General features: G+C 43.3%; 3 protein-coding genes across 3 annotated transcripts; all 3 read right to left on the bottom strand.

Annotated features, from left to right (window-relative positions):
* Positions 1–16,436: 16,436 nt before the first annotated feature.
* LOC140184960 (F-box/LRR-repeat protein 6-like) lies at positions 16,437–82,849 on the bottom strand. Its single transcript, XM_072238202.1, has 12 exons — positions 82,762–82,849; positions 77,205–77,294; positions 73,817–73,904; positions 65,879–66,151; positions 63,430–63,588; positions 61,930–61,993; positions 46,899–47,030; positions 29,745–29,852; positions 26,082–26,195; positions 23,292–23,520; positions 20,264–20,498; positions 16,437–16,765 (listed from the first exon to the last, which is right to left on the bottom strand). Exons 1-12 carry the CDS (start codon positions 82,847–82,849, stop codon positions 16,573–16,575), a joined length of 1,773 nt encoding a protein of 590 aa, XP_072094303.1. The 3' UTR covers positions 16,437–16,572.
* Positions 82,850–102,880: 20,031 nt separating this feature from the next.
* Positions 102,881–160,513, bottom strand: LOC140184959 (F-box/LRR-repeat protein 6-like; the record flags this gene model as incomplete). The annotated part of the gene is made up of 11 exons (XM_072238201.1): positions 102,881–103,170; positions 105,626–105,860; positions 106,671–106,899; positions 109,531–109,644; positions 113,211–113,318; positions 130,365–130,496; positions 145,056–145,119; positions 146,557–146,715; positions 149,006–149,278; positions 157,041–157,128; positions 160,426–160,513. Coding segments are annotated over 11 exons (1,683 nt in total), but the record flags the coding sequence as incomplete, so codon positions are not given.
* Positions 160,514–186,134: 25,621 nt separating this feature from the next.
* LOC140184958 (F-box/LRR-repeat protein 6-like) lies at positions 186,135–253,900 on the bottom strand (the record flags this gene model as incomplete). The annotated part of the gene is made up of 11 exons (XM_072238199.1): positions 186,135–186,401; positions 188,852–189,086; positions 191,880–192,108; positions 194,738–194,851; positions 198,437–198,544; positions 224,212–224,343; positions 238,446–238,509; positions 239,944–240,102; positions 242,393–242,665; positions 250,428–250,515; positions 253,813–253,900. Coding segments are annotated over 11 exons (1,683 nt in total), but the record flags the coding sequence as incomplete, so codon positions are not given.
* Positions 253,901–254,835: the final 935 nt, after the last annotated feature.

Genomic DNA, 254,835 nt, shown 5'->3' with positions numbered 1-254,835 from the left:
AGACGGTGCTATAACTCTTTCAAGAAATACTTATTATAATGTGGATTTTATATTACTCAATTTTTTAAATTACATAGTGTTCTATGTTCTATTCACTAGAATAGTGCAGTACAGTACAGGCCCTTTGGCCCACAATGTTGTACCGACCCTAAAACCCTACCTCCCATATAACCCCCCCACCTTAAATTCCTCCATATACCTGTCTAGTAGTCTCTTAGATTTCACCAGTGTATCTGCCTCCACCACTGACTCAGGCACTGCATTCCACGCACCAACCACTCTCTAAATAAAAAACCTTCCTCTAATATCCCCCTTCAACTTCCCACCCCTTACCTTAAAGCCATGTCCTCTTGTACTGAGCAGTGGTGCCCTGGAGAAGAGGCGCTGGCTGTCCACTCTATCTGTTCCTCTTAATATCTTGTATACCTCTATCATGTCTCCTCTCATCTTCCTTCTCTCCAAAGAGTAAAGCCCTAGCTCCCTTAATCTCTGATCATAATGCATACTCGCTAAACCAGGCAGCATTCTGGTAAATCTCCTCCGTACCCTTTCCAATGCTTCCACATCCTCCCTGCAGTGAGGCGACCAGAACTGGACACAATACTCCGAGTATGGCCTAACCAGGGTTTTATAGAGCTGCATCATTACATCGCGACTCTTAAACTCCATCCCTCGACTCATGAAAGCTAGCACCCCATAAGCTTTCTTAACTACCCTGTCCACCTGTGAGGCAACTTTCAGGGATCTGTGGACATGTACCCCGAGATCCCTCTGCTGCTCCACACTACCAAGTATCCTGCCATTTACTTTGTACTCTGCCTTGGAGTTTGTCCTTCCAAAGTATACCACCTCACACTTCTCCGGGTTGAGCTCCATCTGCCACTTCTCAGCCCACTTCTGCATCCTATCAATGTCTCACTGCAGTCTTCAACAGTCTTCTACACTATCCACAACACCACCAACCTTTGTGTCGATTGCAAACTTGCCAACCCACCCTTCTACCCCTACATCCAGGTCGTTAATAAAAATCACGAAAGACAGAGGTCCCAGAACAGATCCTTGTGGGACACCACTAGTCACAACCCTCCAATCCGAGTGTACTCCCTCCACCACGACCCTCTGCCTTCTGCAGGCAAGCCAATTCTGAATCCACCTGGCCAAACTTCCCTGGATCCCATGCCTCCTGACTTTCTCAATAAGCCTACCATGTGGAACGTTGTCAAATGCCTTACTAAAATCCATGTAGATCACACCCACTGCACTACCCTCATCTATATGCCTGGTCACCTCCTCAAAGAACTCTTATCAGGCTTGTTAGACACGATCTGCCCTTCACAAAGCCATGCTGACTGTCCCTGATCAGACTATGATTCTCTAAATGCCCAGAGATCCTACCTCTAAGAATCTTTTCCAACAGCTTTCCCAGCACAGACGTAAGGCTCACTGGTCTATAATTACCCAGGCTATCCCTACTACCTTTTTTGAACAAGGGGACAACATTCGCCTCCCTCCAATCCTCCGGTACCATTCCCGTGGACAACGAGGACATAAAGATCCTAGCCAGAGACTCAGCAATCTCTTCCCTCGCCTCGTGGAGCAGCCTGGGGAATATTCCGTCAGGCCCCGGGGGCTTATCCGTCCTAATGTATTTTAACAATTCCAACACCTCCACTCCCTTAATATCAACATGCTCCAGAACATCAACCTCACTCATATTGTCCTCACCTTCATCAAGTTCCCTCTCATTGGTGAATAGCGAAGAGAAGTATTCATTGAGGACCTCGCTCACTTCCACAGCCTCCAAGCACATCTTCCCACCTTTATCTCTAATCGGTCCTACCTTCACTCCTGTCATCATTTTGTTCTTCACATAACTGAAGAGTGCCTTGGGGTTTTCCTTTACCCTACTCGCCAAGGCCTTCTGATGCCCCCTTCTTGCTCTCCTCAGCCTCTTTTAAAGCTCCTTTTTTGCTACCCTATATTCCTCAATCGACCCATCTGATCCTTGCTTCCAAAACCTCACATATGCTGCCTTCTTCCACCTGACTAGATTTTCTACCTCACTTGTCACCCATGGTTCCTTCACCCTACCAGTCTTTATCTTCCTCATCGGGACAAATTTATCCCTAACATCCCGCAAGAGATCTCTAAACATCAACCACATGTCCATAGTACATTTCCCTGCAGAAACATCATCCCAATTCACACCCACAAGTTCTAGCCTTATAGCCTCATAATTTGCCCTTCTCCAATTAAAAATTTTCTTGTCCTCTCTGGTTCTATCCTTCTCCATGATAATGTTAAAGGCCAGGGAGTGATGGTCGCTGTCCTCCAGATACTCACCCACTGAGGGATCTGTGACCTGAGCCAGTTTGTTACCTAATACTAAATCTAGTATGGCATTCTCCCTGGTCAGCCTGTCAACATATTGTGACAAGAATCCATCCTGGACATACTTAACAAACTCTGCCCCATCTAAACCATTGGAACTAATCAGGTGCCATTCTGTATTAGGGAAGTTAAAGTCATCCATGATAACAACCCTGTTATTTTTGCACCTTTCCAAAATCTGCCTCCCAATCTGTTCCTCGGTATCTCTGCTGCTACCAGGGGGCCTACAGAATACTCCCAATAGAGTAACTGCTCCCTTCCTGTTCCTGACTTCTACCCATACTGACTCAAAAGAGGATCCTGCTACATTACCCACCCTTTCTGTAGCTGTAAGAGTATCCCCGACCACTAATGCCACCCCTCCTCCCCTTCCCCTCCCCTCTCTATCCCTTTTAAAGCACTGAAATTCAGGAACATTGAGAATCCATTCCTGCCCTGGTGCCAGCCAAGTCTCTGTAATGGCCACTACATCATAATTCCATGTATGTATCCAAGCTCTCAGTTCATCACCTTTGTTCCTGATGCTTCTTGCATTGAAGTACACACACTTTATCCCTTATACCTTACTACCTTTACACCCTTTATTCTGCTTCTCTTTCCTCAAAGCCTCTTTATATGTTAGATCTGGCTTTACTCCATGTACTATACTTCCAGTTCCCACATGACCTTTATCTTCCTCCACCTCATTATCTGCTCTAACACTCTGGTTCCCCTCCCACTGAAAATCTAGTTTAAACCCCCCGGAACAGCACTAGCAAACCTTCCCGCAAGGATGCTAGTCCCCCTCCAGTTCAGGTGCAACCCGTCCTGTAGGAACAGGTCCCACCTTCCTTGGAACAAGGCCCAATTGTCCAGAAACATGAAGCCCTCCCTCCTGCACCAACTCCTTAGCCACGTATTTAGCTGCATTATCTTCCTATTTCTAGCTTCACTAGCATGTGGCACGGGTAGCAATCCTGAGATTGCAACCCTGGAGGTCCCGTCCTTCAAGTTTGCACCTAACACCCTAAACTCTCTTTGCAGGACCTCCTCCTTCTTCCTATCCATGTCATTGGTCCCTACACGAACCACGACATCTGGCTGCTCACCCTCCTTCCTGAGAATACCGAGAACTCGATCCGAGATATCGCGGATCCTGGCACCAGGGAGGCAACAGACCATCCGGGATTCTTGATCTCTGCCACAGAACCTCCTATCTGTCCCCCTAAATATTGAATCCCCTATCACTACTGCTCGCCTCTTTTCCCTCCTTCCCTTCTGAGCTGAGGGTCCAGTCTCAGCGCCAGAGACGCAACCACTGCAACTTGTCCCTGGTAGGTCCTCCCCACCAACAGTATCCAAAACGGTATACTTATTATTGATGGGAACGGCCACAGGGGTGCTCTGCTCATTCTGTCTATTCCCCTTTCCTCTCCTGACAGTCATCCAGCTACCTGCCTCCTGACTTTTAGAGGTGACTATCTCCCTGAAACTCCTGTCTATTTCTACCTCTGCCTCATGCATCAGCAAGGGAGATGAGGCTGAGTACAGGGCTACTGTAGGAAACTTTGTCACATGGTGTAAGCACATTTATCTGCAGCTTAATGTGAAAAAGACTAAGGAGTTGGTGGTAGACCTGAGGAGAACTAAGGTACCGGTGACCCCTGTTTCCATCCGGGGGGTCAGTGTGGACATGGTGGAGGATTACAACCTGGGGATACGAATTGACAATAAACTGGACTGGTCAAAGAACACTGAGGCTGTCTACAAGAAGGGTCAGAGCCGTCTCTATTTCCTGAGGAGACTGAGGTCCTTTAATATCTGCCGGACGTTGCTGAGGATGTTCTACGAGTCTGTGGTGGCCAGTGATGTTATGGGGATGGAACTGGACTCTCTCACAGTGGTGTTTGAAAAGAGGATGCTGTCTAAGTTGCATGCCATCTTGGACAATGTCTCCCATCCACTACATAATGTACTGGGTGGGCACAGGAGTACATTCAGCCAGAGACTCATTCCACTGAGATGCAACACAGAGCATCATAGGAAGTCATTCCTGCCTGTGGCCATCAAACTTTACAACTCCTCCCTTGGAGGGTCAGACACCCTGAGCCAATAGGCTGGTCCTGGACTTGTTTACTGGCATAATTTACATTTTACTATTTAACTATTTATGGTTTTTATTACTATTTATTATTTATGGTGCAACTGTAACGAAAACCAATTTCCCCCGGGATCAATAAAGTATGAGTATGACTATGAACGACCCGAAGTTCATCCAGCCCCAACTCGGTTTGTCAGGAGCTGCAGCTGGATGCACCTTTTACAGGTGTAGTCATCAGGGACAATTGTGCTCGCCCTGACTTCCCGCATACTGCAAACGGAGCACTCGACTGCCCTAACTGCTGCCTCCATTACCTACTCCTAAGTTAATTAGAGTAATTAAAGGAACTTACCTGGCCTTACCTCACTGGGAGCAAGCTCGTCCTCAGCCTCTGCGTGCCGAAGCCTCTCAAGCCAAAGCTTTTCTACTCTGTCTCCCACTACTCCGTCGCCTGCTACGCCATCGCCTGCTCCATTAATCTGCTCGCTTTTTAAACTCTCCCACTGTCTCACAGGCCAACCTTCACGCGCTTGTGCAGTCGTGCCCCGTTCAAACTGCCAAAGAAATAACCCAACTTTCATTCATTCACTCCTTTTTCCCCACCTAAATGAGAATATATATATATGGGAGCAACACACAGGGAAATCTTTTCTGTGTAATGGGCATAGACTTGTTCACTTACTTTTATGGGTATTGTAATGGGAGCCCCAACTCACAGGGAGGAGGGGCTATCCCCCACGGCTAGATGTTTCCTCCAGTTCAAGCCAGGGTCATCTACTAGAGACCTCAGCCTTGCAATCACACCTTCGTTGCCTTTTTTATTATTCGCATTTCTTGGTTCTTATTTGTAGATTGATTAAGTTTTATTCTGTTAATTTCAATGATATATTGACAGATAAGTACACACGACTAAGGACAAAGTAAAATTCATTTCTTTTAATGTCAATGGGCTGTTAAATCCGATCAAACGCAGTAAAATTCTATCCAAAATGAAAAAAGAACAAGCCCATCTAGTATATTTGCAGGAAACTCACTTAAGTGATAATGAGCATGGAAAATTAAAGAGAACGGGGTTCACTAATTTGTTTTTCTCATATAAATCAGGACATAGGAGAGGAGTTGCTATTCTCATCTCAAGCAAGCTAAATTTTGAAAAAAGTATTCGAAATGGGAGATAAGGAGGGCAGGTATATTCTGGTAAGGGTTAATATAGGTGGAAATCCAGTTACTTTATTGAATCTATATGCACCCCCAGGAAGTGGTATTAGTTTCTTCCAGAAAATTCCTAATATTATGGTAACGGAAACAGAAGGTCTCTTGGTATGTTGGGGAGACTGAAATTTACAATCACAACCAACGTTAGACTCTTCCAATAGAAAAAAACCTATGAAACAAAATCCTTACATAAGAGAGTTAACACTCTTTTCGAGGATGTTGGTTTAATTGATATATGGAGGGACCTTTTCCCCGACAGAAGGGATTACACTCATTATTCTGCCCGCCCCCCCCCATTCTGTATATACAAGAATAGACTATTTCATGACATTTGGAAAAGACAAAGACAAAATAAACACCTGTGGAACTGGGACAATAGATGTAAGTGACCAGACACCTATACATTTATCTGTTGATTCTGACCTACAACCAAAGAATACTATTTGGAAACTAAATTCAAGTCTACTCAATGATCCCTACTTTAAGGAACAAATTAAAAAAGAAATGGGTCTTTACTTCAAATTCAATGATAATGGAGAGGTTTCACCTCCCATTCTATGGGATACTCTGAAGGCTGTCTTAAGAGGGAAAATTATAGCAATATCTTCATTTAAGAAAAAAAATGAGGAATAAAACATTAGAGGAATTACAAAATAGGCTGAAGGAACTAGAAAAAAACACAAATTGAATTTGGCACAGGATACATTAGAGGAAATTTTAAAAGTTAGGAATGAAATTAATAGTTTGGCTACTCAAGAAATCAGAAAAAATTTAATGTTTCTGAAACAGAGACATTATGAAAGTGGATCTAAGTCTATGAAAGTACTGACGTGGAAACTGACGAAAAAGATAGTAAAAAACACAATTCATAGAATTAGGGATCCACGGACAAAAATGATAAAAAAAAAGCTAAGTAAAATTCAATAAACTTTTGAAGTGTTTTACGAAACACTATATTCCAAAGTTTCAGGGGGAAGCATAACCCAAATTGACACTTTCCTGAATTCTCTAGAGTTACCGACCTTAACCGAAGAACAAAATAGAACGATGACTGCTGACATAACTGAAGCTGAACTAAAAACTACAATTGGTAGGCTTAAATTAAGCAAGTCACCAGGATCAGATGGATATACGGCAGAGTGTTATAAAGAGTTTAGAAATGAGTTAATCCCTGTTTTACTTCCCACACTGAACTGGGCTCTCAAAAAGGCACAAATGCCACCCAGCTGGAAGGAAGCGATAATCTCAGCTATACCGAAAGAAGGCAAGGATAAAATGGAATGTGGGTCATTTAGACCAATATCCGTTCTTAATGTAGATTATAGATTATTTACCTCCATCATGGCCAAATGATTAGAAGAGTTTCTACCCATACTGATACATAAGGATCAGACAGGTTTTATACAACAACACCAAACACAAGACAATATACAAAGGACACTTCGCATTTCATATACAAAAAAAATCACAGCAATAGTGATAAGCGTGGGCGCTGAAAAGGTATTTGATTTGGTTAAATGGAATTTTCTTTGGTTTCCATGACACAATCATTAAAACTATACAGGCACTATATGACAACCCTACTGCTAGGATTAAAATCAATGGATATTTATCAAATAGTTTTACCCTAGAAAGGGACACGAGATGGGGTTGTGAATGGTCACCGCTACTCTTCGCATTATAGCTGGAACCATTAGCTCAATACATCAGACAAAATGAAAATATCAGGGGAATAACTATTAAAGGGACAGAGCATAAATTGGCCTGTTACGCGGATGACATTTTGATCTATCTAGGACAACCAACATACTCTTTACCTAAATTGATGCAATCCTTTGAACAATATGGTCAATTATCAGGATACAAGATCAACATAGATAAAACCCAATTACTTTCATATAACTATAGCCCACCAAGAGAAATTAAAAGTAGATATCCCTGGGCATGGCAAACAGATTCTTTCAAATATTTGGGTATCATTATGCCAAAAGATTTGGCAAAATTATCAGAATATAATTATCAGCCTATGTATAAAAACAATTAAGGAAGATATAACAAGATGGAACCTAATTCCTTTCTTTAGTCTCAGCTCAAGGATTGAATCTATTAAAATGAATATATTGCCCAGACTATGACAGGTATGCCCCGCTTTTCGAACGTTCGCTTTATGAAACCTCACTGTTACGAAAGACCTACATTAGTTCCCTGTTTTCGCTAACAGAAGGTGTCTTCACTGTTACGAAAAAATCATTGCGCACCCCGAGCAGCCGCTCTCCCCCAGATTCGGAACTGCAATCTCGCCAGCATTGCTTAAACACGTGCCTGTGAGCAGCCGTTTGCAAGATGAGTTCTATGGTATCGGAAAAGCCTAAAAGAGCTTGTAAGGGTGTTACACTTACCGTAAAACTAGACATAATTAAGCGTTTTGATCGCGGAGAACAAAGTAAGGACTAAGTGAGTTTGGTTTGTGGAAGCTGACGAAGATGATGTTGAAGAGGTTTTGGGATCCCATGACCAAGAACTGACAGGTGAAGAACTGATGCAGTTGGAAGAGGAAAGGATAACAATCGAAACCGAATGAGTAATGATAAAGTACGACTTTAATTTTGAAAGGGTACGTCGGTTTAGGGGATATTTGCAGGATGGGTTGAGTGCTTACAAAGAACTGTATGATAGAAAAATGCGCGAGGCTCAGCAGTCAAGCAAGCCTTCCACATCAGCCACAGCAGACGACGAACCTGGAGCTTCGATATCGAGGCGGGCAGTCATTGGAGAAGATGAGCTGCCTGCTCTAATGGAAACAGACAACGAGATGACACCCCAGTGTCCCACCACCCCAACCCTCGGGCTGCGGACAGATACCGATTTGCGGAGAATGCAGCAGCAGCCGGGAGACACACAGCACATCTTTAAGAAAAAAGCCGAAATAAACATGCTAATTAATTAGGTCCCGCCCAACACGTAATTGTCGGCCCAGATCAGAGGTGACGCAATCGGCACCGAGCAGCTCGTAAGTCACCATGGTGACTGAGAGCGGCGTTATTTGACGGACAATCCATGTTATGATTTTTCGGCAGTGTGTTTACTGGAGAAATTGTGGAAATCAAAATGCAAACCATTATATTTTCTGGGATTGCCCCGTTATCAAATACTATTGGAGTGAGATACACAATGCCCTACAAGACATTTTTCAATGTGAAATACTCTTAGAAAGTAAGACCATATATTTTGGGTATGTACTTCAGAAATGGTCGAAAAGAGATAAATATTTAATGAATATACTGCTGGTAGCTGGTCAAAAGACTCTTACCAGCAAATGGTTATCACAGCAGAGCCCAACTTTAAACGCATGGATGGAAATTACAATGGATATTTACAAAATGGAGAAGGTAACAGCATCTGTTAATCATAAGTTGGAACAATTTGATTCATACCGGGAAAAATAGTTCAACTACATAACACCTCATAGGCCTAATTTTATTTTCACCAATCAATAAATGTTGTAAAAAAAATCACTCCCTACCTGTACATAGTTTTCTCCTTTTGCTTGTTGTTTCTTTCCTCTCTTTTCTATAGGTGTATACCTCAGATAAATATTATGTGGAGATTTGTGGCAAATATGATTATATGATATATATGTACAATATCTGAAATACATCTTATGGAAATGTCTGTTTGATGGTGAACTTCAATAAAAAATAAATTACAAAAAAAAGGAAGGCATACAGCGTATTGGCCTTCATCGACTGTGGGATTGAGTTTAAGAGCCGAGAGGTAACATTACAGCTATATAGGACCCTGGTCAGACCTCACTTGGAGTACTGTGCTCAATTCTGCTCACCTCACTACAGGAAGGATGTGGAAACCATAGATAGAGTGCAGAGGATGTTGCCTGGATTGGGGCACATGCCTTATGAGAATAGGTTGAGTGAACTTGGCCTTTTCTCCTTGGAGTGATGGAGGATGAGAGGTGACCTGATAGAGGTGTATAAGATGATGAGGAGCATTGATCGTGTGGATAGTTAGAGGCTTTTTCCCAGGGCTGAAATGGCTAACATGAGAGGGCACAGTTTTAAGGTGCTTGGAAGTAGGTACAGAGGGGATATCAGGGGTAGGTTTTTTTACACAGAGAGTGGTGAGTGCATGGAATGGGCTGCTGGCGACGGTGGTGGAGGCGGATACAATAGGGCCTTTTAAGAGACTCCTGGATAGGTACATGGTGCATGGAAAAATAGAAGGCTATGGGTAACCCTAGGTAATTTCCAAAGTAAGTACATGTTCGGCACAGCATTGTGGGCCGAAGCCCTGCATTCTGCTGTAGGTTTTCTATGTTTCTGTTTTTGAAATATGATATGCCCTCTCTTTTGCTTCAATGCTGTCTTTGACTTCCCTTATTAATCACAAGTCAAACACAGGCAAGGAGGATGTTGTGATAAAGGCCTTTTTCCGTGCTGTATTGCTGTGACTCTGTGACAGCTACAGAGCAAGTGCAGTGTTGGTAGTCTATAAGGTACAAGATCATAACGAGGTAGATTGTGAGGTCAAGGGTCCATCTTAATATATTGGGGACCATTGTCTTAATTATCCTAAGTAATGAAATCTGTTCCTTTATTATGGAGGCACTGATTCTGACTTATTGATGGTGATTGGTAATTGAGTTAATTTATTTGTTGTGACAGGAAATGGAGGAATTTACTTTTATTACCCAGCTGGCTGGCTTGATGGACCACCTTCCTATTGGAATGAGACTCTTCATTTCCATGACAGCAGAGGATGGCAACAGGAATTGCGATGAACTTTGAATCTCCTAAACTACCCCACCACCCAGTAAGTGCCAAAAGCTTCAAGAGGTATACAAAACTATCTTTTAAATGGTATTTTTAAATATGTAAATTATAAACACAAATCATGATACTTTGATTCTGACCACACCGGAGATGTATGTTTACATGATATTGAGATATTGATTCTGGAGTATGAGCACTTTGAACATTTGGAACAGAGACCTGAAAATTGGGTCCATCATTAACTCCCCGCCTCTCTCCCAAATCGAGACCTTAACTAAAAATCCAGTACAGTATTGTCTTTTGCTTTTCCAACAGTTCCATGCAGTGGTTACAAATCCTTGCCAAACAAGTCAGTTCCGTGCTGCCGTCTGTCCAGTTCCTTCAGTGTAAGATTTCAGAGTCAGATCCATTTTACAGTTGCAAGCAAAAGAACTCTACATCCGGACCCACATTTGAACTGCCTCCAAGGAATCTTGCTGATTTGGGGATACATTTCAGGTTCCATTATATTGGACTTATCGGTCATCACAGCCCTCATCAATGTTTTCATAATGAAAGTTGAAAATTCTAGAAATGTATTCCAATTGGTCTGACAGACTCACTCCCAGCACTGAGACAGATTATAATTTTTTTTACATATACATTCCCTTCCTCTGGTGCACCTCCTTTTCCTTTTCTCCAGTGGTCCACTCTTCTCTCCCATTCAATTCCTTCCTTCAGCCCTTCACCTCTTCCAGCTGTCACCTCCCTCCTTACTTCATCCCCCTCCCCACGCACTCACCCGAACTTGCCTATCGCCTGCCAGCTTGTACTCCTTCCTCACTTTCTGGCTTCTACCCCTTCCTTTCCAGTCTCGATGGATGGTGTTGGCTGTTGTACTCCCCTCCACAGATGCTCTCTGACCTGCTGAGTTCCTCCAGCACCGTGTTTTGTGTTGCTCTGGATAAAAATGTAGATGGGTGGGTGAGTTATTTTACAGACAACACAAAGATTGGAGCGGTGGATAGTGTAGCATGTTGTCGAAAGGATACAGCAGGAGATAGACCTGTTATGAGTGGAGAAATGGCAGGTGGAACTTAATCTGGACAAATGTGAGGTGTTGCTTTTTGGAAAATCAAATATAAGGGGAAGGTGTGTAGTTAACACCAGGACCCTTAACAGCATTGATATACAGAGGGACCTTTGGTCCAAATGCAAAACTTCCTGAAAGTGATCATGCAAGTAGATAGGATGGTAAAGGTGTATTGAATGCTTGCCTTCACTAGTTGGAAAACTGAGTATAAGAGGAAATCATGGCGCAGACGTATGAGGTCATCACTTTAAAATAGATGAGGAGGAATTCCTTTTGCCACTGCCACAGAAGTGAAGATTGGTACGTTCTTGATTAGTTAGGGCATCATCTCACGCAGATGGTAAACCCCCAGCGCCGCCAACTTGGCGAGGCAGCATCCCGGAAGCTTCCGACCACAGTCTGACTCCGAGTCCGTCCGAAAAACTCCGAGCCTCCGACCACCTATTTGACACCGAGCACTGAGCACCACCTCTGCCGAGCGTTTCGACCCCGGCCCCGGCAACAGGAGATACGCAAAGCCGAGGATTTGGGGCCTTCGTCTCCGGAGATTCTCGATCGCACAGTAGCAGCGGCAGCGAAGCAGGCATTTCAGAAGTTACTCCAGATGTTCCTCTGCACTTCACGGCTGTCCCCATCAAATCCGGATTGATGCACGGCACCCCTAGTTACACATATCGATATTCATACGGAATGGCCGCGCGCTGCGTCGCGCCGCCATCTTCTCCTCCCTCCCACCTTTACATTTATTACATTTTTTGTAATAAACCATGATTTAAGCACCATAGCAAAGGCCAGTGCTTTCCCTTTCACAACACAGAAAGGCAGCCATCCGTTTCTCAATACGTACTCATCAAAAAGGAAGGAGCTGCTGATTAAAGCGGGTCTCTGGCCCAGACCAGGTGACCAGTTGCACCTGCGGAGGACGGTACTTACGGCAGTACCTATACAATGCAAAGGGGGTAGAGGCTGAAGACTCTTGAATGAGCAGAACAAATGCAAGTGACCTGCTCACCACCCTGTGGACTGAACAAAATGCACTGCCTCTGTAGTGGGACCTTGGGTAGGCTGCCCTTCGACCGATTACTGTGGCTGCACTTTACAACCACTCCATGCAATAACAGGGTTAAAAAACAAGAGCATTTTACAAGGTTATTAGTAATAGCCCTGAGTCAAAAACCAAACAGCTCGCACCAGTGTGCAGAAATAGCACATTTCACAATGCATATTCCTACTTCAGATATACCAGCAAGATCATTGAATGTGCTTTCAGCTTCTTTTAAGAGTGATTCAGCATGGGACCAGGCCCTTCAATCCAACACATCTATGCCCACAACAAGCTAGTTCCATTTGCCGATGTTTAGCCCACATCCTTCTGAACCAGGAGTTCCCAACTGTTATTACCCTACCCATTAACCAAGGGGTCCATGGACCCTAGGATGGGTGCACTTGCTCTAAACAATTCCAATCCACACACTTATCCAAATGTTAACATACCTACTTCCTCTGGCACCTCATTCCAACCCCAGTGAAGAAGTCACCTCTCAGGTCACTTTTAAATCCTTCCCCTCACCTTAAACCTTTCCTTCTAGATTTTGGCAAGGGAAAGGTGGTTACATGGAAACTGCCTATGTTCCAAATGAGCGGAGGCAATGGGCTGACATCGACTCAGTTACAGTGACAATTACAATAGTTTTAAAGTAGGCTTTGGAATCCTGGCCTGAGCAACACCAAGTGTGTTTCTGGACTCTCAGTGTTAGCTAATGAAAAGTTCCTGCTGTGTATGCAAAGAGCCCCAGAATATGTAGGGTTCCTGCTGGTGCCATTTTCCAGGGTTTTCTGCTGGGCTTGGACCATTAGTCATGGATGTAATACAAACACAGATACATCCAACACTGGCATCAAGGATTTCCAGTAATGTAATTTTGGAGATGGGAGTTCAATCCAGAAAAGTGTGAAGTGATTCACTTTGGAAGGTCGAACTTGGAGGCTGAGTACAGGATTAATGGTAAGATTCTTAGTGGTGTTAAGGATTCCCTCAACAGGGATCTCATGGTCCATGTCTGTAGATCCCTCAAAGTTGCTGCACAAGTCGATAGGGTTGAATTAGAAGGCGTATAGTGTGTTGGCCTTTATTAGTTGGAGGATTGATTTCAAGAGTTGCGATGTAACGTTGCAGCTCTATAAAATCCTGCTTATTGTGTATTGTGCTCAGTTCTGGTTGCCTGAAAAGGATGTGGAGTTTTTAGATAGAAAACAGAAGAGATGCTGCCTGGATCAGAGAGCTTGCCAAATGAGGACAGGTTGAGTGAGGTAGGGCTTTTCTCTCTGGTGTGAGGGAGGATGAGAAGTGACCTGCTGCAGGTGTACAGCAATGCTAAAGGCATTGAGAGAAAGGACAGGCAGAAATGGCTAATATAAGGGGACTTAATTTTAAGGTGACTGGAGGAAAGTATAGGGGGATGTCAGAGATTGTTTGTTTGTGTGTGTTTTTTTAAACACACTGGTAGGTCCGTGGAATGCCCCATCAGGGTTGGTGGAAGAGGTAGATACATTTGGGATATTTAAGAGACCCTTAGATAAGCACAGGGATGATAGAAAATAGAACATAGAACATAGAATAGTACAGCACAGTACAGGCCCTTCGGCCCACAATATTGTGCCGACCCTCAAACCCTGCCTCCCATATAAGCCCCCACCTTAGATTCCTCCATATACCTGTCTAGTAGTCTCTTAAACTTCACTAGTGTATCTGCCTCCACCACTGACTCAGGCAGTGCATTCCACGTACCAACCACTCTCTGAGTAAAAAACCTTCCTCTAATATCCCCCTTCAACTTCCCACCCCTTACCTTAAAGCCATGTCTTCTTGTATTGAGCAGTGGTGTTCTGGGGAAGAGGCGCTGGCTATCCACTCTATCTATTCCTCTTATTATCTTGTACACCTCTATCATGTCTCCTCTCATCCTCCTTCTCTCCAAAGAGTAAAGCCCCAGCTCCCTTTATCTCTGATCATAAGGCATACTTTCTAAACCAGGTAGCATCCTGGTAAATCTCCTCTGTACCCTTTCCAATGCTTCCACATCCTTCCTATAGTGAGGTGACCAGAACTGGACACAATACTCCAAGTGTGGCCTAACCAGAGTTTTATAGAGCTGCAGCATTACATCGCAACTCTTAAACTCTATCCCTCGACTTATGAAAGCTAACACCCCGTAAGCTTTCTTAACTACCCTATCCACCTGTGAGGCAACTTTCAGGGATCTGTGGACATGTACCCCGAGATCCCTCTGCTCCTCCACACTACCAAGTATCCTGCCATTTGCTTTGTACTCTGCCTTGGAGTTTGTCCTTCCAAAGTGTACCACCTCACACTTCTCTGGGTTGAACTCCATCTGCCACTTCTCAGCCCACTTCTGCATCCTATCAATGTCACTCTGCAATCTTTGACAATCCTCTACACTATCTACAACACCACCAACCTTTGTGTCGTCTGCAAACTTGCCAACCCACCCTTCTACCCCTACATCCAGGTCGTTAATAAAAATCACGAAAAGTAGAGGTCCCGGAACAGATCCTTGTGGGACACCACTAGTCACAATCCTCCAATCTGAATGTACTCCCTCCACCACCACCCTCTGCCTTCTGCAGGCAAGCCAATTCTGAATCCACCTGGCCAAACTTCCCTGGATCCCATGCCTTCTAACTTTCTGAATAAGCCTACCGTGTGGAACCTTGTCAAATGCCTTACTAAAATCCATATAGATCACATCCACTGCACTACCCTCATCTATATGCCTGGTCACCTCCTCAAAGAACTCTATCAGGCTTGTTAGACACGATCTGCCCTTCACAAAGCCATGCTGACTGTCCCTGATCAGACTATGATTCTCTAAATGCCCAGAGATCCTACCTCTAAGAACCTTTTCCAATAAAGGGCTATGTAGCAGAGAAAGGAGTAGGTTGATAGGTTGTGGGCTGAAGGGCCTGTACTGCGCTGTGCTCTTCTATGTTATTTCCACGCAGCAGTTCACTGAACGTTAATAGTGAATCCCAATACTCAACGATTAGGACATTTGGAACCAGTTCCTTTGACTGGTCCTTAATCAGTATATCAATGAGAAGATAGTGAGGCAAGTTCTACACGACGCCAGGAAGTAAGAAACTGCACCATGTGGCACCACACAGACTATCTTAAAAAAACAAACACCAAAACGTGCTCCAAGAAAAAGAGCAACCAAGAAGTTCCTTACGAGGAAGTAAAATTAAAAGACCCGTCCAGTTGAGGCACAACCTAGAAAACCATCAGAGCACCTTGGAGAGTGGACTGTATGATGCTGGGGTCTGGGGAATGTAAAGGAAATGGAAAAACCTTAAGGCAATAGATGTTTTATCTCCTGTAGTGCCTAGACCAAACTGTTTAACCATATACAGGTAGCTACTCTCCACAGTCAAGGTGTAGTTTACATTTAGTGACTGATGAAGCGTGAACCAGTTCGCTGGTCTGAGAGCGGGAGATCACCTCTCACTGTCACGCTGCAGTTCATGATCACGTATTGCCTCAGGAAACCCTCAACTGGCCAAACCTGTCCCCCTTAACATCCGACTTGCCCAAGCTTCCTTTATGAATTGCATCTGCCTTGCAACGTCTGCCCAGCTCCCTCACAAGGCAGGCAAACTGCAGGCTCAGAGCACAACATATGGTCTGCTCAAGATGTAGATCAGGAATCAGGAACTCTTTTCAGTATTTTGCAGCAAATTGACTTCAGCCCAGGTTTGCTTTGGAACAATAAATGCTGCAGACCGCAGCCCAGAGTAGTTCCAAGCTGTACCTAGAATACATCTCGGCAGTCCCAGGCCCCGGCACAATGCAGTCGATATATTTTTTTGCTTTCTTTATTGATAGTGCTTTGAACTTTAAGGAAGGAGCAAAATCCTACATAAAAACTTTATGAAGGCACGCCTATGACAGCACCCTTTGTTTCTACCATTGGGCTGCAGCTGTTCCTGGTGTCTAATGAGCAGAGCCTTTAGCTGTCAGCCTCTCCCCGCGGCCTGTGGTCCCCAGTGGGTTGCTGCTCACCCACGCTGCGGCTCAGCAAGCGGTTGATCAACTGGCTGACCTTATGCTGGCCTCGGTAGATGCGCCTTAGGTCCTGGGGCAGACAGTAACAGGATGTAAGGTTCAGGTAGCTGAGTTGTGAGCAGCTGCTCACCACCACCCTGGAGAACAGAGAAAGAGAAAAATCAAACCTCTCTCCACAGACCTAAAGCAACAAACAGAAACATTTCCTGAGAGAACTGTGGTAATGAAAGGCAGGCTCTGCTTGCAGAGATTCTGCATGGAAAGGAAGATTTAATTAGACCGAATGCTTTTGTGACGAGAAAGCGTTTCAGGATGTATACTGTATACATTTCTGACATTAAACTTGACCTTTGAACTGAATTAAGAAAAGATTAACTTTATTTGCTACATGTATAGCGAAATAGCCATAGACCGTAAAGAAAGCAAAAGCAATGTTAACATTCATTTGGAGAGGATTAGAATACAAAAAGCAAGGATGTAATGCTGAGGTCTATAAGGCATTGGTCAGACTGCACTTGGAGTACTGTGAGCAGCTTTAGGCCCCTTATCTAAGAAAGGGTGTGCTGGCATTGGAAAGGGTGCAGAGGAGGTTCATGAGAATGATCCTGGAAATGAAAAGGTTAATCCATCGGGAGTGTTTGATGGCTGTACTAGCTGGAGTTTAGAAGAATGAGGGGAGATCTCATTAAAAGTAGTACGTAAATGCCATTACATAGAAAGCACGGCAGTACCTCCACTTAGAAGTTTGAAAACATTTGGCATCGGTGTGCAGTGGAGAGTATATCGACCGGCTGCATCACAGGCTGGTATGGAATGCCCTTGCGTGGAAAATCCTACAAAAAGTAGTGGATATGGCCCAGTCCATCACGGGTATGGCCCTCCCAACCACTGAGTGCATCTACACAGAGCACTGTTGCAGGAAAGCAGTACCCATCAAGGACTGCTGTCACCCAGGCCATGCTCTGTTCTCACTGGTGCCATCAGGAAGGTAGTACAGGAGCCTCAGGACACACACCACCAGGTTCAGAAACGGTTACTGTCCCTCAACCATCAGGCTCTTGAACCAGAGGAGATAACTTCACTCACCACAACACTGACCTGTTTCCATAACTTATGGAGTCACTTTCAAAGACTTTTCATCTCATGTTCTCGATATTTATTATTTATATATTTATTTCCTTTTATTCTTTTGTATTTGCCTTTTAAACACTGTCTGTCTATCCTGTTGGTGTGGTCTTTCATTGATTCTATTATGGTTATTGAAGTTACTGAGTATGCCAAAAGGATAATGAATCTCAGGGTTGTATACCGTGATATATATGTACTTTGATCATAAATTTACTTTGAACTTTGATTAGACCACACTTGGGAGTATTGTGTTCAATTCTGGGTGCCTCAGTAGAGGAAGGATGCGGAAGCTTTAAAGAGGGTGCAGAGGAGATTCACCAGGACACTGTCTAGATTAGAGAGCATGTCACATGAGGCAAGGTCTAGTGAGCGAGGGCTTTTCACTTTGGAGTAAATGAGGATGAGAAGTGACCTGATAAAAGTGTACAAGATGATATCAGGCATAGATCGAGTGGACAGCCAGAGACACTTTCCCAGGAGGAAAGGGCTAATTTGAGGAGGCAAGATTTTCAGGTGATTGGAGAACAGTATTGAGGAATGTCAGGGGTAAGTTTCTTTTAAAAAACAGAGTGGTGGGTGCATGGAATACACTGCCAGGGTGGTGGGGTGGTGGTAGAGGCAGATACATTTGGGAATTTAAGAGCCTCTATGATAGCCACATGAATAAAAGAAAAAAAATTTCGGTGGCTCAGGCACATTGAGTGTGAGTGTCAGTGTTGGAGCGCTGCAGACGTCGGGAGAGAGAGAGAAAAAAAAGAGTATAAAAGGAGCAGATTCGGGTAAGGCTGGGCTTTACTGGCAGCACAACGTGATAAGTGTTGGTATCAGAGGCCAAAACAAAACTCAGCTGCAAATAAAATCAAGGGTCAAGCAGAGATGCCAGTACGCCAGTGATAGGAAGGCTTTGGCTTTACGGTTTTCAGTGTACGCACGCAGGCGGAGGCACAGATGAGAAGAAATAGCCTTTTCTTTAGTAGAGAGGAGTCAGGATGGAATGCTCCTCCTGTCAGATGTGGATATTCAGGATACCTGACAGTTTCCCTGACGACTACACCTACAGGAAGTGCACCCAACTTCAGTGTCCAACTGACTGGGCCAAAGAGCTGGAACTGGAGTTGGATGTTCTTGGGATCATTTGGGAGGCTGAAGATATTAAAGCTGACTCTTTTGAAGAGGTAGTCAGACCCAGAGTACAGGCTTCGGACAGTAGATGGGTAACCACCGTGAGGAGTAAGAGGATTAGGAAGTATGTGCAGAGCGTCCTGTGGCCATTGTCCTCAGCAACAAGTATACCTATTTGGATACTGCAAGGGGTTGGGGTGGGGGTGGAGAGACATCCACTGGGGCACAGCAGCAGCAGCCAGGCTGGTGGGTGTGTGGCCGGCTCTGAGGCTCAACAGGGAAGTGTAAAGTCAGGCAGTGCAGTAGTTATAGGGACCCAATAGTTGGGGGGACAGAAAGGAGATTCTGTGGCTTCAAAAGAAACACCAAAATCGTGTGTTGCCTCCCGGTTGCTAGGGTCCAGGACATATCAGAGCATCTGCAGGATATTCTCAATGGGGAGGGTGAACAGCCAGAGGTCCTGTTGCATATTGGCACCAACTACATAGGCAGAAAGGGGGAAGAGGTCATACACAGTGAGAATATAGAATTAAGCTACACAGGCCGATTAAGGTGGTTAAGGCGGCTTATGGAACGCTTGCTTTTATTAGTCAAGGCACTGAGTCCAAAAGTCAAGAGGTTATGTTGTAACTTCATAAAACTCTGGTTAGGCCACATGGAGTATTACATACAATTCTGTTTGCCCCACTAGGAAAGATGTTGAGGGTGTAGAAGATGTTTACCAGGACTCTGCCTGGTTTAGAGGGCATGTGCTATCACGACAAGCTAGATAAGTGTATTGTTTTCTCTGGAGCAGCAGAGGCTGTGGGGAGATCTGATAGAAGTTAATAAAATTATAAGGGACTTCGATAGAGTAGACAGAGAGCATCTGTTTCTCAGGATTGAAATGTTTAATACCAGAGGACGTGCCTTGAAGGTGAGGGGGTAGGTTCAAACTGGATGTGAGGGGTAAGATTTTTTACTCAGAGTCGTAGATGCTTGGAATGTGCTGCCTGGTATGGTGGTAGAGGCAAATACATCAGAGTCTCTTAAGAGATGCTTGGACAGGCACACGGATGTGAGGAAGGTGGAGGCATAGGACATGCTATATAGGTAGGAGGAATTAGTGTTTGGGTGTTTTTAATCTGCTTTTTAGCTGGTTCGGCAAAACATTGTGGGCTGAAGTGCCTGATCCCGTGTTGTACTCTTCTATGTTTAAAAATGGAGGGCTGTATGGAAGAGAAGGGTTAGATTGATCTTCAAGAGCACATTAAAAAGTCACACCACATCATGGGCTGAAGGGTCTGTACTGTGCTGTGGTGTTCTGTAGTCTCTGTGATATTAATTGGTCTTTTCACACTTCAGATCTACAATATAGCAAAGGTGAGCACCACACTGATGACTACCTGACAGCATCCAGGGTGACTTTTGTCGCCGCCAGGTTGAGGGAGCGTAGGATGACATTGCCCTCTGTCCCTGCCAGGATCCCCATGGCTAGCTCAAGGTCCTTCCCTCTGTAGAACTGGCCACTGATATCCAACGCCTCCAAAGAGTGTCTCCACTTCAGAGCTATTTGCTGTGAGCCCGGCTTAGCCAGCTGTAGCGTGCTATACTCTAGTCCCAGGAACAACCACGAGAGGTCTGGTGATGGAACAAGCAGAGAGTTTCGTAAGAACCCAAGAGATTCAATAGATGCTGGAAGTTATGCTCAGCAGGTTAAGCAGCATCCAAGGAGAGGAATAGTCAACATTTCATGAAGGGTCTTGGCCCAAAATGTTGACTGTTGACTCCTTTCCATACGTGCTGCCTGACCTGCTGAGCTTCAAAAGAAATCACTTTGGCTCGTTAGCCTCAGATACTATAAGATTGTCAGGGGCAGGCCATTCGGCCCCTCAAGTCTGTTCCACCATTCAGTAAGATCCAACTTTCCTTATGTAAAAAGGAAAAGACTGGTAAAGACAAATGTAGGTCCCCTACAGACAGAAACAGGTGAATTGATTATGGGGAGCAAGGACATGGCAGACCAATTGAATAATTACTTTGGTTCTGTCTTCACTAAGGAGGACATAAATAATCTTCCAGAAATAGTAGGGGACAGAGGGTCCAGTGAGATGGAGGAACTGAGCGAAATACATGTTAGTAGGGAAGTGGTGTTAGGTAAATTGAAGGGGTTGAAGGCAGATAAATCCCCAGGGCCAGATGGTCTGCATCCTAGAGTGCTTAAGGAAGTAGCCCAAGAAATAGTGGATGCATTAGTGATAATTTTTCAAAACTCGTTAGATTCTGGACTAGTTCCTGAGGATTGGAGGGTGGCTAATGTAACCCCGCTTTTTAAAAAAGGAGGGAGAGAGAAACCGGGGAATTATAGACCGGTTAGCCTAACGTCGGTGGTGGGGAAACTGCTGGAGTCAGTTATCAAAGATGTGATAACAGCACATTTGGAAAGCGGTGAAATGATCGGACAAAGTCAGCATGGATTTGTGAAAGGAAAATCATGTCTGACGAATCTCATAGAATTTTTTGAGGATGTAACTAGTAGAGTGGATAGGGGAGAACCAATGGATGTGGTATATTTGGATTTTCAGAAGGCTTTTGACAAGGTCCCACACAGGAGATTAGTGTGCAAACTTAAAGCACACGGTATTGGGGGTAAGGTATTGGTGTGGGTGGAGAGTTGGTTAGCAGACAGGAAGCAAAGAGTGGGAATAAACAAGACCTTTTCAGAATGGCAGGCGGTGACTAGTGGGGTACCGCAAGGCTCAGTGCTGGGACCCCAGTTGTTTACAATATATATTAATGACTTGGATGAGGGAATTAAATGCAGCATCTCCAAGTTTGCGGATGACACGAAGCTGGGTGGCAGTGTTAGCTGTGAGGAGGATGCAAAGAGGATGCAGAGTGACTTGGATAGGTTGGGTGAGTGGGCAAATTCATGGCAGATGCAATTTAATGTGGATAAATGTGAAGTTATCCACTTTGGTGGCAAAAATAGGAAAACAGATTATTATCTGAATGGTGGCCGATTAGGAAAAGGGGAGGTGCAACGAGACCTGGGTGTCATTATACACCAGTCATTGAAAGTGGGCATGCAGGTACAGCAGGCGGTGAAAATGGCGAATGGTATGCTGGCATTTATAGTGAGAGGATTTGAGTACAGGAGCAGGGAGGCACAACTGCAGTTGTACAAGGCCTTGGTGAGATCACACCTGGAGTATTGTGTGCAGTTTTGGTCCCCTAATCTGAGGAAAGACATCCTTGCCATAGAGGGAGTACAAAGAAGGTTCACCAGATTGATTCCTGGGATGGCAGGACTTTCATATGAAGAAAGACTGGATGAACTGGGCTTGTACTCGTTGGAATTTAGAAGATTGAGAGGGGATCTGATTGAAACGTATAAAATCCTAACGGGATTGGACAGGCCAGATGCAGGAAGATCGTTCCCTTTGTTGGGGAAGTCCAGAACAAGGGGTCACAGTTTGAGGATAAAGGGGAAGCCTTTTAGGACCGAGATTAGGAAGAACTTCTTCACACAGAGAGTGGTGAATCTGTGGAATTCTCTGCCACAGGAAACAGTTGAGACCAGTTCATTGGCTATATTTAAGAGGGAGTTAGATATGGCCCTTGTGGCTACGGGGATCAGGGGGTATGGAGGGAAGGTTGGGGCAGGGTTCTGAGTTGGATGATCAGCCATAATCATAGTGAATGGCGGTGCAGGCTCGAAGGGCCGAATGGCCTACTCCTGCACCTATTTTCTATGTTTCTATGTTTGCTCTCCCCACATGTACTGGTTTTGGTTTATTATCGTCACATGTACTGAGGTACAGTGAAAGCTCGTCTTCTGTTCATGCAGATCATTTAATTACACGGTGCATTGAGGTAGAACAATGGAAAATAATAACAGAATGCAGAATAAAGTGTTGCATTCAGAGGAAGTGCAGTGCAGCTAGACAATAAGGTGCAAGACCATAACACAGTAGATTGTGAGGTCAAGTGTTCATCTGATCGTACTATGCAACCGTTTAATAGTCTTATTACTGCAGGGTAGAAGCTGTCTTGAGCCCACGGCTGCAAGAAACTGCAGAGAGTTGTGGATACAGCTCAGCACATCACAGAAACCGTGGACTCTGTCCGCACTTCTTGCTGACTCAGTAAAGCAGAAGGACACCACCCACTCCAGGCATTCTCTCTCCTCCCCTCTCCCAACAGGCTCAAGGACAACTTCTATCCCACTGTTATCAGAGTCTTGAATGGACTCCCTTGTACAATAATATAGACAATTGACCTCACAATCTACCTCGTTGTGATCTGTTTACCTGCTTTTCTCTGCAGCTTTTCCATTACACACATGAAAAAACTCTAAAATAAAGAACACAATAATAAAAAAACCACAATAAAGATAAATGCATAGATGAGGAGAGAGACAGTTCTCCCTACCTTGGCAGGGCAGAAGCTGTAGCGACGCTGGTGTGAGCTGATAACAACCTCGGAGGTCCAAGCTCCGCAGCTTGGTCGACAGGTGCAGCAGCTTTACCAGAACCTCATCTGTGACCAGCGAGCATGAGGTGGCCAAGCACAGCTCCTCCAACTCAGGGAAGCCGACCTCAGGGGAAACGATCGTTGTGGAAACCCTTGGGAACCAGGCCAGATTCAGCAGTCTTAGGACCTGCACCAAATGACACAATTGGTTAAAGACTGGCAGTAGCTGGTTTACTGCAGAGAGGCAAGTTAGCACAGACAGTAACTTCTACATATCAAAGGATTTGAGCACCTGAATCACCCTAGCATAGAAGACCACAAGCCAAGTGCTGCAAAATGGCAGTAACACAATGGGAGCCCTCCTGATCAGTACGGGAGCAAAAAGGCTTGCTTCGATGCAAAGTGATGTGATGCATTTCTACAATATAGGACAACGCAGCACAGACACAAACTCGTTAGCTATCATGGCTATGACAACCACAATACCAAATTAAACTAAACATAATGAGCAATTGAGACTGCTAAACACGAGAAGAGCCCATGGTGTTACAGGAAAGATACTATATAACCATATAACAATTACAGCAGGGAAACAGGCCATCTCGGCCCTTCTAGTCCGTGCTGAACTCTTAGTCTCACCTAGTCCCACCGACCTGCACTCAGCCCATAACCCTATACTAGCATGGACAGAGCAGTGGCTGACTGGCAGGAAGCAAAGAGTGGGAATAAAGGGGGCCTTTTCTGGTTGGCTGTCATTGACTTGTGGTGTTCCACAGAGGTCTGCTTCTTTTCGTATTATATGTTAAGCTGTATGACGCAATTGATCACTTTGTAGCCAAGTTTGTGGACCATACCAAGATAGGCAGAGGGGCAAGTAGTGTTGGGGAATCAGGGAGTCTGCAGAAAGACCTAGACAGATTAGGAGAGTGGGTAAAGAAGTGGAAGATGGAATATAGGGCAGGGAAGTGTATGGTCATGCACTTTGACAGAAGGAACAAAGGTGTAGACTATTTTCTAACTGGAGAGAAAATTGAAACAGCAAAGGTGTGAAGAGACTTGTGCAGATTTCCCTAAAGGTTTACTTTGCAGGTTGAGTCGGTGGTAAGGAAGGCAAATACAATGTTAGCATTCATTTCAAGGGGACGAGAATATAAAAACAAGGATGTAATCCTGAGTCTTTATAATGCATTGGTCAGTTTTGGGCTCCTTATCTGAGAAGGGATGTGCTGGCACTGGAGGGGCTCCAGAGCAGGTTTACGAGAATTATCTCAGAAATGAAAGGGTTAACGTACAAGAAGTGTTTGATGACTTTGGACCTGTACTTGCTGGAATTTGAAATAATTAGGGGAGGGATCTCACTGAAACCTATCAAGTATTGAAAGGCCTTGATGGAGTGAAAGTGCAGAGGATGCTTCCAGTAGTGGAACAGTCCAGGCAGGCTCAGAGAAGAGGGAAGGCACTTCCAAACAGAGAAGAGGTGGAATTTCTTTTGCCAGAGGGTGGTCAATCTGTGGAATTCACTACCATAGAAGGCTATGAAGGTTAAGTCATTGGGTACATTTAAAGTGGAGGTTGATAGTTACTTAATTATTCAGGGTGTCAAGGGTTATGGGGAGAATGCAAGAAACTGGGTTTGAGAGGGAAAATAAATCAGCCGTGAATGAATGGCAGAACAGACTTGATGGGCCAAATTTCCTCATTCTGATCAAGAGCCTGATGGTTGAGGGCTAATAACTGTTCCTGAACTGGTGGTATTTGACATTCTATGCTGGTGGGGGGCGGGGGCGGGGGGGTTGTTGGCGCGTGGCCAAGTGGTTAAGGCGTTTGTCTGGTGATCTGAAGGTCGCCAGTTTGAGCCTTGGCTGAGGCAGCGTGTTGTGTCCTTGAGCGAGGCACTTAACCACACACTGCTCTGCAACGACACCGGTGCCAAGCTGTATCGGCCCTAGTGCCCTTCCCTTGGACAACATCGGTGGCGTGGAGAGGGGAGACTTGCAGCATAGGCAACTGCCGGTCTTCCATACAACCTTGCCCAGGGCTGCGTCCTGGAAACCTTCCAAGGCACAAATCCATGGTCTCACAAGACTAACGGATGCCTGTTAAAAAATACTGAGGGGGGAGGGGGAAGATGTCTACCCTATATATACTGTATACCCCTTGTAATTTTTGTAACTTCCAACACATGCCAAATGCTGGAGGAACTGAAAGGATAAGGTAGCATCAACAGAGCAGAATAAATGATCTACGTTTCATCTGATGAGGGGTCCCAGCCCAAATGTTATAATTGTATTCCCCTCCATAGATGCTGCCTGACCTGCTGAGTTTCTCCAGCATATTCTTTGTATTGCTCAAGATTTCTAGCACTTGCAGAATCTTTTGTTGCTATAAACTTCAACAGGTCTCCCCTCAGCCTTTGTAGGTGGAACGTACATCGACAGGCAAGGGTGTTCTTTATGAATGAGGGGTCATTGAAAGAGAGTTCAATAGACAGGCAGTAATTTTATTTTCATTAGAAATAAAGCACCTTAACACAAGCCCACACCACCCAATTAGACTCCTGTGACTAATTAACCCACTAACCCATATGTCTTCAGAATATGGGAGGAACCAGAGCACCCAGAGGAAACCCACAATGCTACGGAAACTCCATACAGACAGTGGTGGGAGTTGAACCCGAGTCACTAGCATTGTAATTACATTATACTAACCGCTACGTTACAGTGCCATCACCCTCAACACCCCAAGTACCTGTAGTTTGGGGCAGCCAGTCTGTAGCATCTCAATGCACAACAGGAAGAAGGGATTAGTCTGCCTGATCTCGGAGTTGATCTCCAGTACTCTGAGTTCAGTGCAGCAGCCAGACTAGGAGACAGGAGCACACAGATTAGGTGAATGAAACTGTTAGCAAACTGGACCAAATACCAACCAGCTGCATAAAGACATCAAATAAAACATGGTGATTGTCAGCTAATTGGAAGATTGGATTCACCTATATCAAAACACCTCTCCAGTAACTTTACAGAGATAGTCCATCGTGGGTAAAGTCCTGGCCACCATTGAGCACATCTACACAGAGCACTATTGTAGGAAAGCACCATCTATCATCAAGGACCCCCACCCTCCAGGGCATGCTCTCTTCTTGCTGCTGCCATCAGGAAGGAGTTACAAGAATCTCAGGATCTTCAGCACAAGTTCAGGAACAGTTATTACCCCTCAACCATCAATAAAGCTCTTGAACCAAAGGGGATAACTTCACTCACGCCAATAGTGAACTGTCCCTTCAACCTATGGACTCACTTTCAAGGCCTTTTCATCTCATGTTTTCGATATGTATTATTGTTTTCTTTGTATTTACTGTGAATGCCTGCAAGAAAATTAATCTCAGGGTTGTATATGACGTGTTGGCGTGTGGCCAAGTGGTTAAGGCGTTCGTCTAGTGATTTGAAGGTTGCTAGTTCAAGCCTTGGCTGAGGCAGCCTATGTGTCCTTGAGCAAGGCACTTAACCACACATTGCTCTGCGACGACACCGGTGCCAAGCTGTGTGGGTCCTAATGCCCTTCCCTTGGACAACATCGGTGGCGTGGAGAGGGGAGACTTGCAGCATAGGCAACTGCTGGTCTTCCATACAACCTTGCCCAGGCCTGCGTCCTGGAAACCTTCCAAGGCACAAATCCATGGTCTCATGAGACTAACGGATGCCATAAATAAATATGATGATATATGTACTTTGATAATAAGTTTACTTTGAACTTTAAATCACCTGTAATCTGATCATATAGATGAAATTCTCCTCTGAAAACATTTGAATAAGATTGTATGTTTCAGAATCAGGTTTATTATCACTGACACGTTTCCTATACTGGGGGAGTCTAGGACTGAAGGGCACAACCTCAATTTAGAGGGACACCTACTTTGTACAGAGATGAGGAGGAATTTCTTTCGTCAGAGGGTAATGAGTCTGTGGGATTCATTGCCACAGATGGCCGTAGAGGCCTAATAATTGGGTACATTTAAAGCGGAAGTGAACTCCACCACGAGTGTCCCAAGCCGACCGCAAAAGGAGGCGGGTTGGGCATGGGGCTAGCAACCCCATCCTGTAAAGAAAAAAAAAGCAGTGCTACTGAAACACCAACGGAAGCTCTAAAGATACCATCCCTGGGACAGGAAGGATAAACCAAGAGGCAGGACAGAGGACTCTGGCGAGCTACTGTCAGTGGCCTTTGCCCCAGTAGGGGTGTTGGGGCTTAAGTAAAGCAGAGGTTGGTAGGCTCTTGATGCCTTGACTCAGAAGTTATGGGGAGAAAGCAGGAGAACAGGGTCGAGAGGGATAATAAATCAGCCATGATGGAATGCCGCAGCATCTGCGATGGACCAAGTGGTCTAGTTCTGCTCCTAAGTCTTATCTGATGTGAAATTTGTTGGTTTGCAACAGCAATACAGTGTAAGAACATTTAAAAATATATAAATAGCAAAAATAAATAAATAGTACCAACAATAAAAGGAATAATAGGTGGTGTTCATGGCTTTATGTGTGTGTATATATATATATATACAAGCTCTCACATATTTGGCGATACTCAAACTTGTACATATGTTTTTATGATTGCTTTTACATTTTACATTGTGTTTTATGCTTCTTATTTTTTTGAAATATGCTGCATCGGATCTGGATCTGGAGTAACAATCATCTTGTTCTCCTTTGCACTCATGTAATGAAAAATTACAATAAACAACCTTGAAATTGTGCTGGGGTGGGGGCTGGTCCCTCCTGTCAGTGCTGTCCTCCAGGGTTGGCTCAGTGGAAGGCAAGCTGAACTGCATTCATCTGCAGCTGCACTTGCGCGACATGTGGAACTGCTGTGGGCTGTTCTTCCAGAAACGTGGCTCCGGGACAACATCCCATGTACCATCATTCTACAGGCCACAACATCCAGGGGCTTGGCTACATATGTTTTTGTGTAACTGTATGTTTCACTGACAATGTAATTCTATGTGCAATATGTGCTGTGTAACTGTTGGTACTACACTTTGCATCGAGCTCCCAGAGAAATGCTGTTTTGTTTGGGGATATACACGTGTATGGTTGAATTACAATGAAAACTTGAATCTTGAATCTTGAAGGGATGTGGGCTTCACAGGTTGAGCCAGCATTTAATTACCTGTCCCTAGTTGCCTTCAAGGAGGTGCGTGGTCTTCTTGAATCGTTGCAGTCCCTGGGATGTGAACACACCCACAGTGCAGTGGAGGAGGGAGTTCCAGGACCTTGACCCAGTGACACTGAAGGAATGGTAATGTATCTCCAAGTCAGGATGGAGTGTGGCTAGGAGGTCGCTACTGAACATTCACAAATTTCCTAACAGCAGGTGACCAGAGTTGGATACAGTATTCTGGAGGCAGTGTTCATGGATTATTCAGAAATCTGATAGTGGAAGAGAACAAGGTGACCCTAAAACATTGAGTGTGTTTCTTAAGGCTCCTGTACCTCCTTCCTCATGGTAGTAATGAGAAGAGAGCATATCCTGGGTGATGGGGTCTTTAATGATGGATGCCACCTTTTTGAGGCATCGCCTTTTGAAGATGTCCCAAATGCTGGGAAGGATAGTGTTGAGGATGTTTCCAAATGGAGGTTCCCTCCATATCAGATGGTGATGCAACTAGTCAGAATGTTCAATCAAAATTTGCTGGAGTTGGAGATAACTCAGAAAATGTGTAGCTCGGGTGGTTGATGGTAGGGTTGCTAGAGTCTTTGGTGACATACCAGATCTCTTCAAATGTCTAATGAAATATGACTGCAGGTGTGACTTCTTCATAACTGCACAAATAAGTTGGGCCCAAGACACATCTTCAGTGATGTTGAGACCCAGGAACCTGAAGCTGCTCACCTTTTCAACTGCTGATCCCTTGTACAACCAAACGAAATAACGTTTCTCAAGACCATGGTGCACCCACAAAACATATCACTCACACACACACAGGATACAAAGCAAAATATATCATAAATAAGTGAAAATATGATATAAAAAAGACTGTAGTATGCAGCACAAAGAAACAGTAAACTGCTCTCTGTCCGAGTGACAAAAGCTCAGTGGTGACAGGGTATTCATTAGTCTCACAGCCTCAGGAAAGAAGCGGTTACCTAGTTTGGCATCCCTAGTCCTGATGCTCCTGTACCTCCTTCCTGTTGGTAGTGGGTCAAAGCGATTGTGGAATGGGTGGTGGAGAACCTCAACAATACTTTGGGCCCTTCATCTGCAACACTGCTGGTAAATTTCACAAATGGGGGGGGAGAAGAGGCAGGAAACCCCGGTGTCCTCTCAGTTCATCCCTTCCTTCCCATGGCACAACCCAATTATTGTGGGATCCTGCAACTCCATCCCATTGCCCACCCCCTGAGCACAAGGTAACCTTACCATAATGGCATTCAAGATGTTGTGCTGGTGAATGTTGTACGTCACAAAGAGCTGTCTGAGTTTCAAACCTGCTGTCTCCAGAAAGTTGACTACTGCTGCTGTGTCAACCTGCAAAGAAAGGTCAGAGATAGTCAATCAATCGTGACCCCTCAAACCCTCTTTACCTTCGTAAGATCTAGGATCAGAAGATCAATTAGATCATGCCTAATTGTATTTCAATTTTAGTTCATGACTTGGCTTCCACATTCCTGTCTAATCTTCTTTCCTTATTTACAGATAGAGTGCAGAACATGCCCTTCTGGTCCTTTGAGCCACAGTGCCCAGCAACCCCCATTTAACTCTAGCCTCATCACAGCACAACTTACATAACACCATAAGAAATAGGAACAGAATTTGGCCATTTGGCCCATAAAGTCTGCTCCACCATTTCATCATGGCTGATCCATTTTTCCTTTCAACATCAATCTCCTGCTTCCCCGCATCCCTTCATGTGTTGACCAATCAAAAATCTATCAGACTCTGCCTCAAATATACATAAAGACTTGGCCTCCAGAGCTACCTGTGGTGAAGAATTCTACAGAATCACCACTCTGACTGAAGAAATTCCTCATCTCCGTTCTAAACAGACACCCCTCTATTCTGAGGCTGCATCCTCTGGTCTTAGACTCTCCCAACATCAGAAACATTCTCTCCACATCCACTCGATCAAGGCCTTTCACCATTCGATAGATTTCAATTAGGCCACCCCTCATTCTTCTGAATTCTAATGAATATAGGTCCAGAGCCATCAAACGCTTTTCATATGGTAAGCCATTCAATCCTGGAACCATTATTATGAACATCCTTTGAACCCTCTGCAGTTGCAGCATATCCTTTCTAAGATAAGGGGCTCAAAACTGCTCACAATACTCCCAGTGAGGCCTCATCAGTGCTTTATAAAGTCTCAACATTACATCCTAGCTTTTATATTCTAGTCCTCTTGAAATGAATGCTAATGTTGCATTTGCCTTCCTCAGCACAGATTCAACTTGCAAATTAACCTTTATGGAATCCTGCACATGACTCCCAAGTCCCTTTGCACCTCAGATTTTTGTATTTTCTCTCCATTTAGAAAATAGTCAGCCCTTTCATTTCTTCTACCAATGTGCATGACCACATAGTTTCCAACATTGTATTCCATCTGCCTTTTCTTTGCCCATTCTCCTAGTCTGTCTAAGTACCCCCTCTTCTTCCTCAAAACTACCTGCACATCCACCTATCTTCAAATCGTCTGCAAACTTTGCAACAAAGCCATCAATTCCATTATCCAAATCATTAACATATAACACAAAAAGAATCGGTCCCAACACTTTGGAACACCACTATTCACCAGCAGCCAACCAGAAAAGGCTCTTTGCCTCCTGCCTATCAGCCACTGCGTTATCTATGCTAGAATCTCTCCTGTAGTACCATGGGTTTGTAGCTAATGAAGCAGCCTCATGGGTTAAAGGCCTTCTGAAAATCCAAGTACACAACATCAAGCGATTCCCCTTTGTCTATCCTGCTTATTAGTTCTTCAAAGCATTCCAACAGATTTGTCAGGCAAGATCTTCCCTTGAAGAAACCACCCTGACTACAGCTTATTATCATATGCTTCCAGTACCCCAAAACCACACCTTTGACAATCGACTCCAACATTTTCCCAACCACTGAGGTCAGGCTGACTGACCTATAATTTCCTTTCTTCTGCCTCTGTCCCTTCTTGAAGAGTTGCAATTTTCCAGTCATCCGGAACCATTCCAGAATCCAGTGATTCTTGAAAGAACATTACTAATTTCACCACAATCACTTCAGCCAACTCTTTTAGAACCCTTCGTGTATACCATCTGGTCCAGGTGACTTCATTTACCTTCAGACCTTTCGGTTTCCCAAGAACCTTCTCTCTAGTTATGGTAACTTCACGTACTTTATGAACCCTGACTCCTGGAATTTCTACCATACACAGTGAAGATGGATGGAAAATAATTAGTCAGTTTGTCTGCCATTTCTTTGTCCCCCATTACCACCTCTCCACCACCATTCTTCCGGCGCTCTGATATCCACTCCCCCCTCCCTTTTACACTTTATGCATCTGAAGAAACTTTTGGTATCCTCTTTGGCTAGCGTACTTTCTGATTCCATCTTTACCTTTTTAATGTCTTTTTCGGTGCCTTTTGTTGGTTTTTAAAAGTTTCCCAACCCTTTAACTTCCCACTAATTTTTGTTCTATTATATACACTCTCTTTGGCACTTATGTTGGCTTTGACTTCTCTTGTTAACCACGGTTGTGTCATCTTTCCTTTAGAATACTTCTTTCTCTTTGGGATCTACATATCCTGTGCCTGCTGAATTGCTTCCAGAAATTCCAGCCATTGTTGCTCTGCTGTCATCCCTGCCAGTGTTCTTTTCCAATCAGTTCTGGCCAACTCTTCTTTCATGCCTCTGTAATTCCCTTTACTCCACTGTTATACTGATACATCTGACTTTAGCTTCTCCCTCTCAAATTTCACAGTGAATTCAATTATATTATGATCGGTGGCATTGACCTCCCACATCATGAAGACCCTGGAGACACCTATTCTGGAGCTGCTCCGGCCTATGGTCAAGCCACACTTAGATCCCCTCCAGTTCGCCTACCAGTCCCAACTAGGAGTTGAGGATGCCATCGTCTACCTGCTGAACCATGCCTACGCTCACCTGGACAAGCCAGCTAGCACTGTGAGGGTCATGTTTTTTGACTTCTCCAGTGCGTTCAACACCATCCGCTCTGCTCTGCTGGGGGAGAAGCTGACAGCGATGCAGGTGGATGCTTCCCTGGTGTCATGGATTCTTGACTGGCAGAACCACAGTACGTTTGTTTGCAACACTGTGTGTCCGACAGAGTGATCAGCAGCACTGGGACTCCACAGGGGACTGCCTTGTCTCCCTTTCTCTTCACCATTTACACCTCAGACTTCAACTACTGCACAGAGTCTTGTCATCTTCAGAAGTTTTCAGATGACTCTGCCATAGCTGGATGCATCAGCAAGGGAGGTGAGGCTGAGTACAGGGCTACGGTAGGAAACTTTGTCACATGGTGTGAGCAGAATTATCTACGGCTTAATGTGAAAAAGACTAAGGAGCTGGTGGTAGACCTGAGGAGAGCTAAGGTACCGGTGACCCCTGTTTCCATCCGGGGGTCAGTGTGGACATGGTGGAGGATTAGAAATACCTGGGGATACATATTGACAATAAACTGAACTGGTCAAAGAACACTGAGGCTGTCTACAAGAAGGGTCAGAGCCGTCTCTATTTCCTGAGGAGACTGAGGTCCTTTAACATCTGCCGGGCGATGCTGAGGATGTTCTACGAGTCTGTGGTGGCCAGTGTTATCATGTTTGCTGTTGTGTGCTGGGGCAGCAGGCTGAGGGTGGCAGACACCAACAGAATCAACAAACTTATTTGTAAGGCCAGTGATGTTGTGGGGATGGAACTGGACTCTCTCACGGTGGTGTCTGAAAAGAGGATGCTGTCTAAGCTGCATGCCATCTTGGTCAATGTCACCCATCCACTATATAATGTACTGGGTGGGCACAGGAGTACATTCAGCCAGAGACTCATTCCACTGAGATGCAGCACAGAGCGTCATAGGAAGTCATTCCTGCCTGTGGCCATCAAACTTTACAACTCCTCCCTTGGAGGGTCAGACACCCTGAGCCAATAGGCTGGTCCTGGACTTATTTCATAATTTATTAGCATAATTTACATTTTACTATTTAACTATTTATGGTTCTATTACTATTTATTATTTATGGTGCAACTGCAATGAAAACCAATTTCCCCCGGGATCAATAAAGTATGACTATGACTATCACTTTCCTCTAAGGGTTCTTTTCCCTTAAGCCCTATTGGTTAATTGCACAACACCCAGTCCAGACTCGCAACCACAAGTTGCTCTAAAAAGCCAATTCATAGGCATTCTAGAAATTCCCCCTCTTGGGATCTAGCACCAGCCTGATTTTCCCAATCTACTTGCATACTGAAATCCCCCATTCCTATTGTAACGTTGCTCTTGGCCTTCATTTTCTATCAGTTTGAGGTCTGCATATAACTCCCATCACAGTCTTTTTACCCTTGCAGTTCCTTCATTCTATTCACCAAGATTTTACACCTTCTGACCCTATGTCATCTCTTTCAAATGATTTGATTTCATATTTTACCCACAGAGCAATGCCACCCCTTCTGCCTTCTTGCCCATCCTTTTGGAACAATGTGTATCCTTGGACATTAAGCTCCGAGCTATAATCTTCTTTTAGCCATGATTCAGTGAGGCCTAAAACATCATACGTGTCAACCTGTAACTGTGCTACAAGTTCATCCACCTTATTCCCGTATACTGTGCACATTCATAGACAACACCTTCAGTCCTGTATTCACCCTTTTCGATTTTGTTTGCCTTTTACATTGCAACTCATCCTGTTGACGGCAATTTTGCCCTATCACCAGCCTGTCCTTGCTAGAAATCTCACTACTCACTGGCTTTGTTTGTAAACCAAGCACCTCATCCTCAGCACTATACTCCAGTTCCCATTCTGCTGCCAAATTAGTTTAAACTCTCCTGAACAACTCTAGCAAAGGTGCCACAAGAGTCTCAGACTCCTCGGGTTCACGGGTAACCGATTCCTTTTGTACAGATTGCATCTTCCCCAGAAGAGATCCCAATGATCCACCAGTCAGAACCCCGCCCCCTGTATCAGTTCCTCAGCCACGCATTCACTTGCCAAATCATCCTATTCTTACCCTGATTGGCATGTAGCATGAACAGCAATCTAGAGATTACTATCCTGGAGGTCCTGTTTTTCAGCTTTCTACCTAGCTCCTTAAAATCTCTCTTCAGGACCTCTCAACTTACCTACCTATGTCATTGATGCCAATATGTACCAAGACTTCTGGGTGCTCACCCTCACTCTTGCAAATGTCATGGAGCCAGTCCAAGACATCCCTGAACCTGGCTCCAGGAAGGCAACATCCCCCCTAGGTGTCTCTATAACACCCACAGAATCTCGTGTCTGTTCCTCTGACTATGTATGGAATCTCCTATCAACACTTCCCCTATCTCCTCTTCACCCGGTCACTGTGGCTTCCCCCGGTAGGTCATCCCCCTCAATAACATCCAAAGTTAGATATCTCTTATTGAGGGGAATGGCTACAGGTGTACTTTGCACTGGCTGTGTATTTCCCCTCCTTCTCCTGACTCTCACCTGTCTCCTACAATCTAGAGGTGACTACCTCCCTCCAGGCTCCTGTCTATCACCTCCTTATTCTCCCGCACGAGTCCAAGGTCATTGAGATGCAGCTCCAGTTCCTTAACATGTTCTCTCAGGAGCTGCAACTCAGTGCACCTGGTGCAGATACGTTCAGACTTCCCACGTCCCACACAGAGTACAAAACACTGTCACTGAACTACTATGCCCAATACATGAGGAAGGAACAAATAAGAACAGTAAGAGCGAAACCAACCAGAGCCTTTACCTCGCCCTGCCTGATGAGCCAAAGTCGCTCTGCTTGCACGCAGACATTGAACGGTAGCCCTTTTTACGTACTACCTCTTGCTGATTAGCCGCTCAATGCAGAGAAAATGCCAGAAAGCAGTTACAAAGGCCAATTAACCTACTAACGGGTAATCTTTTCACTGTGGGAGGAAATGCACACATTCCACACTGGGAGAACGTACATACTCCTCACAGAGAACATCGTATTGAACTCCGAAGTCCAACACCCTGAGCTGGTATAGTGTCATGCTAACGGCTACATTACCCTGGCACCCAATTACATCAGTTCAATTAGATTAGATAAATTCAATTAGGTTGTGACTAATGATACTTTAATTATCTCATTACTTTGCTTGCATGTCCCTTTCTTATCTTCTCAATAACATGTTGTTCAAAAAGAAAAGAAAACTGTAAATCATAAGAGATTCTGCAGATGCTGGAAATTCAGAGCCACACACGCAAAATGTTGGAGGACCACTGCGGGTCACACAGTATCCATGGAGAGGAATAAACATTCAACGTTTTGAGATGAGATCCTTAATCAGGATAAGAAAGGAAGCGGGCAGAAGCCAGGATGGAAAGGTGTACAAGCTGGCAGATGATAAGTGAGACCTGGTGAGATGAAGATGGGTGGGTGGGGAAGGGGGCTGAAGTAAGAAGCTAGGATATGATAGGTGGAAAAGATAAAGAGCTAAAGAAGATGGGGCTCATCAGCTGTGGTTGGCAATTCTTCCGGGAGAGGAAAAACTCTGACCTCATCCTCCTCTGCCTGCAACTACACCCACTCATGGGGAAGGCTTCAGGAGTAAACCCTGAAAAAAATCCTTAGCTGGAGTCCCTAAGGCAGTCCTACGTTGAGTTCAACACTGACTGGCGGACCTTCGCCTGCGGCTCGATGGAGTAATACATAAATTTTGCGGCTGCCTTTAATTTCTCCTTTTCCCCAGTTTAAACCTTGAATTTTTAACTTTTATTTCTCGGATCTTAGAGGGAAATAGTTGTCATGATGTCATATCCTTTAAGAAGTGGAAAGCAGCCTCTTGAATCCAGCAATGGAAAGGGAAAAACTTTGAAAGAAAAATCGGAAGATATGCCTGTCTGGGCTGAGCGTTTGGAACGTGCGTTGATGGCTCTCGACAACAAAACAGACAATAACACTTTTGAGTTGAAGTCGTTCCGACAGAGTTGTCAGACTATTGAGGAAAATATTATTTCCTTGAATACTGACTGTAAAGAGTCGAAACATCAAACTGTGGATATTTCAACCCGCTTGGAACAGGCACAAAGTAAAATTGTCGATTTGGAGGCGAAGTCTCGTCGGAATAATATACGAATTATCGGACTAAAGGAAAATCCTCAGAGTGGGAATTTATTGGACAATTTTGCCAATTTGTTTTAATCTTTGTTTCCAGATATTCTCCCTCAACCTCCCGATGTTGAAAGAGCTCATAGAATTTTCATTTCGAATTCTCAGATTTCAGGTAAACCTTGGCTTATTTTGGTCAACTTTCTTTGCTTTAAAGTTAAAGATCAAATCATAAAATGTGCAAGGAAACAGAGAGTTCTTAAATTTAACGGTTCCAAGATCCATTTTTATGAAGACTATCCACGGGAAGTTATGGAACAGCGGATCAAATTTGTCCAGCGATGAAAATTGCTCATGCAAAGGGATTTTTTCCATTGCTTCGCTACCCCGCTAGACTAAAATTATTTCCTAACGATTCTGCACCTCGTGAGTTTTTGGATCCCTAAGCGGCATTGGACTTTAAATCGTGGAGTCGGCTGTCGCATAAAGGATATTTGGGTTGCTGAATAATTTTCTGAAAGAAAACAGGCTTTGAAGATTTTTGATATGCTGAAGATTTCCTTTGATCAATGAACTATTTCAAGAAGAGGTGAACTTCTTGGTTTGACTAATGAATGACTTTTTTGAAGTCTGTTTGGTATATGGAGTGAACTAACACAGTGGACAGGTTATTAACTGGTTTGATTATCTGCTTCTTTCTTCCTTTTCTTCTATTAATTAAGTGATAGCTTTCATAGTTTATACAGACTCTTTCTTATATAGTGAAGAGTGTTTAGAATAGATAATTAGCTTTACTTTCCTTTGTTAAAGTTGGGTAGTAAGCTAAAGGAATAATGGTGTCTTTTTCTTGTTAGAGATTGTATTGTTTAGGTTTAATAGCGTTGTCTTGACGCTTCTGGAGACTGTTTTTGCACTCCTAGTTTATTTTCAATGATTAACTATAACCATCTTTTTTCTGCTTCTCTGGTATCTTAGGGTCATCTGATTTCTTTGTAAAGAGGAGGGGGGGAATTGGGAGAAAAACTTTTAAATCACTATTTATATTGAGCCGCACGCGGAGTTCTGCTTTTCCTCTTCTCTTTGGGGAGGCATTCCGGCTTTTTCCTTCCTTTTTGCCGGATTTCTACCTTTTGGGATGGTGGGAGGATTCGGGGTTTTTTTGCATTTTGGGGTTTATTACAGGTTTTTTCCCGTTATGGAGCTCTGGAGCATGCGTGTTTTCTATATGGTTATACTCATCACCGCCATCTTTGATTAGCCCATGATGGTATGTGTGTATTTTTGTGTTTAAAACAATATTCTACGGTTACTAAACAGATAAACACTATTAGTTGGAAAGTACGTGGCTGGAATCACCCTATTAAGCAAGAGAAGACCTTTAAAATTATTAACCGATTCCAGCCCGATATAATTTTTGTTCAAGAAACGCATATCAGAATGGGCGACCAAAATAGGTTTTTTAAAACGTGGAAGGGCCTTCAGTATCATGCTACTTGTCAAAATAAAACAAAGGGAGTATCTATTTTTATTAAATCTAATATTTTATTTATCCAAGAAGATATCGTCTCAGATATCAATGGTAGATTTTTAATTATTAAAGGAACAATTTGGAATAGAAAAATTGTCTTGATTAATCTATATGCACTTAATGTAGATGATCCTTCTTTTTTTAAATATGTATTCGGTTTATTACCAGACTTAAATGAATATATGCTGCTGATGGGAGGTGACTTCAACTGTTGTTTAAACCCTGTGATTGTCAAGAGTTCAACCACTCAGCAGCTTCTGAGTTGTTCAGCATCACTTATTAATTCCTTTTTAATTGATTATGGTTTGATAGAAATCTGGAGAAATCTACATCCTAATGATAGAGATTATTCTTTTTATTCACACATGTCCATAAAAAATACTCGCGAATTGATTATTTTATAGCTGATTTCAGATTTTCGTCCAAAGTCCTGAAATGTGAATATTGTTCTATTGCTGTCTCGGATCATGCACCTTTAAGCTTAATTTTTGAATTGAATGATGTTAGTAATGTAAACTTGCCTTGGCGTTTTCCAGAAAACTTATTACAAAGTTCAGACTTTGTCAAATTTATAGAGATTCAAATAAAAGATTTTTTTCTTTTTAATAATGCGGGAGATGTGTCGAATTTGATTATATGGGATACATTTAAAACGTATTTGCGAGGTCAGATAATCTCCTACTTGGCTAAGCTTAAGAAACAGACAAAAATAGAGTTGGATAGGATTTCAAAACAAATTAAAGACTTGGATAAGACTTGTGCAGTTTCTCCTAATATTGATTTATTTAAACAAAGGGTTGAACTTCAATCACTATATAATTTATTATTAACTTAGCCTATTGAAAAAGAATTGCTTAAATTAAAAAGTAAATTTTATGTGTTTGGAGATAAAAGTAATAACTACTAGCATCCCAACTAAAAGCAGTTAGAGCTTAAGAGACAAATTTTAAAAATTCGTAAGGGAGATGGCAGTTTAGCTTGTAACTATGAAGATATTAATAAAATTTTTCAAGACTATTACAGTGAACTCTATAAATCTCAATTTCCAGCCGATCCTTCTAAATGAATGCCTTTTTACAAAAGATTGATTTTCCTAGAATATCTGTTCAAGATCAACAAATTCTTGATACTCCTTTTACTGAAAGAGAAATTCAGAAAGCTTGTTTTTCAATGTAATCTGGTAAAGCTCCTGGACTAGATGGTTCTTCTGTAGGATTTTATAAAAAAAGTTCAAAATTTGCTTACTCCTTATATGTTGGAAATGCTTAAAGATTCTTTTTTGTTAGGACAGTTACCTTCTACATTTTATGAAGCTTCTACTTCTTTAATTCTCAAGAAAGATAAAGACCCTACGGATTGTGCTTCATATAGACCTATCTCATTATTAAATGTAGATGCCAAAATTCTTTCAAAAATAATGGCTAATCAGTTGGAGAATATACTAGCTAAAATTATTTTTCAGGACCAAACAGGTTTTATAAGTCATAGTCATAGTCATACTCTATTGATCCTGGGGAAATTGGTTTTCGTTATAATAAGTAGTAATAGAACCTTAAATAGTTAAATAGTAATATATAAATTATGCAAGTAAATTATGAAATAAGTCCAGGACCAGCTTATCGGCTCAGGGTGTCTGACCCTCCAAGGGAGGAGTTGTAAAGTTTGATGGCCACAGGCAGGAATGACTTCCTAAGATGCTCTGTGCTGCATCTCGGAGGAATGAGTCTCTGGCTGAATGTACTCCTGTGCCCAACAAGTTCCTGATGTAGTGGATGGGAGACATTGTCCAAAATGACATGCAACTTAGACAGCATCCTCTTTTCAGACACCACCGTGAGAGTGTCCAGTTCCATCTCCACAATATCACTGGCCTTACAAATGAGTTTGTTGATTCTGTTAGTGTCTGCTACCCTCAGCCTGCTGCCCCAGCACACAACAGCAAACATGATCGCACTGGCCACCACAGACTCGTAGAACATCCTCAGCATCGTCCGGCAGAAGTTAAAGGACCCCAGTCTCCTCAGGAAGTAGAGACGGCTCTGACCCTTCTTGTAGACAGCCTCAGTGTTCTTAGACCAGTCCAGTTTATTGTCAATTCGTATCCCCAGGTACTTGTAATCCTCCACCATGTCCACACTGACCCCCGGATGGAAACGAGTCACCGGTACCTTAGCTCTCCTCAGGTCTACCACCAGCTCCTTAGTCTTTTTCACATTAAGCTGCAGATAATTCTGTTCACACCATGTGACAAAGTTTCCTACCGTAGCCCTGTACTCAGCCTCACCTCCCTTGCTGATGCATCCAACTATGGCAGAGTCATCAGAAAACTTCTGAAGATGACAAGACTCTGTGCAGTATTTGAAGTTCAAGGTGTAAATGGTGAAGAGAAAGGGAGACAAGACAGTCCCCTGAGGAGCCCCAGTGCTGCTGATCACTCTGTCGGACACACAGTGTTGCAAGCACACGTACTGTGGTCTGCCAGTCAGGTAATCAAGAATCCATGATACCAGGGAAGCATCCACCTGCATCGCTGTCAGCTTCTCCCCCAGCAGAGCAGGGCGGATGGTGTTGAACACACTGGAGAAGTCAAAAAACATGACGCTCACAGTGCTCGCTGACTTGTCCAGGTGGGCATAGACACAGGTAGGCGACGGCATCCTCAACTCCTAGTTGGGGCTGGTAGGCGAACTGGCGGGGATCTGAGTGTGGCCTAACCATAGGCCGGAACAGCTCCAGAACAAGTCTCTCCAGGGTCTTCATGATATGGGAGGTCAATGCCACCGGTCTGTAGTCATTGAGGCCGCTGAGGCGCGGCGTCTTTGGCACAGGAACGAGGCAGGACATCTTCCACAGCACAGGAACCCTCCGGAGCCTCAGGCTCATGTTGAATACATGGTGAAGTACTCCACATAGCTGAGGGGTACAGGCTTTGAGCACCCTGGTACTGACACCATCCAGTCCTGCAGCCTTGCTTGGGTTGAGACGTTTCAGCTGTCTTCTCACCTGTTCAGCTGTGAAGCCCACCGTGGTGGTTTCGCGTGGGGGAGGGGTATAATCATGAGAGCAGGGTGGGGGACTGTGAGAAGGGGTAGGAGGGGAGAGTGGAATATATGTTGGTTGGGGGCCGACAACAGATGGCTCATGTGGGGGATGGGCAGGGGTCACAATGTCAAATCTGTTAAAGAACAGGTTAAGTTCGTTGGCCCTGTCCACACTGCCTTCAGCTCCTCTGTTGCTAGTTTGCCGAAACCCAGTGATGGTCCTCATCCCCCTCCAGACCTCTGTCATGTTGTTCTGCTGGAGTTCCCACTCAATCTTCCTCCTGTACCTGTCTTTAGCCTCCCTGATCCTGGCTTTCAGGTCCCTCTGTATTGCCCTCAGCTCCTCTATGTCCATCTCTAAACGCCCTCTTTTTAGCGTTCAGGATAAGAGGCCGATATTCTTTTTCTAACACTTGGAGACTGTTAAATGCTATATAACTCATCCCCCTCGAAAACTCCCCAATGTGTTGTTTCTCTTGATGCTGAAAAGGCATTTGATAGAGTTGAATGGAAATATTTATTTAACGTTTTAGAGAAATTTAGCTTTGGTACTACTTTTAATAAGTGGATTAGAATGATATATAAAAGCCCTATTGCCACTGTGATTATTAATAATTGTAGATCCCCCTTTTTTCGACTTTCACGGGGTACGAGACAAGGATGTCCGTTAAGTCCTTTGTTATTTAATTTGGTGCTGGAACCTAAAGGGCTATTGCACTTCGTGAAGGTAAGGATACTCAAGAAATTTCCATAAATGGGTTTATTTAAAAGATCTCCCTTTATGCTGATGATCTCTTAGATCATCAGCATCGAAATCAGGATTTCGAATCCTGAAGAATCTATTCCTAGTTTATTGAAATTATTAAGTGAATTTGGAATGTTTTCAGGATATAAATTAAACCTGCATAAAAGTGAATTATTTCCTTTAAATGATTCTGCTTTTATATATGATATTCCTTTTAAAGTTACGGATTCTTTTAAATATTTAGGTATTATCATCACTAAAAATTATGGAGACCTTTATAGAGCTAATTTAGTTCCATTAGTGGATTTTACGAAGCAATTATTTTCTAGATGGAATCCTCTTACACTTTCGTTAGTTGGTGGAATTCATGCAGTTAAAATGATGATCTTACCAAAATTTTTTATATGTATTTCAAAATATTCCTATTTTTTTAACTAAGAAGTTTTTTGATCAGGTTGATTCCATTATTTCATCTTTTGTTTGGAATAATAAAAGACCAAGGAAAATGTCATTTAAAAAAATTAAAGAAGGATGGAGGTCTTGCTTTGCCTAATTTAAGAATGTATCATTGGGCGGTTAATATACGCTATGCGTGGTCTTGGTTATATTGGACTGATAAAAATGAACGACCACCATGGGTTGACTTGGAATTGAAAGCTGTGAAACAATTTTACTTAAGTTCGTTATTAGGAGCTTCTTTACCTGTACAACTAGCCAAAATTTCTATTTTAAATATAAATCCTATGATTAAGCAGTCATTACGAATTTGGTACCGGTTTCGTAAGTTTTTTAATCTTAGAAAATTTAACCTTCTTAGTTTAATTTATCGAAACTATTTATTTAAACCTTCACTTAGTGATCCTACCTTATCCCTTTGGAGCAAAAGGAATTTATTCCTTTATGGATTTGTTTCAAGAGAGCCGATTGATGTCCTTTGAGAAATTAGTAACTAAATACTCTCTTTCATACTCACACTTTTTGCATTATCTTCAGGTCAGACATTTTTTACAAGAATATTTAAGTAATTTTCCATATATCAAGATTCTGACCTGTTAGACGCTATTTTAAAAATGAACCCTTTAGTGAAAGGTTTTAACGGGAAAATTTATAATTCACTATTACAACAGGATAATTATCCCCTATTTAAGATTAAGCAAGATTGGGAAAGAGAACTTAACATGACCTTGATAACAGAGGATTGGTTGCGAATTTTGAAGTTGGTTAATTCTTCTTCGATTTGCGCCAGTCATTCTTTAATTCAATTTAAAATTGTACATCATTATTACTTGACAAAGGAGAGACTGTCCAAAATATTTCCGAATGTTAATAGTCAGTGTGATAGCTACACTGGCACATATGTTTTGGTCATAGAAACCATAGAAAAACTACAGCACAGAAACAGGCCTTTTGGCCCTTCTTGGCTGTGCCAAACCATTTTCTGCCTAGTCCCACTGACCTACACACAGACCATATCCCTCCATACACCTCCCATCCATGTATCTGTCCAATTTATTCTTAAATGTTAAAGAAGAACCCGCATTTATCACCTTGTCTGGCAGCTCATTCCGCACTCCCACCACTCTCTGTGTGAAGAAGCGCCCCCCCCCCAGTGTTCCCTTTAAACTTTTCCCCCTTCACCATTAACCCATGTCCTCTGGTTTTTTTTCTCCCCTTGCCTCAGTGGAAAAAGCCTGCTTGCATTCACTCTATCTATACCCATCATAATTTTATATACCTCTATCAACTCTCTCCTCATTCTTCTGCACTCCAGGGAATAAAGTCCTAACCTATTCAACCTTTCTCTGTAACTGAGTTTCTCAAATCCCGGCAACATCCTTGTAAACCTTCTCTGCACTCTTTCAACCTTATTAATATCCTTCCTGTAATTTGGTGACCAAAACTGAACACAATACTCCAGTTTCGGCCTCACCAATGCCTTATACAACCCCATCATAACATTACAGCTCTTATACTTAATACTTTGATTAATAAAGGCCAATGTACCAAAAGCTCTCTTTATGACCCTATCTACCTGTGACACCACTTTTAGGGAATTTTGTATCTGTATTCCCAGATCCCTCTGTTCTACTGCACTCCTCAGTGCCTTACCATTTACCCTGTATGTTCTACCTTGGTTTGTCCTTCCAAAGTGCAATACCTCACACTTGTCTGTATTAAACTCCATCTGCCATTTCTCAGCCCATTTTTCCAGCTGGTCCAAATCCCTCTGCAAGCCTTGAAAACCTTCCTCACTGTCCACTACACCTCCAATCTTTGTATCATCAGCAAATTTTCTGATCCAATTTACCACATTATCATCCAGATCATTGATATAGATGACAAATCACAATGGATCCAGCACTGATCCCTGTGGCACACCACTAGTCACAGGCCTGCACTCTGAGAAGCAATCCTCTACTACCACTCTTTGGCTTCTTCCGTTGAGCCAATGTCTAATCCAATTTATCATCTCTCCATGTATACCTAGCGACTGAATTTTCCTAACTAACCTCCTATGCGGGACCTTGTCAAAGGCCTTTCTGTATTGAAACAGTTTTGGAAATCTATTTTTTCTACAATTTCTAAAGCTTTAAAAATTAATTTACAACCTAATAAATTGACAGTTTTGTTTGGTATAATTCCTCAATATATTCATGGTATTTCTATATCAGACCAACATTTAGTTGCATTTGTTACATTATTGGCTAGAAGGGCTATGTTATTAAAATGGAAAGATGCTTCTGCTCCCACTTTGACACAATGGTTCTCTCAGGTCTTAATTTGGAAAAAATCAGAAGTCGAACTTTTAATCCTCGATTGGACTTTCAGAAAAGGTGGGGCTCTTTTGCCTGCTACTATCATTTGATTTGAGTTAATTAAGATGGTCCCCTTCTGATCCTTGGGTAAATAGATTTGATTGGCGGATTGATGTCTTTTTTTTAATAGAAGCTTTTATGGCGTATACCTTCGGGTTTGTGCTCCAAATGGGGTTTTTTTCCTCGATTTTTTTGTTAGCTGGGGTTTATTTTTGTTTTAGTTAGTAGGGATTCTTTTTTCCTTCTTTCTTTTTTCAAAAAAAATAGTTTTAACATTTTTAAAATTATTATTATTGATATACTGTTTAGCTTGGTTAATAGTTTGACTCTTATACATATTGATATATTGACTTGATTATGTTAATGTATTTTTTGTTGTGAATTTTCAATAATAATTGATAAAAAGACTTAAAATAAAAAATAAAAACACTGACTGGCAATATTTGCAGTGCTGCTGGTGCCAATCTGAGTTCATCAGATGCATGAAAAGGGGGAGCTTGCTACATGGGCAACAGCTTCTTCTCCATACTGAGCTGCCCTGGCAACATCCATGGTCGACCCTGACCAACAGAGGTCTCACTGCTAAAGAAGGAGTCTGACTGGCGAGTAAATTGAACAAAGAAAACACAAAAGTGCTGCAAATACTCAGCAGGTTAGGCAGCGTCTATGGACAGAAAACCAAGAGTTGATGTCTCACCAAGGTGAAACTGAAAATTAATTCTTCACTCTTCAAGGTGTACGATGACACACTGGACAGTGCTGCTGCCTCTCAGCTCCAATCAGCCATGACAAGATAGGCCAAAGCCAGCATGGTTTCCTGAAAGGAAAATTCTGCCTGACAAACCCACTGCAATTCTTTGAGGAAATTACAAACAGGGTAGACAAAGCAGATGCAGTAGATGTGGTGTACTTGGATTTACAGAAGGCCTTTGACAAGGTGCCGCACATTAGGCAACATAAGAGCCCATGGAATTACAGGGAAGTTACGAGCATGGGTGGAGCACTGGCTGATCGGCAGAAAACAGAGAGTAGAAATAAAGGGATCCTATTCTGGCTGGCTGCTGGTGACCAGTGGAGTTCCACAGGGGTTGGTGTTGGGACCACTGTTTTTTAACGATGTATGTCAATGATTTGGATTATGGGATTAATGGATTTGTGGCTAAATTTGCCCATGATACAAAGATAGGTGGAGGAAACAGAGAGACTTAGATATTTGAGGGGAATGGGCAAAGAAGTGGCAAATGAAATACAGCATTGGAAAGTGTATGGTCGTGCATATTGATGGAAAAATAAACAGGCAAACTATTATTTAGATGGGGAGAGAATTCAAAATGCAGAGATGCAAAGGGACTTGGGAGTCCTTGTGCAGGATACCCTAAGGGTTAATCTCCAGGTTGAGTCGGTGGTGAAGAAGGCGAATGCAATGTTGGCATTCATTTCCAGAGGTATAGAATATAAGAGCAGGTATATGATGTTGAGGCTCTATAAGGCACTCGTGAGACCACACTTGGAGTATTGTGTGCAGTTTTGGGCTCCTTGTTTTAGAAAGGATATACTGACATTAGAGAGGGTTCAGTGAAGATTCACGAGAATGATTCCAAGAATGAAAGGTTTACCGTATGAGGAACGTCTGGCAGATCTTGGCCTCTATTCCTAGGAGTTCAGGAGAATGGGGAGGGAGATCTCAAAGAAACATTCCAAATGTTAAAAGGCCTGAACAAATTAAATATGGCAAAGTTATTTCCCATGGCAGGGGAGTCTAGGACAAGAGGGCTTGACTTCAGGATTGAAGGACATCCATTTAGAACTGAGATGCAGAGAAATTACTTTAGTCAGAGGGTTTGTGGAATCTGTGGAATTTGTTGCCAAAAGAGGCCGTGGAGACCAAGTCACCGGGTGTATTTAAGGCAGAGATAGATAGGTTCTTGATTAGCCAGGGCATCAAAGGGTATGGGGAGAAGGCAGGGAAGTGGGGATAACTGGAAGAATTGGATCAGCTCAAGACTGAATGGCAGAGCAGACTCGATGGGCTGAATGGCCTACCTCTGCTCCTATATCTTATGGTGGCATGGCTCATTGGGTGGAAGGACCTGTTTCGCACTGTATCTCTCAATAAATAACCGGGGAATTCATTCACAACTCAGCTGCAAAAACTTACGAACATCTTACCACTGAGTGCTGGAGATTCAGACTTTCCAGCTTCTGGGAATGGGCGGCCAGCGCTTCAAAGACATCAGATGAGATATCGTTACAGTTGATCAGTCGCAAGGAGGTTAAGTGAGGGCAGGACTCAGCGACAACCTGGAGAGAGATGGTGATATTGTAAGAACAGTGGAATAACTTAGTCTCTACATCTTAAGTTGGACTCTACAACTCACGTTACCAGCACTGCTTATTTACTTACTTATTCATTTATTATTAGTATTTGCACTTTCTGTCTTCTGTTGTGCATTAGTTGTTTGTCTGCCTTTGTGTGTAATTTTTCATTGATTCGATTGTATTTTCAAATTGAAAATGTTTAATGTCATTTCTAGTACACAATGTAAAGAAGAATGAAGTAATTGTTACTCTGGATCTGATGCAGAACAAAAATAACTCAACAGGATAAAAAAACAACAAATATAATTACATAACACGTCTGATATAAATAGATTGATTGTACTCTTTACTGTGAATGCCTGCAAGAAAATGAATCTCAGTGTAGCACAAGTACATTGAAATTAAATTTACATTCAACTCAACACTCTGCTCCTAAGTCAAACAGAATTAGAGTGCATAAAACAGATTTACTGTACTGGAGTTCTCCATGGATGAGGGATTTCAGTGACAACATTAGACTGGAGAAGCTGGGCCTGTCTCCTTGGAACAAAAAGAATGGAAGGAAATTTAAATTGGTAACTTGGTGTATTATTGTCCCATGTTCCACGGTGAAGAAAGAAGAAAGGTAAGCAGACATCCCACCCTGCAAAAACTCATTTCAGGCAGGGAGCACCACCATTTCAGGGAGGTAGCACCCCGCACCCCACAACCCCATATCCCCCCCGCCCAGTTGACCTCCAAGGGCGTATGTAATACTTTGTTTAGTCATTTTGTCTAATCTGTAAACCAAGTTGGGTATATGCAGAAAATGTGACATTAAAATATGTACTTACATGAAATGATCATGTTTATTCTATTACAACTTTAAGCAAGTCTACAGGGGGTTTGGCCTCATCACGTAGGACATCAATAGCGTAGCTCCTCAGCAGCTAGCCAGCTAGTTTAAATAACGTTAGCTATGCTAATGAATGAATGACACCTGTTAAACTCACCTCAGCATGTCTTTTACATTTTAACCCACCATGGGCAATAGAAAAGTCACCGTTGCAAACAGTGCAGCGAGCAACACTGTCATTATTTTTGAGGTCGACTGTAAAGCCCGTCCACAGAGAAAACAGGTAGGTCTACTTAGCAGGGGTCCCCAACATTTTCTGCACCGCAGACCGGTTTAATATTGACAATATTCTTGCGGACCGGCCAACGGTCGGGGGGTGGGGGGGGGCGGAGGTGTTAATCACGACCGGAATATAGGTAATAAGGCAACTACAAGTCACTTATATGTGGCTAATACACTCAATTTCATTTCTAAAAGGGTTTATCTAACCAATTTAATATTAAACACACAGCGCATATTTTCCTCGCATGAATACAGTGAGAAGTCAATTATAAGTCAATAGCATCATAACATCTTAAGTAACGTTTGGATATTAAACAGCGCATATATTCCTCGTATGAACATATAAAATCATTGTAACACACCAATATCGCTGAATCAGTGGGAGCCCTGGGCTTGTTTCCCTGCAACAAGATGGTGCCATGGAGGGGTGATGGGAGACAGTGATACTCAAAGGGGGTTCCTTATGTCCAGCCTATTCCACAATTTAGTTTTCGTTGCATTCATTGCAGAAAACTCCACTTCACAGAGATATGTTGGAAATGGAAACAACGTTTTCAGTGCTCAGGATATTCAGCCTTGACTCTGATCCAGAATGCCGGCAAAGATGTTATGTCAAACATACGTTTCAGCCCACCGTCACTTGCAAGCTCGAGGAGTTGATCTTCTTCCCGCGCTGACATGGACGTTCACTCTCCCTCTCCCTCTCTTTCTCAAAAAAATCGATTTCCGGGATATTGTATATAATTTCCAGGCATCAGGGAGCAACTATCAATATGCGGGAGACTCCCAGAACTTCCGGGAGAGGTGGGATGTCTGGGTAAGGTACAGTAAGAAGTGTGTCCTGCACACTGTTCATAGAGATCAATTCATTTAACAGTGTATTGAGGTACAAGAAGGGAAAACCCCAAATGTACAAAAAGCGTAAATCAAGTGGGCACCCAGAGACTTTTTCCTGGGGCAGAAATGGCTAATATCAGGGGCCATAATTTTAAGGTATAGGATGGATGTCAGAGGTAGGTTTCTTACACAGACAGTAACACACACAGAATGCCGGAGGAACTCAGCAGGCCAGGCAGCATCGAAGGAAAAGAGTGAACAGTCAACCTTTTGGCTGAGACCCTTCATATTCTCGGCCTGAAATGGCGACTGTTCACCCTTTTCCGTAGAAGCTACCTGGCCCTGCTGAGTTCCTCCAGCATTAGGGTGTATTACTTTGGATTTCCAGCATCTGCAAATTCTCTGTTGTTTGCGGTTACACAGAGTGGTAGGGGCGTGGAACACACTGCTGGGGTGCTGGCAGAGGCAGGTACATTTAAGTGTACAAACATAAGACACAGATGAAGAATTAGGCCAATCAGCCCATCGAATCTGCTCTGGCAGTCCATAATGGCTGATCTATTATCCCTCTCAATCTCATTCTGCTGCCTTTTGCCCATAACCTTTGACACCCTGACGAATCAAGAACCAATCAGCCTCTGCTTTAAATAATCCCAATGAACTGGCCTGCACACCTGTCAGTGGCAACAAATTCCACAGATTCATCACCCTTCATCTCCATTCAAGAAGGATGTCCCTCTATTCTGAGGCTGTGTCCTCTGGTCCTAGACTTGCCCACTACAGGAAACATCCTCTCCACATCCGCTCCCTCTAGGCCTTTCAGCGTACGATAGGTTTCAATGGGACCACCCGCCCCCCCCACCCCCACCATTCCAGCAAGTACAACCCTAGAGCCATCAAATGTTCCTCATATGTTAACTCCTTCATTCTCGCGCGCTTCTCCAATGCCAACTCATCTCTTATGAGGTAAAATGGAGTACTGTGTGGGAGGGAAGGATTAAATTGATCTCAGAGTAGGTTAAAAGGTTGGTCCAACATTGTGGGCTGAAGGACCCGTACTGTGCTGCAATGTTCAATGTTATAAGACAACAGAAGAATGCAAAATGATGTCCTAATAAAAGGACATCATATTAAATTGATGGGCAAAAGATGTTGGATGACATTAGATCTTTTGTTTTCAGTAACCAGTCTAACCACAACTGCTCAAGTGCACCCTCATGAATTTTCCACAACCAATATCAGGATCCTTCTATCTTGAATGACAACTACCACATATGTACAGCAGTACAACACAGTACGGGCCCTTCGGCCCGCAATGTTGGACCAAACTTTTAACCTACTCTGAGATTAATCTAACCCTTCCCTTCCTCAAACCTCTCCATTTTGCTATCATCCACGTGTCTATCTAAGAGTGTCTTAAATGTCAATAATGTATCTGCCTCAACCACCACCTCCAGTTCCAGAACCTAGCTCTGATATCCCTGCTATACTTCCCTCAAATCACTCTTCCTCACCCTAGGAAAAAGTCTCTGGCTATCCACTCGATCTATGCCTCTAATCATCTTGTACACCTGTATAAAGTCACCTGTCATTCTTTTTCTATCAAAAGAGAAAAGTCCTTTCTCAGTCAATCTGTTTTCCTCTCTAATCCAGGCAGTATTCCGGTAAATCTCTTCTGCACCCTCTCTAAAGCTTCCACATCCTTCCTACGATGAAGCAACTAGAAATGAATACAAGCTGTTACGTATACGTGGCTTTTGACTAAAGAAGAGATGGTTGGAGTCGCTTCGCACTTTTGTGCCTGGGTGTTTACTTGGTGCGTCAAAAAAAAATCAAAAAAAGGTTTCTACTAATATTTACAAAAGATATCTACCAGAATAGGTCCCCACTACTTCCAGTGTGAACTCCTGGCAGCTTGATCTCTTCCAGCTACTGACAGCAATCAGCTCTGTTATGTTTTTTAGACACGAGGACATGCCATCTTTGATTCAGCAGAAAATCCTACAAAAGGTAGTGGATTCAGCCCGGTACATCATGGGTCAAACCCACGAAGAACATCGACATGAAACGCTGCCATAGAAAAGCAGCATCAATCATCAAAGATCCTCACCACCCACGCCATGCTCTTTTCTCACTACTGTCATCAGGTAGAAGGTAGAAGTACCTCAGGACTCACAAGGGAATAACTACACTCAGTTACCTTTCTATAGCTTTGCTAAGTATGCCCGCAGAAAAAGAATCTCAGGATTGTATGTTCTCTGAAATAAATTTTACTTTGAACTTTGAATTAAAATATGATGCACCCACAATGTAGTTACAATCACACTACAAAATAAACAGAAGTAGCTACTTTAAATACAGTATACAAACAACATAAACATATTTTCACATCCCCGTTACCAAAGAGATGGAATATTCCGCAGTGCATGGTGGGAAGGGCACCATAAAGCCAACCCTTTACAAGAATATACTTGGGGTGAAAGACACTGAGGTGCGCACTCTCAGCACCTTAACAACAGAATGACAAAGTAATGTCTGTATGTTTATAAATGGTATGTTTTTTATTGCACCTCTACATGCATGTACATTTGACAATGAACAAAGTTAATTCTCATCTATATTTCAAGAATAACTTCATTTGGCTATCACATGTACATTGAAACGTACACTTAAAATACATCAGATGCAAGCATTGCATTTCACTGTGTTTCAATGTACATGTAACAAATAAAGCTCATCTATTATCTGAAATGTGTCTTATGCATCAATGGTCAAAGTACTCCGAGCATGTGCTGGGGGCATCTCGCAAGTGTCACCACATCTCCAGCACCATCAGAGCATGCCCATAACTTACTAACACTACCAATTTCAGATTCCCTCATTGCAACTTCACCATCCAGTACAGATGTACTGTGGAGGGCATTCTGACTCCCTGCAACACCATCTGATATTGGGGGCTACTGCACAAAATCAAAGTAAACTACAGAGAGTTGTAAAATTAGTCAGCTCCATCATGGGTCCTAGCCTGCATAGTATCCAAGACATTTTTAAGGAACACTGCCTCAGAAAGGCAGTATCCATCATTAAGGATTCCAGCCACCTAGGACATGCTCTCTTCTCATTGTTACCATCAGGAAGGAGGTACAGATGCCTGAACACACAATCAATGATTCAGGAACAAAATTCAAAGTTCAAAGTAAAATTTACTATCACAGTTAATGCATGCCATCATATACTATAAGGCACAGAAACAGAAATAGGCCATTTGGCCCATCGAGTCTGTTCCGCCATTCAGTCGTGGCTGATCCTTTTTCTCCCCCTCCTCAGCCCCACTTCCTGGACTTCTCTTCATAATCATCAATACAGTGTCCAATCAAGAACCGACCAAGCTCTGCATTAAACACACCCAACAACCTGGCCTCCACAGCTGCCTGCGGTAACAAATTCCATAAATTCACCGCCCTCTGGCTCAAGAAATTTCTCTGCAGCACTGTTTTAAATGGACCCCTCTCTATCCTGAGGCTGTGCCCTCTTGTCCTGGAGTCCCCCACCACGGGAAACATCCTTTCCACATCTACTGTCCAGGCCAGGGGTCGGCAACCTTTTTGCCTCTGTGGGCCAGGTCGCGTATTAATGAGCGGACAGTGAGCCAGATAAATGCCATAAGAAACTTGAAATATGGGAATTATCCATTTAAATACATTTAGTTATGTTTTGCCTCAAATTAGTGAATAACGCATGCTAGAAAATCATTTGTGCTTAACCAAGGATGCCAATTAGTAATCAAGGAACTCAGTTTAGTTGCAATTTATTTCAATCAAGGCATCTTTTGAATCTATTAAAAGGACACAAAGAATCCTTAAACATAAAAGGTATGAACATGATGCAGTCAATGGTGGTAAATTAAGTGTAATAAAAAAGAACATTTTAATGCAAAATCGATAAATCAATGTGAAACTTGATGCTGTTTGTTGCTTGAAAGCTTCTCAATATTGGGTGTCAGACTTGTTGATGCCAAGAGCGAAACATCATCCAGATGGGCATTAGTCAATCTTGTTCTCAAATGGTTCTTGGTATGTTTCATTTTTGAAAATAATTGCTCACACAGATAAGTGCTGCCAAACAATGATGCCATCTTTTTTGCATGGTCCACTAAGTTAGGAAAGATGAATATATTTTCTATAGAAGACAAGCACTGACACATCTTCAATCTCAATATGTCATCACACTGCATCTCAATCAATTCCATTTGAAGAATTTCTGATGCAGTGTCCACTTCCACATCAAATGGAGTAGCAAACAGCTTGAACTCATTTGCATGCAAGCGAAAATCAGCAAAACGAGATGAAAACTCTTTTCTCAATTCTTGGACCATATTCACAAAACTGCCTAGATCTTGTGCTTTACTTTTTTGACATTTCTTCAAATCGCCGTGTGATCGTTCTTGCTGACAGGCTGATAGATGCAAATAAAGATTTCTTTTCAGGACAAACAATATCCACCACTGCCAGTAAACATTCTTTGACAAACTCTCCATCTGTAAAAGGCTTTATCTTTTCTGCAATACGTTTTGAGACTTCGTAGCTGGCACAGGTATTTCCTTCATTTTCACTGCTTTTCTTGGGAAAAAAAGGACGTTTGTTTTCCAAAACTAGCCTTCATTTGCTCAACTTCATCTTTCCTTGCTTGCCCAGTAAACTTGTTAAAATTTCCACTATGGCGGGTCTCGTAATGTCGCCTGATATTTGCCACCTTCTTCACAGCAACATTTTCCAGGCAACTGAGACAAACTGGTTTCCCAGCTTGCTCAATGAAGAAGTAACCGAGTGTCCAAGTGTCTTGGAAATTCCTGCGTTTTGCATTCATTGCCATTGGAATTTTTTTCTTCGATTTTATTTCGTAACGTGAGTTATTCAACAAGTATCATAGCACATGTAGATATCTGGATATTTAGCGTGAATTTCTTGTTGAAACACAGTGATGCTGTTTCTGTTTACAAATTTGAACGATCCCATCTGAAAACCTGCGCGTGCATGGAGAGTATCTAATACATATTAATAAGGTAGTCTGCCTTCCCGTCATTCGTATATGACCAATGTTTGGTTTGGAAGAAAACAGAACCTGGGGCCAGTGTAACAAGACGCCATGCATGTCCATCAGTGTGGTCGTGCGAAACACTCAGAATAAGGAAAAATCGCTCACGGGCTGGATAAGCATAGTTTCCTAATATTTGCTCGTGGGCCAGTCAAAATACCTTCACGGGCCGGAATAGGCTGCCTACCCCTGGTCTAGGCCTTTCAACATTCCAAAGGTTTCAGTGAGATTCCCCTCCCTCATCCTTCTAAGTTCCAGCGAGTACAGACCCAGAGCCATCAAACTTCCCTTGTAAAATAACCCTTTCATTCCCAGAATCATCCTTCTGAACCCTCTCCAATGCCAGCACATTATTTCATAGATGAGGGGCCCAAAACTGTTCACAATACTCAAGGTGAGACCTCAGCACCACATCCTGCTCTTGTATTCCAGAACTCTTCAAATGTATACTAACGCTGCATTTGCCTTCCTCAGCACCAACTCAAACCTGCAAGTTAACCTTTAGGGTGTTCTCCGCAAAGACTCCCAAGTTCCTTTGCATCTCAAATTTTTTGAATTTTCTAGCTTGCTTTCATATTTCAACTTTTCCTTCCTAATGATTCTTTTACTTTCTCTCTGTAGGTTTTTAAAAAGCTTTCCAATCCTCTGTCTACTCACTAATTTTTGCTTTGCTGTATGTTCTCTCTTTTGCTTTTACATTAGCTTTGACCTCCCTTGTAAGCCACGGTTATACTATATTGGCATTTGAGTATCTCTTTCTTTTTGAAATACATCTATCCTGCGCCTTCCTCATTTTTCCCAAAAACTCACACCAATGCTGCTCTGCTGACATCCCTGCCAGCAGCTCCTTCCAATTTACTTTGACCAACTCCTCTTTCATACCACTGTAATTTTCTTAATCTACTGCTACGTCAGACTTCACTTTCTCCCTATCAAGTTTCAAGTTGAACTCAATCATATTGTGATCACTGTCGCTTCAGGGTTCTTTTACCTTCAGCTCCTTAATCACCTCCGCTTAATTTCATAACACCCAAACCAGTATAGCTGATCCCCTAGTAGGCTCAATGACAAACTGCTCTAAAAAGCCATCTCGTAGACATTCAACAAACTCACTCTCGAGATCCATTACCAACCTGATTCTCCCAATCGACCTGCATGTTGACATTTTCCCATGACTATCATAACATTGCCCTTTTGACACGCCATTGTACTTACCATTGTAATCTGTGGTCCACATCTCAGCTACTGTTGGGAAGCCTGTATATAACTGCCATGAGGGTCATTTTAACGTCACAGTTTCTTAACTGAACCCACAAGGATTCAATGTCTTCTGATCCTAAGTCATATCTTTCTACTGGTTTGATGCTATTCTTCACCAGCAGAGCTACACCATCCCCTCTGTCTACCTTCCTATCCCTCCGATACAAGGTGTAATTTTGGCTATTCTGCTCCCAGCTACAACCATCCTTTAACCATAATTCAGTGATGGCCACAACATCATACCGGACAATTTGTAATAGTGCAATTAGATAATCCACCTAAATTCTTATACTCCGTGCATTGAGATACAACACTTTAAGAGTACTGTATTTGCTACCCTTCTTGATTCTGCATCCCTAATGCACTGGTACTCACTCTGATAGCTACAATTTTGTCCCATCATCTGCCTGCCCTATCTTAAGTCTGACAGCATGCAACCTTTGCTTTTTTTTTTTAACCATCCTTCCTATCCTGAGTCCCTTCACTCCAGTTCCACCCTGTCCGATTAGATAAAAACCTCCCCAACAGCTCTAACAAATCTGCCCGCGAGAATATTGGTCCCCCTTGGGTTCAAGTGCAACCCATCACTTTTGAACAAGTCATACCTTCCCCCAGGAGATCCCAATGATCCAAGAACCTGAAGCCCTGCCCCACTGCACCAGCATCTCAGCCACACATTAATCTGCCAAATCATCCTTTTTCTACCCTTATTGCTGCATGACGCTGGCTAGCTTTCTGCCTGGCTCTCTAAATTCTCTTTTCAGGACCTCTTTGCCTTTCCTTCCCATGTCACTGGTACTAATATGTACCAAGACATCTGGCTGCTCTCCCACCCTCTCCAAAATGTTATGGACGCGATCTGAGACGTCCCTGACCCTGGCACCTGGGAGGCAACATACCATTCGGGTGTCCCATTCACGTCCACAGAACCTCCTGTCTGTTCCACTGACTATTGACTTCCCTATCACTACCACAACCCTCTTCTCCCTCTTTCCCTTCTGCGTCACAGACCCATGCTCTGTACCAGTACTCTGCCGTGGTATTCCTCAAGGAGGCCATACCCCACAACAGTATCCAAAACAGTATACTTACTTTTGAGGGGAATAGCCACAGGGGTGCTCTGCACTAACTGCCTATTCACATTTACATTCCTCCTGACAATCACCCAGCTACTCACCTCCTGCGACTTAGGGGTGACTACTTCCCTGTAACTCTGATCAATTATCTCCCCACTCTCCTGTACAAGCTGAAGGACATTCAGCTGCTGCTCCAGATCCTTAACATAGTCTCAAGGTGCTGTAGCTACACGTATTTCACGCAGATTTAGTTCCCTGGGAGATCCTGGGTCTCCCAGGACTCTGATATCCGGTATGGAGAACACACAACAGCCAGGTACAGCAAGAGAGAAAAAAGGGAACCTTAACAGAAGATGACCCAGAGCCAATGCCTCTTTGAGCCAAAGCCTGACACCTCTACTCTCATCACTGGCCAACTCTGCCCCAACAATGGCCATCCCTTTTGTACTTCTAAACTGCGAGAAACCTTGTTGCTATGGCCTGCTCCTGCCGCTGATTGTGCCACCAGAATGACCCTGAATGCCACGAAGCTCTCCTTTTAAACAAACGTTGCTGATCTGTGACAAACCACGTCGCTGTGGCCTGCTCCTGCCGCTGATGGGCCACCGCAATACAACCTGAGAATCTTTTTCTGTGAGCATATAGAACAGTGACTGTAAACAGGGTCAGTGCACAACACACTGTGCAAATGCAGATATGAATAAATAGCAATAAATAATAAGCATGAAATAACAACATAAAAGAGTCCTTAAATGAGTGTAGTTATCTCCTTTTGTTCAAAAGCCTGATGGTTGAGAGGTAGTAGCTGTTCCTGAACCTGGTGGTATAACAGCTTCTTCCCCTCTGTCATCCGGTTTCTGAATGGACATTGAACCCATGAACACTACCGCACTACTTTGCAAAATTTCTGTTTTTGTATTACTTATTTAATTTAACTATTTAATATACATACAGTGCCTATAAAAACTATTCACCCTCCTTGGAAGTTTTCATGTTTCAGTTTTACAACATTGAATCACGGTGGATTTAAGTTGGCTTTCTTGACACTGATCAACAGAGCAAGACAAAGTGAAAGCAGATTTCTACAAAGTGATCGAAATCAATTACAAATATAAAACACAAAATAATTGATTGCACAAGTATTCACCCCCTTCAAGTCAGTATTTAGTAGAGTAGATGCACCTTTGGTGGCAATAATAGCCTTGAGTCTGTGTGAATAGGTCTCTATCAGCTGAGCACATCTGGACACTGCAATTTTTCCCCATTCTTCTTTAAAAAACGCACAAGCTCTGTTAGATTGAATGGGGATCATGAGTGAACATCCCTTTTCAAGTTCAGTCACAAATTTTCAATTGGATTGAGGTCTGGACTCTGACTTGGCCACTCTAGGACATTAACTGTGTTGCTTTTAAGCCATTCCTGTGTAGCTTTGGCTTTATGCTTGGGGTTGTTGTCTTGCTAGAAAACAAATCTTCTCCCAAGTCGCAGTTCTCTTGCAGACTGCATCAGGTTTTCCACCAGGATTTCCCTGTATTTTGCTGCATTCATTTTACCAGCACCTTCACAAACCTTCCAGACCCTGCAGCAGTGAAGCATCCCCACAAAATGATGCAGCCACCACCACCTTTTACGTTAGGGCTGGTGTGTGTTTGGCTTACACCATATATAGAAACAGAAAATCAACAGCACATTACAGCCCTCAGGCCCACAGTGTTGTGCCGACCGTGTAACCTACTCTAGAAACTGCCTAGAACTTCCCTACCGCACAGCCCTCTATTTTTCTAAGCTCCATGTCCCTATCTAACAGTCTCCTCAAAGGCTTTTATATTCTATTCCCTTTGAACTGTGTGTTATTTCCCTTAAGTGTGTTGGACACTTTACACCCTGGTTCGAAGAAACGTTGTCTCATTTCTACATACATTATATATGTTATATACATTTATGCAGTTAAACGACAATAAAGTTCACTTGATTGGAGTTGAAAAGAACACTGGCAGGGATGGCAACAGAGCAGCAATGGCTGGAATTTCTGAAAGAAATTCGGAAAGAACAGGATATATACATCCCAAAGAAGAAGAAGTATTCTAAAGGAAATATGAAGCAACTGTGTCTAACAAGAAAAGTCATAGCCAGCATAAAAGCCGGAGAGGGCAGCTAATAAAGGAAAAATCAGTGGGAAGTTAGAGGATTGGGAAGCTTTTAAAAAGCAACACAAAGCAACTAAAAAAGCCAATCAGAAGGTAAAGATGGAATACAAAAGTAAGCCAGCCAATAATATTGAGGAGGATACTAAATATTTCTTCAGATACATAAAGTGTAAAGGAGAGGTGAGAGTGGATATCGGGCTGCTGGAAAACAATGCTGAAGTAGTAGTAATAGGGGATGAACTGAATAAATGTTTTGCATGTTTTCACTGTTCATGTTGTGTAGTTGGATGTTCAGAAGGCCTTTGACAAGGTGCCACACATAAGGCTGCTTAACAAGCTACGAGCATGTATATGACAGGAACGACCCTAGCATGACCAAGAACATAGAAATCTATCTCACATTACAGGACCTTTGGCCCACAATGTTGTGCTGACCATATAACCTAGTCTTGAAACTGCCTACTATTTCCCTACTGCATAGCCCTCTATTTTTTGAAACTCCATTTATCCCTCAAAAGACCCTATTGTATCCACCTCCACAACCATCGCTGGCAGTGCATTCCACGCACCCACCACTCTCTGTGTAGAACAACTTAGTTCTGTCATCTGCCTTGTACCTGCTTCCAAGCACCTTAAAACTATGCCCCCTCGTGTTAGCCATTTCAGCCCTGGGAAAAAGCCTCTGGCTATCCACACGATCAAAGCCTCTCATCATCTTATATTCCTCCCTCACCAGTCCCCTTCTTGCACGGTCACTCAGTGTTTGAGGATGGCCTGCTCTAGGCAGATTTACAGCTGTGCCATATTCTTTCCATTTCTTGATGATAGACTTAACTGTACTCCAAGGGATATTCAGCCACTTGGAAATTTTCCTGTATCAATTTCCTGACTTCTGCTTTTCTATAAACTTTTTGCGGAGTTGCTTCAAGTGTCCTTTTGTCTTCGTGGTATAGTTCCTGTTAAGATACTGACTCACCAGCAGTTGGACCTGTCTGTCTGTATCTTGTTTTACGGCAGTTGGCATCCAGCTTAATGGTGCATTACCGCCACCCTCTGCTCCAGAATGTGCACTAGACATACATTCTAAATCCCTTCACCCAATCTCACTCACACACACACACACACACACACACACACACACACACACAAACCTACACTTCACCCTCCCATCTTTGACCATCCTAGTGTCCTATTCCTGTTTATTCGTCATATTCTATTAAAAACCCCTATACCCCTTAAAAACACTAAAAATACCCGGACTTGTGCTCTCTCACCCATGCCCAGCAACCCTTTTAATGTGAATTCCTGCATCCCCAACTCCCTTAATTTATTTCTCATCATCTCTCTCTGTATCCCATACTTCCTGCAACTCAGAACTACATGTTCTACTGACTCCTCTTCCTGACATTCCTCACACAATCCTGTCTGGTGTTTCCCTATCATTTTCAATGTTTTGTTTAATGCACAATGCCCCAGCCTTAACCTAGTCCACACAATTTCCTCTCTTCTGTTTCCATTACCTACCCTAGTAACTGCAACACTCTTTTGTATTTGATATAAATGCCTCCCTTTCCCCTCCCTGTCCCATCTTTCTTGCCACATTCAGTTGACTTTTTCCCAGATTACACACTTAACCTCTACTTTACTGATACTAATGTGCATTTCCACATTTTCTTTCTTTAACCCCCTCTTTGCCAACTCATCCACCCTCTCATTCCCCTTCACCCCTACATGTGCTGGAACCCATAGAAATTTTACCTGACCGCCCTGATTTGCAATTCTTGTAACTAACTGAAGGACTTCATAAAGTACATCTTGCTGTCTGTTTGTGGGAAAAGACCTTAAACTTGCTAGAACTGAGGATGAATCTGAACATATCAATGCTTTGACTTGTCTGGCTTTCTGCACCCATTGCAACGCAACCAACACTGCCAGCATCTCCACTGTAAACACCCCTAACTTATTAGATGTTCTTCTGCTGATTCCAATTTCTTTTGCTGGTATTACCACCCCAAACCCTGTCACTCCTGTTTCAGGTTCCTTCGCACCATCCGTATAAATGTGAGTATAATCACTATACTTCAGCAGTTGGACATTCCAGATACAGGTGTATTTTTACTACAATCAATTGAAACACCTTGATTGCACACCATAATCTCCATTTAACTAATTATGTGACTTCTAAAACCAATTGGCTGCACCAGTGATGATTTGATGTGGCATATTAAAAAGGATGAATAATCATGCAATCAATTATCTTGTGTTTTATGTTTGTAATTGATTTAAATCACTTTGTAGAGATATGTTTTCCCTCTGAAACAAAAGTGCCTTTTTCTGTTGATCAGTGTCAAAAAAGCCAAACTAAATCCACTGTGATTCAATATTCTAAAACAATAAAACATGAAGACTTCCAAGGGGAGAATAGTTTTTATAGGCCCTGTATATATACTTATTGTAACCTTGATTGCACACCATGATCTCCATTTAACTAATTATGTGACTTCTAAAACCAATTGGCTGCACCAGTGATGATTTGATGTGGCATATTAAAAAGGACGAATAATCATGCAATCAATTATCTTGTGTTTTATATTTGTAATTGATTTAAATCACTTTGTAGAGATCTGTTTTCCCTCTGAAACAAAAGTGTCTTTTTCTGTTGATCAGTGTCAAAAAAGCCAAACTAAAATAACTGTGATTCAATATTCTAAAACAATAAAACATGAAGACTTCCAAGGGGAGAATAGTTTTTATAGGCCCTGTATATATACTTACTGTAATTCAGTTTTTTCTTTGCAATATTTATCACATATTGCACTGTACTGCTGCCACAAAGTTAACAAATTTCATGACATATGCCTGTGATATTAAAACTGATACTGATTCTGATTCTGAGGTCATGATCTGTTCTTGCTGCTACCATCAGGCAGGGGGTACAGGAGCCGTAGAACACACACCACCAGGTTCAGGAACAGTTATTACCCCTCAGCCACCAGGCTCTTGAACCAGAGGGGATGACTTCAACTCAATTTCACTTACCCCAACATTGAACTTTTCCTGCAACCCATGAACTCACTTTTAAGGACTATACAACTCATATTCTTAATATTTATTACTCATTTATTTTTTATTTTTTCTTTTATTTCATATTTGCACAGCTTATTGTGGTTTGCACACTGGCTGTTTGTCCATTTCTGTCGTGTGCAGGTCTTCAATGAAGGGACTGTTCCATGTTGTATCCCAATAAAAAATTACGATGACATATAGGTACTTTAATAATAAATTCTGAGGAGCCGAACTGAAACAAAGTGATGCTGCTGATGTGTCAGGAGAGGAAGTTACTGGCTTACCTTCAGGGTGTAACCCACTAGGCTGTTCCAGTGGCAGAGAGAGAACACGCGAAGTTGTGAAAACCTGTGTGTAAAAAAGCACATCAATGCAGATCAATCAGTTGGCAACTCCTCTCTCTGTTCCCTACCTCTATAGTAGGAAAGGAACCTGAATTCGGAGAACCAATAACTGTCTACACATTAAACTCATTTCACCGCACGTTTCTTATCAACTTGGGTAGCACGGCCAGACATAGGAGCAGAATTAGGCCATTCTGCCATTTATCTTCCCTTTCAATCTTGCTTTCTCTCTGTGACCTTTGATGCCTTTATTAGTTAAGTACCCATGAACCTCTGCTTTAAATATACCCAATAAATTGACTTCCACAGCTTATAACAGTGGGATAGAAGCTGTCCTTGAGCTTGGTGGTACGTGTTTCCAGGTCTTTGCATCTTCTGCCCAATGGGAAAGGGAAGAAGAGAGAATGTCCGGGGTGGGGGGGGAGGTTTGGTCATTGATTATGCTGGCCGCTGTATCAAATCAGCGAGTCCATTGAGGGAGGCTGGTTTCCATGATGTGCTGGGCTGCATCTCGAAGACATGGAGGTTGGTGGGGTGATTGGCCAATGTATGTAGGCAAGTGGTGGAATCTTGGGCAGGGAGAATCAAAAAATGGATCTGCAAGGACTCAGTGGGCCAAATGACCTTTGCTATTGCCTCTCTTACAGAGGTAGAATCCAGGTAAGAGGGTTGACAGGATTAAGGGGAGAATAAAACAGGATTAGTGAAAATAGGTGCAGACTCAGTGGGCCATAGGACTATGTTTAAAATACCGTATGAATGTTTGATGGCTCTGGGTCGGAACTCACTGGAGTTTAGAAGAATGGGGGGGATCTAACTGAAACTTAACAAATATGAAAGCCCTACATAGAGTGGATGTGAGAGGATGTTTCCTATAGTGGGGGAGTCTAGGCCTCAGAATAGAAGGATGTCCATTTAAAACATTGTTTTGCGGCAGCAGCACAATGCCAATACATAATAAATTACAATATGAAATACATACTGTACATAAAACAAATTAAATTAAATAAGTAATGGAAAAAGGGAGCAAAGAAAAAAGTAAAAAATAGTGAGTTTGTGTTCAGGGTCCATTCAGAATTTGGATAGCAGAGAAGAAGCTGTTCCTGAAACATTGAATATGTGTCTTCAGGCTCCTGTACCTCCTCCCTGATGGTAGGAATGAGAAGAAGGCATGTCCTGGGTGATGGGGGTCCTAAGTGACTGATGCCGCATTGCCTTTTAAAGAAGTCCTCGATGCCCTCCTGGGGCATGACTTGATTCCTCTGCAGACTTGCAGTTCTTGTCCTCAAGTTTAAGTCCATTCAGAGACAGAGCATTTCATCTCTCTTCACGGTACATCAGAGCCCTCATTTATGTCCCCCAGCTGAAAATACATCAGCTCTGACAACCCCAACCAATCATGTCAAAACCACTAATGACAACACTTTTGCCTTAACAAACCTGTTCTCTGTCAGCCAGCTTAAGGTGTTCTGGATTTTTTGCTGAACCGGTGGCTGCAATTTATTTCCAGGCCTGGCCCAGCAACGAGAGATGGTAACATTGCGCCACAGTGTGGGGGTTTCAGCGGCTGCGTTCCATAGCTGACACACTCGAGCCATTCTGTTTCAAAATGCAGGATCAAAGATCAGATCAAAAGAACACCTCAGCCAAAAGATAGAGATTAGCTTTAACTGTCACACGTAAATCCAAATGCATTGAAACAACCAACACAGTCCAAAGAAAATGTGTGGCCTACAAATGTCGCTCACTTCCAGTGCCAACAGAGCATGCCCATAACTTACTAACTCTAACCCGTACACCTTTGGGATGTGGAAGGGAAGTGGAACACCCAGAGGAAACACACAGTCACACGGAGAATGTACAAGCTCCTTGCAGGCAGTGGTGGGAATCGAATCCCCATTGCTGGCACTGTAAAGCACTGTGCTAACCACGCTACCATGCCGTGTATATCCAGTCTGTAACTCTCAGGATGCAGCAGAGGCATTCTTGTTCTATCCAACTGTATGAAACAGAAATTTAAAGTCACCATCCCACCTCCAACTTCGAGCTCTCTCATGATCCTCCCACCTCCCAAATCCAGAGTACTCCCAAGTTCATTGACAGTACAGAACACCCAAAGGGTTAATTAACTAGTATAAACCTGGAGCACCACACACCAAGTGCTGGAGGAACTCAGCAGGTCAGGAAACATCTATGGAAATGAACACATTTGACGCTTTGGGCAAAGACCCTTCATCAGGACTGAAAAGGAAGGGGGAAGACGCCAGAATAAAAAGGTGGCAGGGAGAGAAAGGAGGACAAGCTAGAAGGTAATAGATGAAGCCAGGTGGGTGGGAAAGCTGAAGGACTGGAGAAGCAGGAATCTGATAGGAGAGGACAGTGGACCTTAGGAGAAAGGGAAGGAGGAGGTGATAGGTAGGTGAGAAGAGGTAAGGGGCCAGAATGGGATCTCAAAGAGGGAAGGGAGTGGGGAAAAGAAAAAAATGTGAAAAAAAAAGTTACCCGAAGGAGTAATTGATGTTCATGCCATCAGGTTGGAGGCTCCTAGACCTCCTCCACCCTGAGAGTGGCCTCATTGTGGCACACGTCAGAACAGGAATAGGGATAGGAATTAAAATGGTTGGTCACCAGGAATTTCTGCTTTGGCGAATGAAGTGAGGTCCCCAATGTATACTGTAGCTGAGTGGTGGAATCAAAGGGGAGCTAATGGGAGTGCAGGGAGAATGAAATAGGATTGGTTGTGGGATTGGCATCAATGGGTGTTTAATAATTAGCACAGACATTGGGACAAAATTCCTGTCCTTGTCTAAATTCTGTACTCATCACCATCCACCTCCCATGGGAACCAGTTACCACCCTACCCTCCCCTCCATCTCCAAATCCCACTTTCATCAGCCCTACACTCACATGCCACTAGTCACCACACATGTGCATCAATACCTCAACGCAGAACATAGAACAGTATATCACAGTACAGATCCTTTGGCCCACAATGGTGTGCTAAACTTTTAACCCACTAAGATCAATCTAACCCTTCCCTCCCACATAGTGCTCCATTTCACAGTCATCCATGTACCTAAGAGTTGAGAGTCGAGTCATATAACACTACAGCACAGAAATAGGCCATTCAGCCCATCTAGTCCATGCCAAACTAATCTGCCTAGTCCATTGACCTGCACCCGGACCATAACCATCCATGTGCCTATCCAAATTTCTCTTAGGTGTTGAATTTGAACCCACATCTACCACTTGCACTGGCAGTTTGTTCCACACTTTCACCACCTTCTATGTGAAGTTCCCCCTCATGTTCCCCTTAAACATTTCACCTTTCACTCTTAACCTCTAGTTCTAGCCTCACCCAACCTCAGTGCAAAGAGCCTGCTTACAAATTACCCCATCTATACCACTCATAATTTTATATACCTCTATCAAATCTCCCCTCATTCTCCTACACTTTAGAGAATAAGGTCCTGACCTGTTCAACCTTTACCCATAACTCAGGTCCTCAAGTCCTGACAACATCCTTGCAAATTTTCTCTACACTCTAAATATTTCTTATGTATCTGCCTCTACCACCACCCACACATCCATGCATCTACCACTCTCCAAGTAAAAAGCCTACCTCTGAAATACCCCTATACTTCCTTCCAATCACTTTAAAACTACGCCATTTCATATTCACCATTTGGCCCTGAGAAAAGGTCTCTGGCTGTCCACTCAATTTACACCTCTTATCATCTTATACACCTCTATCAAGTCACCTCTCATCCTCCTTCACTCCAAGAGAAAAGCCCTAGTTCACTCAGTCTATCCTTATAAAACATGCTCTCTAATCTTGGCAGCAACCTAGTAGATCTCCTCTGCACCCTCTCCCACCTTGGCCCCTCACCTGCAGAGAACTGGTACAGCTCCACTGGATGACACCACGTAACGGAAGATATAAACCAAGACTTCAATCGGAAGCCGTTGACCCCACCAGTCGACTTCCTCTTCTTTCTGGTCCTCTGGTTCTGGATCTGTTGCTTTGTCCTGACCTTCAGCACGTTCGGAGCTGGTGCCCCTCATCTTTGTTTTGGGCAGAGAGAGATTCACCGCACGGGCATTAGGCGTCTTGTTGAGCCAGTAGTTGTTTCTCTTGCCACTTGACTGTCTGGGCCTGGGCCTACAGTGTAAGAGAATGAAAGGAGATTTGATAGAAATATACAAAATTACTTCTCAAGTCACCTTCTCAGAGTCAGCAGCTGCTTCATACACCTTTGCCTCTGCTAAGGCAGTCTCAACTTCACACTCCTCCTTGAACACACTCAATGTAGCTCCTACATGAGCTTTACCTATCAGCATTTCAACTTCACACTTAGCATGAGCTGCTCTCATTCTTGCTGCTTCAGCCTCGCTGGATTGGCTTGTGCAGCGGCTATGCTAGTTGTGATTTTGTCTGAGCGTTGCGAAGACATGACAGATGCGCCGCATTCTGACCTGATCCAGTGCTCGGTGATTGACGTTGCTGGGGTTAGAAGCTGACACTGTAGCATACGGCTTTCAGACACGTCTCCAGTCTGTGGCAATGGCTTTGAAGATGTGTTATATTTTCACTCTACTGCCCTCGCAGTGCCATGTGTGCAAAGCTGGGCAAAGCTGACTTAGACAGTGATGAGTCCACATATAACCAGAATCAGTCATGCTTTGTCATCACAACAGCCAATGCAGCTTCTGAAAGAATATGTCCAAATGCACTTTGGCTATGAAAAAGTCAGTGCTCCAGCTCTACAGGTAGAAGCTGTTCACACCATTCAGCCAACCTTTCACTTAGTCCAGGGATTGACAGTCATGGTCAAAACCCACAACATCCCCTTCTACAGTTTCAACACAGCACAGAGTTGCTACTGCTGCTAATCCCATCTGCACAGGCATGGACAGGCTGAGCTTCAATCCATCCGAGGACACATGTTGAGCAAACCAGTCTCCACAATATCCTCATTCAGGAGCTGCAGGTGCATTAGATTTGGCTTGGTATCTGGCTTGTTAAGACCTAATCATTGCAGGACTAAAAGTGAAAAAGGATCTAGCCGAGAGAAATCATCAGCAGCAGAACATTACATTCACAATGACCATAGGATTGATTTCGACAGCACAGAACTGCTGTGCCATGCCAATGGCTTTGAGGCCACCTGGTGAAGGAAGCCTCTGAGGTAGAATGACAGAAAAAGAATTTTAACAAAGATGAAGGTCAAAAATCACTAAGCAATTACCATCAACAGATTACTTGCAATACCAGAGGAAACAACACACTGGACCATCGCTACACCACCATCAAGAATGCCTACCGTGCTATTCCATGCCCTCACTTCGGGAAGCCTGATCATCTGGATGTACTTTTAGTCCCTGAGATTCGGCAGAGACTGAAAACTGCAGCACCAGCAGGAAGGACGAAGAAGGTATGGACAAGGGAAGCACAGGGGCACCTACAGGACCTCTTTGAACCGGGTGGACTGGACTGTATTCAGGCATTCATCTTCCAACCAGGATGAGCATGCTGCAGTTGTTTCCGACTTCATTAACCTGTGTGGATGAGTGTGTGCCGACAAAGACTTACTGTATATTCTCAAACCAAAAGCTGTGGATGAACCAGGGGGTACATCGTCTGCTGAAGTCTAGATCTGTGGCAATCAAATCTGGCAACCCAACCCTGTACCAGAAAACCCAGTATGATTTGTAGAGGGCTATTTCAAGGGCGAAGAGACAATTTCGAACGAGGTTGGAGGTGATATCAGCTGCACAACAACTCTGGCAAGGTCTGCAAGACATTACTTCCTGCAAAGTGAAACCCAATAGCACTAATGGCAGCGATGCTTCACTACCAGATGAACTCAATGCCTTCTATGCACACTTTGAAAGGGAGAACACAACTACAGCTGTGAAGATCCCTGCTGCACCTGATGACCCTGTGATCTCTATCTCAGAGGCTGATGTTAGACTGTCTTTAAAGAGAGTGGACCCTCGCAAGGCCAAAGGTCCCGATGGAGTACCTGGTAAGGCTCTGAAAACCTGTGCCAACCAACTAGTGGGAGTATTCAGGACATTTCCAACCTCTCATTGCTTCAGGCAGAAGTCCCACTTGCTTGAAAAAGGCAACAATTATCCCAGTGCCTAAGGAGACTAATATGGACTGCCTTAATGAGTGGTAGCACTCACATTGACAGTAATGAAATGCTTTGAGAGGTTGGTCATGGCTAGACTGAACTCCTGTCTCAGCAAGGACCTGGACCCACTGCAATTTGACTTATTGTGGTGATAGACAACGGCAGACGCAATCTCAATGACTCTCCACACGGCTTTAGACCACCTGGACAACACCTACATCAGGATGCTGTTCATCGACTACAGCTCAGCATTTAATACCATCGTTCCCACAATCTTGATTGAGAAGTTGCAGAACCTGGGCCTCTGTACCTCCCTCTGCAATTGGATTCTCCACTTCCTAACTGGGAGACCACAATCTCTGCAGATTGCTGATAATATATCCTCCTCGTTGACAATCAACACTGGCACACCTCAGGGGTGTGTGCTTAGTCCACTGCTCTACTCTCTGTATACACATGACTGTGGGGCTAGGCACAGCTCAAATACCATCTATAAATTTGCTGATTGTGGACTTCAGGAAGGGTAAGATGAAGGAACACATACCAATCCTCAGAGGGATCAGAAGTGGAGAGAGTGAGCAGCTTCAAGTTCCTGAGTGTCATGATCTCTAAGGATCCAACCTGGTTCCAACATATCAATGCAGTTATAAAGAAGGCAAGACAGCAGCTATATTTATTAGAAGTTTGAAGAGATTTGGCATGTCAACAAATACACTCAAAAACTTCTATGGTTGCACCGTGGAGAACATTCTGACAGGCTGCATCACTGTCTGGTACGGAGGGGCTAATGCACAGGACCAAAAGCAGCTGCAGAAGGTTGCAAATCGAGTCGGCTCCATCTTGGGTACTAGCCTACAAAGTACCCAGGACATCTTCAGGGAGTGGTGTCTCAGAAAGGCAGCGTCCATTATTAAGGACCTCCAGCACCCAGGGCATGCCCTTTTCTCACTGTTACCATCAGGTAGGAGGTACAGAAGTCTGAAGACACACACTCAGCAATTCAGGAATACCTCCTTCCCCTCCACCATCTGATTCCTAAATGGACATTGAATCTTTGGACACTACCTCATTTGTTTTAATACACGGTATTTCTGTTTTTGCATGTTTTTTGGTAATCTATTCAATATATGCAATTGGTTTACTTGTTTATTTATTATTTTTTTTCTCTGCTAGATTATGTTTTGCATTGAATTGCTACTGCTAAATTAACAAATTTCGCATCACATGCCGGTGATAATAAACCTGATTTTGATTCTGAGTAACACTTGCAATTTTCCAATGATCCAGTACATTGCCAAAATCTATCGATTCTTGAAAGATCATTGTTAATACCTCCGCAATCTCCCCAGCTACTTCCTTCAGAACCCGAGGGTGAATTCCATCAGGTCCAGGAGATTTATCCAGCCACAGACCATTAACTTCCTGAGCACCTTCTCAGTCGTAATTTTCACTGCAATACTTCACTTCCCTAACACTCTTGAATGTCCGGTATACTGCAAATGTCTTCCTCTGTGAAGACTGATGCAAAATACGCATTCAGTTCCTCTTACAATATCTCCAGCATCATTTTCTATGGGTTCTATATCTACTCTTAACTCTCTTTTACCCTTTATATACTTAAAAAGGCCTTAGTATCTTCTTTGATTTAGTCACCAGCTTCTTTCATAATTCATCTTTTCCTTCCAAATGACCTTCGTTTCTTTCTGAAAGTTATTAAAAAGCTTCCCAATCCTCTATTTTCCCACTAGCTTTGGCTTCCTTGTATGCCATCTCTTTTGTTTTCACTTTGGCTCTAACTTCACTGTCAGCCACGGTAATGTCCTTCTTCCTCTTGAAAATTTCTTATTTGAAATATATCTCTTACCCTTCCCCCATTTTTCGCAGAAACTCCAGCCACTGCCGCTCTACTGTCCTTCTTGCTAGTGTCCCTTTCCAGTCAGCCCTGGCCAGTTCCCTTCTCCTGCCATTGTAATTTCCTGTATTCCACTGAAATACCGACACATTGATATTTAGTTTCTCTTTCTCAAATTTCAAAGTGAACTCGATCATATTGTGATCACTGTTCCCTACGGGTCCGTTAACCTTAAGCTCTCTTGTCACCTTCGGATCATTGTACAACAGACAATCCCCTGGCGGGCTCAACGACAAGCTGTTCGGAAAAGCCATCCCTTAGACAGTCTACAAATTCTCTCACTTGACGTACAGTACTGACCTGGTTTTCCCAATCCACTTTCTTGTTAAAACCCCCAACAATTATCGTGACATTGCCCTTCTGTCACACCTTTTCTATCTCCTGCTGTAATTTGTAATCCACATCCCAGCTGCTGTTTGGAGGCCATTAGGGTCCTTTTACCCTTGCCATTGCTTAACTCAACCCCTAGATACTCTACACTCGTGGTCACCAACCTTTTTAAGCCCAAGATCCCCTACCTCGACCTTAGTGAAAGGCAAGATCTACCAACTAAATCGTTCAGAGAAAAAACAGCTCAGATTGTACTTCTAATTTGAGGCCATAGTTGCCTTTCTTTAAGAATATTACAATACTTCACATCTTTAATTCTAAGTTTCATTATTTAATTTTATTTCAACAGGAAAAATAAATGAATAAAAATTGATTCTTGCACTCAGTGTGATAAATGGGGCTGAATACTTTCTGCTAGTTCCTGAAATTTGGCTCATAACTACAGACAGCCAGTCTGAGACAGTCTGTGAGGTGTGAGTCAGTAAGACAGCTCCTGTACTTAGATTTAATAATTTTCATCTGTGAAAGTGGAATTTCACATGGTGAATTTGACCCGAAGGAGGCATTGACTTTGAGTACTATAAAACCAACGTGCACACCGCTCATTGCTGGGGCCCCATCAGTAGTAATTGCCACCAGTTTATGAATGGGGATGTCATTTTCACAGACATATTTTTTAAACTCATTGTAAATATCCTCACCTCTCGTTCTCTCCTTTAATTGCAAAAGAGTGAGGAAGTCCTCCTTTGCTGTAAAATCCTGGAAAGCCATTCTGACAAATACAACAAGCTGAGCTGTTTGCATTACATCCAGGGATTCATCGAACTGTAGTGAAAAATATCCACGTCCTCTGACAGTGATTCTACCCCCCTTGTCACTGTTGCAGGGCCAAGCGGTATATTATGTATTGCGGTTGTGATGTCGTTTTTGTTTTTAAAGTCATTAAAAACAGTCTCTGCGGTAATTGCCATTGCTTCCTTGAATAAAAATCGCCATCTGTAAAAGGCTTCTTGTGTTCCAGTGGTCCCCAACCTCTGGGCTGCTGACCGATACATTGCCACGAAGAATGCAGGGGTGCAGCGATAGTCGGAACACACCCAGCACTTCTTTAAGAAAAGCCAAAATAAAGATCATCTGGGCCGACATTAGGACATTAATTAGGGTGGCACTTAATTAATTAGCTTGTTTATTTTGGTTTTTTCTGGTGGTTGGTGTTGTGGTGCCGCTCCAGATTCCCTCTTTTAGTCAGTGCTTGTGTTTGGTGGCACAACATACATACACACTTGTCTTTCACCAAGGTAAACAGAAATTCCTCTTCCTATTCTGGATGGAATTTGTACGTTTTCGCCTTCTTTCGCGTAGCCTCCGCCATGCTATCAGGATATCACCAGCGTGTGTTGTACCAATGTGTACCAAGACATCAGGCTGCACCCTCTCCCTTCAGATACGCTGCACCCGATCCGAGACATCCCATACCATTGCACCTGGGAGGTAACACACTATGTTACCAGCCAGCTATCTATCCTGGAAGGCAAGCTTTCACAATGCTGTGGAAGGACTAAGTCTTAAACTTAGTGAAGAGCTGGACCTTCTCTGTAATTGGCTTGGCTTCCAACATGCCACAAGGGTTAAGGCAGTGTACACTGCTAATGCAGCTCTGGGTCTAAAAATGCTGGGGCAGAGGCTGGTCAATCGAAGAATGTCTTTTCAGCAGTCTCGACAACTTTCCAAAGCTCTCACACAGAACGGTGGGAGCTACTGGAACGTGCGGATCTGTCGTTGGAACTACAACCAACAAAAAATGAGGGTTACCTACCAGGACTGAATTTCTCAGATGCTGTAAGAGGAATGAACCCCACAGTGGAGAAGTGAAACAAGATGAAATTCATCTGCCGATACACAAACGTTGAAATTACCCTAGTTCTATCCGTTTAACTTCTGGCAACACCTCATTCAAAGAGAGGTCATCAGCAGAAAGACGGAAAACCAAAACCCCTATCACGATCAATAAAAAGAAATAGAAAGCTCTGCCACAGACAATTACCCGTCCATAAGAAACTTCACTCCCTAAAGGAAATGCAGCGGTTTCAGAGAAAAACCACTGGCAGCCTGGCAGCACTTTCTAAAAGAGCACTCAGTATGTTTCACATCTTGTGCTTCAATGGGACACCAAAGGACGGTAAGGCTATCATACACTGCACTGAGAGCAACAGTGACCAGGACATATCAGTGCTACATTTAGGGCCAGTACCTTGGCTTCTACCGGTTCCAGCATACCCACAGCAGAGTACGGTGAGGAGCCAGATGATCGTCCGTCAGATGTAGCTACTTCTCAGGCACAGAGGTATGTGGGAAAGGGTTCCAAGGCAACCGGAGAAGATAACTTCACTTGCCCCATCACTGAACTATTCCCACATCCTATGGACTCACCTTCAAGGATTCTTCATCTGTTCTTGATATTTATTGCTAATTTATTATTGTGATTGTTTCTTGTCTGTTTCTTTGTTTGTACTTGCAGTCTGTTGTTTTTTTTTTGCTCATAGGCCATTGTCCGTCCTGTAGGGTGTGGTCTTTTATTGAATCGATTGTGTTTCTTGCATTTACTGGGCTTGCCCACAAGAAATGAATCTCAGGGTTGTATATGGTGATAAATATGTACTTTGTTAATAAATTTACTTTGAACTTTTTCCCCCCTCGGCCCTTTAACAGCAGTGTGACGAACTCACTAAGTGTGTTATCCACAACATTCCCAGCATCGCAGAAGCTCTAAAGCAGAGGTTCCCAACCTGGGTGTACAGACCCCTCAGTTAACGGTGGGGGTCCGTGGCATAAAAAAAGTTGGAAACCCCTGATCTAAAGTGAATCCATGCACAGATCCAGGGCCGTCACGTGGACTGTCAGGGGCTGCACACACACAGTCATCCGGGACTCCAATACCCTCCCTGAGTTTCCACATTGCACAGGAGAAGCACGATACAGAACTGAGCTCATCTGCAATAACTAAAAAGCTTTTGAGGGTGGAAGGAAAGACAAAAAGAATGAACCTACGCTCACCTCAATGTTACTCACCTCCTCACCAAAGTCCACACTATGACAGCCATCAGGACTCAGATTAGAAATCAACCCTCTCCAACGGGCCACTGTGCGTGACCCTACTTCTTTTTATTGGCTGCTAGTACTTAGCCAATCATCTATTAATTGACAGGTGACATGGTAGCGTACCAGTTAGTACAAAGTTATGACAGCTCAGGGCATTGGAGTTCGGAGTTCAATTCACCCCGTGAACTGCGGGCGGTTCAAAGACCTACCGGATAGTAGGTTAATTGGTCATTGAAAGTCGTCCTGTGATTAAGGTGGGTTGCTGGGTGGTGCAGCATATTGGGCCGGAAGGGCCTGTTACGCACTGTATCTTTAAATAAATAAAATTAACAATCAGCTGACCCACCTCTTTTCCTGCGAGTGAAATTCTCGCACAGGCAACAAGAATCGCTTCTTTTCAATTTTCCTGTTCTTGCTCTGTCCCGGGCCGGGTCCTGCGAATGAAACTTAATAATAAAACAGAAAGATGTTCCTCTTAGCCTTGGCCTCAGAGCCAAAGCCTCAGCTCCCTCCTCTAACCCTGTCCACTCAGACTGCAGCTGCTCCCAGAATAGCTGTGCCACTTAATCCCAACTTTTTATTGGCCCTAGGGAAACACACAACCAAGGAGGCTTGTTCTTTTCAATGTTTTCCACTGCTATTCACAATCCTTCAAGTCCTCAGGCAACATCTATGGGATGAGAAACAGAGTTAAAGTTTCACAGGTGCAAGCACCTCGACCTCAACGAGAAAAGAGCAATAATAAAGAAAGTTAAGATGCAGAGAAGGCAGCAGGATGAATGAGAAGGACAAAGGTGAAGGTCTGAGAAAAAGGTGAAGCCAAGCTAACCCTGCCGCAAAGAGTCATAGAGATCTGACACCTGACCAGGTTCATTTCCTAATACCAGATCAAGTACAGCCTCTCCTCTTGTAGGCTTATCTACATATAGTGTCAGGAAACCTTCCTGAACGCACTTAACAAACTCCACCCCATCTAAACCCCTTGCTCTGGGGAGACACCAATCGATACTGGGAAAAATAAAATCTCCCATCACGACGACCCTGTTATTACTGCACCATTCCAGAATTGTCTCCCTATCTGCTCCTCGATGTCCTTCTTGAAGCTGTTCACCCTCTCAACTCCAGATCCGTTGATGTCAATAGGCCTGTCTCTATTTCTCCTGTAGTCCACAACCACCTCCTTTGTTTTTGCAACATTGAGGGAGAGGTTGTTTTCTTGACACCACTGTCAGGCTGATGGCTTCTCCTCTGGAGGCTGCCTCGTTATTATTTGAGATAGGGCCAATCAATGTAGTATCATCTACAAATTTAATTAGCCAGTTGGAGCTGTGGACGGCAACACAGTCATGCGTGTACGGACAGTAAAGGAGGGGGCTTAGGACACAGCCCTGGGTGGCTCCTGTGTTGAGGGTCAGAGGGGCAGAGGTGAGGGAGCCCACTCCTACTACTTGCCAGCAATCTGACAGGGAAGTCCAGGATCCAGCTGCACCAGGCAGGTGAAGGCCGAGGTCTCTGAGCTTCTTGTCAAGCCTGGAAGGTATTACGGTGTTGAATACTGAACTGTAGTCCAAGAACAGCGTTCTCACATAAGCATCCCTATTCTGCAGGAGTGTAAGGATGGTGTGTACAGCTGTGGCTATTGCGTCACCTGTCCATCGGTAGGCGAATTGTAGGGGGTCCAGTGTGGTTGGTAGCATGCTGCAGATGTAGCCCTTGATTAGCCTCTTAAAGAGATAAGAGACCAGAGTGGGGAATAGAAGAGGGAAGTGTAAAGGAAAAAATAAAAATAGCAGCAGGAGAAATCGATGTTCATGCCATCAGATTGGAGGATACCTAGACAGAAGCTGAGGTGTTGCCTCTCCACCCGGAGGGGGTCTCATTGTGGCAGAAGAGGAGGCCGTGGGCCGACGTGTCAGAATAGGATCGGGGATGGGAATTCCAAAGGAAAGGTGGGAAATACTGACTGAGATTAAACAATCTAAGAGAGAAAATACTGATGGTGTTTGAAGGCAGATAAATCACTGGGCCTGCATGAAATCTAACCCAGACAGCGGAGGGGCTCGTTCCATTAGAGCAGAAGGACCTTTCCGGACCTGCCTCTCGGTCTTTTTTTGCACTACCTTACTTCCCATTTTTCTATTTTCTATCTATGATTTATAATTTAAATGTTTAATATTTACTAATTTTAATATCTTTAATATTTAATATGTGTGAAGCACAGAACCAAATATCGCTGTGATGATTGTACGTTCTAGTACCAAATGCTTGGCGACAATAAAGTACCATGGGGTAAAGAAGAAGAAGAAGAAGAAGAAGATTTTTATTGTCATTGTTGTGGAGCAATGAAACACAGTTTAGCAGCTCAACGTTTTGCAGCATGACAAGAATATATACATAAAATAAACTCTAAAACCTCAGGAGTGCAGTCCAAAATTAAGAATATATGGATGGGGGAGGGGGGGTAGGACTATTGCACACCTGCCATTCCTGGAAGTGTGATGCATTTAGCTGCCGCCGTCTTGGTGGGGGGACAGGAGAAGGGAAGGGGGTGTTATACATTTCACTGCTTGTGGGTAGAAGCTGCTAAGGAGTCTCTTTGTTTTCATCCTTAATGCTCTGTATCTCTTCCCAGAAGGTAGAGGGGAAAACAGGTGATGTCCAGGATGAGTGGGATCCTTTGAAATACAAGTAGCCTTCTTTTGAAGTCTGCCAGTATAAATGTCTCTGAGGGAGGGTAATGTTGTGCCAATAACCCGCTCTGCTACCCTCACCACCCACTACAAGTCCTTCCTGTTCTGTTCTGTGCAGCTGGCAAACCACACTGCACAGCAATACGTCAGGAGGCTCTCTATAGTTGTCCGATAGAAGTTGATCAGTAGGTGATGAGGGAGGAGAGCGTGCTTTAGTTTCCTTAGGAAGTAGAGCCTCTGTTGGGCCTTCCCCACCTGATAAGAGATATGGGCAGTCCAGGTGAGGTCAGCCGAGATGTGGACGCCGAGGAACTTGAAACTCTCTACTCTCTCCACCTCTTTCCCGTATATGTGCAGAGCAGAGTGTTCGACGCGCTTTGATTTCCTGAAGTCTACTATCAGCTCCTTGGTTGAAGAAGGTGCAGATGGTCACAAGTTCAAGTTTATTGTCTTTCAACTGTCAGTATGTGTACCACCAAACAATGTGATGTCTGTGCAACATAGTACATATAACTCACACACCTAACACTTCAAATAACATTACCACAAATAAATTAACAAATAATAAGGTGCATATATGATACAAGTTAAAAAGTAAACAGTATAGTGCTGCTGGCACTTCATATTGTGAGGAAACCTGGGTGGTGACAGGGAGATCTGTATTCCTACGGGTTGGGGGGAGGGAGATTTTCCCATCCTAATTCCAATGCTGTGGTACCTCCTGCCTGATGGTAGGTCGAAGAGATTGTTGGACAGATAGGAGAGACCAATGGCAATGCTAAGGGCCCTGCGTACACAGCGCTTCTGATAAATATCTCTGATGGGTGTCAGAAAGGCCCGGATGGTCTTTGATGACAGGGTGAAGTAGGGGAAAGGATGCCACAGGGCAAGGAGTGGGTTATTGAAGGACGGACTGGAGGTCCATAGAGGGGAGGGTAGCACAGTAACCATGGCAACAAAGACTTGACTTTACAGGCACCGCCCACTCCTCTAAGGCGACATCCTCATCTTCATCCTTATCCTCTACTGCCGTCCAAAGCTCACCCTCCGACCGCCGTCCCTCTGATCCCGCACTCACTCCACTCACTCCCTCAGGCGTCGCCACACTGAAACTTCCCGCCGTACGCCGCCTCTCTTACTAACCCGATAAATGGTTCTAGGTTCCGCCCACACCTCAAGACAATTGGCTCTGTCACCACAGCTCCACGAATAGGAAACCAGGGTCCTGCAGATCTATTGGTCCAACTCTCCCGTCAATCACCAGACGCCGGCGGCCGCTCGCGATCAAGTGGGGTTGACACCTTTAAAAGGACGCGCGACTTTCTTTTCAAACTGGCAGTGAGACGCTTTAAAACATATATGTTGTTTTGAATTTGCGTAACGCGTGTGACACAAAGCAAAACGCTGACGTTTATGTTTTATTGTGCTGCTTATTTGCATGAACAGCCACTGCTAGAGGCATTTTGAATCATCTCGGCTGTAAATTATTAAACGTACCATTTAATTTATTGTTTCATTTTACTTAATAGCTCTTTAGAGGTTTGGTAAACGGATTCTTGGCTGTTCTAAATTTGTAATAGCGACATCCAGTTCTCATTTGGGGGGCGGGGGCATTAACTGAGAGGCTGTCACAAACACACATATCCAAGGTACAAATACCATGACAAATGTTTTTTTTACAGCAGCAGCACGCTAAATTACAAACATAAATGTTGCATGAAATTATGGAATCCCTCCAAAAGTCTCTTTGAACCCCAACCATCAGGCAGGAGGTATTGGACAAGGACTGTTGGGATGGGAAACAGGTTCTTTCTCCAAGCCATGAGACTACCGAACTCTCTGCCACATCACATATAAATAAAGCGCACGTACTTTTAAATTGCCTATACTCATGCCTTATTGTTTGTTAATTTATTTGTGGTTGTGGAACTTCATGTGTGAATGATATGTATGGTGTTTTACAGTTTGGTCTGGAGGAATATGGTTTCATTTGTCAGTATACATGTGTACAGTTGAATAACAATAAACTGAAATTGAACTTAAATTTGAATTATGAAATTATGGATCTGGTGCTCCCAACATAGTGGTACAATTATGAAGAAGAGTTGCAGGTGAATGGGAACCAGAGTGCCAGAACAGATAGTGGAGAGGTTGGGGAGACAGATGTTGATAATACATAAGACTAAGTCAGGAATCAAAAGGTTGAGCAGAGTGCGACTACAGTCCTAAACTGCACATATTTCAATGCAAGAAGTATCGTAGGAAAGGCAGATGAGCTCAGTGCATGGATCAACACATGGAATTATGACATTGTGGCCATTAGTGAGACTTGGTTACTAGTAGGGCAGGACTGGTGGCTCAATATTCCGGGGTTCACTTGTTTCAGATGCGACCGACAGGAGTGATTAAATGGGGAGCGGTAGCAGTACTAGCCAGGGGAGATGTCACGGCAGTGCTCAGTCAGGACAGGCTGGAGAACTTGTCCAGTGAGGTGTCAGGGGTGGAAATGAGAAATCAGACAAGCATGACCATGTTAATAGGCTATATTACAGACCACCTAACAGTCCGAGGGATTTAGAAGAACGAATTTGTAAAGAGGTTGCAGACTTGCAAGAATAATAAGGTTGTTATATTAGGTGATTTTAAGTTTCCACATATTGACTGGGACTTCCATACTGTAAAGGACTGGATGGGATAGAGTTTGTTGTATGTGTTCAGGAACGTTTCCTTCCTCAGTACGCAGAAGTCCCAATGAAAGTGTGCGATACTTGACCTGCTATTAGGGAATGACAGGGAGTTTGTGTAGGGGAACAGTTTGCATCTAATGATCACAATGCCATTCGTTTCAAAACAAATATGGAAAAACATAGGTATGGTCCACAGGTGAGATTCTAAATTGGACAAAGGACAATTTTGATGATATCAGGAAGGATCTGGCAAATGTGGATTGGGGCAGGCTGTTTTCTGGCAAAGGTATACTTGGTAAGAGGGAGGCCTTCAAAAGTGAAAATTTAAGACCACAAAACTTGTATACTGTCAGAATAAAATAGGGAACCTTGGTTTTCAAAAGATATTGAGGCCCTGGTTAAGAGACAAAAAGGGAGGTGCATTGCAGGTATAGGCAAGTAGGAACAAATGAGGTGCTTCTGGAGTACAAGAAATACAAGAGAACACTTCAGGAAGAAATCGGGAAACTAATTCCTGATGAGGTTTCTGCCAGGAGCCAAAGTGAAGCAGAATCCTAAGGGATTCTACAGTTATGTTAAGAGCAAAAGAATTGCAAAGGACAGAATTGGTCCTCTGGAAGACCAGAATGGTAATCCATGTGTGGAGCCCAAAGGGATGGGGAGATCTTAAATGAATTTTTTTTGCATCTGTATTTACTCAGGAGTTGGAAACCCCCAAGTGAGGCAAAGTGACACCAGCTGCATGGGGTCTACAGAGGAGGAAATGTTCACAGGCAGATTAGGGTGGATAAATCCCCAGTGCCTGACAAAGTGTTCCCTCAGATCCTGCGGGAGGGAAATGCAGAAATTACTAGGACCCTAGCAGAGATATTTAAATTATTCTTAGTGACAGCTGTGGATCTGTCAGAGGATTGGAGGATAGCCAATGTTGTTCCATAGTTTAACAAAAGCTCTACAAATGAACCAGGAAATTATAGGCCAGTGAGTCTGACATCAGTTGTGAGAAAGTTATTGGAAGGCATTCCAGGGGACAAGATATACAGGTATTTGGATAGACGTGACTGATACCATTGTTCAGCATTTCCCCTTCTGGTTACATTTCTTTGAATGATTCTGGAATCTACTCTGGTACCGAATTACAGTTTTTGAACTTGGATTATCGGATTGATTAACTCTTATTTACAAATTTGTATGGAGTATTTATCACCTCTGGGTGTAAGTAGGGCTGAACATGTTGGCCTGCCATCCTTTTTTCTTTTTCTATTTTGATCTTAGCTACCGTACTTTAACTCTCGACATTCCTGGTTCCCTTTGTTCTATCAGCACTTAATAAAGTAATTGTGAAGAAACAAGTTCAAAGTTCAAAGTAAATTTTTAATCAAAGTACATATATGTCAGCATAAACCAATCTCCATATCCATTTTCTTGCAGGCAATCGCAATTTTATGCCTTTATCCTGAGAGAACGAGACATAAAACTTCGAAGAACCTTGAATGAGAATCGTCAGAATCCAGCAACACGTATATCTAAAAATGAATAAATAAAAATAGAATAAAAATTGTTAAGACTACAGCTGGAGGTCATGGGTTAAGAGTGATAGGTAAAATGTTTAAGGGGAACATGAGGGGAAACATCTTCACTCAGAAGGTCGTGAGAGTGTGGAATGGGCTGCCAGCACAAGTGGTGGTTTTGACTTCATTTAAGGGGTTTAGATAGGTACGTGGTTGGGAGGGGTATGGAGGCCAATGGGTTGAGGAAGTTTAAGTGGTTCAGCATGGACTACATGGGCAGAAGGGCCTGTTTGTGTGCAGGTTTTCTATGACAATAAATGAATATAGAAGTGGCAGGATATGTTGCGATTGTACTTGGTGAGGTCTCACTTGGAATATAGTGTTCAGTTTTAGTCACCCTTTAATAGCAGACATCCCACTTCTCCTGGAAGTTCCGGGACTCTCCCGCACAGTGGCAGCGCCAGAGATTTCTTCTTGCTGGTGCTACGGAGGGGCTGAATTATTCAGTGATGGTGCTGAGGGATGCACTGTATGGTAATATGTATTCACAAGGCCAGATGCGAGGCGTTAAAAAGCCAGTTTCAAGCATTATGTGACTACTATAAATGCCTCTTTTGATTCACAAGCAACAGCAATTGGTAAATATAATATAGAAGTGAACTGTGACAGTGTCAACAGCATCAAACACAACCCGGGCTACACAGAGCATAAACAAAAAAAAACAAACAGAGCATCCGAGCAACAGCGCACAACATCAATCACGCACCAATTCCGCAATCAGAACCGTCTTTTCATTTCAGTCAGAAGTCTGCCTATAACCGGATGGAAACAGTGATTGCGAAGGTCATCAGAGTATGTGACAGGTGTGCGTTCAGTTTGGGCCTCAACAACAAAATCATGTCGGCGGTGGGATGGCTGGGCCTGTCTCCTTTCATGTGGTCTGCTCTGTATACCGGCCTTGACGCACAGGTCCCTAGCTCTTGTCTGAATTTCACTCTATGATTCCTCTCTCCGTTTTGCTGAGATTGCATGGATAACAGACTGAGCCAAGTCCACAGCAGATGAAAGCTCCAAACTGGGAGATTGTAGCTGGTCTGACATGAACTTGGTGACTCGGAATAAGTACTCAATCAGAGTGAGAAGTAAAGCAAACTGCTCATCAATCAGTCCATTTACAGCTCTGGCCTCTGTTTTCCTCCGTGCATTTGGTTGACCTATAATATCCTGCAGTGTAGCTAGAATGGCAGGGAGTGATTTCCTAATGGCCCACAAAGCTGTATACTGCCATGCCCAGCGTGTATCTAACAATTTCTTCAACTCCACGGGCTGTGCAGTTGATTCCAGTTCTCTCTGTTTCTTCATTAAAAGATCGTGGGCAACAGAGTTTGGAATGAAGTTGTAAAGCAGCTGCACAGATTCAAAAAACTCACCCATTTGTGGTACATTGCTCACAACATCCACTAAAACAAGGTTAAGTCTGTGAGCATGGCAGTGTATATATAATGCTTGTGGGACCTCTTTCCTGAACCTCTCTTGTACCCCGTTATTGCACCCAGACATCACTGCCACCCCGTCATAACACTGACCTATACACGCATTCTTATCAATAACACACTGGGCGAGTGTGTTCAATGCTTTTAAGAAGCGACTCTGTGTCCAACCCTTCTGCTGGAGTGAAGTGCAAGAATTCTTCAAGCACTGTTTCGTTATTCAAATACTGCACCACCACTGATATTTGCTCTTTTTACTCAAGTCTTTACTTTCATCCACCATGATGGCAAAATGTCCAGCCTCCTTGATTTCTGCACTTATTTGAAGTCTGACCATATCTGCCATAATAACCATAATATCATTTTGGATATCGTGGTGGGTTTTATTTGCATTTCCAGGATTGGCCTCTTTTTTTTTTTAGCTATAGTCTTATCAAACTTCCCAATTACACTGAGCAACTCAACAAAGTTTCCCCTATTGCCAGATCCATCATTCTCCCGGTGTCCCCGCTGGGCAATGCCTTGGCACGCAGTATAGTGTAGAGACTCAACTACTGCTCTCATATGCTCACGATTTTCTTGGACAATCTTTGCATGTCCTTTATCAAGCATATTTCCCAATCTTGAACTGTCTTGTTTTCTCAATCTGAATTCGGCTCGTGCCTCCATCGCAAACTTATGAGCTGCACCTACGCGGTGGGTTTTGAAAGCTGTTGTAGCTTTCCGCCAGTTACGGTAACCGGTGACAGTGAAGGTAGACTCAGAATGGAACCCATGTCCTCCACACAGGAAATGCCTGCATGCGAAGCAGAGTGTAGCATCTTTTGTGACTGAATATTCCAGCCAGGAGTACAGGTCAAACCAGCCACGAATAAAACTCCTTTGCTGATTGCCAAACTGTTGGGAAGGGTACTTTTACAATGCTGGCCGATGGGGTCCTTCCTCAGGCTGCTGGCTAACGTTGCTAACAGTATTCCTACTCGCACTAACAGCAGCTTCATCCACGTTCTCTTCCGAATCTCGCTCCATTTCTTGTTCCTCTACTTCACCCTCACACTCCTTCGATGAACTGCTGTCGTCCTCATCCCCACTTACTTCTTCCTGCATGTCACTTTCAATTAAGACATGCTCAGGCTGATTCCTCTGGATGAGGTCGTTTTCTGACTAAAAATCGATCTATTTTTCACGCCGGCCAAAATAATGCACGTGCCAGGCCGACGCTAGCTTGTAAAAGCACAATGTGCGCGTGTGGCATCCGTTAGTCTCGCGAGACCACGGATCTGCGCCTGGATGTATACTATCAATCTCTCGCGTGAGAGTGAGTGACATCACCACCTTGAGTGATCTTAGATCAGCTTAACTGATCTGAGGTCAGCAACGGCAAGACATTGATAATGAACGAATAAGCAGAAGTGTAGAGTGGATCTGAGAGAGTTTTTAACTTTATTGCTGCGTGGGTGCTATGGTAATTGGGGGCGCTGTTTCACTAGATCAGCTGGAAAAACAAGCTGTGTTCAAAACTATACAGAGAAAGCAAAGCAGCTGCAGTTAATTTCTTGGTGGTGCTATGGTGGGGCTACTGCAATTTTTGCTGGACCTTAGTGGGGCCCCTACTCCCGCATATTGATAGTGGCTCCTTGACGCCTGCAAATTATATACAATATTCCCGAAATGATTTTTTTGAGAGCCAGTGAGTAAGAGGGGGAGGGGGTGGGGTAGAGGTAGAGGGAGAGGGAGAGGGGGAGGGAAAGGGAGAGGGAGAGAGAGGGAGGGAGGGAGAGAGAGGGGGAGAGAGAGAGAGAGAGAGAGAGAGAGAGAGATGGGGAGGGAGGGGGAGAGAGAGGGGAGAGGGGAAGAGGGGGAAGAGAGGGGGAGAGGGGTGGAGACGGAGATGGGGGGAGAGAGAGAGAGAGAGAGAGACTGAGAGCGAATCATAGGGGTCAAAAATAATGACAGTGTTGCTCGCTGCACTGTTTGCAACAATGACTTTTCTGTTGCCCATGGTGGGTTAAATGACTGTAAAAGACATGGTGTGGTGAGTTTAACAGGTGTCATTTGTTCATTAGCATAGCTAACGTTATTTAAACTAGCTGGCTCGCTGCTAAGGAGCTACTCTATTGATGTCCTACGTGATGAGGCCAAATTCCCTGTAGTTAGAGGAAGGAGGAATTCACTTCCCAGCTTCTCACTTCATCCACCCACCTACCTTACCCCTCACCTGGCTTCATCTGGTCAGCCAGCCTGTCCTCCTTCTCCTCCACCCACCTTATTATTCTGGCTTCTTTTTCCTTCCATTTCAATGCTGATGAAGGGTCTTGGCCTGAAACACTGACTGTTTATTCCTCTCTGTAGATATTGCTGACCTGCTGAGTTCATGCAGCATCGTGTGTGTTATTATATCTACTACCTGTTGTATAACAAAAAAGTTTCCCCTCAGGTTCTTATTAAGCTTTTTACTCACCCCTGCACTATTTTTCCATTCCCCATTCTGGTTCCCCTCTCACCCATTCTACTCTCCTCACCTCCCTCTGGGTCCCCTCCTCCTTCCCTTTCTTCCATGGTCCACTCTCCTCTCCTATCAGATTCCTTCTTCTTCAGCCCTTTACCTTTTCCACCCATCTGCTCATTTATTCCAGTTTCTTTCCCCTTCCTTTCCAGTCCTGATGAAAGGTCTCCACCTGAAACATCGGCTGTTTACTCCTCTCCATTGATACTGCCTGACCTGTGAGGTCCTGCGGCATTTTGTGTGTGTGAATATGATTTTGCAGAATCTCTTGTAGAGCCAGTTACCAGAGTCAGTGGATGAGGCAAACACATTAGATACATCTAAGAACGATGTGGACAGGTATATGGATGTCAGGAATTTAGAGGTATGTCGACTAGGTGTCGTGTTAGGGTAGCTATTAGCACAATGCCATTACCCCCTGGGGCACCGGAATTCAATCTCAGCGTCCTCTGTAGTCCTCCCCATGGAATTAATAAAAATTATTTATTTTATAAATATACTTTTAAAACATGGTGAGAAATGGGATTAGATTGAATATATTCAAGGAAGGTTAGTTAGGAAGGTTCAATCATTAGGTATTAATATGGAAGTAGTAAAATGGATTCAGCAGTGGCTGGATGGGAGACGCCAGAGAGATGTGGTGGATAACCGTGTGTCAGATTGGAGATCGGTGTGTAGCGGTATGCCTCAGGGATCTGTACTGGGTCCAATGTTGTTTGTCATATATGTTAATGATCTGGATGATGGGGTGGTAAATTGGATGAGTAAGTATGCAGATGATGCTAAGATAGGTGGAGTTGTGGATACTGAATTAGGTTTTCAAAGCTTGCAGAGAGATTTAGGCCAGTTAGAAGAGTGGGCTGAAAGATTGCAGATGAAGTTTAATGCTGATAAGTGTGAGGTGCTACATTTTGGTAGGACTAATCACAATAGGACATACATGGTAAATGGTAGGGCATTGAGGAATGCAGTAGAACAGAGTGATCTGGGAATAATAGTGCATGGTTCCCTGAAGGTGGAATCTCATGTGGAGAGAATGGTGAAGAAAGCTTTTGGTCTGCTGGCCTTTATAAATCAGGGCATTGAGTATAGGAGTTGGGATGTAATGTTGAAATTGTACAAGGCATTGGTGAGGCCAAAATTGGAGTATTGTGTACAGTTCTGGTCACCGAATTATAGGAAGGATGTCAACAAAATTGAGAGTGTGCAGAGGAGATTTACTGGGATGTTGCCTGGGTTTCATCTCCTAAGTTACAGAGAAAGGTTGAACAAGTTAGGTCTTAGTTCTTTGGAGCATAGAAGGTTGAGGGGGGACTTGATAGAGGTATTTAAAATTATGAGGGGGATTGATAGAGTTGACGTGGATAAGCTTTTTCCATTGAGAATGGGGGAGATTCAAACAAGAGGACATGAGTTGAGAGCTAAAGGGCAAAAGTTTAGGGGTAACATGAGGGGGAACTTCTTTACTCAGAGAGTGGTAGCTGTGTGGAATGGGCTTCCAGCAGAAGTGGTTGAGGCAGGTTCGATGTTGTCGTTTAAAGTTAAATTGGATAGATATATGGACAGGAAAGGAATGGAGGGTGATGGACCGAGTGCAGGTCAGTGGGACTAGGTGAGAGTAAGAGTTCGGCATGGACTAGAAGGGTCGAGATGGCCTGTTTCCATGCTGTAATTGTTATATGGTTATATGGATATATATCTTGGCTGGTATGAACAACTCAAGATGACAGATTTTTTTTTTCTTAAAGATCTTTCATTCCAGCCCGTAATTTGTCATTCCTCCTTTCTGCAGATCACTGGCCAGAGCAGGTTCAGTCCTTTCCCACCTACATCCATAGCACTCCACATGCCCTCAATCTTCTTGACAACTTTCAATTCCCTGACCCTGATTGCCTTGTTTTCACCATGGATGTCCAGTTCCAATACACTCCTATTCCCCATCAAAAAGGCCTTAAAGTTCTCTGCTTCTTTCTCGACAACAGACCTGACCAGTTCTCCTCCATCTGGCAGAAATGGTCCTCACCCTCAACAATTTCTCCTTTGGTTCTTCCCACTTACTGTAAACTCAAGGAATAGCCATGGGCCCCAACTGTACCTGCCTTTTTGTTGCCTACATAGAACAGTCCATCTTCCAGCCTTCCATGGTAATTTTCCCAACTCTTTCTGTGCTACACTGACAACTGCATTGTGCTGCTTTATTCGCCAATGCTGAGCTTGTCAATTTCAACTGAGCTTGCAACTTTGCCTGCAACTTCCACCCTGACCTGAAATTCACTTGATCCATTCTGACACCTCTCTCCCCTTTTTCTCAATCTTTCTGTCTCCATCTCTGGAGACAAACTGTTTACCAACTACCAACATATAAACTGGACCTTCAACGTGATGGGACCAGAGTGCCAGAACAGATAGTGGAGTAGTTGTGGAGAAAGATTTCGTTAAGCCTGCATACAAGGTCTGGCATCAAAGTTTGAGTGGACTGAGACTAACGTTCTGAGCTGCATATATTTCAATGTAAGGAATTTTATAGGAAAGGCAGATGAGCTCCAGACATGGATCGACACCTGGAATTATGACATTGTAGCCATTAGAGATACTCAGTTGCAGGAGGGGCAGCTCTATGTTCTGGGTTTCCATTGCTTTAGATGTGATAGAGCAAGAGGGATTAAAGAGGGAGGGGAGGCACTAATAGGGAAACATGCCAGGACAGACTGATCCTCTGGTGAGGCTTTATGCGTAGAACTGAGGAATAAGAAAGCTACAACCATGTTAATGGGATTATATTATGAACCACTCAACAGGCTGAGGTACTAAGAGGAGCAAATTTGTACAGATCGCAGACTATGCAGGAAACTTAAGGTTGTGATAGTTCTAAATTTTAAGTTTCCACATATTGACTGAGACTTCCATACTGTAAAGGACTGGATGGGATAGAGTTTGTTGTATGTGTTCAGGAACGTTTCCTTCCTCAGTGCGTAGGATAAATAACGTTCACGAAGGAGCGGAGGGTTTGTCTATGATGGAGTTTGAAGGAAAGAATACCTCCACTATGGAACTTGAAATTGAGAGGGCCCATCGTGCGCTCGTCCAGAGGCCTACTGAAGACAGAGAAGATAAGCCACGCTCAATAGTAATTGGATTCCTTCGATACAATACCAAGGCGGAGATCCTACGAAGGGCCTAGGGTAAGAAGAGGGTGTTTTTGAATGGGAAATTAATATATTTCGATCAAGATCACCCTCCGGCGGTCCTGCAGAAACATAAAGAATACTCTGCAGTAAAGCGAATATTAAAGCAAGGAAAGATTAGATTCCAAACTCCGTACCCTGCTGAACTGCGGCTCTTTTATGAAGATGGTATGCAACTGTATCAGACAGTGGAAGAGGCGACTACAGACATGAGGAACAGAGGGCTGCCTGTCAGTGTAGTCAAACCGAGGGAAAGCCTGGCTGAGCAGTTATCCCGATCTGCTTGGGAAACAGTAAGAGAACCAAGAAAGCAGGGGACGGGAGGAGGGCGAGAGAAGAATAGCAGGAAGAGACTGTGAGTTTTCTGAAGACAGCCCTCACCCCCTCCAGAACAGCCATAAGGTTTGACTAACTTTAAAAGTGTTGATAAGATACAGAAGCAAAAATAGACGGTGCTATAACTCTTTCAAGAAATACTTATTATAATGTGGATTTTATATCACTCAATTTTTTAAATTACATAGTGTTCTATGTTCTATTCACTAGAATAGTGCAGTACAGTACAGGCCCTTCGGCCCACAATGTTGTGCTGACCCTTAAACCCTACCTCCCATATAACCCCCCCACCTTAAATTCCTCTATATACCTGTCTAGTAGTCTCTTAAATTTCACCAGTGTATCTGCCTCCACCACTGACTCAGGCACTGCATTCCACGCACCAACCACTCTCTGAATAAAAAACCTTCCTCTAATATCCCCCTTCAACTTCCCACCCCTTACATTAAAGCCATGTCCTCTTGTACTGAGCAGTGGTGCCCTGGAGAAGAGGCGCTGGCTGTCCACTCTATCTATTCCTCTTAATATCTTGTATACCTCTATCATGTCTCCTCTCATCCTCCTTCTCTCCAAAGAGTAAAGCCCTAGCTCCCTTAATCTCTGATCATAATGCATACTCGCTAAACCAGGCAGCCTTCTGGTAAATCTCCTCCGTACCCTTTCCAATGCTTCCACATCCTCCCTACAGTGAGGCGACCAGAACTGGACACAATACTCCGGGTATGGCCTAACCAGAGTTTTATAGAGCTGCATCATTACATCGCGACTCTTAAACTCCATCCCTCGACTTATGAAAGCTAGCACCCCATAAGCTTTCTTAACTACCCTGTCCACCTGTGAGGCATGTACCCCGAGATCCCTCTGCTGCTCCACACTACCAAGTATCCTGCCATTTACTTTGTACTCTGCCTTGGAGTTTGTCCTTCCAAAGTATACCACCTCACACTTCTCCGGGTTGAGCTCCATCTGCCACTTCTCAGCCCACTTCTGCATCCTATCAATGTCTCACTGCAGTCTTCAACAGTCTTCTACACTATCCACAACACCACCAACCTTTGTGTCGATTGCAAACTTGCCAACCCACCCTTCTACCCCTACATCCAGGTCGTTAATAAAAATCACGAAAGACAGAGGTCCCAGAACAGATCCTTGTGGGACACCACTAGTCACAACCCTCCAATCCGAGTGTACTCCCTCCACCACGACCCTCTGCCTTCTGCAGGCAAGCCAATTCTGAATCCACCTGGCCAAACTTCCCTGGATCCCATGCCTCCTGACTTTCTCAATAAGCCTACCATGTGGAACGTTGTCAAATGCCTTACTAAAATCCATGTAGATCACACCCACTGCACTACCCTCATCTATATGCCTGGTCACCTCCTCAAAGAACTCTTATCAGGCTTGTTAGACACGATCTGCCCTTCACAAAGCCATGCTGACTGTCCCTGATCAGACTATGATTCTCTAAATGCCCAGAGATCCTACCTCTAAGAATCTTTTCCAACAGCTTTCCCAGCACAGACGTAAGGCTCACTGGTCTATAATTACCCAGGCTATCCCTACTACCTTTTTTGAACAAGGGGACAACATTCGCCTCCCTCCAATCCTCCGGTACCATTCCCGTGGACAACGAGGACATAAAGATCCTCGCCAGAGACTCAGCAATCTCTTCCCTCGCCTCGTGGAGCAGCCTGGGGAATATTCCGTCAGGCCCCGGGGGCTTATCCGTCCTAATGTATTTTAACAATTCCAACACCTCCACTCCCTTAATATCAACATGCTCCAGAACATCAACCTCACTCATATTGTCCTCACCTTCATCAAGTTCCCTCTCATTGGTGAATAGCGAAGAGAAGTATTCATTGAGGACCTCGCTCACTTCCACAGCCTCCAAGCACATCTTCCCACCTTTATCTCTAATCGGTCCTACCTTCACTCCTGTCATCATTTTGTTCTTCACATAACTGAAGAGTGCCTTGGGGTTTTCCTTTACCCTACTCGCCAAGGCCTTCTGATGCCCCCTTATTGCTCTCCTCAGCCCCTTTTAAAGCTCCTTTTTTGCTACCCTATATTCCTCAATCGACCCATCTGATCCTTGCTTCCTAAACCTCACTAATGCTGCCTTCTTCCACCTGACTAGATTTTCTACCTCACTTGTCACCCATGGTTCCTTCACCCTACCAGTCTTTATCTTCCTCATCGGGACAAATTTATCCCTAACATCCCGCAAGAGATCTCTAAACATCAACCACATGTCCATAGTACATTTCCCTGCAGAAACATCATCCCAATTCACACCCGCAAGTTCTAGCCTTATAGCCTCATAATTTGCCCTTCTTCAATTAAAAATTTTCTTGTCCTCTCTGGTTCTATCCTTCTCCATGATAATGTTAAAGGCCAGGGAGTGATGGTCACTGTCCTCCAGATACTCACCCACTGAGGGATCTGTGACCTGAGCCGGTTTGTTACCTAATACTAAATCTAGTATGGCATTCCCCCTGGTCGGCCTGTCAACATATTGTGACAAGAATCCATCCTGGACATACTTAACAAACTCTGCCCCATCTAAACCATTGGAACTAATCAGGTGCCATTCTGTATTAGGGAAGTTAAAGTCATCCATGATAACAACCCTGTTATTTTTGCACCTTTCCAAAATCTGCCTCCCAATCTGTTCCTCCGTATCTCTGCTGCTACCAGGGGGCCTATAGAATACTCCCAATAGAGTAACTGCTCCCTTCCTGTTCCTGACTTCTACCCATACTGACTCAAAAGAGGATCCTGCTACATTACCCACCCTTTCTGTAGCTGTAAGAGTATCCCCAACCACTAATGCCACCCCTCCTCCCCTTCCCCTCCCCTCTCTATCCCTTTTAAAGCACTGAAATTCAGGAACATTGAGAATCCATTCCTGCTCTGGTGCCAGCCAAGTCTCTGTAATGGCCACTACATCATAATTCCATGTATGTATCCAAGCTCTCAGTTCATCACCTTTGTTCCTGATGCTTCTTGCATTGAAGTACACACATTTTAGCCCTTATACCTTACTACCTTTACACCCTTTATTCTGCTTCTCTTTCCTCAAAGCCTCTTTATATGTTAGATCTGGCTTTACTCCATGTACTATACTTCCAGTTCCCGCATGACCTTTATCTTCCTCCACCTCATTATCTGCTCTAACACTCTGGTTCCCCTCCCACTGAAAATCTAGTTTAAACCCCCCGGAACAGCACTAGCAAACCTTCCCGCAAGGATGCTAGTCCCCCTCCAGTTCAGGTGCAACCCGTCCTGTAGGAACAGGTCCCACCTTCCTTGGAACAAGGCCCAATTGTCCAGAAACATGAAGCCCTCCCTCCTGCACCAACTCCTTAGCCACGTATTTAGCTGCATTATCTTCCTATTTCTAGCTTCACTAGCATGTGGCACGGGTAGCAATCCTGAGATTGCAACCCTGGAGGTCCCGTCCTTCAAGTTTGCACCTAACACCCTAAACTCTCTTTGCAGGACCTCCTCCTTCTTCCTATCCATGTCATTGGTCCCTACACGAACCACGACATCTGGCTGCTCACCCTCCTTCCTGAGAATACCGAGAACTCGATCCGAGATATCGCGGATCCTGGCACCAGGGAGGCAACAGACCATCCGGAATTCTTGATCTCTGCCACAGAACCTCCTATCTGTCCCCCTAACTATTGAATCCCCTATCACTACTGCTCTCCTCTTTTCCCTCCTTCCCTTCTGAGCTGAGGGTCCAGTCTCAGTGCCAGAGACGCAACCACTGCAACTTGTCCCTGGTAGGTCCTCCCCACCAACAGTATCCAAAACGGTATACTTATTATTGATGGGAACGGCCACAGGGGTGCTCTGCTCATTCTGTCTATTCCCCTTTCCTCTCCTGACAGTCACCCAGCTACCTGCCTCCTGACTTTTAGGGGTGACTATCTCCCTGAAACTCCTGTCTATTTCTACCTCCGCCTCATGCATCAGCAAGGGAGATGAGGCTGAGTACAGGGCTACGGTAGGAAACTTTGTCACATGGTGTAAGCAGAATTACCTGCAGCTTAATGTGAAAAAGACTAAGGAGTTGGTGGTAGACCTGAGGAGAGCTAAGGTACCGGTGACCCCTGTTTCCATCCGGGGGGTCAGTGTGGACATGGTGGAGGATTACAACCTGGGGATACGAATTGACAATAAACTGGACTGGTCAAAGAGCACTGAGGCTGTCTACAAGAAGGGTCAGAGCCGTCTCTATTTCCTGAGGAGACTGAGGACCTTTAATATCTGCCTGACGTTGCTGAGAATGTTCTACGAGTCTGTGGTGGCCAGTGCTATCATGTTTGCTGTTGTGTGCTGGGGCAGCAGATTGAGGGTAGCAGACTCCAACAGAATCAACAAACTCATTCGTAAGGCCAGTGATGTTGTGGGGATGGAACTGGACTCTCTGACGGCGGTGTCTTAAAAGAGGATGCTGTCTAAGTTGCATGCCATCTTGGACAATGTCTCCCATCCACTACATAATGTACTGGGTGGGCACAGGAGTACATTCAGCCAGAGACTCATTCCACCGAGATGCAACACAGAGCATCATAGGAAGTCATTCCAGCCTGTGGCCATCAAACTTTACAACTCCTCCCTTGGAGGGTCAGACACCCTGAGCCAATAGGCTGGTCCTGGACTTATTTACTGGCATAATTTACATTTTACTATTTAACTATTTATGGTTTTTATTACTATTTATTATTTATGGTGCAACTGTAACGAAAACCAATTTCCCCCGGGATCAATAAAGTATGAGTATGACTATGAACGACCCGAAGTTCATCCAGCCCCAACTCGGTTTGTCAGGAGCTGCAGCTGGATGCACCTTTTACAGGTGTAGTCATCAGGGACAATTGTGCTCGCCCTGTCTTCCCGCATACTGCAAACGGAGCACTCGACTGCCTTAATTGCTGCCTCCATTACCTACTCCTAAGTTAATTAGAATAATTAAAGGAACTTACCTGGCCTTACCTCACTGGGAGCAAGCTCGTCCTCAGCCTCTGCATGCCGAAGCCTCTCAAGCCAAAGCTTTTCTACTCTGTCTCCCACTACTCCGTCGCCTGCTACGCCATCGCCTGCTCCATTAATCTGCTCGCTTTTTAAACTCTCCCGCTGTCTCACAGGCCAACCTTCACGCGCTCGTGCAGTCGTGCCCCGTTCAAACTGCCAAAGAAATAACCCAACTTTCATTCATTCACTCCTTTTTCCCCACCTAAATGAGAATATATATATATGGGAGCAACACACAGGGAAATCTTTTCTGTGTAATGGGCATAGACTTGTTCACTTACTTTTATGGGTATTGTAATGGGAGCCCCAACTCACAGGGAGGAGGGGCTATCCCCCACGGCTAGATGTTTCCTCCAGTTCAAGCCAGGGTCATCTACTAGAGACCTCAGCCTTGCAATCACACCTTCGTTGCCTTTTTTATTATTCGCATTTCTTGGTTCTTATTTGTAGATTGATTAAGTTTTATTCTGCTAATTTCAATGATATATTGACAGATAAGTACACACGACTAAGGACAAAGTAAAATTCATTTCTTTTAATGTCAATGGGCTGTTAAATCCGATCAAACGCAGTAAAATTCTATCCAAAATGAAAAAAGAACAAGCCCATCTAGTATATTTGCAGGAAATTCACTTAAGTGATAATGAGCATGGAAAATTAAAGAGAATGGGTTTCACTAATTTGTTTTTCTCCTCATATAAATCAGGACATAGGAGAGGCGTTGCTATTCTCATCTCAAGCAAGCTAAATTTTGAAAAAAGTATTCGAAATGGGAGATAAGGAGGGCAGGTATATTCTGGTAAGGGGTAATATGGGTGGAAATCCAGTTACTTTATTGAATCTATATGCACCCCCAGGAAGTGGTATTAGTTTCTTCCAGAAAATTCCTAACATTATGGTAACGGAAACAGGTGGTCTCTTGGTATGTTGGGGAGACTGAAATTTACAATCACAACCAATGTTAGACTCTTCCAATGGAAAAACCTATGAAACAAAATCCTTACATAAGAGAGTTAACACTCTTTTTGAGGATGTTGGTTTAATTGATATATGGAGGGACCTTTTCCCCGACAGAAGGGATTACACTCATTATTCTGCCCGCCCCCCCCCCATTCTGTATATACAAGAATAGACTATTTCATGACATTTGGAAAAGACAAAGACAAAATAAACACCTGTGGAACTGGGACAATAGATGTAAGTGACCAGACACCTATACATTTATCTGTTGATTTTGACCTACAACCAAAGAATACTATTTGGAAACTAAATTCAAGTCTACTCAATGATCCCTACTTTAAGGAACAAATTAAAAAAGAAATGGGTCTTTACTTCAAATTCAATGATAATGGAGAGGTTTCACCTCCCATTCTACGGGATACTCTGAAGGCAGTCTTAAGAGGGAAAATTATAGCAATATCTTCATTTAAGAAAAAAAATGAGGAATAAAACATTAGAGGAATTACAAAATAGGCTGAAGGAACTAGAAAAAAAACACAAATTGAATTTGGCACAGGATACATTAGAGGAAATTTTAAAAATTAGGAATGAAATTAATAGTTTGGCTACTCAAGAAATCAGAAAAAATTTAATGTTTCTGAAACAGAGACATTATGAAAGTGGATCTAACTCTATGAAAGTACTGACGTGGAAACTGACGAAAAAGATAGTAAAAAATACAATTCATAGAATTAGGGATCCACGGACAAAAATGATAAAAAAAAAGCTAAGTAAAATTCAAGAAACTTTTGAAGTGTTTTACGAAACTCTATATTCCAAAGTTTCAGGGGGAAGCATAACCCAAATTGACACTTTCCTGAATTCTCTAGAGTTACCGACTTTAACCGAAGAACAAAATAGAACGATGACTGCTGACATAACTGAAGCTGAACTAAAAACTACAATTGGTAGGCTTAAATTAAGCAAGTCACCAGGATCAGATGGATATACGGCAGAGTGTTATAAAGAGTTTAAAAATGAGTTAATCCCTGTTTTACTTCCCACACTGAACTGGGCTCTCAAAAAGGCACAAATGCCACCCAGCTGGAAGGAAGCGATAATCTCAGCTATACCGAAAGAAGGCAAGGATAAAATGGAATGTGGGTCATTTAGACCAATATCCGTTCTTAATGTAGATTATAGATTATTTACCTCCATCATGGCCAAATGATTAGAAGAGTTTCTACCCATACTGATACATAAGGATCAGACAGGTTTTATACAACAACACCAAACACAAGACAATATACAAAGGACACTTCGCATTTCATATACAAAAAAAATCTCAGCAATAGTGATAGGCGTGGACGCTGAAAAGGTATTTGATTTGGTTAAATGGAATTTTCTTTGGTTTCCATGACACAATTATTAAAACTATACAGGCAGTATATGACAACCCTACTGCTAGGATTAAAATCAATGGATATTTATCAAATAGTTTTACCCTAGAAAGGGACACGAGATGGGGTTGTGCATGGTCACCGCTACTCTTCGCATTATAGCTGGAACCATTAGCTCAATACATCAGACAAAATGAAGATATCAGGGGAATTACTATTAAAGGGACAGAGCATAAATTGGCCTGTTACACAGATGACATTTTGATCTATCTAGGACAACCAACATACTCTTTACCTAAATTGATGCAATCCTTTGAACAATATGGTCAATTATCAGGATACAAGATCAACATAGATAAAACCCAATTACTTTCATATAACTATAGCCCACCAAGAGAAATTAAAAGTAGATATCCCTGGGCATGGCAAACAGATTCTTTCAAATATTTGGGTATCATTATGCCAAAAGATTTGGCAAAATTATCAGAATATAATTATCAGCCTATATATAAAAAAAATTAAGGAAGATATAACAAGATGGAACCTAATTCCTTTCTTTAGTCTCAGCTCAAGGATTGAATCTATTAAAATGAATATATTGCCCAGACTATGACAGGTATGCCCCGCTTTTCGAACGTTCGCTTTATGAAACCTCACTGTTACGAAAGACCTACATTAGTTCCCTGTTTTCGCTAACAGAAGGTGTCTTCACTGTTACGAAAAAATCATTGCGCACCCCGAGCAGCCACTCTCCCCCAGATTCGGAACTGCAATCTCGCCAGCATTGCTTAAACACGTGCCTGTGAGCAGCCGTTCGCAAGATGAGTTCTATGGTATCGGAAAAGCCTAAAAGAGCTTGTAAGGGTGTTACACTTACCGTAAAACTAGACATAATTAAGCGTTTTGATCGCGGAGAACAAAGTAAGGACTAAGTGAGTTTGGTTTGTGGAAGCTGACGAAGATGATGTTGAAGAGGTTTTGGGATCCCATGACCAAGAACTGATAGATGAAGAACTGATGCAGTTGGAAGAGGAAAGGATAACAATCGAAACCGAATGAGTAATGATAAAGTACGACTTTAATTTTGAAAGGGTACGTCGGTTTAGGGGATATTTGCAGGATGGGTTGAGTGCTTACAAAGAACTGTATGATAGAAAAATGCGCGAGGCTCAGCAGTCAAGCAAGCCTTCCACATCAGCCACAGCAGATGACTAACCTGGACCTTCGATATCGAGGCGGGCAGTCATTGGAGAAGATGAGCTGCCTGCTCTAATGGAAACAGACAACGAGATGACACCCCAGTGTCCCACCACCCCAACCCTCGGGCTGCGGACAGATACCGATTTGCGGAGAATGCAGCAGCAGCCGGGAGACACACAGCACATCTTTAAGAAAAAAGCCGAAATAAACATGCTAATTAATTAGGTCCCGCCCAACACGTAATTGTCGGCCCAGATCAGAGGTGATTGGTAATTGAGTTAATTTATTTGTTGTGACAGGAAATGGAGGAATTTACTTTTATTACCCAGCTGGCTGGCTTGATGGACCACCTTCCTATTGGAATGAGACTCTTCATTTCCATGACAGCAGAGGATGGCAACAGGAATTGCGATGAACTTTGAATCTCCTAAACTACCCCACCACCCAGTAAGTGCCAAAAGCTTCAAGAGGTATACAAAACTATCTTTTAAATGGTATTTTTAAATATGTAAATTATAAACACAAATCATGATACTTTGATTCTGACCACACCGGAGATGTATGTTTACATGATATTGAGATATTGATTCTGGAGTATGAGCACTTTGAACATTTGGAACAGAGACCTGAAAATTGGGTCCATCATTAACTCCCCGCCTCTCTCCCAAATCGAGACCTTAACTAAAAATCCAGTACAGTATTGTCTTTTGCTTTTCCAACAGTTCCATGCAGTGGTTACAAATCCTTGCCAAACAAGTCAGTTCCGTGCTGCCGTCTGTCCAGTTCCTTCAGTGTAAGATTTCAGAGTCAGATCCATTTTACAGTTGCAAGCAAAAGAACTCTACATCCGGACCCACATTTGAACTGCCTCCAAGGAATCTTGCTGATTTGGGGATACATTTCAGGTTCCATTATATTGGACTTATCGGTCATCACAGCCCTCATCAATGTTTTCATAATGAAAGTTGAAAATTCTAGAAATGTATTCCAATTGGTCTGACAGACTCACTCCCAGCACTGAGACAGATTATAATTTTTTTTACATATACATTCCCTTCCTCTGGTGCACCTCCTTTTCCTTTTCTCCAGTGGTCCACTCTTCTCTCCCATTCAATTCCTTCCTTCAGCCCTTCACCTCTTCCAGCTGTCACCTCCCTCCTTACTTCATCCTCCTCCCCACGCACTCACCCGAACTTGCCTATCGCCTGCCAGCTTGTACTCCTTCCCCACTTTCTGGCTTCTACCCCTTCCTTTCCAGTCTCGATGGATGGTGTTGGCTGTTGTACTCCCCTCCACAGATGCTCTCTGACCTGCTGAGTTCCTCCAGCACCGTGTTTTGTGTTGCTCTGGATAAAAATGTAGATGGGTGGGTGAGTTATTTTACAGACAACACAAAGATTGGAGCGGTGGATAGTGTAGCATGTTGTCGAAAGGATACAGCAGGAGATAGACCTGTTATGAGTGGAGAAATGGCAGGTGGAACTTAATCTGGACAAATGTGAGGTGTTGCTTTTTGGAAAATCAAATATAAGGGGAAGGTGTGTAGTTAACACCAGGACCCTTAACAGCATTGATATACAGAGGGACCTTTGGTCCAAATGCAAAACTTCCTGAAAGTGATCATGCAAGTAGATAGGATGGTAAAGGTGTATTGAATGCTTGCCTTCACTAGTTGGAAAACTGAGTATAAGAGGAAATCATGGCGCAGACGTATGAGGTCATCACTTTAAAATAGATGAGGAGGAATTCCTTTTGCCACTGCCACAGAAGTGAAGATTGGTACGTTCTTGATTAGTTAGGGCATCATCTCACGCAGATGGTAAACCCCCAGCGCCGCCAACTTGGCGAGGCAGCATCCCGGAAGCTTCCGACCACAGTCTGACTCCGAGTCCGTCCGAAAAACTCCGAGCCTCCGACCACCTATTTGACACCGAGCACTGAGCACCACCTCTGCCGAGCGTTTCGACCCCGGCCCCGGCAACAGGAGATACGCAAAGCCGAGGATTTGGGGCCTTCGTCTCCGGAGATTCTCGATCGCACAGTAGCAGCGGCAGCGAAGCAGGCATTTCAGAAGTTACTCCAGATGTTCCTCTGCACTTCACGGCTGTCCCCATCAAATCCGGATTGATGCACGGCACCCCTAGTTACACATATCGATATTCATACGGAATGGCCGCGCGCTGCGTCGCGCCGCCATCTTCTCCTCCCTCCCACCTTTACATTTATTACATTTTTTGTAATAAACCATGATTTAAGCACCATAGCAAAGGCCAGTGCTTTCCCTTTCACAACACAGAAAGGCAGCCATCCGTTTCTCAATACGTACTCATCAAAAAGGAAGGAGCTGCTGATTAAAGCGGGTCTCTGGCCCAGACCAGGTGACCAGTTGCACCTGCGGAGGACGGTACTTACGGCAGTACCTATACAATGCAAAGGGGGTAGAGGCTGAAGACTCTTGAATGAGCAGAACAAATGCAAGTGACCTGCTCACCACCCTGTGGACTGAACAAAATGCACTGCCTCTGTAGTGGGACCTTGGGTAGGCTGCCCTTCGACCGATTACTGTGGCTGCACTTTACAACCACTCCATGCAATAACAGGGTTAAAAAACAAGAGCATTTTACAAGGTTATTAGTAATAGCCCTGAGTCAAAAACCAAACAGCTCGCACCAGTGTGCAGAAATAGCACATTTCACAATGCATATTCCTACTTCAGACATACCAGCAAGATCATTGAATGTGCTTTCAGCTTCTTTTAAGAGTGATTCAGCATGGGACCAGGCCCTTCAATCCAACACATCTATGCCCACAACAAGCTAGTTCCATTTGCCGATGTTTAGCCCACATCCTTCTGAACCAGGAGTTCCCAACTGTTATTACCCTACCCATTAACCAAGGGGTCCATGGACCCTAGGATGGGTGCACTTGCTCTAAACAATTCCAATCCACACACTTATCCAAATGTTAACATACCTACTTCCTCTGGCACCTCATTCCAACCCCAGTGAAGAAGTCACCTCTCAGGTCACTTTTAAATCCTTCCCCTCACCTTAAACCTTTCCTTCTAGATTTTGGCAAGGGAAAGGTGGTTACATGGAAACTGCCTATGTTCCAAATGAGCGGAGGCAATGGGCTGACATCGACTCAGTTACAGTGACAATTACAATAGTTTTAAAGTAGGCTTTGGAATCCTGGCCTGAGCAACACCAAGTGTGTTTCTGGACTCTCAGTGTTAGCTAATGAAAAGTTCCTGCTGTGTATGCAAAGAGCCCCAGAATATGTAGGGTTCCTGCTGGTGCCATTTTCCAGGGTTTTCTGCTGGGCTTGGACCATTAGTCATGGATGTAATACAAACACAGATACATCCAACACTGGCATCAAGGATTTCCAGTAATGTAATTTTGGAGATGGGAGTTCAATCCAGAAAAGTGTGAAGTGATTCACTTTGGAAGGTCGAACTTGGAGGCTGAGTACAGGATTAATGGTAAGATTCTTAGTGGTGTTAAGGATTCCCTCAACAGGGATCTCATGGTCCATGTCTGTAGATCCCTCAAAGTTGCTGCACAAGTCGATAGGGTTGAATTAGAAGGCGTATAGTGTGTTGGCCTTTATTAGTTGGAGGATTGATTTCAAGAGTTGCGATGTAACGTTGCAGCTCTATAAAATCCTGCTTATTGTGTATTGTGCTCAGTTCTGGTTGCCTGAAAAGGATGTGGAGTTTTTAGATAGAAAACAGAAGAGATGCTGCCTGGATCAGAGAGCTTGCCAAATGAGGACAGGTTGAGTGAGGTAGGGCTTTTCTCTCTGGTGTGAGGGAGGATGAGAAGTGACCTGCTGCAGGTGTACAGCAATGCTAAAGGCATTGAGAGAAAGGACAGGCAGAAATGGCTAATATAAGGGGACTTAATTTTAAGGTGACTGGAGGAAAGTATAGGGGGATGTCAGAGATTGTTTGTTTGTGTGTGTTTTTTTAAACACACTGGTAGGTCCGTGGAATGCCCCATCAGGGTTGGTGGAAGAGGTAGATACATTTGGGATATTTAAGAGACCCTTAGATAAGCACAGGGATGATAGAAAATAGAACATAGAACATAGAATAGTACAGCACAGTACAGGCCCTTCGGCCCACAATATTGTGCCGACCCTCAAACCCTGCCTCCCATATAAGCCCCCACCTTAGATTCCTCCATATACCTGTCTAGTAGTCTCTTAAACTTCACTAGTGTATCTGCCTCCACCACTGACTCAGGCAGTGCATTCCACGTACCAACCACTCTCTGAGTAAAAAACCTTCCTCTAATATCCCCCTTCAACTTCCCACCCCTTACCTTAAAGCCATGTCCTCTTGTATTGAGCAGTGGTGTCCTGGGGAAGAGGTGCTGGCTATCCACTCTATCTATTCCTCTTATTATCTTGTACACCTCTATCATGTCTCCTCTCATCCTCCTTCTCTCCAAAGAGTAAAGCCCTAGCTCCCTTTATCTCTGATCATAAGGCATACTTTCTAAACCAGGTAGCATCCTGGTAAATCTCCTCTGTACCCTTTCCAATGCTTCCACATCCTTCCTATAGTGAGGTGACCAAAACTGGACACAATACTCCAAGTGTGGCCTAACCAGAGTTTTATAGAGCTGCAGCATTACATCGCAACTCTTAAACTCTATCCCTCGACTTATGAAAGCTAACACCCCGTAAGCTTTCTTAACTACCCTATCCACCTGTGAGGCAACTTTCAGGGATCTGTGGACATGTACCCCGAGATCCCTCTGCTCCTCCACACTACCAAGTATCCTGCCATTTACTTTGTACTCTGCCTTGGAGTTTGTCCTTCCAAAGTGTACCACCTCACACTTCTCTGGGTTGAACTCCATCTGCCACTTCTCAGCCCACTTCTGCATCCTATCAATGTCACTCTGCAATCTTTGACAATCCTCTACACTATCTACAACACCACCAACCTTTGTGTCGTCTGCAAACTTGCCAACCCACCCTTCTACCCCTACATCCAGGTCGTTAATAAAAATCACGAAAAGTAGAGGTCCCAGAACAGATCCTTGTGGGACACCACTAGTCACAATCCTCCAATCTGAATGTACTCCCTCCACCACCACCCTCTGCCTTCTGCAGGCAAGCCAATTCTGAATCCACCTGGCCAAACTTCCCTGGATCCCATGCCTTCTAACTTTCTGAATAAGCCTACCGTGTGGAACCTTGTCAAATGCCTTACTAAAATCCACATAGATCACATCCACTGCACTACCCTCATCTATATGCCTGGTCACCTCCTCAAAGAACTCTATCAGGCTTGTTAGACACGATCTGCCCTTCACAAAGCCATGCTGACTGTCCCTGATCAGACTATGATTCTCTAAATGCCCAGAGATCCTACCTCTAAGAACCTTTTCCAATAAAGGGCTATGTAGCAGAGAAAGGAGTAGGTTGATAGGTTGTGGGCTGAAGGGCCTGTACTGCGCTGTGCTCTTCTATGTTATTTCCACGCAGCAGTTCACTGAACGTTAATAGTGAATCCCAATACTCAACGATTAGGACATTTGGAACCAGTTCCTTTGACTAGGTCCTTAATCAGTATATCAATGAGAAGATAGTGAGGCAAGTTCTACACGACGCCAGGAAGTAAGAAACTGCACCATGTGGCACCACACAGACTATCTTAAAAAAACAAACACCAAAAAGCGCTCCAAGAAAAAGAGCAACCAAGAAGTTCCTTACGAGGAAGTAAAATTAAAAGACCCGTCCAGTTGAGGCACAACCTGGAAAACCATCAGAGCACCTTGGAGAGTGGACTGTATGATGCTGGGGTCCAGGGAATGTAAAGGAAATGGAAAAACCTTAAGGCAATAGATGTTTTATCTCCTGTAGTGCCTAGACCAAACTGTTTAACCATATACAGGTAGCTACTCTCCACAGTCAAGGTGTAGTTTACATTTAGTGACTGATGAAGCGTGAACCAGTTCGCTGGTCTGAGAGCGGGAGATCACCTCTCACTGTCACGCTGCAGTTCATGATCACGTATTGCCTCAGGAAACCCTCAACTGGTCAAACCTGCCCCCCTTAACATCCGACTTGCCCAAGCTTCCTTTATGAATTGCATCTGCCTTGCAACGTCTGCCCAGCTCCCTCACAAGGCAGGCAAACTGCAGGCTCAGAGCACAACATATGGTCTGCTCAAGATGTAGATCAGGAATCAGGAACTCTTTTCAGTATTTTGCAGCAAATTGACTTCAGCCCAGGTTTGGCTTGGAACAATAAATGCTGCAGACCGCAGCCCAGAGTAGTTCCAAGCTGTACCTAGAATACATCTCGGCAGTCCCAGGCCCCGGCACAATGCAGTCGATATATTTTTTTGCTTTCTTTATTGATAGTGCTTTGAACTTTAAGGAAAGAGCATAATCCTACATAAAAACTTTATGAAGGCACGCCTACATAAAGAAACAGCACCCTTTGTTTCTACCATTGGGCTGCAACTGTTCCTGGTGTCTAATGAGCAGAGCCTTTAGCTGTCAGCCTCTCCCCGCGGCCTGTGGTCCCCAGTGGGTTGCTGCTCACCCACGCTGCGGCTCAGCAAGCGGTTGATCAACTGGCTGACCTTATGCTGGCCTCGGTAGATGCACCTCAGGTCCCGGGGCAGACAGTAACAGGATGTAAGGTTCAGGTAGCTGAGTTGTGAGCAGCAGCTCACCACCACCCTGGAGAACAGAGAAAGAGAAAAATCAAACCTCTCTCCACAGACCTAAAGCAACAAACAGAAACATTTCCTGAGAGAAGTTACTGAGTATGCCAAAAGGATAATGAATCTCAGGGTTGTATACAGTGATATATATGTACTTTGATCATAAATTTACTTTGAACTTTGATTAGACCACACTTGGGGAGTATTGTGTTCAATTCTGGGTGCCTCAGTAGAGGAAGGATGCGGAAGCTTTAAAGAGGGTGCAGAGGAGATTCACCAGGACACTGTCTAGATTAGAGAGCATGTCACATGAGGCAAGGTCTAGTGAGCGAGGGCTTTTCACTTTGGAGCAAATGAGGATGAGAAGTGACCTGATAAAAGTGTACAAGATGATATCAGGCATAGATCAAGTGGACAGCCAGAGACACTTTCCCAGGAGGAAAGGGCTAATTTGAGGAGGCAAGATTTTCAGGTGATTGGAGAACAGTATTGAGGAATGTCAGGGGTAAGTTTCTTTTAAAAAACAGAGTGGTGGGTGCATGGAATACACTGCCAGGGTGGTGGGGTGGTGGTAGAGGCAGATACATTTGGGAATTTAAGAGCCTCTATGATAGCCACATGAATAAAAGAAAAAAAATTTCGGTGGCTCAGGCACATTGAGTGTGAGTGTCAGTGTTGGAGCGCTACAGACGTCGGGAGAGAGAGAGAAAAAAAAGAGTATAAAAGGAGCAGATTCGGGTAAGGCTGGGCTTTACTGGCAGCACAACGTGATAAGTGTTGGTATCAGAGGCCAAAACAAAACTCAGCTGCAAATAAAATCAAGGGTCAAGCAGAGATGCCAGTACGCCAGTGATAGGAAGGCTTTGGCTTTACGGTTTTCAGTGTACGCATGCAGGCGGAGGCACAGATGAGAAGAAATAGCCTTTTCTTTAGTAGAGAGGAGTCAGGATGGAATGCTCCTCCTGTCAGATGTGGATATTCAGGATACCTGACAGTTTCCCTGACGACTACACCTACAGGAAGTGCACCCAACTTCAGTGTCCAACTGACTGGGCCAAAGAGCTGGAACTGGAGTTGGATGTTCTTGGGATCATTTGGGAGGCTGAAGATATTAAAGCTGACTCTTTTGAAGAGGTAGTCAGACCCAGAGTACAGGCTTCGGACAGTAGATGGGTAACCACCGTGAGGAGTAAGAGGATTAGGAAGTATGTGCAGAGCGTCCTGTGGCCATTGTCCTCAGCAACAAGTATACCTATTTGGATACTGCAAGGGGTTGGGGTGGGGGTGGAGAGACATCCACTGGGGCACAGCAGCAGCAGCCAGGCTGGTGGGTGTGTGGCCGGCTCTGAGGCTCAACAGGGAAGTGTAAAGTCAGGCAGTGCAGTAGTTATAGGGACCCAATAGTTGGGGGGACAGAAAGGAGATTCTGTGGCTTCAAAAGAAACACCAAGATCGTGTGTTGCCTCCCGGTTGCTAGGGTCCAGGACATATCAGAGCATCTGCAAGATATTCTCAATGGGGAGGGTGAACAGCCAGAGGTCCTGTTGCATATTGGCACCAACTACATAGGCAAGGCAGAAAGGGGGAAGAGGTCATACACAGTGAGAATATAGAATTAAGCTACACAGGCCGATTAAGGTGGTTAAAGCGGCTTATGGAACGCTTGCTTTTATTAGTCAAGGCACTGAGTCCAAAAGTCAAGAGGTTATGTTGTAACTTCATAAAACTCTGGTTAGGCCACATGGAGTATTACATACAATTCTGTTTGCCCCACTAGGAAAGATGTTGAGGGTGTAGAAGATGTTTACCAGGACTCTGCCTGGTTTAGAGGGCATGTGCTATCACGACAAGCTAGATAAGTGTATTGTTTTCTCTGGAGCAGCAGAGGCTGTGGGGAGATCTGATAGAAGTTAATAAGATTATAAGGGACTTTGATAGAGTAGACAGAGAGCATCTGTTTCTCAGAATTGAAATGTTTAATACCAGAGGACATGCCTTGAAGGTGAGGGGGTAGGTTCAAACTGGATGTGAGGGGTAAGATTTTTTACTCAGAGTCGTAGATGCTTGGAATGTGCTACCTGGTATGGTGGTAGAGGCAAATACATTAGAGTCTCTTAAGAGATGCTTGGACAGGTACACGGATGTGAGGAAGGTAGAGGCACAGGGCATGCTATATAGGTAGGAGGGATTAGTGTTTGGGTGTTTTTAATCTGCTTTTTAGCTGGTTCGGCAAAACATTGTGGGCTGAAGGGCCTGATCCTGTGTTGTACTCTTCTATGTTTAAAAATGGAGGGCTATATGGAAGAGAAGGGTTAGATTGATCTTCAAGAGCACATTAAAAAGTCACACCACGTCATGGGCTGAAGGGCCTGTACTGTGCTGTGGTGTTCTGTAGTCTCTGTGATATTAACTGGTCTTTTCACACTTCAGATCTAAAATATAGCAAAGGTGAGCACCACACTGATGACTACCTGACAGCATCCAGGGTGACTTTTGTCGCCGCCAGGTTGAGGGAGCGTAGGATGACATTGCCCTCAGTCCCTGCCAGGATTCCCATGGCTAGCTCAAGGTCCTTCCCTCTGTAGAACTGGCCACTGATATCCAACGCCTCCAAAGAGTGTCTCCACTTCAGAGCTATTTGCTGTGAGCCCTGCTTAGCCAGCTGTAGCGTGCTATACTCTAGTCCCAGGAACAACCACGAGAGGTCTGGTGATGGAACAAGCAGAGAGTTTCGTAAGAACCCAAGAGATTCTATAGATGCTGGAAATTATGCTCAGCAGGTCAAGCAGCATCCAAGGAGAGGAATAGTCAACATTTCATGAAGGGTCTTGGCCCAAAATGTTGACTGTTGACTCCTTTCCATACGTGCTGCCTGACCTGCTGAGCTTCAAAAGAAATCACTTTGGCTCGTTAGCCTCAGATGCTATAAGATTGTCAGGGGCAGGCCATTCGGCCCCTCAAGTCTGTTCCACCATTCAGTAAGATCCAACTTTCCTTATGTAAAAAGGAAAAGACTGGTAAAGACAAATGTAGGTCCCCTACAGACAGAAACAGGTGAATTGATTATGGGGAGCAAGGACATGGCAGACCAATTGAATAATTACTTTGGTTCTGTCTTCACGAAGGAGGACATAAATAATCTTCCAGAAATAGTAGGGGACAGAGGGTCCAGTGAGATGGAGGAACTGAGCGAAATACATGTTAGTAGGGAAGTGGTGTTAGGTAAATTGAAGGGATTGAAGGCAGATAAATCCCCAGGGCCAGATGGTCTGCATCCAAGAGTGCTTAAGGAAGTAGCCCAAGAAATAGTGGATGCATTAGTGATAATTTTTCAAAACTCGTTAGATTCTGGACTAGTTCCTGAGGATTGGAGGGTGGCTAATGTAAACCCACTTTTTAAAAAAGGAGGGAGAGAGAAACTGGGGAATTATAGACCGGTTAAGATAACGAACACAATAATAAAAAAACCACAATAAAGATAAATACATAGATGAGGAGAGAGACCGTTCTCCCTACCTTGGCAGGGCAGAAGCTGTAGCGACGCTGGTGTGAGCCGATAACAACCTCGGAGGTCCAAGCTCTGCAGCTTGGTCGACAGGTGCAGCAGCTTTACCAGAACCTCATCTGTGACCAGCGAGCATGAGGTGGCCAAGCACAGCTCCTCCAACTCAGAGAAGCCGACCTCAGGGGAAACGATCGTTGTGGAAACCCTTGGGAACCAGGCCAGATTCAGCAGTCTTAGGACCTGCAGCAAATGACACAATTGGTTAAAGACTGGCGGTAGCTGGTTTACTGCAAAGAGGCAAGTTAACACAGACAGTAACTTCCACATATCAAAGGATTTGAGCACCTGAATCACCCGAGCATAGAAAATCACAAGCCAAGTGCTGCTAAATGGCAGTAACACAATGGGAGCCCTCCTGATCAGTACGGGAGCAAAAAGGCTTGCTTCAATGCAAAGTGATGTGATGCATTTCTACAATATAGGACAACGCAGCACAGGCACAAACTCTTTAGCTTCGATGCAAAGTGATGTGATGCATTTCTACAATATAGGACAACGCAGCACAGACACAAACTCTTTAGCTATCATGGCTATGACAACCACAATACCAAATTAAACTAAACATAATGAGCAATTGAGACTGCTAAACACGAGAAGAGCCCATGGTGTTACAGGAAAGATACTATATAACCATATAACAATTACAGCAGGGAAACAGGCCATCTCGGCCCTTCTAGTCCGTGCCGAACTCTTAGTCTCACCTAGTCCCACCGACCTGCACTCAGCCCATAACCCTATACTAGCATGGACAGAGCAGTGGCTGACTGGCAGGAAGCAAAGAGTGGGAATAAAGGGGGCCTTTTCTGGTTGGCTGTCATTGACTTGTGGTGTTCCACAGAGGTCTGCTTCTTTTCGTATTATATGTTAAGCTGTATGACGCAATTGATCACTTTGTAGCCAAGTTTGTGGACCATACCAAGATAGGCAGAGGGGCAAGTAGTGTTGGGGAATCAGGGAGTCTGCAGAAAGACCTAGACAGATTAGGAGAGTGGGTAAAGAAGTGGAAGATGGAATATAGGGCAGGGAAGTGTATGGTCATGCACTTTGACAGAAGGAACAAAGGTGTAGACTATTTTCTAACTGGAGAGAAAATTGAAACAGCAAAGGTGTGAAGAGACTTGTGCAGATTTCCCTAAAGGTTTACTTTGCAGGTTGAGTCGGTGGTAAGGAAGGCAAATACAATGTTAGCATTCATTTCAAGGGGACTAGAATATAAAAACAAGGATGTAATCCTGAGTCTTTATAATGCATTGGTCAGTTTTGGGCTCCTTATCTGAGAAGGGATGTGCTGGCACTGGAGGGGCTCCAGAGCAGGTTTACGAGAATTATCTCAGAAATGAAAGGGTTAACGTACAAGAAGTGTTTGATGACTTTGGACCTGTACTTGCTGGAATTTGAAATAATTAGGGGAGGGATCTCACTGAAACCTATCAAGTATTGAAAGGCCTTGATGGAGTGAAAGTGCAGAGGATGCTTCCAGTAGTGGAACAGTCCAGGCAGGCTCAGAGAAGAGGGAAGGCACTTCCAAACAGAGAAGAGGTGGAATTTCTTTTGCCAGAGGGTGGTCAATCTGTGGAATTCACTACCATAGAAGGCTATGAAGGTTAAGTCATTGGGTACATTTAAAGTGGAGGTTGATAGTTACTTAATTATTCAGGGTGTCAAGGGTTATGGGGAGAATGCAAGAGACTGGGTTTGAGAGGGAAAATAAATCAGCCGTGAATGAATGGCAGAACAGACTTGATGGGCCAAATTTCCTCATTCTGATCAAGAGCCTGATGGTTGAGGGCTAATAACTGTTCCTGAACTGGTGGTATTTGACATTCTATGCTGGTGGGGGGCGGGGGGGGGGGGGGTTGTTGGCGCGTGGCCAAGTGGTTAAGGTGTTTGTCTGGTGATCTGAAGGTCGCCAGTTTGAGCCTTGGCTGAGGCAGCGTGTTGTGTCCTTGAGCGAGGCACTTAACCACACACTGCTCTGCAACAACACCGGTGCCAAGCTGTATCGGCCCTAGTGCCCTTCCCTTGGACAGCATCGGTGGCGTGGAGAGGGGAGACTTGCAGCATGGGCAAATGCCGGTCTTCCATACAACCTTGCCCAGGGCTATGCCCTGGAAACCTTCCAAGGCACAAATCCATGGTCTCACAAGACTAACGGATGCCTGTTAAAAAATACTGAGGGGGGAGGGGGAAGATGTCTACCCTATATATACTGTATACCCCTTGTAATTTTTGTAACTTCCAACACATGCCAAATGCTGGAGGAACTGAAAGGATAAGGTAGCATCAACAGAGCAGAATAAATGATCAACGTTTCATCTGATGAGGGGTCTCAGCCCAAATGTTATAATTCTATTCCCTTCCATAGATGCTGCCTGACCTGCTGAGTCTCTCCAGCATATTCTTTGTATTGCTCAAGATTTCTAGCACTTGCAGAATCTTTTGTTGCTATAAACTTCAACAGGTCTCCCCTCAGCCTTTGTAGGTGGAACGTACATCGACAGGCAAGGGTGTTCTTTATGAATGAGGGGTCATTGAAAGAGAGTTCAATAGACAGGCAGTAATTTTATTTTCATTAGAAATAAAGCACCTTAACACAAGCCCACACCACCCAATTAGACTCCTGTGACTAATTAACCCACTAACCCATACGTCTTCAGAATATGGGAGGAACCAGAGCACCCAGAGGAAACCCACAATGCTACAGAAACTCCATACAGACAGTGGTGGGAGTTGAACCCGAGTCACTAGCATTGTAATTACATTACACTAACTGCGACGTTACAGTGCCATCACCCTCAACACCCCAAGCACCTGTAGTTTGGGGCAGCCAGTCTGTAGCATCTCAATGCACAACAGGAAGAAGGGATTAGTCTGCTTGATCTCGGAGTTGATCTCCAGTACTCTGAGTTCAGTGCAGCAGCCAGACTAGGAGACAGGAGCACACAGATTAGGTGAATGAAATTGTTAGCAAACTGGACCAAATACCAACCAGCTGCATAAAGACATCAAATAAAACATGGTGATTGTCAGCTAATTGGAAGATTGGATCTCACCTATATCAAAACACCTCTCCAGTAACTTTACAGAGATAGTCCATCGTGGGTAAAGTCCTGGCCACCATTGAGCACATCTGCACAGAGCACTATCGTAGGAAAGCACCATCTATCATCAAGGACCCCCACCATCCAGGGCATGCTCTCTTCTTGCTGCTGCCATCAGGAAGGAGTTACAAGAACCTCAGGACCTTCACCACAAGTTCAGGAACAGTTATTACCCCTCAACCATCAATAAAGCTCTTGAACCAAAGGGGATAACTTCAATCACGCCAATAGTGAACTGTCCCTTCAACCTATGGACTCACTTTCAAGGCCTTTTCATCTCATGTTTTTGATATGTATTATTGTTTTCTTTGTATTTACTGTGAATGCCTGCAAGAAAATTAATCTCAGGGTTGTATATGACGTGTTGGCGTGTGGCCAAGTGGTTAAGGCATTCGTCTAGTGATTTGAAGGTTGCTAGTTCGAGCCTTGGCTGAGGCAGCCTATGTGTCCTTGAGCAAGGCACTTAACCACACATTGCTCTGCGACGACACCGGTGCCAAGCTGTATGGGTCCTAATGCCCTTCCCTTGGACAACATCGGTGGCGTGGAGAGGGGAGACTTGCAGCATAGGCAACTGCTGGTCTTCCATACAACCTTGCCCAGGCCTGCGTCCTGGAAACCTTCCAAGGCACAAATCCATGGTCTCATGAGACTAACGGATGCCATAAATAAATATGATGATATATGTACTTTGATAATAAGTTTACTTTGAACTTTAAATCACCTGTAATCTGATCATATAGATGAAATTCTCCTCTGAAAACATTTGAATAAGATTGTATGTTTCAGAATCAGGTTTATTGTCACTGACACGTTTCCTATACTGGGGGAGTCTAGGACTGAAGGGCACAACCTCAATTTAGAGGGACACCTACTTAGTACAGAGATGAGGAGGAATTTCTTTCGTCAGAGGGTAATGAGTCTGTGGAATTCATTGCCACAGATGGCCATAGAGGCCTAATAATTGGGTACATTTAAAGCGGAAGTGAACTCCACCACGAGTGTCCCAAGCCGACCGCAAAAGGAGGCGGGTTAGGCATGGGGCTAGCAAGCCCATCCTGTGGAGAAAAAAAAAGCAGTGCTACTGAAACACCAACGGAAGCTCTAGAGATTCCATCCCTGGGACAGGAAGGATAAACCAAGAGGCAGGACAGAGAACTCTGGCGAGCTACTGTCAGTGGCCTTTGCCCCAGTAGGGGTGTTGGGGCTTAAGTAAAGCAGAGGTTGGTAGGCTCTTGATGCCTTGACTCAGAAGTTATGGGGAGAAAGCAGGAGAACAGGGTCGAGAGGGATAATAAATCAGCCATGATGGAATGCCGCAGCACCTGCGATGGACCAAGTGGCCTAGTTCTGCTCCGAAGTCTTATCTGATGTGAAATTTGTTGGTTTGCAACAGCAATACAGTGTAAGAACATTTAAAAATATATAAATAACAAAAATAAATAAATAGTACCAACAATAAAAGGAATAATAGGTGGTGTTCATGGCTTTATGTGTGTGTGTATATATATATATTCATTTAATATAAGTATACAAGCTCTCACATATTTGGCGATACTCAAACTTGTACATATGTTTTTATGATTGCTTTTACATTTTACATTGTGTTTTATGCTTCTTATTTTTTTGAAATATGCTGCATCGGATCTGGATCTGGAGTAACAATCATCTTGTTCTCCTTTGCACTCATGTAATGAAAAATTACAATAAACAACCTTGAAATTGTGCTGGGGTGGGGGCTGGTCCCTCCTGTCAGTGCTGTCCTCCAGGGTTGGCTCAGTGGAAGGCAAGCTGAACTGCATTCATCTGCAGCTGCACTTGCGCGACATGTGGAACTGCTGTGGGCTGTTCTTCCAGAAACGTGGCTCCGGGACAACATCCCATGTACCATCATTCTACAGGCCACGACATCCAGGGGCTTGGCTACATATGTTTTTGTGTAACTGTATGTTTCACTGACAATGTAATTCTATGTGCAATATGTGCCTTGTGCTGTGTGACTGTTGGTACTACACTTTGCATCGAGGTCCCAGAGAAATGCTGTTTTGTTTGGGGATATACATGTGTATGGGTGAATTACAATGAAAACTTGAATCTTGAAGGGATGTGGGCTTCACAGGTTGAGCCAGCTTTTAATTACCTGTCCCTAGTTGCCTTCAAGGAGGTGCGTGGTCTTCTTGAATCGTTGCAGTCCCTGGGATGTGAACACACCCACAGTGCAGTGGAGGAGGGAGTTCCAGGACCTTGACCCAGTGACACTGAAGGAATGGTAATGTATCTCCAAGTCAGGATGGAGTGTGGCTAGGAGGTCGCTACTGAACATTCACAAATTTCCTAACAGCAGGTGACCAGAGTTGGATACAGTATTCTGGAGGCAGTGTTCATGGATTATTCAGAAATCTGATAGTGGAAGAGAACAAGGTGACCCTAAAACATTGAGTGTGTTTCTTAAGGCTCCTGTACCTCCTTCCTCATGGTAGTAATGAGAAGAGAGCATATCCTGGGTGATGGGGTCTTTAATGATGGATGCCACCTTTTTGAGGCATTGCCTTTTGAAGATGTCCCAAATGCTGGGAAGGACAGTGTTGAGGATGTTTCCAATGGAGGTTCCCTCCATATCAGATGGTGATGCAACTAGTCAGAATGCTGTATCAAAATTTGCTGGAGTTGGAGATAACTCAGAAAATGTGTAGCTCGGGTGGTTGATGGTAGGGTTGCTAGAGTCTTTGGTGACATACCAGATCTCTTCAAATGTCTAATGAAATATGACTGCAGGTGTGACTTCTTCATAACTGCACAAATAAGTTGGGCCCAAGACACATCTTCAGTGATGTTGAGACCCAGGAACCTGAAGCTGCTCACCTTTTCAACTGCTGATCCCTTGTACAACCAAACGAAATAACGTTTCTCAAGACCATGGTGCACCCACAAAACATATCACTCACACACACACAGGATACAAAGCAAAATATATCATAAATAAGTGAAAATATGATATAAAAAAGACTGTAGTATGCAGCACAAAGAAACAGTAAACTGCTCTCTGTCCGAGTGACAAAAGCTCAGTGGTGACAGGGTATTCATTAGTCTCACAGCCTCAGGAAAGAAGCGGTTACCTAGTTTGGCATCCCTAGTCCTGATGCTCCTGTACCTCCTTCCTGTTGGTAGTGGGTCAAAGCGATTGTGGAATGGGTGGTGGAGAACCTCAACAATACTTTGGGCCCTTCATCTGCAACACTGCTGGTAAATTTCACAAATGGGGGGGGAGAAGAGGCAGGAAACCCCGGTGTCCTCTCAGTTCATCCCTTCCTTCCCATGGCACAACCCAATTATTGTGGGATCCTGCAGCTCCATCCCATTGCCCACCCCCTGAGCACAAGGTAACCTTACCATAATGGCATTCAAGATGTTGTGCTGGTGAATGTTGTACGTCACAAAGAGCTGTCTGAGTTTCAAACCTGCTGTCTCCAGAAAGTTGACTACTGCTGCTGTGTCAACCTGCAAAGAAAGGTCAGAGATAGTCAATCAATCGTGACCCCTCAAACCCTCTTTACCTTCGTAAGATCTAGGATCAGAAGATCAATTAGATCATGCCTAATTGTATTTCAATTTTAGTTCATGACTTGGCTTCCACATTCCTGTCTAATCTTCTTTCCTTATTTACAGATAGAGTGCAGAACATGCCCTTCTGGTCCTTTGAGCCACAGTGCCCAGCAACCCCCATTTAACTCTAGCCTCATCACAGCACAACTTACATAACACCATAAGAAATAGGAACAGAATTTGGCCATTTGGCCCATAAAGTCTGCTCCATCATTTCATCATGGCTGATCCATTTTTCCTTTCAACATCAATCTCCTGCTTCCCCGCATCCCTTCATGTGTTGACCAATCAAAAATCTATCAGACTCTGCCTCAAATATACATAAAGACTTGGCCTCCGGAGCTACCTGTGGTGAAGAATTCTACAGAATCACCACTCTGACTGAAGAAATTCCTCATCTCCGTTCTAAACAGACACCCCTCTATTCTGAGGCTGCATCCTCTGGTCTTAGACTCTCCCAACATCAGAAACATTCTCTCCACATCCACTCGATCAAGGCCTTTCACCATTCGATAGATTTCAATTAGGCCACCCCTCATTCTTCTGAATTCTAATGAATATAGGTCCAGAGCCATCAAACGCTTTTCATATGGTAAGCCATTCAATCCTGGAACCATTATCATGAACATCCTTTGAACCCTCTGCAGTTGCAGCATATCCTTTCTAAGATAAGGGGCTCAAAACTGCTCACAATACTCCCAGTGAGGCCTCATCAGTGCTTTATAAAGTCTCAACATTACATCCTAGCTTTTATATTCTAGTCCTCTTGAAATGAATGCTAATGTTGCATTTGCCTTCCTCAGCACAGATTCAACTTGCAAATTAACCTTTATGGAATCCTGCACATGACTCCCAAGTCCCTTTGCACCTCAGATTTTTGTATTTTCTCTCCATTTAGAAAATAGTCAGCCCTTTCATTTCTTCTACCAATGTGCATGACCACATAGTTTCCAACATTGTATTCCATCTGCCTTTTCTTTGCCCATTCTCCTTGTCTGTCTAAGTACCCCCTCTTCTTCCTCAAAACTACCTGCACATCCACCTATCTTCAAATCGTCTGCAAACTTTGCAACAAAGCCATCAATTCCATTATCCAAATCATTAACATATAACACAAAAAGAATCGGTCCCAACACTTTGGAACACCACTATTCACCAGCAGCCAACCAGAAAAGGCTCTTTGCCTCCTGCCTATCAGCCACTGCGTTATCTATGCTAGAATCTCTCCTGTAGTACCATGGGTTTGTAGCTAATGAAGCAGCCTCATGGGTTAAAGGCCTTCTGAAAATCCAAGTACACAACATCAAGCGATTCCCCTTTGTCTATCCTGCTTATTAGTTCTTCAAAGCATTCCAACAGATTTGTCAGGCAAGATCTTCCCTTGAAGAAACCACCCTGACTACAGCTTATTATCATATGCTTCCAGTACCCCAAAACCACACCCTTGACAATCGACTCCAACATTTTCCCAACCACTGAGGTCAGGCTGACTGACCTATAATTTCCTTTCTTCTGCCTCTGTCCCTTCTTGAAGAGTTGCAATTTTCCAGTCATCCGGAACCATTCCAGAATCCAGTGATTCTTGAAAGAACATTACTAATTTCACCACAATCACTTCAGCCAACTCTTTTAGAACCCTTCGTGTATACCATCTGGTCCAGGTGACTTCATTTACCTTCAGACCTTTCGGTTTCCCAAGAACCTTCTCTCTAGTTATGGTAACTTCACGTACTTTATGAACCCTGACTCCTGGAATTTCTACCATACACAGTGAAGATGGATGGAAAATAATTAGTCAGTTTGTCTGCCATTTCTTTGTCCCCCATTACCACCTCTCCACCACCATTCTTCCGGCGCTCTGATATCCACTCCCCCCTCCCTTTTACACTTTATGCATCTGAAGAAACTTTTGGTATCCTCTTTGGCTAGCGTACTTTCTGATTCCATCTTTACCTTTTTAATGTCTTTTTCGGTGCCTTTTGTTGGTTTTTAAAAGTTTCCCAACCCTTTAACTTCCCACTAATTTTTGTTCTATTATATACACTCTCTTTGGCACTTATGTTGGCTTTGACTTCTCTTGTTAACCACGGTTGTGTCATCTTTCCTTTAGAATACTTCTTTCTCTTTGGGATCTACATATCCTGTGCCTGCTGAATTGCTTCCAGAAATTCCAGCCATTGTTGCTCTGCTGTCATCCCTGCCAGTGTTCTTTTCCAATCAGTTCTGGCCAACTCTTCTTTCATGCCTCTGTAATTCCCTTTACTCCACTGTTATACTGATACATCTGACTTTAGCTTCTCCCTCTCAAATTTCACAGTGAATTCAATTATATTATGATCGGTGGCATTGACCTCCCACATCATGAAGACCCTGGAGACACCTATTCTGGAGCTGCTCCGGCCTATGGTCAAGCCACACTTAGATCCCCTCCAGTTCGCCTACCAGTCCCAACTAGGAGTTGAGGATGCCATCGTCTACCTGCTGAACCATGCCTACGCCCACCTGGACAAGCCAGCTAGCACTGTGAGGGTCATGTTTTTTGACTTCTCCAGTGCGTTCAACACCATCCGCTCTGCTCTGCTGGGGGAGAAGCTGACAGCGATGCAGGTGGATGCTTCCCTGGTGTCATGGATTCTTGACTGGCAGAACCACAGTACGTTTGTTTGCAACACTGTGTGTCCGACAGAGTGATCAGCAGCACTGGGACTCCACAGGGGACTGCCTTGTCTCCCTTTCTCTTCACCATTTACACCTCAGACTTCAACTACTGCACAGAGTCTTGTCATCTTCAGAAGTTTTCAGATGACTCTGCCATAGCTGGATGCATCAGCAAGGGAGGTGAGGCTGAGTACAGGGCTACGGTAGGAAACTTTGTCACATGGTGTGAGCAGAATTATCTACGGCTTAATGTGAAAAAGACTAAGGAGCTGGTGGTAGACCTGAGGAGAGCTAAGGTACCGGTGACCCCTGTTTCCATCCGGGGGTCAGTGTGGACATGGTGGAGGATTAGAAATACCTGGGGATACATATTGACAATAAACTGAACTGGTCAAAGAACACTGAGGCTGTCTACAAGAAGGGTCAGAGCCGTCTCTATTTCCTGAGGAGACTGAGGTCCTTTAACATCTGCCGGGCGATGCTGAGGATGTTCTACGAGTCTGTGGTGGCCAGTGTTATCATGTTTGCTGTTGTGTGCTGGGGCAGCAGGCTGAGGGTGGCAGACACCAACAGAATCAACAAACTTATTTGTAAGGCCAGTGATGTTGTGGGGATGGAACTGGACTCTCTCACGGTGGTGTCTGAAAAGAGGATGCTGTCTAAGCTGCATGCCATCTTGGTCAATGTCACCCATCCACTATATAATGTACTGGGTGGGCACAGGAGTACATTCAGCCAGAGACTCATTCCACTGAGATGCAGCACAGAGCGTCATAGGAAGTCATTCCTGCCTGTGGCCATCAAACTTTACAACTCCTCCCTTGGAGGGTCAGACACCCTGAGCCAATAGGCTGGTCCTGGACTTATTTCATAATTTATTAGCATAATTTACATTTTACTATTTAACTATTTATGGTTCTATTACTATTTATTATTTATGGTGCAACTGCAATGAAAACCAATTTCCCCCGGGATCAATAAAGTATGACTATGACTATCACTTTCCTCTAAGGGTTCTTTTCCCTTAAGCCCTATTGGTTAATTGCACAACACCCAGTCCAGACTCGCAACCACAAGTTGCTCTAAAAAGCCAATTCATAGGCATTCTAGAAATTCCCCCTCTTGGGATCTAGCACCAGCCTGATTTTCCCAATCTACTTGCATACTGAAATCCCCCATTCCTATTGTAACGTTGCTCTTGGCCTTCATTTTCTATCAGTTTGAGGTCTGCATATAACTCCCATCACAGTCTTTTTACCCTTGCAGTTCCTTCATTCTATTCACCAAGATTTTACACCTTCTGACCCTATGTCATCTCTTTCAAATGATTTGATTTCATATTTTACCCACAGAGCAATGCCACCCCTTCTGCCTTCTTGCCCATCCTTTTGGAACAATGTGTATCCTTGGACATTAAGCTCCGAGCTATAATCTTCTTTTAGCCATGATTCAGTGAGGCCTAAAACATCATACGTGTCAACCTGTAACTGTGCTACAAGTTCATCCACCTTATTCCCGTATACTGTGCACATTCATAGACAACACCTTCAGTCCTGTATTCACCCTTTTCGATTTTGTTTGCCTTTTACATTGCAACTCATCCTGTTGACGGCAATTTTGCCCTATCACCAGCCTGTCCTTGCTAGAAATCTCACTACTCACTGGCTTTGTTTGTAAACCAAGCACCTCATCCTCAGCACTATACTCCAGTTCCCATTCTGCTGCCAAATTAGTTTAAACTCTCCTGAACAACTCTAGCAAAGGTGCCACAAGAGTCTCAGACTCCTCGGGTTCACGGGTAACCGATTCCTTTTGTACAGATTGCATCTTCCCCAGAAGAGATCCCAATGATCCACCAGTCAGAACCCCGCCCCCTGTATCAGTTCCTCAGCCACGCATTCACTTGCCAAATCATCCTATTCTTACCCTGATTGGCATGTAGCATGAACAGCAATCTAGAGATTACTATCCTGGAGGTCCTGTTTTTCAGCTTTCTACCTAGCTCCTTAAAATCTCTCTTCAGGACCTCTCAACTTACCTACCTATGTCATTGATGCCAATATGTACCAAGACTTCTGGGTGCTCACCCTCACTCTTGCAAATGTCATGGAGCCAGTCCAAGACATCCCTGAACCTGGCTCCAGGAAGGCAACATCCCCCCTAGGTGTCTCTATAACACCCACAGAATCTCGTGTCTGTTCCTCTGACTATGTATGGAATCTCCTATCAACACTTCCCCTATCTCCTCTTCACCCGGTCACTGTGGCTTCCCCCGGTAGGTCATCCCCCTCAATAACATCCAAAGTTAGATATCTCTTATTGAGGGGAATGGCTACAGGTGTACTTTGCACTGGCTGTGTATTTCCCCTCCTTCTCCTGACTCTCACCTGTCTCCTACAATCTAGAGGTGACTACCTCCCTCCAGGCTCCTGTCTATCACCTCCTTATTCTCCCGCACGAGTCCAAGGTCATTGAGATGCAGCTCCAGTTCCTTAACATGTTCTCTCAGGAGCTGCAACTCAGTGCACCTGGTGCAGATACGTTCAGACTTCCCACGTCCCACACAGAGTACAAAACACTGTCACTGAACTACTATGCCCAATACATGAGGAAGGAACAAATAAGAACAGTAAGAGCGAAACCAACCAGAGCCTTTACCTCGCCCTGCCTGATGAGCCAAAGTCGCTCTGCTTGCACGCAGACATTGAACGGTAGCCCTTTTTACGTACTACCTCTTGCTGATTAGCCGCTCAATGCAGAGAAAATGCCAGAAAGCAGTTACAAAGGCCAATTAACCTACTAACGGGTAATCTTTTCACTGTGGGAGGAAATGCACACATTCCACACTGGGAGAACGTACATACTCCTCACAGAGAACATCGTATTGAACTCCGAAGTCCAACACCCTGAGCTGGTATAGTGTCATGCTAACGGCTACATTACCCTGGCACCCAATTACATCAGTTCAATTAGATTAGATAAATTCAATTAGGTTGTGACTAATGATACTTTAATTATCTCATTACTTTGCTTGCATGTCCCTTTCTTATCTTCTCAATAACATGTTGTTCAAAAAGAAAAGAAAACTGTAAATCATAAGAGATTCTGCAGATGCTGGAAATTCAGAGCCACACACGCAAAATGTTGGAGGACCACTGCGGGTCACACAGTATCCATGGAGAGGAATAAACATTCAACGTTTTGAGATGAGATCCTTAATCAGGATAAGAAAGGAAGCGGGCAGAAGCCAGGATGGAAAGGTGTACAAGCTGGCAGATGATAAGTGAGACCTGGTGAGATGAAGATGGGTGGGTGGGGAAGGGGGCTGAAGTAAGAAGCTAGGATATGATAGGTGGAAAAGATAAAGAGCTAAAGAAGATGGGGCTCATCAGCTGTGGTTGGCAATTCTTCCGGGAGAGGAAAAACTCTGACCTCATCCTCCTCTGCCTGCAACTACACCCACTCATGGGGAAGGCTTCAGGAGTAAACCCTGAAAAAAATCCTTAGCTGGAGTCCCTAAGGCAGTCCTACGTTGAGTTCAACACTGACTGGCGGACCTTCGCCTGCGGCTCGATGGAGTAATACATAAATTTTGCGGCTGCCTTTAATTTCTCCTTTTCCCCAGTTTAAACCTTGAATTTTTAACTTTTATTTCTCGGATCTTAGAGGGAAATAGTTGTCATGATGTCATATCCTTTAAGAAGTGGAAAGCAGCCTCTTGAATCCAGCAATGGAAAGGGAAAAACTTTGAAAGAAAAATCGGAAGATATGCCTGTCTGGGCTGAGCGTTTGGAACGTGCGTTGATGGCTCTCGACAACAAAACAGACAATAACACTTTTGAGTTGAAGTCGTTCCGACAGAGTTGTCAGACTATTGAGGAAAATATTATTTCCTTGAATACTGACTGTAAAGAGTCGAAACATCAAACTGTGGATATTTCAACCCGCTTGGAACAGGCACAAAGTAAAATTGTCGATTTGGAGGCGAAGTCTCGTCGGAATAATATACGAATTATCGGACTAAAGGAAAATCCTCAGAGTGGGAATTTATTGGACAATTTTGCCAATTTGTTTTAATCTTTGTTTCCAGATATTCTCCCTCAACCTCCCGATGTTGAAAGAGCTCATAGAATTTTCATTTCGAATTCTCAGATTTCAGGTAAACCTTGGCTTATTTTGGTCAACTTTCTTTGCTTTAAAGTTAAAGATCAAATCATAAAATGTGCAAGGAAACAGAGAGTTCTTAAATTTAACGGTTCCAAGATCCATTTTTATGAAGACTATCCACGGGAAGTTATGGAACAGCGGATCAAATTTGTCCAGCGATGAAAATTGCTCATGCAAAGGGATTTTTTCCATTGCTTCGCTACCCCGCTAGACTAAAATTATTTCCTAACGATTCTGCACCTCGTGAGTTTTTGGATCCCTAAGCGGCATTGGACTTTAAATCGTGGAGTCGGCTGTCGCATAAAGGATATTTGGGTTGCTGAATAATTTTCTGAAAGAAAACAGGCTTTGAAGATTTTTGATATGCTGAAGATTTCCTTTGATCAATGAACTATTTCAAGAAGAGGTGAACTTCTTGGTTTGACTAATGAATGACTTTTTTGAAGTCTGTTTGGTATATGGAGTGAACTAACACAGTGGACAGGTTATTAACTGGTTTGATTATCTGCTTCTTTCTTCCTTTTCTTCTATTAATTAAGTGATAGCTTTCATAGTTTATACAGACTCTTTCTTATATAGTGAAGAGTGTTTAGAATAGATAATTAGCTTTACTTTCCTTTGTTAAAGTTGGGTAGTAAGCTAAAGGAATAATGGTGTCTTTTTCTTGTTAGAGATTGTATTGTTTAGGTTTAATAGCGTTGTCTTGACGCTTCTGGAGACTGTTTTTGCACTCCTAGTTTATTTTCAATGATTAACTATAACCATCTTTTTTCTGCTTCTCTGGTATCTTAGGGTCATCTGATTTCTTTGTAAAGAGGAGGGGGGGAATTGGGAGAAAAACTTTTAAATCACTATTTATATTGAGCCGCACGCGGAGTTCTGCTTTTCCTCTTCTCTTTGGGGAGGCATTCCGGCTTTTTCCTTCCTTTTTGCCGGATTTCTACCTTTTGGGATGGTGGGAGGATTCGGGGTTTTTTTGCATTTTGGGGTTTATTACAGGTTTTTTCCCGTTATGGAGCTCTGGAGCATGCGTGTTTTCTATATGGTTATACTCATCACCGCCATCTTTGATTAGCCCATGATGGTATGTGTGTATTTTTGTGTTTAAAACAATATTCTACGGTTACTAAACAGATAAACACTATTAGTTGGAAAGTACGTGGCTGGAATCACCCTATTAAGCAAGAGAAGACCTTTAAAATTATTAACCGATTCCAGCCCGATATAATTTTTGTTCAAGAAACGCATATCAGAATGGGCGACCAAAATAGGTTTTTTAAAACGTGGAAGGGCCTTCAGTATCATGCTACTTGTCAAAATAAAACAAAGGGAGTATCTATTTTTATTAAATCTAATATTTTATTTATCCAAGAAGATATCGTCTCAGATATCAATGGTAGATTTTTAATTATTAAAGGAACAATTTGGAATAGAAAAATTGTCTTGATTAATCTATATGCACTTAATGTAGATGATCCTTCTTTTTTTAAATATGTATTCGGTTTATTACCAGACTTAAATGAATATATGCTGCTGATGGGAGGTGACTTCAACTGTTGTTTAAACCCTGTGATTGTCAAGAGTTCAACCACTCAGCAGCTTCTGAGTTGTTCAGCATCACTTATTAATTCCTTTTTAATTGATTATGGTTTGATAGAAATCTGGAGAAATCTACATCCTAATGATAGAGATTATTCTTTTTATTCACACATGTCCATAAAAAATACTCGCGAATTGATTATTTTATAGCTGATTTCAGATTTTCGTCCAAAGTCCTGAAATGTGAATATTGTTCTATTGCTGTCTCGGATCATGCACCTTTAAGCTTAATTTTTGAATTGAATGATGTTAGTAATGTAAACTTGCCTTGGCGTTTTCCAGAAAACTTATTACAAAGTTCAGACTTTGTCAAATTTATAGAGATTCAAATAAAAGATTTTTTTCTTTTTAATAATGCGGGAGATGTGTCGAATTTGATTATATGGGATACATTTAAAACGTATTTGCGAGGTCAGATAATCTCCTACTTGGCTAAGCTTAAGAAACAGACAAAAATAGAGTTGGATAGGATTTCAAAACAAATTAAAGACTTGGATAAGACTTGTGCAGTTTCTCCTAATATTGATTTATTTAAACAAAGGGTTGAACTTCAATCACTATATAATTTATTATTAACTTAGCCTATTGAAAAAGAATTGCTTAAATTAAAAAGTAAATTTTATGTGTTTGGAGATAAAAGTAATAACTACTAGCATCCCAACTAAAAGCAGTTAGAGCTTAAGAGACAAATTTTAAAAATTCGTAAGGGAGATGGCAGTTTAGCTTGTAACTATGAAGATATTAATAAAATTTTTCAAGACTATTACAGTGAACTCTATAAATCTCAATTTCCAGCCGATCCTTCTAAATGAATGCCTTTTTACAAAAGATTGATTTTCCTAGAATATCTGTTCAAGATCAACAAATTCTTGATACTCCTTTTACTGAAAGAGAAATTCAGAAAGCTTGTTTTTCAATGTAATCTGGTAAAGCTCCTGGACTAGATGGTTCTTCTGTAGGATTTTATAAAAAAAGTTCAAAATTTGCTTACTCCTTATATGTTGGAAATGCTTAAAGATTCTTTTTTGTTAGGACAGTTACCTTCTACATTTTATGAAGCTTCTACTTCTTTAATTCTCAAGAAAGATAAAGACCCTACGGATTGTGCTTCATATAGACCTATCTCATTATTAAATGTAGATGCCAAAATTCTTTCAAAAATAATGGCTAATCAGTTGGAGAATATACTAGCTAAAATTATTTTTCAGGACCAAACAGGTTTTATAAGTCATAGTCATAGTCATACTCTATTGATCCTGGGGAAATTGGTTTTCGTTATAATAAGTAGTAATAGAACCTTAAATAGTTAAATAGTAATATATAAATTATGCAAGTAAATTATGAAATAAGTCCAGGACCAGCTTATCGGCTCAGGGTGTCTGACCCTCCAAGGGAGGAGTTGTAAAGTTTGATGGCCACAGGCAGGAATGACTTCCTAAGATGCTCTGTGCTGCATCTCGGAGGAATGAGTCTCTGGCTGAATGTACTCCTGTGCCCAACAAGTTCCTGATGTAGTGGATGGGAGACATTGTCCAAAATGACATGCAACTTAGACAGCATCCTCTTTTCAGACACCACCGTGAGAGTGTCCAGTTCCATCTCCACAATATCACTGGCCTTACAAATGAGTTTGTTGATTCTGTTAGTGTCTGCTACCCTCAGCCTGCTGCCCCAGCACACAACAGCAAACATGATCGCACTGGCCACCACAGACTCGTAGAACATCCTCAGCATCGTCCGGCAGAAGTTAAAGGACCCCAGTCTCCTCAGGAAGTAGAGACGGCTCTGACCCTTCTTGTAGACAGCCTCAGTGTTCTTAGACCAGTCCAGTTTATTGTCAATTCGTATCCCCAGGTACTTGTAATCCTCCACCATGTCCACACTGACCCCCGGATGGAAACGAGTCACCGGTACCTTAGCTCTCCTCAGGTCTACCACCAGCTCCTTAGTCTTTTTCACATTAAGCTGCAGATAATTCTGTTCACACCATGTGACAAAGTTTCCTACCGTAGCCCTGTACTCAGCCTCACCTCCCTTGCTGATGCATCCAACTATGGCAGAGTCATCAGAAAACTTCTGAAGATGACAAGACTCTGTGCAGTATTTGAAGTTCAAGGTGTAAATGGTGAAGAGAAAGGGAGACAAGACAGTCCCCTGAGGAGCCCCAGTGCTGCTGATCACTCTGTCGGACACACAGTGTTGCAAGCACACGTACTGTGGTCTGCCAGTCAGGTAATCAAGAATCCATGATACCAGGGAAGCATCCACCTGCATCGCTGTCAGCTTCTCCCCCAGCAGAGCAGGGCGGATGGTGTTGAACACACTGGAGAAGTCAAAAAACATGACGCTCACAGTGCTCGCTGACTTGTCCAGGTGGGCATAGACACAGGTAGGCGACGGCATCCTCAACTCCTAGTTGGGGCTGGTAGGCGAACTGGCGGGGATCTGAGTGTGGCCTAACCATAGGCCGGAACAGCTCCAGAACAAGTCTCTCCAGGGTCTTCATGATATGGGAGGTCAATGCCACCGGTCTGTAGTCATTGAGGCCGCTGGGGCGCGGCGTCTTTGGCACAGGAACGAGGCAGGACATCTTCCACAGCACAGGAACCCTCCGGAGCCTCAGGCTCATGTTGAATACATGGTGAAGTACTCCACATAGCTGAGGGGTACAGGCTTTGAGCACCCTGGTACTGACACCATCCAGTCCTGCAGCCTTGCTTGGGTTGAGACGTTTCAGCTGTCTTCTCACCTGTTCAGCTGTGAAGCCCACCGTGGTGGTTTCGCGTGGGGGAGGGGTATAATCATGAGAGCAGGGTGGGGGACTGTGAGAAGGGGTAGGAGGGGAGAGTGGAATATATGTTGGTTGGGGGCCGACAACAGATGGCTCATGTGGGGGATGGGCAGGGGTCACAATGTCAAATCTGTTAAAGAACAGGTTAAGTTCGTTGGCCCTGTCCACACTGCCTTCAGCTCCTCTGTTGCTAGTTTGCCGAAACCCAGTGATGGTCCTCATCCCCCTCCAGACCTCTGTCATGTTGTTCTGCTGGAGTTCCCACTCAATCTTCCTCCTGTACCTGTCTTTAGCCTCCCTGATCCTGGCTTTCAGGTCCCTCTGTATTGCCCTCAGCTCCTCTATGTCCATCTCTAAACGCCCTCTTTTTAGCGTTCAGGATAAGAGGCCGATATTCTTTTTCTAACACTTGGAGACTGTTAAATGCTATATAACTCATCCCCCTCGAAAACTCCCCAATGTGTTGTTTCTCTTGATGCTGAAAAGGCATTTGATAGAGTTGAATGGAAATATTTATTTAACGTTTTAGAGAAATTTAGCTTTGGTACTACTTTTAATAAGTGGATTAGAATGATATATAAAAGCCCTATTGCCACTGTGATTATTAATAATTGTAGATCCCCCTTTTTTCGACTTTCACGGGGTACGAGACAAGGATGTCCGTTAAGTCCTTTGTTATTTAATTTGGTGCTGGAACCTAAAGGGCTATTGCACTTCGTGAAGGTAAGGATACTCAAGAAATTTCCATAAATGGGTTTATTTAAAAGATCTCCCTTTATGCTGATGATCTCTTAGATCATCAGCATCGAAATCAGGATTTCGAATCCTGAAGAATCTATTCCTAGTTTATTGAAATTATTAAGTGAATTTGGAATGTTTTCAGGATATAAATTAAACCTGCATAAAAGTGAATTATTTCCTTTAAATGATTCTGCTTTTATATATGATATTCCTTTTAAAGTTACGGATTCTTTTAAATATTTAGGTATTATCATCACTAAAAATTATGGAGACCTTTATAGAGCTAATTTAGTTCCATTAGTGGATTTTACGAAGCAATTATTTTCTAGATGGAATCCTCTTACACTTTCGTTAGTTGGTGGAATTCATGCAGTTAAAATGATGATCTTACCAAAATTTTTTATATGTATTTCAAAATATTCCTATTTTTTTAACTAAGAAGTTTTTTGATCAGGTTGATTCCATTATTTCATCTTTTGTTTGGAATAATAAAAGACCAAGGAAAATGTCATTTAAAAAAATTAAAGAAGGATGGAGGTCTTGCTTTGCCTAATTTAAGAATGTATCATTGGGCGGTTAATATACGCTATGCGTGGTCTTGGTTATATTGGACTGATAAAAATGAACGACCACCATGGGTTGACTTGGAATTGAAAGCTGTGAAACAATTTTACTTAAGTTCGTTATTAGGAGCTTCTTTACCTGTACAACTAGCCAAAATTTCTATTTTAAATATAAATCCTATGATTAAGCAGTCATTACGAATTTGGTACCGGTTTCGTAAGTTTTTTAATCTTAGAAAATTTAACCTTCTTAGTTTAATTTATCGAAACTATTTATTTAAACCTTCACTTAGTGATCCTACCTTATCCCTTTGGAGCAAAAGGAATTTATTCCTTTATGGATTTGTTTCAAGAGAGCCGATTGATGTCCTTTGAGAAATTAGTAACTAAATACTCTCTTTCATACTCACACTTTTTGCATTATCTTCAGGTCAGACATTTTTTACAAGAATATTTAAGTAATTTTCCATATATCAAGATTCTGACCTGTTAGACGCTATTTTAAAAATGAACCCTTTAGTGAAAGGTTTTAACGGGAAAATTTATAATTCACTATTACAACAGGATAATTATCCCCTATTTAAGATTAAGCAAGATTGGGAAAGAGAACTTAACATGACCTTGATAACAGAGGATTGGTTGCGAATTTTGAAGTTGGTTAATTCTTCTTCGATTTGCGCCAGTCATTCTTTAATTCAATTTAAAATTGTACATCATTATTACTTGACAAAGGAGAGACTGTCCAAAATATTTCCGAATGTTAATAGTCAGTGTGATAGCTACACTGGCACATATGTTTTGGTCATAGAAACCATAGAAAAACTACAGCACAGAAACAGGCCTTTTGGCCCTTCTTGGCTGTGCCAAACCATTTTCTGCCTAGTCCCACTGACCTACACACAGACCATATCCCTCCATACACCTCCCATCCATGTATCTGTCCAATTTATTCTTAAATGTTAAAGAAGAACCCGCATTTATCACCTTGTCTGGCAGCTCATTCCGCACTCCCACCACTCTCTGTGTGAAGAAGCGCCCCCCCCCCAGTGTTCCCTTTAAACTTTTCCCCCTTCACCATTAACCCATGTCCTCTGGTTTTTTTTCTCCCCTTGCCTCAGTGGAAAAAGCCTGCTTGCATTCACTCTATCTATACCCATCATAATTTTATATACCTCTATCAACTCTCTCCTCATTCTTCTGCACTCCAGGGAATAAAGTCCTAACCTATTCAACCTTTCTCTGTAACTGAGTTTCTCAAATCCCGGCAACATCCTTGTAAACCTTCTCTGCACTCTTTCAACCTTATTAATATCCTTCCTGTAATTTGGTGACCAAAACTGAACACAATACTCCAGTTTCGGCCTCACCAATGCCTTATACAACCCCATCATAACATTACAGCTCTTATACTTAATACTTTGATTAATAAAGGCCAATGTACCAAAAGCTCTCTTTATGACCCTATCTACCTGTGACACCACTTTTAGGGAATTTTGTATCTGTATTCCCAGATCCCTCTGTTCTACTGCACTCCTCAGTGCCTTACCATTTACCCTGTATGTTCTACCTTGGTTTGTCCTTCCAAAGTGCAATACCTCACACTTGTCTGTATTAAACTCCATCTGCCATTTCTCAGCCCATTTTTCCAGCTGGTCCAAATCCCTCTGCAAGCCTTGAAAACCTTCCTCACTGTCCACTACACCTCCAATCTTTGTATCATCAGCAAATTTTCTGATCCAATTTACCACATTATCATCCAGATCATTGATATAGATGACAAATCACAATGGATCCAGCACTGATCCCTGTGGCACACCACTAGTCACAGGCCTGCACTCTGAGAAGCAATCCTCTACTACCACTCTTTGGCTTCTTCCGTTGAGCCAATGTCTAATCCAATTTATCATCTCTCCATGTATACCTAGCGACTGAATTTTCCTAACTAACCTCCTATGCGGGACCTTGTCAAAGGCCTTTCTGTATTGAAACAGTTTTGGAAATCTATTTTTTCTACAATTTCTAAAGCTTTAAAAATTAATTTACAACCTAATAAATTGACAGTTTTGTTTGGTATAATTCCTCAATATATTCATGGTATTTCTATATCAGACCAACATTTAGTTGCATTTGTTACATTATTGGCTAGAAGGGCTATGTTATTAAAATGGAAAGATGCTTCTGCTCCCACTTTGACACAATGGTTCTCTCAGGTCTTAATTTGGAAAAAATCAGAAGTCGAACTTTTAATCCTCGATTGGACTTTCAGAAAAGGTGGGGCTCTTTTGCCTGCTACTATCATTTGATTTGAGTTAATTAAGATGGTCCCCTTCTGATCCTTGGGTAAATAGATTTGATTGGCGGATTGATGTCTTTTTTTTAATAGAAGCTTTTATGGCGTATACCTTCGGGTTTGTGCTCCAAATGGGGTTTTTTTCCTCGATTTTTTTGTTAGCTGGGGTTTATTTTTGTTTTAGTTAGTAGGGATTCTTTTTTCCTTCTTTCTTTTTTCAAAAAAAATAGTTTTAACATTTTTAAAATTATTATTATTGATATACTGTTTAGCTTGGTTAATAGTTTGACTCTTATACATATTGATATATTGACTTGATTATGTTAATGTATTTTTTGTTGTGAATTTTCAATAATAATTGATAAAAAGACTTAAAATAAAAAATAAAAACACTGACTGGCAATATTTGCAGTGCTGCTGGTGCCAATCTGAGTTCATCAGATGCATGAAAAGGGGGAGCTTGCTACATGGGCAACAGCTTCTTCTCCATACTGAGCTGCCCTGGCAACATCCATGGTCGACCCTGACCAACAGAGGTCTCACTGCTAAAGAAGGAGTCTGACTGGCGAGTAAATTGAACAAAGAAAACACAAAAGTGCTGCAAATACTCAGCAGGTTAGGCAGCGTCTATGGACAGAAAACCAAGAGTTGATGTCTCACCAAGGTGAAACTGAAAATTAATTCTTCACTCTTCAAGGTGTACGATGACACACTGGACAGTGCTGCTGCCTCTCAGCTCCAATCAGCCATGACAAGATAGGCCAAAGCCAGCATGGTTTCCTGAAAGGAAAATTCTGCCTGACAAACCCACTGCAATTCTTTGAGGAAATTACAAACAGGGTAGACAAAGCAGATGCAGTAGATGTGGTGTACTTGGATTTACAGAAGGCCTTTGACAAGGTGCCGCACATTAGGCAACATAAGAGCCCATGGAATTACAGGGAAGTTACGAGCATGGGTGGAGCACTGGCTGATCGGCAGAAAACAGAGAGTAGAAATAAAGGGATCCTATTCTGGCTGGCTGCTGGTGACCAGTGGAGTTCCACAGGGGTTGGTGTTGGGACCACTGTTTTTTAACGATGTATGTCAATGATTTGGATTATGGGATTAATGGATTTGTGGCTAAATTTGCCCATGATACAAAGATAGGTGGAGGAAACAGAGAGACTTAGATATTTGAGGGGAATGGGCAAAGAAGTGGCAAATGAAATACAGCATTGGAAAGTGTATGGTCGTGCATATTGATGGAAAAATAAACAGGCAAACTATTATTTAGATGGGGAGAGAATTCAAAATGCAGAGATGCAAAGGGACTTGGGAGTCCTTGTGCAGGATACCCTAAGGGTTAATCTCCAGGTTGAGTCGGTGGTGAAGAAGGCGAATGCAATGTTGGCATTCATTTCCAGAGGTATAGAATATAAGAGCAGGTATATGATGTTGAGGCTCTATAAGGCACTCGTGAGACCACACTTGGAGTATTGTGTGCAGTTTTGGGCTCCTTGTTTTAGAAAGGATATACTGACATTAGAGAGGGTTCAGTGAAGATTCACGAGAATGATTCCAAGAATGAAAGGTTTACCGTATGAGGAACGTCTGGCAGATCTTGGCCTCTATTCCTAGGAGTTCAGGAGAATGGGGAGGGAGATCTCAAAGAAACATTCCAAATGTTAAAAGGCCTGAACAAATTAAATATGGCAAAGTTATTTCCCATGGTAGGGGAGTCTAGGACAAGAGGGCTTGACTTCAGGATTGAAGGACATCCATTTAGAACTGAGATGCAGAGAAATTACTTTAGTCAGAGGGTTTGTGGAATCTGTGGAATTTGTTGCCAAAAGAGGCCGTGGAGACCAAGTCACCGGGTGTATTTAAGGCAGAGATAGATAGGTTCTTGATTAGCCAGGGCATCAAAGGGTATGGGGAGAAGGCAGGGAAGTGGGGATAACTGGAAGAATTGGATCAGCTCAAGACTGAATGGCAGAGCAGACTCGATGGGCTGAATGGCCTACCTCTGCTCCTATATCTTATGGTGGCATGGCTCATTGGGTGGAAGGACCTGTTTCGCACTGTATCTCTCAATAAATAACCGGGGAATTCATTCACAACTCAGCTGCAAAAACTTACGAACATCTTACCACTGAGTGCTGGAGATTCAGACTTTCCAGCTTCTGGGAATGGGCGGCCAGCGCTTCAAAGACATCAGATGAGATATCGTTACAGTTGATCAGTCGCAAGGAGGTTAAGTGAGGGCAGGACTCAGCGACAACCTGGAGAGAGATGGTGATATTGTAAGAACAGTGGAATAACTTAGTCTCTACATCTTAAGTTGGACTCTACAACTCACGTTACCAGCACTGCTTATTTACTTACTTATTCATTTATTATTAGTATTTGCACTTTCTGTCTTCTGTTGTGCATTAGTTGTTTGTCTGCCTTTGTGTGTAATTTTTCATTGATTCGATTGTATTTTCAAATTGAAAATGTTTAATGTCATTTCTAGTACACAATGTAAAGAAGAATGAAGTAATTGTTACTCTGGATCTGATGCAGAACAAAAATAACTCAACAGGATAAAAAAACAACAAATATAATTACATAACACGTCTGATATAAATAGATTGATTGTACTCTTTACTGTGAATGCCTGCAAGAAAATGAATCTCAGTGTAGCACAAGTACATTGAAATTAAATTTACATTCAACTCAACACTCTGCTCCTAAGTCAAACAGAATTAGAGTGCATAAAACAGATTTACTGTACTGGAGTTCTCCATGGATGAGGGATTTCAGTGACAACATTAGACTGGAGAAGCTGGGCCTGTCTCCTTGGAACAAAAAGAATGGAAGGAAATTTAAATTGGTAACTTGGTGTATTATTGTCCCATGTTCCACGGTGAAGAAAGAAGAAAGGTAAGCAGACATCCCACCCTGCAAAAACTCATTTCAGGCAGGGAGCACCACCATTTCAGGGAGGTAGCACCCCGCACCCCACAACCCCATATCCCCCCCGCCCAGTTGACCTCCAAGGGCGTATGTAATACTTTGTTTAGTCATTTTGTCTAATCTGTAAACCAAGTTGGGTATATGCAGAAAATGTGACATTAAAATATGTACTTACATGAAATGATCATGTTTATTCTATTACAACTTTAAGCAAGTCTACAGGGGGTTTGGCCTCATCACGTAGGACATCAATAGCGTAGCTCCTCAGCAGCTAGCCAGCTAGTTTAAATAACGTTAGCTATGCTAATGAATGAATGACACCTGTTAAACTCACCTCAGCATGTCTTTTACATTTTAACCCACCATGGGCAATAGAAAAGTCACCGTTGCAAACAGTGCAGCGAGCAACACTGTCATTATTTTTGAGGTCGACTGTAAAGCCCGTCCACAGAGAAAACAGGTAGGTCTACTTAGCAGGGGTCCCCAACATTTTCTGCACCGCAGACCGGTTTAATATTGACAATATTCTTGCGGACCGGCCAACGGTCGGGGGGTGGGGGGGGCGGAGGTGTTAATCACGACCGGAATATAGGTAATAAGGCAACTACAAGTCACTTATATGTGGCTAATACACTCAATTTCATTTCTAAAAGGGTTTATCTAACCAATTTAATATTAAACACACAGCGCATATTTTCCTCGCATGAATACAGTGAGAAGTCAATTATAAGTCAATAGCATCATAACATCTTAAGTAACGTTTGGATATTAAACAGCGCATATATTCCTCGTATGAACATATAAAATCATTGTAACACACCAATATCGCTGAATCAGTGGGAGCCCTGGGCTTGTTTCCCTGCAACAAGATGGTGCCATGGAGGGGTGATGGGAGACAGTGATACTCAAAGGGGGTTCCTTATGTCCAGCCTATTCCACAATTTAGTTTTCGTTGCATTCATTGCAGAAAACTCCACTTCACAGAGATATGTTGGAAATGGAAACAACGTTTTCAGTGCTCAGGATATTCAGCCTTGACTCTGATCCAGAATGCCGGCAAAGATGTTATGTCAAACATACGTTTCAGCCCACCGTCACTTGCAAGCTCGAGGAGTTGATCTTCTTCCCGCGCTGACATGGACGTTCACTCTCCCTCTCCCTCTCTTTCTCAAAAAAATCGATTTCCGGGATATTGTATATAATTTCCAGGCATCAGGGAGCAACTATCAATATGCGGGAGACTCCCAGAACTTCCGGGAGAGGTGGGATGTCTGGGTAAGGTACAGTAAGAAGTGTGTCCTGCACACTGTTCATAGAGATCAATTCATTTAACAGTGTATTGAGGTACAAGAAGGGAAAACCCCAAATGTACAAAAAGCGTAAATCAAGTGGGCACCCAGAGACTTTTTCCTGGGGCAGAAATGGCTAATATCAGGGGCCATAATTTTAAGGTATAGGATGGATGTCAGAGGTAGGTTTCTTACACAGACAGTAACACACACAGAATGCCGGAGGAACTCAGCAGGCCAGGCAGCATCGAAGGAAAAGAGTGAACAGTCAACCTTTTGGCTGAGACCCTTCATATTCTCGGCCTGAAATGGCGACTGTTCACCCTTTTCCGTAGAAGCTACCTGGCCCTGCTGAGTTCCTCCAGCATTAGGGTGTATTACTTTGGATTTCCAGCATCTGCAAATTCTCTGTTGTTTGCGGTTACACAGAGTGGTAGGGGCGTGGAACACACTGCTGGGGTGCTGGCAGAGGCAGGTACATTTAAGTGTACAAACATAAGACACAGATGAAGAATTAGGCCAATCAGCCCATCGAATCTGCTCTGGCAGTCCATAATGGCTGATCTATTATCCCTCTCAATCTCATTCTGCTGCCTTTTGCCCATAACCTTTGACACCCTGACGAATCAAGAACCAATCAGCCTCTGCTTTAAATAATCCCAATGAACTGGCCTGCACACCTGTCAGTGGCAACAAATTCCACAGATTCATCACCCTTCATCTCCATTCAAGAAGGATGTCCCTCTATTCTGAGGCTGTGTCCTCTGGTCCTAGACTTGCCCACTACAGGAAACATCCTCTCCACATCCGCTCCCTCTAGGCCTTTCAGCGTACGATAGGTTTCAATGGGACCACCCGCCCCCCCCACCCCCACCATTCCAGCAAGTACAACCCTAGAGCCATCAAATGTTCCTCATATGTTAACTCCTTCATTCTCGCGCGCTTCTCCAATGCCAACTCATCTCTTATGAGGTAAAATGGAGTACTGTGTGGGAGGGAAGGATTAAATTGATCTCAGAGTAGGTTAAAAGGTTGGTCCAACATTGTGGGCTGAAGGACCCGTACTGTGCTGCAATGTTCAATGTTATAAGACAACAGAAGAATGCAAAATGATGTCCTAATAAAAGGACATCATATTAAATTGATGGGCAAAAGATGTTGGATGACATTAGATCTTTTGTTTTCAGTAACCAGTCTAACCACAACTGCTCAAGTGCACCCTCATGAATTTTCCACAACCAATATCAGGATCCTTCTATCTTGAATGACAACTACCACATATGTACAGCAGTACAACACAGTACGGGCCCTTCGGCCCGCAATGTTGGACCAAACTTTTAACCTACTCTGAGATTAATCTAACCCTTCCCTTCCTCAAACCTCTCCATTTTGCTATCATCCACGTGTCTATCTAAGAGTGTCTTAAATGTCAATAATGTATCTGCCTCAACCACCACCTCCAGTTCCAGAACCTAGCTCTGATATCCCTGCTATACTTCCCTCAAATCACTCTTCCTCACCCTAGGAAAAAGTCTCTGGCTATCCACTCGATCTATGCCTCTAATCATCTTGTACACCTGTATAAAGTCACCTGTCATTCTTTTTCTATCAAAAGAGAAAAGTCCTTTCTCAGTCAATCTGTTTTCCTCTCTAATCCAGGCAGTATTCCGGTAAATCTCTTCTGCACCCTCTCTAAAGCTTCCACATCCTTCCTACGATGAAGCGACTAGAAATGAATACAAGCTGTTACGTATACGTGGCTTTTGACTAAAGAAGAGATGGTTGGAGTCGCTTCGCACTTTTGTGCCTGGGTGTTTACTTGGTGCGTCAAAAAAAAATCAAAAAAAGGTTTCTACTAATATTTACAAAAGATATCTACCAGAATAGGTCCCCACTACTTCCAGTGTGAACTCCTGGCAGCTTGATCTCTTCCACCTACTGACAGCAATCAGCTCTGTTATGTTTTTTAGACACGAGGACATGCCATCTTTGATTCAGCAGAAAATCCTACAAAAGGTAGTGGATTCAGCCCGGTACATCATGGGTCAAACCCACGAAGAACATCGACATGAAACGCTGCCATAGAAAAGCAGCATCAATCATCAAAGATCCTCACCACCCACGCCATGCTCTTTTCTCACTACTGTCATCAGGTAGAAGGTAGAAGTACCTCAGGACTCACAAGGGAATAACTACACTCAGTTACCTTTCTATAGCTTTGCTAAGTATGCCCGCAGAAAAAGAATCTCAGGATTGTATGTTCTCTGAAATAAATTTTACTTTGAACTTTGAATTAAAATATGATGCACCCACAATGTAGTTACAATCACACTACAAAATAAACAGAAGTAGCTACTTTAAATACAGTATACAAACAACATAAACATATTTTCACATCCCCGTTACCAAAGAGATGGAATATTCCGCAGTGCATGGTGGGAAGGGCACCATAAAGCCAACCCTTTACAAGAATATACTTGGGGTGAAAGACACTGAGGTGCGCACTCTCAGCACCTTAACAACAGAATGACAAAGTAATGTCTGTATGTTTATAAATGGTATGTTTTTTATTGCACCTCTACATGCATGTACATTTGACAATGAACAAAGTTAATTCTCATCTATATTTCAAGAATAACTTCATTTGGCTATCACATGTACATTGAAACGTACACTTAAAATACATCAGATGCAAGCATTGCATTTCACTGTGTTTCAATGTACATGTAACAAATAAAGCTCATCTATTATCTGAAATGTGTCTTATGCATCAATGGTCAAAGTAGTCCGAGCATGTGCTGGGGGCATCTCGCAAGTGTCACCACATCTCCAGCACCATCAGAGCATGCCCATAACTTACTAACACTACCAATTTCAGATTCCCTCATTGCAACTTCACCATCCAGTACAGATGTACTGTGGAGGGCATTCTGACTCCCTGCAACACCATCTGATATTGGGGGCTACTGCACAAAATCAAAGTAAACTACAGAGAGTTGTAAAATTAGTCAGCTCCATCATGGGTCCTAGCCTGCATAGTATCCAAGACATTTTTAAGGAACACTGCCTCAGAAAGGCAGTATCCATCATTAAGGATTCCAGCCACCTAGGACATGCTCTCTTCTCATTGTTACCATCAGGAAGGAGGTACAGATGCCTGAACACACAATCAATGATTCAGGAACAAAATTCAAAGTTCAAAGTAAAATTTACTATCACAGTTAATGCATGCCATCATATACTATAAGGCACAGAAACAGAAATAGGCCATTTGGCCCATCGAGTCTGTTCCGCCATTCAGTCGTGGCTGATCCTTTTTCTCCCCCTCCTCAGCCCCACTTCCTGGACTTCTCTTCATAATCATCAATACAGTGTCCAATCAAGAACCGACCAAGCTCTGCATTAAACACACCCAACAACCTGGCCTCCACAGCTGCCTGCGGTAACAAATTCCATAAATTCACCGCCCTCTGGCTCAAGAAATTTCTCTGCAGCACTGTTTTAAATGGACCCCTCTCTATCCTGAGGCTGTGCCCTCTTGTCCTGGAGTCCCCCACCACGGGAAACATCCTTTCCACATCTACTGTCCAGGCCAGGGGTCGGCAACCTTTTTGCCTCTGTGGGCCAGGTCGCGTATTAATGAGCGGACAGTGAGCCAGATAAATGCCATAAGAAACTTGAAATATGGGAATTATCCATTTAAATACATTTAGTTATGTTTTGCCTCAAATTAGTGAATAACGCATGCTAGAAAATCATTTGTGCTTAACCAAGGATGCCAATTAGTAATCAAGGAACTCAGTTTAGTTGCAATTTATTTCAATCAAGGCATCTTTTGAATCTATTAAAAGGACACAAAGAATCCTTAAACATAAAAGGTATGAACATGATGCAGTCAATGGTGGTAAATTAAGTGTAATAAAAAAGAACATTTTAATGCAAAATCGATAAATCAATGTGAAACTTGATGCTGTTTGTTGCTTGAAAGCTTCTCAATATTGGGTGTCAGACTTGTTGATGCCAAGAGCGAAACATCATCCAGATGGGCATTAGTCAATCTTGTTCTCAAATGGTTCTTGGTATGTTTCATTTTTGAAAATAATTGCTCACACAGATAAGTGCTGCCAAACAATGATGCCATCTTTTTTGCATGGTCCACTAAGTTAGGAAAGATGAATATATTTTCTATAGAAGACAAGCACTGACACATCTTCAATCTCAATATGTCATCACACTGCATCTCAATCAATTCCATTTGAAGAATTTCTGATGCAGTGTCCACTTCCACATCAAATGGAGTAGCAAACAGCTTGAACTCATTTGCATGCAAGCGAAAATCAGCAAAACGAGATGAAAACTCTTTTCTCAATTCTTGGACCATATTCACAAAACTGCCTAGATCTTGTGCTTTACTTTTTTGACATTTCTTCAAATCGCCGTGTGATCGTTCTTGCTGACAGGCTGATAGATGCAAATAAAGATTTCTTTTCAGGACAAACAATATCCACCACTGCCAGTAAACATTCTTTGACAAACTCTCCATCTGTAAAAGGCTTTATCTTTTCTGCAATACGTTTTGAGACTTCGTAGCTGGCACAGGTATTTCCTTCATTTTCACTGCTTTTCTTGGGAAAAAAAGGACGTTTGTTTTCCAAAACTAGCCTTCATTTGCTCAACTTCATCTTTCCTTGCTTGCCCAGTAAACTTGTTAAAATTTCCACTATGGCGGGTCTCGTAATGTCGCCTGATATTTGCCACCTTCTTCACAGCAACATTTTCCAGGCAACTGAGACAAACTGGTTTCCCAGCTTGCTCAATGAAGAAGTAACCGAGTGTCCAAGTGTCTTGGAAATTCCTGCGTTTTGCATTCATTGCCATTGGAATTTTTTTCTTCGATTTTATTTCGTAACGTGAGTTATTCAACAAGTATCATAGCACATGTAGATATCTGGATATTTAGCGTGAATTTCTTGTTGAAACACAGTGATGCTGTTTCTGTTTACAAATTTGAACGATCCCATCTGAAAACCTGCGCGTGCATGGAGAGTATCTAATACATATTAATAAGGTAGTCTGCCTTCCCGTCATTCGTATATGACCAATGTTTGGTTTGGAAGAAAACAGAACCTGGGGCCAGTGTAACAAGACGCCATGCATGTCCATCAGTGTGGTCGTGCGAAACACTCAGAATAAGGAAAAATCGCTCACGGGCTGGATAAGCATAGTTTCCTAATATTTGCTCGTGGGCCAGTCAAAATACCTTCACGGGCCGGAATAGGCTGCCTACCCCTGGTCTAGGCCTTTCAACATTCCAAAGGTTTCAGTGAGATTCCCCTCCCTCATCCTTCTAAGTTCCAGCGAGTACAGACCCAGAGCCATCAAACTTCCCTTGTAAAATAACCCTTTCATTCCCAGAATCATCCTTCTGAACCCTCTCCAATGCCAGCACATTATTTCATAGATGAGGGGCCCAAAACTGTTCACAATACTCAAGGTGAGACCTCAGCACCACATCCTGCTCTTGTATTCCAGAACTCTTCAAATGTATACTAACGCTGCATTTGCCTTCCTCAGCACCAACTCAAACCTGCAAGTTAACCTTTAGGGTGTTCTCCGCAAAGACTCCCAAGTTCCTTTGCATCTCAAATTTTTTGAATTTTCTAGCTTGCTTTCATATTTCAACTTTTCCTTCCTAATGATTCTTTTACTTTCTCTCTGTAGGTTTTTAAAAAGCTTTCCAATCCTCTGTCTACTCACTAATTTTTGCTTTGCTGTATGTTCTCTCTTTTGCTTTTACATTAGCTTTGACCTCCCTTGTAAGCCACGGTTATACTATATTGGCATTTGAGTATCTCTTTCTTTTTGAAATACATCTATCCTGCGCCTTCCTCATTTTTCCCAAAAACTCACACCAATGCTGCTCTGCTGACATCCCTGCCAGCAGCTCCTTCCAATTTACTTTGACCAACTCCTCTTTCATACCACTGTAATTTTCTTAATCTACTGCTACGTCAGACTTCACTTTCTCCCTATCAAGTTTCAAGTTGAACTCAATCATATTGTGATCACTGTCGCTTCAGGGTTCTTTTACCTTCAGCTCCTTAATCACCTCCGCTTAATTTCATAACACCCAAACCAGTATAGCTGATCCCCTAGTAGGCTCAATGACAAACTGCTCTAAAAAGCCATCTCGTAGACATTCAACAAACTCACTCTCGAGATCCATTACCAACCTGATTCTCCCAATCGACCTGCATGTTGACATTTTCCCATGACTATCATAACATTGCCCTTTTGACACGCCATTGTACTTACCATTGTAATCTGTGGTCCACATCTCAGCTACTGTTGGGAAGCCTGTATATAACTGCCATGAGGGTCATTTTAATGTCACAGTTTCTTAACTGAACCCACAAGGATTCAATGTCTTCTGATCCTAAGTCATATCTTTCTACTGGTTTGATGCTATTCTTCACCAGCAGAGCTACACCATCCCCTCTGTCTACCTTCCTATCCCTCCGATACAAGGTGTAATTTTGGCTATTCTGCTCCCAGCTACAACCATCCTTTAACCATAATTCAGTGATGGCCACAACATCATACCGGACAATTTGTAATAGTGCAATTAGATAATCCACCTAAATTCTTATACTCCGTGCATTGAGATACAACACTTTAAGAGTACTGTATTCGCTACCCTTCTTGATTCTGCATCCCTAATGCACTGGTACTCACTCTGATAGCTACAATTTTGTCCCATCATCTGCCTGCCCTATCTTAAGTCTGACAGCATGCAATCTTTGCTTTTTTTTTTACCATCCTTCTTATCCTGAGTCCCTTCACTCCAGTTCCACCCCATCAGATTAGATAAGAATCTCCCCAACAGCTCTAACAAATCTGCCCGCGAGCATATTGGTCCCCCTTGGGTTCAAGTGCAACCCATCACTTTTGAACAAGTCATACCTTCCCCCAGGAGATCCCAATGATCCAAGAACCTGAAGCCCTGCCCCACTGCACCAGCATCTCAGCCACACATTAATCTGCCAAATCATCCTTTTTCTACCCTTATTGCTGCATGACGCTGGCTAGCTTTCTGCCTGGCTCTCTAAATTCTCTTTTCAGGACCTCTTTGCCTTTCCTTCCTATGTCACTGGTAATAATATGTACCAAGACATCTGGCTGCTCTCCCACCCTCTCCAAAATGTTATGGACGCGATCTGAGACGTCCCTGACCCTGGCACCTGGGAGGCAACATACCATTCGGGTGTCCCATTCACGTCCACAGAACCTCCTGTCTGTTCCACTGACTATTGACTTCCCTATCACTACCACAACCCTCTTCTCCCTCTTTCCCTTCTGCGTCACAGACCCATGCTCTGTACCAGTACTCTGCCGTGGTATTCCTCAAGGAGGCCATACCCCACAACAGTATCCAAAACAGTATACTTACTTTTGAGGGGAATAGCCACAGGGGTGCTCTGCACTAACTGCCTATTCACATTTACATTCCTCCTGACAATCACCCAGCTACTCACCTCCTGCGACTTAGGGGTGACTACTTCCCTGTAACTCTGATCAATTATCTCCCCACTCTCCTGTACAAGCTGAAGGATATTCAGCTGCTGCTCCAGATCCTTAACATAGTCTCAAGGTGCTGTAGCTACACGTATTTCACGCAGATTTAGTTCCCTGGGAGATTCTGGGTCTCCCAGGACTCTGATATCCTGTATGGAGAACACACAACAGCCAGGTACAGCAAGAGAGAAAAAAGGGAACCTTAACAGAAGATGACCCAGAGCCAATGCTTCTTTGAGCCAAAGCCTGACACTTCTACTCTCATCACTGGCCAACTCTGCCCCAACAATGGCCATCCCTTTTGTACTTTTAAACTGCGAGAAACCTTGTTGCTATGGCCTGCTCCTGCCACTGATTGTGCCACCAGAATGACCCTGAATGCCATGAAGCTCTCCTTTTAAACAAACGTTGCTGATCTGTGACAAACCACGTCGCTGTGGCCTGCTCCTGCCGCTGATGGGCCACCGCAATACAACCTGAGAATCTTTTTCTGTGAGCATATAGAACAGTGACTGTAAACAGGGTCAGTGCACAACACACTGTGCAAATGCAGATATGAATAAATAGCAATAAATAATAAGCATGAAATAACAACATAAAAGAGTCCTTAAATGAGTGTAGTTATCTCCTTTTGTTCAAAAGCCCGATGGTTGAGAGGTAGTAGCTGTTCCTGAACCTGGTGGTATAACAGCTTCTTCCCCTCTGTCATCCGGTTTCTGAATGGACATTGAACCCATGAACACTACCGCACTACTTTGCAAAATTTCTGTTTTTGCATTACTTATTTAATTTAACTATTTAATATACATACAGTGCCTATAAAAACTATTCACCCCCCTTGGAAGTTTTCATGTTTTAGTTTTACAACATTGAATCACGGTGGATTTAAGTTGGCTTTCTTGACACTGATCAACAGAGCAAGACAAAGTGAAAGCAGATTTCTACAAAGTGATCGAAATCAATTACAAATATAAAACACAAAATAATTGATTGCACAAGTATTCACTCCCTTCAAGTCAGTATTTAGTAGAGCAGAAGCACCTTTGGTGGAAATAATAGCCTTGAGTCTGTGTGAATAGGTCTCTATCAGCCGAGCACATCTGGACACTATAATTTTTCCCCATTCTTCTTTAAAAAACTGCACAAGCTCAGTTAGATTGCATGGGGATCATGAGTGAACATCCCTTTTCAAGTTCAGTCACAAATTTTCAATTGGATTGAGGTCTGGACTCTGACTTGGCCACTCTAGGACATTAACTGTGTTGCTTTTAAGCCATTCCTGTGTAGCTTTGGCTTTATGCTTGGGGTTGTTGTCTTGCTAGAAAACAAATCTTCTCCCAAGTCGCAGTTCTCTTGCAGACTGCATCAGGTTTTCCACCAGGATTTCCCTGTATTTTGCTGCATTCATTTTACCAGCACCTTCACAAACCTTCCAGACCCTGCAGCAGTGAAGCATCCCCACAAAATGATGCAGCCACCACCACCTTTTACGTTAGGGCTGGTGTGTGTTTGGCTTACACCATATATAGAAACAGAAAATCAACAGCACATTACAGCCCTCAGGCCCACAGTGTTGTGCCGACCGTGTAACCTACTCTAGAAACTGCCTAGAACTTCCCTACCGCACAGCCCTCTATTTTTCTAAGCTCCATGTCCCTATCTAACAGTCTCCTCAAAGGCTTTTATATTCTATTCCCTTTGAACTGTGTGTTATTTCCCTTAAGTGTGTTGGACACTTTACACCCTGGTTCGAAGAAACGTTGTCTCATTTCTACATACATTATATATGTTATATACATTTATGCAGTTAAACGACAATAAAGTTCACTTGATTGGAGTTGAAAAGAACACTGGCAGGGATGGCAGCAGAGCAGCAATGGCTGGAATTTCTGAAAGAAATTCGGAAAGAACAGGATACATACATCCCAAAGAGGAAGAAGTATTCTAAAGGAAATATGAAGCAACTGTGTCTAACAAGAAAAGTCATAGCCAGCATAAAAACCGGAGAGGGCAACTAATAAAGGAAAAATCAGTGGGAAGTTAGAGGATTGCGAAGCTTTTAAAAAGCAACACAAGGCAACTAAAAAAGCCAATCAGAAGGTAAAGATGGAATACAAAAGTAAGCCAGCCAATAATATTGAGGAGGATACTAAATATTTCTTCAGATACATAAAGTGTAAAGGAGAGGTGAGAGTGGATATCGAGCTGCTGGAAAACAATGCTGAAGTAGTAGTAATAGGGGATGAACTGAATAAATGTTTTGCATGTTTTCACTGTTCATGTTGTGCAGTTGGATGTTCAGAAGGCCTTTGACAAGGTGCCACACATAAGGCTGCTTAACAAGCTACGAGCATGTATATGACAGGAACGACCCTAGCATGACCAAGAACATAGAAATCTATCTCACATTACAGGACCTTTGGCCCACAATGTTGTGCTGACCATATAACCTAGTCTTGAAACTGCCTACTATTTCCCTACTGCATAGCCCTCTATTTTTTGAAACTCCATTTATCCCTCAAAAGACCCTATTGTATCCACCTCCACAACCATCGCTGGCAGTGCATTCCACGCACCCACCACTCTCTGTGTAGAACAACTTAGTTCTGTCATCTGCCTTGTACCTGCTTCCAAGCACCTTAAAACTATGCCCCCTCGTGTTAGCCATTTCAGCCCTGGGAAAAAGCCTCTGGCTATCCACACGATCAAAGCCTCTCATCATCTTATATTCCTCCCTCACCAGTCCCCTTCTTGCACGGTCACTCAGTGTTTGAGGATGGCCTGCTCTAGGCAGATTTACAGCTGTGCCATATTCTTTCCATTTCTTGATGATAGACTTAACTGTACTCCAAGGGATATTCAGCCACTTGGAAATTTTCCTGTATCAATTTCCTGACTTCTGCTTTTCTATAAACTTTTTGCGGAGTTGCTTCAAGTGTCCTTTTGTCTTCGTGGTATAGTTCCTGTTAAGATACTGACTCACCAGCAGTTGGACCTGTCTGTCTGTATCTTGTTTTACGGCGGTTGGCATCCAGCTTAATGGTGCATTACCGCCACCCTCTGCTCCAGAATGTGCACTAGACATACATTCTAAATCCCTTCACCCAATCTCACTCACACACACACACACACACACACACACACAAACCTACACTTCACCCTCCCATCTTTGACCATCCTAGTGTCCTATTCCTGTTTATTCGTCATATTCTATAAAAAACCCCTATACCCCTTAAAAACACTAAAAATACCCGGACTTGTGCTCTCTCACCCATGCCCAGCAACCCTTTTAATGTGAATTCCTGCATCCCCAACTCCCTTAATTTATTTCTCATCATCTCTCTCTGTATCCCATACTTCCTGCAACTCAGAACTACATGTTCTACTGACTCCTCTTCCTGACATTCCTCACACAATCCTGTCTGGTGTTTCCCTATCATTTTCAATGTTTTGTTTAATGCACAATGCCCCAGCCTTAACCTAGTCCACACAATTTCCTCTCTTCTGTTTCCATTACCTACCCTAGTAACTGCAACACTCTTTTGTATTTGATATAAATGCCTCCCTTTCCCCTCCCTGTCCCATCTTTCTTGCCACATTCAGTTGACTTTTTCCCAGATTACACACTTAACCTCTACTTTACTGATACTAATGTGCATTTCCACATTTTCTTTCTTTAACCCCCTCTTTGCCAACTCATCCACCCTCTCATTCCCCTTCACCCCTACATGTGCTGGAACCCATAGAAATTTTACCTGACCGCCCTGATTTGCAATTCTTGTAACTAACTGAAGGACTTCATAAAGTACATCTTGCTGTCTGTTTGTGTGAAAAGACCTTAAACTTGCTAGAACTGAGGATGAATCTGAACATATCAATGCTTTGGCTTGTCTGGCTTTCTGCACCCATTGCAACGCAACCAACACTGCCAGCATCTCCACTGTAAACACCCCTAACTTATTAGATGTTCTTCTGCTGATTCCAATTTCTTTTGCTGGTATTACCACCCCAAACCCTGTCACTCCTGTTTCAGGTTCCTTCGCACCATCCGTATAAATGTGAGTATAATCACTATACTTTAGCAGTTGGACCTTCCAGATACAGGTGTATTTTTACTACAATCAATTGAAACACCTTGATTGCACACCATGATCTCCATTTAACTAATTATGTGACTTCTAAAACCAATTGGCTGCACCAGTGATGATTTGATGTGGCATATTAAAAAGGATGAATAATCATGCAATCAATTATCTTGTGTTTTATATTTGTAATTGATTTAAATCACTTTGTAGAGATATGTTTTCCCTCTGAAACAAAAGTGTCTTTTTCTGTTGATCAGTGTCAAAAAAGCCAAACTAAAATAACTGTGATTCAATATTCTAAAACAATAAAACATGAAGACTTCCAAGGGGAGAATAGTTTTTATAGGCCCTGTATATATACTTACTGTAATTCAGTTTTTTCTTTGCAATATTTATCACATATTGCACTGTACTGCTGCCACAAAGTTAACAAATTTCATGACATATGCCTGTGATATTAAAACCAATTCTGATTCTGAGGTCATGATCTGTTCTTGCTGCTACCATCAGGCAGGGGGTACATGAGCCGTAGAACACACACCACCAGGTTCAGGAACAGTTATTACCCCTCAGCCACCAGGCTCTTGAACCAGAGGGGATGACTTCAACTCAATTTCACTTACCCCAACATTGAACTTTTCCTGCAACCCATGAACTCACTTTTAAGGACTATACAACTCATATTCTTAATATTTATTGCTCATTTATTTTTTATTTTTTCTTTTATTTCATATTTGCACAGCTTATTGTGGTTTGCACACTGGCTGTTTGTCCATTTCTGTCGTGTGCAGGTCTTCAATGAAGGGACTGTTCCATGTTGTATCCCAATAAAAAATTACGATGACATATAGGTACTTTAATAATAAATTCTGAGGAGCCGAACTGAAACAAAGTGATGCTGCTGATGTGTCAGGAGAGGAAGTTACTGGCTTACCTTCAGGGTGTAACCCACTAGGCTGTTCCAGTGGCAGAGAGAGAACACGCGAAGTTGTGAAAACCTGTGTGTAAAAAAGCACATCAATGCAGATCAATCAGTTGGCAACTCCTCTCTCTGTTCCCTACCCCTATAGTAGGAAAGGAACCTGAATTCGGAGAACCAATAACTGTCTACACATTAAACTCATTTCACCGCACGTTTCTTATCAACTTGGGTAGCACGGCCAGACATAGGAGCAGAATTAGGCCATTCTGCCATTTATCTTCCCTTTCAATCCTGCTTTCTCTCTGTGACCTTTGATGCCTTTATTAGTTAAGTACCCATGAACCTCTGCTTTAAATATACCCAATAAATTGACTTCCACAGCTTATAACAGTGGGATAGAAGCTGTCCTTGAGCTTGGTGGTACGTGTTTCCAGGTTTTTGCATCTTCTGCCCAATGGGAAAGGGAAGAAGAGAGAATGTCTGGGGGGGGGGGGGGAAGGTTTGGTCATCGATTATGCTGGCCGCTGTATCAAATCAGCGAGTCCATTGAGGGAGGCTGGTTTCCATGATGTGCTGGGCTGCATCCCGAAGACATGGAGGTTGGTGGGGTGATTGGCCAATGTATGTAGGCAAGTGTGGAATCTTGGGCAGGGAGAATCAAAAAATGGATCTGCAAGGACTCAGTGGGCCAAACGACCTTTGCTATTGTCTCTCTTTCAGAGGTAGAATCCAGGTAAGAGGGTTGACAGGATTAAGGGGAGAATAAAACAGGATTAGTGAAAATAGGTGCAGACTCAGTGGGCCATAGGACTATGTTTAAAATACCGTATGAATGTTTGATGGCTCCGGGTCGGAACTCACTGGAGTTTAGAAGAATGGGGGGGATCTAACTGAAACTTAACAAATATGAAAGCCCTACATAGAGTGGATGTGAGAGGATGTTTCCTATAGTGGGGGAGTCTAGGCCTCAGAATAGAAGGATGTCCATTTAAAACATTGTTTTGCGGCAGCAGCACAATGCCAATACATAATAAATTACAATATGAAATACATACTGTACATAAAACAAATTAAATTAAATAAGTAATGGAAAAAGGGACCAAAGAAAAAAGTAAAAAATAGTGAGTTTGTGTTCAGGGTCCATTCAGAATTTGGATAGCAGAGAAGAAGCTGTTCCTGAAACATTGAATATGTGTCTTCAGGCTCCTGTACCTCCTCCCTGATGGTAGGAATGAGAAGAAGGCATGTCCTGGGTGATGGGGGTCCTAAATGACTGATGCTGCATTGCCTTTTAAAGAAGTCCTCGATGCCCTCCTGGGGCATGACTCGATTCCTCTGCAGACTTGCAGTTCTTGTCCTCAAGTTTAAGTCCATTCAGAGACAGACCATTTCATCTCTCTTCACGGTATATCAGAGCCCTCATTTATGTCCCCCAGCTGAAAATACATCAGCTCTGACAACCCCAACCAATCATGTTGAAACCACTAATGACAACACTTTTGCCTTAACAAACCTGTTCTCTGTCAGCCAGCTTAAGGTGTTCTGGATTTTTTGCTGAACCGGTGGCTGCAATTTATTTCCAGGCCTGGCCCAGCAACGAGAGATGGTAACCTTGCGCCACAGTGTGGGGGTTTCAGCGGCTGCGTTCCATAGCTGACACACTCGAGCCATTCTGTTTCAAAATGCAGGATCAAAGATCAGATCAAAAGAACACCTCAGCCAAAAGATAGAGATTAGCTTTAACTGTCACACGTAAATCCAAATGCATTGAAACAACCAACACAGTCCAAAGAAAATGTGTGGCTTACAAATGTCGCTCACTTCCAGTGCCAACAGAGCATGCCCATAACTTACTAACTCTAACCCGTACACCTTTGGGATGTGGAAGGGAAGTGGAACACCCAGAGGAAACACACAGTCACACGGAGAATGTACAAGCTCCTTGCAGGCAGTGGTGGGAATCGAATCCCCATTGCTGGCACTGTAAAGCACTGTGCTAACCACGCTACCATGCCGCGTATATCCAGTCTGTAACTCTCAGGATGCAGCAGAGGCATTCTTGTTCTATCCAACTGTATGAAACAGAAATTTAAAGTCACCATCCCACCTCCAACTTCGAGCCCTCTCACGATCCTCCCACCTCCCAAATCCAGAGTACTCCCAAGTTCATTGACGGTACAGAACACCCAAAGGGTTAATTAACTAGTATAAACCTGGAGCATCACACACCAAGTGCTGGAGGAACTCAGCAGGTCAGGAAACATCTATGGAAATGAACACATTTGACGCTTTGGGCTAAGACCCTTCATCAGGACTGAAAAGGAAGGGGGAAGACGCCAGAAAAAAAAGGTGGCAGGGAGAGAAAGGAGGATAAGCTCGAAGGTAATAGATGAAGCCAGGTGGGTGGGAAAGCTGATGGACTGGAGAAGCAGGAATCTGATAGGAGAGGACAGTGGACCTTAGGAGAAAGGGAAGGAGGAGGTGATAGGTAGGTGAGAAGAGGTAAGGGGCCAGAGTGGGGTCTCGAAGAGGGAAGGGAGTGGGGAAAAGAAAAAAATGTGAAAAAAAAAGTTACCCGAAGGAGTAATTGATGTTCATGCCATCAGGTTGGAGGCTCCTAGACCTCCTCCACCCTGAGAGTGGCCTCATTGTGGCACACGTCAGAACAGGAATAGGGATAGGAATTAAAATGGTTGGTCACCAGGAATTTCTGCTTTGGCGAATGAAGTGAGGTCCCCAATGTATACTGTAGCTGAGTGGTGGAATCAAAGGGGAGCTAATGGGAGTGCAGGGAGAATGAAATAGGATTGGTTGTGGGATTGGCATCAATGGGTGTTTAATAATTAGCACAGACATTGGGACAAAATTCCTGTCCTTGTCTAAATTCTGTACCCATCACCATCCACCTCCCATGGGAACCAGTTACCACCCTACCCTCCCCTCCATCTCCAAATCCCACTTTCATCAGCCCTACACTCACATGCCACTAGTCACCACACATGTGCATCAATACCGCAACGCAGAACATAGAACAGTATATCACAGTACAGATCCTTTGGCCCACAATGGTGTGCTAAACTTTTAACCCACTAAGATCAATCTAACCCTTCCCTCCCACATAGTGCTCCATTTCTCAGTCATCCATGTACCTAAGAGTTGAGAGTCGAGTCATATAACACTACAGCACAGAAATAGGCCATTCAGCCCATCTAGTCCATGCCAAACTAATCTGCCTAGTCCATTGACCTGCACCCGGACCATAACCATCCATGTACCTATCCAAATTTCTCTTAGGTGTTGAATTTGAACCCACATCTACCACTTGCACTGGCAGTTTGTTCCACACTTTCACCACCTTCTATGTGAAGTTCCCCCTCATGTTCCCCTTAAACATTTCACCTTTCACTCTTAACCTCTAGTTCTAGTCTCACCCAACCTCAGTGCAAAGAGCCTGCTTACAAATTACCCCATCTATACCACTCATAATTTTATATACCTCTATCAAATCTCCCCTCATTCTCCTACACTTTAGAGAATAAGGTCCTGACCTGTTCAACCTTTCCCCATAACTCAGGTCCTCAAGTCCTGACAACATCCTTACAAATTTTCTCTACACTCTAAATATTTCTTATGTATCTGCCTCTACCACCACCCACACATCCATGCATCTACCACTCTCCAAGTAAAAAGCCTACCTCTGAAATACCCCTATACTTCCTTCCAATCACTTTAAAACTACGCCATTTCATATTCACCATTTGGCCCTGAGAAAAGGTCTCTGGCTGTCCACTCAATTTACACCTCTTATCATCTTATACACCTCTATCAAGTCACCTCTCATCCTCCTTCACTCCAAGAGAAAAGCCCTAGTTCACTCAGTCTATCCTTATAAAACATGGTCTCTAATCTCGGTAGCAACCTAGTAGATCTCCTCTGCACCCTCTCCCACCTTGGCCCCTCACCTGCAGAGAACTGGTACAGCTCCACTGGATGACACCACGTAACGGAAGATATAAACCAAGACTTCAATCGGAAGCCGTTGACCCCACCAGTCGACTTCCTCTTCTTTCTGGTCCTCTGGTTCTGGATCTGTTGCTTTGTCCTGACCTTCAGCACGTTCGGAGCTGGTGCCCCTCATCTTTGTTTTGGGCAGAGAGAGATTCACCGCACGGGCATTAGGCGTCTTGTTGAGCCAGTAGTTGTTTCTCTTGCCACTTGACTGTCTGGGCCTGGGCCTACAGTGTAAGAGAATGAAAGGAGATTTGATAGAAATATACAAAATTACTTCTCAAGTCACCTTCTCAGAGTCAGCAGCTGCTTCATACACCTTTGCCTCTGCTAAGGCAGTCTCAACTTCACACTCCTCCTTGAACACACTCAATGTAGCTCCTACATGAGCTTTACCTATCAGCATTTCAACTTCACACTTAGCATGAGCTGCTCTCATTCTTGCTGCTTCAGCCTCGCTGGATTGGCTTGTGCAGCGGCTATGCTAGTTGTGATTTTGTCTGAGCGTTGCGAAGACATGACAGATGCGCCGCATTCTGACCTGATCCAGTGCTCGGTGATTGACGTTGCTGGGGTTAGAAGCTGACACTGTAGCATACGGCTTTCAGACACGTCTCCAGTCTGTGGCAATGGCTTTGAAGATGTGTTATATTTTCACTCTACTGCCCTCGCAGTGCCATGTGTGCAAAGCTGGGCAAAGCTGACTTAGACGGTGATGAGTCCACATATAACCAGAATCAGTCATGCTTTGTCATCACAACAGCCAATGCAGCTTCTGAAAGAATATGTCCAAATGCACTTTGGCTATGAAAAAGTCAGTGCTCCAGCTCTACAGGTAGAAGCTGTTCACACCATTCAGCCAACCTTTCACTTAGTCCAGGGATTGACAGTCATGGTCAAAACCCACAACATCCCCTTCTACAGTTTCAACACAGCACAGAGTTGCTACTGCTGCTAATCCCATCTGCACAGGCATGGACAGGCTGAGCTTCAATCCATCCGAGGACACATGTTGAGCAAACCAGTCTCCACAATATCCTCATTCAGGAGCTGCAGGTGCATTAGATTTGGCTTGGTATCTGGCTTGTTAAGACCTAATCATTGCAGGACTAAAAGTGAAAAAGGATCTAGCCGAGAGAAATCATCAGCAGCAGAACATTACATTCACAATGACCATAGGATTGGTTTCGACAGCACAGAACTGCTGTGCCATGCCAATGGCTTTGAGGCCACCTGGTGAAGGAAGCCTCTGAGGTAGAATGACAGAAAAAGAATTTTAACAAAGATGAAGGTCAAAAATCACTAAGCAATTACCATCAACAGATTACTTGCAATACCAGAGGAAACAACACACTGGACCATCGCTACACCACCATCAAGAATGCCTACCGTGCTATTCCATGCCCTCACTTCGGGAAGCCTGATCATCTGGATGTACTTTTAGTCCCTGAGTTTCGGCAGAGACTGAAAACTGCAGCACCAGCAGGAAGGACGAAGAAGGTATGGACAAGGGAAGCACAGGGGCACCTACAGGACCTCTTTGAACCGGGTGGACTGGACTGTATTCAGGCATTCATCTTCCAACCAGGATGAGCATGCTGCAGTTGTTTCCGACTTCATTAACCTGTGTGGATGAGTGTGTGCCGACAAAGACTTACTGTATATTCTCAAACCAAAAGCTGTGGATGAACCAGGGGGTACATCGTCTGCTGAAGTCTAGATCTGTGGCAATCAAATCTGGCAACCCAACCCTGTACCAGAAAACCCAGTATGATTTGTAGAGGGCTATTTCAAGGGCGAAGAGACAATTTCGAACGAGGTTGGAGGTGATATCAGCTGCACAACAACTCTGGCAAGGTCTGCAAGACATTACTTCCTGCAAAGTGAAACCCAATAGCACTAATGGCAGCGATGCTTCACTACCAGATGAACTCAATGCCTTCTATGCACACTTTGAAAGGGAGAACACAACTACAGCTGTGAAGATCCCTGCTGCACCTGATGACCCTGTGATCTCTATCTCAGAGGCTGATGTTAGACTGTCTTTAAAGAGAGTGGACCCTCGCAAGGCCAAAGGTCCCGATGGAGTACCTGGTAAGGCTCTGAAAACCTGTGCCAACCAACTAGTGGGAGTATTCAGGACATTTCCAACCTCTCATTGCTTCAGGCAGAAGTCCCACTTGCTTGAAAAAGGCAACAATTATCCCAGTGCCTAAGGAGACTAATATGGACTGCCTTAATGAGTGGTAGCACTCACATTGACAGTAATGAAATGCTTTGAGAGGTTGGTCATGGCTAGACTGAACTCCTGTCTCAGCAAGGACCTGGACCCACTGCAATTTGACTTATTGTGGTGATAGACAACGGCAGACGCAATCTCAATGACTCTCCACACGGCTTTAGACCACCTGGACAACACCTACATCAGGATGCTGTTCATCGACTACAGCTCAGCATTTAATACCATCGTTCCCACAATCTTGATTGAGAAGTTGCAGAACCTGGGCCTCTGTACCTCCCTCTGCAATTGGATTCTCCACTTCCTAACTGGGAGACCACAATCTCTGCAGATTGGTGATAATATATCCTCCTCGTTGACAATCAACACTGGCACACCTCAGGGGTGTGTGCTTAGTCCACTGCTCTACTCTCTGTATACACATGACTGTGGGGCTAGGCACAGCTCAAATACCATCTATAAATTTGCTGATTGTGGACTTCAGGAAGGGTAAGATGAAGGAACACATACCAATCCTCAGAGGGATCAGAAGTGGAGAGAGTGAGCAGCTTCAAGTTCCTGAGTGTCATGATCTCTAAGGATCCAACCTGGTCCCAACATATCAATGCAGTTATAAAGAAGGCAAGACAGCAGCTATATTTATTAGAAGTTTGAAGAGATTTGGCATGTCAACAAATACACTCAAAAACTTCTATGGTTGCACCGTGGAGAACATTCTGACAGGCTGCATCACTGTCTGGTACGGAGGGGCTAATGCACAGGACCAAAAGCAGCTGCAGAAGGTTGCAAATCGAGTCGGCTCCATCTTGGGTACTAGCCTACAAAGTACCCAGGACATCTTCGGGGAGTGGTGTCTCAGAAAGGCAGCGTCCATTATTAAGGACCTCCAGCACCCAGGGCATGCCCTTTTCTCACTGTTACCATCAGGTAGGAGGTACAGAAGTCTGAAGACACACACTCAGCAATTCAGGAATACCTCCTTCCCCTCCACCATCTGATTCCTAAATGGACATTGAATCTTTGGACACTACCTCATTTGTTTTAATACACGGTATTTCTGTTTTTGCATGTTTTTTGGTAATCTATTCAATATATGCAATTGGTTTACTTGTTTATTTATTATTTTTTTTCTCTGCTAGATTATGTTTTGCATTGAATTGCTACTGCTAAATTAACAAATTTCGCTTCACATGCCGGTGATAATAAACCTGATTTTGATTCTGAGTAACACTTGCAATTTTCCAATGATCCAGTACATTGCCAAAATCTATCGATTCTTGAAAGATCATTGTTAATACCTCCGCAATCTCCCCAGCTACTTCCTTCAGAACCCGAGGGTGAATTCCATCAGGTCCAGGAGATTTATCCAGCCACAGACCATTAACTTCCTGAGCACCTTCTCAGTCGTAATTTTCACTGCAATACTTCACTTCCCTAACACTCTTGAATGTCCGGTATACTGCAAATGTCTTCCTCTGTGAAGACTGATGCAAAATACGCATTCAGTTCCTCTTACAATATCTCCAGCATCATTTTCTATGGGTTCTGTATCTACTCTTAACTCTCTTTTACCCTTTATATACTTAAAAAGGCCTTAGTATCTTCTTTGATTTAGTCACCAGCTTCTTTCATAATTCATCTTTTCCTTCCAAATGACCTTCGTTTCTTTCTGAAAGTTATTAAAAAGCTTCCCAATCCTCTATTTTCCCACTAGCTTTGGCTTCCTTGTATGCCATCTCTTTTGTTTTCACTTTGGCTCTAACTTCACTGTCAGCCACGGTAATGTCCTTCTTCCTCTTGAAAATTTCTTATTTGAAATATATCTCTTACCCTTCCCCCATTTTTCGCAGAAACTCCAGCCACTGCCGCTCTACTGTCCTTCTTGCTAGTGTCCCTTTCCAGTCAACCCTGGCCAGTTCCCTTCTCCTGCCATTGTAATTTCCTGTATTCCACTGAAATACCGACACATTGATATTTAGTTTCTCTTTCTCAAATTTCAAAGTGAACTCGATCATATTGTGATCACTGTTCCCTACGGGTCCGTTAACCTTAAGCTCTCTTGTCACCTTCGGATCATTGTACAACAGACAATCCCCTGGCGGGCTCAACGACAAGCTGTTCGGAAAAACCATCCCTTAGACATTCTACAAATTCTCTCACTTGACGTACAGTACTGACCTGGTTTTCCCAATCCACTTTCTTGTTAAAACCCCCAACAATTATCGTGACATTGCCCTTCTGACACACCTTTTCTATCTCCTGCTGTAATTTGTAATCCACATCCCAGCTGCTGTTTGGAGGCCATTAGGGTCCTTTTACCCTTGCCATTGCTTAACTCAACCCCTAGATACTCTACACTCGTGGTCACCAACCTTTTTAAGCCCAAGATCTCCTACCTCGACCTTAGTGAAAGGCAAGATCTACCAACTAAATCGTTCAGAGAAAAAACAGCTCAGATTGTACTTCCAATTTGAGGCCTTTTGAGCTGATTGTATTTGAATTACACAAAATACTTCTGTTAAACTTTCAAATTAATTCAAAAAAGAAAACATTGTAACTAGCATATCAAACAGGCCATAGTTGCCTTTCTTTAAGAATATTACAATACTTCACACCTTTAATTCTAAGTTTCATTATTTAATTTTATTTCAACAGGAAAAATAAATGAATAAAGATTGACTGTTGCACTCAGTGTGATAAATGGGGCTGAATACTTTCTGCTAGTTCCTGAAATTTGGCTCATAACTACAGACAGCCAGTCTGAGACAGTCTGTGAGGTGTGAGTCAGTAAGACAGCTCCTGTACTTAGATTTAATAATTTTCATCTGTGAAAGTGGAATTTCACAAGGTAAATTTGACCCGAAGGAGGCATTGACTTTGAGTACTATAAAACCAACGTGCACACCGCTCATTGCTGGGGCCCCATCAGTAGTAATTGCCACCAGTTTATGAATGGGGATGTCATTTTCACAGACATATTTTTTAAACTCATTGTAAATATCCTCACCTCTCGTTCTCTCCTTTAATTGCAAAAGAGTGAGGAAGTCCTCCTTTGCTGTAAAATCCTGGAAAGCCATTCTGACAAATACAACAAGCTGAGCTGTTTGCATTACATCCAGGGATTCATCGAACTGTAGTGAAAAATATCCACGTCCTCTGACAGTGATTCTACCCCCCTTGTCACTGTTGCAGGGCCAAGCGGTATATTATGTATTGCGGTTGTGATGTCGTTTTTGTTTTTAAAGTCATTAAAAACAGTCTCTGCGGTAATGGCCATTGCTTCCTTGAATAAAAATCGCCATCTGTAAAAGGCTTCTTGTGTTCCGGTGGTCCCCAACCTCTGGGCTGCTGACCGATACATTGCCACGAAGAATGCAGGGGTGCAGCGGTAGTCGGAACACACCCAGCACTTCTTTAAGAAAAGCCAAAATAAAGATCATCTGGTCCGACATTAGGACATTAATTAGGGTGGCACTTAATTAATTAGCTTGTTTATTTTGGTTTTTTCTGGTGGTTGGTGTTGTGGTGCCGCTCCAGATTCCCTCTTTTAGTCAGTGCTTGTGTTTGGTGGCACAACATACATACACACTTGTCTTTCACCAAGGTAAATAGAAATTCCTCTTCCTATTCTGGATGGAATTTGTACGTTTTCGCCTTCTTTCGCGTAGCCTCCGCCATGCTATCAGGATATCACCAGCGTGTGTTGCACCAATGTGTACCAAGACATCAGGCTGCACCCTCTCCCTTCAGATACGCTGCACCCGATCCGAGACATCCCATACCATCGCGCCTGGGAGGTAACACACTATGTTACCAGCCAGCTATCTATCCTGGAGGGCAAGCTTTCACAATGCTGTGGAAGGACTAAGTCTTAAATTTAGTGAAGAGCTGGACCTTCTCTGTAATTGGCATGGCTTCCAACATGCCACAAGGGTTAAGGCAGTGTACACTGCTAATGCAGCTCTGGGTCTAAAAATGCTGGGGCAAAGGCTAGTCAATCGAAGAACGTCTTTTCAGCAGTCTCGACAACTTTCCAAAGCTCTCACACAGAACGGTGGGAGCTACTGGAACGTGCGGATCTGTCGTTGGAACTACAATCAACAAAAAATGAGGGTTACCTACCAGGGCTGAATTTCTCAGATGCTGTAAGAGGAATGAACCCCACAGTGGAGAAGCGAAACAAGATGAAATTCATCTGCCGATACACAAACTTTGAAATTACCCTAGTTTTATCCGTTTAACTTCTGGCAACACCTCATTCAAAGAGAGGTCATCAGCAGAAAGACGGAAAACCAAAACCCCTATCACGATCAATAAAAAGAAATAGAAAGCTCTGCCACAGACAATTACCCGTCCATAAGAAACTTCACTCCCTAAAGGAAATGCAGTGGTTTCAGAGAAAAACCACTGGCAGCCTGGCAGCACTTTCTAAAAGAGCACTCAGTATGTTTCACATCTTGTGCTTCAATGGGACACCAAAGGACGGTAAGGCTATCATACACTGCACTGAGAGCAACAGTGACCAGGACATATCAGTGCTACATTTAGGGCCAGTACCTTGGCTTCTACCGGTTCCAGCATACCCACAGCAGAGTACGGTGAGGAGCCAGATGATCGTCCGTCAGATGTAGCTACTTCTCAGGCACAGAGGTATGTGGGAAAGGGTTCCAAGGCAACCGGAGAAGATAACTTCACTTGCCCCATCACTGAACTATTCCCACATCCTATGGACTCACCTTCAAGGATTCTTCATCTGTTCTTGATATTTATTGCTAATTTATTATTGTGATTGTTTCTTGTCTGTTTCTTTGTTTGTACTTGCAGTCTGTTGTTTTTTTTTGCTCATAGGCCATTGTCCGTCCTGTAGGGTGTGGTCTTTTATTGAATCGATTGTGTTTCTTGCATTTACTGGGCTTGCCCACAAGAAATGAATCTCAGGGTTGTATATGGTGATAAATATGTACTTTGTTAATAAATTTACTTTGAACTTTTTCCCCCCTCGGCCCTTTAACAGCAGTGTGACGAACTCACTAAGTGTGTTATCCACAACATTCCCAGCATCGCAGAAGCTCTAAAGCAGAGGTTCCCAACCTGGGTGTACAGACCCCTCAGTTAACGGTGGGGGTCCGTGGCATAAAAAAAGTTGGAAACCCCTGATCTAAAGTGAATCCATGCACAGATCCAGGGCCGTCACGTGGACTGTCAGGGGCTGCACACACACAGTCATCCGGGACTCCAATACCCTCCCTGAGTTTCCACATTGCACAGGAGAAGCACGATACAGAACTGAGCTCATCTGCAATAACTAAAAAGCTTTTGAGGGTGGAAGGAAAGACAAAAAGAATGAACCTACGCTCACCTCAATGTTACTCACCTCCTCACCAAAGTCCACACTATGACAGCCATCAGGACTCAGATTAGAAATCAACCCTCTCCAATGGGCCACTGTGCGTGACCCTACTTCTTTTTATTGGCTGCTAGTACTTAGCCAATCATCTATTAATTGACAGGTGACATGGTAGCGTACCAGTTAGTACAAAGTTATGACAGCTCAGGGCATTGGAGTTCGGAGTTCAATTCACCCCGTGAACTGCGGGCGGTTCAAAGACCTACCGGATAGTAGGTTAATTGGTCATTGAAAGTCGTCCTGTGATTAAGGTGGGTTGCTGGGTGGTGCAGCATATTGGGCCGGAAGGGCCTGTTACGCACTGTATCTTTAAATAAATAAAATTAACAATCAGCTGACCCACCTCTTTTCCTGCGAGTGAAATTCTCGCACAGGCAACAAGAATCGCTTCTTTTCAATTTTCCTGTTCTTGCTCTGTCCCGGGCCGGGTCCTGCGAATGAAACTTAATAATAAAACAGAAAGATGTTCCTCTTAGCCTTGGCCTCAGAGCCAAAGCCTCAGCTCCCTCCTCTAACCCTGTCCACTCAGACTGCAGCTGCTCCCAGAATAGCTGTGCCACTTAATCCCAACTTTTTATTGGCCCTAGGGAAACACACAACCAAGGAGGCTTGTTCTTTTCAATGTTTTCCACTGCTATTCACAATCCTTCAAGTCCTCAGGCAACATCTATGGGATGAGAAACAGAGTTAAAGTTTCACAGGTGCAAGCACCTCGACCTCAACGAGAAAAGAGCAATAATAAAGAAAGTTAAGATGCAGAGAAGGCAGCAGGATGAATGAGAAGGACAAAGGTGAAGGTCTGAGAAAAAGGTGAAGCCAAGCTAACCCTGCCGCAAAGAGTCATAGAGATCTGACACCTGACCAGGTTCATTTCCTAATACCAGATCAAGTACAGCCTCTCCTCTTGTAGGCTTATCTACATATAGTGTCAGGAAACCTTCCTGAACGCACTTAACAAACTCCACCCCATCTAAACCCCTTGCTCTGGGGAGACACCAATCGATACTGGGAAAAATAAAATCTCCCATCACGACGACCCTGTTATTACTGCACCATTCCAGAATTGTCTCCCTATCTGCTCCTCGATGTCCTTCTTGAAGCTGTTCACCCTCTCAACTCCAGATCCGTTGATGTCAATAGGCCTGTCTCTATTTCTCCTGTAGTCCACAACCACCTCCTTTGTTTTTGCAACATTGAGGGAGAGGTTGTTTTCTTGACACCACTGTCAGGCTGATGGCTTCTCCTCTGGAGGCTGCCTCGTTATTATTTGAGATAGGGCCAATCAATGTAGTATCATCTACAAATTTAATTAGCCAGTTGGAGCTGTGGACAGCAACACAGTCATGCGTGTACGGACAGTAAAGGAGGGGGCTTAGGACACAGCCCTGGGTGGCTCCTGTGTTGAGGGTCAGAGGGGCAGAGGTGAGGGAGCCCACTCCTACTACTTGCCAGCAATCTGACAGGGAAGTCCAGGATCCAGCTGCACCAGGCAGGTGAAGGCCGAGGTCTCTGAGCTTCTTGTCAAGCCTGGAAGGTATTACGGTGTTGAATACTGAACTGTAGTCCAAGAACAGCGTTCTCACATAAGCATCCCTATTCTGCAGGAGTGTAAGGATGGTGTGTACAGCTGTGGCTATTGCGTCACCTGTCCATCGGTAGGCGAATTGTAGGGGGTCCAGTGTGGGTGGTAGCATGCTGCAGATGTAGCCCTTGATTGGCCTCTTAAAGAGATAAGAGACCAGAGTGGGGAATAGAAGAGGGAAGTGTAAAGGAAAAAATAAAAATAGCAGCAGGAGAAATCGATGTTCATGCCATCAGATTGGAGGATACCTAGACAGAAGCTGAGGTGTTGCCTCTCCACCCGGAGGGGGTCTCATTGTGGCAGAAGAGGAGGCCGTGGGCCGACGTGTCAGAATAGGATCGGGGATGGGAATTCCAAAGGAAAGGTGGGAAATACTGACTGAGACTAAACAATCTAAGAGAGAAAATACTGATGGTGTTTGAAGGCAGATAAATCACTGGGCCTGCATGAAATCTAACCCAGACAGCGGAGGGGCTCGTTCCATTAGAGCAGCAGGACCTTTCCGGACCTGCCTCTCGGTCTTTTTTTGCACTACCTTACTTCCCATTTTTCTATTTTCTATCTATGATTTATAATTTAAATGTTTAATATTTACTAATTTTAATATCTTTAATATTTAATATGTGTGAAGCACAGAACCAAATATCGCTGTGATGATTGTACGTTCTAGTACCAAATGCTTGGCGACAATAAAGTACCATGGGGTAAAGAAGAAGAAGAAGAAGAAGATTTTTATTGTCATTGTTGTGGAGCAATGAAACACAGTTTAGCAGCTCAACGTTTTGCAGCATGACAAGAATATATACATAAAATAAACTCTAAAACCTCAGGAGTGCAGTCCAAAATTAAGAATATATGGATGGGGGAGGGGGGGTAGGACTATTGCACACCTGCCATTCCTGGAAGTGTGATGCATTTAGCTGCCGCCGTCTTGGTGGGGGGACAGGAGAAGGGAAGGGGGTGTTATACATTTCACTGCTTGTGGGTAGAAGCTGCTAAGGAGTCTCTTTGTTTTCATCCTTAATGCTCTGTATCTCTTCCCAGAAGGTAGAGGGGAAAACAGGTGATGTCCAGGATGAGTGGGATCCTTTGAAATACAAGTAGCCTTCTTTTGAAGTCTGCCAGTATAAATGTCTCTGAGGGAGGGTAATGTTGTGCCAATAACCCGCTCTGCTACCCTCACCACCCACTACAAGTCCTTCCTGTTCTGTTCTGTGCAGCTGGCAAACCACACTGCACAGCAATACGTCAGGAGGCTCTCTATAGTTGTCCGATAGAAGTTGATCAGTAGGTGATGAGGGAGGAGAGCGTGCTTTAGTTTCCTTAGGAAGTAGAGCCTCTGTTGGGCCTTCCCCACCTGATAAGAGATATGGGCAGTCCAGGTGAGGTCAGCCGAGATGTGGACGCCGAGGAACTTGAAACTCTCTACTCTCTCCACCTCTTTCCCGTATATGTGCAGAGCAGAGTGTTCGACGCGCTTTGATTTCCTGAAGTCTACTATCAGCTCCTTGGTTGAAGAAGGTGCAGATGGTCACAAGTTCAAGTTTATTGTCTTTCAACTGTCAGTATGTGTACCACCAAACAATGTGATGTCTGTGCAACATAGTACATATAACTCACACACCTAACACTTCAAATAACATTACCACAAATAAATTAACAAATAATAAGGTGCATATATGATACAAGTTAAAAAGTAAACAGTATAGTGCTGCTGGCACTTCATATTGTGAGGAAACCTGGGTGGTGACAGGGAGATCTGTATTCCTACGGGTTGGGGGGAGGGAGATTTTCCCATCCTAATTCCAATGCTGTGGTACCTCCTGCCTGATGGTAGGTCGAAGAGATTGTTGGACAGATAGGAGAGACCAATGGCAATGCTAAGGGCCCTGCGTACACAGCGCTTCTGATAAATATCTCTGATGGGTGTCAGAAAGGCCCGGATGGTCTTTGATGACAGGGTGAAGTAGGGGAAAGGATGCCACAGGGCAAGGAGTGGGTTATTGAAGGACGGACTGGAGGTCCATAGAGGGGAGGGTAGCACAGTAACCATGGCAACAAAGACTTGACTTTACAGGCACCGCCCACTCCTCTAAGGCGACATCCTCATCTTCATCCTTATCCTCTACTGCCGTCCAAAGCTCACCCTCCGACCGCCGTCCCTCTGATCCCGCACTCACTCCACTCACTCCCTCAGGCGTCGCCACACTGAAACTTCCCGCCGTACGCCGCCTCTCTTACTAACCCGATAAATGGTTCTAGGTTCCGCCCACACCTCAAGACAATTGGCTCTGTCACCACAGCTCCACGAATAGGAAACCAGGGTCCTGCAGATCTATTGGTCCAACTCTCCCGTCAATCACCAGACGCCGGCGGCCGCTCGCGATCAAGTGGGGTTGACACCTTTAAAAGGACGCACGACTTTCTTTTCAAACTGGCAGTGAGACGCTTTAAAACATATATGTTGTTTTGAATTTGCGTAACGCGTGTGACACAAAGCAAAACGCTGACGTTTATGTTTTATTGTGCTGCTTATTTGCATGAACAGCCACTGCTAGAGGCATTTTGAATCATCTCGGCTGTAAATTATTAAACGTACCATTTAATTTATTGTTTCATTTTACTTAATAGCTCTTTAGAGGTTTGGTAAACGGATTCTTGGCTGTTCTAAATTTGTAATAGCGACATCCAGTTCTCATTTGGGGGGCGGGGGCATTAACTGAGAGGCTGTCACAAACACACATATCCAAGGTACAAATACCATGACAAATGTTTTTTTTACAGCAGCAGCACGCTAAATTACAAACATAAATGTTGCATGAAATTATGGAATCCCTCCAAAAGTCTCTTTGAACCCCAACCATCAGGCAGGAGGTATTGGACAAGGACTGTTGGGATGGGAAACAGGTTCTTTCTCCAAGCCATGAGACTACCGAACTCTCTGCCACATCACATATAAATAAAGCGCACGTACTTTTAAATTGCCTATACTCATGCCTTATTGTTTGTTAATTTATTTGTGGTTGTGGAACTTCATGTGTGAATGATATGTATGGTGTTTTACAGTTTGGTCTGGAGGAATATGGTTTCATTTGTCAGTATACATGTGTACAGTTGAATAACAATAAACTGAAATTGAACTTAAATTTGAATTATGAAATTATGGATCTGGTGCTCCCAACATAGTGGTACAATTATGAAGAAGAGTTGCAGGTGAATGGGAACCAGAGTGCCAGAACAGATAGTGGAGAGGTTGGGGAGACAGATGTTGATAATACATAAGACTAAGTCAGGAATCAAAAGGTTGAGCAGAGTGCGACTACAGTCCTAAACTGCACATATTTCAATGCAAGAAGTATCGTAGGAAAGGCAGATGAGCTCAGTGCATGGATCAACACATGGAATTATGACATTGTGGCCATTAGTGAGACTTGGTTACTAGTAGGGCAGGACTGGTGGCTCAATATTCCGGGGTTCACTTGTTTCAGATGCGACCGACAGGAGTGATTAAATGGGGAGCGGTAGCAGTACTAGCCAGGGGAGATGTCACGGCAGTGCTCAGTCAGGACAGGCTGGAGAACTTGTCCAGTGAGGTGTCAGGGGTGGAAATGAGAAATCAGACAAGCATGACCATGTTAATAGGCTATATTACAGACCACCTAACAGTCCGAGGGATTTAGAAGAACGAATTTGTAAAGAGGTTGCAGACTTGCAAGAATAATAAGGTTGTTATATTAGGTGATTTTAAGTTTCCACATATTGACTGGGACTTCCATACTGTAAAGGACTGGATGGGATAGAGTTTGTTGTATGTGTTCAGGAACGTTTCCTTCCTCAGTACGCAGAAGTCCCAATGAAAGTGTGCGATACTTGACCTGCTATTAGGGAATGACAGGGAGTTTGTGTAGGGGAACAGTTTGCATCTAATGATCACAATGCCATTCGTTTCAAAACAAATATGGAAAAACATAGGTATGGTCCACAGGTGAGATTCTAAATTGGACAAAGGACAATTTTGATGATATCAGGAAGGATCTGGCAAATGTGGATTGGGGCAGGCTGTTTTCTGGCAAAGGTATACTTGGTAAGAGGGAGGCCTTCAAAAGTGAAAATTTAAGACCACAAAACTTGTATACTGTCAGAATAAAATAGGGAACCTTGGTTTTCAAAAGATATTGAGGCCCTGGTTAAGAGACAAAAAGGGAGGTGCATTGCAGGTATAGGCAAGTAGGAACAAATGAGGTGCTTCTGGAGTACAAGAAATACAAGAGAACACTTCAGGAAGAAATCGGGAAACTAATTCCTGATGAGGTTTCTGCCAGGAGCCAAAGTGAAGCAGAATCCTAAGGGATTCTACAGTTATGTTAAGAGCAAAAGAATTGCAAAGGACAGAATTGGTCCTCTGGAAGACCAGAATGGTAATCCATGTGTGGAGCCCAAAGGGATGGGGAGATCTTAAATGAATTTTTTTTGCATCTGTATTTACTCAGGAGTTGGAAACCCCCAAGTGAGGCAAAGTGACACCAGCTGCATGGGGTCTACAGAGGAGGAAATGTTCACAGGCAGATTAGGGTGGATAAATCCCCAGTGCCTGACAAAGTGTTCCCTCAGATCCTGCGGGAGGGAAATGCAGAAATTACTAGGACCCTAGCAGAGATATTTAAATTATTCTTAGTGACAGCTGTGGATCTGTCAGAGGATTGGAGGATAGCCAATGTTGTTCCATAGTTTAACAAAAGCTCTACAAATGAACCAGGAAATTATAGGCCAGTGAGTCTGACATCAGTTGTGAGAAAGTTATTGGAAGGCATTCCAGGGGACAAGATATACAGGTATTTGGATAGACGTGACTGATACCATTGTTCAGCATTTCCCCTTCTGGTTACATTTCTTTGAATGATTCCGGAATCTACTCTGGTACCGAATTACAGTTTTTGAACTTGGATTATCGGATTGATTAACTCTTATTTACAAATTTGTATGGAGTATTTATCACCTCTGGGTGTAAGTAGGGCTGAACATGTTGGCCTGCCATCCTTTTTTCTTTTTCTATTTTGATCTTAGCTACCGTACTTTAACTCTCGACATTCCTGGTTCCCTTTGTTCTATCAGCACTTAATAAAATAATTGTGAAGAAACAAGTTCAAAGTTCAAAGTAAATTTTTAATCAAAGTACATATATGTCAGCATAAACCAATCTCCATATCCATTTTCTTGCAGGCAATCGCAATTTTATGCCTTTATCCTGAGAGAACGAGACATAAAACTTCGAAGAACCTTGAATGAGAATCGTCAGAATCCAGCAACACGTATATCTAAAAATGAATAAATAAAAATAGAATAAAAATTGTTAAGACTACAGCTGGAGGTCATGGGTTAAGAGTGATAGGTAAAATGTTTAAGGGGAACATGAGGGGAAACATCTTCACTCAGAAGGTCGTGAGAGTGTGGAATGGGCTGCCAGCACAAGTGGTGGTTTTGACTTCATTTAAGGGGTTTAGATAGGTACGTGGTTGGGAGGGGTATGGAGGCCAATGGGTTGAGGAAGTTTAAGTGGTTCAGCATGGACTACATGGGCAGAAGGGCCTGTTTGTGTGCAGGTTTTCTATGACAATAAATGAATATAGAAGTGGCAGGATATGTTGCGATTGTACTTGGTGAGGTCTCACTTGGAATATAGTGTTCAGTTTTAGTCACCCTTTAATAGCAGACATCCCACTTCTCCTGGAAGTTTCGGGACTCTCCCGCACAGTGGCAGCGCCAGAGATTTCTTCTTGCTGGTGCTACGGAGGGGCTGAATTATTCAGTGATGGTGCTGAGGGATGCACTGTATGGTAATATGTATTCACAAGGCCAGATGCGAGGCGTTAAAAAGCCAGTTTCAAGCATTATGTGACTACTATAAATGCCTCTTTTGATTCACAAGCAACAGCAATTGGTAAATATAATATAGAAGTGAACTGTGACAGTGTCAACAGCATCAAACACAACCCGGGCTACACAGAGCATAAACAAAAAAAACAAACAGAGCATCCGAGCAACAGCGCACAACATCAATCACGCACCAATTCCGCAATCAGAACCGTCTTTTCATTTCAGTCAGAAGTCTGTCGAGAACCGGATAGAAACAGTGATTGTGAAGGTCATCAGAGTATGTGACAGGTGTGCGTTCAGTTTGGGCCTCAACAACAAAATCATGTCGGCGGTGGGATGGCTGGGCCTGTCTCCTTTCATGTGGTCTGCTCTGTATACCGGCCTTGACGCACAGGTCCCTAGCTCTTGTTTGAATTTCACTCTATGATTCCTCTCTCCGTTTTGCTGAGATTGCATGGATAACAGACTGAGCCAAGTCCACAGCAGATGAAAGCTCCAAACTGGGAGATTGTAGCTGGTCTGACATGAACTTGGTGACTCGGAATAAGTACTCAATCAGAGTGAGAAGTAAAGCAAACTGCTCATCAATCAGTCCATTTACAGCTCTGGCCTCCGTTTTCCTCCGTGCATTTGGTTGACCTATAATATCCTGCAGTGTAGCTAGAATGGCAGGGAGTGATTTCCTAATGGCCCACAAAGCTGTATACTGCCATGCCCAGCGTGTATCTAACAATTTCTTCAACTCCACGGGCTGTGCAGTTGATTCCAGTTCTCTCTGTTTCTTCATTAAAAGATCGTGGGCAACATAGTTTGGAATGAAGTTGTAAAGCAGCTGCACAGATTCAAAAAACTCACCCATTTGTGGTACATTGCTCACAACATCCACTAAAACAAGGTTAAGTCTGTGAGCATGGCAGTGTATATATAATGCTTGTGGGACCTCTTTCCTGAACCTCTCTTGTACCCCGTTATTGCACCCAGACATCACTGCCACCCCGTCATAACACTGACCTATACACGCATTCTTATCAATAACACACTGGGCGAGTGTGTTCAATGCTTTTAAGAAGCGACTCTGTGTCCAACCCTTCTGCTGGAGTGAAGTGCAAGAATTCTTCAAGCACTGTTTCGTTATTCAAATACTGCACCACCACTGATATTTGCTCTTTTTACTCAAGTCTTTACTTTCATCCACCATGATGGCAAAATGTCCAGCCTCCTTGATTTCTGCACTTATTTGAAGTCTGACCATATCTGCCATAATACCCATAATATCATTTTGGATATCGTGGTGGGTTTTATTTGCATTTCCAGGATTGGCCTCTTTTTTTTTTTAGCTATAGTCTTATCAAACTTCCCAATTACACTGAGCAACTCAACAAAGTTTCCCCTATTGCCAGATCCATCATTCTCCCGGTGTCCCCGCTGGGCAATGCCTTGGCACGCAGTATAGCGTAGAGACTCAACTACTGCTCTCATATGCTCACGATTTTCTTGGACAATCTTTGCATGTCCTTTATCAAGCATATTTCCCAATCTTGAACTGTCTTGTTTTCTCAGTCTGAATTCGGCTCGTGCCTCCATCGCAAACTTATGAGCTGCACCTACGCGGTGGGTTTTGAAAGCTGTTGTAGCTTTCCGCCAGTTACGGTAACCGGTGACAGTGAAGGTAGACTCAGAATGGAACCCATGTCCTCCACACAGGAAATGCCTGCATGCGAAGCAGAGTGTAGCATCTTTTGTGACTGAATATTCCAGCCAGGAGTACAGGTCAAACCAGCCACGAATAAAACTCCTTTGCTGATTGCCAAACTGTTGGGAAGGGTACTTTTACAATGCTGGCCGATGGGGTCCTTCCTCAGGCTGCTGGCTAACGTCGCTAACAGTATTCCTACTCGCACTAACAGCAGCTTCATCCACGTTCTCTTCCGAATCTCGCTCCATTTCTTGTTCCTCTACTTCACCCTCACACTCCTTCGATGAACTGCTGTCGTCCTCATCCCCACTTACTTCTTCCTGCATGTCACTTTCAATTAAGACATGCTCAGGCTGATTCCTCTGGATGAGGTCGTTTTCTGACTAAAAATCGATCTATTTTTCACGCCGGCCAAAATAATGCACGTGCCAGGCCGACGCTAGCTTGTAAAAGCACAATGTGCGCGTGTGGCATCCGTTAGTCTCGCGAGACCACGGATCTGCGCCTGGATGTATACTATCAATCTCTCGCGTGAGAGTGAGTGACATCACCACCTTGAGTGATCTTAGATCAGCTTAACTGATCTGAGGTCAGCAACGGCAAGACATTGATAACGAACGAATAAGCAGAAGTGTAGAGTGGATCTGAGAGAGTTTCTAACTTTATTGCTGCGTGGGTGCTATGGTAATTGGGGGCGCTGTTTCACTAGATCAGCTGGAAAAACAAGCTGTGTTCAAAACTATACAGAGAAAGCAAAGCAGCTGCAGTTAATTTCTTGGTGGTGCTATGGTGGGGCTACTGCAATTTTTGCTGGACCTTAGCGCCGCCCCTACTCCCGCATATTGATAGTGGCTCCTTGACGCCCGCAAATTATATACAATATTCCCGAAATGATTTTTTTGAGAGCCAGTGAGTAGGAGGGGGAGGGGGTGGGGTAGAGGTAGAGGGAGAGGGAGAGGGAGAGGGAAAGGGAGAGGGAGAGAGAGGGAGGGAGGGAGAGAGAGGGGGAGAGAGAGAGAGAGAGAGAGAGAGAGATGGGGAGGGAGGGGGAGAGAGAGGGGAGAGGGGAAGAGGGGAAGAGAGGGGGAGAGGGGTGGAGACGGAGATGGGGGGAGAGAGAGAGAGAGAGAGAGAGAGAGACTGAGAGCGAATCATAGGGGTCAAAAATAATGACAGTGTTGCTCGCTGCACTGTTTGCAACAATGACTTTTCTGTTGCCCATGGTGGGTTAAATGACTGTAAAAGACATGGTGTGGTGAGTTTAACAGGTGTCATTTGTTCATTAGCATAGCTAACGTTATTTAAACGAGCTGGCTAGCTGCTAAGGAGCGACTCTATTGATGTCCTACGTGATGAGGCCAAATTCCCTGTAGTTAGAGGAAGGAGGAATTCACTTCCCAGCTTCTCACTTCATCCACCCACCTACCTTACCCCTCACCTGGCTTCATCTGGTCAGCCAGCCTGTCCTCCTTCTCCTCCACCCACCTTATTATTCTGGCTTCTTTTTCCTTCCATTTCAATGCTGATGAAGGGTCTTGGTCTGAAACACTGACTGTTTATTCCTCTCTGTAGATATTGCTGACCTGCTGAGTTCATGCAGCATCGTGTGTGTTATTATATCTACTACCTGTTGTATAACAAAAAAGTTTCCCCTCAGGTTCTTATTAAGCTTTTTACTCACCCCTGCACTATTTTTCCATTCCCCATTCTGGTTCCCCTCTCACCCATTCTACTCTCCTCACCTCCCTCTGGGTCCCCTCCTCCTTCCCTTCCTTCCATGGTCCACTCTCCTCTCCTATCAGATTCCTTCTTCTTCAGCCCTTTACCTTTTCCACCCATCTGCTCATTTATTCCAGTTTCTTTCCCCTTCCTTTCCAGTCCTGATGAAAGGTCTCCACCTGAAACATCGGCTGTTTACTCCTCTCCATTGATACTGCCTGACCTGTGAGGTCCTGCGGCATTTTGTGTGTGTGAATATGATTTTGCAGAATCTCTTGTAGAGCCAGTTACCAGAGTCAGTGGATGAGGCAAACACATTAGATACATCTAAGAACGATGTGGACAGGTATATGGATGTCAGGAATTTAGAGGTATGTCGACTAGGTGTCGTGTTAGGGTAGCTATTAGCACAATGCCATTACCCCCTGGGGCACCGGAATTCAATCTCAGCGTCCTCTGTAGTCCTCCCCATGGAATTAATAAAAATTATTTATTTTATAAATATACTTTTAAAACATGGTGAGAAATGGGATTAGATTGAATATATTCAAGGAAGGTTAGTTAGGAAGGTTCAATCATTAGGTATTAATATGGAAGTAGTAAAATGGATTCAGCAGTGGCTGGATGGGAGACGCCAGAGAGATGTGGTGGATAACCGTGTGTCAGATTGGAGATCGGTGTGTAGCGGTATGCCTCAGGGATCTGTACTGGGTCCAATGTTGTTTGTCATATATGTTAATGATCTGGATGATGGGGTGGTAAATTGGATGAGTAAGTATGCAGATGATGCTAAGATAGGTGGAGTTGTGGATAATGAAGTAGGTTTTCAAAGCTTGCAGAGAGATTTAGGCCAGTTAGAAGAGTGGGCTGAAAGATTGCAGATGAAGTTTAATGCTGATAAGTGTGAGGTGCTACATTTTGGTAGGACTAATCACAATAGGACATACATGGTAAATGGTAGGGCATTGAGGAATGCAGTAGAACAGAGTGATCTGGGAATAATAGTGCATGGTTCCCTGAAGGTGGAATCTCATGTGGAGAGAATGGTGAAGAAAGCTTTTGGTCTGCTGGCCTTTATAAATCAGGGCATTGAGTATAGGAGTTGGGATGTAATGTTGAAATTGTACAAGGCATTGGTGAGGCCAAAATTGGAGTATTGTGTACAGTTCTGGTCACCGAATTATAGGAAGGATGTCAACAAAATTGAGAGTGTGCAGAGGAGATTTACTGGGATGTTGCCTGGGTTTCATCTCCTAAGTTACAGAGAAAGGTTGAACAAGTTAGGTCTTAGTTCTTTGGAGCATAGAAGGTTGAGGGGGGACTTGATAGAGGTATTTAAAATTATGAGGGGGATTGATAGAGTTGACGTGGATAAGCTTTTTCCATTGAGAATGGGGGAGATTCAAACAAGAGGACATGAGTTGAGAGCTAAAGGGCAAAAGTTTAGGGGTAACATGAGGGGGAACTTCTTTACTCAGAGAGTGGTAGCTGTGTGGAATGAGCTTCCAGCAGAAGTGGTTGAGGCAGGTTCGATGTTGTCGTTTAAAGTTAAATTGGATAGATATATGGACAGGAAAGGAATGGAGGGTGATGGACCGAGTGCAGGTCAGTGGGACGAGGTGAGAGTAAGAGTTCGGCATGGACTAGAAGGGTCGAGATGGCCTGTTTCCATGCTGTAATTGTTATATGGTTATATGGATATATATCTTGGCTGGTATGAACAACTCAAGATGACAGATTTTTTTTTTCTTAAAGATCTTTCATTCCAGCCCGTAATTTGTCATTCCTCCTTTCTGCAGATCACTGGCCAGAGCAGGTTCAGTCCTTTCCCACCTACATCCATAGCACTCCACATGCCCTCAATCTTCTTGACAACTTTCAATTCCCTGACCCTGATTGCCTTGTTTTCACCATGGATGTCCAGTTCCAATACACTCCTATTCCCCATCAAAAAGGCCTTAAAGTTCTCTGCTTCTTTCTCGACAACAGACCTGACCAGTTCTCCTCCATCTGGCAGAAATGGTCCTCACCCTCAACAATTTCTCCTTTGGTTCTTCCCACTTACTGTAAACTCAAGGAATAGCCATGGGCCCCAACTGTGCCTGCCTTTTTGTTGCCTACATAGAACAGTCCATCTTCCAGCCTTCCATGGTAATTTTCCCAACTCTTTCTGTGCTACACTGACAACTGCATTGTGCTGCTTTATTCGCCAATGCTGAGCTTGTCAATTTCAACTGAGCTTGCAACTTTGCCTGCAACTTCCACCCTGACCTGAAATTCACTTGATCCATTCTGACACCTCTCTCCCCTTTTTCTCAATCTCTCTGTCTCCATCTCTGGAGACAAACTGTTTACCAACTACCAACATATAAACTAGACCTTCAACGTGATGGGACCAGAGTGCCAGAACAGATAGTGGAGTAGTTGTGGAGAAAGATTTCGTTAAGCCTGCATACAAGGTCTGGCATCAAAGTTTGAGTGGACTGAGACTAACGTTCTGAGCTGCATATATTTCAATGTAAGGAATTTTATAGGAAAGGCAGATGAGCTCCAGACATGGATCGACACCTGGAATTATGACATTGTAGCCATTAGAGATACTCAGTTGCAGGAGGGGCAGCTCTATGTTCTGGGTTTCCATTGCTTTAGATGTGATAGAGCAAGAGGGATTAAAGAGGGAGGGGAGGCACTAATAGGGAAACATGCCAGGACAGACTGATCCTCTGGTGAGGCTTTATGCGTAGAACTGAGGAATAAGAAAGCTACAACCATGTTAATGGGATTATATTATGAACCACTCAACAGGCTGAGGTACTAAGAGGAGCAAATTTGTACAGATCGCAGACTATGCAGGAAACTTAAGGTTGTGATAGTTCTAAATTTTAAGTTTCCACATATTGACTGAGACTTCCATACTGTAAAGGACTGGATGGGATAGAGTTTGTTGTATGTGTTCAGGAACGTTTCCTTCCTCAGTGCGTAGGATAAATAACGTTCACGAAGGAGCGGAGGGTTTGTCTATGATGGAGTTTGAAGGAAAGAATACCTCCACTATGGAACTTGAAATTGAGAGGGCCCATCGTGCGCTCGTCCAGAGGCCTACTGAAGACAGAGAAGATAAGCCACGCTCAATAGTAATTGGATTCCTTCGATACAATACCAAGGCGGAGATCCTACGAAGGGCCTAGGGTAAGAAGAGGGTGTTTTTGAATGGGAAATTAATATATTTCGATCAAGATCACCCTCCGGCGGTCCTGCAGAAACATAAAGAATACTCTGCAGTAAAGCGAATATTAAAGCAAGGAAAGATTAGATTCCAAACTCCGTACCCTGCTGAACTGCGGCTCTTTTATGAAGATGGTATGCAACTGTATCAGACAGTGGAGGAGGCGACTACAGACATGAGGAACAGAGGGCTGCCTGTCAGTGTAGTCAAACCGAGGGAAAGCCTGGCTGAGCAGTTATCCCGATCTGCTTGGGAAACAGTAAGAGAACCAAGAAAGCAGGGGACGGGAGGAGGGCGAGAGAAGAATAGCAGGAAGAGACTGTGAGTTTTCTGAAGACAGCCCTCACCCCCTCCAGAACAGCCATAAGGTTTGACTAACTTTAAAAGTGTTGATAAGATACAGAAGCAAAAATAGACGGTGCTATAACTCTTTCAAGAAATACTTATTATAATGTGGATTTTATATCACTCAATTTTTTAAATTACATAGTGTTCTATGTTCTATTCACTAGAATAGTGCAGTACAGTACAGGCCCTTCGGCCCACAATGTTGTGCTGACCCTTAAACCCTACCTCCCATATAACCCCCCACCTTAAATTCCTCTATATACCTGTCTAGTAGTTTCTTAAATTTCACCAGTGTATCTGCCTCCACCACTGACTCAGGCACTGCATTCCACGCACCAACCACTCTCTGAATAAAAAACCTTCCTCTAATATCCCCCTTCAACTTCCCACCCCTTACCTTAAAGCCATGTCCTCTTGTACTGAGCAGTGGTGCCCTGGAGAAGAGGCGCTGGCTGTCCACTCTATCTATTCCTCTTAATATCTTGTATACCTCTATCATGTCTCCTCTCATCCTCCTTCTCTCCAAAGAGTAAAGCCCTAGCTCCCTTAATCTCTGATCATAATGCATACTCGCTAAACCAGGCAGCCTTCTGGTAAATCTCCTCCGTACCCTTTCCAATGCTTCTACATCCTCCCTACAGTGAGGCGACCAGAACTGGACACAATACTCCAGGTATGGCCTAACCAGAGTTTTATAGAGCTGCATCATTACATCGCGACTCTTAAACTCCATCCCTCGACTTATGAAAGCTAGCACCCCATAAGCTTTCTTAACTACCCTGTCCACCTGTGAGGCAACTTTCAGGGATCTGTGGACATGTACCCCGAGATCCCTCTGCTGCTCCACACTACCAAGTATCCTGCCATTTACTTTGTACTCTGCCTTGGAGTTTGTCCTTCCAAAGTATACCACCTCACACTTCTCCGGGTTGAGCTCCATCTGCCACTTCTCAATCCTATCAATGTCTCACTGCAGTCTTCAACAGTCTTCTACACTATCCACAACACCACCAACCTTTGTGTCGATTGCAAACTTGCCAACCCACCCTTCTACCCCTACATCCAGGTCGTTAATAAAAATCACGAAAGACAGAGGTCCCAGAACAGATCCTTGTGGGACACCACTAGTCACAACCCTCCAATCCGAGTGTACTCCCTCCACCACGACCCTCTGCCTTCTGCAGGCAAGCCAATTCTGAATCCACCTGGCCAAACTTCCCTGGATCCCATGCCTCCTGACTTTCTCAATAAGCCTACCATGTGGAACGTTGTCAAATGCCTTACTAAAATCCATGTAGATCACACCCACTGCACTACCCTCATCTATATGCCTGGTCACCTCCTCAAAGAACTCTTATCAGGCTTGTTAGACACGATCTGCCCTTCACAAAGCCATGCTGACTGTCCCTGATCAGACTATGATTCTCTAAATGCCCAGAGATCCTACCTCTAAGAATCTTTTCCAACAGCTTTCCCAGCACAGACGTAAGGCTCACTGGTCTATAATTACCCAGGCTATCCCTACTACCTTTTTTGAACAAGGGGACAACATTCGCCTCCCTCCAATCCTCCGGTACCATTCCCGTGGACAACGAGGACATAAAGATCCTCGCCAGAGACTCAGCAATCTCTTCCCTCGCCTCGTGGAGCAGCCTGGGGAATATTCCGTCAGGCCCCGGGGGCTTATCCGTCCTAATGTATTTTAACAATTCCAACACCTCCACTCCCTTAATATCAACATGCTCCAGAACATCAACCTCACTCATATTGTCCTCACCTTCATCAAGTTCCCTCTCATTGGTGAATAGCGAAGAGAAGTATTCATTGAGGACCTCGCTCACTTCCACAGCCTCCAAGCACATCTTCCCACCTTTATCTCTAATCGGTCCTACCTTCACTCCTGTCATCATTTTGTTCTTCACATAACTGAAGAGTGCCTTGGGGTTTTCCTTTACCCTACTCGCCAAGGCCTTCTGATGCCCCCTTATTGCTCTCCTCAGCCCCTTTTAAAGCTCCTTTTTTGCTACCCTATATTCCTCAATCGACCCATCTGATCCTTGCTTCCTAAACCTCACATATGCTGCCTTCTTCCACCTGACTAGATTTTCTACCTCACTTGTCACCCATGGTTCCTTCACCCTACCAGTCTTTATCTTCCTCATCGGGACAAATTTATCCCTAACATCCCGCAAGAGATCTCTAAACATCAACCACATGTCCATAGTACATTTCCCTGCAGAAACATCATCCCAATTCACACCCGCAAGTTCTAGCCTTATAGCCTCATAATTTGCCCTTCTTCAATTAAAAATTTTCTTGTCCTCTCTGGTTCTATCCTTCTCCATGATAATGTTAAAGGCCAGGGAGTGATGGTCACTGTCCTCCAGATACTCACCCACTGAGGGATCTGTGACCTGAGCCGGTTTGTTACCTAATACTAAATCTAGTATGGCATTCCCCCTGGTCGGCCTGTCAACATATTGTGACAAGAATCCATCCTGGACATACTTAACAAACTCTGCCCCATCTAAACCATTGGAACTAATCAGGTGCCATTCTGTATTAGGGAAGTTAAAGTCATCCATGATAACAACCCTGTTATTTTTGCACCTTTCCAAAATCTGCCTCCCAATCTGTTCCTCCGTATCTCTGCTGCTACCAGGGGGCCTATAGAATACTCCCAATAGAGTAACTGCTCCCTTCCTGTTCCTGACTTCTACCCATACTGACTCAAAAGAGGATCCTGCTACATTACCCACCCTTTCTGTAGCTGTAAGAGTATCCCCGACCACTAATGCCACCCCTCCTCCCCTTCCCCTCCCCTCTCTATCCCTTTTAAAGCACTGAAATTCAGGAACATTGAGAATCCATTCCTGCTCTGGTGCCAGCCAAGTCTCTGTAATGGCCACTACATCATAATTCCATGTATGTATCCAAGCTCTCAGTTCATCACCTTTGTTCCTGATGCTTCTTGCATTGAAGTACACACATTTTAGCCCTTATACCTTACTACCTTTACACCCTTTATTCTGCTTCTCTTTCCTCAAAGCCTCTTTATATGTTAGATCTGGCTTTACTCCATGTACTATACTTCCAGTTCCCGCATGACCTTTATCTTCCTCCACCTCATTATCTGCTCTAACACTCTGGTTCCCCTCCCACTGAAAATCTAGTTTAAACCCCCCGGAACAGCACTAGCAAACCTTCCCGCAAGGATGCTAGTCCCCCTCCAGTTCAGGTGCAACCCGTCCTGTAGGAACAGGTCCCACCTTCCCTGGAACAAGGCCCAATTGTCCAGAAACATGAAGCCCTCCCTCCTGCACCAACTCCTTAGCCACGTATTTAGCTGCATTATCTTCCTATTTCTAGCTTCACTAGCATGTGGCACGGGTAGCAATCCTGAGATTGCAACCCTGGAGGTCCTGTCCTTCAACTTTGCACCTAACTCCCTAAACTCTCTTTGCAGGACCTCCTCCTTCTTCCTATCCATGTCATTGGTCCCTACACGAACCACGACATCTGATTGCTAACCCCCTTTCCTGAGAATACCGAGAACTCGATCCGAGATATCGCGGACCCTGGCACCAGGGAGGCAACAGACCATCCGGGATTCTTGATCTCTGCCACAGAACCTCCTATCTGTCCCCCTAACTATTGAATCCCCTATCACTACTGCTCGCCTCTTTTCCCTCCTTCCCTTCTGAGCTGAGGGTCCAGTCTCAGTGCCAGAGACGCAACCACTGCAACTTGTCCCTGGTAGGTCATCCCCACCAACAGTATCCAAAACGGTATACTTATTATTGATGGGAACGGCCACAGGGGTGCTCTGCTCATTCTGTCTATTCCCCTTTCCTCTCCTGACAGTCACCCAGCTACCTGCCTCCTGACTTTTAGGGGTGACTATCTCCCTGAAACTCCTGTCTATTTCTACCTCTGCCTCATGCATCAGCAAGGGAGATGAGGCTGAGTACAGGGCTACGGTAGGAAACTTTGTCACATGGTGTAAGCAGAATTACCTGCAGCTTAATGTGAAAAAGACTAAGGAGTTGGTGGTAGACCTGAGGAGAGCTAAGGTACCGGTGACCCCTGTTTCCATCCGGGGGGTCAGTGTGGACATGGTGGAGGATTACAACCTGGGGATACGAATTGACAATAAACTGGACTGGTCAAAGAGCACTGAGGCTGTCTACAAGAAGGGTCAGAGCCGTCTCTATTTCCTGAGGAGACTGAGGACCTTTAATATCTGCCTGACGTTGCTGAGAATGTTCTACGAGTCTGTGGTGGCCAGTGCTATCATGTTTGCTGTTGTGTGCTGGGGCAGCAGATTGAGGGTAGCAGACTCCAACAGAATCAACAAACTCATTCGTAAGGCCAGTGATGTTGTGGGGATGGAACTGGACTCTCTGACGGCGGTGTCTTAAAAGAGGATGCTGTCTAAGTTGCATGCCATCTTGGACAATGTCTCCCATCCACTACATAATGTACTGGGTGGGCACAGGAGTACATTCAGCCAGAGACTCATTCCACCGAGATGCAACACAGAGCATCATAGGAAGTCATTCCTGCCTGTGGCCATCAAACTTTACAACTTCTCCCTTGGAGGGTCAGACACCCTGAGCCAATAGGCTGGTCCTGGACTTATTTACTGGCATAATTTACATTTTACTATTTAACTATTTATGGTTTTTATTACTATTTATTATTTATGGTGCAACTGTAACGAAAACCAATTTCCCCCGGGATCAATAAAGTATGAGTATGACTATGAACGACCCGAAGTTCATCCAGCCCCAACTCGGTTTGTCAGGAGCTGCAGCTGGATGCACCTTTTACAGGTGTAGTCATCAGGGACAATTGTGCTCGCCCTGACTTCCCGCATACTGCAAACGGAGGACTCGACTGCCTTAATTGCTGCCTCCATTACCTACTCCTAAGTTAATTAGAATAATTAAAGGAACTTACCTGGCCTTACCTCACTGGGAGCAAGCTCGTCCTCAGCCTCTGCATGCCGAAGCCTCTCAAGCCAAAGCTTTTCTACTCTGTCTCCCACTACTCCGTCGCCTGCTACGCCATCGCCTGCTCCATTAATCTGCTCGCTTTTTAAACTCTCCCGCTGTCTCACAGGCCAACCTTCACGCGCTCGTGCAGTCGTGCCCCGTTCAAACTGCCAAAGAAATAACCCAACTTTCATTCATTCACTCCTTTTTCCCCACCTAAATGAGAATATATATATATGGGAGCAACACACAGGGAAATCTTTTCTGTGTAATGGGCATAGACTTGTTCACTTACTTTTATGGGTATTGTAATGGGAGCCCCAACTCACAGGGAGGAGGGGCTATCCCCCACGGCTAGATGTTTCCTCTAGTTCAAGCCAGGGTCATCTACTAGAGACCTCAGCCTTGCAATCACACCTTCGTTGCCTTTTTTATTATTCGCATTTCTTGGTTCTTATTTGTAGATTGATTAAGTTTTATTCTGCTAATTTCAATGATATATTGACAGATAAGTACACACGACTAAGGACAAAGTAAAATTCATTTCTTTTAATGTCAATGGGCTGTTAAATCCGATCAAACGCAGTAAAATTCTATCCAAAATGAAAAAAGAACAAGCCCATCTAGTATATTTGCAGGAAACTCACTTAAGTGATAATGAGCATGGAAAATTAAAGAGAATGGGTTTCACTAATTTGTTTTTCTCCTCATATAAATCAGGACATAGGAGAGGAGTTGCTATTCTCATCTCAAGCAAGCTAAATTTTGAAAAAAGTATTCGAAATGGGAGATAAGGAGGGCAGGTATATTCTGGTAAGGGGTAATATGGGTGGAAATCCAGTTACTTTATTGAATCTATATGCACCCCCAGGAAGTGGTATTAGTTTCTTCCAGAAAATTCCTAATATTATGGTAACGGAAACAGGTGGTCTCTTGGTATGTTGGGGAGACTGAAATTTACAATCACAACCAATGTTAGACTCTTCCAATGGAAAAACCTATGAAACAAAATCCTTACATAAGAGAGTTAACACTCTTTTTGAGGATGTTGGTTTAATTGATATATGGAGGGACCTTTTCCCCGACAGAAGGGATTACACTCATTATTCTGCCCGCCCCCCCCCCATTCTGTATATACAAGAATAGACTATTTCATGACATTTGGAAAAGACAAAGACAAAATAAACACCTGTGGAACTGGGACAATAGATGTAAGTGACCAGACACCTATACATTTATCTGTTGATTTTGACCTACAACCAAAGAATACTATTTGGAAACTAAATTCAAGTCTACTCAATGATCCCTACTTTAAGGAACAAATTAAAAAAGAAATGGGTCTTTACTTCAAATTCAATGATAATGGAGAGGTTTCACCTCCCATTCTACGGGATACTCTGAAGGCAGTCTTAAGAGGGAAAATTATAGCAATATCTTCATTTAAGAAAAAAAATGAGGAATAAAACATTAGAGGAATTACAAAATAGGCTGAAGGAACTAGAAAAAAAACACAAATTGAATTTGGCACAGGATACATTAGAGGAAATTTTAAAAATTAGGAATGAAATTAATAGTTTGGCTACTCAAGAAATCAGAAAAAATTTAATGTTTCTGAAACAGAGACATTATGAAAGTGGATCTAACTCTATGAAAGTACTGACGTGGAAACTGACGAAAAAGATAGTAAAAAATACAATTCATAGAATTAGGGATCCACGGACAAAAATGATAAAAAAAAAAGCTAAGTAAAATTCAAGAAACTTTTGAAGTGTTTTACGAAACTCTATATTCCAAAGTTTCAGGGGGAAGCATAACCCAAATTGACACTTTCCTGAATTCTCTAGAGTTACCGACTTTAACCGAAGAACAAAATAGAACGATGACTGCTGACATAACTGAAGCTGAACTAAAAACTACAATTGGTAGGCTTAAATTAAGCAAGTCACCAGGATCAGATGGATATACGGCAGAGTGTTATAAAGAGTTTAAAAATGAGTTAATCCCTGTTTTACTTCCCACACTGAACTGGGCTCTCAAAAAGGCACAAATGCCACCCAGCTGGAAGGAAGCGATAATCTCAGCTATACCGAAAGAAGGCAAGGATAAAATGGAATGTGGGTCATTTAGACCAATATCCGTTCTTAATGTAGATTATAGATTATTTACCTCCATCATGGCCAAATGATTAGAAGAGTTTCTACCCATACTGATACATAAGGATCAGACAGGTTTTATACAACAACACCAAACACAAGACAATATACAAAGGACACTTCGCATTTCATATACAAAAAAAATCTCAGCAATAGTGATAGGCGTGGACGCTGAAAAGGTATTTGATTTGGTTAAATGGAATTTTCTTTGGTTTCCATGACACAATTATTAAAACTATACAGGCAGTATATGACAACCCTACTGCTAGGATTAAAATCAATGGATATTTATCAAATAGTTTTACCCTAGAAAGGGACACGAGATGGGGTTGTGCATGGTCACCGCTACTCTTCGCATTATAGCTGGAACCATTAGCTCAATACATCAGACAAAATGAAGATATCAGGGGAATTACTATTAAAGGGACAGAGCATAAATTGGCCTGTTACACAGATGACATTTTGATCTATCTAGGACAACCAACATACTCTTTACCTAAATTGATGCAATCCTTTGAACAATATGGTCAATTATCAGGATACAAGATCAACACAGATAAAACCCAATTACTTTCATATAACTATAGCCCACCAAGAGAAATTAAAAGTAGATATCCCTGGGCATGGCAAACAGATTCTTTCAAATATTTGGGTATCATTATGCCAAAAGATTTGGCAAAATTATCAGAATATAATTATCAGCCTATATATAAAAAAAATTAAGGAAGATATAACAAGATGGAACCTAATTCCTTTCTTTAGTCTCAGCTCAAGGATTGAATCTATTAAAATGAATATATTGCCCAGACTATGACAGGTATGCCCCGCTTTTCGAACGTTCGCTTTATGAAACCTCACTGTTACGAAAGACCTACATTAGTTCCCTGTTTTCGCTAACAGAAGGTGTCTTCACTGTTACGAAAAAATCATTGCGCACCCCGAGCAGCCACTCTCCCCCAGATTCGGAACTGCAATCTCGCCAGCATTGCTTAAACACGTGCCTGTGAGCAGCCGTTCGCAAGATGAGTTCTATGGTATCGGAAAAGCCTAAAAGAGCTTGTAAGGGTGTTACACTTACCGTAAAACTAGACATAATTAAGCATTTTGATCGCGGAGAACAAAGTAAGGACTAAGTGAGTTTGGTTTGTGGAAGTTGACGAAGATGATGTTGAAGAGGTTTTGGGATCCCATGACCAAGAACTGATAGATGAAGAACTGATGCAGTTGGAAGAGGAAAGGATAACAATCGAAACCGAATGAGTAATGATAAAGTACGACTTTAATTTTGAAAGGGTACGTCGGTTTAGGGGATATTTGCAGGATGGGTTGAGTGCTTACAAAGAACTGTATGATAGAAAAATGCGCGAGGCTCAGCAGTCAAGCAAGCCTTCCACATCAGCCACAGCAGACGACTAACCTGGACCTTCGATATCGAGGCGGGCAGTCATTGGAGAAGATGAGCTGCCTGCTCTAATGGAAACAGACAACGAGATGACACCTCAGTGTCCCACCACCCCAACCCTCGGGCTGCGGACAGATACCGATTTGCGGAGAATGCAGCAGCAGCCAGGAGACACACAGCACATCTTTAAGAAAAAAGCCGAAATAAACATGCTAATTAATTAGGTCCCGCCCAACACGTAATTGTCGGCCCAGATCAGAGGTGATTGGTAATTGAGTTAATTTATTTGTTGTGACAGGAAATGGAGGAATTTACTTTTATTACCCAGCTGGCTGGCTTGATGGACCACCTTCCTATTGGAATGAGACTCTTCATTTCCATGACAGCAGAGGATGGCAACAGGAATTGCGATGAACTTTGAATCTCCTAAACTACCCCACCACCCAGTAAGTGCCAAAAGCTTCAAGAGGTATACAAAACTATCTTTTAAATGGTATTTTTAAATATGTAAATTATAAACACAAATCATGATACTTTGATTCTGACCACACCGGAGATGTATGTTTACATGATATTGAGATATTGATTCTGGAGTATGAGCACTTTGAACATTTGGAACAGAGACCTGAAAATTGGGTCCATCATTAACTCCCCGCCTCTCTCCCAAATCGAGACCTTAACTAAAAATCCAGTACAGTATTGTCTTTTGCTTTTCCAACAGTTCCATGCAGTGGTTACAAATCCTTGCCAAACAAGTCAGTTCCGTGCTGCCGTCTGTCCAGTTCCTTCAGTGTAAGATTTCAGAGTCAGATCCATTTTACAGTTGCAAGCAAAAGAACTCTACATCCGGACCCACATTTGAACTGCCTCCAAGGAATCTTGCTGATTTGGGGATACATTTCAGGTTCCATTATATTGGACTTATCGGTCATCACAGCCCTCATCAATGTTTTCATAATGAAAGTTGAAAATTCTAGAAATGTATTCCAATTGGTCTGACAGACTCACTCCCAGCACTGAGACAGATTATAATTTTTTTTACATATACATTCCCTTCCTCTGGTGCACCTCCTTTTCCTTTTCTCCAGTGGTCCACTCTTCTCTCCCATTCAATTCCTTCCTTCAGCCCTTTACCTCTTCCAGCTGTCACCTCCCTCCTTACTTCATCCCCCTCCCCACGCACTCACCCGAACTTGCCTATCGCCTGCCAGCTTGTACTCCTTCCTCACTTTCTGGCTTCTACCCCTTCCTTTCCAGTCTCGATGGATGGTGTTGGCTGTTGTACTCCCCTCCACAGATGCTCTCTGACCTGCTGAGTTCCTCCAGCACCGTGTTTTGTGTTGCTCTGGATAAAAATGTAGATGGGTGGGTGAGTTATTTTACAGACAACACAAAGATTGGAGCGGTGGATAGTGTAGCATGTTGTCGAAAGGATACAGCAGGAGATAGACCTGTTATGAGTGGAGAAATGGCAGGTGGAACTTAATCTGGACAAATGTGAGGTGTTGCTTTTTGGAAAATCAAATATAAGGGGAAAGTGTGTAGTTAACACCAGGACCCTTAACAGCATTGATATACAGAGGGACCTTTGGTCCAAATGCAAAACTTCCTGAAAGTGATCATGCAAGTAGATAGGATGGTAAAGGTGTATTGAATGCTTGCCTTCACTAGTTGGAAAACTGAGTATAAGAGGAAATCATGGCGCAGACGTATGAGGTCATCACTTTAAAACAGATGAGGAGGAATTCCTTTTGCCACTGCCACAGAAGTGAAGATTGGTACGTTCTTGATTAGTTAGGGCATCATCTCACGCAGATGGTAAACCCCCAGCGCCGCCAACTTGGCGAGGCAGCATCCCGGAAGCTTCCGACCACAGTCTGACTCCGAGTCCGTCCGAAAAACTCCGAGCCTCCGACCACCTATTTGACACCGAGCACTGAGCACCACCTCTGCCGAGCGTTTCGACCCCGGCCCCGGCAACAGGAGATACGCAAAGCCGAGGATTTGGGGCCTTCGTCTCCGGAGATTCTCGATCGCACAGTAGCAGCGGCAGCGAAGCAGGCATTTCAGAAGTTACTCCAGATGTTCCTCTGCACTTCACGGCTGTCCCCATCAAATCCGGATTGATGCACGGCACCCCTAGTTACACATATCGATATTCATACGGAATGGCCGCGCGCTGCGTCGCGCCGCCATCTTCTCCTCCCTCCCACCTTTACATTTATTACATTTTTTGTAATAAACCATGATTTAAGCACCATAGCAAAGGCCAGTGCTTTCCCTTTCACAACACAGAAAGGCAGCCATCCGTTTCTCAATACGTACTCATCAAAAAGGAAGGAGCTGCTGATTAAAGCGGGTCTCTGGCCCAGACCAGGTGACCAGTTGCACCTGCGGAGGACGGTACTTACGGCAGTACCTATACAATGCAAAGGGGGTAGAGGCTGAAGACTCTTGAATGAGCAGAACAAATGCAAGTGACCTGCTCACCACCCTGTGGACTGAACAAAATGCACTGCCTCTGTAGTGGGACCTTGGGTAGGCTGCCCTTCGACCGATTACTGTGGCTGCACTTTACAACCACTCCATGCAATAACAGGGTTAAAAAACAAGAGCATTTTACAAGGTTATTAGTAATAGCCCTGAGTCAAAAACCAAACAGCTCGCACCAGTGTGCAGAAGTAGCACATTTCACAATGCATATTCCTACTTCAGATATACCAGCAAGATCATTGAATGTGCTTTCAGCTTCTTTTAAGAGTGATTCAGCATGGGACCAGGCCCTTCAATCCAACACATCTATGCCCACAACAAGCTAGTTCCATTTGCCGATGTTTAGCCCACATCCTTCTGAACCAGGAGTTCCCAACTGTTATTACCCTACCCATTAACCAAGGGGTCCATGGACCCTAGGATGGGTGCACTTGCTCTAAACAATTCCAATCCACACACTTATCCAAATGTTAACATACCTACTTCCTCTGGCACCTCATTCCAACCCCAGTGAAGAAGTCACCTCTCAGGTCACTTTTAAATCCTTCCCCTCACCTTAAACCTTTCCTTCTAGATTTTGGCAAGGGAAAGGTGGTTACATGGAAACTGCCTATGTTCCAAATGAGCGGAGGCAATGGGCTGACATCGACTCAGTTACAGTGACAATTACAATAGTTTTAAAGTAGGCTTTGGAATCCTGGCCTGAGCAACACCAAGTGTGTTTCTGGACTCTCAGTGTTAGCTAATGAAAAGTTCCTGCTGTGTATGCAAAGAGCCCCAGAATATGTAGGGTTCCTGCTGGTGCCATTTTCCAGGGTTTTCTGCTGGGCTTGGACCATTAGTCATGGATGTAATACAAACACAGATACATCCAACACTGGCATCAAGGATTTCCAGTAATGTAATTTTGGAGATGGGAGTTCAATCCAGAAAAGTGTGAAGTGATTCACTTTGGAAGGTCGAACTTGGAGGCTGAGTACAGGATTAATGGTAAGATTCTTAGTGGTGTTAAGGATTCCCTCAACAGGGATCTCATGGTCCATGTCTGTAGATCCCTCAAAGTTGCTGCACAAGTCGATAGGGTTGAATTAGAAGGCGTATAGTGTGTTGGCCTTTATTAGTTGGAGGATTGATTTCAAGAGTTGCGATGTAACGTTGCAGCTCTATAAAATCCTGCTTATTGTGTATTGTGCTCAGTTCTGGTTGCCTGAAAAGGATGTGGAGTTTTTAGATAGAAAACAGAAGAGATGCTGCCTGGATCAGAGAGCTTGCCAAATGAGGACAGGTTGAGTGAGGTAGGGCTTTTCTCTCTGGTGTGAGGGAGGATGAGAAGTGACCTGCTGCAGGTGTACAGCAATGCTAAAGGCATTGAGAGAAAGGACAGGCAGAAATGGCTAATATAAGGGGACTTAATTTTAAGGTGACTGGAGGAAAGTATAGGGGGATGTCAGAGATTGTTTGTTTGTGTGTGTTTTTTTAAACACACTGGTAGGTCCGTGGAATGCCCCATCAGGGTTGGTGGAAGAGGTAGATACATTTGGGATATTTAAGAGACCCTTAGATAAGCACAGGGATGATAGAAAATAGAACATAGAACATAGAATAGTACAGCACAGTACAGGCCCTTCGGCCCACAATATTGTGCCGACCCTCAAACCCTGCCTCCCATATAAGCCCCCACCTTAGATTCCTCCATATACCTGTCTAGTAGTCTCTTAAACTTCACTAGTGTATCTGCCTCCACCACTGACTCAGGCAGTGCATTCCACGTACCAACCACTCTCTGAGTAAAAAAACCTTCCTCTAATATCCCCCTTCAACTTCCCACCCCTTACCTTAAAGCCATGTCCTCTTGTATTGAGCAGTGGTGTCCTGGGGAAGAGGCGCTGGCTATCCACTCTATCTATTCCTCTTATTATCTTGTACACCTCTATCATGTCTCCTCTCATCCTCCTTCTCTCCAAAGAGTAAAGCCCTAGCTCCCTTTATCTCTGATCATAAGGCATACTTTCTAAACCAGGTAGCATCCTGGTAAATCTCCTCTGTACCCTTTCCAATGCTTCCACATCCTTCCTATAGTGAGGTGACCAAAACTGGACACAATACTCCAAGTGTGGCCTAACCAGAGTTTTATAGAGCTGCAGCATTACATCGCAACTCTTAAACTCTATCCCTCGACTTATGAAAGCTAACACCCCGTAAGCTTTCTTAACTACCCTATCCACCTGTGAGGCAACTTTCAGGGATCTGTGGACATGTACCCCGAGATCCCTCTGCTCCTCCACACTACCAAGTATCCTGCCATTTACTTTGTACTCTGCCTTGGAGTTTGTCCTTCCAAAGTGTACCACCTCACACTTCTCTGGGTTGAACTCCATCTGCCACTTCTCAGCCCACTTCTGCATCCTATCAATGTCACTCTGCAATCTTTGACAATCCTCTACACTATCTACAACACCACCAACCTTTGTGTCGTCTGCAAACTTGCCAACCCACCCTTCTACCCCTACATCCAGGTCGTTAATAAAAATCACGAAAAGTAGAGGTCCCAGAACAGATCCTTGTGGGACACCACTAGTCACAATCCTCCAATCTGAATGTACTCCCTCCACCACCACCCTCTGCCTTCTGCAGGCAAGCCAATTCTGAATCCACCTGGCCAAACTTCCCTGGATCCCATGCCTTCTAACTTTCTGAATAAGCCTACCGTGTGGAACCTTGTCAAATGCCTTACTAAAATCCATATAGATCACATCCACTGCACTACCCTCATCTATATGCCTGGTCACCTCCTCAAAGAACTCTATCAGGCTTGTTAGACACGATCTGCCCTTCACAAAGCCATGCTGACTGTCCCTGATCAGACTATGATTCTCTAAATGCCCAGAGATCCTACCTCTAAGAACCTTTTCCAATAAAGGGCTATGTAGCAGAGAAAGGAGTAGGTTGATAGGTTGTGGGCTGAAGGGCCTGTACTGCGCTGTGCTCTTCTATGTTATTTCCACGCAGCAGTTCACTGAACGTTAATAGTGAATCCCAATACTCAACGATTAGGACATTTGGAACCAGTTCCTTTGACTAGGTCCTTAATCAGTATATCAATGAGAAGATAGTGAGGCAAGTTCTACACGACGCCAGGAAGTAAGAAACTGCACCATGTGGCACCACACAGACTATCTTAAAAAAACAAACACCAAAAAGCGCTCCAAGAAAAAGAGCAACCAAGAAGTTCCTTACGAGGAAGTAAAATTAAAAGACCCGTCCAGTTGAGGCACAACCTAGAAAACCATCAGAGCACCTTGGAGAGTGGACTGTATGATGCTGGGGTCTGGGGAATGTAAAGGAAATGGAAAAACCTTAAGGCAATAGATGTTTTATCTCCTGTAGTGCCTAGACCAAACTGTTTAACCATATACAGGTGGCTACTCTCCACAGTCAAGGTGTAGTTTACATTTAGTGACTGATGAAGCGTGAACCAGTTCGCTGGTCTGAGAGCGGGAGATCACCTCTCACTGTCACGCTGCAGTTCATGATCACGTATTGCCTCAGGAAACCCTCAACTGGCCAAACCTGTCCCCCTTAACATCCGACTTGCCCAAGCTTCCTTTATGAATTGCATCTGCCTTGCAACGTCTGCCCAGCTCCCTCACAAGGCAGGCAAACTGCAGGCTCAGAGCACAACATATGGTCTGCTCAAGATGTAGATCAGGAATCAGGAACTCTTTTCAGTATTTTGCAGCAAATTGACTTCAGCCCAGGTTTGCTTTGGAACAATAAATGCTGCAGACCGCAGCCCAGAGTAGTTCCAAGCTGTACCTAGAATACATCTCGGCAGTCCCAGGCCCCGGCACAATGCAGTCGATATATTTTTTTGCTTTCTTTATTGATAGTGCTTTGAACTTTAAGGAAGGAGCAAAATCCTACATAAAAACTTTATGAAGGCACGCCTACATAAAGAAACAGCACCCTTTGTTTCTACCATTGGGCTGCAGCTGTTCCTGGTGTCTAATGAGCAGAGCCTTTAGCTGTCAGCCTCTCCCCGCGGCCTGTGGTCCCCAGTGGGTTGCTGCTCACCCACGCTGCGGCTCAGCAAGCGGTTGATCAACTGGCTGACCTTATGCTGGCCTCGGTAGATGCACCTCAGGTCCCGGGGCAGACAGTAACAGGATGTAAGGTTCAGGTAGCTGAGTTGTGAGCAGCAGCTCACCACCACCCTGGAGAACAGAGAAAGAGAAAAATCAAACCTCTCTCCACAGACCTAAAGCAACAAACAGAAACATTTCCTGAGAGAAGTTACTGAGTATGCCAAAAGGATAATGAATCTCAGGGTTGTATACAGTGATATATATGTACTTTGATCATAAATTTACTTTGAACTTTGATTAGACCACACTTGGGGAGTATTGTGTTCAATTCTGGGTGCCTCAGTAGAGGAAGGATGCGGAAGCTTTAAAGAGGGTGCAGAGGAGATTCACCAGGACACTGTCTAGATTAGAGAGCATGTCACATGAGGCAAGGTCTAGTGAGCGAGGGCTTTTCACTTTGGAGCAAATGAGGATGAGAAGTGACCTGATAAAAGTGTACAAGATGATATCAGGCATAGATCAAGTGGACAGCCAGAGACACTTTCCCAGGAGGAAAGGGCTAATTTGAGGAGGCAAGATTTTCAGGTGATTGGAGAACAGTATTGAGGAATGTCAGGGGTAAGTTTCTTTTAAAAAACAGAGTGGTGGGTGCATGGAATACACTGCCAGGGTGGTGGGGTGGTGGTAGAGGCAGATACATTTGGGAATTTAAGAGCCTCTATGATAGCCACATGAATAAAAGAAAAAAAATTTCGGTGGCTCAGGCACATTGAGTGTGAGTGTCAGTGTTGGAGCGCTACAGACGTCGGGAGAGAGAGAGAAAAAAAAGAGTATAAAAGGAGCAGATTCGGGTAAGGCTGGGCTTTACTGGCAGCACAACGTGATAAGTGTTGGTATCAGAGGCCAAAACAAAACTCAGCTGCAAATAAAATCAAGGGTCAAGCAGAGATGCCAGTACGCCAGTGATAGGAAGGCTTTGGCTTTACGGTTTTCAGTGTACGCACGCAGGCGGAGGCACAGATGAGAAGAAATAGCCTTTTCTTTAGTAGAGAGGAGTCAGGATGGAATGCTCCTCCTGTCAGATGTGGATATTCAGGATACCTGACAGTTTCCCTGACGACTACACCTACAGGAAGTGCACCCAACTTCAGTGTCCAACTGACTGGGCCAAAGAGCTGGAACTGGAGTTGGATGTTCTTGGGATCATTTGGGAGGCTGAAGATATTAAAGCTGACTCTTTTGAAGAGGTAGTCAGACCCAGAGTACAGGCTTCGGACAGTAGATGGGTAACCACCGTGAGGAGTAAGAGGATTAGGAAGTATGTGCAGAGCGTCCTGTGGCCATTGTCCTCAGCAACAAGTATACCTATTTGGATACTGCAAGGGGTTGGGGTGGGGGTGGAGAGACATCCACTGGGGCACAGCAGCAGCAGCCAGGCTGGTGGGTGTGTGGCCGGCTCTGAGGCTCAACAGGGAAGTGTAAAGTCAGGCAGTGCAGTAGTTATAGGGACCCAATAGTTGGGGGGACAGAAAGGAGATTCTGTGGCTTCAAAAGAAACACCAAGATCGTGTGTTGCCTCCCGGTTGCTAGGGTCCAGGACATATCAGAGCATCTGCAGGATATTCTCAATGGGGAGGGTGAACAGCCAGAGGTCCTGTTGCATATTGGCACCAACTACATAGGCAGAAAGGGGGAAGAGGTCATACACAGTGAGAACATAGAATTAAGCTACACAGGCCGATTAAGGTGGTTAAGGCGGCTTATGGAACGCTTGCTTTTATTAGTCAAGGCACTGAGTCCAAAAGTCAAGAGGTTATGTTGTAACTTCATAAAACTCTGGTTAGGCCACATGGAGTATTACATACAATTCTGTTTGCCCCACTAGGAAAGATGTTGAGGGTGTAGAAGATGTTTACCAGGACTCTGCCTGGTTTAGAGGGCATGTGCTACAACGACAAGCTAGATAAGTGTATTGTTTTCTCTGGAGCAGCAGAGGCTGTGGAGAGATCTGATAGAAGTTAATAAAATTATAAGGGACTTCGATAGAGTAGACAGAGAGCATCTGTTTCTCAGAATTGAAATGTTTAATACCAGAGGACATGCCTTGAAGGTGAGGGGGTAGGTTCAAACTGGATGTGAGGGGTAAGATTTTTTACTCAGAGTCGTAAATGCTTGGAATGTGCTGCCTGGTATGGTGGTAGAGGCAAATACATTAGAGTCTCTTAAGAGATGCTTGGACAGGCACACGGATGTGAGGAAGGTGGAGGCATAGGACATGCTATATAGGTAGGAGGGATTAGTGTTTGGGTGTTTTTAATCTGCTTTTTAGCTGGTTCGGCAAAACATTGTGGGCTGAAGTGCCTGATCCCGTGTTGTACTCTTCTATGTTTAAAAATGGAGGGCTATATGGAAGAGAAGGGTTAGATTGATCTTCAAGAGCACATTAAAAAGTCACACCACGTCATGGGCTGAAGGGCCTGTACTGTGCTGTGGTGTTCTGTCGTCTCTGTGATATTAATTGGTCTTTTCACACTTCAGATCTACAATATAGCAAAGGTGAGCACCACACTGATGACTACCTGACAGCATCCAGGGTGACTTTTGTCGCCGCCAGGTTGAGGGAGCGTAGGATGACATTGCCCTCAGTCCCTGCCAGGATCCCCATGGCTAGCTCAAGGTCCTTCCCTCTGTAGAACTGGCCACTGATATCTAACGCCTCCAAAGAGTGTCTCCACTTCAGAGCTATTTGCTGTGAGCCCTGCTTAGCCAGCTGTAGCGTGCTATACTCTAGTCCCAGGAACAACCACGAGAGGTCTGGTGATGGAACAAGCAGAGAGTTTCGTAAGAACCCAAGAGATTCTATAGATGCTGGAAATTATGCTCAGCAGGTCAAGCAGCATCCAAGGAGAGGAATAGTCAACATTTCATGAAGGGTCTTGGCCCAAAATGTTGACTGTTGACTCCTTTCCATACGTGCTGCCTGACCTGCTGAGCTTCAAAAGAAATCACTTTGGCTCGTTAGCCTCAGATACTATAAGATTGTCAGGGGCAGGCCATTTGGCCCCTCAAGTCTGTTCCACCATTCAGTAAGATCCAACTTTCCTTATGTAAAAAGGAAAAGACTGGTAAAGACAAATGTAGGTCCCCTACAGACAGAAACAGGTGAATTGATTATGGGGAGCAAGGACATGACAGACCAATTGAATAATTACTTTGGTTCTGTCTTCACTAAGGAGGACATAAATAATCTTCCAGAAATAGTAGGGGACAGAGGGTCCAGTGAGATGGAGGAACTGAGCGAAATACATGTTAGTAGGGAAGTGGTGTTAGGTAAATTGAAGGGATTGAAGGCAGGTAAATCCCCAGGGCCAGATGGTCTGCATCCTAGAGTGCTTAAGGAAGTAGCCCAAGAAATAGTGGATGCATTAGTGATAATTTTTCAAAACTCGTTAGATTCTGGACTAGTTCCTGAGGATTGGAGGGTGGCTAATGTAACCCCACTTTTTAAAAAAGGAGGGAGAGAGAAACTGGGGAATTATAGACCGGTTAGCCTAACGTCGGTGGTGGGGAAACTGCTGGAGTCAGTTATCAAAGATGTGATAACAGCACATTTGGAAAGCGGTGAAATCATCGGACAAAGTCAGCATGGATTTGTGAAAGGAAAATCATGTCTGACGAATCTCATAGAATTTTTTGAGGATGTAACTAGTAGAGTGGATAGGGGAGAACCAGTGGATGTGGTATATTTGGATTTTCAAAAGGCTTTTGACAAGGTCCCACACAGGAGATTAGTGTGCAAACTTAAAGTACACGGTATTGGGGGTAAGGTATTGATGTGGATGGAGAATTGGTTAGCAGACAGGAAGCAAAGAGTGGGAATAAACGGGACCTTTTCAGAATGGCAGGCAGTGACTAGTGGGATACCGCAAGGCTCAGTGCTGGGACCCCAGTTGTTTACAATATATATTAATGACTTGGATAAGGGAATTAAATGCAGCATCTCCAAGTTTGCGGATGACACGAAGCTGGGTGGCAGTGTTAGCTGTGAGGAGGATGCTAAGAGGATGCAGAGTGACTTGGATAGGTTGGGTGAGTGGGCAAATTCATGGCAGATGCAATTTAATGTGGATAGATGTGAAGTTATCCACTTTGGTGGCAAAAATAGGAAAACAGATTATTATCTGAATGGTGGCCGATTAGGAAAAGGGGAGGTGCAACGAGACCTGGGTGTCATTATACACCAGTCATTGAAAGTGGGCATGCAGGTACAGCAGGCGGTGAAAAAGGCGAATGGCATGCTGGCATTTATAGCGAGAGGATTCGAGTACAGGAGCAGGGAGACACTATTGCAGTTGTACAAGGCCTTGGTGAGACCACACCTGGAGTATTGTGTGCAGTTTTGGTCCCCTAATCTGAGGAAAGACATCCTTGCCATAGAGGGAGTACAAAGAAGGTTCACCAGATTGATTCCTGGGATGGCAGGACTTTCATATGAAGAAAGACTGGATGAACTGGGCTTGTACTCGTTGGAATTTAGAAGATTGAGGGGGGATCTGATTGAAACGTATAAAATCCTAAAGGGATTGGACAGGCTAGATGCAGGAAGATCGTTCCCGATGTTGGGGAAGTCCAGAACGAGGGGTCACAGTTTGAGGATAAAGGGGAGGCCTTTTAGGACCGAGATTAGGAAAAACTTCTTCACACAGAGAGTGGTGAATCTGTGGAATTCTCTGCCACAGGAAACAGTTGAGACCAGTTCATTGGCTATATTTAAGAGGGAGTTAGATATGGCCCTTGTGGCTACGGGGATCAGGGGGTATGGAGGGAAGGCTGGGGCAGGGTTCTGAGTTGGATGATCAGCCATAATCATAGTGAATGGTGGTGCAGGCTTGAAGGGCCGAATGGCCTACTCCTGCACCTATTTTCTATGTTTCTATATTTGCTCTCCCCACATGTACTGGTTTTGGTTTATTATCGTCACATGTACTGAGGTACAGTGAAAGCTCGTCTTCTGTTCATGCAGATCATTTAATTACACGGTGCATTGAGGTAGAACAATGGAAAATAATAACAGAATGCAGAATAAAGTGTTGCATTCAGAGGAAGTGCAGTGCAGCTAGACAATAAGGTGCAAGACCATAACACAGTAGATTGTGAGGTCAAGTGTTCATCTGATCGTACTATGCAACCGTTTAATAGTCTTATTACTGCAGGGTAGAAGCTGTCTTGAGCCCACGGCTGCAAGAAACTGCAGAGAGTTGTGGATACAGCTCAGCACATCACAGAAACCGTGGACTCTGTCCGCACTTCTTGCTGACTCAGTAAAGCAGAAGGACACCACCCACTCCAGGCAGTCTCTCTCCTCCCCTCTCCCAACAGGCTCAAGGACAGCTTCTATCCCACTGTTATCAGAGTCTTGAATGGACTCCCTTGTACAATAATATAGACAATTGACCTCACAATCTACCTCGTTGTGATCTGTTTACCTGCTTTTCTCTGTAGCTTTTCCATTACACACATGAAAAAACTCTAAGATAAAGAACACAATAATAAAAAAACCACAATAAAGATAAATACATAGATGAGGAGAGAGACAGTTCTCCCTACCTTGGCAGGGCAGAAGCTGTAGCGACGCCGGTGTGATCCGATAACAACCTCGGAGGTCCAAGCTCCGCAGCTTGGTCGACAGGTGCAGCAGCTTTACCAGAACCTCATCTGTGACCAGCGAGCATGAGGTGGCCAAGCACAGCTCCTCCAACTCAGAGAAGCCGACCTCAGGGGAAACGATCGTTGTGGAAACCTTTGGGAACCAGGCCAGATTCAGCAGTCTTAGGACCTGCATCAAATGACACAATTGGTTAAAGACTGGCGGTAGCTGGTTTACTGCAGAGAGGCAAGTTAAGACAGACAGTAACTTCTACATATCAAAGGATTTGAGCACCTGAATCACCCTAGCATAGAAAACCACAAGCCAAGTGCTGCAAAATGGCAGTAACACAATGGGAGCCCTCCTGATCAGTACAGGAGCAAAAAGGCTTGCTTCGATGCAAAGTGATGTGATGCATTTCTACAATATAGGACAACGCAGCACAGGCACAAACTCTTTAGCTTCGATGCAAAGTGATGTGATGCATTTCTACAATATAGGACAACGCAGCACAGACACAAACTCTTTAGCTATCATGGCTATGACAACCACAATACCAAATTAAACTAAACATAATGAGCAATTGGGACTGCTAAACACGAGAAGAGCCCATGGTGTTACAGGAAAGATACTATATAACCATATAACAATTACAGCAGGGAAACAGGCCATCTCGGCCCTTCTAGTCCGTGCCGAACTCTTAGTCTCACCTAGTCCCACCGACCTGCACTCAGCCCATAACCCTATACTAGCATGGACAGAGCGGTGGCTGACTGGCAGGAAGCAAAGAGTGGGAATAAAGGGGGCCTTTTCTGGTTGGCTGTCATTGACTTGTGGTGTTCCACAGAGGTCTGCTTCTTTTCGTATTATATGTTAAGCTGTATGACGCAATTGATCACTTTGTAGCCAAGTCTGTGGACCATACCAAGATAGGCAGAGGGGCAAGTAGTGTTGGGGAATCAGGGAGTCTGCAGAAAGACCTAGACAGATTAGGAGAGTGGGTAAAGAAGTGGAAGATGGAATATAGGGCAGGGAAGTGTATGGTCATGCACTTTGACAGAAGGAACAAAGGTGTAGACTATTTTCTAACTGGAGAGAAAATTGAAACAGCAAAGGTGTGAAGAGACTTGTGCAGATTTCCCTAAAGGTTTACTTTGCAGGTTGAGTCGGTGGTAAGGAAGGCAAATACAATGTTAGCATTCATTTCAAGGGGACTAGAATATAAAAACAAGGATGTAATCCTGAGTCTTTATAATGCATTGGTCAGTTTTGGGCTCCTTATCTGAGAAGGGATGTGCTGGCACTGGAGGGGCTCCAGAGCAGGTTTACGAGAATTATCTCAGAAATGAAAGGGTTAACGTACAAGAAGTGTTTGATGACTTTGGACCTGTACTTGCTGGAATTTGAAATAATTAGGGGAGGGATCTCACTGAAACCTATCAAGTATTGAAAGGCCTTGATGGAGTGAAAGTGCAGAGGATGCTTCCAGTAGTGGAACAGTCCAGGCAGGCTCAGAGAAGAGGGAAGGCACTTCCAAACAGAGAAGAGGTGGAATTTCTTTTGCCAGAGGGTGGTCAATCTGTGGAATTCACTACCATAGAAGGCTGTGAAGGTTAAGTCATTGGGTACATTTAAAGTGGAGGTTGATAGTTACTTAATTATTCAGGGTGTCAAGGGTTATGGGGAGAATGCAAGAGACTGGGTTTGAGAGGGAAAATAAATCAGCCGTGAATGAATGGCAGAACAGACTTGATGGGCCAAATTTCCTCATTCTGATCAAGAGCCTGATGGTTGAGGGCTAATAACTGTTCCTGAACTGGTGGTATTTGACATTCTATGCTGGTGGGGGGCGGGGGGGGGGGGTTGTTGGCGCGTGGCCAAGTGGTTAAGGTGTTTGTCTGGTGATCTGAAGGTCGCCAGTTTGAGCCTTGGCTGAGGCAGCGTGTTGTGTCCGTAAGCAAGGCACTTAACCACACACTGCTCTGCAACAACACCGGTGCCAAGCTGTATCGGCCCTAGTGCCCTTCCCTTGGACAACATCGGTGGCGTGGAGAGGGGAGACTTGCAGCATGGGCAACTGCCGGTCTTCCATACAACCTTGCCCAGGGCTGCGCCCTGGAAACCTTCCAAGGCACAAATCCATGGTCTCACGAGACTAACGGATGCCTGTTAAAAAATACTGAGGGGGGAGGGGGAAGATGTCTACCCTATATATACTGTATACCCCTTGTAATTTTTGTAACTTCCAACACATGCCAAATGCTGGAGGAACTGAAAGGATAAGGTAGCATCAACAGAGCAGAATAAATGATCAACGTTTCATCTGATGAGGGGTCTCAGCCCAAATGTTATAATTGTATTCCCCTCCATAGATGCTGCCTGACCTGCTGAGTTTCTCCAGCATATTCTTTGTATTGCTCAAGATTTCTAGCACTTGCAGAATCTTTTGTTGCTATAAACTTCAACAGGTCTCCCCTCAGCCTTTGTAGGTGGAACGTACATCGACAGGCAAGGGTGTTCTTTATGAATGAGGGGTCATTGAAAGAGAGTTCAATAGACAGGCAGTAATTTTATTTTCATTAGAAATAAAGCACCTTAACACAAGCCCACACCACCCAATTAGACTCCTGTGACTAATTAACCCACTAACCCATACATCTTCAGAATATGGGAGGAACCAGAGCACCCAGAGGAAACCCACAATGCTACAGAAACTCCATACAGACAGTGGTGGGAGTTGAACCCGAGTCACTAGCATTGTAATTACATTACACTAACTGCTACGTTACAGTGCCATCACCCTCAACACCCCAAGTACCTGTAGTTTGGGGCAGCCAGTCTGTAGCATCTCAATGCACAACAGGAAGAAGGGATTAGTCTGCTTGATCTCGGAGTTGATCTCCAGTACTCTGAGTTCAGTGCAGCAGCCAGACTAGGAGACAGGAGCACACAGATTAGGTGAATGAAACTGTTAGCAAACTGGACCAAATACTAACCAGCTGCATAAAGACATCAAATAAAACATGGTGATTGTCAGCTAATTGGAAGATTGGATCTCACCTATATCAAAACACCTCTCCAGTAACTTTACAGAGATAGTCCATCGTGGGTAAAGTCCTGGCCACCATTGAGCACATCTACACAGAGCTCTATCATAGGAAAGCACCATCTATCATCAAGGACCCCCACCATCCAGGGCATGCTCTCTATTTGCTGCTGCCATCAGGAAGGAGTTACAAGAACCTCAGGACCTTCACCACAAGTTCAGGAACAGTTATTACCCCTCAACCATCAATAAAGCTCTTGAACCAAAGGGGATAACTTCACTCACGCCAATAGTGAACTGTCCCTTCAACCTATGGACTCACTTTCAAGGCCTTTTCATCTCATGTTTTTGATATGTATTATTGTTTTCTTTGTATTTACTGTGAATGCCTGCAAGAAAATTAATCTCAGGGTTGTATATGACGTGTTGGCGTGTGGCCAAGTGGTTAAGGCATTCGTCTAGTGATTTGAAGGTTGCTAGTTCGAGCCTTGGCTGAGGCAGCCTATGTGTCCTTGAGCAAGGCACTTAACCACACATTGCTCTGCGACGACACCGGTGCCAAGCTGTATGGGTCCTAATGCCCTTCCCTTGGACAACATCGGTGGCGTGGAGAGGGGAGACTTGCAGCATAGGCAACTGCTGGTCTTCCATACAACCTTGCCCAGGCCTGCGTCCTGGAAACCTTCCAAGGCACAAATCCATGGTCTCATGAGACTAACGGATGCCATAAATAAATATGATGATATATGTACTTTGATAATAAGTTTACTTTGAACTTTAAATCACCTGTAATCTTATCATATAGATGAAATTCTCCTCTGAAAACATTTGAATAAGATTGTATGTTTCAGAATCAGGTTTATTATCACTGACACGTTTCCTATACTGGGGGAGTCTAGGACTGAAGGGCACAACCTCAATTTAGAGGGACACCTACTTAGTACAGAGATGAGGAGGAATTTCTTTCATCAGAGGGTAATGAGTCTGTGGGATTCATTGCCACAGATGGCCGTAGAGGCCTAATAATTGGGTACATTTAAAGCGGAAGTGAACTCCACCACGAGCGTCCCAAGCCGACCGCAAAAGGAGGCGGGTTGGGCATGGGGCTAGCAACTCCATCCTGTGGAGAGAAAAAAAGCAGTGCTACTGAAACACCAACGGAAGCTCTAAAGATACCATCCCTGGGACAGGAAGGATAAACCAAGAGGCAGGACAGAGAACTCTGGCGAGCTACTGTCAGTGGCCTTTTCCCCAGTAGGGGTGTTGGGGCTTAAGTAAAGCAGAGGTTGGTAGGCTCTTGATGCCTTGACTCAGAAGTTATGGGGAGAAAGCAGGAGAACAGGGTCGAGAGGGATAATAAATCAGCCATGATGGAATGCCGCAGCACCTGCGATGGACCAAGTGGCCTAGTTCTGCTCCGAAGTCTTATCTGATGTGAAATTTGTTGGTTTGCAACAGCAATACAGTGTAAGAACATTTAAAAATATATAAATAACAAAAATAAATAAATAGTACCAACAATAAAAGGAATAATAGGTGGTGTTCATGGCTTTATGTGTGTGTGTGTATATATATATATATATATATATATATATTCATTTAATATAAGTATACAAGCTCTCACATATTTGGCGATACTCAAACTTGTACATATGTTTTTATGATTGCTTTTACATTTTACATTGTGTTTTATGCTTCTTATTTTTTTGAAATATGCTGCATCGGATCTGGATCTGGAGTAACAATCATCTTGTTCTCCTTTGCACTCATGTAATGAAAAATTACAATAAACAACCTTGAAATTGTGCTGGGGTGGGGGCTGGTCCCTCCTGTCAGTGCTGTCCTCCAGGGTTGGCTCAGTGGAAGGCAAGCTGAACTGCATTCATCTGCAGCTGCACTTGCGCGACATGTGGAACTGCTGTGGGCTGTTCTTCCAGAAACGTGGCTCCGGGACAACATCCCATGTACCATCATTCTACAGGCCACAACATCCAGGGGCTTGGCTACATATGTTTTTGTGTAACTGTATGTTTCACTGACAATGTAATTCTATGTGCAATATGTGCCTTGTGCTGTGTGACTGTTGGTACTACACTTTGCATCGAGGTCCCAGAGAAATGCTGTTTTGTTTGGGGATATACATGTGTATGGGTGAATTACAATGAAAACTTGAATCTTGAAGGGATGTGGGCTTCACAGGTTGAGCCAGCATTTAATTACCTGTCCCTAGTTGCCTTCAAGGAGGTGCGTGGTCTTCTTGAATCGTTGCAGTCCCTGGGATGTGAACACACCCACAGTGCAGTGGAGGAGGGAGTTCCAGGACCTTGACCCAGTGACACTGAAGGAATGGTAATGTATCTCCAAGTCAGGATGGAGTGTGGCTAGGAGGTCGCTACTGAACATTCACAATTTTCCTAACAGCAGGTGACCAGAGTTGGATACAGTATTCTGGAGGCAGTGTTCATGGATTATTCAGAAATCTGATAGTGGAAGAGAACAAGGTGACCCTAAAACATTGAGTGTGTTTCTTAAGGCTCCTGTACCTCCTTCCTCATGGTAGTAATGAGAAGAGAGCATATCCTGGGTGATGGGGTCTTTAATGATGGATGCCACCTTTTTGAGGCATCGCCTTTTGAAGATGTCCCAAATGCTGGGAAGGACAGTGTTGAGGATGTTTCCAATGGAGGTTCCCTCCATATCAGATGGTGATGCAACTAGTCAGAATGCTGTATCAAAATTTGCTGGAGTTGGAGATAACTCAGAAAATGTGTAGCTCGGGTGGTTGATGGTAGGGTTGCTAGAGTCTTTGGTGACATACCAGATCTCTTCAAATGTCTAATGAAATATGACTGCAGGTGTGACTTCTTCATAACTGCACAAATAAGTTGGGCCCAAGACACATCTCCAGTGATGTTGAGACCCAGGAACCTGAAGCTGCTCACCTTTTCAACTGCTGATCCCTTGTACAACCAAACAAAATAACGTTTCTCAAGACCATGGTGCACCCACAAAACATATCACTCACACACACACAGGATACAAAACAAAATATTACCATAAAGAAGTGAAAATATGATATAAAAAAGACTGTAGTATGCAGCACAAAGAAACAGTAAACCGCTCTCTGTCTGAGTGACAAAAGCTCAGTGGTGACAGGGTATTCATTAGTCTCACAGCCTCAGGAAAGAAGTGGTTACCTAGTTTGGCATCCCTAGTCCTGATGCTCCTGTACCTCCTTCCTGTTGGTAGTGGGTCAAAGCGATTGTGGAATGGGTGGTGGAGAACCTCAACAATACTTTGGGCCCTTCATCTGCAACACTGCTGGTAAATTTCACAAATGGCGGGGGAGAAGAGGCAGGAAACCCCAGTGTCCTCTCAGTTCATCCCTTCCTTCCCATGGCACAACCCAATTATTGTGGGATCCTGCAACTCCATCCCATTGCCCACCCCCTGAGCACAAGGTAAACTTACCATAATGGCATTCAAGATGTTGTGCCGGTGAATGTTGTACGTCACAAAGAGCTGTCTGAGTTTCAAACCTGCTGTCTCCAGAAAGCTGACTACTGCTGCTGTGTCAACCTGCAAGAAAGGTCAGAGATAGTCAATCAATCGTGACCCCTCAAACCCTCTTTACCTTCGTAAGATCTAGGATCAGAAGATCAATTAGATCATGCCTAATTGTATTTCAATTTTAGTTCATGACTTGGCTTCCACATTCCTGTCTAATCTTCTTTCCTTATTTACAGATAGAGTGCAGAACATGCCCTTCTGGTCCTTTGAGCCACAGTGCCCAGCAACCCCCATTTAACTCTAGCCTCATCACAGCACAACTTACATAACACCATAAGAAATAGGAACAGAATTTGGCCATTTGGCCCATAAAGTCTGCTCCACCATTTCATCATGGCTGATCCATTTTTCCTTTCAACATCAATCTCCTGCTTCCCCGCATCCCTTCATGTGTTGACCAATCAAAAATCTATCAGACTCTGCCTCAAATATACATAAAGACTTGGCCTCCGGAGCTACCTGTGGTGAAGAATTCTACAGAATCACCACTCTGACTGAAGAAATTCCTCATCTCCGTTCTAAACAGACACCCCTCTATTCTGAGGCTGCATCCTCTGGTCTTAGACTCTCCCAACATCAGAAACATTCTCTCCACATCCACTCGATCAAGGCCTTTCACCATTCGATAGATTTCAATTAGGCCACCCCTCATTCTTCTGAATTCTAATGAATATAGGTCCAGAGCCATCAAACGCTTTTCATATGGTAAGCCATTCAATCCTGGAACCATTATCATGAACATCCTTTGAACCCTCTGCAGTTGCAGCATATCCTTTCTAAGATAAGGGGCTCAAAACTGCTCACAATACTCCCAGTGAGGCCTCATCAGTGCTTTATAAAGTCTCAACATTACATCCTAGCTTTTATATTCTAGTCCTCTTGAAATGAATGCTAATGTTGCATTTGCCTTCCTCAGCACAGATTCAACTTGCAAATTAACCTTTATGGAATCCTGCACATGACTCCCAAGTCCCTTTGCACCTCAGATTTTTGTATTTTCTCTCCATTTAGAAAATAGTCAGCCCTTTCATTTCTTCTACCAATGTGCATGACCACATAGTTTCCAACATTGTATTCCATCTGCATTTTCTTTGCCCATTCTCCTAGTCTGTCTAAGTACCGCCTCTTCTTCCTCAAAACTACCTGCACATCCACCTATCTTCAAATCGTCTGCAAACTTTGCAACAAAGCCATCAATTCCATTATCCAAATCATTAACATATAACACAAAAAGAATCGGTCCCAACACTTTGGAACACCACTATTCACCAGCAGCCAACCAGAAAAGGTTCTTTGCCTCCTGCCTATCAGCCACTGCATTATCTATGCTAGAATCTCTCCTGTAGTACCATGGGTTTGTAGCTAGTGAAGCAGCCTCATGGGTTAAAGGCCTTCTGAAAATCCAAGTACACAACATCAAGCGATTCCCCTTTGTCTATCCTGCTTATTAGTTCTTCAAAGCATTCCAACAGATTTGTCAGGCAAGATCTTCCCTTGAAGAAACCACCCTGACTACAGCTTATTATCATATGCTTCCAGTACCCCAAAACCACACCCTTGACAATCAACTCCAATATTTTCCCAACCACTGAGGTCAGGCTGACTGACCTATAATTTCCTTTCTTCTGCCTCTGTCCCTTCTTGAAGAGTTGCAATTTTCCAGTCATCCGGAACCATTCCAGAATCCAGTGATTCTTGAAAGAACATTACTAATTTCACCACAATCACTTCAGCCAACTCTTTTAGAACCCTTCGTGTATACCATCTGGTCCAGGTGACTTCATTTACCTTCAGACCTTTCGGTTTCCCAAGAACCTTCTCTCTAGTTATGGTAACTTCACGTACTTTATGAACCCTGACTCCTAGAATTTCTACCATACACAGTGAAGGTGGATGGAAAATAATTAGTCAGTTTGTCTGCCATTTCTTTGTCCCCCGTTACCACCACTCCACCACCATTCTTCCGGCGCTCTGATATCCACTCCCCCCTCCCTTTTACACTTTATGCATCTGAAGAAACTTTTGGTATCCTCTTTGGCTAGCATACTTTCTGATTCCATCTTTACCTTTTTAATGTCTTTTTCGGTGCCTTTTGTTGGTTTTTAAAAGTTTCCCAACCCTTTAACTTCCCACTAATTTTTGTTCTATTATATACACTCTCTTTGGCACTTATGTTGGCTTTGACTTCTCTTGTTAACCACGGTTGTGTCATCTTTCCTTTAGAATACTTCTTTCTCTTTGGGATCTACATATCCTGTGCCTGCTGAATTGCTTCCAGAAATTCCAGCCATTGTTGCTCTGCTGTCATCCCTGCCAGTGTTCTTTTCCAATCAGTTCTGGCCAACTCTTCTTTCATGCCTCTGTAATTCCCTTTACTCCACTGTTATACTGATACATCTGACTTTAGCTTCTCCCTCTCAAATTTCACAGTGAATTCAATTATATTATGATCGGTGGCATTGATCTCCCACATCATGAAGGCCCTGGAGACACCTATTCTGGAGCTGCTCCGGCCTATGGTCAAGCCACACTTAGATCCCCTCCAGTTCGCCTACCAGTCCCAACTCGGAGTTGAGGATGCCATCGTCTACCTGCTGAACCGTGCCTACGCCCACCTGGACAAGCCAACGAGTACTGTGAGGGTCATGTTTTTTGACTTCTCCAGTGCGTTCAACACCATCCGCCCTGCTCTGCTGGGGGAGAAGCTGACAGCGATGCAGGTGGATGCTTCCCTGGTGTCATGGATTCTTGACTACCTGACTGGCAGACCACAGTACATTTGTTTGCAACACTGTGCGTCTGACCGAGTGATCAGCAGCACTGGGGCTCCACAGGGGACTGTCTTGTCTCCCTTTCTCTTCGCCATTTACACCTCAGACTTCAACTACTGCACAGAGTCTTGTCATCTTCAGAAGTTTTCAGATGACTCTGCCATAGTTGGATGCATCAGCAAGGGAGGTGAGGCTGAGTACAGGGCTACGGTAGGAAACTTTGTCACATGGTGTGAGCAGAATTATCTGCAGCTTAATGTGAAAAAGACCAAGGAGGACGGACTTCCGAGTCATCAAGGGAATGGCGGCGTAAGGAAAAGGACAAAAAAGAAGGTAAACTGCCCCATAATCGAATTTAGACAAATATTTAATATTGCATAACTATATTAATAAAAGGGGCAAGGACGACGTCTAAGAACAAGATTAAAAAGTCCGCTCCGAAGGCTGATAAACATAAGGAGACGCAGCAAGGCGACGGGCCTAGCTTCCCCACGGCAAGCCAGGACGGAGATAATGAGGGGGAATCGGTGACTCTGTCTTGATTCTCGGAGAGATTCGCGAGTTCCTACTAGATAACAGCAAACAGCTGGAAGATATTAAAGGAGAAATAGTAAAAACTAACTCGCGGATAGATGAAGCCGAAGCGAGGATTGTTGGAATTGAAGAGAAGCTACAAAACGCAGAGGAGGTGATAGCAGAAATGCTGAAGCTGCAAGACCAGCTCCAGTGGAAACTAATAGATCAAGAAGGCCGCTCGAGAAGGGAAAATGTGAGGATTTACGGAGTTCCCGAAGGAACTGAAGGTAAACCCGGATTGATGATTCCCTTCGTGGAGAAGCTACTTAGAGAGAACCTTGATATACCGGCCGCAAAAGATCTACAGATAGAAAGAGCTCACCGCGCGTTGGCACCACAGCCCCCAGCAGGCGCCCAGCCCAGATCGATTCTGGTCAGATTTCTCAGTTACAGAACGAAGGAAGAGGTGCTTAAAAGGGCATGGCAAAAGAAAGGTTTCATGTGGAACAACTGTAAAATCAGTTTAGACCACGACTACGCACCGGGGATTCTTGCCAGACCGAAGGAATATACGGAAACACGGAGAGTCCTGAAGGAAAACAACATCAGATTCCAGACCCTGTATCCAGCTCGGCTGAGAGTCTTTTACGACGAAGGGACAAAAATTTACGCTACGGTGGAGGAGGCAACATTGGACCTGGAGGACCGGGGACTACCTATTAAAGTTATCACCCAACCGGAGTCGCTACTGGAGAGGATTCGTCAGAAGTCGTGGCAGTTAGTGTGGCGAGGACGCTCCACTCGAACCAGAGTGTCAAACTACAAGGAAAAGCTGCAAATATTCAGACACGAATGTACAGAGAACACAGATTAATTAAGAGAAATGACTGAAAAGAGTAAATTGGACTTAAAGGTAAAATGAAAACTGGTAACTGAAAATAAACTAGACGGAATAACTTGAATGATAGCAATATGGTCGAGACATAAATAGGAGAAAATTCTCTATGATTATTCAAACTGCTGAGGGCCCTCTAACACAGGGTGAAGATAGAGGTTATCCCTCTGAACTGAGGCGGGTCGGTGCTCAGGCCTCACTGTGGGAAGTCGGGAAAAATTTTCAAATGTTGCACGTTCAAAAATGTCTAGGGTGTGGTTATATATCTTGGTTTACTGTTGAGAAGGGATTGCTTACTGTTTGGTTAGAAAAGGAGAGTGTTTTTTTTTCTACTAGAGAAAAATGCAAACTGAATTGGTAAAAATAATTTCCTATAATGTTAATGGGGTTTTGAATCCAATTAAAAGAAATAAGATTATGTCTAAATTGAAAAAAGAGAGGGCACAAATAGCTTTCCTCCAGGAAACACATATGAGCCAATCTGAACATGGAAAATTAAAAAGAATGGGCTTTAAGCATGTATTTTATTCATCATATAAATTGAGTCACAAAAGAGGGGTAGCTACTTTAATATCAAGTACTCTTAATTATGAACATATTTCAGAGACTAGAGACAAAGAAGGACGGTTCGTAAAAATCACAGGAAGAATAGAAGGTACAGAAATAACATTGCTGAATGTTTATGCTCCTCCAGGTTGTGAATGGTCATTTTATAGACACATTTTTGACCTAATGGTCAGTTCTCAAGGGGTAGTAATTTGTGGAGAGGATTTTAATATTAGATTAAATCCTATATTAGATTCTTCAAGAATAGTTAGTCAGAATAAACCTCTGACTCGGAAAGTGAATTCATTGATGGAGGAGTTGGGAATTATAGATGTCTGGAGGGAATTACACCCTACTAGTAAAGATTATACATATTACTCTTTCCCTCATTCAGCCTATTCAAGGATAGACTATTTCTTTATCTTTAATACAGATAGACTCAGGATAAAAAACTGTAATATTGCAACAATTGATCTGTCGGATCATAGCCCAGTCTCTATGTCTCTAATCCTGGAAAGGAAAATGAGGAAAACACTATGGAGGCTAAACTCACATATACTCAATAACCCGAAAGTAATGGAGAGATTAAGGGGAGAAATCAAAGAATATCTAGACCTTAATGACACGGGAGAAACATCACCAGTGATCTTATGGGATACATTGAAAGCTGTACTGAGAGGGAAAATTATTTCCATTACCACTCACATGAAAAAAATCAATGCACAAAAATTAGCAGACCTTCAAGGAAAATTAAAACAGCTTCAAGTTGTAGATAGCAACAAAAGTAATTCAAATCGAAAACAGGAAATTAGGAAATTGCAAAGTGAAATTGACGATATTTATACGTTGGAAACTCAAAGAAATTTTCTTTACCTGAGACAAAAGAACTATGAAGTAGGAGGTAAATCAGCTAGATTATTAGCATATAAATTACGAAAACAACAAACAGACAATACAATTCATAAAATAAAGAATCCAAAGACAAAGCTTGTGGAGAGTACAATAGGGAAAATTCAAGAGAGTTTTGAAACATATTATCGAGAGCTGTACTCCCAACCCCGGGCCCCCAATGAGCCCTATATAGACAGTGTATTGAATTTTTTAGATCTACCTAAACTTACAGATTTACAAAATGAAAGTTTATTAGAACCAGTAACTGTCAAAGAACTGAACGTGGCCATCTCTAGGTTAAAGGCTGGAAAGTCCCCGGGTTCTGATGGGTTTACCTCAGAGTGGTACAAGTCCCTGAAGACACAGTTAGCCCCATTACTACTTAACACCTTTAATTGGGTCTTGCAGAGAGGAGAAACTCCACCTTCCTGGACAGAAGTGATTATTTCAGTTATTCCTAAAAAGGGTAAAGATAAACTAGAATGTGGCAATTATCAGCCAATTAGTGTTCTTAATTTAGATTACAAACTATTTACATCTATATTAGCGCGCAGATTGGAAAAGCTTTTACCTGGCCTAATCCACTTAGACCAGACTGGATTTATTCAACAAAGACAAACACAGGACAACATAAGGAGAACTCTGCACATATTAGAACAGGTTAATAAGAACGAGACAGAGACAATGGTAGTAGGATTGGACGCTGAGAAAGCTTTTGATTCGGTTAATTGGGCATTCCTATACAGAGTGTTAGGAAGATTCGGCTTTCAAGAAAAGTTTATTAAAGTAATTCAGACTCTATATGACAGCCCTACAGCCCAAATTAAGATAAATGGGGACCTCTCTGACTCCTTCATCTTAGAGAGAGGCACTAGACAGGGATGCCCAATTTCTCCTCTCCTTTTTGCGCTATATATTGAACCGCTTGCCCAACTAATAAGACAGAGCGAAATCGTAAAAGGTACCAAGGTGGCAGGGATTGAACAGAAAGTGGCGTTATTCGCAGATGATGTTTTGGTCTATCTGAGTGAACCAGAAAGATCATTTATAGGATTGTTTACACTGTTGGATGACTTTGGGAAAATATCAGGTTATAAAATAAATGTAAAGAAAACGCAGGTTATGTCCCTAAATTATACACCATCCAAAAAATTGCAGGATACATATGATCTTAAGTGGGAAGCTAAATCATTAAAATATTTAGGAATAACCCTGCCGAAGGATCTTTCAACACTGTCACAGGTAAATTATGGGCCATTAATCTCAGAGATAAAAGCAGATATACATAGATGGAATCTTATCCCCTTTTTATGTTTAAATTCAAGGATAAATACTATAAAAATGAATATTCTTCCTCGGTTATTGTATCTTTTCCGTACCTTACCGGTGGAGGTGGATGATAATCAATTCAGGGAATGGGACAAATGGATTTCCCGCTTCACTTGGCAAGGAAAGAAACCTAGAATTCGATATAACACCTTACAGTTAGGGAAGGAAGGAGGAGGTATGGTTCTTCCTTGCCTGAGAAATTATTTTTATGCCTCACAGATAACCCCTCTGTTATATTGGTGTAATAGGGAATATAAGGCGAGATGGAAGGAAATAGAATTTGGATTAGTTGACAGTTTTCCTCTTCAGGCCTCAATAGCTGACAAAGGATTGATGGCCCTGTTGGAAAAACTTAAAAACGCTTGGATAAATCTTACATTAAAAGTATGGCAGAAGGTGGTTAATTCATGTGGAATTAATAACATGTTAAAACTCTTTAGATGGTATGCATATGATACCGAATTCCTTCCCAAGAGAGGAGATAAAAGATTTGAGCTATGGATAAAGAAAGATCTTACAACCTACCTCTCATTTATAGATAAAAGAGTATTACAAAGTTTCCAAATCCTGCAGGACAAACATGGCCTAGAACATAATGACTTTTTTAGGTACCTTCAAGTACGAAACTATGTTAACCAGAGTTGTAGATATACAGACCTATCAACAGTACAATTAGAATTTTTCAAGATTCTGAATTCGGCTTGCAGTTCAATACCTAGTAAATCAGTTTCTCGATTATATAATGCACTCTCCCATGCTAAAAATGTAAATACACTGTATATTAAAGAGAAGTGGGAGAAAGAAGCGGTGTTGGTACTTTCAGAGGCGGCTTGGGAGAAAATCTGCAGCTTTCAATGGTCCTCGACTAATTCTTTGACTTGGAGAGAACATTGTTGGAAAACATTATAAGATACTTCAAGACCCCATATCAGGAAAAATATAAAGATACAAATGTGATGTGTTGGAGAAGGTGCGGCTCCAAGGAGGCAAATCATTTTCATATTTTTTGGGATTGCCCTAAATTAACTCTATTTTGGGAAGGTATTCATAGAACATTAGTTAAGGTACTTAGGTCCCAGATACCTCTGAACTTTGAGACGCTCTATTTGGGGCATGTATTGTTTCTTGAACAGAAGGAAGATATAAAGTTGCTGCAGGCCCTCTTAGCGGCAAGTAAGAAATCAATCACTAGAAAATGGCTAAATCCAATACCACCTACATTAGAAGATTGGTACAAAGTTATCTTGGAAATATTTTAAATGGAAAAGTTGACTTACTCCCTGAGAACTCAAAAAGAAAAATTTTATCAAATCTGGAATAAATGGATTGAATATATAACCCCAATGCGAGCAGACTTTAGATGACTCTCCTAATGATTTATACTGCTCTTCTCATCAACACAGTAATATTGCTAACGTAAGCACCCCTAGTCTAAATGTTTGTTTTTTTTTGTTTTCTTTTGGAAAATAGAGAATTAACACAAGTAAAGGGAAAAATTTGGGAAAGGGATAAAAAAATGAAAAAATTAAGTAAATAAGTACATAGGGATTGGATAATTATGTCTGCGGGCAGGAGCAAGCATGAACAAATTAGGATATAAGCACCTACAATGGTTGATACATAGGCTTATATACAACATTTTGGACCAGTGGAAATGGTCCAGAAGGGTTATATGGAAAATATTATTATCATTTTTCTTAACAACTAATTCCATTACTTAGCCTAATAGGTTAGATTTACCACAGTACATAATTATCTATTTAAATGTTTATTTTCCTTTTATATCATCTCAATGTGTACTTAAGAATGTATAAATAATTGTAGTTTTATACATATAAAAAAATGGAAAAGGTTATATGTGTGAAAAAAGTACATGATATTTGTGAATTCCTTATCCAAATAAAAATAAAATTAAAAAAAAAAGAAAAAGACCAAGGAGCTGGTGGTAGACCTGAGGAGAGCGAAGGTACCAGTGACCCCTATTTCCATCCAGGGAGTCAGTGTGGACATGGTGGAGGATTAGAAATACCTGGGGATACATATTGACAATAAACTGAACTGGTCAAAGAACACTGAGGCTGTCTACAAGAAGGGTCAGAGCCGTCTCTATTTCCTGAGGAGACTGAGGTCCTTTAACATCTGCCGGACGATGCTGAGGATGTTCTACGAGTCTGTGGTGGCCAGTGCTATCATGTTTGCTGTTGTGTGCTGGGGCAGCAGGCTGAGGGTGGCAGACACCAACAGAATCAACAAACTTATTCGTAAGGCCAGTGATGTTGTGGGGATGGAACTGGACTCTCTCACGGTGGTGTCTGAAAAGAGGATGCTGTCTAAGCTGCATGCCATCTTGGCCAATGTCTTCCATCCACTATATAATGTACTGGGAGGGCACAGGAGTACATTCAGCCAGAGACTCATTCCACCGAGATGCAGCACAGAGCGTCATAGGAAGTCATTCCTGCCTGTGGCCATCAAACTTTACAACTCCTCCCTTGGAGGGTCAGACACCCTGAGCCAATAGGCTGGTCCTGGACTTATTTCATAATTTACTAGCATAATTTACATTTTACTATTTAACTATTTATGGTTCTATTACTATTTATTATTTATGGTGCAACTGTAATGAAAACCAATTTCCCCCGGGATCAATAAAGTATGACTATGACTATCACTTTCCTCTAAGGGTTCTTTTCCCTTAAGCTCTCTAATCACTATTGGTTAATTGCACAACACCCAGTCCAGACTCGCAACCACAAGTTGCTCTAAAAAGCCAATTCATAGGCATTCTAGAAATTCCCCCTCTTGGGATCTAGCACCAGCCTGATTTTCCCAATCTACTTGCATACTGAAATCCCCCATTCCTATTGTAACGTTGCTCTTGGCCTTCATTTTCTATCAGTTTGAGGTCTGCATATAACTCCCATCACAGTCTTTTTACCCTTGCAGTTCCTTCATTCTATTCACCAAGGTTTTACACCTTCTGACCCTATGTCATCTCTTTCAAATGATTTGATTTCATATTTTACCCACAGAGCAATGCCACCCCTCTGCCTTCTTGCCCATCCTTTTGGAACAATGTGTATCCTTGGACATTAAGCTCCGAGCTATAATCTTCTTTTAGCCATGATTCAGTGAGGCCTAAAACGTCATACGTGTCAACCTGTAACTGTGCTACAAGTTCATCCACCTTATTCCCGTATACTGTGCACATTCACAGACAACACCTTCAGTCCTGTATTCACCCTTTTCGATTTTGTTTGCCTTTTACATTGCAACTCATCCTGTTGATGGCAATTTTGCCCTATCACCAGCCTGTCCTTGCTAGAAATCTCACTACTCACTGGCTTTGTTTGTAAACCAAGCACCTCATCCTCAGCACTATACTCCGGTTCCCATTCTGCTGCCAAATTAGTTTAAACCCTCCTGAACAACTCTAGCAAAGGTGCCACAAGAGTCTCAGACTCCTCGGGTTCACGTGTAACCGATTCCTTTTGTACAGATTGCATCTTCCCCAGAAGAGATCCCAATGATCCACCAGTCAGAACCCCGCCCCCTGTATCAGTTCCTCAGCCACGCATTCACTTGCCAAATCATCCTATTCTTACCCTGATTGGCATGTAGCATGAACAGCAATCTAGAGATTACTATCCTGGAGGTCCTGTTTTTCAGCTTTCTACCTAGCTCCTTAAAATCTCTCTTCAGGACCTCTCAACTTACCTACCTATGTCATTGATGCCAATATGTACCAAGACTTCTGGGTGCTCACCCTCACTCTTGCAAATGTCATGGAGCCAGTCCAAGACATCCCTGAACCTGGCTCCAGGAAGGCAACATCCCACCTAGGTGTCTCTATAACACCCACAGAATCTCGTCTCTGTTCCTCTGACTATGTATGGAATCTCCTATCAACACTTCCCCTATCTCCTCTTCACCCAGTCACTGTGGCTTCCCCCGGTAGGTCATCCCCCTCAATAACATCCAAAGTTAGATATCTCTTATTGAGGGGAATGGCTACAGGTGTACTTTGCACTGGCTGTGTATTTCCCCTCCTTCTCCTGACTCTCACCTGTCTCCTACAATCTAGAGGTGACTACCTCCCTCCAGGCTCCTGTCTATCACCTCCTTATTCTCCCGCACGAGTCCAAGGTCATTGAGATGCAGCTCCAGTTCCTTAACATGTTCTCTCAGGAGCTGCAACTCGGTGCACCTGGTGCAGATACGTTCAGACTTCCCACGTCCCACACAGAGTACAAAACACTGTCACTGAACTACTATGCCCAATACATGAGGAAGGAACAAATAAGAACAGTAAGAGCGAAACCAACCAGAGCCTTTACCTCGCCCTGCCTGATGAGCCAAAGTCGCTCTGCTTGCACGCAGACATTGAACGGTAGCCCTTTTTACGTACTACCTCTTGCTGATTAGCCGCTCAATGCAGAGAAACTGCCAGAAAGCAGTTACAAAGGCCAATTAACCTACTAACGGGTAATCTTTTCACTGTGGGAGGAAATGCACACATTCCACTGGGAGAACGTACATACTCCTCACAGAGAACATCGTATTGAACTCCGAAGTCCAACACCCTGAGCTGGTATAGTGTCATGCTAACGGCTACATTACCCTGGCACCCAATTACATCAGTTCAATTAGATTAGATAAATTCAATTAGATCGTGACTAATCGTACTTTAATTATCTCATTACTTTGCTTGCATGTCCCTTTCTTATCTTCTCAATAACATGTTGTTCAAAAAGCAAAGAAAACTGTAAATCATAAGAGATTCTGCAGATGCTGGAAATTCAGAGCAACACGCACAAAATGTTGGAGGAACACTGCGGGTCACACAGTATCTATGGAGAGGAATAAACAATCAACGTTTTGAGATGAGATCCTTCATCAGGATAGGAAAGGAAGCAGGCAGAAGCCAGGATGGAAAGGTGTACAAGCTGGCAGATGATAAGTGAGACCTGGTGAGATGAAGATGGGTGGGTGGGGAAGGGGGCTGAAGTAAGAAGCTAGGATATGATAGGTGGAAAAGATAAAGAGCTAAAGAAGATGGGGCTCATCAGCTGTGGTTGGCAATTCTTCCGGGAGAGGAAAAACTCTGATCTCATCCTCCTCTGCCTGCAACTACACCCACTCATGGGGAAGGCTTCAGAAGTAAACCCCGAAAAAAAAATCCTTAGCTGGAGTCCCTAAGGCAGTCCTACATGGAGTTCAATACTGACTGGCGGACCTTCGCCTGCGGCTCGATGGAGTAATACATAAATTTTGCAGCTGCCTTTAATATCTCCTTTTCCCCAGATGGGAGCTCAACGTTCAGGGATATTCAATATTCAGGAGGGATAGACATGAAGGAAGGGGAGGTGGGGTAGTGTTGTTGGTTAAAGAAGAGATTAACGCAATAGAAAGGAAGGACATAAGCCGGGAAGATGTGGAATCGATATGGGTAGAGCTGCGTAACACTAAGGGGCAGAAGACGCTGGTGGGAGTTGTGTACAGGCCACCTAACAGTAGTAGTGAGGTCGGAGATGGTATTAAACAGGAAATTAGAAATGTGTGCAATAAAGGAACAGCAGTTATAATGGGTGACTTCAATCTACATGTAGATTGGGTGAACCAAATTGGTAAAGGTGCTGAGGAAGAGGATTTCTTGGAATGTATGCGGGATGGTTTTTTGAACCAACATGTCGAGGAACCAACTAGAGAGCAGGCTATTCTAGACTGGGTTTTGAGCAATGAGGAAGGGTTAATTAGCAATCTTGTCGTGAGAGGCCCCTTGGGTAAGAGTGACCATAATATGGTGGAATTATTCATTAAGATGGAGAGTGACATAGTTAATTCAGAAACAAAGGTTCTGAACTTAAACAGGGGTAACTTTGAAGGTATAAGACGTGAATTAGCTAAGATAGACTGGCAAATGACACTTAAAGGATTGACGGTGGATATGCAATGGCAAGCATTTAAAGGTTGCATGGATGAACTGCAACAAATGTTCATCCCAGTTTGGCAAAAGAATAAATCAAGGAAGGTAGTGCACCCGTGGCTGACAAGAGAAATTAGGGATAGTATCAATTCCAAAGAAGAAGCATACAAATTAGCCAGAGAAAGTGGCTCACCTGAGAACTGGGAGAAATTCAGAGTTCAGCAGAGGAGGACAAAGGGCTTAATTAGGAAGGGGAAAAAAGATTATGAGAGAAAACTGGCAGGAAACATAAAAACGGACTGTAAAAGCTTTTATAGATATGTAAAAAGGAAAAGACTGGTAAAGACAAATGTAGGTCCCCCTGCAGACAGAAACAGGTGAATTGATTATGGGGAGCAAGGACATGGCAGACCAATTGAATAATTACTTTGGTTCTGTCTTCACTAAGGAGGACATAAATAATCTTCCAGAAATAGTAGGGGACAGAGGGTCCAGTGAGATGGAGGAACTGAGCGAAATACATGTTAGTAGGGAAGTGGTGTTAGGTAAATTGAAGGGATTGAAGGCAGATAAATCCCCAAGGCCAGATGATCTGCATCCCAGGGTGCTTAAGGAAGTAGCCCAAGAAATAGTGGATGCATTAGTGATAATTTTTCAAAACTCGTTAGATTCTGGACTAGTTCCTGAGGATTGGAGGGTGGCTAATGTAACTCCACTTTTTAAAAAAGGAGGGAGAGAGAAACCAGGGAATTATAGACCGGTTAGCCTAACGTCGGTGGTGGGGAAACTGCTGGAGTCAGTTATCAAGGATGTGATAACAGCACATTTGGAAAGTGGTGAAATCATCGGACAAAGTCAGCATGGATTTGTGAAAGGAAAATCATGTCTGACGAATCTCATAGAATTTTTTGAGGATGTAACTAGTAGAGTGGATAGGGGAGAACCAGTGGATGTGGTATATTTGGATTTTCAGAAGGCTTTTGACAAGGTCCCACACAGGAGATTAGTATGCAAACTTAAAGCACACGGTATTGGGGGTAAGGTATTAGTGTGGGTGGAGAGTTGGTTAGCAGACAGGAAGCAAAGAGTGGGAATAAACGGGACCTTTTCAGAATGGCAGGCAGTGACTAGTGGGGTACCGCAAGGCTCAGTGCTGGGACCCCAGTTGTTTACAATATATATTAATGACTTGGATAAGGGAATTAAATGCAGCATCTCCAAGTTTGCGGATGACACGAAGCTGGGTGGCAGTGTTAGCTGTGAGGAGGATGCTAAGAGGATGCAGGGTGACTTGGATAGGTTGGGTGAGTGGGCAAATTTCATGGCAGATGCAATTTAATGTGGATAAATGTGAAGTTATCCACTTTGGTGGCAAAAATAGGAAAACAGATTATTATCTGAATGGTGGCCGATTAGGAAAAGGGGAGGTGCAAGGAGACCTGGGTGTCATTATACACCAGTCATTGAAAGTGGGCATGCAGGTACAGCAGGCGGTGAAAAAGGCGAATGGTATGCTGGCATTTATAGCGAGAGGATTCGAGTACAGGAGCAGGGAGGTACTACTGCAGTTGAACAAGGCCTTGGTGAGACCACACCTGGAGTATTGTGTGCAGTTTTGGTCCCCTAATCTGAGGAAAGACATCCTTGCCATAGAGGGAGTACAAAGAAGGTTCACCAGATTGATTCCTGGGATGGCAGGACTTTCATATGAAGAAAGACTGGATGAACTGGGCTTGTACTCGTTGGAATTTAGAAGATTGAGGGGGGATCTGATTGAAACGTATAAGATCCTAAAGGAATTGGACAGGCTAGATGCAGGAAGATTGTTCCCGATGTTGGGGAAGTGCAGAACGAGGGGTCACAGTTTGAGGATAGAGGGGAAGCCTTTTCGGACCGAGATTAGGAAAAACTTCTTCACACAGAGAGTGGTGAATCTGTGGAATTCTCTGCCACAGGAAACAGTTGAGGCCAGTTCATTGGCTATATTTAAGAGGGAGTTAGATATGGCCCTTGTGGCTACAGGGGTCAGGGGGTATGGAGGGAAGGCTGGGGCGGTGTTCTGAGTTGGATAATCAGCCATGATCATAATAAATGGCAGTGCAGGCTCGAAGGGCCGAATGGCCTACTCCTGCACCTATTTTCTATGTTTCTGTGTTTCAACCTTGAATTTTTAACTTTTATTTCTCGGATCTCAGAGGGAAATAGTTGTCATGATGTCATATCCTTTAAGAAGTGGAAAGCAGCCTCTTGAATCCAGCAATGGAAAGGGAAAAACTTTGAAAGAAAAATCGGAAGATAAGCCTGTCTGGGCTGAGCGTTTGGAACGTGCGTTGATGGCTCTCGACAACAAAACAGACAATAACACTTTTGAGTTGAAGTCATTCCGACAGAGTTTTCAGACTATTGAGGAAAATATTATTTCCTTGAATACTGACTGTAAAGAATCGAAACATCAAACTGTGGATATTTCAACCCGCTTGGAACAGGCACAAAGTAAAATTGTCGATTTGGAGGCGAAGTCTCGTCGGAATAATATACGAATTATCGGACTAAAGGAAAGTTCTCAGAGTGGGAATTTATTGGACAATTTTGCCAATTTGTTTTAATCTTTGTTTCCAGATATTCTCCCTCAACCTCCCGATGTTGAAAGAGCTCATAGAATTTTCATTTCGAATTCTCAGATTTCAGGTAAACCTTGGCTTATTTTGGTCAACTTTCTTTGCTTTAAAGTTAAAGATCAAATCATAAAATGTGCAAGGAAACAGAGAGTTCTTAAATTTAACGGTTCCAAGATCCATTTTTATGAAGACTATCCACGGGAAGTTATGGAACAGCGGATCAAATTTGTCCAGCGATGAAAATTGCTCATGCAAAGGGATTTTTTCCATTGCTTCGCTACCCCGCTAGACTAAAATTATTTCCTAACGATTCTGCACCTCGTGAGTTTTTGGATCCCTAAGCGGCATTGGACTTTAAATCGTGGAGTCGGCTGTCGCATAAAGGATATTTGGGTTGCTGAATAATTTTCTGAAAGAAAACAGGCTTTGAAGATTTTTGATATGCTGAAGATTTCCTTTGATCAATGAACTATTTCAAGAAGAGGTGAACTTCTTGGTTTGACTAATGAATGACTTTTTTGAAGTCTGTTTGGTATATGGAGTGAACTAACACAGTGGACAGGTTATTAACTGGTTTGATTATCTGCTTCTTTCTTCCTTTTCTTCTATTAATTAAGTGATAGCTTTCATAGTTTATACAGACTCTTTCTTATATAGTGAGGAGTGTTTAGAATAGATAATTAGCTTTACTTTCCTTTGTTAAAGTTGGGTAGTAAGTTAAAGGAATAATGGTGTCTTTTTCTTGTTATAGATTGTATTGTTTAGGTTTAATAGCATTGTTTTGACGCTTCTGGAGACTGTTTTTGCACTCCTAGTTTATTTTCAATGATTAACTATAACCATCTTTTTTCTGCTTCTCTGGTATCTTAGGGTCATCTGATTTCTTTGTAACGGGGAGGGGGCGGGAATTAGGAGAAAAACTTTTAAATCACTATTTATATTGAGCCGCACGCGGAGTTCTGCTTTTCCTCTTCTCTTTGGGGAGGCATTCCGGCTTTTTCCTTCCTTTTTGCCGGATTTCTACCTTTTGGGATGGTGGGAGGATTCGGGGTTTTTTGCATTTTGGGGTTTATTACAGGTTTTTTCCCCGTTATGGAGCTCTGGAGCATGCGTGTTTTCTATATGGTTATACTCATCACCGCCATCTTTGATTAGCCCATGATGGTATGCGTGTATTTTTGTGTTTAAAACAATATTCTACGGTTACTAAACAGATAAATGCTATTAGTTGGAAAGTACGTGGCTGGAATCACCCTATTAAGCAAGAGAAGACTTTTAAAATTATTAACCGATTCCAGCCCGGTATAATTTTTGTTCAAGAAACGCATATCAGAATGGGCGACCAAAATAGGTTTTTTAAAACGTGGAAGGGCCTTCAGTATCATGCTACTTGTCAAAATAAAACAAAGGGAGTATCTATTTTTATTAAATCTAATATTTTATTTATCCAAGAAGATATCGTCTTAGATATCAATGGTAGATTTTTAATTATTAAAGGAACAATTTGGAATAGAAAAATTGTCTTGATTAATCTATATGCACTTAATGTAGATGATCCTTTTTTTAAATATGTATTCGGTTTATTACCAGACTTAAATGAATATATGCTGCTGATGGGAGGTGACTTCAACTGTTGTTTAAACCCTGTGATTGTCAAGAGTTCAACCACTCAGCAGCTTCTGAGTTGTTCAGCATCACTTATTAATTCCTTTTTAATTGATTATGGTTTGATAGAAATCTGGAGAAATCTACATCCTAATGATAGAAATTATTCTTTTTACTCACACATGTCCATAAAAAATACTCGCGAATTGATTATTTTATAGCTGATTTCAGATTTTCATCCAAAGTCCTGAAATGTGAATATGATGCTATTGCTGTCTCGGATCATGCACCTTTAAGCTTAATTTTTGAATTGAATGATGTTAGTAATGTAAACTTGCCTTGGCGTTTTCCAGAAAACTTATTACAAAGTTCAGACTTTGTCAAATTTATAGAGATTCAAATAAAAGATTTTTTTCTTTTTAATAATGCGGGAGATGTGTCGAATTTGATTATATGGGATACATTTAAAACGTATTTGCGAGGTCAGATAATCTCCTACTTGGCTAAGCTTAAGAAACAGACAAAAATAGAGTTGGATAGGATTTCAAAACCAATTAAAGACTTGGATAAGACTTGTGCAGTTTCTCCTAATATTGATTTATTTAAACAAAGGGTTGAACTTCAATCACTATATAATTTATTATTAACTTAGCCTATTGAAAAAGAATTGCTTAAATTAAAAAGTAAATTTTATGTGTTTGGAGATAAAAGTAATAACTACTAGCATCCCAACTAAAAGCAGTTAGAGCTTAAGAGACAAATTTTAAAAATTCGTAAGGGAGATGGCAGTTTAGCTTGTAACTATGAAGATATTAATAAAATTTTTCAAGACTATTACAGTGAACTCTATAAATCTCAATTTCCAGCTGATCCTTCTAAATGAATGCCTTTTTACAAAAGATTGATTTTCCTAGAATATCTGTTCAAGATCAACAAATTCTTGATACTCCTTTTACTGAAAGAGAAATTCAGAAAGCTTGTTTTTCAATGTAATCTGGTAAAGCTCCTGGACTAGATGGTTCTTCTGTAGGATTTTATAAAAAAAGTTCAAAATTTGCTTACTCCTTATATGTTGGAAATGCTTAAAGATTCTTTTTTGTTAGGACAGTTACCTTCTACATTTTATGAAGCTTCTACTTCTTTAATTCTCAAGAAAGATAAAGACCCTACGGATTGTGCTTCATATAGACCTATCTCATTATTAAATGTAGATGCCAAAATTCTTTCAAAAATAATGGCTAATCAGTTGGAGAATATACCAGCTAAAATTATTTTTCAGGACCAAGCAGGTTTTATAAGTCATAGTCATACTTTATTGATCCCGGGGGAAATTGGTTTTCGTTATAATAAGTAGTAATAGAACCTTAAATAGTTAAATAGTAATATGTAAATTATGCAAGTAAATTATGAAATAAGTCCAGGACCAGCTTATCGGCTCAGGGTGTCTGACCCTCCAAGGGAGGAGTTGTAAAGTTTGATGGCCACAGGCAGGAATGACTTCCTAAGATGCTCTGTGCTGCATCTCGGAGGAATGAGTCTCTGGCTAAATTTACTCCTGTGCCCAACAAGTTCATTATGTAGTGGATGGGAGACATTGTCCAAGATGGCATGCAACTTGGACAGCATCCTCTTTTCAGACACCACCGTGAGAGAGTCCAGTTCCATCCCCACAACATCACTGGCCTTACGAATGAGTTTGTTGATTCTGTTGGTGTCTGCTACCCTCAGCCTGCTGCCCCAGCACACAACAGCAAACATGATAGCACTGGCCACCACAGACTCATAGAACATCCTCAGCATCGTCCAGCAGATGTTAAAGGACCTCAGTCTCCTCAGGAAGTAGAGACGGCTCTGACCCTTCTTGTAGACAGCCTCAGTGTTCTTTGACCAGTCCAGTTTATTGTCAATTCGTATTCCCAGGTATTTGTAATCCTCCACCATGTCCACACTGACCCCCAGATGGAAACAGGGGTCACCGGTACCTCAGCTCTCCTCAGGTCTACCACCAGCTCCTTAGTCTTTTTCACATTAAGCTGCAGATAATTCTGCTCACACCATGTGATGAAGTTTCCTACCGTAGCCCTGTACTCAGCCTCACCTCCCTTGCTGATGCATCCAACTATGGCAGAGTCATCAGAAAACTTCTGAAGATGACAAGACTCTGTGCAGTAGTTGAAGTCCAAGGTGTAAATGGTGAAGAGAAAGGGAGACAAGACAGTCCCCTGTGGAGCCTAAGTGCTGCTGATCACTCTGTCGGACACACAGTGTTGCAAGCACACGTACAGTGGTCTGCCAGTCAGGTGGTCAAGAATCCATGATACCAGGGAAGCATCCACCTGCATTGCTGTCAGCTTCTCCCCCAGCAGAGCAGGGTGGATGGTGTTGAACACACTGGAGAAGTCAAAAAACATGACCCTCACAGTGCTCGCTGACTTGTCCAGGTGGGCATAGACACGGTTCAGCAGGAAGACGATGGCATCCTCAACTCCTAGTCGGGGCTGGTAGGCGAACTGGAGGGGATCTAAGTGTGGCCTGACCATAGGCCAGAGCAGCTCCAGAACAAGTCTCTCCAGGGTCTTCATGATGTGGGAGGTCAATGCCACTGGCCCGTAGTCATTGAGGCCGCTGGGGCGTGACGTCTTCAGCACAGGGGCGAGGCAGGACATCTTCCACAGTACAGGAACCCTCCGGACCCTCAGGCTCATGTTGAATACATGGTGAAGTACTCCACATAGCTGAGGGGCACAGGCTTTGAGCACCCTGGTACTGACACCATCCAGTCCTGCAGCCTTGCTTGGGTTGAGACGTTTCAGCTGTCTTCTCACCTGTTCAGCTGTGAAGCCCACCGTGGTGGTTTCGTGTGGGGGAGGGGTATAGTCATGAGAGCAGGGTGGGGGACTGTGAGAAGGGGTAGGAGGGGAGAGTGGAATATGTGTTGGTTGGGGGCCGACAACAGATGGCTCATGTGGGGGATGGGCAGGGGTCACAATGTCAAATCTGTTAAAGAACAGGTTTAGTTCGTTGGCCCTGTCCACACTGCCTTCAGCTCCTCTGTTGCTAGTTTGCCGAAACCCAGTGATGGTCCTCATCCCCCTCCAGACCTCTGTCATGTTGTTCTGCTGGAATTTCCACTCAATCTTCTTCCTGTACCTGTCTTTAGCCTCCCTGATCCTGGCTTTCAGGTCCCTCTGTATTGCCCTCAGCTCCTCCCTATGTCCATCTCTAAACGCCCTCTTTTTAGCGTTCAGGATAAGAGGCCGATATTCTTTTTCTAACACTTGGAGACTGTTAAGTGCTATATAACTCATCCCCCTCGAAAACTCCCCAATGTGTTGTTTCTCTTGATGCTGAAAAGGCATTTGATAGAGTTGAATGGAAATATTTATTTAACGTTTTAGAGAAATTTAGCTTTGGTACTACTTTTAATAAGTGGATTAGAATGATATATAAAAGCCCTATTGCCACTGTGATTACTAATAATTGTAGATCCCCCTTTTTTCGACTTTCACGGGGTACGAGACAAGGATGTCCGTTAAGTCCTTTGTTATTTAATTTGGTGCTGGAACATTTGGCTATTGCACTTCGTGAAGGTAAGGATACTCAAGAAATTTCCATAAATGGGTTTATTCAAAAGATTTCCCTTTATGCTGATGATCTCTTAGTTTGTATTTCGAATCCTGAAGAATCTATTCCTAGTTTATTGAAATTATTAAGTGAATTTGGAAAGTTTTCAGGATATAAATTAAACCTGCATAAAAGTGAATTATTTCCTTTAAATGATTCTGCTTTTATATATGATATTCCTTTAAAGTTACGGATTTTTTAAAATATTTAGGTATTATCATCACTAAAAATTATGGAGACCTTTATAGAGCTAATTTAGTTCCATTAGTGGATTTTATGAAGCAATTATTTTCTAGATGGAATCCTCTTACACTTTCGTTAGTTGGTGGAATTCATGCAGTTAAAATGATGATCTTACCAAAATTTTTTATATGTATTTCAAAATATTCCTATTTTTTTAACTAAGAAGTTTTTTTGATCAGGTTGATTCCATTATTTCATCTTTTGTTTGGAATAATAAAAGACCAAGGAAAATGTCATTTACAAAAATTAAAAAAGGATGGAGGTCTTGTTTTGCCTAATTTAAGAATGTATTATCGGGCGGTTAATATACGCTATGCGTGTTCTTGGTTATATTGGACTGATAAAAATCAACGACCAGCATGGGTTGACTTGGAATTGAAAGCTGTGAAACAATTTTACTTAAGTTCGTTATTAGGAGCTTCTTTACCTGTACAACTAGCCAAAATTTCTATTTTAAATATAAATCCTATGATTAAGCAGTCATTACGAATTTGGTACCGGTTTCGTAAGTTTTTTAATCTTAAAAAATTTAACCTTCTTAGTTTAATTTATCGAAACTATTTATTTAAACCTTCACTTAGTGATCCTACCTTTTCCCTTTGGAGCAAAAGGAATTTATTCCTTTATTGATTTGTTTCAAGAAAGCCGATTGATATCCTTTGAGAAATTAGTAACTAAATAATCTCTTTCATACTCACACTTTTTGCAATATCTTCAGGTCAGATATTTTTTACAAGAATATTTAAGTAATTTTCCATATATACAAGATTCTGACCTGTTAGACACTATTTTAAAAATGAACCCTTTAGTGAAAGGTTTTATCGGGAAAATTTACAATTCACTATTACAACAGGATAATTATCCTCTATTTAAGATTAAGCAAGATTGGGAAAGAGAGCTTAACATGACCTTGATAACAGAGGATTGGTTGCGAATTTTGAAGTTGGTTAATTCTTCTTCGATTTGCGCCAGTCATTCTTTAATTCAATTTAAAATTGTACATCATTATTATTTGACAAAGGAGAGACTGTCCAAAATATTTCTGAATGTTAATAGTCAGTGTGATAGCTGCACTGGCACATATGTTTTGGTCATAGAAACCATAGAAAAACTACAGCACAGAAACAGGCCTTTTGGCCCTTCTTGGCTGTGCCGAACCATTTTCTGCCTAGTCCCACTGACCTGCACACAGACCATATCCCTCCATACACCTCCCATCCATGTATTTGTCCAATTTATTCTTAAATGTTAAAAAAGAACCCGCATTTATCACCTCGTCTGGCAGCTCATTCCGCACTCCCACCACTCTCTGTGTGAAGAAGCGCACCCCCCCCCCAATGTTCCCTTTAAACTTTTCCCTGTTCACCATTAACCCATGTCCTCTGGTTTTTTTTCTCCCCTTGTCTCAGTGGAAAAAGCCTGCTTGCATTCACTCTATCTATACCCATCATAATTTTATATACCTCTATCAACTCTCCCCTCATTCTTCTACACTCCAGGGAATAAAGTCCTAACCTATTCAACCTTTCTCTGTAACTGAGTTTCTCAAGTCCCGGCAACATCCTTGTAAACCGTGTCTGCACTCTTTCAACCTTATTTATATCCTTCCTGTAATTTGGTGACCAAAACTGAACACAATACTCCAGATTCGGCCTCACCAATGCCGTATACAACCCCATCATAACATTCCAGCTCTTATACTTAATACTTTCATTAATAAAGGCCAATGTACCAAAAGCTCTCTTTACGACCCTATCTACCTGTGACACCACTTTTAGGGAATTATGTATCTGTATTCCCAGATCCCTCTGTTCTACTGCACTCCTCAGTGCCTTACCATTTACCCTGTATGTTCTACCTTGGTTTGTCCTTCCAAAGTGCAATACCTCACACTTGTCTGTATTGAACTCCATCTGCCATTTCTCAGCCCATTTTTCCAGCTGGTCCAAATCCCTCTGCAAGCTTTGAAAACCTTCCTCACTGTCCACTACACCTCCAATCTTTGTATCATCAGCAAATTTTCTGATCCAATTTACCACATTATCATCCAGATCATTGATATAGATGACAAATCACAATGGATCCAGCACTGATCCCTGTGGCACACCACTAGTCACAGGCCTGCACTCTGAGAAGCAATCCTCTACTACCACTCTTTGGCTTCTTCCATTGAGCCAATGTCTAATCCAATTTACCACCTCTCCATGTATACCTAGCAACTGAATTTTCCTAACTAACCTCCCATGCGGGACCTTGTCAAAGGCCTTTCTGTATTGAAACAGTTTTGGAAATCTATTTTTTCTACAATTTCTAAAGCTTTAGAAATCAATTTACAACCTAATAAATTGACAGTTTTGTTTGGTATAATTCCTCAATATATTCATGGTATTTCTATATCAGACCAACATGTAGTTGCATTTGTTACATTATTGGCTAGAAGGGCTATGTTATTAAAATGGAAAGATGCTTCTGCTCCCACTTTGACGCAATGGTTCTCTCAGGTCTTAATTTGGAAAAAATCAGAAGTCGAACTTTTAATCCTCGATTGGATTTTGAGAAAAGGTGGGGCTCTTTTGCCTGCTACTATCATTTGATTTGAGTTAATTAAGATGGTCCCCTTCTGATTCTTGGGTAAATAGCTTTGATTGGCGGATTGATGTCTTTTTTTTAATAGAAGCTTTTATGGCGTATACCTCCGGGTTTGTGCTCCAAATGGGGTTTTTTCCCTCGATTTTTTTGTTAGCTGGGGTTTATTTTTGTTTTAGTTAGTAGGGGTTCTTTTTTCCTTCTTTCTTTTCTCAAAAAAAATAGCTTTAACATTTTTAAAATTATTATTATTGATATACTGTTTAGCTTGGTTAATAGTTTGACTCTTATACATATTGATATATGGACTTGATTATGTTAATGTATTTTTTGTTGTGAATTTTCAATAATAATTGATAAAAAGATTTAAAATAAAAAATAAAAACACTGACTGGCAATATCTGCAGTGCTGCTGGTGCCAATCTGAGTTCATCAGATGCATGAAAAGGGGGAGCTTGCTACATGAGCAACAGCTTCTTCTCCATACTGAGCTGCCCTGGCAACATCCATGGTCGACCCTGACCAACAGAGGTCTCACTGCTAAAGGAGGAGTCTGACTGGAGAGGAAATTGAACAAAGAAAACACAAAAGTGCTGCAAATACTCAGCAGGTTAGGCAGCGTCTATGGACAGAAAACCAAGAGTTGATGTCTCACCAAGGTGAAACTGAAAATTAATTCTTCACTCTTCAAGGTGTACGATGACACACTGGACAGGGCTGCTGCCTCTCAGCTCCAATCAGCCATGACAAGATAGGCCAAAGCCAGCATGGTTTCCTGAAAGGAAAATTCTGCCTGACAAACCCACTGCAATTCTTTGAGGAAATTACAAACAGGGTAGACAAAGCAGATGCAGTAGATGTGGTGTACTTGGATTTACAGAAGGCCTTTGACAAGGTGCCGCACATTAGGCAACATAAGAGCCCATGGAATTACAGGGAAGTTACGAGCATGGGTGGAGCACTGGCTGATCGGCAGAAAACAGAGAGTAGAAATAAAGGGATCCTATTCTGGCTGGCTGCTGGTGACCAGTGGAGTTCCACAGGGGTCGGTGTTGGGACCACTGTTTTTCAACGATGTATGTCAATGATTTGGATTATGGGATTAATGGATTTGTGGCTAAATTTGCCCATGATACAAAGATTGGTGGAGGAAACAAAGAGACTTAGATAGTTGAGGGGAATGGGCAAAGAAGTGGCAAATGAAATACAGCATTGGAAAGTGTATGGTCGTGCATTTTGATGGAAAAATAAACAGGCAAACTATTATTTAGATGGGGAGAGAATTCACAATGCAGAGATGGAAAGGGACTTGGGAGTCCTTGTGCAGGATACCCTAAGAGTTAATCCCCAGGTTGAGTCGGTGGTGAAGAAGGCGAATGCAATGTTGGCATTCATTTCCAGAGGTATAGAATATAAGAGCAGGGATATGATGTTGAGGCTCTATAAGGCACTCGTGAGACCACACTTGGAGTATTGTGTGCAGTTTTGGGCTCCTTGTTTTAGAAAGGATATACTGACATTAGAGAGGGTTCAGTGAAGATTCACGAGAATGATTCCAAGAAAGAAAGGTTTACCATATGAGGAACGTCTGACAGATGTTGGCCTCTATTCCTTGGAGTTCAGGAGAATGGGGGGGGGATCTCAAAGAAACATTCCAAATGTTAAAAGGCCTGAACAAATTAAATATGGCAAAGTTATTTCCCATGGTAGGGGAGTCTAGGACAAGAGGGCTTGACTTCAGGATTGAAGGACATCCATTTAGAACTGAGATGCAGAGAAATTACTTTAGTCAGAGGGTTTGTGGAATCTGTGGAATTTGTTGCCAAAAGAGGCCGTGGAGACCAAGTCACCGGGTGTATTTAAGGCAGAGATAGATAGATTCTTGATTAGCCAGGGCATCAAAGGGTATGGGGAGAAGGCAGGGAAGTGGGGATAACTGGAAGAATTGGATCAGCTCAAGACTGAATGGCAGAGCAGACTCGATGGGCTGAATGGCCTACCTCTGCTCCTATATCTTATGGTGGCACGGCTCATTGGGTGGAAGGACCTGTTTCGCACTGTATCTCTCAATAAATAACCGGGGAATTCATTCACAACTCAGCTGCAAAAACTTATGAACATCTTACCACTGAGTGCTGGAGATTCAGACTTTCCAGCTTCTGGGAATGGGCGGCCAGCGCTTCAAAGACATCAGATGAGATATCGTTACAGTTGGTCAGTCGCAAGGAGGTTAAGTGAGGGCAGGACTCAGCGACAACCTGGAGAGAGATGGTGACATTGTAAGAACAGTGGAATAACTTAGTCTCTACCTCTTAAGTTGGACTCTACAACTCACGTTACCAGCACTGCTTATTTATTTATTTATTTATTTATTAGTATTTGCACTTTCTGTCTTCTGTTGTGCATTGTTTGTCTGCCTTTGTGTGTAATTTTTCATTGATTCGATTGTATTTTCAAATTGAAAATGTTTAATGTCATTTCTAGTACACAATGTAAAGAAGAATGAAGTAATTGTTACTCTGGATCTGATGCAGAACAAAAATAACTCAACAGGATAAAAAAACAACAAATATAATTACATAACACGTCTGATATAAATAGATTGATTGTACTCTTTACTGTGAATGCCTGCAAGAAAATGAATCTCAGTGTAGCACAAGTACATTGAAATTAAATTTACATTCAACTCAACACTCTGCTCCTAAGTCAAACAGAATTAGCGTGCATAAAACAGGTTTACTGTTCTGGAGTTCTCCATGGATGAGGGATTTCAGTGACAACATTAGACTGGAGAAGCTGGGCCTGTCTCCTTGGAACAAAAAGAATGGAAGGAAATTTAAATTGGTAACTTGGTGTATTATTGTCACATCTTCCAAGGTGAAGAAAGAAGAAAGGTAAGCAGACATCCCACCCTGCAAAAACTCATTTCAGGCGGGGAGCACCACCATTTTAGGGAGGTAGCACCCCGCACCCCACAACCCCATATCCCCCCCGCCCAGTCGACCTCCAAGGTTGTATGTAATACTTTGTTTAGTCATTTTGTCTAATCTGTAAACCAAGTTGGGTATATGCAGAAAATGTGACATTAAAATATGTACTTACATGAAATTATCATGTTTATTCTATTACAACTTTAAGCAAGTCTACAGGGGCTTTGGCCTCATCACGTAGGACATCAATAGCGTAGCTCCTCAGCAGCTAGCCAGCTAGTTTAAATAACGTTAGCTATGCTAATGAACGAATGACACCTGTTAAACTCACCTCAGCATGTCTTTTACATTTTAACCCACCATGGGCAATAGAAAAGTCAGCGCTGCAAACAGTGCAGCGAGCAACACTGTCATTATTTTTGAGGTCGACTGTAAAGCCCGTCCACAGAGAAAACAGGTAGGTCTACTTAGCAGGGGTCCCCAACATTTTCTGCACCGCAGACCGGTTTAATATTGACAATATTCTTGCGGACCGGCCGACAGTCGGGGGGGGGGGGGGCGCGGAGGTGTTAATCACGACCGGAATATAGGTAATGAGGCAACTACAAGTCACCTTATAAGTGGCTAATACACTCAATTTCATTTCTAAAAGGCTTATCTAATGAATTTAATATTAAACACACAGCGCATATTTTCCTCACATGAATACAGTGAGAAGTCAATTATAAGTCAATAGCATCATAACATGTTAAGTAACGTTTGGATATTAAACAGCGCATATATTCCTCGTATGAACATATAAAAATCATTGTAACACACCAATATCGCTGAATCAGTGGGAGCCCTGGGCTTGTTTCCCTGCAACAAGATGGTGCCATGGAGGGGTGATGGGAGACAGTGATACTCAAAGGGGGTTCCTTATGTCCAGCCTATTCCACAATTTAGTTTTCGTTGCATTCATTGCAGAAAACTCTACTTCGCAGAGATATGTTGGAAATGGAAACAACGTTTTCAGTGCTTCCGTAGCAATCTCAGGATATTCAGCCTTGACTCTGATCCAGAATGCCGGCAAAGATGTTATGTCAAACATACGTTTCAGCCCACCGTCATTTGCAAACTCGAGGAGTTAATCTTCTTCCCGCGCTGAAATGGCGACTGTTCACTCTTTTCCATAGAAGCTACCTGGCCCTGCTGAGTTCCTCCAGCATTAGGGTGTATTACTTTGGATTTCCAGCATCTGCAAATTCTCTGTTGTTTGCAGTTACACAGAGTGGTAGGGGCGTGGAACACACTGCTGGGGTGCTGGCAGAGGCAGGTACATTTAAGTGTACAAACATAAGACACAGATGAAGAATTAGCCAATCAGCCCATCGAATCTGCTCTGGCAGTCCATAATGGCTGATCTATTATCCCTCTCAATCTCATTCTGCTGCCTTTTGCCCATAACCTTTGACACCCTGACTAATCAAGAACCAATCAGCCTCTGCTTTAAATAATCCCAATGAACTGGCCTGCACACCTGTCAGTGGCAACAAATTCCACAGATTCATCACCCTTCATCTCCATCCTAGAAGGATGTCCCTCTATTCTGAGGCTGTGTCCCCTGGTCCTAGACTTGACCACTACAGGAAACATCCTCTCCACATCCGCTCCCTCTAGGCCTTTCAGCGTACGATAGGTTTCAATGGGACCACCCGCCCCACCCCCCACCATTCCAGCAAGTACAACCCTAGAGCCATCAAATGTTCCTCATATGTTAACTCCTTCATTCTCGTGCGCTTCTCCAATGCCAACCCATCTCTTATGAGGTAAAATGGAGTACTGTGTGGGAGGGAAGGATTAAATTGATCTCAGAGTAGGTTAAAAGGTTGGTACAACATTGTGGGCTGAAGGACCCGTACTGTGCTGCAATGTTCAATGTTATAAGACAACAGAAGAATGCAAAATGATGTCCTAATAAAAGGACATCATATTAAATTGATGGGCAAAAGATGTTGGATGACATTAGATCTTTTGTTTTCAGTAACCAGTCTAACCACAACTACTCAAGTGCACCCTCATGAATTTTCCACAACCAATATCAGGATCCTTCTATCTTGAATGACAACTACCACATTTGTACAGCAGTACAACACAGTACGGGCCCTTCGGCCCGCAATGTTGGACCAAACTTTTAACCTACTCTGCGATTAATCTAACCCTTCCCTTCCTCAAACCTCTCCATTTTGCTATCATCCATGTGCCTATCTAAGAGTGTCTTAAATGTCAATAATGTATCTGCCTCAACCACCACCTCCAGTTCCAGAACCTAGCTCTGATATCCCTGCTATACTTCCCTCAAATCACTCTTCCTCACCCTAGGAAAAAGTCTCTGGCTATCCACTCGATCTATGCCTCTAATCATCTTGTACACCTGTATAAAGTCACCTGTCATCCTTTTTCTATCAAAAGAGAAAAGTCCTTTCTCAGTCAATCTGTCTTCCTCTCTAATCCAGGCAGTATTCCGGTAAATCTCTTCTGCACCCTCTCTAAAGCTTCCACATCCTTCCTACGATGAAGCGACTAGAAATGAATACAAGCTGTTACGTATACGTGGCTTTTGACTAAAGAAGAGATGGTTGGAGTCGCTTCGCACTTTTGTGCCTGGGTGTTTACTTGGTGCGTCAAAAAAAAATCAAAAAAAGGTTTCTACTAATATTTACAAAAGATATCTACCAGAATAGGTCCCCACTACTTCCAGTGTGAACTCCTGGCAGCTTGATCTCTTCCAGTTACTGACAGCAATCAGCTCTGTTATGTTTTTTAGACACGAGGACATGCCATCTTTGATTCAGCAGAAAATCCTACAAAAGGTAGTGGATTCAGCCCGGTACATCATGGGTCAAACCCACGAAGAACATCGACATGAAACGCTGCCATAGAAAAGCAGCATCAATCATCAAAGATCCTCACCACCCACGCCATGCTCTTTTCTCACTACTGTCATCAGGTAGAAGGTAGAAGTACCTCAGGACTCACAAGGGAATAACTACACTCAGTTACCTTTCTATAGCTTTGCTAAGTATGCCCGCAGAAAAAGAATCTCAGGATTGTATGTTCTCTGAAATAAATTTTACTTTCAACTTTGAATTAAAATATGATGCACCCACAATGTAGTTACAATCACACTACAAAATAAACAGAAGTAGCTACTTTAAATACAGTATACAAACAACATAAACATATTTTCACATCCCCGTTACCAAAGAAACGGGATATTCCGCAGTGCATGGTGGGAAGGGCACCATAAAGCCAACCCTTTACAAGAATATACTTGGGGTGAAAGACACTGAGGTGCGCACTCTCAGCACCTTAACAACAGAATGACAAAGTAATGTCTGTTTATTTATAAATGCTATGTTTTTTATTGCACCTCTACATGCATGTACATTTGACAATGAACAAAGTTAATTCTCATCTATATTTCAAGAATAACTTCATTTGGCTATCACATGTACATTGAAACGTACACTTAAAATACATCAGATGCAAGCATTGCATTTCACTGTGTTTCAATGTACATGTAACAAATAAAGCTCATCTATTATCTGAAATGTGTCTTATGCATCAATGGTCAAAGTAGTCCGAGCATGTGCTGGGGGCATCTCGCAAGTGTCACCACATCTCCAGCACCATCAGAGCATGCCCATAACTTACTAACACTACCAATTTCAGATTCCCTCATTGCAACTTCACCATCCAGTACAGATGTACTGTGGAGGGCATTCTGACTCCCTGCAACACCATCTGATATTGGGGGCTACTGCACAAAATCAAAGTAAACTACAGAGAGTTGTAAAATTAGTCAGCTCCATCATGGGTCCTAGCCTGCATAGTATCCAAGACATTTTTAAGGAACACTGCCTCAGAAAGGCAGTATCCATCATTAAGGATTCCAGCCACCTGGGACATGCTCTCTTCTCATTGTTACCATCAGGAAGGAGGTACAGATGCCTGAACACACAATCAATGATTCAGGAACAAAATTCAAAGTTCAAAGTAAAATTTACTATCACAGTTAATGCATGCCATCATATACTATAAGGCACAGAAACAGAAATAGGCCATTTGGCCCATCGAGTCTGTTCCGCCATTCAGTCGTGGCTGATCCTTTTTCTCCCCCTCCTCAGCCCCACTTCCTGGACTTCTCTTCATAATCATCAATACAGTGTCCAATCAAGAACCGACCAAGCTCTGCATTAAACACACCCAACAACCTGGCCTCCACAGCTGCCTGCGGTAACAAATTCCATAAATTCACCGCCCTCTGGCTCAAGAAATTTCTCTGCAGCACTGTTTTAAATGGACCCCTCTCTATCCTGAGGCTGTGCCCTCTTGTCCTGGAGTCCCCCACCACGGGAAACATCCTTTCCACATCTACTGTCTAGGCCAGGGGTCGGCAACCTTTTTGCCTCTGTGGGCCAGGTCGCGTATTAATGAGCGGACAGTGGGCCAGATAAATGCCATAAGAAACTTGAAATATGGGAATTATCCATTTAAATACATCTAGTTATGTTTTGCCTCAAATTAGTGAATAACGCATGCTAGAAAATCATTTGTGCTTAACCAAGGATGCCAATTAGTAATCAAGGAACTCAGTTTAGTTGCAATTTATTTCAATCAAGGCATCTTTTGAATCTATTAAAAGGACATAAAGAATCCTTAGACATAAAAGGTATAAACATGATGCAGTCAATGGTGGTAAATTAAGTGTAATAAAAAAGAACATTTTAATGCAAAATCGATAAATCAATGTGAAACTTGATGCTGTTTGTTGCTTGAAAGCTTCTCAATATTGGGTGTCAGACTTGTTGATGCCAAGAGCGAAACATCATCCAGATGGGCATTAGTCAATCTTGTTCTCAAATGGTTCTTGGTATGTTTCATTTTTGAAAATAATTGCTCACACAGATAAGTGCTGCCAAACAATGATGCCATCTTTTTTGCATGGTCCACTAAGTTAGGAAAGATGAATATATTTTCTATAGAAGACAAGCACTGACACATCTTCAATCTCAATATGTCATTACACTGCATCTCAATCAATTCCATTTGAAGAATTTCTGATGTGGTGTCCACTTCCACATCAAATGGAGTAGCAAACAGCTTGAACTCATTTGCATGCAAGCGAAAATCAGCAAAACGAGATGAAAACTCTTTTCTCAATTCTTGGACCATATTCACAAAACTGCCTAGATCTTGTGCTTTACTTTTTTGACATTTCTTCAAGTCGCCGTGTGATCGTTCTTGCTGACAGGCTGATAGATGCAAATAAAGATTTCTTTTCAGGACAAACAATATCCACCACTGCCAGTAAACGTTCTTTGACAAACTCTCCATCTGTAAAAGGCTTTATCTTTTCTGCAATACGTTTTGAGACTTCGTAGCTGGCACAGGTATTTCCTTCATTTTCACTGCTTTTCTTGGGAAAAAAAGGACGTTTGTTTTCCAAAACTAGCCTTCATTTGCTCAACTTCATCTTTCCTTGCTTGCCCAGTAAACGTTAAAATTTCCACTATGGCGGGTCTCGTAATGTCGCCTGATATTTGCCACCTTCTTCACAGCAACATTTTCCAGGCAACTGAGACAAACTGGTTTCCCAGCTTGCTCAATGAAGAAGTAATCGAGTGTCCAAGTGTCTTGGAAATTCCTGCGTTTTGCATTCATTGCCATTGGAATTTTTTTCTTCGATTTTATTTCGTAACGTGGGTTATTCAACAAGTATCATAGCACATGTAGATATCTGGATATTTAGCGTGGATTTCTTGTTAAAACACAGTGACGCTGTTTCTGTTTACAAATTTGAACGATCCCATCAGAAAACCTGCGCGTGCATGGAGAGTATCTAATACATATTAATAAGGTAGTCTGCCTTCCCTTCATTCGTATATACCAGTGTTTGGTTTGGAAGAAAACAGAACCTGGGGCCAGTGTAACAAGACGCCATGCATGTCCATCAGTGTGGTCGTGCGAAACACTCAGAATAAGGAAAAATCGCTCACGGGCCGGATAAGCATAGTTTCCCTAATATTTGCTCGTGGGCCAGTCAAAATACCTTCACGGGCCGGAATAGGCTGCCTACCCCTGGTCTAGGCCTTTCAACATTCCAAAGGTTTCAGTGAGATTCTCCTCCCTCATCCTTCTAAGTTCCAGCGAGTACAGACCCAGAGCCATCAAACTTCCCTCGTAAAATAACCCTTTCATTCCCAGAATCATCCTTCTGAACCCTCTCCAATGCCAGCACATTATTTCATAGATGAGGGGCCCAAAACTGTTCACAATACTCAAGGTGAGACCTCAGCACCACATCCTGCTCTTGTATTCCAGACCTCTTCAAATGTATACTAACGCTGCATTTGCCTTCCTCAGCACCAACTCAAACCTGCAAGTTAACCTTTAGGGTGTTCTCCGCAAAGACTCCCAAGTACCTTTGCATCTCAGATTTTTTGAATTTTCTAGCTTGCTTTCATATTTCAACTTTTCCTTCCTAATGATTCTTTTACTTTCTCTCTGTAGGTTTTTAAAAAGCTTTCCAATCCTCTGTCTACTCACTAATTTTTGCTTTGCTGTATGTCCTCTCTTTTGCTTTTACATTAGCTTTGACCTCCCTTGTAAGCCACGGTTATACTATATTGGCATTTGAGTATTTCTTTGTTTTTGAAATACATCTATCCTGCGCCTTCCTCATTTTTCCCAAAAACTCACACCAATGCTGCTCTGCTGACATCCCTGCCAGCAGCTCCTTCCAATTTACTTTGACCAACTCCTCTTTCATACCACTGTAATTTTCTTAATCCACTGCTACGTCAGACTTCACTTTCTCCCTATCAAGTTTCAAGTTGAACTCAATCATATTGTGATCACTGTCGCTTCAGGGTTCTTTTACCTTCAGCTCCTTAATCACCTCCGCTTAATTTCATAACACCCAAACCAGTATAGCTGATCCCCCAGTAGGCTCAATGACAAACTGCTCTAAAAAGCCATCTCGTAGACATTCAACAAACTCACTCTCGAGATCCATTACCAACCTGATTCTCCCAATCGACCTGCATGTTGACATTTTCCCATGACTATCATAACATTGCCCTTTTGACACGCCATTGTACTTACCATTGTAATCTGTGGTCCACATCTCAGCTTCTGTTGGGAAGCCTGTATATAACTGCCATGAGGGTCATTTTAACGTCACAGTTTCTTAACTGAACCCACAAGGATTCAATGTCTTCCGATCCTATGTCATATCTTTCTACTGGTTTGATGCTATTCTTCACCAGCTGAGCAACACCATCCCCTCTGTCGACCTTCCTATCCCTCCAATACAAGGTGTAATTTTGGCTATTCTGCTCCCAGCTACAACCATCTTTTAACCACAATTCAGTGATGGCCACAACATCATACTGGACAATTTGTAATAGTGCAACTAGATCATCCACCTAAATTCTTATACTCCGTGCTTTGAGATACAACACTTTAAGAGTACTGTATTCGCTACCCTTCTTGATTCTGCATCCCTAATGCACTGGTACTCACTCTGATAGCTACAATTTTGTCCCATCATCTGCCTGCCCTATCTTAAGTCTGACAGCATGCAACCTTTGCTTTTTTTTTTTACCATCCTTCCTATCCTGAGTCCCTTCACTCCAGTTCCACCCTGTCCGATTAGATAAAAACCTCCCCAACAGCTCTAACAAATCTGCCCGCGAGAATATTGGTCCCCCTTGGGTTCAAGTGCAACCCATCACTTTTGAACAAGTCATACCTTCCCCCAGGAGATCCCAATGATCCAAGAACCTGAAGCCCTGCCCCACTGCACCAGCATCTCAGCCACACATTAATCTGCCAAATCATCCTTTTTCTACCCTTATTGCTGCATGACGCTGGCTAGCTTTCTGCCTGGCTCTCTAAATTCTCTTTTCAGGACCTCTTTGCCTTTCCTTCCTATGTCACTGGTAATAATATGTACCAAGACATCTGGCTGCTCTCCCACCCTCTCCAAAATGTTATGGACGCGATCTGAGACGTCCCTGACCCTGGCACCTGGGAGGCAACATACCATTCGGGTGTCCCATTCACGTCCACAGAACCTCCTGTCTGTTCCACTGACTATTGACTTCCCTATCACTACCACAACCCTCTTCTCCCTCTTTCCCTTCTGCGTCACAGACCCATGCTCTGTACCAGTACTCTGCCGTGGTATTCCTCAAGGAGGCCATACCCCACAACAGTATCCAAAACAGTATACTTACTTTTGAGGGGAATAGCCACAGGGGTGCTCTGCACTAACTGCCTATTCACATTTACATTCCTCCTGACAATCACCCAGCTACTCACCTCCTGCGACTTAGGGGTGACTACTTCCCTGTAACTCTGATCAATTATCTCCCCACTCTCCTGTACAAGCTGAAGGATATTCAGCTGCTGCTCCAGATCCTTAACATAGTCTCAAGGTGCTGTAGCTACACGTATTTCACGCAGATTTAGTTCCCTGGGAGATTCTGGGTCTCCCAGGACTCTGATATCCTGTATGGAGAACACACAACAGCCAGGTACAGCAAGAGAGAAAAAAGGGAACCTTAACAGAAGATGACCCAGAGCCAATGCTTCTTTGAGCCAAAGCCTGACACTTCTACTCTCATCACTGGCCAACTCTGCCCCAACAATGGCCATCCCTTTTGTACTTTTAAACTGCGAGAAACCTTGTTGCTATGGCCTGCTCCTGCCACTGATTGTGCCACCAGAATGACCCTGAATGCCATGAAGCTCTCCTTTTAAACAAACGTTGCTGATCTGTGACAAACCACGTCGCTGTGGCCTGCTCCTGCCGCTGATGGGCCACCGCAATACAACCTGAGAATCTTTTTCTGTGAGCATATAGAACAGTGACTGTAAACAGGGTCAGTGCACAACACACTGTGCAAATGCAGATATGAATAAATAGCAATAAATAATAAGCATGAAATAACAACATAAAAGAGTCCTTAAATGAGTGTAGTTATCTCCTTTTGTTCAAAAGCCCGATGGTTGAGAGGTAGTAGCTGTTCCTGAACCTGGTGGTATAACAGCTTCTTCCCCTCTGTCATCCGGTTTCTGAATGGACATTGAACCCATGAACACTACCGCACTACTTTGCAAAATTTCTGTTTTTGCATTACTTATTTAATTTAACTATTTAATATACATACAGTGCCTATAAAAACTATTCACCCCCCTTGGAAGTTTTCATGTTTTAGTTTTACAACATTGAATCACGGTGGATTTAAGTTGGCTTTCTTGACACTGATCAACAGAGCAAGACAAAGTGAAAGCAGATTTCTACAAAGTGATCGAAATCAATTACAAATATAAAACACAAAATAATTGATTGCACAAGTATTCACTCCCTTCAAGTCAGTATTTAGTAGAGCAGAAGCACCTTTGGTGGAAATAATAGCCTTGAGTCTGTGTGAATAGGTCTCTATCAGCCGAGCACATCTGGACACTATAATTTTTCCCCATTCTTCTTTAAAAAACTGCACAAGCTCAGTTAGATTGCATGGGGATCATGAGTGAACATCCCTTTTCAAGTTCAGTCACAAATTTTCAATTGGATTGAGGTCTGGACTCTGACTTGGCCACTCTAGGACATTAACTGTGTTGCTTTTAAGCCATTCCTGTGTAGCTTTGGCTTTATGCTTGGGGTTGTTGTCTTGCTAGAAAACAAATCTTCTCCCAAGTCGCAGTTCTCTTGCAGACTGCATCAGGTTTTCCACCAGGATTTCCCTGTATTTTGCTGCATTCATTTTACCAGCACCTTCACAAACCTTCCAGACCCTGCAGCAGTGAAGCATCCCCACAAAATGATGCAGCCACCACCACCTTTTACGTTAGGGCTGGTGTGTGTTTGGCTTACACCATATATAGAAACAGAAAATCAACAGCACATTACAGCCCTCAGGCCCACAGTGTTGTGCCGACCGTGTAACCTACTCTAGAAACTGCCTAGAACTTCCCTACCGCACAGCCCTCTATTTTTCTAAGCTCCATGTCCCTATCTAACAGTCTCCTCAAAGGCTTTTATATTCTATTCCCTTTGAACTGTGTGTTATTTCCCTTAAGTGTGTTGGACACTTTACACCCTGGTTCGAAGAAACGTTGTCTCATTTCTACATACATTATATATGTTATATACATTTATGCAGTTAAACAACAATAAAGTTCACTTGATTGGAGTTGAAAAGAACACAGGCAGGGATGGCAGCAGAGCAGCAATGGCTGGAATTTCTGAAAGAAATTCGGAAAGAACAGGATACATACATCCCAAAGAGGAAGAAGTATTCTAAAGGAAATATGAAGCAACTGTGTCTAACAAGAAAAGTCATAGCCAGCATAAAAGTCGGAGAGGGCAGCTAATAAAGGAAAAATCAGTGGGAAGTTAGAGGATTGGGAAGCTTTTAAAAAGCAACACAAAGCAACTAAAAAAGTCAATCAGAAGGTAAAGATGGAATACAAAAGTAAGCCAGCCAATAATATTGAGGAGGATACTAAATATTTCTTCAGATACATAAAGTGTAAAGGAGAGGTGAGAGTGGATATCGGGCTGCTGGAAAACAATGCTGAAGTAGTAGTAATAGGGGATGAACTGAATAAATGTTTTGCATGTTTTCACTGTTCATGTTGTGTAGTTGGATGTTCAGAAGGCCTTTGACAAGGTGCCACACATAAGGCTGCTTAACAAGCTACGAGCATGTATATGACAGGAACGATCCTAGCATGACCAAGAACATAGAAATCTATCTCACATTACAGGACCTTTGGCCCACAATGTTGTGCTGACCATATAACCTAGTCTTGAAACTGCCTACTATTTCCCTACTGCAGAGCCCTCTATTTTTCGAAACTCCATTTATCCCTCAAAAGACCCTATTGTATCCACCTCCACAACCATCGCTGGCAGTGCATTCCACGCACCCACCACTCTCTGTGTAGAACAACTTAGTTCTGTCATCCGCTTTCTACCTACTTCCAAGCACCTTAAAACTATGCCCCCTCGTGTTAGCCATTTCAGCCCTGGGAAAAAGCCTCTGGCTATCCACACGATCAAAGCCTCTCATCATCTTATATTCCTCCCTCACCAGTCCCCTTCTTGCACGGTCACTCAGTGTTTGAGGATGGCCTGCTCTAGGCAGATTTACAGCTGTGCCATATTCTTTCCATTTCTTGATGATAGACTTAACTGTACTCCAAGGGATATTCAGCCACTTGGAAATTTTCCTGTATCAATTTCCTGACTTCTGCTTTTCTATAAACTTTTTGCGGAGTTGCTTCAAGTGTCCTTTTGTCTTCGTGGTATAGTTCCTGTTAAGATACTGACTCACCAGCAGTTGGACCTGTCTGTCTGTATCTTGTTTTACGGCGGTTGGCATCCAGCTTAATGGTGCATTACCGCCACCCTCTGCTCCAGAATGTGCACCAGACATACATTCTAAATCCCTTCACCCAATCTCACTCACACACACACACACACACACACACACACAAACCTACACTTCACCCTCCCATCTTTGACCATCCTAGTGTCCTATTCCTGTTTATTCGTCATATTCTATAAAAAACCCCTATACCCCTTAAAAACACTAAAAATACCCGGACTTGTGCTCTCTCACCCATGCCCAGCAACCCTTTTAATGTGAATTCCTGCATCCCCAACTCCCTTAATTTATTTCTCATCATCTCTCTCTGTATCCCATACTTCCTGCAACTCAGAACTACATGTTCTACTGACTCCTCTTCCTGACATTCCTCACACAATCCTGTCTGGTGTTTCCCTATCATTTTCAATGTTTTGTTTAATGCACAATGCCCCAGCCTTAACCTAGTCCACACAATTTCCTCTCTTCTGTTTCCATTACCTACCCTAGTAACTGCAACACTCTTTTGTATTTGATATAAATGCCTCCCTTTCCCCTCCCTGTCCCATCTTTCTTGCCACATTCGGTTGACTTTTTCCCAGATTACACAGTTAACCTCTGCTTTACTGATACTAATGTGCATTTCCACATTTTCTTTCTTTAATGCCCTCTTTGCCAACTCATCCACCCTCTCAGTCCCCTTCACCCCTACACGTGCTGGAACCCATAGAAATTTTACCTGACTTCCCTGATTTGCAATTCTTGTAACTAACTGAAGGACTTCATAAAGTACATCTTCCCGACCGTTTGTGTGAAAAGACCTTAAACTTGCCAGAACTGAGGATGAATCTGAACATATCAACGCTTTGGCTTGTCTGGCTTTCTGCACCCATTGCAACGCAACCAACACTGCCAGCATCTCCACTGTACACACCCCTAACTTATTAGATGTTCTTCTGCTGATTCCAATTTCTTTTGCTGGTATTGCCACCCCAAACCCTGTCACTCCCGTTTCAGGTTCCTTCGCACCATCCGTATAAATGTGAGTATAATCACTATATTTTAGCAGTTGGACCTTCCAAATACAGGTGTATTTTTACTACAATCAATTGAAACACCTTGATTGCACACCATGATCTCCATTTAACTAATTATGTGACTTCTAAAACCAATTGGCTGCACCAGTGATGATTTGATGTGGCATATTAAAAAGGACGAATAATCATGCAATCAATTATCTTGTGTTTTATATTTGTAATTGATTTAAATCACTTTGTAGAGATCTGTTTTCCCTCTGAAACAAAAGTGTCTTTTTCTATTGATCAGTGTCAAAAAAGCCAAACTAAATCCACTGTGATTCAATATTCTAAAACAATAAAACATGAAGACTTCCAAGGGGATAAACAGTTCTTATAGGCCCTGTATATATACTTACTGTAATTCAGTTTTTTCTTTGCAATATTTATCACATATTGCACTGTACTGCTGCCACAAAGTTAACAAATTTCATGACATATGCCTGTGAGATTAAAACCGATTCTGATTCTGAGGTCATGATCTGTTCTTGCTGCTACCATCAGGCAGGGGGTACAGGAGCCGTAGAACACACACCACCAGGTTCAGGAACAGTTATTACCCCTCAGCCACCAGGCTCTTGAACCAGAGGGGATGACTTCAACTCAATTTCACTTACCCCAACATTGAACTTTTCCTGCAACCCATGAACTCACTTTTAAGGACTATACAACTCATATTCTTAATATTTATTGCTCATTTATTTTTTATTTTTTCTTTTATTTCATATTTGCACAGCTTATTGTGGTTTGCACACTGGCTGTTTGTCCATTTCTGTCGTGTGCAGGTCTTCAATGAAGGGACTGTTCCATGTTGCATCCCAATAAAAAATTACAATGACATATCGGTACTTTAATAATAAATTCTGAGGAGCCGAACTGAAACAAAGTGATGCTGCTGATGTGTCAGGAGAGGAAGTTACTGGCTTACCTTCAGGGTGTAACCCACTAGGCTGTTCCAGTGGCAGAGAGAGAACACGCGAAGTTGTGAAAACCTGTGTGTAAAAAAGCACATCAATGCAGATCAATCAGTTGGCAACTCCTCTCTCTGTTCCCTACCCCTATAGTAGGAAAGGAACCTGAATTCGGAGAACCAATAACTGTCTACACATTAAACTCGTTTCACCGCACGTTTCTTATCAACTTGGGTAGCACGGCCAGACATAGGAGCAGAATTAGGCCATTCTGCCATTTATCTTCCCTTTCAATCCTGCTTTCTCTCTGTGACCTTTGATGCCTTTATTAGTTAAGTACCCATGAACCTCTGCTTTAAATATACCCAATAAATTGGCTTCCACAGCTTATAACAGTGGGATAGAAGCTGTCCTTGAGCTTGGTGGTACGTGTTTCCAGGTCTTTGCATCTTCTGCCCAATGGGAAAGGGAAGAAGAGAGAATGTCCGGGGTGGGGGGGAGGTTTGGTCATTGATTATGCTGGCCGCTGTATCAAATCAGCGAGTCCATTGAGGGAGGCTGGTTTCCATGATGTGCTGGGCTGCATCCCGAAGACATGGAGGTTGGTGGGGTGATTGGCCAATGTATGTAGGCAAGTGTGGAATCTTGGGCAGGGAGAATCAAAAAATGGATCTGCAAGGACTCAGTGGGCCAAACGACCTTTGCTATTGTCTCTCTTTCAGAGGTAGAATCCAGGTAAGAGGGTTGACAGGATTAAGGGGAGAATAAAACAGGATTAGTGAAAATAGGTGCAGACTCAGTGGGCCATAGGACTATGTTTAAAATACCGTATGAATGTTTGATGGCTCCGGGTCGGAACTCACTGGAGTTTAGAAGAATGGGGGGGATCTAACTGAAACTTAACAAATATGAAAGCCCTACATAGAGTGGATGTGAGAGGATGTTTCCTATAGTGGGGGAGTCTAGGCCTCAGAATAGAAGGATGTCCATTTAAAACATTGTTTTGCGGCAGCAGCACAATGCCAATACATAATAAATTACAATATGAAATACATACTGTACATAAAACAAATTAAATTAAATAAGTAATGGAAAAAGGGACCAAAGAAAAAAGTAAAAAATAGTGAGTTTGTGTTCAGGGTCCATTCAGAATTTGGATAGCAGAGAAGAAGCTGTTCCTGAAACATTGAATATGTGTCTTCAGGCTCCTGTACCTCCTCCCTGATGGTAGGAATGAGAAGAAGGCATGTCCTGGGTGATGGGGGTCCTAAATGACTGATGCTGCATTGCCTTTTAAAGAAGTCCTCGATGCCCTCCTGGGGCATGACTCGATTCCTCTGCAGACTTGCAGTTCTTGTCCTCAAGTTTAAGTCCATTCAGAGACAGACCATTTCATCTCTCTTCACGGTATATCAGAGCCCTCATTTATGTCCCCCAGCTGAAAATACATCAGCTCTGACAACCCCAACCAATCATGTTGAAACCACTAATGACAACACTTTTGCCTTAACAAACCTGTTCTCTGTCAGCCAGCTTAAGGTGTTCTGGATTTTTTGCTGAACCGGTGGCTGCAATTTATTTCCAGGCCTGGCCCAGCAACGAGAGATGGTAACATTGCGCCACAGTGTGGGGGTTTCAGCGGCTGCGTTCCATAGCTGACACACTCGAGCCATTCTGTTTCAAAATGCAGGATCAAAGATCAGATCAAAAGAACACCTCAGCCAAAAGATAGAGATTAGCTTTAACTGTCACACGTAAATCCAAATGCATTGAAACAACCAACACAGTCCAAAGAAAATGTGTGGCTTACAAATGTCGCTCACTTCCAGTGCCAACAGAGCATGCCCATAACTTACTAACTCTAACCCGTACACCTTTGGGATGTGGAAGGGAAGTGGAACACCCAGAGGAAACACACAGTCACACGGAGAATGTACAAGCTCCTTGCAGGCAGTGGTGGGAATCGAATCCCCATTGCTGGCACTGTAAAGCACTGTGCTAACCACGCTACCATGCCGCGTATATCCAGTCTGTAACTCTCAGGATGCAGCAGAGGCATTCTTGTTCTATCCAACTGTATGAAACAGAAATTTAAAGTCACCATCCCACCTCCAACTTCGAGCCCTCTCACGATCCTCCCACCTCCCAAATCCAGAGTACTCCCAAGTTCATTGACGGTACAGAACACCCAAAGGGTTAATTAACTAGTATAAACCTGGAGCACCACACACCAAGTGCTGGAGGAACTCAGCAGGTCAGGAAACATCTATGGAAATGAACACATTTGACGCTTTGGGCTAAGACCCTTCATCAGGACTGAAAAGGAAGGGGGAAGACGCCAGAAAAAAAAGGTGGCAGGGAGAGAAAGGAGGATAAGCTCGAAGGTAATAGATGAAGCCAGGTGGGTGGGAAAGCTGAAGGACTGGAGAAGCAGGAATCTGATAGGAGAGGACAGTGGACCTTAGGAGAAAGGGAAGGAGGAGGTGATAGGTAGGTGAGAAGAGGTAAGGGGCCAGAGTGGGGTCTCGAAGAGGGAAGGGAGTGGGGAAAAGAAAAAAATGTGAAAAAAAAAGTTACCCGAAGGAGTAATTGATGTTCATGCCATCAGGTTGGAGGCTCCTAGACCTCCTCCACCCTGAGAGTGGCCTCATTGTGGCACACGTCAGAACAGGAATAGGGATAGGAATTAAAATGGTTGGTCACCAGGAATTTCTGCTTTGGCGAATGAAGTGAGGTCCCCAATGTATACTGTAGCTGAGTGGTGGAATCAAAGGGGAGCTAATGGGAGTGCAGGGAGAATGAAATAGGATTGGTTGTGGGATTGGCATCAATGGGTGTTTAATAATTAGCACAGACATTGGGACAAAATTCCTGTCCTTGTCTAAATTCTGTACCCATCACCATCCACCTCCCATGGGAACCAGTTACCACCCTACCCTCCCCTCCATCTCCAAATCCCACTTTCATCAGCCCTACACTCACATGCCACTAGTCACCACACATGTGCATCAATACCGCAACGCAGAACATAGAACAGTATATCACAGTACAGATCCTTTGGCCCACAATGGTGTGCTAAACTTTTAACCCACTAAGATCAATCTAACCCTTCCCTCCCACATAGTGCTCCATTTCTCAGTCATCCATGTACCTAAGAGTTGAGAGTCGAGTCATATAACACTACAGCACAGAAATAGGCCATTCAGCCCATCTAGTCCATGCCAAACTAATCTGCCTAGTCCATTGACCTGCACCCGGACCATAACCATCCATGTACCTATCCAAATTTCTCTTAGGTGTTGAATTTGAACCCACATCTACCACTTGCACTGGCAGTTTGTTCCACACTTTCACCACCTTCTATGTGAAGTTCCCCCTCATGTTCCCCTTAAACATTTCACCTTTCACTCTTAACCTCTAGTTCTAGTCTCACCCAACCTCAGTGCAAAGAGCCTGCTTACAAATTACCCCATCTATACCACTCATAATTTTATATACCTCTATCAAATCTCCCCTCATTCTCCTACACTTTAGAGAATAAGGTCCTGACCTGTTCAACCTTTCCCCATAACTCAGGTCCTCAAGTCCTGACAACATCCTTACAAATTTTCTCTACACTCTAAATATTTCTTATGTATCTGCCTCTACCACCACCCACACATCCATGCATCTACCACTCTCCAAGTAAAAAGCCTACCTCTGAAATACCCCTATACTTCCTTCCAATCACTTTAAAACTACGCCATTTCATATTCACCATTTGGCCCTGAGAAAAGGTCTCTGGCTGTCCACTCAATTTACACCTCTTATCATCTTATACACCTCTATCAAGTCACCTCTCATCCTCCTTCACTCCAAGAGAAAAGCCCTAGTTCACTCAGTCTATCCTTATAAAACATGCTCTCTAATCTCGGTAGCAACCTAGTAGATCTCCTCTGCACCCTCTCCCACCTTGGCCCCTCACCTGCAGAGAACTGGTACAGCTCCACTGGATGACACCACGTAACGGAAGATATAAACCAAGACTTCAATCGGAAGCCGTTGACCCCACCAGTCGACTTCCTCTTCTTTCTGGTCCTCTGGTTCTGGATCTGTTGCTTTGTCCTGACCTTCAGCACGTTCGGAGCTGGTGCCCCTCATCTTTGTTTTGGGCAGAGAGAGATTCACCGCACGGGCATTAGGCGTCTTGTTGAGCCAGTAGTTGTTTCTCTTGCCACTTGACTGTCTGGGCCTGGGCCTACAGTGTAAGAGAATGAAAGGAGATTTGATAGAAATATACAAAATTACTTCTCAAGTCACCTTCTCAGAGTCAGCAGCTGCTTCATACACCTTTGCCTCTGCTAAGGCAGTCTCAACTTCACACTCCTCCTTGAACACACTCAATGTAGCTCCTACATGAGCTTTACCTATCAGCATTTCAACTTCACACTTAGCATGAGCTGCTCTCATTCTTGCTGCTTCAGCCTCGCTGGATTGGCTTGTGCAGCGGCTATGCTAGTTGTGATTTTGTCTGAGCGTTGCGAAGACATGACAGATGCGCCGCATTCTGACCTGATCCAGTGCTCGGTGATTGACGTTGCTGGGGTTAGAAGCTGACACTGTAGCATACGGCTTTCAGACACGTCTCCAGTCTGTGGCAATGGCTTTGAAGATGTGTTATATTTTCACTCTACTGCCCTCGCAGTGCCATGTGTGCAAAGCTGGGCAAAGCTGACTTAGACGGTGATGAGTCCACATATAACCAGAATCAGTCATGCTTTGTCATCACAACAGCCAATGCAGCTTCTGAAAGAATATGTCCAAATGCACTTTGGCTATGAAAAAGTCAGTGCTCCAGCTCTACAGGTAGAAGCTGTTCACACCATTCAGCCAACCTTTCACTTAGTCCAGGGATTGACAGTCATGGTCAAAACCCACAACATCCCCTTCTACAGTTTCAACACAGCACAGAGTTGCTACTGCTGCTAATCCCATCTGCACAGGCATGGACAGGCTGAGCTTCAATCCATCCGAGGACACATGTTGAGCAAACCAGTCTCCACAATATCCTCATTCAGGAGCTGCAGGTGCATTAGATTTGGCTTGGTATCTGGCTTGTTAAGACCTAATCATTGCAGGACTAAAAGTGAAAAAGGATCTAGCCGAGAGAAATCATCAGCAGCAGAACATTACATTCACAATGACCATAGGATTGGTTTCGACAGCACAGAACTGCTGTGCCATGCCAATGGCTTTGAGGCCACCTGGTGAAGGAAGCCTCTGAGGTAGAATGACAGAAAAAGAATTTTAACAAAGATGAAGGTCAAAAATCACTAAGCAATTACCATCAACAGATTACTTGCAATACCAGAGGAAACAACACACTGGACCATCGCTACACCACCATCAAGAATGCCTACCGTGCTATTCCATGCCCTCACTTCGGGAAGCCTGATCATCTGGATGTACTTTTAGTCCCTGAGTTTCGGCAGAGACTGAAAACTGCAGCACCAGCAGGAAGGACGAAGAAGGTATGGACAAGGGAAGCACAGGGGCACCTACAGGACCTCTTTGAACCGGGTGGACTGGACTGTATTCAGGCATTCATCTTCCAACCAGGATGAGCATGCTGCAGTTGTTTCCGACTTCATTAACCTGTGTGGATGAGTGTGTGCCGACAAAGACTTACTGTATATTCTCAAACCAAAAGCTGTGGATGAACCAGGGGGTACATCGTCTGCTGAAGTCTAGATCTGTGGCAATCAAATCTGGCAACCCAACCCTGTACCAGAAAACCCAGTATGATTTGTAGAGGGCTATTTCAAGGGCGAAGAGACAATTTCGAACGAGGTTGGAGGTGATATCAGCTGCACAACAACTCTGGCAAGGTCTGCAAGACATTACTTCCTGCAAAGTGAAACCCAATAGCACTAATGGCAGCGATGCTTCACTACCAGATGAACTCAATGCCTTCTATGCACACTTTGAAAGGGAGAACACAACTACAGCTGTGAAGATCCCTGCTGCACCTGATGACCCTGTGATCTCTATCTCAGAGGCTGATGTTAGACTGTCTTTAAAGAGAGTGGACCCTCGCAAGGCCAAAGGTCCCGATGGAGTACCTGGTAAGGCTCTGAAAACCTGTGCCAACCAACTAGTGGGAGTATTCAGGACATTTCCAACCTCTCATTGCTTCAGGCAGAAGTCCCACTTGCTTGAAAAAGGCAACAATTATCCCAGTGCCTAAGGAGACTAATATGGACTGCCTTAATGAGTGGTAGCACTCACATTGACAGTAATGAAATGCTTTGAGAGGTTGGTCATGGCTAGACTGAACTCCTGTCTCAGCAAGGACCTGGACCCACTGCAATTTGACTTATTGTGGTGATAGACAACGGCAGACGCAATCTCAATGACTCTCCACACGGCTTTAGACCACCTGGACAACACCTACATCAGGATGCTGTTCATCGACTACAGCTCAGCATTTAATACCATCGTTCCCACAATCTTGATTGAGAAGTTGCAGAACCTGGGCCTCTGTACCTCCCTCTGCAATTGGATTCTCCACTTCCTAACTGGGAGACCACAATCTCTGCAGATTGGTGATAATATATCCTCCTCGTTGACAATCAACACTGGCACACCTCAGGGGTGTGTGCTTAGTCCACTGCTCTACTCTCTGTATACACATGACTGTGGGGCTAGGCACAGCTCAAATACCATCTATAAATTTGCTGATTGTGGACTTCAGGAAGGGTAAGATGAAGGAACACATACCAATCCTCAGAGGGATCAGAAGTGGAGAGAGTGAGCAGCTTCAAGTTCCTGAGTGTCATGATCTCTAAGGATCCAACCTGGTCCCAACATATCAATGCAGTTATAAAGAAGGCAAGACAGCAGCTATATTTATTAGAAGTTTGAAGAGATTTGGCATGTCAACAAATACACTCAAAAACTTCTATGGTTGCACCGTGGAGAACATTCTGACAGGCTGCATCACTGTCTGGTACGGAGGGGCTAATGCACAGGACCAAAAGCAGCTGCAGAAGGTTGCAAATCGAGTCGGCTCCATCTTGGGTACTAGCCTACAAAGTACCCAGGACATCTTCGGGGAGTGGTGTCTCAGAAAGGCAGCGTCCATTATTAAGGACCTCCAGCACCCAGGGCATGCCCTTTTCTCACTGTTACCATCAGGTAGGAGGTACAGAAGTCTGAAGACACACACTCAGCAATTCAGGAATACCTCCTTCCCCTCCACCATCTGATTCCTAAATGGACATTGAATCTTTGGACACTACCTCATTTGTTTTAATACACGGTATTTCTGTTTTTGCATGTTTTTTGGTAATCTATTCAATATATGCAATTGGTTTACTTGTTTATTTATTATTTTTTTTCTCTGCTAGATTATGTTTTGCATTGAATTGCTACTGCTAAATTAACAAATTTCGCTTCACATGCCGGTGATAATAAACCTGATTTTGATTCTGAGTAACACTTGCAATTTTCCAATGATCCAGTACATTGCCAAAATCTATCGATTCTTGAAAGATCATTGTTAATACCTCCGCAATCTCCCCAGCTACTTCCTTCAGAACCCGAGGGTGAATTCCATCAGGTCCAGGAGATTTATCCAGCCACAGACCATTAACTTCCTGAGCACCTTCTCAGTCGTAATTTTCACTGCAATACTTCACTTCCCTAACACTCTTGAATGTCCGGTATACTGCAAATGTCTTCCTCTGTGAAGACTGATGCAAAATACGCATTCAGTTCCTCTTACAATATCTCCAGCATCATTTTCTATGGGTTCTATATCTACTCTTAACTCTCTTTTACCCTTTATATACTTAAAAAGGCCTTAGTATCTTCTTTGATTTAGTCACCAGCTTCTTTCATAATTCATCTTTTCCTTCCAAATGACCTTCGTTTCTTTCTGAAAGTTATTAAAAAGCTTCCCAATCCTCTATTTTCCCACTAGCTTTGGCTTCCTTGTATGCCATCTCTTTTGTTTTCACTTTGGCTCTAACTTCACTGTCAGCCACGGTAATGTCCTTCTTCCTCTTGAAAATTTCTTATTTGAAATATATCTCTTACCCTTCCCCCATTTTTCGCAGAAACTCCAGCCACTGCCGCTCTACTGTCCTTCTTGCTAGTGTCCCTTTCCAGTCAACCCTGGCCAGTTCCCTTCTCCTGCCATTGTAATTTCCTGTATTCCACTGAAATACCGACACATTGATATTTAGTTTCTCTTTCTCAAATTTCAAAGTGAACTCGATCATATTGTGATCACTGTTCCCTACGGGTCCGTTAACCTTAAGCTCTCTTGTCACCTTCGGATCATTGTACAACAGACAATCCCCTGGCGGGCTCAACGACAAGCTGTTCGGAAAAACCATCCCTTAGACATTCTACAAATTCTCTCACTTGACGTACAGTACTGACCTGGTTTTCCCAATCCACTTTCTTGTTAAAACCCCCAACAATTATCGTGACATTGCCCTTCTGACACACCTTTTCTATCTCCTGCTGTAATTTGTAATCCACATCCCAGCTGCTGTTTGGAGGCCATTAGGGTCCTTTTACCCTTGCCATTGCTTAACTCAACCCCTAGATACTCTACACTCGTGGTCACCAACCTTTTTAAGCCCAAGATCCCCTACCTCGACCTTAGTGAAAGGCAAGATCTACCAACTAAATCGTTCAGAGAAAAAACAGCTCAGATTGTACTTCCAATTTGAGGCCTTTTGAGCTGATTGTATTTGAATTACACAAAATACTTCTGTTAAACTTTCAAATTAATTCAAAAAAGAAAACATTGTAACTAGCATATCAAACAGGCCATAGTTGCCTTTCTTTAAGAATATTACAATACTTCACACCTTTAATTCTAAGTTTCATTATTTAATTTTATTTCAACAGGAAAAATAAATGAATAAAGATTGACTGTTGCACTCAGTGTGATAAATGGGGCTGAATACTTTCTGCTAGTTCCTGAAATTTGGCTCATAACTACAGACAGCCAGTCTGAGACAGTCTGTGAGGTGTGAGTCAGTAAGACAGCTCCTGTACTTAGATTTAATAATTTTCATCTGTGAAAGTGGAATTTCACAAGGTAAATTTGACCCGAAGGAGGCATTGACTTTGAGTACTATAAAACCAACGTGCACACCGCTCATTGCTGGGGCCCCATCAGTAGTAATTGCCACCAGTTTATGAATGGGGATGTCATTTTCACAGACATATTTTTTAAACTCATTGTAAATATCCTCACCTCTCGTTCTCTCCTTTAATTGCAAAAGAGTGAGGAAGTCCTCCTTTGCTGTAAAATCCTGGAAAGCCATTCTGACAAATACAACAAGCTGAGCTGTTTGCATTACATCCAGGGATTCATCGAACTGTAGTGAAAAATATCCACGTCCTCTGACAGTGATTCTACCCCCCTTGACGCTGTTGCAGGGCCAAGCGGTATATTATGTATTGCGGTTGTGATGTCGTTTTTGTTTTTAAAGTCATTAAAAACAGTCTCTGCGGTAATGGCCATTGCTTCCTTGAATAAAAATCGCCATCTGTAAAAGGCTTCTTGTGTTCCAGTGGTCCCCAACCTCTGGGCTGCTGACCGATACATTGCCACGAAGAATGCAGGGGTGCAGCGGTAGTCGGAACACACCCAGCACTTCTTTAAGAAAAGCCAAAATAAAGATCATCTGGTCCGACATTAGGACATTAATTAGGGTGGCACTTAATTAATTAGCTTGTTTATTTTGGTTTTTTCTGGTGGTTGGTGTTGTGGTGCCGCTCCAGATTCCCTCTTTTAGTCAGTGCTTGTGTTTGGTGGCACAACATACATACACACTTGTCTTTCACCAAGGTAAATAGAAATTCCTCTTCCTATTCTGGATGGAATTTGTACGTTTTCGCCTTCTTTCGCGTAGCCTCCGCCATGCTATCAGGATATCACCAGCGTGTGTTGCACCAATGTGTACCAAGACATCAGGCTGCACCCTCTCCCTTCAGATACGCTGCACCCGATCCGAGACATCCCATACCATCGCGCCTGGGAGGTAACACACTATGTTACCAGCCAGCTATCTATCCTGGAGGGCAAGCTTTCACAATGCTGTGGAAGGACTAAGTCTTAAATTTAGTGAAGAGCTGGACCTTCTCTGTAATTGGCATGGCTTCCAACATGCCACAAGGGTTAAGGCAGTGTACACTGCTAATGCAGCTCTGGGTCTAAAAATGCTGGGGCAAAGGCTAGTCAATCGAAGAACGTCTTTTCAGCAGTCTCGACAACTTTCCAAAGCTCTCACACAGAACGGTGGGAGCTACTGGAACGTGCGGATCTGTCGTTGGAACTACAATCAACAAAAAATGAGGGTTACCTACCAGGGCTGAATTTCTCAGATGCTGTAAGAGGAATGAACCCCACAGTGGAGAAGCGAAACAAGATGAAATTCATCTGCCGATACACAAACTTTGAAATTACCCTAGTTTTATCCGTTTAACTTCTGACAACACCTCATTCAAAGAGAGGTCATCAGCAGAAAGACGGAAAACCAAAACCCCTATCACGATCAATAAAAAGAAATAGAAAGCTCTGCCACAGACAATTACCCGTCCATAAGAAACTTCACTCCCTAAAGGAAATGCAGCGGTTTCAGAGAAAAACCACTGGCAGCCTGGCAGCACTTTCTAAAAGAGCACTCAGTATGTTTCACATCTTGTGCTTCAATGGGACACCAAAGGACGGTAAGGCTATCATACACTGCACTGAGAGCAACAGTGACCAGGACATATCAGTGCTACATTTAGGGCCAGTACCTTGGCTTCTACCGGTTCCAGCATACCCACAGCAGAGTACGGTGAGGAGCCAGATGATCGTCCGTCAGATGTAGCTACTTCTCAGGCACAGAGGTATGTGGGAAAGGGTTCCAAGGCAACCGGAGAAGATAACTTCACTTGCCCCATCACTGAACTATTCCCACATCCTATGGACTCACCTTCAAGGATTCTTCATCTGTTCTTGATATTTATTGCTAATTTATTATTGTGATTGTTTCTTGTCTGTTTCTTTGTTTGTACTTGCAGTCTGTTGTTTTTTTTTGCTCATAGGCCATTGTCCGTCCTGTAGGGTGTGGTCTTTTATTGAATCGATTGTGTTTCTTGCATTTACTGGGCTTGCCCACAAGAAATGAATCTCAGGGTTGTATATGGTGATAAATATGTACTTTGTTAATAAATTTACTTTGAACTTTTTCCCCCCTCGGCCCTTTAACAGCAGTGTGACGAACTCACTAAGTGTGTTATCCACAACATTCCCAGCATCGCAGAAGCTCTAAAGCAGAGGTTCCCAACCTGGGTGTACAGACCCCTCAGTTAACGGTGGGGGTCCGTGGCATAAAAAAAGTTGGAAACCCCTGATCTAAAGTGAATCCATGCACAGATCCAGGGCCGTCACGTGGACTGTCAGGGGCTGCACACACACAGTCATCCGGGACTCCAATACCCTCCCTGAGTTTCCACATTGCACAGGAGAAGCACGATACAGAACTGAGCTCATCTGCAATAACTAAAAAGCTTTTGAGGGTGGAAGGAAAGACAAAAAGAATGAACCTACGCTCACCTCAATGTTACTCACCTCCTCACCAAAGTCCACACTATGACAGCCATCAGGACTCAGATTAGAAATCAACCCTCTCCAACGGGCCACTGTGCGTGACCCTACTTCTTTTTATTGGCTGCTAGTACTTAGCCAATCATCTATTAATTGACAGGTGACATGGTAGCGTACCAGTTAGTACAAAGTTATGACAGCTCAGGGCATTGGAGTTCGGAGTTCAATTCACCCCGTGAACTGCGGGCGGTTCAAAGACCTACCGGATAGTAGGTTAATTGGTCATTGAAAGTCGTCCTGTGATTAAGGTGGGTTGCTGGGTGGTGCAGCATATTGGGCCGGAAGGGCCTGTTACGCACTGTATCTTTAAATAAATAAAATTAACAATCAGCTGACCCACCTCTTTTCCTGCGAGTGAAATTCTCGCACAGGCAACAAGAATCGCTTCTTTTCAATTTTCCTGTTCTTGCTCTGTCCCGGGCCGGGTCCTGCGAATGAAACTTAATAATAAAACAGAAAGATGTTCCTCTTAGCCTTGGCCTCAGAGCCAAAGCCTCAGCTCCCTCCTCTAACCCTGTCCACTCAGACTGCAGCTGCTCCCAGAATAGCTGTGCCACTTAATCCCAACTTTTTATTGGCCCTAGGGAAACACACAACCAAGGAGGCTTGTTCTTTTCAATGTTTTCCACTGCTATTCACAATCCTTCAAGTCCTCAGGCAACATCTATGGGATGAGAAACAGAGTTAAAGTTTCACAGGTGCAAGCACCTCGACCTCAACGAGAAAAGAGCAATAATAAAGAAAGTTAAGATGCAGAGAAGGCAGCAGGATGAATGAGAAGGACAAAGGTGAAGGTCTGAGAAAAAGGTGAAGCCAAGCTAACCCTGCCGCAAAGAGTCATAGAGATCTGACACCTGACCAGGTTCATTTCCTAATACCAGATCAAGTACAGCCTCTCCTCTTGTAGGCTTATCTACATATAGTGTCAGGAAACCTTCCTGAACGCACTTAACAAACTCCACCCCATCTAAACCCCTTGCTCTGGGGAGACACCAATCGATACTGGGAAAAATAAAATCTCCCATCACGACGACCCTGTTATTACTGCACCATTCCAGAATTGTCTCCCTATCTGCTCCTCGATGTCCTTCTTGAAGCTGTTCACCCTCTCAACTCCAGATCCGTTGATGTCAATAGGCCTGTCTCTATTTCTCCTGTAGTCCACAACCACCTCCTTTGTTTTTGCAACATTGAGGGAGAGGTTGTTTTCTTGACACCACTGTCAGGCTGATGGCTTCTCCTCTGGAGGCTGCCTCGTTATTATTTGAGATAGGGCCAATCAATGTAGTATCATCTACAAATTTAATTAGCCAGTTGGAGCTGTGGACAGCAACACAGTCATGCGTGTACGGACAGTAAAGGAGGGGGCTTAGGACACAGCCCTGGGTGGCTCCTGTGTTGAGGGTCAGAGGGGCAGAGGTGAGGGAGCCCACTCCTACTACTTGCCAGCAATCTGACAGGGAAGTCCAGGATCCAGCTGCACCAGGCAGGTGAAGGCCGAGGTCTCTGAGCTTCTTGTCAAGCCTGGAAGGTATTACGGTGTTGAATACTGAACTGTAGTCCAAGAACAGCGTTCTCACATAAGCATCCCTATTCTGCAGGAGTGTAAGGATGGTGTGTACAGCTGTGGCTATTGCGTCACCTGTCCATCGGTAGGCGAATTGTAGGGGGTCCAGTGTGGGTGGTAGCATGCTGCAGATGTAGCCCTTGATTGGCCTCTTAAAGAGATAAGAGACCAGAGTGGGGAATAGAAGAGGGAAGTGTAAAGGAAAAAATAAAAATAGCAGCAGGAGAAATCGATGTTCATGCCATCAGATTGGAGGATACCTAGACAGAAGCTGAGGTGTTGCCTCTCCACCCGGAGGGGGTCTCATTGTGGCAGAAGAGGAGGCCGTGGGCCGACGTGTCAGAATAGGATCGGGGATGGGAATTCCAAAGGAAAGGTGGGAAATACTGACTGAGACTAAACAATCTAAGAGAGAAAATACTGATGGTGTTTGAAGGCAGATAAATCACTGGGCCTGCATGAAATCTAACCCAGACAGCGGAGGGGCTCGTTCCATTAGAGCAGCAGGACCTTTCCGGACCTGCCTCTCGGTCTTTTTTTGCACTACCTTACTTCCCATTTTTCTATTTTCTATCTATGATTTATAATTTAAATGTTTAATATTTACTAATTTTAATATCTTTAATATTTAATATGTGTGAAGCACAGAACCAAATATCGCTGTGATGATTGTACGTTCTAGTACCAAATGCTTGGCGACAATAAAGTACCATGGGGTAAAGAAGAAGAAGAAGAAGAAGATTTTTATTGTCATTGTTGTGGAGCAATGAAACACAGTTTAGCAGCTCAACGTTTTGCAGCATGACAAGAATATATACATAAAATAAACTCTAAAACCTCAGGAGTGCAGTCCAAAATTAAGAATATATGGATGGGGGAGGGGGGGTAGGACTATTGCACACCTGCCATTCCTGGAAGTGTGATGCATTTAGCTGCCGCCGTCTTGGTGGGGGGACAGGAGAAGGGAAGGGGGTGTTATACATTTCACTGCTTGTGGGTAGAAGCTGCTAAGGAGTCTCTTTGTTTTCATCCTTAATGCTCTGTATCTCTTCCCAGAAGGTAGAGGGGAAAACAGGTGATGTCCAGGATGAGTGGGATCCTTTGAAATACAAGTAGCCTTCTTTTGAAGTCTGCCAGTATAAATGTCTCTGAGGGAGGGTAATGTTGTGCCAATAACCCGCTCTGCTACCCTCACCACCCACTACAAGTCCTTCCTGTTCTGTTCTGTGCAGCTGGCAAACCACACTGCACAGCAATACGTCAGGAGGCTCTCTATAGTTGTCCGATAGAAGTTGATCAGTAGGTGATGAGGGAGGAGAGCGTGCTTTAGTTTCCTTAGGAAGTAGAGCCTCTGTTGGGCCTTCCCCACCTGATAAGAGATATGGGCAGTCCAGGTGAGGTCAGCCGAGATGTGGACGCCGAGGAACTTGAAACTCTCTACTCTCTCCACCTCTTTCCTGTATATGTGCAGAGCAGAGTGTTCGACGCGCTTTGATTTCCTGAAGTCTACTATCAGCTCCTTGGTTGAAGAAGGTGCAGATGGTCACAAGTTCAAGTTTATTGTCTTTCAACTGTCAGTATGTGTACCACCAAACAATGTGATGTCTGTGCAACATAGTACATATAACTCACACACCTAACACTTCAAATAACATTACCACAAATAAATTAACAAATAATAAGGTGCATATATGATACAAGTTAAAAAGTAAACAGAATAATGCTGCTGGCACTTCATATTGTGAGGAAACCTGGGTGGTGACAGGGAGATCTGTATTCCTACGGGTTGGGGGGAGGGAGATTTTCCCATCCTAATTCCAATGCTGTGGTACCTCCTGCCTGATGGTAGGTCGAAGAGATTGTTGGACAGATAGGAGAGACCAATGGCAATGCTAAGGGCCCTGCGTACACAGCGCTTCTGATAAATATCTCTGATGGGTGTCAGAAAGGCCCGGATGGTCTTTGATGACAGGGTGAAGTAGGGGAAAGGATGCCACAGGGCAAGGAGTGGGTTATTGAAGGACGGACTGGAGGTCCATAGAGGGGAGGGTAGCACAGTAACCATGGCAACAAAGACTTGACTTTACAGGCACCGCCCACTCCTCTAAGGCGACATCCTCATCTTCATCCTTATCCTCTACTGCCGTCCAAAGCTCACCCTCCGACCGCCGTCCCTCTGATCCCGCACTCACTCCACTCACTCCCTCAGGCGTCGCCACACTGAAACTTCCCGCCGTACGCCGCCTCTCTTACTAACCCGATAAATGGTTCTAGGTTCCGCCCACACCTCAAGACAATTGGCTCTGTCACCACAGCTCCACGAATAGGAAACCAGGGTCCTGCAGATCTATTGGTCCAACTCTCCCGTCAATCACCAGACGCCGGCGGCCGCTCGCGATCAAGTGGGGTTGACACCTTTAAAAGGACGCACGACTTTCTTTTCAAACTGGCAGTGAGACGCTTTAAAACATATATGTTGTTTTGAATTTGCGTAACGCGTGTGACACAAAGCAAAACGCTGACGTTTATGTTTTATTGTGCTGCTTATTTGCATGAACAGCCACTGCTAGAGGCATTTTGAATCATCTCGGCTGTAAATTATTAAACGTACCATTTAATTTATTGTTTCATTTTACTTAATAGCTCTTTAGAGGTTTGGTAAACGGATTCTTGGCTGTTCTAAATTTGTAATAGCGACATCCAGTTCTCATTTGGGGGGCGGGGGCATTAACTGAGAGGCTGTCACAAACACACATATCCAAGGTACAAATACCATGACAAATGTTTTTTTTACAGCAGCAGCACGCTAAATTACAAACATAAATGTTGCATGAAATTATGGAATCCCTCCAAAAGTCTCTTTGAACCCCAACCATCAGGCAGGAGGTATTGGACAAGGACTGTTGGGATGGGAAACAGGTTCTTTCTCCAAGCCATGAGACTACCGAACTCTCTGCCACATCACATATAAATAAAGCGCACGTACTTTTAAATTGCCTATACTCATGCCTTATTGTTTGTTAATTTATTTGTGGTTGTGGAACTTCATGTGTGAATGATATGTATGGTGTTTTACAGTTTGGTCTGGAGGAATATGGTTTCATTTGTCAGTATACATGTGTACAGTTGAATAACAATAAACTGAAATTGAACTTAAATTTGAATTATGAAATTATGGATC

Source organism: Mobula birostris, chromosome 20 (genome assembly GCF_030028105.1).
Source record: "Mobula birostris isolate sMobBir1 chromosome 20, sMobBir1.hap1, whole genome shotgun sequence".
In the NCBI taxonomy this organism is placed as follows: Eukaryota; Metazoa; Chordata; class Chondrichthyes; order Myliobatiformes; family Myliobatidae; genus Mobula; species Mobula birostris.
Note: the sequence above shows the minus strand (reverse complement) of the source record. Positions and strands in the feature narration are given on the sequence as shown.

Excerpts from the sequence above, each read along its gene's own strand:
- LOC140184960 (XM_072238202.1), bottom strand. The coding sequence starts at position 82,849 with ATGAAGCTGCTGTTAGTGCGAGTAGGAATACTGTTAGCAACGTTAGCC. Across the intron at positions 23,521-26,081 it reads CTGGCTGCCCCAAACTACAG|GTCCTAAGACTGCTGAATCT; the intron begins GTACTTGGGGTG and ends CATTTGGTGCAG. Across the intron at positions 20,499-23,291 it reads ACAGCTTCTGCCCTGCCAAG|ACCTCTCGTGGTTGTTCCTG; the intron begins GTAGGGAGAACT and ends TTCCATCACCAG.